This window comes from Sorex fumeus, unplaced genomic scaffold (genome assembly GCF_029834395.1).
Source record: "Sorex fumeus unplaced genomic scaffold, SorFum_2.1 ptg000087l, whole genome shotgun sequence".
Classification (NCBI taxonomy): Eukaryota; Metazoa; Chordata; class Mammalia; order Eulipotyphla; family Soricidae; genus Sorex; species Sorex fumeus.
In genome coordinates, this window is record NW_026606144.1 from 357,464 (window position 1) to 645,821 (window position 288,358).

Genomic DNA, 288,358 nt, shown 5'->3' on the forward strand with positions numbered 1-288,358 from the left:
TAACCCAAAGCTGGTTTTCAGCAGCCTGTTCCCACTCGCAGCCCTGCTATTCACTAGCTATTCAATCAAAACTGGTCAGCTGTTCATTTTACTGTCCACTCAGCCCAGCCTTCAGAAATCATTGGAATCTCCACTACAGAATGTTTCGTTCATCCACTTCGAATCTGGAATTCTTCTGAATCTCCACTACTGGGAGGTTTTCGTTATACATCTGCTGATTGTCCAGGTAAGCCAATGCTGGTATTCAGCAGCCTGTTCAGACTCGCAGCGGTGCTGTTCAGTTGGTTATCCACTCAATTTTGTTCAGCTCTTCATTTTCCTGTTCACATCACCCAACCTTTAGATACTATTGGTAACTCCACTTCAGAATGTTCCATTCATTCACTGCGAATCTGGAATTCATCTGAATATGCACTGAGGCAGGCTTTCATTACACCACTGCTGAATGTCCAAGTAACCCAATGCTGGTTTTCAGCGGCATGTTCTCACTCGCAGACGTGCTGTTCAATTGGCTATCCAATCAATGCTGGTCAGCTCTTCATTTTCCTGTCCACACAACCCAGAATTCAGAAATCATTGAAATCTGCACTACAGATTGTTCCATTCATTCACTGCGAATCTGGAATTAATCTGAATCTGCACTCCAGGGTGTCTTTCATTATAACACTGTTTAATGTACAAGTTACCCTAATGATGGTTTTCAGCAGCCTGTTCACAATCGCTGCCATTCTCTTAAATTGGCTATCCACTCCACCCTGGTCAGCTCTTCATCATCTTCTCCACACCATCCAGACTTCAGAAATCATTGGAATCTCCACTACAGAATGTTCCATTCATTCACTGCGAATCTGAAATTCATCTGACTCTGAACTCAAGGCAGGTTTTCGTTACACCGTTGTTGAATGTCCAAATAACCCAATGCTGGTTTTCAGAGGCCTTTTCACACTCGCTGACGTGCTGTTCAATTGGCTATCCTCACAACCCTGGTCAGCACTTCATTTTCCTGTCCACAAAATCCAGACTTCAGAAATCATTGTTATCTCCACTACAGAATATTACAGCCCGGCAAGCTACCGAGAGTATTCGGTTTGCCAGACACAGTAACAACAAAGTCTCCAATGGAGACGTTACTGGGCCGGCTCGAGCAAATCGACGATCAACGGGAGGGCCTTTACCTTAACTTTTACCACTGCAAATTTGGAATTCATCTGAATCTGCACTGAGGCAGTGCTTGGTTACACCACTGGTGAATGTCTAAGTAATCCAATGCTGGTTTTCAGCGGTTTGATCACACTCGCAGCCGTGTTGTTCAATTGGCTATCCACTCAATGCTGGTCAGCTTTTCATTTTCCTGTCCACACAATTCAGACTTCAGTAAACATTGGAATCACTACTTCAGAAAGTTCCATTCATTCACTGCGAATCTGGAATTCATCTGACTCTCCACTCCAGGCAGGATTTAGTTACAACACTAGTGAATGCCCAAGTAACCCAATGCTGGTTTTCAGCGGACTGTTCACACTCGCAGCCGTGCTATTCAATTTACCATCCACTATACCCTGGTTAGCTCTTCATTTTCCTGTCCATACAACCCAGCCTTCATAAATCATTGTTATCTCCACTACAGAATGTTCCTTTCATTCACTGTGAATCTGGAATTCATCTGATTCTCCACTCCCTGCAGGCTTTTGTTACACCACTGGGGAATGTCCACGAAAAACACACTGCTCGTTTTCAGCGGCATGTTCACACTCGCAGACGTGCTGTTCAATTAGCTATCCACTAAACCATTTTCAGCTCTTCATTTTCCTGTCCACATCACGCAGCCTTCAGAAATCATTGGATTCTCCACTTCAGAACGTTCCAATCATTCATTGCGAATCTGGAATTAATCTGAACTTGCATTCCAGGCAGGCTTTCGTTACATCACTGGTCAATGTCCAAGTAGCGCAATGCTGGTTTACAGTGGTCTGTTCACACTCGAAACCGTGCTCTTCACTGGCTATCCACTCAACACTGGTCAGCTTTTCATTTCCTTTCCACACAATCCAGACGTCAGAAATTATTGGATTCTCCACTACAAAATGTTTCATTCACTCACTGTGAATCTGGAATTCATCTCACTCTGCATTCAAGTCAGGTTTTTTAACACCTCTGTTGAATGTCCAAGTAACCTAATGCTGGTTTTCAGTGGCCTGCTCAGATTCGCAGCCGTTCTGTTCAATTGGCGATCCACTCAACCCTGTTTAGCTCTGCATTTTACTTTCCACACAACCCAGACATCACAAATCATTGGAACCTCCACTACAGAATGTTCCATTCATTCACTGTGAATCTGGAATTCATCGGAATTTGCACTTCTGGCAGGTTTTCGTTATACCACTGGTGAATGTCCAAGTAAGACAATGCTGGTTTTCAGCGTCCTGTTCAGATTTGCAGCCGTGCATTTCAATTGGCTATCCACTCAAGCCTGGTCAGATATTCATTTTCCTGTCAACACCACACAGACTTCAGAAATCATTGGAAACTCCACTACAGAATGTTCCATACATTCACTGCGAATCTGGAATACATCTGAATTTCCACTCCAGGCTGCTTTTCGTTACACTACTGGTGAATGTCCAAGTAACACAATGCTGGTTTTCAGCAGCATGTTCTCAATCGCAGCTGTGCTGTTCAATTGGCTATCCACTTAAGCCTGTTCAGCTCTGCGTTTTCCTCTCCACACCACCAAGACTTCAGAAATCATTGGAACCTCCACTACAGAACGTTCCATACATTCACTGCGAATCTGGAATTCATCTGACTCTCCACTCCAGGCAGGTTTTCGTTACAAAGCTGGTGAATGACAAAGTAACCCAATGCTGATTTTCAGCAGCCTGTTCACACTCACAGCTCTGCTGTTCAATTTCCCATCCCCTAAACCCTGGTTAGCTCTTCATTTTCCTGTCTAAACCACCCAGATATACAGAAATCATTGGAACCTCCACTACAGTATGTTCCATTCATTCACTGCGAATGTGGAATTAATCTGAATCTGCTCTCCAGTCAGGTTTTCGTTATACCAATGGTGAATGTCCCAGTAACCCAATGCTGGTTTTCAACGGCCTGTTCAGACACGCAGCCGTGCTGTTCAATGGGCTATCCACTCATCCCTTTTCAGCTCTATCTTTTCCTTTCCACATCACGCAGCGTTTAGAAACCATTGGATTCTCCACTACATCACGTTCCTTTCATTTAATGCGAATCTGGAAACAATCTGAACCTGCACTCCAGGCAGGCTTTCGTTACACCACTGGTGAATGTCCAAGTAGCGAAATGCTGGTTTTCAGCGGTCTGTTCACACTCAAAGCTGTACTGTTCACTGGCTATGCACTCAACACTGGTCAGATTTTCATTTCCTTTCCACACAGACCAGACTTCAGAAATCATTGTAACTTAACACTGGCTTTCATTACACCTCTGCAGAAAGTCCATGTAACTCAATGCCGGTTTACAGCGGCTTTTTCATATGCACAGATGTGGTGTTCAACTGGCTATCGATTCAACCATTATCAGCTCTTCCTTTTAATGTTCACACAACCCAGCCTTCCGAAAACATTGTTATCACCACTACAAAATGTTCCATTCATTCACTGCAAATCTGGAATAAATCTGAATCTCTACTCCAGGTAGGCCTTTGCAACACCACTGGTGAATGTCCAAGAAACCCAAAGCTGGTTATCAGCAGCCTTTTCCCACTCTCAGCCCTGCTGTTCACTGGCTATCCACTTAACACTGGTCAGCTCTTCATTTTCCTGTTCACAGAACCCAGACTTCAGAAATCATTGGACTCTCCATTACAGAATGTTCCATTCATTTACTGCGAATCTGGAATTCATCTGACTCTCCACTCCAGGCAGGTTTCCGTTACTCCACTGGTGAATGTCCAAGTGACGCAATGCTGGTTTTCAGCGGCCTTTTGATACTCACAGCTGTTCTATTCAATTGGCTACCGATTCATCACTGGTGAGCACTCCATTTTCCTTTCCACACCAAAGAGCCTTCAGAAATCATTGAAATCTCCATTATAGAATGTTCCATTCATTCACTGCGAATCTGGAATTCATCTGACTCTCCAATCTTGCCAGGTTTTCGTTACACCACTGTTGAATGTCCAAGTAACACAATGCTGGTTTTCAGTCTCCTTTTCAGACTCGCAGCCTTACTGTTCTACTGGCTTTCGATTCAACCCTAGCCAGCTCTTCATTTTCCTGTCCACACCACCTAGCATTCAGAAACCATTTAAAACTCCACTACAGAATGTTCCATTCACTCACTGCGAATCTGGAATTCATCTGACTCTGCACTCAAGGCAGGTTTTCGTTACACCGCCTTTGAATGTCCAAATAACCCAATGCGGTTTTCAGCGGCCTGATCACAATGACAGCCCTACTGTTCAATTGGCTATCCACTAAACACTGGTCAGCACTTCATTTTCCTGTCCACACAACCCAGACTTCAGAAATCATTGGAACCTGCGCTACAGAATGTTCCATTCATTCTCTGCAAATCTGGAATTCAATGGATTCTCCAATACAGGCAGGTTTTCGTTACACCACTGGAGAATGTTCAAGTATCCCAATGCTGCTTTCAGCGGCTTGTTCAGACTCGCAGCCATGCGGTTAAATTGGCTATCCACTCAAACCTGTTCAGCTCTGCATTTTCCTGTCCACATCACCAAACCTTCAGAAATCATTGGAATCTAAAGCAAAGAATGTTCCATTCATTCACTGAGAATCTGGAATTCATCAGCCTCTCCACTCCAGGCAGGTTTTCGTTACGCCACTCTTGAATGTCCAAGTAACCTAATGCTCGTTTTCAGTGGCATGTTCACACTCGCAGACATGCTGTTCAATTGGCTATCCTCTAAACCCTGGTCAGCTCTTCATTTTCCTGTCCACACAGCCCACCCTTCAGAAATCATTGGAATCTCCACTACTGAATGTTCCATTCATTCACTGAGAATAGGGAATTAATCTGAATCTGCACTCCAGGCAGGCTTTCATTACTCCACTGGTGAAAATACGAGTAACGCAATACTGGTTTTCAGCGGTCTGTTCACACTCACAGCCTCGCTGTTCAATTGCCTATCCACTCAATACTGGTCAGTTCTTCATTTTTCTGTCCACACAATTCAGAATTCAATAATTTTTGGAATCTCCACTACAGAATATTCCATTCATTTACTGTGTATCTAGAATTCATTGGAATCTCCATTACCGGCAGGTTTTCGTTACACAACTGGTGAATGTCTAAGTAACCCAATGCTGGTTTTCAGCGGTCTATTCATACTCGCAAACGTGCTTTTCAATTGACTATCCACGCAATGCTGGTCAGCTCTTCAATTTCCTGTCCTCACAGCCCAGCCTTATGAAATCATTTGAATCTCCATACAGAACGTTCCATTCATTCAATGCGAATTTGGAATTCATCTGAATCTCCACTCCAGGCAGGATTTCGTTACACCACTGGTTAATGTCCAAGTAACCCAATGCTGGTTTTCAGTGGCCTGTTCACACTCACAGCCGTGCTATTCAATTTGCCATCCACTAAACACTGGTTAGCTCTTCATTTTCCTGTCCACACAACCCAGCCTTCAGAAATCATTGTTTTCTCCACTACAGAATGTTCCATTCATTCACTGCGGATCTGGAATTCATCTGAATCTCCAATCCGGGTAGGCTTTCGTTACACCGCTGGTGTATGTCCAAGTAACCCAATGCTGGATTTCAGCGGCTTTTTCATACTCGCAGACGTGGTGTTCAACTGGCTATCAATTCAACCATGGTCAGTTCTTCATTTTACTGTCCACACAACCCATCACTCAGAAAACATTGTTATCTCCAATAGAGAATGTTCCATTCATTCACTGTAATCTGGAATTAATTTGAATCTCTACTCCAGGTAGGCTTTTGTTACACCACTGGTGAATGTCTAAATAATCCAAAGCTGGTTTTCAGCAGCCTGTTCCCACTCACAGCCCTGCTGTTCACTGGCTATCCACTTAACACCGGTCAGTTCTTCATTTTCCTTTCCACACAACCCAGACTTCAGAAATGATTGAACTCTCCAATAGATAATGTTCCATTCATTCACTGCGAATCTGGAATTCATCTGACTCTCCACTCCAGGCTGCTTTTCGTTACACCACTGATGAATACCCAAGTGACACAATGCTGGTTTTCAGCGGGCTTTTCATATTCGCAGCCGTTCTCTTTAATTGGCTACATATTCAACCCTGATGAGTTCTTCATTTTCCTGTCCACACAAACGAGCATTCAGATATCATTGGAATCTCCATTATAGAATGTTCCATTCATTCACTGCGAGTCTGGAATTCATCTGACTTTCCACACCTGCCAGGTTTTCGTTACAACACCATTGAATGTCCAAGTAACACAATTCTGGTTTTCAGCCTCATTTTCACACTCGCTCTTCAATTGGCTATCGATTCAACCCTGGTCAGCTATTCATTTTCCTGTACACAGAACTCAGCCTTCAGAAATCATTGAAATCTCCACTACATAATGTTCCATTCATTCACTGCGAATCTTGAATTCATCTCAATCTCCACTAAATGCAGATCTCTGTTAAACCACTGGTGAATGTCCAAATAACCCAAAGCTGGTTTTCAGCAGCCTGTTGCCACTTGCAGCCCTGCTATTCACTAGCTATCCACTCAAAACTGGATCTGAATCTTCAATCCAGGCAGGCTTTCGTTATACCACTGGTGAGTTACCAAGTAACCCAATGCTGGTTTTCAGCATCCTGTACAGACTCGCAGCCATGTTGTTCAATTGGCTATCCACTCAAGCCTGGTCAGCTCTTCGTTTTCCTGTCCACATCACCCAGCCTTCAGAAATCATTTTAACCTCCATTACAGAATGTTCCATTCATTCACATCGAATCTGGAATTCATCTGACTCTCCAATCCAGGGAGTATTTCGTTACACCACTGGTGAATGTCCAAGTAGCGCAATGCTGGTTTACAGTGGTCTTTTCACACTCGAAGCCGTGCTGTTCACTGGCTATCCACTCAACTCTGGTCAGCTTTTCATTTCCTGTCCACACAGTCCAGACTTCAGAAATAATTGGATTCTCCACTACAAAGTGTTCCATTCACTCACTGCGAATCTGGAATTCATCTGACTCTGCACTCAAGGCACGTTTTCGTTACAGCGCTGTTGAATGTCCAAGAAACCCAATGCTGGTTTTCAGAGGCCTGTTCACAATCCAGTCATGCTGTTCGATTGGCTATCGAATGAACCCTGGTCAACTCTTCCTTTTCCTGTTCACACAACCCATCCTTTAGAAATCATTGGAACCTCCACTGCAGAATGTTCCGTAAATTCACTGCTAATCATAAATTCATCTGAATCTCCAGTCCATTCCACCACTGGTGAATGTCCAAGTAACCAAATGCTGGTTTTCAGCAGCCAGTTAACACTTGCAGCCCTGCTGTTCACTGGTTATCCACTCCACCCTGGTCAGCTCTTCATTTTGCTATGCAAACAATCCAGACATAAGAAAACTCTCCACTACAGAATGTTCCAATCTTTCATTGCGATTCTTGAATTTATCTGAATCTGCATTATAGGCAGGCTTTCGTTACAACACTGGTTAATGTCAAAGTAACACAATGCTGGTTTTCATCGACCTATTCATACTCCAGCCCGTGCTGTTTTATTGGCTATCGATTCAAACCTGGTCAGCTCTTCTTTTTCCTGTCCACCCAACCCAGCCTTCAGAAATCATTGGAATCTCCACTACAGATTGTTACATCATTCACTACGAATCTGAAATTCATAGGACTCTGCACTAAAGACAGGTTTTCTTTACACTACTGCTGAATGACCAAGTAACCAAAAGTTGATTTTCAGTGGCCTGTTCACACTCGCAGTAGTACTGTTAAATTGGCTATCCACTCAACCTTGTTCAGCTCTTCATTGTCCTGTCCACATAACCCAGTCTTCAGAAATCACTGGAATCTCCACTACCAGAATGTTACTTTAATTCACTGCGAATCTAGAATTCATCTGAATCTCCACTCCCGGCAGGTTTTCATTTCACCATTGGTGAATGTCCAAGGAACCGAATGCTGGCTTTTAGCGGCCTGTTCAGAAATACGGCATTGCTGTTCAACTGGTTATCCACTCATCACTGGTCAGCTCTTCATTTTCCTGTCCACGCAAGCCACCCATCAGAAATCATCGGAAACTCCACTACAGAATGTTCCCTACATTCACTACTAATCTGGAATTCATCTGAATCTCCACTCCAGGCAGGCTTTCGTTACAACACTGGTTATTGTCCAAGTAACCTAATGCTGGTTTTCAGTGGCCTGTTCAGACTCGCAGCCGTGCTGTTAAATTGGCTATCCACTCAACACTGTTCATCCCTACATTTTCCTGTTCACATCATCCAGCCTTCATAAATCATTAGAATCTCCACTACAGAATGTTCAATTCATTCACTTTGAATCTGGAATACATTTGACTCTCCACTCCAGGCAGGTTTCCTTTACATCACTGGTGAATGACCAATTAACTCAATGCGGGTTTTCAGTGGCCTGTTGACACTCGCAGCCGTGCTGTGCATTTCGCTATCCACTCAACCCAGGTCAGCTCTTCATTTTACCGTCCACACAACCCAGCCTACAGAAATCATTGTTATCTCCATTACAGAATGTTCCATGCATTCACTGCGAATTTTAAATTCATCTGAATCTGCACTGCAGGCAGACTTTCGTTACACCACTTGTGAATGCCAACTTAGCCAATGATGGTTTTCAGCGGCATGTTCACACTAGCAGATGTGTTGTTCAATTGGCTATCCACTCAAACCAGTTCAGCTGTTTATTTTCCTGTCCACACAAAACAGACTTCAGAAATCATTTGAAACTCCTCTACAGAATGTTCCATTCATTCACTGCGCATATGAAATTCATCTGAATCTCCACTCCAGGCAGGTTTCGTTACACCACTGGTGAATGTCAAAATAATCCAATGCTATTTTTAAGCGGCCTTTTCTTACTCACAGGCGCGCTGTTCAATTGGCTATCGATTCAACCCTGGTCAACTCTTCATTTTCCTGTCCAGACAACCCAACCTTCAGAAATCGTTGGAATCTCCAATACAGAATGATTGATTCATTCACTGCGAATCTGGAATTCATCTGACTGCACTACAAGCAGATTTTCGATACACCACTGTTGAATGTCCAAGGAACCCAATTCTTTTTATCAGTGGCCTGTTCACAATCTTCGCCATGCTTTTCAATTGGCTATCCACTCAACCCTGGTCAATTCTTCATTTTCCTGTCCATAAAACACAGATTTCAAAAATCATTGGAATCTCCACTACAGAATGTTCCATACATTCAATGCGAATCTCGAATTCAACTAAATCTCCACTTCATGCAGATTTTCCTTACACCACTGGTGAATGTCCAAGTGAGCCAATGCTGGATTTCAGCGAACTTTTCATACTCACAGCCGTGCTGTTTTATTGGCTATCGATTCAAACCTGGTCAGCTCTTCTTTTTCTTGTCCACCCAACCCAGCCTTTAGAAATCATTGGAAGCTCCACTAAAGATTGTTCCATTCATTCACTGCGAATATGGAATTCATCTAACTCTCCACTCCAGGCAGGTTTTCGTTACACCACTGATGAATAAGCAAGTAACCCAATGCTGGTTTTCAGCAGCCTGTTCACACTCACAGTAGTGCTGTTCAATTGGCTATCCACTCAACCCAAGTTAGCTGATCATTTTCCTGTCCACATAATCCAGACCTCAGAAATCATTGTTATCTCCACTACAGAATGTTCCATTCATTAACTGCAAATCTGGAATTTATCTGAATCTGCACTGCAGGCAGTATTTCGTTACGCTACTGGTGAATGTCCAAGTAAATCAATGATGGCTTTCAGCGGCCTGTTCACAGTCGCAGACGTGCTGTTCAACTAGCCATCCACACAATCCTCGTCACCTCTTCATTTTCCCGTCCACACAACCCAGCCTACAGAAATCATTTTTAACTCCACTACAGAAGGTTCCATTAATTCACTGCGAATCTGGAATTAATCTGAATCTGCACTCTCGTCAGGCTCTCGTTACACCACTGGTGAAAGTCCAAGGAACGCAATGCTGGTTTTCAGTGGTCTGTTCACACTGGAATCCGTACTGTTGAATGGCTATCCATTCAACACTGGTCAGCTCTTCATTTTACTGTCCTCAAAATCCAGATATCAGAAATCATTGGAATCTCCACTACAGAGTTTTCCATTCATTCACTGCCAATCTGGCATTCATATGAATCTCCACTCTCGGTAGGTATTCGTTACACCACTGGTGAATGTAAAAGTAACACAATGCTCGTATTCATCGGCATTTTCATACTCGCAGCCGTGCTTTTCTATTGGCTATCGATTCAACCCTGGTCAGCTCATCATTTTATTGTCCACACAACCATGCATTCAGCAATCATTTAAATCTCCCCTACATAATGTTCCGTTAATTCATTGTGAATGAGGAATTCATCTAAATCTCCACTCCGGGCAGGTTTTTGTTACACCACTTATGAAAGTCCAAGTAACCCAAAGCTGGTTTTCACCATCTAGTTCACAGTCGCAGCTCTGCTGTTCACTGGCTATCCAACCCACCTTGGTCAGCTCTTCATTTTGCTATGCAGACAACCCAGACTTAAGAAATCATTGGACTCTCCACTACAGAACGTTACATTCATTCACTGCGATTCTGGAATAAATCAGAATCTGCACTCCAGCAGGCTTTCTTTACACCACTGGTGAATATCCAAGTAACGCAATGCTGGTTTTCAGCGGTCTCTTCACACTCGTAGCCGTAGCTCGTGTTCACTGGCTATCAACTGAACACACGTCAGTTCTTCATTTTCCTGTCCACACAATCTAGACTTCAAAATCATTGGAATCTGCATTACAGAATGTCCCATTCATTCACTGCGAATCTGGAATTCATCTGATTCTTCCCTCCTGGCAGGTTTCCTTTACACCACTCGTGAATGTCCAAGTAAACTAATGCTGGATTTCATCAGCCTGTTCAGACTCGCATCCGTGTTGTTCAATTGGGTATCCACTCAACCCTGTTCAGATCTTAGTTTTCCTCTCCATATAACCCAGCCTTCAAAAAACATTGGAATCTCCAATGCAAAATGTTCCATTCATTCACTGTGAATCTGGAAAGCATTTGACTCTCCAATCCAGTCAGGTTATCGTTACACCACTGGTGAAGGTTACACCACTGCACTCCAGCAGGCTTTCTTTACACCACTGGTGAAGGACCAAGAAACCCAATGCGGGTTTTCAGCGGCCTGTTCACACTACAGTTTCATTTACAAAGAACCCAACCCTCAGAAATTATCCGTAACACCACTCCAGAATGTTCCATTCATCCACTGCGAATTTGGAATTCATCTGAATCTGCATTGCAGCCAGTCTTTCGTTTCACCACTGGTGAATGTCCAAGTAACCCAAAGCTGGGTTTCAGCGGCCTTTTCATACTCGCAGCCGTGCTGTTTTATTGGTTATCGATTCAACCATGGTCAGCTCTTCTTTTCCTGTCCACATAACCCAGCCTTCAGAAATCATTGGAATCTCCACTACTGAATGTTCCATTCATTCACGGTGAATCTGGAATTCATCAAACTCTCCAATACAGGCAGGTTTGCATTGCAGCACTGCTGAATTACCAAGTAACCCAATGCTGGTATTCAGCGGCATATTCACACTCACAGACGTGTTTTTCAATTGGCTATCCAGTCAACCCAGGTCAGCTCTTCATTTACTCGTCCACAAAAACCAGCCTAAAGAAATCAATGTTATCTCCACTACAGAACATTCCATTCATTCACTGCGAATCTGCAATTAATCTGAATCTGCGCTCAACCCAGGCTTTGGTTACACCACTACTGAATATCTAAGTAACACAATGCTGGTTTTCAGCAGTATGTTCTCACTCGAAGTCGTGCTGTTCACTGGCTATCCACTCAACACTGGCCAGCTCTTCATTTTCCTGTCCACACAATCCAGACTTCAGAAATCATTGGAATTTCCACTACAGAATGTTACAAACATTCATTGCGAATCTGGAATTAATCCTAATCTCCACTCCAGGCAGGTTTTTTTACACAAGTGGTGAATGTCCAAGTAACACAATGCTGGATTTCAGCAGCCAGTTCACACTTGCAGCCCTGCTGTTCACTGGCTATCCACTCCACCATGGTCATCTCTTCATTTTGCTATGCAAACAACCCAGACATAAGAAATCATTGGACTCTCCACTAGAGAATGATTCAATCATTCACTGCGATTCTGGAATTAATCTGAAACTGCACTCCAGGCAGGCTTTCGTTACACCACTGGAGAATGTCCAAGGAACCCAATGCTGGTTTGCAGCGGCCTGTTCACAATCGCAGCCATGCTGTTAATTGGATATCCCCTCAACCCTGGTCAGCTCTTCATTTTCCTGTACACACAATCCAGAATTCAGAAATCACAGTTTTCAGCGGCCTCATCAGACTCGCAGCCGTGCTGTTCAATAGGATATCCACTCAGTCCTGTTCAGCTCTTCATTTTCCTGTCAACACAACCCAGCCTTCAGAAATCATTGAAATCTCCAATACAGAATGTTCCATTCATTCACTGCGAATCTGGAATTCATCTGACTCTGCACTCCAGGCAGGTTTTCGATACACCACTGTTAAATGTCCAAGTAACCCAATGCTGGTTATCAGAGGCCTGTTCACATTCGCAGCCATGCTTTTCTATTGGCTATTCACTCAACCCTGGTCAACGCTTCATTTTCCTGTCTAAACAAACCAGGCTTCAAAAATCATTTGAATCTCCACTACAGAATATTCCACACATTCAATGGGAATCTGGAATTCAACTGAAACTCCACTCCAGGCAGGTTTTCGTTACACCACTGGTGAATGTCCAAGTAACGCAATGCTGATTTTTCAGCGGTCTGTTCACACTCGTACCCGTGCTATTCACTGGCTATCAACTCAACTCTGGTCAGCTCTTCATTTTCGTGTCCACACAATTCAGACTTAAGAAATCATTGGAAACTGCACTATAGAATATTCCATTCATTCACCGCGAATCTGGAATTCATCTGAATCTCCACACCTGGCAGTTTTTCGTTACACCACTCGTGAATGTCCAAGTAAACCAATGCTGGTTTTCAGGGGCCAGTTCACACTCACAGACCTGCTGTCCAATTGCCTATCCAGTCAACCCTGTCACCAATTCGTATTCCTGTCTACACAACCCAGACTTCAGAAAACATTGGAACATCCACTACAGTATGTTCCAATCATTCACTGCGATTCTGGAGTTCATCAGAATCTCCACTCTCGGCAGGTTTTTGTTACACCACTGGTGAATGTCCAAGTAACGCAATGCTGATTTTTAGCTGTCTGTTCACACTCGTACCCGTGCTGTTCACTGCCTATCAACTCAACTCTGGTCAGGTATTCATTTTCGTGTCCACACAATTCAGTCTTCAGAAATCATTGGAATCTGCACTACAGAATGTTCCATTCATTCACTGCGAATCTGGAATTCATCTGAATCTCCACACCTGGCAGGTTTTCGTTACACCACTCGTGAATGTCCAAGTAAACCAATGCTGGTTTTCAGCGGCTTGTTCAGACTCGCAGCCGTGCTGTTCAATTGACTATAAACTCAACCCTGTTCAACTCTTCATTTTCCTGTTCACAAAACCAAGCCTTCAGAAATCATTGGAATCTACAATACAGAATGTTCCATTCATTAACTGTGAATCTGGCATTCATCTTAATATCCACTATAAGCAGGTTTTTGTTACACCACTGGCAAATGTCCAAGCTGGTTTTCAGCAGCCAGTTCACACTCAAGCAGTGCTGTTAAATTGGCTATGCACTCAACCTTGATAAGCTGTTCATATTCCTGTCCACACAATTCAGCCTTCAGAAAACATTGAAATCTCCACGACAGAATGTTCCATTCCTTCTCTGCGAATCTGGAGTTCTTCGGAATCTCCACTACCGGCAGATTTTCGTTATGCCTCTAGTGAATGTCCAAGTAACCCAATGCTGGTTTTCAGCGGCCTGTTCAGACTCGCATCCATGCTGTTCAATTTGCTATCCACTCAACTCTGTTCAGTTCTTCATTTTCCTGTCCACATCATCCAGCCTTCAGAAATCATTGGAATCTCCACCAAAGTATGTTCCATTCGTTCATTGCGATTCTGAAATTAATCTGAATCTGCACTCTCGTTACGCTTTCGTTACAGCACTGGTGAATGTCGAAGTAACCCAATTCTGGTTTTCAGCGGACTGTTCACACTCGCAGACGTGCTGTTCAATTGGCAATACACTCAATGCTGGTCAGCTCTTCATTTTCCTGTCCACATCGACCAGCCTTCAGAAATCATTGGAACCTGCACTACAGAATGTTAAATTCATTCACTGCGAATGTGGAATTCATCTGAATCTGCACTGCAGGCATGCACTGCAGGACCACTGGTGAATGTCCAAGTAACCCAATGCTGGTTTTCAGCGACCTTTTCATACTCGCAGCCGTGCTGTTTCATTTGCTATCGATTCAACCCTGCTCAGCTCTTCTTTTCCCTGTCCACCCAACACAGCCTTCAGAAATCACTGGAATCTCCACTACAGACTGTACCATATATTCACTGCGAATCTGAAATTCATCTGACTGTCCAGACAGGTTTTTGTTAAACCACTGTTGAATGAGCAAGTAACCCAATGTTGGTTTTCAGTGTCCTGTTCACACTCGCTGTAGTGCTATTAAATTGGCAATACAATAATTGCTGGTCAGATGTTCATTTTCCTCTCGACGTCGCACAGGCTTCCGAAGTCATTGGAACCTGCACTACAGTATGTTCCATTAATTCATTGCGATTCTGGAATTAATCTGAATCTGCACTCTCGTTAGGCTTTCGTTACAGCACTGGTGAATGTCCAAGTAACGCAATGCTGGTTTTCAGTGATCTCTTCAGAATGGAAGCCGTGCTGTTCACTGGCAATCTACTCAACACTGGTCAGCTCTTCATTTTCCTGTCCACACAATCCAGACTTCAGAAATCATTTAAATCTCCACTACAAAATGTACCATTCATTCACTCCGAATCTGGAATTCATCTGAACATCCTGCCATGGCAGGTTTTTGTTACACCGCTGATGAAAATCCAAGTAACGCAATGCTGTTTTTCAGCAGTTTGTTCACACTTGCAGACGTGCTATTAAATTGGTTATCCACTCAACCCTTCTCAGCTCTTCATTTTATTGTCCACACAAACCAGCATTCAGAAATCAGTGGAATCTCCAGTACAGAATGTTCCATTAATTCACTGCGAATCTGGAATCCATCTCACTTTCCAGTCCCGGCAGGCTTTCGTTACACCACTGTTGAATGTCCAAGTGACCCAATGCTGGTTTTCAGCGGCCTGTTCACAACCGCAGCCATGCTGTTCAATTGACTTTCTACTCAACACGGTCAGCTCTTCATTTTCGTGTCCACACAAACCAGCATACAGAAATCATTGGAATCTCCAATACAGATTGTTCCATACATTCACTGCGAATCTGGAATTCATGTGACCCTCCACACCAGGCAGTGTTCGTTACACCATTGGTGAATGACAAAGTAACCCAATGCCAGTTTTCAGCGGACTGTTCACACTTGCATCCGTGCTGTTCAATTGACTATACACTGAACCCTGCTCAGCTCTTCATTTTCCTGTCCACAGATTCCAGCCTTCAGAAATCATTGGAATCTCCACTACAGAAAGTTCCATTCAGTCACTCCAAATCTGGAATTCTTCTGAGTCTTCACATCAAGTAGGTTTCGTTACACCACTGGTGAATGACCAAGTAACCCATTAATCATTTTCAGCGGCCTGTTCACAGTCGCAGCTGTGCTGTTCAATTGCCTATCCACTCAACCCTGGTCAGCTCTTCATTTTCCTGTCCACACAACCAAGCCTTCAGAAATCATTGTTATCTCCACTACAGAATGTTCCATTCATTCACTGCGAATCTGCAATTCACCTGAATCTGAAATCCAGGAAGGTCTTTGTTGAACTACTGGTAAATGTCCTAGTAAACGAAAGCTGGATATCAGCGACCTGTTCACACTCGCAGCCCTGCTGTTCACTAGCTGCTCTTTCCACCCTGGGCAGCTCTTCATTTTCCTATCCACACAACCAAGACTTCAGAAATCATTGGACTCTTCACTACTGAATGTTCCATTCAGTCAATCCGAATCTGGAATTCATCTGACTCTCCACTCCAGGCAGGTTTTCTATACAACAGTGGTGAATGTCCAAGTAACCCAATGCTGGTTTTCAGCAGCATGTTCACACTGGCAGACGTGCTGTTCAATATTCTATCCACTCAATGCTGGTCAGCTCTTCATTTTCCTGTCCACACAACCCAGCCTTCAGAAATCATTGGCATATTCACTACAGAATGTTCCATTCATTCACTACGAATCCGGAATTCATCTGAACATCCACTATCGGCAGCTTTTCGTTACACCACTGGTGAATATCCAAGTAACGCAATGCTGGTTTTCAGAGGCCCTTTCAAACTCGCAGCCGTTCTGTTCATTTGGCTATCGATTTAACCCACGTCAGCTCTTCATTTTCCTGTCCACACAACCCAGCCTTCAGAAATCATATAAATCTCCACTAGAGAATGTTCCATTCATTCACTGCGAATCTGGAATACATCAGAATCTGCACTCCAGGCAGTTTTTTGTTGAACCACTGGTAAATGTTCAAGTAACCGAAAGCTGGTTCTCAACAGCCTGTTCAAACTCGCAACCCTGCAGTTTACTGGCTATACTTTCCATCCTGGGTAACTCTACATTTTCCTATTCACACAACCAAAACTTTAGACTCGACTGCAGAATGTTCCATTCAGTCACTCTGAATCTGAAATTCATCTGACTCTCCACTCCAGGCAGGTTTTTGTTACACCAGTGGGGAATGTCCAAGTAACCAAATGCTGGTTTTCAGCGGCATGTTCACTCTCACAGACGTGCTGTTCAATATTCTATCCACTCAGTGCTGGTCAGCTGTTCATTTTCCTGTCCACACAACCCAACTTTCAGAAATCATTGAAATATCCACTACGGAATGTTCCATTCCTTCACTGCGAATCTGGAATTCAAATGAATATCCACTCCCGGCAAGCTTTAGTTACACCACTGGTGAATGTCCAAGTAACACGTTGCTGGTTTCAGTGGTTTGTTCACACTCGAAACAGTGAAGTTCACTGGCTATCCATTTATCACTGGTCAGCTCTTCTTTTTGCTGTCCATACAGTCCAGACTTCAGATATCATTGGAATCTCCAGTACAAAAAGTTCCATTCATTCACTGTGAATCTGGAATTCATCTGAATCTCTATTCCCGGCAAGTTTTCGTTACACCACTGGTGAATGTCCAAGTAACCCAATGCTGGTTTTCAGTGGCCTGTTCAGACTCATAGCCGTGCTACTCAATTGACTATCCACTCATCCCTGTTCAGCACTTCATTTTCCTGTCCACATAGCCCATCCTTCAGAAATCATTGTTATCTCAACTACAGAATGTTCCATTCATTCACTGCGAATTTGGAATTCATCTCAATCTGCACTGCAGAAGTCTTTCGGTACACCACTATTTTATGTCCAAGTAACCCCATGCTGGTTTTCAGAGGCATGCTCACACTCGCAGACGTGCTGTTCAATTGGCTATCCCCTCAATGCTGGTCAAATCTTAAATTTCTTGTCCACAAAACCCATCCTTCAGAAATCAATGGAATCTCTACTACAGAATGTTCCATACATTAACTGCGGATCTGGAATTCATCTGAACATCCACTCTCGGGAGGTTTTCGTTCCACCACTGGTGAATGTACAAATAACCAAAGGCTTGTTTTTTTGCGGCCTCTTCACAATCGCATTGCGAATCTGGAATTAATCTGAACGTGCACTCCAATCAGGCTTTTGTTACAATACTAATCAATGTCCAAGTAACCCAAAGCTGGTTTTCAGTGGCCTGTTCACAATCGCAGCCGTGATGTTCAATTGGCTATCCACTCAACCCTGGTCAGCTCTTTATTTTCCTGTCCACACATCCCTGCCTACAGAAATCATTGGAATGTTGCATTCATTCACTGCAGAATGTTGCATTCATTCACTGGGAATCTAGAATTCATCTGAATATCCACTCGCGGCAGGGTTTCGTTACACCACTGGTGAATATACAAGTAAAGCAATGCTGATTTTCAATGGTTTGTTCACACTCGAAGCCGTGCTGTTCACTGGCTATCCACTTAACACTGGTCGCTCTTCATTTTGCTGTCCAGAGTCCAGACTTCAGATATCATTGGAATCTCCACTACAGAAAGTTCCATTCATTCACTGCGAATCTGGATTTCATCTGAAACACTACTCCCGGCAGGTTTTTGTTACACCACTTGTGAATGTCCAGTTAACCTAATGCTGGTTTTCAGCGGCCTGTTCAGACTCGTAGCCGTGCTATTCAATTGGCTATCCACTCATCCCTGTTCAGCAATTCATTTTCCTGTCCACATAAACCAGACTTCAGAAATCATTGTTATTTCCAATACAGAATGTCCCAATCATTCACTGTGAAATTGGAATTCATCGCAATCTGCACTGCAGGCAGTCTTTCATTACGCCACTATTGTATGTCCCAGTTACCCCATGCTGGTTTTCAGAGGCATGCACACACTTGCAGAAGTGCTGTTCAATTGGCTATACCCTCAATGCTGGTCAGATCGAAATTATCTTGTCCACACAACCCACCCTTCAGAAAACATAGGAATCTCTATTACAGAATGTTCCAAACATTCACTGCGAATCTGGAATTCATCTGAACATCCACTCTCGGCAGGTTTTCCTTACACCACCTCTGAATGTCCAAGTAATGCAATCCTGGTTTTCAGTGGTCTGTTCACACTCGAAGCCGTGCTGTTCACTTGCTATCCACTCAACACTGGCCAGCTCTTCATTTTCCTGTCCAGACATCCCAGCCTTCAGAAATCATTGGAATCGCCACTAAAGAATCTTCCATTAATTAACTGCGAATCAGGAATTCATCTGAATCTCCACTAACAAAACCCGGCAGGCTTTCGTTACACCACTGGTGAATGTCCAAGTAAAGTAATGCTGGTTTTCAGTGGTTTTTTCACGCTCACAGCCGTGCTGTTCAATTTGCTATCCACTCAACCCTGGTCAGCTCTTCATTTTCCTGTCCACACAACCCAGCCTTCAGAAATCATTGGAAACTCCACTACAAAATATTCCATTCATTCACTGCGAATCTGGAATTAATCTGAATCTGCACTCTAGGCAGGCTTTCGTTACAACCACTGGTGAATGTCAAAGTAACGCAATGCTGCTTTTCAGCTCTGTTCACACTCGAAGCCATGCTGTTCACTGACTATCCACTTAACACTGGTCAGCACTTCATTTTGCTGTCCACACAATCCAGACTTCCGATATCATTGGAATCTTCACTACAGAAATTTCCATTCATGCCCTGCGAATCTGGAATTCATCTGAATCTCTACTCCCGGCAGGTTTTCATTACACCAACGGTGAATGTCCAAGTAAGTCAATGCTGGTTTTCATTGGTCTGTTCAGACTCGTAGCCATGCTGTTCAATTGCCTATCCACTCTACCCTGTTCAGTACTTAATTTTCCTGTCCACGTAACCCAGCCTTCAGAAATCATTGTGATCTCCACTTCAAGATGTTCCATTCATTCACTGCAAATCCAGAATTCATCTAAACTTTCACTAAAGGCAGTTTTTCTTTACACCACTGGAAAATGTCCAAGTAACACAATGATGATTTTCCGCGGCCCTTTCAAACTACAACCATTCTGTTCATTTAGCTATCAATTCAACCCTTGTGAGCTCTTCATTTTCCTGTCCACACAACCCAGCCTTCAGAAATCATTTAAATCTCCACTAGAGAATGTTCCATTCATTCACTGCGATTCTGGAATACATCTGAATCTGCACTCTAGGTAGGTCTTTGTTGAACCAGTGGTAAATGTCCAAGTAACCAAAAGCTGGTTCTCAACAGCCTGTTCACACTTGCAACCCTGATGTTCAGTGGCTATACTTTCCACCCTGGGCAGCTCTACATTTTCCTATCCACACAACCAAGACTTCAGAAATCATTGGAATCTCCACTAGAGAATGTTCCATTCATTCACTGCGAATCTGGAATTCATGTGAATATCCAATCCCGGTAGGCTTTCGTTACACCACTGGTGAAAGTCCAAGCAACGCAATCCTGGTTTTCAGTGGTCTGTTCACACTCGAAGCCGTGCTGTTCACTTGCTATCCACTCAACACTGCCAGCTCTTCATTTTCTTGTCCACACAATCCAGACTTCAGAAATCATTGGAATCTCCACTACAGAATTTTCCATTAATTCACTGCGAATCTGGAATTCATCTGAATCTCCACTCCCAGCAGGCTTTCATTACACTGCCGGTCAATGTCCAATTAACGCAATGCTGGTTTTCAGTGGGTTATTCACACTCGAAGAAGTGCTGTTCACTGGCTATCCACTTAACACTGGTCATATCTTCCTTTTGCTGTCCACACAATCCAGACTTCAGATATCATTGTAATCTCCACTACAGAAAGTACGATTCATTCCCTGCAAATCTGGAATTCATCTGAATCTCTACTCCCGGCAGGTTTTCGTTACACCACTGATGAATGTCCAAGTAACCCAATGCTGGTTTTCAGCGGCCTGTTCAGACTCGTAGCCATACTGTTCAACTGCTTATCCACTCAACCCTGCTCAGCACTGCAATTTCCGGTCTACATAACCCATGCTTCAGGAATCATTGTTATCTGCAATATAGAATGTTCCATTCATTCACAGCGAATTTGGAATTCATCGGAATCTGCACTGCAGGCAGTCTTTCCTTACACCACTATTGAATGTCCAAGTAACCCAATGCTGGTTTTCAGCGGCATGTTCACACTCGCACACGTGCTGTTCAATTGGTATCCACTCAATGCTGGTCAGATCTTCATGTTCTTGTCCACACAACCCAGCCTTCAGAAATCATTGGAAACTCTACTACAGAATGTTCCATACATTCACTGCGAATCTGGAATTCATCTCAACATCCACTCTCGGAAGGTTTTCGTTACACCACTGGTGAATGTCCAAGTAACCCAATGCTGGTTTGTTGCGGCCTGTTCCTAATCGGAGCAGTGCTGTTAGATTGGCTATGCAATCAACCCTGGTCAGCTTCTCATTTCCTTTCCACAATACCCAGGCTTCAGAGAAGATTGGAATCTCCACTACATATTGTTTCATTCATTCATTGCGAATCTGAAATTCATCTGACTCTTCACACCAGGCAGTATCGTTACACCACTGGTGAATTACCAAGTAATCCAGTGATCGTTTTCAGCGGCCTGTTCACAGTTGCATCCGTTCTGTTCAATTGGCTATCCACTCAACCCTGGTCAGCTCTTTATTTTCCTGTCCACAACACCAAGACTTCAGAAATCATTGGAATATCCACTTCAGAATGTTCCATTCACTCATTGCGTATCTGGAATTAATCTGAATGTGCACCCCAATCAGGCTTTCGTTACACCATTTTTAAATGTACAAGTAACCCAATGTGGTTTTCAGCGGCCTGTTCACAATCGCAGCCGTTCTGTTCAATTGGTTATCGATTCAACCTGGTCAACTCTTCATTTTCCTGTCCACACAACCCAGACTTCAGAAATCATTGTTATCTCCAGTACAGAATGTTACATTCATTCACTGCGAATCCGGAATTCATCTCCACATCCACTTCCGGCAGTTTTTCATTACACCACTGGTGAATGTCCAAGTAACGCAATGCTGGTTTTCAGCGGCCCTTTCAAACTCGCAGCCGTTCTGTTCAATTGGCTATCGATTCAACCCTCGTCAGCTCTTCATTTTCCTGTCCACACAACCCAGCTTTCAGAAATCATTTAAATCTCCACTACAGAACGTTATATTCATTCACTGAGATTCTGGAATTCATCTGAATCTGTACTACAGTTAGGTCTTTGTTGAACCACTGGTAAATGTCCAAGTAACCGAAAGCTGGTTCTTAGCAGCCTGTTAACACTCGCAGCCCTGCTGATCACTGGCTACACTTTCCACCCTGGGCAGCTCTTCATTTTCCTATCCACACAACCAAGACCTAAGAGAACATTGGACCCTACAATACAGAATGTTCCATTCAGTCACTCTGAAACTGGAATTCATATGAATCTCCACTCCAGGCAGGTTTTCGTGACACCAGTGGTGAATGTCCAAGTAACCCAATGCTGGTATTCAGCGGCATGTTCACACTGGCAGACGTGCTGTTCAATATTCTATGCACTCAATGCTGGTCAGATCTTCATTTTCCTGTCCACACAACCAAGCCTGCAGAAATCATCAGCATATCCACTACAGAATGTTCCATACAATCTGAATGTGCACTCCAATCAGGCTTTCCTTACACCACTGGTGAATGTCCAAGTAACGCAATGCTGGTTTCAGTGGTCTGTTCACAATCGAAGCCGTGATGTTCAATGGCTATCCACTCAACACTGGTCACCTCTATATTTTCCATTCCACACAATCCAGACTACAAAAATCAATGTAAACTCCACTACAGAATGTTCCATTCATTCACTGTGAATATGGAATTCATCTGAATCTCCAATACCGGCAGGTTGTCGTTACACCACTGGAGAATGTGCAAGTACCCCAATACTGGTTTTCAGAGGCCTTTTCATACTCGCAGCCATGCTGTTTTATTGGCTATAGACTCAACAGTGTTTAACTCTTCTTTTTCCTGTCCACACGACCCAGCCTTCAGGAATCATTTGAAAGTCCACTACAGAATGTTCCATTCATTCATTGCGAATCTGGAATGCATCTGAATATCCACTCCTGGTAGGCGTTCGTTACACCACTGTTGAATGTCCAAGTAATGCAATGCTGGTTTTCAGCGGATTGTTCACAATTGAAGCCATTCTGTTCACTGGCTGTCCAATCAACAGTCGTCAGCTCTTCATTTTCCTGTCCGCAGAAGCCAGACTTCAGATATCATTGCTATCTCCACTACAGAAAGTTCCATTCATTCATTCATTCATTCAATCTGGAATTCATCTGAATCTCTATTCCCGGCAGGTTTTCTTTACACCACAGTTGAATATCCAAGTAACCTAATGCTGCTTTTCCGCGGCCTGTTCAGACTCGTAGCCATACTGTTCAATTGGCTATCCTCTGAACCATGTTCAGCACTTCATTTTCCTGTCCACATAACCCATTCTTCAGAAATCATTCCTTTCCTCGCAGACACCGCTGCCGCAAGCATGGTGAACGTACCGAAACCCGCCGGACTTTTTGTAAGAAATGTGGCAAACATCAGCCCCACAAAGTCACACAGTACAAGAAGGGCAAGGATTCTCTGTATGCTCAGGGAAAGCGTGGTTATGATAGGAAGCAGAGTGGTTACGGAGGTCAAACTAAGCCTATTTTCCGGAAGAAGGCTAAAACTCCAAAGAAGATTGTGTTGATATTTGAATGTGTCGAGCCCAACTGCAGATCTAAGAGAATGCTGGCCATTAAGAGGTGCAAGCATTTTGAACTGGGAGGCGATCAAAAGAGAAAGGGACAATTGATCCAGTTCTAAGCTTCATCTTTTAATACGAAGACAGAAATCCTGGGCTGTGTTAGACTGATGGAACAATCCATGTTTTAGGAGGGAAATTAAATAGTGTCATGAATAAACTTCCTGAGAGGAAATTTGCTTGATAAAAAAAATCATTTTTTTCTGGAAAAAAAACCCAATACTTTAATTTTTTAAGACAACTGCAAGCACCTCAAACAATGGATTATTGTTACAACACTTGTTATCTTTTCACAATCTAGTTATTGCAAAGGCATATATGGATAAATATTAATGGACAAAGTCAAGAAAAAGAGGCACCTTAATGAATTTAAAAAAAAACACATTCAATCCAATGACTTCTAAAAGAGGCTAAATTTACCTCAGTATGTAAGGTAAAAGGTAAAGGCCCTCCCATTGATCGTCTATTTGCTCGAGCGGGCCCAGTAACGTCTCTATTGGAGACTTTGTTGCTACTGTGTCTGGCATATCTAATACTCTCGGTAGCTTGCCGGGCTCTCCGAGAGGGGCGGAGGAATCGAACTCGGGTCGGCCATGTTGGCCGCTTGTAAGGCGAACGCCCTACCACTGTGCTATCGCTCCAGCCCAAGTATGTTACATTCTAAAATTGTATTGCCTACTATGGTTAGTGACCTGGATTCTGCAACTCAGAGGAAATGTATAAACAAACTACAGAATGTTCCATTCATTTACTGCGAATCTGGAATTAATCTGAATCTGCACTCCAGGCAGGCTTTCATTATACCACTGGTGAATGTCCAAGTAAAGCAATGCTGGATTTCATCAGTTTTTTCACTATCGAAGCCGTGCTGTTCACTGGCTATTCACTCAACACTGATGAGCCCTTCATTTTCCTGTCTGCACAATCCAGATTTCAGAAATCATTGGAATCTCCACTACAGAATGTTCCATTCATTCAATGCGAATCTGGAATTCATCTGAATCTCCAATACCAGCAGGTTTTCATTATACCACTTGTGAATGACCAAGTAACCCAATGCTGGTTTTCAGCGACCTGTTCACACTCACAGAGTTTCTGTTCAATGGGCTATCCACTAAATGCTGGTAAGCTCTTCATTTTTCTGTCCACACAACCCAGCATTCAGAAATCATTGGAAACTCCATTACAGAATGTTCCATTCCTTCACAGCGAATCTGGAAATCATCTGAATCTGCACTGCAGGCAGGCTTTCGTTAGACTACTGGTGAATGTCCAAGTAACCCAATGCTGGTTTTCAGTGGCCCGTTCACACTCGCAGACATGCAGTTCAATTGGCTATCCACTCAACCCTATTCAGCTCTTCATTTTCCTGTCCAAACAATCCAGACTTCAGAAATCATTCCAATGTCCACTAGAGAACAGTCCATTCATTCACTGCGAATCTGAAATTCTTCTGAAGCTCCATTACCGGCAGGTTTACGTTACACCGCTGGTGAATGTCCAAGTAACCCAATGCTGGTTTCAGCGGCCTGTTCAGACTCGCAGCCGTGCTGTTCAATTGGCTATCCACTCAACCCTGGTCAGCTCTTCATTTTCCTGTCCATACAACCCAGCCTTCAGAAATTATTGGAAACTCCAATACAGAATGTTCCATTCATTCACTGCGAATCTGGAATTAATCTGAATCTGCACTCCAGGCATGCTTTCGTTATACCACTGGTGAATGTCCAAGTAAAGCAATGCTGGATTTCATCAGTTTTTTCACTATCGAAGCCGTGCTGTTCACTGTCTATCCACTCAACACTGGTGAGCCCTTAATTTTCCTGTCTGCACAATCCCGACTTCGGAAATTATTGGAATCTCCACTACAGAATGTTCGACTCATTCACTGTGAATCTGGAATTCATCTGAATCTCCACTACTGGCAGGTTTTCGTTACACCACTGGTGAATGACCAAGTAACCCAATGCTGGTTTTCAGCGGCCTGTTCACACTCACAGAGGTTCTGTTCAATTGGATATCCACTAAATGCTGGTAAGCTCTTCATTTTTCTGTCCACACAACCAAGCATTCAGAAATCATTGGAATCTCCATTATGGAATGTTCCATTCCTTCACTGCAAATCTGGAATTCATCTGAATCCGCACTGCAGGCAGGCTTTCGTTAGAACACTGGTGAATGTCCAAGTAACCCAATGCTGGTTTTCAGTGGCCCGTTCACACTCGCAGAGGTGCAGTTAAAATTGGCTATCCACTCAACCCTATTCAGCTCTACATTTTCCTGTCCAAACAATCCAGACTTCAGAAATCATTCCAATGTCCACTAGAGAACAGTCCATTCATTCACTGCGAATCTGAAATTCTTGTGAAGCTCCATTCCTGGCAGGTTTTCGTTACACCGCTGGTGAATGTCCAAGTAACCCAATGCTGGTTTTCAGCGGCCTGTTCAGACTCGCAGCCGTGCTGTTCAATTGGCTATCCACTCAACCCTGGTCAGCTCTTCATTTTCCTGTCCATACAACCCAGCCTTCAGAAATTATTGGAAACTCCAATACAGAACATTCCATTCATTCACTGCGAATCTGGAATTCATCTGAATCAGCACTGCAGGCAGTCTTTCGTTACACCACTATTGAATGTCCAAGTAATGCAATGATGTTTTTCACCAGTCTGTTCACACTCGAAGCCAGGCTTTTCACTGTCTATCCACTCAACACTGGTCAGCTCTTCATATTCCTGTCCACAAAAAATCCAGACTTCAGAAATCATTCGAATCTCCACAGAGAATGGTCCATTCATTGACTATGAATCTGGAATTCTTCTGAATCTCCATTCCTGACAGGCTTTCGTTAGACCACCGTTGAATGTTCAAGCAACGCAATGCTGGTTTTCAGTGCTTTGTTCACTCTCGAAGCCGTGCTGTTCACTGGCAATCCACTTAACACTGGTCAGCTCTTCATTTTGCTGTCCACACAATCCAGACTTCAGATACCATTGGAATCTCCACTACAGAAAGTTCCATTCATTCACTGCGAATCTGGAATTTATCTGAATCTCTACTCCAGGCAGGTTTTCGTTACACCACTGGTATATGTCCATGTCACACAATGCTGGTTTTCAGTGGCCTGCTCAGACTCGTACTCATGCTTTTCAACTGGCTATACACTCAACCCTGTTCAGCTCGTCATTTTCCTCTCCACATCATCCAGCCTTCAGAAATCATTGGAATGTCCACAACAAAATGTTCATTCATTCACTGCGAATCTGGAATTCATCTGAATCTCCACTACCGGTAGGTTTGCGTGACACATAAGGTGAATGTCCAAGTAACCCAATGCTGGTTTTAGGCGGCATATTCACACTCGCAGAAGTGCTGTTCAATTGGCTATCCGCTCTACCCTGTTGAGCTCTTCATTTTCTGTCCTTATCACGCAGCCATCAGAAATCATTGAAATCTCCACTACAGAAATTTCCATTCATTCACTGCGAATCTGGATTTCATCTGAATCTGCACTGCAGGCAGTCTTTCGTTACAACACTATTGAATGTCCAAGTAACGCATGGTTGGTTTTCAGCAGCATGTTCACACACGCAGACGTGCTACTCAATTTGCTATCCACTCAGCCCTGGTGAGATCTTCATTTTCCTGTCCACACAACCCAGCCTTCCAAAATCATTGAAATGTGTACTACAGAATGTTCTATTCATTTACTGCGAATCTGGAATACATATGAACGTCCACTATTGGCAGGAATTCAATACCCAACTGGTGAATGTCCAAGTTACCCAATGCTAGTTTTTTGCGGCCTCATCACAATCGCAACTGTGTTGTTCAATTGGCTATCTTCTCAACCCTGTTGAGCTCTTCATTTTCTGTCCTCATCACGCAGTCTTCAGAAATCATTGAAATCCCCACTACAGAAATTTCCATTCATACACTGCGAATCTGGAATTCATTTGAATCTGCACTGCAGGCAGTCTTTCGTTACACCACTATTGAATGTCAAAGTAACCCAATGGTGGTTTTCAGCGGCCATTTCACACTCGCAGACGTGCTCTTTAATTGGCTATCCACTCAACCCTGGTCAGCTCTTCATTTTCCTGTCCACACAACCCAGGCTTAGGAAATCATTGGAATCTCCACTACAGATAGTTCCAATCATTCATTGCGAATGTGGAATTCATCTGACTCTGCACACGAGGAAGGTGTCTTTACACCACTGGGGAATGATCAAGTAACCCAGTGCTCATTTTCAGTGACCTGTTTACAATTGCAGTCGTGCTGTTCAGCTGGCTATCCACTGAACCCTGGTGAGCTCTTCATTTTCCTGTCCACACAACTCAGCCTTCAGAAATTATTGGAATCTTCGCTACAGAATGTTCCATTCATTCACTGCGAATTTGGAATTCGTCTGAATCTGCACTGCAGGCATTCTTTCGTTACACCACTGTTGACTGTCCACGTAACCTCAAGATGGTTTGTAGCGGCATGTTCACACTCGCAGACGTGCTGTTCAGTTGGATATCCACTCAAGCCTGGTCAGCTCTGCATTTTCCTCTCCACGCCAACCAGACTTCAGAAATCATTGGAACCTCCAATACAGAACTTTCCATACAATCACTGCGAATCTGGAATTCATCTGACTCTCCACTCCAGGCAGGTTTTCGTTAAACCACTGGTGAATGACCAAGTAACACAAAGCTGGTTTTCAGCGGCCTGTTCACACTCCCAGCTGTGCTGTTCAATTTCCCATACACTCAACCATGGTTAGCTCTTCATTTTCCTGTCTAAACCACCCAGATATACAGAAGTCATTGGAACCTCCACCACAGTATGTTCCATTCATTCACTGCGAATGTGCAATTAATCTGAAACTGCTCTCCAGGCAGGCTTTCTTTATACCAATGGTGAATGTCCCAGTAACCCAATGCTGGTTTTCAGCGGTCTGTTCACACTCGAAGCCGTGCTGTTCACTGGCTATCCACTCAACACTGGTCATCTTTTCATTTCCTTACCACACAGTCCAGACTTCAGAAATTTTTGTAACCTCCACTACAGAATGTTCCATTCACTCACTGGGTATCTGGAATTCATCTGCTTCTGCATTCAAGTTTTCGATACACCGCTGTTGAATGTCCAAGTAACCCAATGTTAGTTTTCAGTGGGCTGTTGACGATCGCAGCCATACTGTTCATTTGGCTCTCCACTCAACTCTGGTCAGCTCTTCATTTTCCTGTCCACACAATCCAGACTTTAGAAAGCATTGGAACCTAGACTACAGAATGTTCCATTCATTCACTGCGAATCTAGAATTCATCGGAATCTCCACTACCGGCAGGTTTTCGTTACACCACTGGTGAATGTCCATGTAACCCAATGCTGGTTTTCAGCGGCCTGCTCAGACTCACAGCCATGCTTTTCAATTGGCTATCCACTCAACCCTGTTCAGCTCTGCATTTTCCTGCCCACATCACCCAGCCTTCAGAAATCATTGGAATCTCCACTACAGAATGTTCCATTCATTCACTGCGAATATGGAATTTATCTGACTCTCCAATTCAGGCAGGTTTTGGTTACACCACTGTTGAAAGTCCAAGTAACACAATACTGGTTTTCAGCGGCATGTTCAAACTCGCAGCCGTGCTTTTCATTTTTCTATCCACTAAACCCTGGTCAGCTCTTCATTTTCCTGTATAAACCACCCAGATTTACAGAAATCATTGGAAACTCCACTACAGAATGTTCCATACATTCAGTGCGAATCTGGAATTCATCTTAATCTCAACTCCAGCCAGGTTTTCTTTACACCACTGGTGAATGTCCAAGTGACCCAATGCTGGTTTTCATCGGAATTTTCATACATGCAGCCGTTCTGTTCAATTGGCTGCAGATTCAACCCTGGTGAATTCTTCATTTTCCTGTCCACATAAACTAGCCTTCAGATAGTATTGGAATCTCCATTATAGAATGTTCCATTCATTCACTGCGAATCTGGAATTCATCTCATTCTCCACTCCTGCCAGGTTTTTGTTACACCACTGTTGAATGTCCAAGTAACACAATGCTGGTTTTCAGCCTCATTTTCCTACTCGCAGCATTGCTGTTCAATTGGCTATCCATTCAACCCTGGTCAGCTCTTCATTTTCCTGTCCACACAACTCAGCCTTCAGAAATCATTTAAATCTCCACTACAGAATGTTCCATTCATTCACTGCGAATCTTGAATTAATCTGAATCTCCACTAAAGGGAGATATCTGTTACACCACTGGTGGATGTCCAAGTAACCCAAAGCTGGTTTTCAGGAGCCTGTTCCCACTAGTAGCCCTGCTATTCACTAGCTAAACACTCAAAACTGGTCAGCTGTTCATTTTACTGTCCACACAGCCCAGCCTTCAGAAATCATTGGAATCTCCACTACAGAATGTTCCGTTCATTCACTACGAATCTGGAATTCATCTGAATCTCCAATACCGGCATATTTTCGTTAGACCACTGGTGAATGTCCAAGTAACCCAATGCTCATTTTCAGTGGCCTGTTCACAATCGCAGACGTGTTGTTCAATTGGCTATCCACACAACCCTGTTCAGATCTTCATTTTCCTGTCCACATCACTCAGCCTTCAGAAATCATTGGAATGTCCACTACAGAATTTTCCATTCATTCACTGCGATTCTGGAATTCATCTGAATCTCCACTACCAGCAGGTTTTCGTTATACATCTGCTGATTGTCCAATTAAACCAATGCTGCTTTTCAGTGGCCTGCTCAGACTCGCAACCATGCGGTTCAATGGGCTGTCCACTCAACTCAACCCTGTTCAGCTCTTCATTTTCATGTCCACATCACCCAAAATTTAGATACCATTGGTAACTCCACTACAGAATGTTCCATTAATTCACTGAGAATCTGGAATTCATCTGCCTCTCCACTCCAGGCAGGTTTTAATTACACACTCTTGAATGTCCAAGTAACCCAATGCTGGTTTTCAGTGGCATGTTCACACTCGCAGACGTGCTGTTCAATTGGCTATCCACTTAACCCTGCTCAGCTAATCATTTTCCTGTCCACACTACCCAGACTTCAGAAATCATTGGAACTTGCACTGCAGAATGTTCCACACATTCACTGCGAATCTGGAATATATCTCAATCTCCACATCAGGCTGGTTTTGGATACAACTCTGGTGAATGTCCAAGTAACGCAATGCTGATTCTCAGCCGCCTTTTCACACTCGCTGATGTGCTGTTTAATTGGCTATCCTCACAACCATGGTCAAGTCTTCATTTTCCTGTACACACAATCCAGACTTTAGAAATCATTGTTATCTCCACTACAGAATATTCAATTCATTCACTGCGAATTTGGATTTCATCTGAATCTGCAACAAAGGTAGTCCTTTGTTACACCACTGTTGAATGTCCAAGTAACCCAATGATGGTTTTCAGCGGCCTGTTCACACTTGCAGAAGTGCTGTCCAACTGGCTATCTCTTAAACCCTGGTCAGCTCTTCATTTTCCTGTCCACACAGCCCAGCCTTCAGAAATCATTGGAATCTCCACTACTGAATGTTCCATTCATTCACTGCGAATCTGGAATTCATCTGACTCTCCACTCCAGGCAGGATTTCATTTCACCACTGGGGAATGTGCGAGTAACGAATGCTCGTTTTCAGCGGTCTTTTCACACTCGCAGCCTTGCTGTTCAATTGGCTATCGATTCAACCCTGGTCAGTTCTTCATTTTTCTGTCCACAGAACTCAGCCTTCAGAAATCATTTAAATCTCCACTACAGACTGTTCCATTCATTCACTGCAAATCGTGAATTCATCTGATTTTCCACTAAAGGCAGCTCTCTATTACACTACTGGTGAATGTCGAAGTAATCCAAAGTTGGTTTTCAGCAGCCTGTTACCACTCGCAGCCCTGCTATTCAAAGGCTATCCACTCAAAACTGTTCAGCTGTTCAATTTACTGTCCACACAGCACAGCCTTCATAAATCAATGGAAACTCCATTACGTAATGTTCCGTTCATTCACTACGAATATGGAATTCATCTGAATCTCCACTACGGGCAGGCTTTCGTTACACCACTGGTGAATGTCCAAGTAACCAAATGCTCGTTTTCAGCGTCATGTTCACAATCGCAGACATGCTGTTCAATTGCCTATGCACTCAATGCTGGTGAGCTCTGCATTATCCTGTCCACACAGCCCAGCCTTCAGAAATCATTGGAGTCTCCACTACAGAACGTTCCATTCATTCACTGCGAATCTGGAATTCATCTGACTCTCCAACTCCAGGCAGGAATTAGTTACACCACTGGTGAATGTCCAAGTAACCCAATGCTGGTTTTCAACAGCCTGTTCACACTCGCAGCCGTGCTGTTCAAGTTCCATCCACTAAACTGTGGTTACCTCTTCATTTTCCTATCCACAGAACCCAGACTTCAGAAATCATTGTTATCTCCACTACAGCATGTTCCATTCATCCACTGCCAATCTGGAATTCATCTGAATCTCCACTCCCGGCAGGCTTTCGTTACAGCGGCATGTTCACACTCGCAGACATGATGTTCAATTGCCTATCCACTCAATTCTGGTCAGCTCTGCATTTTCCTGTCAATACAACCCAGCATTCTGAAATCATTGGAATCTCCACTACAGATTGTTCCATACATTCACTGCGAATATGGAATTAATCTGAATCTGCACTCCAGGAAGTCTTTCCTTATACCATTGTTTAACGTACAAGTAACCCGTATGATCTAGAATTCATCTGACTCTCCACTCCAGGCAGGATTTCGTTACACCACTGGTGAATGTCCAAGTAACCCATGCTGGTTTTAAGCGGCCTGTTCTCGATTTCTTAAGGCTGGACTGTGTGGACAGGAAAATGAAGAGCTGACCAGCATTGAGTGGATAGCCAATTTAACAGCACGTCTGAGAGTGTGAACATGCCGCTGAAAACCACCATTGGGTTACTTGGACATTCAGCTGTGCTGTAACGAAAGACTGACTACAGTGCCGTTTCAGATGAATTCTAAATTTGCAGTGAATTAATGGAACATACTGTAGTGCAGATAACAATAATTTCTTAAGGATGGGTTGTGTGAAAAGGAAAATGAAGAGCTAACGAGGGTGGAGTGGATGGCAAATTGAACAGCAGGTCTGCGATTGTGAACAGGCCACTGAAAACCAGCATTGGTTTACTTGGACATTCAACAGTGGTGTAACGAAAACCTGCCTGGAGTGGAGATTCAGATGAATTCCAGATTCGCTGTGAATATTTGGAACATTCTGTAGTGGAAGTTCCACTGATTTCTGTAAGTCTGGGTTGTTTCGAGAGGAAAATTAAGAGCTGACCAGGGTGGAGTACATAGGCAATGGAACAGCACTTCTGCGAGTGTGAACAGGCCACTGAAAACCAACATTGGGTTACTTGGACATTCACCAGTGGTGTAAAGAAAGCATGCCTGGAGTGCAGGTTCAGATTAATTCCAGATTCGCAGTGAATGAATGGAACATTCTGTAGTGGAGATAAAAATGTTTTCTGAAGGCTGGTGGACAGGAAAATGAAGAGCTGACCAGGGTTGAGTGGATAGCCAACTGAATATCACGGCTGCTATTGTGAACATGCCACTGAAAAACAGCATTGGGTTATTTGAATATTCAACAGTGGTGTAACAAAAACCTGCCTTGAGTGCAGAGTCAGAAGAATTCCAGATTCGCAGTGAGTGAATGGAACATTTTGTAGTGGAGAATCCAATAATTTCTGAAGTCTGGATTGTTTGGAAAGGAAATGAAAAGCTGACCAGTATTGAGTGGATAACCAGTGAACAGCACGGCTTTGAGTGTGAACAGACCTCAGAAAACCAGCATTGTGCTACTTGGACATTCACCAGTGGTATAAAGAAAACCTGCTTTGAGAACAGAGTCAGATGAATTATAGATAGTGGAGGTTACAATGCTTTCTGAAGTCTGGGTTTTGTGGACAGGAAAATGAAGAGCTGACCAGGCTTGAGTGGATAGCCAGTGAACAGCACGGCTTCGAGTATGAAGAGGCGGCTGAAAACCAATATTGGGTAAATTGGTCATTCACCAGTGGTGTATCGAAAACCTGCCTGGAGTGGAGAGTCAGATGAATTCCAGATTCGCAGTGAATGAATGGAACATTGTTTAATGGAAAGTCCAATGATTTCTGAAGTCTGGGTTGTTTGGACAGGATAATGAAGAGCTGACCAGTGTTAAGTGGATGGCAAATTGAACAGCACGGCTGCGAGTCCTTGAATTCCAGATTGGCAGTAATTGAATGGAAAATTCTTTAGTGGAGATTCCACTGGTTTCTGAATTCTACGTCGTGTGAACAGGAAATGAAAGAGCTGTCCACTGTGGAGTGGACAGCCAGTTGAACAGCACGCCTGCGACTGTCAACAGGACGCTGAAAACCAGCATTTGGTTACTTGGACATTCACGAATGGTTTAACCATAGCCTGCGTGGAGTGGAGATTTAGATGAATTCCAGATTCGGAGTGAATTATTGGAACATTCTGGAGTGGATATTCCAATGATTTCTGAAACCTGGGTTGGGTGGACAGGAAAATTAAGAGCTGACCAGGGATCATTGGATAGCCAGTTGAACAGCACACCTGCGAATGTGAACAGGACCCTGAAAACCAGCATTGTGTTACTTGAATATTCAACAGTAGTGTAACTAAAGCCTGCCTTGAGTAGAGATTCGATGATCTCCAGATTCCAGTGAATGAATGGAACATTCTGTAGTGTAGATTCCAATGATTTCTGAAATCTGGGTTGGATGGATATGAAAATGAAGAGCTGACTAGGGTTCAGTGGATAGCCAGCTGAACAGCACGCAAGCGAGTGTGAAAAGGCCTCTGAAATCTAGCATTTGTTTACTTGGACATTCAGCAGTGGTATAAGGAAAGCCTGCCTGGAGTGGAGACTCGATTATCTCCAGATTGGCAATGAATGAATGAAACATTCTTTAGTGGATATTCCAATGAATTCTGAAGTCTGGGTTATGTGGACAGGAAAATGGAGAGCTGACCAAATTTCAGTGGATAGCCAGTTGAACAGCACGGCTGCGAATGTGAACAGGACGCTGAAAACCAGCTTTGGGTTACTTGGACATTAAACAGTCGTTTAACGAAAGCCTGTCTGGAGTAGAGATTCAGATGAATTCCAGATTCGCAGTGAATGAATGGAACATACTGTAGTGGAGTTTCCAATGTTTTCTGAAATCTGGGTTGTGTGGACAGGAATATGAAGAGCTAACCAGTGTTCACTGGATAGCTAGTTGAACAGCACGCCTGCAATTTTGAACAATACGCTGATAACCAGCATAGGGTTACTTCAACATTTGCAGTGGTGAAACGAAAATCTGCCTGGAGTGGAGATTCTATGATCACCCGATTCCAGTGAATGAATGGAACATTCTGTAGTGGAGATTCCAATGATTTCTGAAATCTGATTTGTGTGGAAACGAAAATGAAGAGACGACCAGGGTTCAGGGGATAGCCAGTTGAACAGCATGCCTGCGAGTGTGAAAAGTCCTCTGAAAACCAGCATTGGGATACTTGTGCAATAAGCAGTGGTGTAAAATAAGCCTGCCTGGAGTGGAGATTTCATGATATCCTGATTCCAGTGAATTAATGGAACATTCTGTAGTGGAGATTCCAATGATTTCTGATGTCTTGGTTGTGTGGACAGGAAATGAAGGAGCTGACCACTGCTGAGTGGAGAGCCAGTTGAACACCAAGCCTGCGACTGTGAATAGGACGCTGAAAACCATCATTGGGTTACTTGGACATTCAGCATTCGTGTAATGAAAACCTGTCTGGAGTGGAGATTCGATGATCTCCAGATTCCAGTGATTGAATGGAACATTTTGTAGTGGAGATTCCAAAGATTTCTGAAGTCTGGTTATGTGGACAAGAAAAGGACGAGCGGACCAGGGTGGAGTGGATAGCCAGATGAACAGCACGCCTGCGACTGTGAACAGGTCTCTGAAAACCAGCATTGGGTTACTAGGACATTCACCCATCGTGTAACGAAATCCTGCCTGGACTGAAGATTCAGATGAATTCATTATTGCAAGTGAATGAAGGGAACATTTTATAGTGGAGATTCCAATGGTTTCTGAAGTATGGGTTGTGTGCCCAGGAAAATGAAGAGCTGACCAGGTTGGAGTAGATAACCAGTTGAACAGCACGCCTGCGAGTAAGAACAGGACGCTGAAAACCAGCATTTGTTACTTGGACATTCAACAGTAGTGTCACGAAAGCCTGCCTGCAGTGGATATTGAGATGAATTCCAAGTAGGCAGTGATTTAAAGGAATATTCTGTAGTGTATATTCCAAAGATTTCTGAAGACTGGTTTGTGTGGACGGGAAAATGAAGAGCTGACCTGGGTTGAGTGGATAGCCTGTTGAACAGCATGCCTGCGATAGTGAACAGGACGCCGAAAACCAGCATTGGGTTACTTGGACATTCACCAGTGATGTAAAGAAAGCCTGCCTGGAGTGGAGATTCGATGATCTCCAGATTGGCCGTGAAAGAATGGAATATTCGGTAGGGGAGATTCCAATGATTTCTGAAGTCTGGATTGTGTGGACAGGAAATGAAAGACCTGACCACTGTGGAGTGGATAGTAAGTTGAACAGCACGCATGCGAGTGTGAACAGGACGCTCAAAACCAGCATTGGGTTATTTGGACATTCACCAGTAGTTTAACGAAAGCCTGCCTGGAGTTGAGATTCAGATGAATTCCAGATTTGCAATGAATGAATGGAACATTCTGTAGTGGAGTTTCCAATGATTTCTGAAGTCTGGGTTGTGGGGACAGGAAAATGAAGAGCTGTCAGGGTTGAGTTTATAGTCAGTTGAACCGAACGCCTGCGAGCGTGATCAGGCCGCTGAAAACCAGCATTTTTTTATTTGGACATTCACCAGTAGTGTAATGAAAGCCTGCCTGGAGTGGAGATCCGATGAATTCCAGATTCGCAGTGAATGAATGGAACATTCTGTAGTGGAGATTCTAATTGTTTCTGAAGTCTAGGTTATGTTGACAGGAATATGAAGAGCTGACCAGGTTGGAGTGGATAGCCAGTTGAACAACATACCTGACAGTGTGAACAGTCCGCTGAAAAGCCGCATTTGGGTACTTAAATATTCACCAGTGGTGTAACGAAAGCCTGCCTGGAGTGGAGAATCGATGAGCTCCAGATTGTCAGTGAATGAAAGGAACATTCAGTAGGGGAGATTCCAATGATTTCTGAAGTCTGGGTTTTGTGGACAGGAAATGAAAGAGCTGACAAGGGTTCAGTGGATAGCCGTTGAACAATTAGCCTGTGAGTGTGAACAGGACGCTGAAAACCAGCATTGTGTTACTTGCACATTCAACAGTGGTGTAATTAAAGCATGCCTGGAGTGGATATTCGATGATCGCCAGATGGCAGTGAATGAATGGAACATTCTGTAGTGGACTTTCCAATGATTTCTGAAGTCTAGGTTGTGTGGACAGGAAATGAAAGAGCTGACCACTGTGGAGTGGATGAACAATTGAACAGCACGCCTGCGACTGTGAACAGAATGCTGAAAACCAGCATTGGGTTACTTGGAAATTCACCAGTGGTGTAACGAAAGCCTGCCTGTGGTGGAGATTCAGATGAATTCCAGATTCGCAGTGTATGAATGGAACATTTTATAGTGGAGATTCCAATGATTCTGAAGTATGGGTTGTGTGGACTGGAAAATGAAGAGCTGACCATGTTGGAGTTTATACCCAGTTGAACATCACGCCTGCAAGTGTGAACAGGACGCTGAAAACCAGCATTATGTTACTTGGACATTCAAGAGAGTGTAATGAAAGCCTGCCTGCAGTGGAGATTGAGATGAATTCCAGATTGCCAGTGAATGAATGGAGCATTCTTTAATGGAGATTCCATTGATTTCTGAAGCCTGTGTTGTGTGGATGGGAAAATGAAGAGCCGACCAGGGTTGAGTGGAAAGCCAGTTGAACAGCACGCCTGTGATTGTGAACAGGATACTTAAAATCACGATTAGGTGACTTGGACATTCTCCAGTGGTGTAATGAAAGCCTGCCTGAAGAGGAGATTCAAAGAACCCCAGACTAGCAGTGAATGAATTGAACATTCTACAGTGGTGATTCCAATCATTTCTGAATGGGATATTCTCTAGTGGAGATTCCAATGATTTCTGAAGTCTGGGTTGTGTGGACAGGAAATGAAAGAGCAGTGGAGATTCGATGAACTCTAGATTGGCAGTGAATGAATGTAACATTCTGTAGTGGAGATTACAATGATTTTTGAAGTCTGGGTTGTGTGGACAGGAAATGAAAGAGCTGACCAGAGTGGAATGGATAGCTAGTTGAACAGCATGCCTGTGAGTGTGAACAGGACGTTGAAAACCAGCATTGGGTTACTTGGACTTTCAGCAGTGGTGTAACATAAGCCAGCCTGGAGTGGTGATTCGATGATCTCCAGATTGGCAGTGAATGAATGGAATATTCTCTAGTGGAGATTCCAATGATTTCTGAAGTCTGGGTTGTGTGGACAGGAAATGAAAGAGCTGACCACTGTGGAGTGGATAGCCACTTGAACAGCATGCCTGCGAGTGTGAACAGGACGCTGAAAACCAGCATTGTGTTACTTGGACATTCAACATAGTGTAACGAAAGCCTGCCTGGAGTTGAGATTCAGATGATTTCCAGATTGGCAGTGAAGGAATGGAACATTCTGTAATGGATATTCCAATTATTTCTGTTGCCTGGTTTGTGTGGACGGGAAAATAAGAGCTGACCAGGGTTGAGCTGATAGCCAGTTGAACTAAACGCCTGCAAGTGTCAACAGGCCGCTGAAAACCAGCATTGGGTGGCTTGGATATTCAACACTGGTTTAACGAAAGCCTGCCTGGAGTGGAGATTCGATGAATTCCAGATTGTCTGTAAATGAATGGAATTTTCTGTAGTGGAGATTCCAATTATTTCTGAAGAATGGTTTGTGTGGACAGGAAAAAGAAGTGCTGACCAGGCTTCAGTGGATAGCCAGTTTTACAGCACGCCTGCGACTGTGAACAGGACGCTGAAAACCAGCATTATGTTACTTGGACATTCAGCAGTGGTGTATGCAAAGCCTGCCAGGAGTGGAGATTCGATGATCTCCAGATTGGCAGTGAATGAATAAAACTTTCTTTTGTGGAGTTTCCAATGATTTCTAATGTCTGATTTGTGTGGGTAGGAAAAGAAAGAGCTGACAACTGTGGAGTTGATAGCCAATTGAACAGCAAGCATGTGAGTGTAAAAAGGACGCTGAAAACCAGCATTAGGTTACATGGACATTGAGCAGTGGTTTAACGAAATCCTGCCTGGAGTGGAGATTCGATGAATTCCAGATTGGCAGTGAATGTATGGAACATACTGTAGTGGAGATTCCAATGATTTCTGAAGTCTTGGTTGTGTGGACAGGAAAATGAAGAGCTGAACAGGGTTGATTGGATAGTCAGTTGAACAGCACGCCTTCGAGTGTAAACAGGATGCTGAAAACCAGCGTTGGGTTACCTGGACATTCTCCAGTGGTGTAACGAAAGCCTTCCTGGAGTGGAGATTCGGTGAATTTTAGATAGGCAGTGAATGAATGGAATTCTGTAGTGGAGTTTCCAATGATTTCTGAATTCTACATTGCATGGACAAGAAAATGAAGAGCTGACCAGGGTAGAGTGTTTGGCCAGTTCAACAGCATGCCTACTAGTGTAAACAGGCCTTTGGAAACCAGGAATGGGTTACTTGCACATTCAGCAGTAGTATAACGAGAGCCTGCCTGAAATGGAGATTCAGATGATTTCCATGTTTGCAGTGAATGAATGGAATATTCTGTAGTGGAGATTCTAATGGTTTCTGAAAACTGGGTAATGTGGATAGGAAAATGAAGAGCTGACAAGATTTGAGTGGATAGCCAGGTAAACCGCATGCCTGCAAGTGTGAACAGGCCTCTGAAAACCAGCATTGTTAAAGCATTCAGCAGGGTTATAACAAAAGCCTGCCTGGAGTGGAGATTCGATGATCTCCAGATTGGCAGTGAATGAATGGAACATTCTGTAGTGGATATTCCAATGATTTCTGAAGTATGGGAAGTGTGGACAGGAAATGAAAGAGCTTACCACTGTGGAGTGGATAGCTAGTTGAATAGCACGCCTGCTAGTGTGAACAGGCCTCTGCAAACCAGCATTGGGTTGTAATGAAAGCCTGCCTGGGGTGGAGATTCGATGAATTCCAGATTGTCAGAGAAAGAATGGAACATTCTGTCGTGGAGATTCATATGGTTTCTGAAGTCTGGTTTGTGTGGACAGGAAAAGAAAGAGGTGACCACTATGGAGTGGATATCCAGTTGAATAGAACCCCTGCGCGTGTGAACAGGACGCTGAAAACCAGCATTGGGTTAGTTGGACATTCACCAGTGGTTTAACGAAAGCCTGCATGGAGTGGAGATTCAGATGAATTCCAGATGCGAAGTGAATGAATGGCACATTCTGTAGTGGGATTCCAATGATCTCTAAAATCTGGGTTGTGTGGACAGGAAAAGAAAGAGCTGACCACTCTGGAATTGATAGTCAGTTGAACAGCACGCCTGCGAGTTTGAACAGGACGCTGAAAGCCAGCATTTGGTTACTTCAACATTCAGCAGTGGTGTAGCGGAGATTCGATGAATTCCAGATTGGCAGTGAATGAATGGTACATTCTGTGGTGTTGATTCCAAGGATTTCTGAAGTCTGGGATGTGTGGATAGGAAAATGAAGAGCAGACCATGTTAGACTGGATAGCCAGTTGAAGAATAGGCTTGCGAGTTTGAACAGGCTGCTGATAACCAGCATTGCGTTACTTGGATATTTACCAGTGATGTAAAGAAAACTTGCCTGGAGTAGGGATTCGATGAATTCCAGATGGCAGTGAATGAATGGAACATTCTTATTGGAGATTCCAAATATTTCTGAAGTTTGAGTTGTGTGGACAGGAATATGAAGAGCTGACCATGGTGGAGTGGAGAGCCAGTTGATCAGCACGCCTCGACTGTGAACAGGCTGCTGAAATTGGGGAAATTGTATATTGGGGAAATTGTATATTAACCAGTGGTGAACATTGGGGAAATTGTATATTAACCAGTGGTGTAAAGAAAATCTGCCTGGCGTGGAGATTTGATGAATTCCAGATTGTTAGTGAATGAATGGAAATTCTGTAGTGGAGGTTACAATGATTTCTGAATTCTGGGTTGTATTGACAGGGAAATGAAGAGCAGACCAGGTTAGCGTGGATATCCAGTTGAACAGGAGGCCTGCGAGTTTAAACAGGCTGCTGAAAACCAGCAATGGGTTTCTTGTATATTCACTAGTGCTGTAACGAAATCCTGCCTGGATTTGAGATTCGATGAATTCCAGATTCGCAGTGAATGAATAGAACATTCTGTAGTGGAGATTCCAATGATTTCTGAAGCCTTGTTTGTGTGGACAGGAAAATGAAGAGCTGACCAGGTGGAGTGGAAAGCCAGTTGAACAGTAGGCCTGCGAGTGTTAAAAGGATCCTGATAACCACCATTGGGTTACTTGGATTTTCAACAGTGGTTTAACAAAAATCTGCATGGAGTGGAGATTCGATGAATTCCAGATTGGCAGTGAATGAATGGCGGATTCTGTAGTGGAGATTCCAATGTTTTCTGAATTCTGTGTTTCGTGGATGGGAAAATGAAGAGCAGACCAGGTGAGAGTGGATAGCTAGTTGAACAGCAGGCCTGAGAGTTTGAATAGGCTGCCGATAACCAACATTGCGTTACTTAGATATTCACCAGTGGTGTAATGAAAACCTGCCTGGAGTGTAGATTTGATGAATTCCAGATTGGAAGTGAATGTATGGAATATTCTGTAGTGGAAATTCCAATGATTTCTGAAGCCTGGTTTGTGTGGACAGGAAAATGAAGAGCTGACTAATTGGAGTGGATAGCCAGTTGAACAGCAGGCCTGCGAGTGTGAACAGGCCTCTGCAAACCAGCATTGTGTTACTTGGACATTCAGCAGTGGTGTAACGTAAGCCTGCCTGGAATGGAGATTCGATGATCTCCAGATTGGCAGTGAATTAATGGAACATTCTGTCCTGAAGATTCCAATGATTTCTTAAGTATGGGTTGTGTGAACACGAAAATAAAGAGCTGACCACTTTGGAGTCGATAGCCAGTTGAAGAGCACACCTTCGTTTGTGAACAGGCTGCTGAATACCAGCATTGGGGTACTGGGATATTCACCATTGTTGTAACCAAATCCTGCCTGGAGTGGAGATTCGACCAATTCCAGATTGTCAGTAAATGAATGGAACATTCTGTAGTGGAGATTTCTATGGTTTCTGTAGTCTGGTTTGTGTGGACAGGAAAAGAAAGAGAAGACCGCTGTGGAGTGGATAGCCAGTTGAACAGCATGCCTGCGAGTGTGAATAGGACGCTGAAAACCAGCATTGTGTTACTTGGATATTCACCAGTGTTGTAACGAAAGCCAGCCTGGAGTGTAGGTTCAGATGAATTTCAGTTTCGCCGTAAGTGAATGGAACATTCTATACTGGAGATACCAATAATTTCAGAACTCTAGTTTATGGGCACCAGGAAATGAAGTATTTACCAGGGTGGAGTGGATAGCCAGTGAAAACCACGCCTGTGGTATGTGAACAGGCCGCTGAACACTAGCATTGGGTTACTGGGACATGCAGAAGAATCCCTACCCTGACAAGTTTTTGAGGCATACAATCATCACCACCACTGTGTGGCGTTCACCAGGAGAGTACCATATGGTTTCGATTAATTTAGAAGTCGATGCACACCAGCTCTAGTAGGAGTGAAAGGTATGATGAAAACTTCGGCTTGATTGAGTGCACAGGCAGATGAAAACCAGATATGTAGGTGTTGATATTTAGATAAACTGAGGTGGCTCGGTAGTGTGGCAGGGTAAATGAGCAGAATACTATAATCGACTGGATAGGGAGATGAACAGCAGGCCTGGGGAGAGTTGAAAGCAAATGCTCAATTGGCAGATTTCGAATTCGACTAGATTTCATGGAGAACGAGAAGAAACGCAGGCTTAATACATTGGATACTGAGATGAAATCACTACTCAGCAGTGTAGATCGCTTTCACTCTCCCAGTCCTCCCGGACTTCATTGATTGGCTGGCGCAGTTCTGTACTGTCTTCATTTGGAAATTTGTGGTGACTGTAAATTTGGCATATGGAATATTTCACGGGTGTCTTGCCAGGCTTTGCCACGAGGGCCAGATATTCTTGGTAGCTCCCCAGGCTCTCTGAGAGGGAGAAGAATTGAACCCGGCTCGGAAAGGCTGGCTGCTTCACGCACTCGTCCTACTGCTGTGCTCTCGCGCCAAATCCAAGTGTGGATAGGAAGATGAAAAGCAGGACATGAACGATTTTAGAGTGCAGATTCAGATGACTTCATGTTTCTTGGTAGACTCACCAGTGCTGTTACGAATGCATGCGTAAAATTGATATTCAATGTATTCCAGACTCTCAGTAAATGACCGGAACATTCTGCAATGGAGATTCCAATGATTTCTGATGTCTGGGTTGTGTGGACAGGAAAATGAAGAGCTCACCAGGGTGGCGTGGATACCCAGTGATCAGCACAGGCCGCTGAAAACCACCATTGGGTTACTTGGACATTCACCAGTGGTGTAACGAAAGCCTACCTGGAGTAGAGATTCAAAGAACACCAAATTGGCAGTGAATGATTGGAAAATTTTGTAGAGGAGATTCAAATGATTTCTGAAATCTGGGTTTTGTGGACAGGAATATGAAGAGCTTACCAGGCTGGAGTGGATAGCCAGTTGAACAGCACGCCTGCGAGTGTGAACAGGACGCTCAAAACCAGCATTGGGTTACTTGGATATTCACCAGTGGTATAATGAAAGTCTGCCTCGAGTGGAGATTCGATGAATTCCAGATTGGCGGTGAATGAATGCAAAATTCTGTAGTGGAGTTTCCAATGGTTTCTGAAGTCAAGGTCGTGTGGACAGGAAATTGAAGAGCTGAACAGGGTTGACTGGATAGCCAGTTGAAGAGCAAGCCTGCGAGTGTGAACAGGCCACTGAAAAACAGCATTGGGTTACTTGGACATTCACCAGTGGTGTAAAGAAATCCTGCCTGGAGTGGAGATTCAGATGAATTCCAGATTCGCAGTGAATGAATGCAATATTCTGTAGTGGACATTCCAATGATTTCACAACTGTGGGTTACGGGCACCAGGAAATGAAGAGGTGACCAGGGTGGAGTGGATAGCCAGTTGAACAGCATGCCTGCGAGGGAGAACAGGATGTTGGAAACCAGCTTTGGGTTACTAGGACATTTACCAGTGGTGTAATGAAAGCCTGCCTTGAGTGGAGATTCCATGAATTCCAGATTGGCAGTGAATGAGTGGAACTTTCTGTAGTGGAGATTCCAATAGTTTCTGAAGTCAATGATGTGTAGACAGGAAAATGAAGTGCTGACCAGGGTGGAGAGGATAGCCAGTTGAACAGCACGCCTGCGAGTGTGAAAAGGCCACTGAAAACCAGCATTTGGTTACTTGGACATTCAGCAGTTGTGTAACGAAAGCCTACCTGGAGTGGAGATTAAGATGAATTCCAGATCCGCAGTGAATGAATGGAGCATTCTTTATTGGAGATTCCAATGATTTCTGAAGTCTGGTTTGTGTGGACAGGAAAAGAAAGAGCTGACCATGGTGGAGAGTATAGCCAGTTGAAGAGCACTCCTGCGAGTGTGAACCGGATGCTGAAAAGCCCATTGGGTTACCTGGACATTCAACACTGGTGTAAGGAAAATCTGCATGGACTGGAGATTCAGATAAATTCCAGACTCGCAGTGAATGAGTGGAACATTCTGTAGTGGAGATTCCAATGATATCTGAAATCTGGATTGTGTGGACAGGAAAAGAAAGAGCTGACCTAACAGCACACATGCGAGTGTGAATAAACCGCTGAAAACCATCACTGCGTTACTTGGATATTCACCAGTGATGTAACGAAATCCTGCCTGGAGTGGAGATTTAGATGAATTCCAGGTTCTAAGTACATTCTGTAGTTGAGATACCAATGATTTCAGAACTCTGTATTATGGGCACCAGTAAACAAAGAGTTGACCAGGGTGGAGTGGATAGCTAGTGAGCACTACGCCTGCGGTATGTTAACAGGCCCGTGACCAGTAGCATTGGGTTACTGGGTCATGCAGAAGAATCCCAACCCTGATGAGTTTTAGAGGCATAGGATCATCACCACCGCTGGGTGGCGTTGACGGGGAGAATACCACATGTTTTCGATTGATTCAGAAGTCCATGCACACCAGGCCTGGTTAGAGTGGACGGGATGATAAAAACTTCGGCTTGATTGAGTTTACAGGCAGATGAAAACCAGATATGTAGGTGTTGATATTTAGATGAACTCAGGTCCCTCGTTAGTGTGGCAGGGTTAATGAACAGAATACTATATTCGACTGGTTAAGGAGCTGAACAGCAGGCCTGGTGATAGTTGACAGCAAATGCTCACTTGACAGATTTCTAATTCGACTCGAATTCGTGGAGAACGAGAAGAATCACAGGCTTTAAACATTGGATATTGAGATGAATTCACTACTCAGCCCTGTGGATCACTGTCACTCTCCCATTCCTCCCGGACTTCATTGATTTACTGCCACGGTTCAGTAGCGTCTTCGTTTGGAGTCTTGCGTTGACTGTAATTTTGGCATATGGAATATTTCAGAGGTGTCTTTCCAGGCTTTGCCAAGAAGGCCAGATACTCTCGGGCTCTCTGAGAGAACAAGGAATTGAAAATGGCTTATCCAGGCTGGCAGCGTGACGCATTCGTCCTACTGATGTGCTTTCCACCAGAATGGCAGTGTGGATAGGAAGATTAAAAGCAGCCCTTGGTTGATTTTAGAGTGCAGATTCAGATGATTTCAAGTTTCTAGTTAAACTCACCAGTGCTGTAACGAATGCCTGCGTATAGTGTAGATTCATATGAATTCCAGACTCGAAGTGAATGAACGGAAATTTCTTCTGTGGAGATTGCAATGATTTCTGATGTTTGGCTTCTGTAGATAGGAAAATGAAGAGATGAACAGGGTGAAGTGGATAGCCAGTGATCAGCACAAGCCGCTGAAAACCATCATTGGGTTACTTGGACATTTACCAGAGATGAAACGAAAGGCTGCCTGGAGTGGAGATTCAAAGAACACCAGATTAGCAGTGAATTAATGGAACATACTGGAGTTGAGATTCCAATGATTTCTGAAGTCTGGATTGTGTGGACATTTATATGAAGGGCTGACTAGGGTTTATTGGATAGCCAGTTGAAGAGCACGCCTGTGTGTATGAACAGGCCGCTGAAAACCAGCATTGGGTTACTTGGACATTTGCCAGTGCTTTTATGAAAGCCTGCCTGGAGTTGAGATTCAAGGAATACCACGTTCGCAGTGAATAAATGGAACATTCTGTAGTGGAGATTCCAATGATTTCTGAAGTCTGGTTTCTGAGGACAGTTAAATATAGTGCTGACCAGGGTTTAGTGGATAGCCAGTTGAACAGCACGCCCGCGAGTGTGAATAGGATGCTGAAAACCAGCATTGGGTTATTTAGACATTTACCAGTGGTGTAACGAAAGCCTAACTGGGTGGACATTCGATGAACTCCAGAGTGGCAGTGAATGAAAGGAACATTCTGTAGTGGAGATTCCAATGATTTCTGATGTCAAGGTTGTGTGGACAGGAAAATGAAGAGCTGACCAGGGTGGAGTGTGGAGCCAGTTGAACAGTACTCCTTCGAGTGTGAACAGGATGCTGAAAACCAGCATTTGGTTACTTGGACATTCACTAGTGGTATAACGAAAGCCTGCCTGGAGTGAAGATTCAGATGAATTCCAGATTCACTGTGAATAAATGGAACATTCTGTAGTGGAGATTCCAAAGGTTTCTGAAATCTGGGTTGTGTGGACAGGAAAATGAAGTGCTGACCAGGGTTGAGTTGTTAGCCATTTGAACAGCACGCCTGCGAGTGTGAACAGGACGCTGAAAACCATCACTGGGTTACTTGGACATTCACCAGTGGTGTAGCGAATGCCTGCCTGGAGTGGAGATTCGATGATCTGCAGATTGACAGTGAATGAATGGAACATTCTGTAGTGGAGATACCAATGTTTTTAGAACTCTAGGTTATGGGCACCAGGAAATGAAGTGCTGAGCAGGGTGGAGGGGATAGCCAGGGAACAACACTCCTGCGGTATGTTTACAGGTCCCTGAACACTAGTATTGTGTTACTGGGACATGCAGAAGAATCCCTACCCTGACGAGATTTAGAGGCATACAATTATAACCACCACTGGGTGGCGTTCACCAGGAGAGTACCATATGGTTTCGATTGATTCAGAAGTGGATGCACACCAGGCCTGGTTGGAGTGGAAGGTATGATGAAAACTTTGGCTTGATTGAGTGCACAGGCAAATGAAAACTAGATATTCAGATGTTGATATTTAGATGAACTCAGGTCGCTAGGTAGTGTGGCAGGGTTCATGAACAAAATACTATATTCGACTGGATAAGGAGATGAACAGCAGACCTGGGGAGAGTTGAAAGCAAATGCTCAATTGGCAGATTTCGAATTCGACTAGATTTCGTGGAGAACGAGAAGAAACGCAGGCCTAATACATTGGATATTGAGATGAATACACTACTCAGCAGTGTGGATCGCTTTCACTCTCCCAGTCCCTAGGACTTCATTGATTTGCTGGCACTGTTCAGTAGCGTCTTCATTTGGAGACTTGTGGTGACTGTAGTTTTGGCATATGGAATATTTCACAGGTGTCATGCCAGGCTTTCCCAAGAGGGCCAGATACTATCCGTAGCTTCCCGGGCTCTGTGAGAGTGAGAGTAATTTAACCCGGCTCGGAAAGGCTGGTTGCTTGACGCACTCGTCCTAATGCTGTGCTTTCGCGCCAGAATGTCAGTGTGGATAGGAAAATGAAAAGCAACCCATGGATGATTTTAGAGTTCAGATTCAGATGACTTCAAGTTTCTGGGTTGACACACCAGTGCTCTTACTAATGCCTGCGTAAAATGGATATTCAATGTACTCCAGAATCGCAGTGAATGACCGGCACATCCTGCAATGGAGATTCCAATGATTTCTGATGTCTGGTTTGTGTGGATAGGAAACTGAAGAGCTCACCAGGGTGGAGTGGATAGCCAGTGATCAGCACAGGCCGCTCAAAACCATCACTGGGTTACTTGGACATTCACCAGTTGTGTAACGAAAGCCTGCCTGGAGTCGAGATTCGATAAACACCAGATTGGCAGTGAATGAATAGAACATTTTGTAGAGGAGATTCAAATGATTTCTGAAGTCTGGCTTGTATGTACAGGAATATGAGGAGCTGACCAGGCTGGAGTGATAGCCAGTTGAACAGCACGCCTGTGAGTGTGAACAGGATACTCAAAACCAGCATTGGGTTACTGGGATATGCACCGGTGGTGTAACGAAAACCTGCCTCGAGTGGAGATTCGATGAATTCCAAATTGGCAGTGAATAAATAGAAAATTCTGTAGTGGATATTCCAATGGTTTCTTAAGTCAAGGTTGTGTGCACAAGAAATTGAAGAGCTGAACAGGGTGGCGTGTATAGCCAGTTGAAGAGCACGACTGCGAGTGTGAACAGGACGCTGAAAACCAGCATTGGGTTACATGGACATTCACCAATGGTGTAAGGAAAGCCTGCACAGACTGGATATTCAGTTGAATTCCAGATTAGCAGTGAATGAATGAAACATTCTCTAGTAGAGATTCCAATGATTTCTGAAGTCTGGTTTGTGTGGACAGGAAAATAAAGAGCTGTCCAGGTAGGAGTGGATATCCAGTTGAACAGCACACCTGCGAGTGTGAATAGGCCGCTAAAAACCATCCCTGGGTTACTTGGATATTCACCAGTGGTGTAAAGAAAGCCTGCCTGGACAGGAGATTCGATGAATTGCAGATTCGCAGTGAATGAATGGAATATTCTGTATTGAAGATTCCAATGATTTCTGAAGTCTGGGTTGTGTGGACAGGAAAAGATAGAGCTGACCTGGGTGCAGTGTATAGCCAGTTGAAGAGCACGTCTGCGAGTGTGAACATGCCGCAGAAAACCAGCATTGTGTTACTTGGACATTTACCAGTGGTGTAATGAAAGCCTGCTTGCAGTGGAGATTTGATGAATTCAAGATTTGCATTGAATGAATGGAACATCCTGTTGTGGAGAATCCAATGATTTCTGAAGTCTGGGTTGTGGGGACAGGAAAATGAAGTGAGGACCAGGGTTTAGTGGATAGCCAGTTGAACAGCACGCCTGCGAGTGTGAACAGGACGCTGAAAACCAGCATTGGGTTTCTTGGCCATTCACTAGTGTTGTAACAAAAGCCTGCCTGGAGTGGAGCTTCAGGTGAATTCCACATTCGCATTGAATGAATGGAACATTCTGGAGTGGAGATTCCAATGATTTCTGAAGTCTTGATTGTGTGGATAGAAAAATGAAGTGTGACTAAAGTTGAGTGGGTAGCCAGTTGAATAGTATGCCTGCGAGTCTGAACAGGACGTTCAAAACCAGCATTGAGTTACTTGGACATTCACCAGTGGTGTAGCGAAATCCTGCCTGGACTGGAGATTCAATGATCTCCAGATTGGCATTGATTCAATAGAACATTCTGTAGTGGAGATTCCAGTGATTTCTGGAGTCTGGTTTGTGTGGACAGGAAAATAAAGAGCTGACAAGGGTGGAGTGGATAGCCAGTTGAACAGGACGCCTGCGAGTGTGAACAGGCCGCTGAAAACCAGCATTGGATTACTAGGACATTCAACAGTGTTGTATCAAAGCCTGCATGGAGTGGAGATTCAGATGAATTCCAGATTCGCAGTTAATGAATGGAACATTCTGTAGTGGAGATACCAATTATATCAGAACACTGGGTTATGGGCCCCAGGATATGAAGAGCTGACCAGGGTGGAGTGGATAGCCAGTGAACACCATGCCTGCAGTATGTGAACAGGCTGCTGACCACAACTACCATAGGGTTACTGGAACATACAGAAGAATTCCAACCCTGACTAGTTTTAGAGGCATACGATCTTCACCATCACTGGGTGGCGTTAACGGGAGAGTACCATATGGTTTCAATTGATTGAGAAGTCGATGCACAATAGGCCTAGTTAGAGTCTACGGGATGATGAAAACTTCGGCTTGATTGAGTGCACAGGCAGATGAAAACCAGATATGTAGGTGTTGATATTTAGGTGAACTCAGGTCACTCGTTCGTGTGGCAGGGTTCATGAACAGAATACTATATTTGACTGCACAGGGAGTAGAACAGCAGGTCTGTGGAGAGTTGAACGCAAATGCTCAATTGCCAGATTTCTAATTCGACTCGATGTTGTGGAGAACGAGAACAAACATAGGCCTAATACATTGGATATTGAGATGAATTCACTACTCAGCAGTGTGGATCGCTTTCACTCTTCCAGTTCTCCCGGACATCATTGATTTGCTGGCACGGTTCAGTAGAGTCTTCTTTTGGAGATTTGTGGTGACTGTAATTTTTGCATATGGAATATTTCACGGGTGTCTTGCCAGGTTTTTCCACTAGAGCCAGATACTCTCGTTAGCTTCCCGGGCTCTCTGAGTGGGTGAGGAATTGAACGCGCTCGGCCAGGCTGGCTGCGTGACACACACGACCGACTGCTGTGCTTTCGCCCCAGAACGGCAGTATGGATAGGAAGATAAAAAGCAGCCCATGCATGATTTTAGAGTGCAGATTCAGATGATTTCAAGTTTCTGGGTAAACATACAAGGGATGTGACCAATGCCTGCGTAGAGTGCAGATTCAGATGTATTCCCGACTCTCAGTGAATGACCGGAACATACTGTACTGGAGATTCCAATGATTTCTGATGTCTGGGTTGTGTGGACAGGAAAATGAAGAGCTGAACAAGGTGCAGTGGATAGCCAGTGATCAGCACAGGCCGCTGAAAACCACCATTGGTTTACTTGGGTATTCACCAGTCGTGTAACTACAGCCTGCCTGAAGTGGAGATTTGAAGAACTCCAGATTGGCAGTGAATGAATGGAACATTCTGTAGTGGAGATTCTGACGTTTGGGTTGTGTGGACAGGAAAATGGAGAGCAGACCAGGTTGGTGTGGATTGCCAGTTGAACATCACGCCTGCGAGTGTGAAAAGGCCGATGAATACCATCATTGTATTACTTTTATATTCACCAGTGTTGTAAAGAAAGCCTGCCTGGAGGGGAGATTCGATGAATTCCAGATTGGCAGTGAATGAGTTGAACATTCTGTATTGGATATACCAATGATTGCACAACTCTGGGTTATTGGCACAAGGAAATGAAGACGTGACCAGAGTGGACTGGATAGCCACTGAAGAGCACGCCTGCGAGTGTGAACAGGCCCCTGAAAACCAGCATTGGGTTACTTGGATATTCACCAGTGGTGTAACGAAAGCCTGCCTGGAGTGGAGATTCGATGAATTCCAGATTGGCAGTGAATGAATGGAACTTTCTGTAATGGAGATTCTAATTGTTTCTGAAGTCTAGGTTGTGTGGACAGGAAAATGAAGAGCTGACCAGGGTTGAGTGGATAGCCAGTTGAACAGCACCTCTGCACGTGTGAACTGGCCGCTGAAACAAGCATTGGGTTACTTTAATATTCACCAGTGGTGTAACGAAATCCTGCCTGGAGTTGAGGCCCTCCCGTTGATCATCAATTTGCTCGAGCGGGCCCAGTAACGTCTCCATTGGAGACTTTGTTGTTACTGTGTCTGGCATATCGAATACTCTCGGTAGCTTGCCGGGCTCTCCGAGAGGGGCGGAGGAATCGAACTCGGGTCGGCCATGTTGGCCGCTTGTAAGGCAAACGCCCTACCGCTGTGCTATCGCTCCAGCCCTGGAGTTGAGACTCGGGTGAATTTCAGATTTGCAGTGAATGAATGGAACATTCTGTAGTGGAGATAATAATGAGTTCAGAACTCCAGTTTATGGGCACCAGGACATGAAGAGCTGATCAGGGTGGAGTGGATAGCCAGTGAACACCACGCCTGTAGTATGTCAACAGGCCGCTGACCACTAGCATTGTGTTACTGGGACATGCAGAAGAATCCCAACCCTGACGTGTTTTAGAGGCATACGATTATCACCACCCCTGGGTAGCGTTGACCGGGAGAGTACCATATGGTTTCGATTGATTCAGAAGTCGATGCACTCCAGGCCTGGTTAGAGTGGACGGGATGAGGAAAACTTTGGCTTTATTGAGTGCACAGGCAGATGAAAACCATATATGTAGGTGTTGAAATTTAGATGTACTCAGTTAGCTCGGTAGTTTGGCAGGGTTAATGAACAAAATACTATATTTAATTGGATAGGGAGCTGAAAAACAGGCCTGGTGAGAGTTGACAGCAAATGCTTACTTGTCAGATTTCTAATTCAACTCGATTTCGTGGAGAATGAGAAGAAAGGCAGGCCTAATATGTTGGATATTGAGATGAATTCACTACTCAGCAGTGTGGATCACTGTCACTCTCCCAGTCCTCCTGGATATCATTGATTTGCTGGCGCAGTTCAATAGCGTCTTCATTTGGAGACTTGTGGTCACTGTAATTTTGGCATATGGAATACTTCACAGGTGTCTTGCCAGGCTTTGCCACGAGGGCAAGATAATCTTGGTAGCTTCCTGTGCTCTCTGAGAGGGCGAGGAATTGAACCAGACTCGGCCAGGCTGCCTGCTTGATGCACACGTCCTACTGTTGTTCTTTCGCTCCAGAATGGCTGTGTGGATAGGCAGATGAATAGCAATTCATGGATGCTTTTAGAGTGCAGATTCAGATGATTTCAAGTTTCTGGGTACACTCACCAGTGCTGTAACGAGTGCCTTCGTAGAGTGTAGATTCAGATGTATTCCAGACTCGCAGTGAATGACCGGAACATTCTGAGTGGAGATTCTAATGATTTTTGATGCTTGGGTTGTGTGGACAGGAACATGAAGAACTGACTAGGGTGGAGTGGATAGCCAGTGAACAGCACACGCAGCTGAAAACCATCATTGGGTTACTTGGACATTCACCAGTGTTGTAACGAAAGCCTGCCTGGAGTGGAGATTCGAAGAACTCCAGATTGGCAGTGAAAGAATGAAACATTCTGTAGTGGTGATTCCAATAATTTCTGAAGTCTGCGTTGTGTGTACAGGAAAAGGAAGAGCTGACCAGGTTGGGGTGGATAGCCAGTTGAACAGCATGCTTGCGAGTGTGAACAGGCCGCTGAAATCCAGAATTGGGTTACTTGGACATTTACCAGTGTTTTAACAAAAGTTTGTAAATACACAAAAAAATTAAAAGGCCGGCATTCAGGCCGTTTCCCCACTCCAGGGAGGTTGATTGTGATTGTCAGGTGAAGGAAGGAAACGGAGGTCAAGCTGGTTGGTCTTAGCAGCAGTTTTTTACATGGAAGAGATGTATGTCATGAAGGCCCCAGGATCTCTCAAGCACGGGCAACCTTTGTTCTCTCAGCTTCTGTCCTCAGTCCCATCTTCCCAGGTTCTCTGATGCACGTGTCCCCCAGAGAGCCCTGAAATCTCCCTTATATAGATCATAGTACCTCTAAAGGGTGCAATTTAGTTATGTCATATAAAGGAGTTACAGAAAGAACATTGAGGCTCAACATACATTGTTTCTTTACATCTGCAGGCCAGTAATCCTTTTACAAACTAAAAGCACTTGGATTAGCACAACAAAGACAAGTCTGGTAGAGCTTGGAATCTACATCTCCAAAATCAACCAGCTTAGAGCCAGGCATCTGCATCCCAAAGATCAGGCCTGGTTTAGCAAATGGGATCTGCATATCTAAGGCCAGCTAGGTTCCTGTGAGATAAGAGAAACTGCCTCAATATACTGAAATCATTAACTAAAGGCGGTTTGAAGGGGAGAAAGTTCAGTGTCATCCAAGCTAGTCAGGACACACAGGAAAACTGCTTCTAGGAAGTGTTTCACCTCTCCTTGTGCAACCAACATATAAGCATACATAATATTAATCATTTTGTATGGACACAGTAAGAAATACCTTGAGCTTATTGAATTCATCTCCCAGGGCCATCTCAATCTCAGACTCCAGTGCTCAGGCCAGGTAGCTTTCCTATTCCTAGCAGCAGGTTCCTAGTCTCATCGTTACTTTTGGATCATTACACCATTTGTCTATGATCAAACACTTAACTTATAATTAAGAATAGTGGCACCTTGGCCTGGCCCATCGTGATGCTAGGGTAGCACATAACTTACAGGCCTGCCCTGATTCCATCCAGTCCCACGTCGGGACCCTGCCCTTGTGTGCCAGGAAGTGAGGGCAAGTGAGGCTTAAGTTAAGAATGCAGATGCCCCAGGAGAGAATAATATTCTAAGACAATCAATTCCTAAGTTACAAAGCATATTAATTAATTGTCTTTCTGTATCTATACAAAAGGACATTGCATTAAAATAAACTGCTCAAAAGACATCAGGAGAGGAGAAAGGCAATATAAACTTATAGTACAGCTTCAGTGTCTAAGAAGGATGAGACCTTACAAACTGGTTGTGGAAGAGAGCATAGAAGTGGTTACAGACAAAGTAATAGGAATGACTCGGGAGCTCTGTGATGGGTGCAACCTGATAGATCTAAACTCCGTGTACTCCAACAGAAAGCCTGCCTAGAGTGGAGATTCGATGAACTTCAGAATGGCAGTGAATGAATGGAACATTCTGTAGTGTAGATTCCAATGATTTCTGAAGCCTGGGTTGTGCGGACAGGAAAATGAAGAGCTGACCTGCGAGGAGTGTGTAGCCAGTTGAATACCATGCCTGCTAATGTGAACAGGACGCTGAAAACCAGCATTGGGTTACTTGGATATTCACCAGTGGTGTAGCAAAAGCTTGCCTATAGTGGAGATTCGATGAACACCAGATTGGCAGTGAATGAATGGAACATTCTGTAGTGGAGATTCCAATGATTTCTGAATTCTGGGTTCTGTGGACAGAAATATGAAGAGCTGACCAGGGTTGAGTGGATATCAAGTTAAACAGCACCCCTGCGAATGTGAACAGACCGCTGAAAAACAGCATTGTGTTACTTGGACATTCACCAGTGGTAAAACTAAAGCCTGCCAGGAGTGGAGATTCAGATGAATACAAGATTCGCAGTGAATGAATGGAACATTCTGTAGTGGAGATACTAATGATTTCAGAACTCTGGGTTATGAACACCAGGAAATGAAGACCTGAGGAGGGTGCAGTGGATAGCCAGTGAACACAAATCCTCCGGTGTTTGAACAGGCCGCTGACCACCAGCATTGTGTTACTGGGACATGCAAAGGAGTCCCAACACTGACGAGCTTTAGAGGCATAGGATCATCACCATCACTGTTGGCATTGACCGGGAGAGAACCATATGGTTTCGATTGATTCAGAGGTTGATGCACACCAGGCCTGGATGGAGTGGACAGGATGATGAAAACTTCGGCTTGTGTTAGTGCACAGGCTGGTGAAAACCAGATATGTAGGTGTTGATAATTTGATGAACTCAGGTTGCTCGCTACTGTGGAAGGGTTTATAAACAGAATATTATATTCGCTAGGATAGGGAGCTGAACAGGAGGATTGGGGAGAGTTGACAGAAATGCTCACTTGGCAGATTACTAATTCGACTCGATTTCATTGATTTGCTGGTGGGGTTCAGTAACGTCTTCGTTTGGAGACATGTTGTGACTGTAATTTCGGCATATGAAATATTTCATGGGTGGCTTTCCAGGCTTTGCCGCGAGGACCAGACACTCGCGGTAGCTTCCCGGGCTCTTCGATGGCTAGAAATTGAACCCGGCTCCTTCAGGCTGACTGGGTGAGGCACACGACCTACTGCTGTTCTTTCGCGCCAGAATGGCAGTGTGGATAGGAAGATGAAATGCAGCCCGGATGATTTTAGAGTGCAGATTCAGATGATTTCAAGTTTCTGGGTAGACTCACCAGTGGCGTAACGAATGCCTGCGTAGAGTGGAGATTCAGATGTATTCCAAACTCGCAGTGAATGACCTAAACATTCTGTAGTGGAGATTCCAATGTTTTCTGATATCTGGGTGTTGTGGACAAGAAAATGAAGAGCTGACCATGGTGGACTAGATAGCCTGTGAACAGAACGGCTGCGAGTGTGAACAGGCCACTGAAAATCAGCATTGGGTTACTTAGATATTTACCAGTGGTGTAACAGAAGAATGCCTGGTGTGGAGTTTCAGATGATTTCCAGATTGTCAGTGAATTAATGCAACATTCTGTAGTGGAGCAATAACACAATGGTAGGGCATTTGCCTTGCAAGCAGTCAACATGGCCGACCGTAGTTCGAATCCTCCGGCCCTCTCAGAGAGCCCGGCGAGCAACCAAGAGTATCTCGCCCGCACGGCAGAGCCTGGCAAGCTCCCCGTGACGTATTCGATATGCCAAACACAGTAAAAACAAAGTCTCCAATAGAGATGTTCCTGGGCCCGCTCGAGCAAATCGATGATCAAAGGGAGGGCCTTTACTTACTTACTTGCTGTAGTGGAGATACCAATGATTTCTTATGTCTGGGTGGTGTAAACAGGAAAACGGAGAGCTGACCAGGGTGGAGTAGATAGCCAGTTGAACAGCACACCTGCGAGTGTGAACAGACCGCTGGAAATCAGGATTGGGTTACTTGGACATAAACTAGTGGTGTAACGAAAGCCTGCCTGGAGTGGAGATTCGATGAACTCCAGATTGGCAATGAATGTATGGAACTTTCTGTAGTGGAGATTCCAATGATTTCTGAAGTCTGGGCAGTGTGGACAAGAAAATGAAGAGCTGACCAGGGTTGAGTGGATAGCCAGTTAACAGCACGGCTGTGAGTGTTAGCAGGCCACTGAAAACCAGCATTTTTAACTTGGACATTCACCAGTGGTGTAACGATAGCCTGCCTGAAGTGGAGATTCGATGAACTCCACATTGGCAGTGAATGAATGGAACATTCTGTAGTGGATATTCCAATGATTTCTGAAGTCTGGGTTGTGTGGACAGGAAAGTGAAGAGCTGACCAGGGTGGAGTGGAAAGCCCGTTGAACAGCATGCCTGCGATTGTGAACAGAACGTTGAAAACCAGCATTCGGTTACTTGGATATTCACCAGTGGTGTAACAAAAGACTGCCTGGAGTGCTGATTCAGATGAATTCTAGATGGACAATGAATGAATAGAGCTTTCTGTAGTGGAGATTCTAATGGTTTCTGAAGTCCAGGTTATGTGGACAGGAAAATGAAGTGCTGACAAGGGTGGTGTGGATAGCCAGTTGTACATCACACCTGCAAGGGTGAATAGGGCGCTGAAAACCAGCATTGGCTTACTTGGACATTCACCAGTGGTGTAATGAAAGCCTGCCTGGAATATAGATTCAGATGAATTCCAGATTCACAGTGAATTAATGGAACGTTTGGTAGGGGCGATACCAATGATTTCAGAACTCTGGGTTATGGGAACCAGGAAATGAAGAGCTGACCAGGGTAGAGTGGATAACCAGTGAACACCAGGCCTGCGGTATGTTAACAGGCCGCTGACTACTAGCATTGTATTCTGGGACATGCAGAAGAATCCCAACCCTGACGAGTTTTAGAGGCATACACTCATCACCACAACTAGGTGGCGATGACCGGGACAGTACCATAGTGTTTCGTTTGATTCAGAAGTCTATGCACACCAGGTGTGTTTACAGTGGACGGGATGATGAAAACTTAGGCTTGATTGAGTGCACAGTATGATGAAATGCAGATATGTAGGTGTTGAAATTTAGATGAACTCAGGTCTCTAGGTGGTTTGGCAGGCTTAATGAACAGAATACTATATTCAAATGGATAGGTAGCAGAACAGGAGGTCTGGAGCAAATGCACACATGGCAGATTTCTATTTCGACTCGACTTCGTGGAGAAAGAGAAGAAACACAGGCCTAATACATTGGATATTGAGATAAATTCACGGTTACACTCTGAGTCCTCCAGGACTTCATTGAGTTGCTGGCATGGTTCAGTAGCGTCTTCGTTTGGTGAATTCTGTTGATTGTAATTTTGGCATATGAAATATTTCAGGAGTGTCTTGCCAGTCTTTGCCTTGAGGGCCAGATTCCCTCGGTAGCTTCCCGAGCTCTCTAAGAGGGCAAGGTTTTCAACCTTGCTCGGAGAGTTTCGAGGAACTCCAGATTGGCAGTGATTGAATGTAAAATTCTGTAGTCTAGATTCCAATGCATTCTGAAATCTGGATTTAGAGTACAGGAAAATGAAGAGCTGACCAGGGAGGTGTGGATAGCCAGTTGAACAGCACGCCTACGAGTGTGAACAGGGCGCTGAAAACCAGCATTGGGTTACTTGGACATTAACTAGTGGTGTAACGAAAGCCGGCTTGGAGTGGAGATTTGATGAACTCCAGATTGGCAGTAAATGAATGGAACATTCTGTAGTGGATATTCCAATAATTTCTGAAGTCTGGATTATGAGGACAGGAAAATGAAGTGCTGACCAGGGTGGAGTGGATAGCCAGTTGAGCAGCACGTCTGAGAGTGTAAACAGGTCGCTGAAAAGCAGCATTGGGGTACTTGGATATAAACTAGTGGGGTAATGAAAGCCTGCCTGGAGTGGAGATTCAGATTAATTGCAGATTGACATTGAAAAAATGGAACATTCTGTAGTTGAGATTCCAATGATATTTGATGTATGGGTTGTGTGGAGAGGAAAATGGAGAGCTGACCAGGGTGGAGTGGATAGCCAGTTGAACAGCACACCTGTGAGTGTGAACAGACCGCTGAAAACCAACAGTGGGTTACTAGGATATTCACCAGTGGTGTAACGAAAGCCTGCCGGGAGTGGAGATTTGATGAATTCCAGATTGGCAGTGAATGAATGGAACATGTTGTAGTGGAGATTCCAATTTCTTAAATCTGGGTTGCATGGACAGAAAAATGAAGAACTGAGCAGAGTTGTGTGTACAACCAGTTGAACAGCACGCCTGCGAGTGTGAATAGGCCGTTGAAAACCAGCATTGGGTTACTTGGACATTCACCCGTGTTGTAACGGTTGCATGGCTGGAGTGAAGATTCGATGAACTCCAGATTGGCAGTGATTGAATGGAACATTCTGTAGTGTAGATTCCAATGAATTCTGAAATCTGAATTTTGTGTACAGGAAAATGAAGAGCTGACCAGTGTGGAGTGGATAGCCAGTTGAACAGCACGCCTACGAGTGTGAACAGACCGCTGAAAACCAGCATTGGGTTACTTGGACATTCACTAGTGGTGTAACGAAAGACAGCCTGGAAAGGAGATTCGATGAACTCCAGATTGGCAGTGAATGAATGGAATATTCTGTAGTGGAGATTCCAGTGATTTCTGAAGTATGGTTTGTGTTGACAAGGAAATGAATAGCTGACCAGGATGGAGTGGATAGCCAGTTGAACAGCACGCCTGCAAGTCAGAACAGGCCACTGAAAACCAGCATTGGGTTACTTGGATATTCACCAGTGGTGTAACGAAATCCTGCCTGGAGTAGAGATTAGATGATCTCCAGATTGGCAGTGAATGAATGGAACATTCTGTAGTGGAGATTCCAATGATTTCTGAGTTTGGGTTGTGTGAACAGGAAAAGAAAGAGCTAACCACTGTGGACTGCTTTGCCAGTTTAAGAGTATGCCTCAGAGTGTGAAGAGAACGCTGAAAACCAGCATTGGGATACTTGGACATTCACCAGTGGTGCAACGAAAGCCTGCCTGGAGTGGAGATTCAGATGGATTCCAGATTCGCAGTGAATGAATGGAATTTTCTAGTGGAGATTCCCATGATTTCTGAAGTCTAGGTTGTGTGGACAGGAAAATGAAGAGCAAACCAGGTTAGAGTGCATAGCCAGTTGAACAACAGGCATGGGAGTTTGAACAGGATGCTGAATATCAGCATTGGTTTACTTGGATATTCATCAGTCGTGTAACGAAATCCTGCCTGGAGTGGAGATTCGATGAATTCGAAGAAAGAGCTAACCACTGTTGAGTGGATAGCTAGGTGAACAGCACGCCTCTGACTGTGAACAGGATGCTGAAAACCAGCATTGGTTTACTTGGACATTCAGCAGTGCTGTAATGAAAGCCTACTTGCAGTGGAGATTCAGATGAATTCCAGATTGGCAGTGAATGAATGGAACATTCTGTAGTGGAGATTGCAATGATTTCAGAAGTGTGGGTGGTTTGGACATGAAAATGAAAAGCTGATCAGTTGGACTGGGAAGCCAGTTGAACAGCATGCCTGCTAGTGTGAAAAGAATGCTGAAAACCAGCATTGGGTTACTTGGACTTTCACTAGTGGTGTAACGAAAGCCTGCCTGGAGTGGAGATTCAGATGGATTCCAGATTCGCAGTGAATGAATGGAACATTCTGTAGTGGAGGTTCCCATGATTTCTGAAGTCTGGGTTGTGTGGACAGGAAAATGAAGAGCAGACTAGGTTAAATTGGATAGCCAGTTCAACAGCAGTCCTGGCAGTTTAAACAGGATGCTGAAAACCATCACTGGGTTATTTTGATATTCACCAGTGTTGTAACAAAATCCTGCCTGCAGTGGATTTCGATTAATTCCAGATTGGCAATGAATGAATGGAACATTCTGCAGGGGAGAATCCAGTGATTTCTGAAGTGTTCGTTGTGTGGATAGGAAAATGAAGAGCTGACCAGGGTTAAGTGGATAGCCAGTAGAATAGCACGCCTGCGAGTGTGAACATGCCTCTGAAAACCAGCATTGGATTTCTTGGGCATTCAAAAGTGGTGTAACGAAAGCTTCCTTGGAGTGGAGATTCGATGATGTCCAGATTGGCAGTTAATGAATGGAACATTCGTTAGTGGAAATTCCAATGATTTCTGAAGTTTGGGTAGTGTGGACAGGGAAAGAAACAGCTGACACCTGGAGTGGATAGCCTGTTGTACAGCATGCCTGCTAGTGTGAACAGGATGCTTAAAATCAGCATTAGATTACTTGGATATTTATCAGTGCAGTAAGGAAAGCCTGTATGGAGAGGAGATTCAGGTGAATTTCAGATTTGCAGTGAATGAATGGAACATTCTGTAGTGGAATTTCCAATGATTTCGTTAGAATGGGTTGTGTGGAAAGGAAAATTAAGAGCTCATTAAGGTTGGAGTAGATAGCCAGTTGAACATCACACCTGCGAGTGTGAACAGGTCGCTGAATACCAGCATTGGGTTACTTGGACATTCAGCAGTGTTGTAATGATAGCCTGCCTGAGTGGAGATTCAATGAGTTCCAGATTCTCAGTGAATGAATGGAACATTCTTTAGTGAAGATTCTAATTGTTTCTGAAGTCTAGGTTATGTGGACAAGAATAAGAAGAGCTGACCAGGTTGTGTGGATGCCAGTTGAACAGCACGCCTGCTAGTGTGAACAGGCCACTGAAAACCAGCATAGGGTTACATGGATATTCAACAGTGGTGTAACAAAATCCTGTCTGAAGTGGAGATTCGATGAATGCCAGATTGGCAGTGAATGAATGAAACATTCTGTAGTGGAGATTCAATGATTTCTGAAGCTTGGGTTGTGTGACAGGAAAAGAAAGAGCTGAATATGGTGGAGTGGATAGCCTGTTGAATATGACGCCTGCGAGTGTGAACAGGCCTATGAAAACCAGCATTGGGTTACTTGGACAAGGAGTAACATGAACATACAGCACTTGGAGTGGAGACTCATGGAGTATGTATGTCCATGGAGTAACATAGACATATAGCACTTGCATGCTTATATACAGTATGTATGTCCAAGGAGTAACATGGACATACAGCACTTTGAGTGGAGACTGAGATGATTACCAGATTTGCAGGGAAAGAATAGAATATTCTGAAGTGGAGATACCAATGTTTTCAGAACTCTGGGTTATTGGCACCAGGAAATGGAGAGCTGAGCAGAGTGGAGGGAATACCCAGAGAATACAACATCTGGGGTATGTGAGCAGGATGCTACTCACTAGCATTGGGTTGCCTGAATAATCACTAGTACTGTAATGAAATCCTGCCTGTAGTGGAGATTCAATAAATTCCAGATTGGCAGTGAATGAATGGAAATTCTGTAGTGGAGATTCCAATGATTGCTGAAGTCTGGGTTGTGTGGACAGAAAAACGAAGAGCTGACCACTTTGGTGTGGATAGCGAGTTGAAGAGAACGCCTGCGAATGTGAACAGGATGCTGAAAACCAGCATTGGGTTACTTGAACATTCACCAGTGGTGTAACGAAAGCCTTCATGGAGTGAGATTCCGATGAATTCCAGATTGGCAGTGAATGAATGGAACATTCTGTAGTGGAGATTTCAATGATTTCTGCAGACTGGGTTATGTGGACAGGAAAAGAAAGTGCTGACCACTGTGGAGTGGAAAGCCAGTTGAACAGCACTCCTGCAAATGTGAACAGAACGCTGAAAACCAGCATTGGGTTACTTGGAAATTTACAAGTGGTGCAACGAAAGCCTGCCATGAGTGGAGATTCTATGAATTCAAGATTGGTAGTGAATGAATGGAACATTCTGTAGTGTATATTCTAATGGTTTCTGAAGACTGGTTATGTGGACAGGAAAATGAAGAGCTGACCGGGGTTAAATGGATAGCCAGTTAAAAAGCACGCCTGCGAGTTTGAAGAGGACGATGAAAACCAGCAATGTGGTACTTGTATATTTACCTGTGATGTAAAGAAATCCTGCCTTTAGAGTGAATAGCCACTTGAACTGCAGGCCTGCGAGTGTGAACAGGCCTCTGAAAACCAGCATTGGGTTACTTGGATATTCAGCAGTGGTGTAACGGAAGCCTGCATGGAGTGGAGATTAAGAAGAATTCCAGAATCGCAGTGAATGAATGGAACATTCTGTAGTGGAGGTTCAAATGATTTCTGAAGTCTGGTTTGTGTGGACAGGAAGAGAAAGAGCAGACCAGTGTGGAGTGGTTAGCTAGTTGAACAGCAGGCCTGTGAATGTGAACAGGCCTCAGAAAACCAGCATCGTCTTACTAGGTCATTCACCAGTATTGTAATGAAAGTCTGCCTGGAGTGGAGATTCAGATGAATTCCAGATTTGCTATGAATGAATGTAACATTCTGTAGTTGAGATTCCAATATTTTATGAATTCTGTTTTTTTTTGGACAAAAAAATGAAGAGCAGACCAGTTTAGGGTGGATAGCCAGTTGAACAGCAGGCCTGCGAGTTTGATCAGACTGCAGAAAACCAGCATTGGGTTACATGGACATTCAACAGTGGTGTAACGAAATCGTGCCTGGAGTGGTTATTCGATAATCTCCAGTTTGGCAGTGAATGAATCAAAATTCTGTTGTGGAGATTCCAATGATTTCTGTAGTCTGGATTGTGTGTACAGGAAAATGAAGAGCTGACCAGGGTTGAGTGCATTGCCAGTTGAACAGCAGCTCTGTGAGTGTGAATAGGCCGATGAAAACCAGCAGTGTGGTACTTGAATATTCACCAGTGATGTAACGAAATCTTGCCTGGAGTGGAGATTATATGAATTCCAGATTGGCAGTGAATGAATGGAACATTCATTCAAGGAGATACCAATGATTTCAGAACTCTGGGTTATTGGCACCAGAAAATGAAGAACTGACCAGGGTGGTGTGGATAGCCAGTGAAAACCACGCCTGCGGTATGAGAACAGGCCGCTGACCACTAGCACTTGGTTACTAAGACATTCACCAGTGTTGTAAAGAAATGCTGCCTGAAGTGGAGATTTGATAAAATCCATAATGTCAGTTAATGAATGGAACATTCTGTAGTGAAGATTCCAAAGATATCTGAAGTCTGGGTTGTGTGGACAGGAAAATGAAGGGCTGTCCAGGGATGAGTGGATAGCCAGTTGAACAGCATGCCTGCGAGTGTGAAAGTCTGCTGAAAACCAGCATTGGATTACTTGGACATTCACCAGTGGTGTAACGAAAGCCTGCCTGGAGTGGAGATTATATGAATACCAGATTGGCAGTAAATTAATGGAACATTCTGTAGTGGAGATTCCAATGATATATCAAGTCTGGGTCGTGTCGACAGGAAAATAAATAGCAGACCAGGGTTGTGTGGATAGCTAGTTGACAAGAAAATGAAGAGCTGACCACTCTTGAGTGGATAGTCAGTTAAAGAGCACGCCTACGAGTGTGAACAAGCCTCTGAAAACCAGCATTGGGTTACTTGGACATTCACCAGTTGTGTAACGATAGCCAGCCTGGAGTGGATATTCAGTTGATTTCCAGATTTGCAGTGAATGAATGGAACATTCTTTAGTGGAGATAACAAAGTTTTCAGAACTCTCGGTAATTGGCACCAGGAAATGAAGAGCTGACCAGGGTGGTGTGGATAGCCAGTGAATACCACGCCTGCGGTATTCACTGACCACTAGCATTGTGTTACTTGGATATTCACCAGCGGTGTAACGAAATCCTGCCTTGAGTGGAGATTCGATGAATTCCAGATTGGCAGTGAATGAATGGAAATTCTATAGTGGAGATTCCAATGATTTCTGAAGTCTGGGTTGTGTGGACTGGAAAATGAAGAGCTGACCAGGGTTGAGTGGAAAGCCAGTTGAATAGCATGCCTGCGAGTGTGAACAGGACGCTTAAATCTAGCTTTGGGTTACTTGGACATTCACCAGCGGTGTAACGAAAGCCTGCCTGGAGTGGATATTCAGATGAATTCCAGATTCGCTGTGCATGACTGGAACATCCTGTAGTGGAGATTCCAATGATTTCTGAAGTCTGAGTGTGTGGACAGGCAAATGAAGAGCTGAAGAGAATTGAATGAATAGCCAGTTGAACAGCAGGCCTGCGAGTGAGAATATGCCTCTGAAAAACAGCATTGGGTTACTTGGACGGGAAGCAGTGGTGTAACGAACGCCTGACTCAATTGGAGATTCGATGATCTCCAGATTGGCAGTGAATGAATGGAACTTTTGTAGTGGAGATTCCAATGATTTCTGAAGTCAGTGTTTTATGGACAGGAAAATGAAGAGCTGAGCAGTGTTGATTGGATAGCCAGTTAAACAGCACGCCTCCGAGTGTGAACAGGCCTCTGAAATCCACCATTGTGTTACTTGAATATTCACCAATGTGTATCGAAACCCTGCCTGGAGTGGAGATTCGGTGATCTCCAGATTAGTAGTGAATGAATGGGAATTCTGTAGTGGAGATTCCAAATATTTCTGAAGTCTGGGTTGTGTGGACAGGAAATTGAATAGATGACCAGGATTGAGTGGAAAGCCAGTTGAACAGCACGCCTGCGAGTGTGAACAGGATGCTGAAACCAGCATTGGGTTACTTGGACATGCAACAGTGTTATAACGAATGCCTGCCTGGAGTTGAGATTCAGATGATTTCCAGATTTGCAGTGAATGAATGGAACATTCTGTAGTGGAGATTCCAATGATTTCTGAAGTCTGAATGTGTGGACAGGCAAATGAAGAGCTGAAGAGATTTGAGTGAATAGCCAGTTGAACAGCAGGCCTGCGAGTGAGAACATTCCTCTGAAAAACAGCATTAGGTTACTTGGACAGGAAGCAGTGGTGTAACGAACGCCTGCCTCAATTGGAGATTCGATGATCTCCAGACTGGTAGTGAATGAATGGAACTTCTTAAGTGGAAATTCCAATGATTTCTGAAGTCTGTCTTGTATGGAGAGGAAAATGAAGAGCTGAGAATTGTTGAGTGGATAGCCAGTTGAACAGCACACCTCCGCGTGTGAACAGGCCTCTGAAATCCACCATTGTGTTACTTGAATATTCAGCAATGTGTATCGAAACCCTGCCTGGAGTGGAGATTCGATGATCTCCAGATTGGTAGTGAATGAATGGAAATTCTGTAGTGGAGATTCCAAATATTTCTGAAATCTGGGTTGTGTGGACAGAAAATTGAATAACTGACTAGGGTTGAGTGGAAAGCCAGTTGAACAGTACCCCTGTGAGTGTAAACAGGAAGCTGAAAACCAGCATTGGGTTACTTGGACATGCAGCAGTGGTATAACGAATGCCAGCCTGGAGTGGAGATTCAGATGATTTCCAGATCTGCAGTGAATGAATGGAACATTCTGTAGTGGAGATAACAAAGATTTCATAACTCTGGGTAATTGGCACCAGGAAATGAAGAACTGACCAGGTGGAGTGGATAGCCAGTGAACACCACGTCTGTGGTAAGTGAACAGGCCGCTGACCACTGGCAATGGGTTACTTGGATTTTCACCAGGCGTGTAACGAAATCCTGCCCTGAGTGGAGATTCGATGAATTCCAGATTGGCAGTGGATGAATGGAAATTCTGTAGTGGAGATTCCAATGATTTCTGAAATCTGGGTTGTGTGGACAGGAAAATGAAGAGCTGACCAGGATTGAGTGGAAAGTCAGTTGAATAGCACGCCTGCGAGTGCGAACAGAATGCTTAAATCCAGCTTTGGGTTACTTGGACATTCACCAGCGGTGTAACGAAAGCCTACCTGGAGTGAATCTTCAGATCAATTCTTGATTCGCAGTAAATGAATGGAACATTCTGTAGTGGAGATTCGAATGATTACTGTAGTCTGGGTTGTGTGGACCGGAAAAGAAAGAGCTGACCACTGTGCAGTGGATAGCCAGTTGAACAGCCTGCCTGCGCGTGTGAACAGAACGCGGAAAACCAACATTGGGTTACTTGGACATTCAACAGAGGTGAAACAAAAGCTTTCGTGCTATGGAGATTCAGATTATTTCCAAATTTGCAGTGAACGAATGGACCATTCTGTAGTGAAGATACCAATGATTTCAGAATTCTGGGTTATTGGCACCAGGAAATGAAGAGCTGACCACAGTGGAGTGGATAGCCAGTGAACACCACACCTGCGGTATGTGAACAAGCCACTGACAATTAGCATTGGGTTACTTGGATATTCACCAGTGTTGTAACGAAATCCTGCCTGGAGTGGAGATTCAGATGAATTCCAGATTCACAGTGAATGAATGGAACATTCGGTAGTGGAGATACCAATGAGTTCTGAAGTCTGGGTTGTGCGGACTGGAAAATGAACAGCTGACTGGGTTTTAGAGGATAGCCAGTTAAGCAGCATGCCTGAGAGTGTGAACAGGCCTCTTGAAAACAAGCATTGAGTTACGTGGACATTCACCATTGGTGGAACGAAAGCCTGCCTAAAGTGGAGATACAGATGAATTACAGATTGGCAGTGAATGAATGGAACATTCTGTACTGGACATCCCAATGTTTTCTGAAGTCTGGGTTGTGTGGACAGGAAAATAAAGAGAAGACCAGGTTAGAGTGGATAGCCAGTTGAAAAGTAAGCCTGCGAGTTTGAATAGGCTACCTGAAAAGCGGCATTGGGTTACTTGTTCATTCACCAGTGTTGTAACGAAATCCTGCCTGGAGTGGAGATTCGATGAATTCCAGTTTGGCAGTGAATGAATAGAACATTCTGTAGTGGAGATTCCAATGATTTCTCTAGTGTGGGTTTTGTGAACAGGAAAATGAAGAGCTGACCAGGGTTGTGTTGATGGCCAGTTGAATTGCACGCCTGCGAGGGTGAACAGGCCGCTGAAAACCATAATTTGGTTACTTGGACATTGACCAGTTGTGTAACGAAAGCCTGCCTGGATTGGAGAGTCAGATGAATTCCAGAATCGCAGGGAATGAATGGAACGTTATGTAGTACAGATACCAATGATTTTAGAATTCTGGGTTTTGTGAACCAGAAAATGAAGAACTTACCAGGGTGGAGTGGATAGCCAGTGAGCACCACGCCTGCGGTATGTGAACAGGCCACTATCAATTAGCATTGTGTTACTGGGACATGCAGAAGAATCCCAACCTTGACGAGTTTTAGAGTCATAAGATCATCACCACCACAGAGTGGAGTTTACGGGGAGAGTACCATATGGTTTCGATTGTTTCAGAAGTCGATGCACACCAGGCCTGCTTAGAGTGTATGGGATGATGAAAACTTCGGCTTGATTGAGTGCACAGGCAGATGAAAAACAGATATGGAGGTATTTATATTTAGATGAACTCAGGTCGCTCGGTCGTGTGGCAGGGTAAATGAAAAGAATACTATATTCGACTGGATAGGGACTGAACAGCAGCTCTGGGGAGAGTTAACAGCAAATGCTCACGTGGCAGATTTCTAATTCAACTCGATTTCGTTGAGAACGAGAAGAAACGCAGGCCAACTCCATTGGATATTGAGATCAATTCAATATCCAGCAGTGTGGATCACTGTCCCTCTCCCATTCCTCCTGGATTTCATTGACTTGCTGGCACGGTTCAGTAGCGTCTTCTTTTGGAGACTTGTGGTGACTGTAATTCTGGCATATGGAATATTTCACGGGTGTCTTGCCAGGCTTTGCCATGAGGGCCAGATACTCTCGGGAGCTTCCCGGGCTCTCTGAGTGGGCGAAGAATTGAACCCGGCTCGGCCAGGCTGGCTCCGTGATGCACTTGTCACGGAGGCAGGATTTCGTTACACCACTGGTGAATATCCAAGTAACCCAATGTGGCCTGTTCACATACCGCAGTCATGGTGTTCACGGCTATGCACACCACCCTGGTCAGCTTTTCATTTCCTGGTGCCAATAATCCAGAGTTCTGAAATCATTTGTGTCTCCACTTCTAAATGTTCCATTCAATCACTGCCATTCTGGAATTCATAGAATCTCCACTCCAGGCAGGATTTCGTTACACCACTACTGAATATCACAGTAACCCAATGCTGGTTTTCAGCAGCCTTGTCAAACTCGCAGGCCTGCTGTTCAACTGGCTATCCACGCTAACCTTGTCTGCTCTTCATTTTCCTGTCCACACAATCCAGCATTCAGAAATCATTGGAATCTCAATAATAGAATGTTCCTTTCATTCACTGTGAATCTGGAATTCATCTGAATCCCCACTCCAGGCAGGCTTTCTTTACACAACTGGTGAATGTCCAAGTAACACAGTGCTGGTTTTCAGCAGTCTATTCACACTCGAAACCCTACTTTTCACTGGCTATCCTATCAATACTGGTCAGCTTTTTATATTCCTGTCCATACAACCCAGCCTTCAGAAATTATTGTTATTCTCCACTACAGAATGTTCCATTTATTCACTGCGAATTTGGAATTCTTCTGAATCTGCACTGCAGGCAGTCTTTCGTTACACCACTGGTGAATGTCCAAGGAACCCAATGCTGGTTTTCAGCGGAATGTACACACTCGCATACGTGCTGTTCAATTGGTTATCCACTCAATGCTGGTCAGCTCTTCTTTTTCCAGTCCACATAACTCAGCCCTCAGAAATCATTGGAATCTCTAATACAGAATGTTCCATTCTTTCACTACGAATCTGGAATACATCTGACTCTACCCTCCAGGCAGGTTTTCGTTAGACCACTGCTGAATGACCAAGTAACCCAATGCTGGTTTTCAGCGCCCTATTCACTGTCACACCGTTCTGTTCAATTGGTTAAACACTCAACATTGGACAGTTCTTCATTTTACTGCTCACACAACCCAAATTTCAGAAAACACTGGAACATCCACTACAGAATGTTCCATACATTCACTACGAATCTGGAATTCATCTGACTCTCCCCTCCAGGCAGGCTTTCTTTACACCGTGGTGAATGTCAAAGTAACAAAATGCGGTTTTTCAGCGGCATGTTCACACTCGCAGAGGTGCAGTTCAGTTGGCTATCCTCTCAACCCTGGTCAGCTCTTCATTTTCCTGTCCACACAACCCAGACTTCAGAAATCATTGGAACCTCCACTACAGAATGTTCCATTCATTCACTCCCAATCTGGAGTCCATCGAATCTCCACTCCAGGCAGGCTTTCGTTACAGCACTTGTGAATGTCCAGGTAACCCAATGCTGGTTCTCAGCGTTATTTTCACACTCGCAGGCGTGCTGTTCAACTGGCTTTCCACTCAAACCTGGTCAGCTCTTCATTTTCCTGTTCACACAACCTAGAATTCAGAAATCATTGTAATCTCCACTACAGCATGTTCCATTCATTCACTGCCAATCTGGAATTCATCTAATGTCCACTCCAGGCAGGCTATCGTTACACCACTGGTGAATGTCCAAGTAACCCAATGCTGGTTTTCAGCGCCCTATTCACTGTCACACCGTTCTTTTCAATTGGTTAAACACTCAACATTGCACAGTTCTTCATTTTACTGATCACACAACCCAAATTCCAGAAAACACTGGAACATCCACTACAGAATGTTTCATACATTCACTGCGAATCTGGAATTCATCTGAATCTCCCCTCCAGGCAGGCTTTCTTTACACCCTGGTGAATGTCAAAGTAACGTAATGCGGTTTTTCAGTGGGATGTTCACACTCGCAGAGGTGCAGTTCAGTTGGCAATCCACTCAATGCAGTTCAGCTCTTCATTTTCCTGTCCACACAAACCAGCCATCAGAAATCATTGGAATCTCCACTACAGAATGTTCCATTCATTCACTGCGAATCTGGAATTCATACGACTCTCCACTCCAGGAAGGATTTCGTTACACCACTGCTGAATGACCAAGTAATCCAATGCTTGTTTTCAGCGGCCTGTTCACAGCCGCAGCCTTGCTGTTCAATTGGCTATCCACTCAACCCTGGTTAGCACTTCATTTTCCTGTCCACACAACCCAAGCTTCAGAAATCATTGGAACTTTCTCTACAGAATGTTCCTTTATTCACTGCGAAGCTGGAATTCAACTGAATCTCCACTCCAGGCAGGTTTTCGTTAAAACACTGGTGAATGTCCAAGTAACGCAATGCTGATTTTCAGCGGTCTGTTCACAATCGCAGCCGTGCTGTTTAATTGGCTATGCTCTCAACCCTGGTCAGCTCTTCATTTTCCTGTCCACACAACCCAGTCTTCAGAAATCATTGGAACCTCCACTAAAGAATGTTCCATATATTCAGTGCGACTCTGGAATTCATCTGAATCTCCACTCCAGTCAACTTTCCGTTACACCACTGGTGAATGTCCATGTAACCCAAAGCTGGTTTTCAGTGACCTTTTCATACTCGCAGCCATGCTGTTCTATTGGCTATCTATTCCACCCTGGTAGGCTCTTCATTTTACTGTCCACAAAACCCAGCCTTCAGAAATAATTTAAATCTCCACTACAGAATGATCCTTTCATTCACTACGAATCTGGAATTCATCCGAATCTCCACTCCAGGCATTTTTTTGTTACACCACTGGTGTATGTCCAAGTAATCAAAACCTAGTTTTCAGCAAGCAGTTCACACTCGCAGCCCTACTGTTCACTGGCTATCCGCTAAACCCTGGTCAGCTCTTCATTTTGCTGTGCAAACAACGCAGACTTAAGAAATATTTGGACACTCCACTAGAGAATGTACCATTCATTCACTGTGATTCTGGAATTAGTCTGATTCTGCTCCCCTGGCAGTCTTTCTTTACACCACTGGTGAATATCCAAGTAATGCAATGCTGGTTTTCAGAGGCCTGTTCACAATCGCAGCCGTGCTGTTCAACTGGCTCTCCACTTAACCCTGGTCTGCACTGCATTTTCCTGTCCAAACATCCCAACCTTCAGAAATCGTTGTTATCTCCACTATATTATGTTCCATTTATTTACTGGGATTTTGAAATTCCTCTGAATCTCCACTCCGGGCAGGTTTTCATTACTCCAGTGCTGAATGACCAAGTAACCAAATGCTGATTTTGAGCTGCCTGTTCACTGTGGCAGCCATGCTGTTAAATTGGCTATGCACTCAACCCTGGTCAGCTCTTCATTATCCTGTCCACACAATGCAAACATCTGAAATCATTGGAAGCTCTACTACAGAATGTTCCATACACTCACTGCAAATCTGGAATTCATATGAATCTCCACTTCAGGCAGTTTTTCCTTACACCACTGGTGCATGTCCGAGTAACCCAATGGTGGTATTCAGCGGCCTTTTCTTACTCGAAGTCGTGCTGTTTTATTGGCTATTGTTTAAAATCTGGTCAACTCTACTTTTTCCTTTCCACAAAACCAACCCTTCAGAAATCATTGGAATGTCCACTACGGAACGTCCCATTTATTCACTGCGAATCTGGAATTCATCTGACTCTCCACTCCAGGCAGGTTTTCACTACACCACTGCTGAATGACCAAGTAACCCAATGCTGGTTTTCAGCGGCCTGTGCATTGTCGCAAAAGTGCTGTTCAATTGGCTATCCACTCACCCCTCGTCAGCTCTTCATTTTTTTGTCCACAAAACACCAACTTCTGAAATCATTGAAATCTCTACTACAGAATGTTCCATTCATTCACTGCGAATCTGTAATTATTCTGAATCTGCACTCCAGGCAGGCTTTCGTTACACCACTGTTGAATGTCTATGTAATGCAATGCTGGTTTTCAGCGGTCTTTTCACACTCGAAGCTGTGCTGTTTAATGGCTACCCACTCAACATTGGTCAGTTTTTCATTTTTCTGTCCACACAATCCAGACTTCAGAAATCATTGTTATCTCCGCTAAAGAATGTTCCATTCATTCACTGCGAATCTGGGATTTATCTGAATCTCCTTTCCCGGCAGGATATCGTTACACCACTGGTGAATGTCCAAGGAACACAGTGCTGGTTTTTAGCCTCATGTTCAGACTCGCAGCCATGATGTTCAATTGGCTATCCACCTAACACCGTACAGCTCTTCATTTTCCTCTCCACATAGCTCATCCTTCAGAAATCATTGGAATCTCCACTACAGAATGTTCCATTCATTCATTGCCAATTTTGGAATTCATCTGAATCTTCACTGCAGCCAGTATTTCGTTACACCACTGGTGAATGTCCAAGTAACCCAACGCTGGTTTTCAGCGGCATGTTCACACTCGCAGATGTGCTCTTCAATTGACTCCCCACTTAACCCTGTTCAGCACTTCATTTTCCTGGTCACACAAAGCAGCCTTCAGAAATCATCGGAATCTCTGCAACAGAATTTTCCAATCATCTGACCGTGCACTACAGGCAGGTTTGCGTTACACCACTGTTGAATATCCAAGTCACCGAATGCTGGTTTTCAGTGGGCTTTTCACAATCGCAGCCATGATCTTCAATTGGCTCTCCAATTAACCCTGTTCAGCTCTACATTTTCCTGTCCACACAACCCAGCCTTCTGATATCTTTGGAATCTCCACTACAGAATGTTTCTTTCATTCACTGCGAATCTGGAATTCATCCAAATTTCCACTCCAGGCAGTTTTTGTTACACCACTGGTGAATGTCCAAGTAACCGAAAGCTGGTTTTCAGCAGCCAGTTCACACTTTCAGCCCTGCTGTTACTGGCTATCCACTCCACCCTGGTCAGCTCTTCATTTTGCTATGCAAACAAACCAGAACTAAGAAACCATTGGACACTCCACTAGAAAATGTTCCATTCATTTACTGCGATTCTGGGATTCACCTGATTCTGCACCCAAGGCAGTCTTTCTTTACACCACTGGTGAATATCCAAGTAATGCAATGCTGGTTTTCAGCAGCCTGTTCACAATCGCAGCCGTGCTGTTCAATTCACTCTCCACTTAACCCTGGTCAGTACTCCATTTTCCTGTCTACACAACCCAACCTTCAGAAATCTTTGTTATCTCCACTATATTATGTTCCATTTATTCACTGGGATTTTGAAATTCCTCTGGATCTCCACTCCAGGCAGGTTTTCATTACTCCAGTGCTGAATGACCAAGTAACCCAATGCTGATTTTGAGCGGCCTGTTCACTGTACCAGCCGTGCTGTTCAATTTCCTATGCACTCAACCCTGGTCAGCTCTTCATTTTTCTGTCCACACAACCCAGCCTTGAGAAATCTTTGGAATCTCCACAATAGAATGTTCCATTCATTCACTGCAAATCTGGAATTAATATGAATCTCCACTCCCGGCAGGTTTTCGTTACACCACTGGTTAACTCAATGCTGGTTTTCAGCGTCCTGTTCAGACTCACAGCCGTGCTGTTGAATTGGCTTTACACACAACCCTGGTCAGCTCTTCATTTTCCTGTCTAGACAACGCAGACTTCAGAAATCATTGGAACTCCCACTACAGAATGTTCCATACACTCACTTCAAATCTGGAATTCATCTGAATATCCACTCCACGCAGGTTTTCGTTACACCTCTGGTGAATGTCCAAGTAACCCAATAATGGTTTTCAGGGGGCTTTTAATACTTGCAGTCGTGCTGTTTTATTGGCTATCGATTAAAACCTGGTAAGCTCTACTTTTTCCTGTCCACACAAGCCAGCCTTCAGAAATCATTGGAATCACCACTTGTGAAAGTCCAAGGAACCCAATGCTGGTTTTCAACATCCAATTCAAACTCGCAGGCCTGCTATTCAACTGGCTATGCACTCTTGGCTGGTGTGCTCTTCATTTTCCTGTCCACACAACCCAGACTTCAGAAATCTTTGGAACCTCCACGAAAGAATTTTCCACACATTCACTGCGAATCTGGAATTCATCAGAATCTCCATTCCATGAAGATTTTCGATACAATAATGGTGAATGTTCAAGTAACACAATGATGGTTTTCAGCGGCCTTTTCATAATCTCAGCCGTGCTTTTTTTTGGCTATTGATTCTACCCTGGTCTGCTCTTCATTTTCCTATCCACACAACCCAATCCAGCATTCAGAAATCATTGGAATGTCCACTACGGAATTTCCCATTTATTCACTGCGAATCTGGAATTCATCTGACTCACCACTCCAAGCAGGTTTTCACTACACCACTGCTGAATGACCAAGTAACCCAATGCTGGTTTTCAGCGGCCTGTTCACTGTCGAAAACGTGCTGTTCAATTGGCTATTCACTCAACACTCTTCAGCTCTTCATTTTCTTGTCCACAAAACACCAATTTCTGAAATCATTGAAATCTCTACTACAGAGTGTTCCATTCATTCACTGCGAATCTGTAACTAATCTGAATCTGCAGTCCAGGCAGGCTTTCGTTACACCACTGTTGAATGTCTATGCCATGCAATGCTGGTTTTCAGCGGTCTTTTCACACTCAAAGCCGTGCTGTTTAATGGCTATCCACTCAACATTGGTCAGCTTTTCATTTTTCTGTCCACACAAATCAGACTTCAGAAATCATTGTTATATCCGCTAGAGAATGTTAAATTCAATCACTGCGAATCTGGAATTCACCTGAATCTCCATTCCCGGCAGGATATCGTTACACCACTGGTGAATGTCCAAGTAACCCAGTGCTGGTTTTTAGCGTCATGGTCAGACTCGCAGCCGTGCTGTTCAATTGGCTATCCACTCAACACCGTTTAGCTCTTCATTTTGCTGTGCACATAGGTCAGCCTTCAGAAATCATTGGAATCTCCACTACAGAATATTCCACTCATTCATTGCGAATTTTGTTCACAATCGCAGGCGTGCTGTTCAATTGGCTATTCTCTCAACCCTATTCATCTCCTCATTTTCGTGTCCACACACCCAGAATTCAGGAAACATTGGAATCTCCACTACAGAATGTTACATTCATTCACTGCCAATTTGGAATTCATCTGAATCTCCACTTCACGCAGTTATTCGTTGCCCCAGTGTTGAATGACCGAGTAACCCAATTCTGGTTTTCAGCGGACTGTTCACTGTCGCAGCTATGCTGTTCAATTTGCTACCGATTCAATCCTGGTCAACTCTTCATTTTCGTGTCCACACAACTCATTCTTCAGAAAACTTTGGAATCTGCACTACAGAATGTTACATTCATTCACTGCGAAAGTAGAATTTATCTGAATCTGCACTCAGGCAGGTTTCGTTACACCACTGGTGAATGTGCAAGTAACCCTATGCTGGTGCTCAGCAGCCTGTTCAGACTCGCAGCAGTGCTGTTGAATTGGCTCTCCACTCAACCCTTGTCAGCTCATCATTTTCCTGTCCACACAACGCAAACATCCGAAATCATTGGAACCTCCACTACAGAATGTTCCATACACTCACTGCAAATCTGGAATTCATATGAATCTCCACTCCAGGCAGGTTTTCGTTACACCACTGGTGCATGTCCAAGTAACCCAATGACGGTTTTCAGCGGCTTTTTCTTGCTCGCAGCCGTGCTGTTTTATTGGCTATTGATTAAATCCTTGTGAACTCTACTTTTTCCTGTCCACACAACCAACCCTTCAGAAATCATTGGAATGTCCACTACGGAATGTCCCATTTATTCACTGCGAATCTGGAATTCATCTGACTCTCCACTCCAGGCTGGTTTTCATTACACCACTGCTGAATGACCAAGTAACCCAATGCTGGTTTTCAGCGGCCTGTTCACTGTAGCAAACATGCTGTTCAATTGGCTATCCACTCAACCCTCGTAAGCTCCTCATTTTCTTGTCCACAAAACCCCAACTTCTGAAATCATTGAAATCTCTACTACAGAATGTTCCATTCATTCACTGCGAATCTGTAATTATTCTGAATCTGCACTCCAGGCAGGCTTTCGTTACACCACTGTTGAATGTCTATGTAATGCAATGCTGGTTTTCAGCGGCATGTTCACACTCGAAGCCATGCTCTTTAGTGGCTATCCACTCTACATTGGTCGTCTTTTCATTTTTCTGTCCACATAATCCAGACTTCAGAAATCATTGTTATCTCCACTAGTGAATGTTCAATTCATTCACTGCGAATCTGGAATTCATCTGCATCTCCATTCCCGGCAGGATTTCGTTACACCACTGGTGAATGTCCAAGTAACCCAGTGCTGGTTTTTAGCGTCATGTTCAGACTCGCAGCCGTGCTGTTCAATTGGCTATCCACTCAACACCGTTCAGCTCTTCATTTTCCTGTGCACATAGGTCAGCCTTCAGAAATCATTGGAATCTCCACTACAGAATGTTCCATTCATTCATTGTGAATTTTGGAATTCATCTGAATCTGCACTGCAGCCAGTATTTCGTTACACCACTGGTGAATGTCCAAGTAACCCAACGCTGGTTTTCAGCGGCATTTTCACAGTCGCAGACGTGCTCTTAAATTAGCGTTCCACTCAACCCAGTTTAGCTCTTCATTTTCCTGTCCACACAAACCAGCTTTCAGAAATCATTGTTAACTCCACTACAGAATGATCCATTCATTGACTGCGAATCTGGAATTAATCTGAATCTGCAGTCTAGGCAGGCTTTCGTTACTCCACTGTTGAATGTCTATGTAATGCAATGCTGGTTTTCAGCGGTCTTTTCACACTCAAAGCCGTGCTGTTTAATGGCTATCCACTCAACATTGGTCAGCTTTTCATTTTTCTGTCCACACAATTCAGACTTCAGAAATCTTTGTTATCTCCGCTAGAGAATGTTCCATTCATTCACTGTGAATCTGGAATTCATCTGCATCTCCATTCCCGGCAGGATATCGTTACACCACTGGTGAATGTCCAAGTAACCCAGTGCTGGTTTTTAGCGTCATGTTCAGACTCGCAGCCGTGCTGTACAATTGGCTATCCACTCAACACCGTTCAGCTCTTCATTTTCTTGTCCACATAGGGTACCTTTCAGAAATCATTGGAATCTCCACTACAGAATGTTCCATTCATTCATTGAGAATTTTGTTCACAATCGAGGCCGTGTTGTTCAATTTGCTATTCTCTCAACCCTAGTCATCTCATCATTTTTGTGTCCACACACCCAGAATTCAATAAACATTGGAATCGCCACTATAGAATGTTCCATTCATTCAATGCCAATTTGGAATTCATCTGAATCTCCATTTCACGCAATTGTTTGTTGCCCCAGTGCTGAATGACCAAGTAACTCAATTCTGGTTTTCAGCAGAGTGTTCACTGTCGCAGCTATGCTGTTCAATTTGCTACCGATTCAACCCTGGTCACCTCTTCATTTTCTTGTCCACACAACCCATTCTTCAGAAACCTTTGGAATCTGCACTACAGAATGTTCCATTCTTTCACAGCTAAAGTGGAATTTATCTGAATCTGCACTCCAGGCAGGTTTTCGTTACACCACTGGTGAATGTGCAAGTATCCCTATGCTGGTGCTCATCGGCCTGTTCAGACTCGCAGCAGTGCTGTTGAATTGGCTCTACACTCAACCCTGGTAAGCTCATCATTTTTCTGTCCACACAACGCAAACATCCGAAATCATTGGAACCTCCACTACAGAATGTTCCATACACTCACTGCAAATCTGGAATTCATATGAATCTCCACTCCAAGCAGGTTTTCGTTACACCACTGGTTCATGTCCAAATAACCCAATAACGGTTTTCAGCGGCCTTTTCTTGCTCGCAGCCGTGCTGTTTTATTGGCTATTGATTAAATCCTTGTGAACTCTACTTTTTCCTGTCCACACAACCAACCCTTCAGAAATCATTGGAATGTCCACTACGGAATGTCCCATTTATTCACTGCGAATCTGGAATTCATCTGACTCTCCACTCCAGGCTGGTTTTCATTACACCACTGCTGAATGACCAAGTAACCCAATGCTGGTTTTCAGCGGCCTGTGCATTGTCGCAAAAGTGCTGTTCAATTGGCTATCCACTCAACCCTCGTCAGCTCTTCATTTTCTTGTCCACAAAACCCCGACTTCAGAAATCTTTGGAATCTCTACGACAGAATGTTCCATTCATTCACTGTGAATCTGTAATTAATCTGAATCTGCACTCCAGGCAGGCTTTCATTACACCACCGGTGAATGTCTATGTATTGCAATGCTGGTTTTCAGTGGCCTTTTTAAACTCGAAGCCGTGCTGTTTACTGGCTATCCACTCAACAGTGGTCAGATTTAAATTTTTCTGTCCTCACAATCCAGACTACAGAAATCATTGTTAACTCCACTAGACTATGTTCCATTCATTCACTGCGAATCTGGAATTTATCTGAATCTCCATTCCTGGCAGGATTTCGGTACTCCACTGGTGAATGTCCAAGTAACCCAATGCTGGTTTTTAGCGTCATGTTCAGACTTGCAGCTGTGCTGTTCAATTGGCTATCCACACAACCCAGTTAAGATTTTCATTTTCCTTTCCATATATACCCGACTTCAGAAATCATTGGAATCTTGAATACAGAATGTTCCATTCATTCACTGAGAAACTGGAATTTATCTGATTTTCCACTTCTGGAAGGTTTTCGTTATACCACTGTTGAATGTCCAAGTAAACCAATGCTGGTTTTCAGTGGACTGTTCAGTCTCGCAACCGTGCTGTTCAATTGGCTATCCAATCAACACTGGTAATCTCTTGATTTTCCTGTCCACACACCCAGAATTCAATAAACATTGGAATCTCCACTACAAAGTGTTCCATTCATTCAATTCCAATTTGGAATTCATCTGAATCTCCACTTCAGGCATGTTTTCGTTACCCCAGTGCTGAATGCCCAAGTAACCCAATTCTGGTTTTCAGCGGAGTGTTCACTGTCACAGCTATGCTGTTCAATTTGCTACTGATTCAACCCTGGTCACCTCTACATTTTCATGTCCACACAACCCATTCTTCAGAAAACTTTGGAATCTGCACTAAAGAATGTTCTATTCATTCACTGCGAAAGTGGAATTTATCTGAATCTGCACTCCAGGCAGGTTTTTGTTACACCACTGGTGAATGTGCAAGTAACCCTATGCTGGTTCTCAGCGGCCTGTTCAGACTCGCAGCAGTGCTGTTGAATTGGCTCTACACTCAACCCTGGTCACCTCATCATTTTCCTGTCCACACAACGCAAACATCAGAAATCATTGGAACCTCCACTACAGAATGTTCCATACACTCACTGCAAATCTGGAATTCATATGAATCTCCACATCAGGCAAGTTTTCTTTACACCACTGTTGAATGTCCAAGTAACCCAATGCTCGTTTTCAGCGGCCTGTTCACAAAAGCAGGCATGCTGTTCAATTGACTATCCACTCAACCCTGGTCAGCTCTTCATATTCCTGTCCACAGAACCCAAACTTCAGAACTCATTGTTATCTCCCCTACAGAATGTCAATTCATTCACTGTGAATTGGAAATCATGTGAAACTGCACTTCATGCAGTCTTTCCTTACAACACTGGTGAATGTGCAAGTAGTTCAATACTGATTTTCAGCGGCCTTTTCTTACTCGCAGCCGTCTGTTCAGTTGGCTATCAATTCAACCCTGGTTAGTTCTTCTTTTTCTTTTCATCACAACCCAGCCTTCAGAAATCATTTAAATCTCCACTACAGAACGTTCCATTCATTCACTGCGAATTTGGAATTCATTTGAATCTGCACTGCTGGCAGTCTTTTGTTACACCACTGGTGAATTTACAAGTAAGCAATGCTGGTTTTCGCGGCATGTTCACAATTGCAGACGTGCTGTTCAATTGGTTATCCATTCAATACGGTCAGCTCTTCATTTTCCTGTCCTCAAGACACAGCCTACAGAAATCATTGTTATCTCCACTACAGAATGTTCCATTCGTTCACTGCGAATCTGAAATTAATCTGAATCTGCACACCAGGCAGGCTTTCCTCACACCAATTGTGAAAGTCCAAGTAACGCAATGCTGGTTTTCAGTCGTCTATTCACACTTGACGCCGTTCTGTTGACTGGCTATTCACTCAACACTGGTCAGGTCTTCATTTTCCTGTCCACACAATCCAGACTTCAGAAATCATTGGAACCTCCACTACAGAATGTTCCATTATTCACTAAGAATCTGGAATTCATCTGAATCTCCACTCCTGGCACGTATTCGTAACACCTCTGTTGAATGTCCAACTAGCATAATTCTAGTTTTCAGCGGCCAGTTCAGAGTCGCAGCCGCGCTGTAAAATTGGCTATCCACTCAACCTTGTTCAGCTCTTCATATTCCTTTCCACATGACCCAGCCTTCAGAAATTATTGGAATCTCCACTACAAGAATATTCCGTTCATTCACGGTGAATCTGGAATTCATCTGAATCTCCGCTCCAGGCAGGTTTTCGTTATACCACTATTGAATATTCAAGTAACCCAGTGCTGGTTTTCAGCGGCCTGTTCACAATCCAACCGTGCTCTTCAATTGGCTATCGAATCAACCCTGGTCAGCTCTTCATTTTGCTGTCCACACAAACCAGCCTTCAGAAATCATTGGAACCTCCACTACAGAATGTTCCGTACATTCACTGCTAATCTTAAATTCATCTGAAACTCCACTCCAGGCAGGTTTTCGTTACACCACTGGTGAATGTCCAAGTAACCAAATTCTGGTTTTCAGCAGCCAGTTAACACTCGTAGCCCTGCTGTTCACTGGCTATCCACTCCACCCTGGCCAGCTCTTCATTTTGCTATGCAAAAAATCCAGACATAAGAAATCTCTCCACTACAGAATGTTGCAATTATTCACTGCGATTCTGGAATTTATCTGAATCTGCACTCCAGGCAGGCATTCGTTACAACACTTGTTAATGTCAAAGTAACACAATGCTTGTTTTAAGCGACCTTTTCATACTCCCAGCCGTGCTGTTTTATTGGCTATTGATTCTACCCTCGTCAGCTCTACTTTTTCCTGTCCACCCAACTCAGCCTTCAGAAATCATTGGAATCTCCACTACAGATTGTTCCATTCATTCACTGCTTATCTGGAATTCATGTGACTCTCCACTACAGGCAGGTTTTCGTTAAACCACTGCTGAATGACCAAGTAACCTAAAGCTTGTTTTCAGTGGCCTGTTCACACTCGCATTAGTACTGTTAAATTGGCTATCCACTCAACCTTGTTCAGCTCTTCATTTTGTTGTCCACATAACACAACATTCAGAAATCATTGGAAACTCCACTACAAGAATGTTACTTTCATTCACTGCGAATCTGAAATTCATCTGACTCTCTTCCAGGTAGGATTTCGTTACACCACTGTTGAATGTCCAAGGAACCGAATGCTGGCTTTTAGCGCCTGTTCACATTCGCAGCCTTTCTGTTCAATTGGTTATCGACTCAACCCTGTTCAGCTCTTTATTTTCCTGTCCATGCAAGGCACCCATCAGAAATCATTGGAATCTCCCATACTGAATGTTCCAAGTAACCCCATGCTGATTTTCAACGACCTTTTCATGCACGCAGCTGTACTGTTCTATAGGCTATTTACTCAAACCTGGTCAGCTCTTCATTTTACTGTCCACAAAAAGCAGCCTACAGAAATCAATGTTATCTCCACTACGGAATGTTCCATTCATTCACTGCGAAACTGGATTTCATCCGAATCTCCACTCCAGGCAGGTTTTTTTTACACCACTGGTAAATGTCCAATTAACCGAAAGCTGGTTTTCAGCAGCCAGTTCACACACGCAGCAGTGCTGTTAGATTGGCTTCAGAAATCATTGGAATCGCCACAACAGAATGTTCCATTATTCACTGTGAATCTGGAATACATTTGATTCTCCTCTCCAGGCAGGTTTTTGTTACACCACTGGTGAATAACCAAGTAAACCAATGCGGGTTTTCAGTGGCCTGTTCACACTCGAAGCCATGCTGTTCAATTCGCTATCCACTCTACCCATGTCAGCTCTTCATTTTCCTGTCCACACAACCCAGCCTACAGAAATCATTGTTATCTCCACGACAGAATGTTCCATTCAATCACTGCGAATTTGGAATTCAACTGAAATTGCACTGCAGGCAGACTTTCATTACACCACTGGTGAATGCCAAATAAGTCAATGCTGGATTTCAGCGGCATTTTCACACTAGCAGACGTGCTGTTCCATTGGCTATCCACTCAACCCTGGTCAGCTCTTCATTTTCCTGTCGATACAACACAGCCTTCAGAAATCATTGTTATCTCCACTACAGAATGTTCCATTCATTCACTGCGAATCTGGAATTATTCTGAATCTCCGCTTATGGCAAGGTTTTGTATCACCACAGGTGAATGTCCAAGTATCCCAATGCTGGTTTTCAGCAGCCTGTTCAGACTCGCAGCCGTGCAGTTAAATTGGCTATCCACTCAACTCTGTTCATCTTTTCATTTTCCTGTCCACAAAAATCCGCCTACAGAAATAAATTTATTTCCGGTACAGAATGTTCCTTTCATTCACTGCGAATCTAGTATTCATCAGAATCTCCACTCTCGGCAGGTTTTCTTATCACCATTGGTGAATGTCCAAGTAATCCAATGCTTTTTTTCAGCGGACTATTCAGACTCGCAGCCGTGCTGTTAAATTGGCTATCCACTCAAGCCTGTTCAGAGCTTCATTTTCTTGTACACATAACCCAGCCTTCATAAATCATTGGAATCTCTACTACAGAATGTTTAATTCATTCACTGTGAATCTGGAATACATTTGACTCTCCACTCCAGGCAGGTTTTCGTTACACCACTGTTGAATGACCAAGTAACCCAATGCGGGTTTTCAGTGGCCTGAAACTCAACACAGTTCAGTTCTTCATTTTCCTGTCCACACAATCCAGACTTCGAAATCATTGGAATCTGCATTACAGAATGTTCCCTTCATTCATTGCGAATCTGGAATTCAACTGAATCTTCTCTCCTGGCAGGTTTTCTTTTCACCACTGGTGAATGCCCAAGTAAACCAATGCTGGTTTTCATCAGCCTGTTCAGACTCGCATCCATGTTGTTCAATTGGGTATCCACTCAACCCTGTTCAGATCTTCGTTTTCCTGTCCATATAACCCAGCCTTCATAAATCAGTGGAATCTCCACTGCAAAATGTTGCATTCATTCACTGTGAATCTGTAATGATTTGACTCTCCAATCCAGGCAGGTTTTCCTTACACCACTGGTGAAGGACCAAGTAACCCAATGCGGGTTTTCAGCGGTCTGTTCACACTCGTAGCCGTGCTGTTCAATTGGCCATCCACTCAACCCTGCTCAGGTCTACAGTTTCCTGTCCACACAACCCAGCCCTCAGAAATTATTGTTAACTCCACTCCAGAATGTTCCATTCATGCTCTGCGAATTTGGAATTCATCTGAATCTGCATTGCAGGCAGTCGTTCATTACACCACTGGTGTATGTCCAAGTAAACCAATGCTGGTTTTCGGCGGCATGTTCACAGTTGCAGACGTGCTATTCAATTGGCTATCCACTCAATGCTGGTCAGTTATTCGTTTTTCTGTCCACACAACCCAGCCTTCAGAAATCATTGGAATCTCCACTAGAGAACGTTTCTATCATTCACTGCGATTCTGGAATTAATCTGAATCGCACTCCAGGCAGGCTTTTGTTACACCACTGGTGAATGCCCAAGTAACCCAATACTAGTTTTCAGCAGCCTGTTCACAATCGCAGCCATGCTGTTCAATTATATATCCACTCAACCCTGGTCAGCTCTTCATTTTCCTGTCCACACAACTCAGCCTTCATAAATCACTGTTATCTCCACTAAAGAATGTTCCATTCATTCACTGCGGATCTGGAATTCATCTGAATCTCTGCTCCAGCCAGTCATTCGTTCCACCACTCGTGAATGTCCAAGTAACCCAATGCTGGTTATCAGCGGTCTGTTAACAATCGCAGCCATGCTGTTCAATTGGCTATCCAGTCAATCCAGGTCAGCTCTTCATTTTCCCGTCCACAAAAACCAGCCTACAGAAATCATTGTTATCTCCACTACAGAATGTTACAATCATTCATTGTGAATCTGCAATGAATATGAATCAGCCCCAGACTTTCATTACACCACAGGTGAGTTTCAAAGTAACGCAATGCTGGTTTTCAGCGGTCTGTTCTCACTCAAATTCGTGCTGTTCACTGGATATCCACTCAACAATGGTCAGCTCTTCATTTTGTTAAGCAAACAACCCAGACATAAGATATTATTGGACTCTCTACTACAGAATGTTCCAATAATTAACTGCGATTCTGGAATTAATCTGAATCTGCTCTCCAGGCAGGCTTTCGTTACACCACCGGTGAATGTCTAAGTAACCAAATGCTGGTTTTCAGCGGCCTCTTCAGACTAGGAGCAGTGCTGTTCAATTGGATATCCACTCAGTCCTGTTCAGCTCTTCATTTTCCTGTCCACACAACCCAGCTTTCAGAAATCATTGAAATCTCCAATACAGAATGTTCCATTCATTCACTGCGAATCTGGAATTCATCTGACTCTGCACTCCGGGCAGGTTTTCGATACACCACTATTGAATGTCCAAGTAACACAATGCTGGTTATCAGAGGCCTATTCACATTCGCAGCCATGATTTTCAATTGGCTATCCACTCAACCGTGGTCAGCTCTTCATTTTCCTATCTATACAACCCAGGCTTCAAAAATCTTTGGAACCTTCACTACAGAATGTTCCTTTATTCACTGCGAATCTGGAATTCAACTGAATCTCCACTCCAGGCAGGTTTTCGTTAAACCACTGGTGAATGTCCAAGAAACGCAATGCTGATTTTTAGCGGTATGTTCACACTCGTACCCGTGCTGTTCACTGGCTATCTACTCAACACTGGTCAGGTCTTCATTTTCCTGTCCACACAATCCAGACTTCAGAAATCGTTGGAATCTGCACTACAGAATTTTCCATTCATTCACTGCGAATCTGGAATTCATCTGAATCTCCATCCCTGGCAGGTGTTCGTTACACCACTGGTGAATATCCAAGTAATCCAATGCTGGTTTTCAGCGGCTTGTTCAGACTCGCAGCCGTGCTGTTCAATTAGCTGTCCAATCAACCCTGTTCAGCTCTTCATTTTCCTGTCCACACAACCCAGACTTCAGAAATCATTGGAACCTCCACTACAGAATGTTCCATACATTCATTACGAATCTGTAATTCATCTGAATCTCCACTCCAGGCAGGATTTGGTTACACCACTGGTGAATATCCAAGTAACCCAATGCTGGTTTTCAGCGACATGTTGAGACTCGCAGCCATACTGTTCAATTGGCTATCCACTCAATCCTGTTCAGCTCTTCATTTTCATGTTCACACAACCCAGCCTTCTGAAATCATTGGAATCTCCAATACTGAATGTTACATTCATTCACTGCGAATCTGGAATTCATCCGAATATCCACTCCAGGCAGGTTTTTGTTACACCACTGGTGAATGTCCAAGTAACCCAAACCTGGTTTTCAGCAGCCAGTTCACACTTGAAGCAGTACTGTTAAATTGGCTATCCACTCAACCCTTATCAGCTCTTCATTTTCTTCTCCACACAACTCAGCCTTCAGAAATCATTGTTATCTCCACTACAGAATGTTCCATTCATTCACTGCGAATTTGGAATTCATCTGAATCTGCACAGCAGGTAGTCTTTAGTTACACCACTGGTGATTATCCAAGTAACCCAATGCTGGTTTTCAGCGGCCTGTTCAGACTAGCAGCCGTGCTGTTCAATTGGCTATCCACTCAACCCTGTTCAGCTCTTTATTTTCCTGTCCACACAACGCATAATTCAGAAATCATTTTAACCTCCACTACTAAATGTTCCATACATTCAGAGCGAATCTGGAACTCATCTGATTTTCCACTCCAGGCAGGTGTTCTTTACACCACTGGTGAATGTCCATGTAACCCAATGCTGGTTTTCGGCGGCGTTTTCATACTCGCAGCTGTGCTGTTTTAATGGTTATGGATTCAACCCTGGTCAGCTCTTCTTTTCCTGTCCACATAATCCAACCTTCAGAAATCACTGTTATCTCCACTACAGAATGTTCCATTCCTTCACTGTGAATCTGGAATTCATCTGAGTCTGCACTCCAGGCAGATCTTTGTTGAACCACTGGTAAATGTCCAAGTAACCAAAGGCTGGTTTTCAGCAGCCTGTTTAGACTTCCAGCCCTGCTGTTCACTGGCTATACTTTCCACCCTGGGCAGCTCTACATTTTCCTATCGTCACAACCAAGATTTCAGAAATCATTGTACTCTCCACTAAAGAATGTTCCATTCAGTCACTCCGAATCTGGAATTCATCTGACTCTCCACTCCAGGACGGTTTTCGTTACATCAGTGGTGAATGTCCAAGTAACCCACTGCTGGAATTCAGCGGCATGTTCACACTGGCAGACGTGCTGTTCAATATTCTATTCACTCAATGCTGGTCAGCTCTTCATTTTCCTGTCCACATAACCAAGCCTGCAGAAATCATTGGCATATCCACTACAAAATGTTCCATACATTCACTGCGAATCGGGAAATAATCTGTATGTGCACTCCAATCAGGCTTTCGTTACACCACTGTTGAATGTCCAAGTAACGCAATGATGGTTTCAGTGGTATGTTCACAATCGAAGCCGTGATGTTCACTGGCTATCCACTCAACACTGGACACCTCTTCATTTTCCATTCCACACAAGCCAGACTACAATAGTTATTGTAAACTCCACTACAGAATGTTCCATTTATTCACTGCGAATCTGGAATTCATCTGAATCTCCACTACCAGCAGGTTGTCGTTACACCACTGGAGATTGTTCAAGTAACCCAATTCTGGGTTTCAGAGGACTTTTCATACTCGTAGCCTTTCTGTTTTATTGGCTATAGACTCAACCCTGTTTAAGTGTTCTTATTCCTGTCCACACGACACAGCCTTGAGGAATCATTGGAATCTCCACTATGGAATGGTCCATTCATTCACTGCGAATCTGGAATTCATCTGTATACCCACTACCGGCAGGCTTTCGTTACACCGCCGGTCAATATCCAAGTAACACAATGCTGGTTTTCAGAGATCTGTTCACACTCGAAGCCGTGCTGTTCACTTGCTATCCACTTAACACTGGTCAGCTCTTCCTTTTGCTGTTCACACAATCCAGACTTCAGATATGATTCGAATCTCCATTACAGAAAGTTGCATTCATTCACTGCGAATCTCTACTCCCGGCAGGTTTTCGTTACACCACTGGTGAATGTCCAAGTAACCCAATGCTGGTTTTCAGTGGCCTGTTCAGACTCTTAGCCATGATCTTCAATTGGCTATCCACTGAACCCTGTTCAGGACGTCATTTTCCTGTCCACATAACCCAGTCTTCAGAAAACATTTTTATCTCCATTAGAGAATGCTCCATTCATTCACTGCGAATTTGGAATTCATCTGAATCTGCACTGCAGGCAATATTTCGTTACACCACTATTGAATGTAAAAGTAACCCATTGCTGGTTTTGAGCGGCATGTTCGCACTGGCAGACGTGCTGTTCAATTGGCTATCCACTCAATGCTGGTCAGATCTTCATTTTCTTTTCCACACAACCCAAACTTCAGAAATCACTGGAATCTCTACAACAGAATGTTCCATACATTCAATGCAAATCTGGAATTCATCTGAACATCCAACATCTCTGCAGGTTTTAGTTACACCACTGGTGAATGTCCAAGTAAACCAATGGTGGTTTTCAGCGGCCTGTTCACAATCGCAGCCATGCTGTTCAATTGGCTATCCACTCAACCCTGATCAGCTCCTCATTTCCTGTCCACACAACCCAGGCCTCAGAAATGATTGGAATCTCCACTACAGATTGTTCCATTCATTCACTGCGAATCTGTAATTCATCTGACTCTTCACACCAGGCAGGTTTCGTTACCGCACTGGTGAAAGACCAAGTAACCCAGTGATCGTTTTCAGCGGCCTGTTCACAATTGCAGCCTTGCTGTTCAATTGGCTATCCACTCAACCCTGGTCAGCCCTTCATTTTCCTGACCACACAACCCAGACATCAGAAATCATTGTTATCTCCACTACAAAATGTTCAATTCATTCACTGCGAATCCAGAATTCATCTGAACATCCACTAAAGGCAGTTCTTCGATACACTACTGGTGAATGTCCAAGTAACGCAATCCTGGATTTCAGCGGCCCTTTCAAAATCGCAGCCTTTCTGTTCAATTGGCTATCGATTCAACCCTCGTCAGCTCTTCATTTTCCTGTCCACACAATCCAGCCTTCAGAAATCATTGGCATATCCACTACAGAATGTTCCATTCATTCACTGTGAATCTGGAATTAATCTGAATCTGCAATCCAGGCAGGCTTTCGTTACACCTCTGGAGAATGTCCAAGTAATGCAGTGCTGGTTTTCAGTGGGTTGTCACACTCGAAGATGCGCTGTTCATTGGCTATCCACTTAACACTGGTCCGCCAATTAAACAGCATCTCTGTGAGTGTGAACATGCACTAAAAACCAGCATTGGGTTACTTGGACATTCACCACTGGTGTAATGAAAACCTACCTGGAGTGGAGAGTCAGATGAATGCCAGATTCGGAGTGACTGAATGGAACATTCTTTAGTGGAGAGTACAATGTTTTCTGAAATCTTGGTTGTGTCGATAGGAAAATGTAGAGCTACCCAGGGTGGAAAGTATAGCCAGTGAACAGCAGGGCTGGAAGTCTAAACAGGCTGCTGAAAACCAGCCTTCGGTTACTTGGACATTTACCAGTGGTTCAACAAAGATCTGCCTGGAGTGCAGACTCAGATGAATTCCAGATTCACAGTGAAGGAATGGAACATTCTGTAGTGGAGATTTAAATGATTTCTGAATGCTGGGTTGTGTGGACAGCAAAATGAAGAGCTGACGAGGGTTGAATCGAAAGTCAATTTAACAGAATGGTTGCGAGTTTGAAAGACCCGCTGAAAACTAGCATTGCATTACTTGGACATTCACCAGTGGTTTAACGAAAAAATGTCGGTAGTGGATGTTCAGATGAATGAATGAATGGAACATCGCAATGAATGAATGGAACATTCTGTCATGGAGATAGGAATGATTTCTGAATTCTGGGTAGTGTGGACAGGAAAATGAAGAGCTGACCAGGGTTGAGTGGATAGCCAATTGAACAGCACGACTGCGTTTGTGAACAGGCCGCTGAAAACCAGAATTGTGTTACTTGGGCATTCAACAGTTGTGTAACGAAAACTTGCCGGGAGTGGAAAGTGAGATGAATTCCAGATTCACAGTGAATGAATGGAACATTCTCTAGTGGAGATTCCAATGTTTTCTGAAATCTGGATTGTGTGGACAATAAAATCGAGAGCTGACCAGCATTGAGTGGATAACCAATTGAAACAGCACTTCTTCGAGTGTGAACATGCCGCTGAATACCAGCAGGGGTTACTTAGACAGTCACAGTGGTCTAACGAAAGCCTGCCTGGAGTGCAGATTCAGATTAATTCCAGATTCGCAGTGAATGAATGGAACGTTCTGTAGTGGAGATGTTTCCAATGATTTCCAATTATTTCTGAAGTCTGGATTGTGTGGACAGGAAAAACAAAGAGCTGACCAGTGTTGAGTGGATAGCCAGTGACCAGCACGGCTTCGACTGTGAACAAATCACTGAAAATGAGCACTTGGGTTACTTGGTCATTCCCCAGTTGTGTAACGAAACCTGCCTGTTGTGAAGAGTCAGATGAATTCCAGATTCGCAGTGAATGGAAGGAACAATCTGTAGTGGAGATTCCAATGATTTCTGAAGTCTGCATTGTGTGGCGAGGAAAATGAGGAGCTGACCAGTGTTGAATGGATAGCCAGTGAACAGCACGGCTTCGAATGTGAACAAACAGCTTAAAACCAGTAATGCATTACTTGAACATTCACCAGTGGTGTAACGAAAGCCTGCCTGGAATGCAGATTCAGAATAATTCCATATTCGTAGTGAATGAATGGAACATTTTGTAGTGGAGATGATTCCAATGATTTCTGAAGGCTGGGTTGTGTGGACAGGAAAATGATGAGTTGACCAGCACTGAGTGGATAGCCAATTGAACAGCACATTTGCGAGTGTGAACATGCCGCTGAAAATCAGCTTTGGGTTACTTGCACATTCACCACTGGTGTAACGGTAGACTGCCTGCAGATAAATTCCAAATTCGCAGTGAATGAATGGAACATTCTGTAGTGGAGATAACAATGATTTATGAAGACTGGGTTGTGTGGAAAGGAAAATGAAGTCCGGAACAGAGTTGCGTGCATAGCCAATTGGACAGCATGGCTGCGAGTGTGAACAGGCCGCTAAAAACCAATATTGGTTTACTTGGTCATTAACCAGTGGTGTAACAAAACCTGCCTGGAGTGGAGATTAAGATGAATTACAGATTCGCATAGAATAAATGGAACATTCTCTAGTGGAGGTTCCAATGATTTCTGAAGTCTGGATTGTGTGGACATGAAAATGAATAGCTTACCAGGTTTGCGTGGATAGCCGATTGCACTGCACGGATGCGAGTCTGGACAGGCCGCTGAAAACCAGCATTGGATTACTTGGACATTCACCCGCGGTGTAACGAAAACCTGCCGGGAATGGAGCTTCAAAATAATTCCAGATTCTCAGTGAATGAATGGCCCATCCTCTAGTGGACATTCGAATGATTTCTGAAGTCTGGATTGTGTGGACATGAAAATGAAATGAATCCTGTTGGGATCTTCATTTTCATGTCCACATCACCCTGCCTTCAGAAATTATTGGAATATCCAGTACAGAAAGTTCCATTCATTCTTTGCTAATCTGGAATTCATCTGAATCTGCACTCCAGGCAGGCTTTCATTACACCACTGTTGTATGTGCAATTAACTTAATGCTGATTTTCAGCGGTTTTGTTCACATTCGAAGCTATGCTGTTCACTGGCTATCGACTCAAAACTGTTCAACTCTTCATTTTCCTGTCCAAACTATCCAGACGTCGAAATCTTTGGAATCTCCACTACAGAATATTCCATTCATTCACTGCGAATCTGTGAATCCACTACAGAATGGTGAATGTTTCATTCACCACTGGTGAATGAACAAGTAACACAATGCTGGTTTTGAGCGGCCAGTTCACATTCGCAGAAGTTCTGTTCAATTGGCTATCGTCTAAAGGCTGGTAAGCTCGTCATTTTCCTGTCCACAAAACACAGCATTCAGAAATCATTAGAATGTCCATTACAGAACATTCCATTCATTCACTGCGAATCTGGAAATCATCTGAATCGGCATTGCAGGCAGGCTTTCGTTAGAGCACTGGTGAATGTCCAAGTAACGCAGTGCTGGTTTTCACCAGTCTGTTCACACTCGAAGCCAGGCTTTTCACTGTATATCCACTCAACACTGGTCAGCTCTTCATGTTCCTGTCCACACAATCCAGACTTCAGAAATCATTCGAATCTCCACTAGAGAACGGTCCATTAATTCACTGTGAGTCTGGAATTCTTCTGAATCTCCACACCCGGCAGGCTTTCGTTACACCACTGTTGAATGTCCAACTAATGCAATGCTGGTTTTCCGTGCTTTTTTCACTCTCGAAGCCGAGCTGTTCACTGGCTATCCACTTAACACCGGTCAGCTCTTCATTTTTCTGTCCAAACAATCCAGACTTCAGATATCAATGGAACCTCCACTACAGAAAGTTCCATTCATTCACTCCGAATCTGGATTTCATCTGAATCTCTACTCCCGGCAGGTTTTCGTTACACCACTGGTATATGTCCATGTAACACAATGCTTATTTTCAGCGGCCTGTTCAGACTCATAGCCATGCTGTTAAATTGGTCATACACTCAACCCTGTTCAGCTCTTCATTTTCCTGTCCACATCACCCACCCTTCATAAATCATTGGAATGTCCACAACAAAATGTTCCATTCATTCACTGCGAATCTGGAATTCATCTGAATCTCAACTACCGGTAGGTTTTCATTACACATGACTCCTAGCCATGCTGTTCAATTGGATATCCCCTCAACCCTGTTCAGCAATTCATTTCCTGTCCACATAACCCAGCCTTCAGAAATCATTGACATCTCCACTACAGAATGTTCCATTCATTCGCTGCGAATTTGGAATTCATCTGAGTCTACACTGTAGACAGTCTTTCATTACACCACTATTGAATGTCCAAGTAACCCAATGCTGGTTTTCAGCGGTATGTTCACACTCGCCGACGTGCTGTTCAATTTGCTATCCACTCAACCCTGGTGAGCTCTTGATTTTCCTGTCCACAGAACCCAGCCTTCAGAAATCATTGGAATCTTTACTACAGATTGTTCCATTCATTCACTGCGAATCTGGAATTCATCTGAACACCCACTATTGGCAGGATTTCGTTACCCCACTGGTGAATGTCCAAGTAACCCAATGCTCGTTTTTTGCGGCCTGTTCACAATCGCAGCTGTGTTGTTCAATTGGCTATCCACTCAATCCTGGTCAGCTCTTCATTTTCCTGTCCACACAATCCAGTCTTCAGAAATCATTGGAATCTCCACTACAGATAGTTCCACCCATTCACTGCGAATCTGGAATTCATCTGACTCTTCACACCAGGCAGGTTTCCTTGCACCACTGGGGAATGACCAAGTAACCCAGTGTTCATTTTCAGCGGCCTGTTCACACTCGCAGTCATGCTGTTCAATTGGCAATCCACTCAACCCTGATCACCTCTTCATTTACCTGTCCACACAATCCAGCCTTCAGAAATCATTGGAATATCTGCTACAGAATGTTCCATTCATTCACTGCGAATTTGGAATTCATCTGAATCTTCACTGCAGGCAGACTTTCGTTACACCACTGTTGACTGTCCAGGTAACCCCATGCTGGTTTACAGCGGCATGTTCGTACTCGCAGACATGCTGTTTCAAATGGCTATCCACTCAATGCTGGTCAGCTCTCGATTTTATTGTCCCCATAACCCAGCCTTCAGAAATCTTTGGAATCTCCACTAGAGAATGTTCCGTTCATTCACTGCGAATCTGGAATTCATCTGAATCTGCTCTCCAGGCAGGCTTTCGTTACACCACTAGTGAATGTCCATGAAAAGCAACGCTGGTTTTCAGCGGAATGTTCACACTCGCAGAGGTGCTGATCAATTGGCTTTCCACTTAATGCTGGTCAGCTCTTCATTTTCCTGTCCACAGAGCCCATATTTCAGATAACATTGGAACTTCCACTACAGAATGTTCCATTCATTCACTGCGAATTTGGAATTCATCTGAATCTGCACTGCAGGCATTCTTTCGTTACACCACTGTTGACTGTCCAAGTAACCCCATGCTGGTTTTCAGTGACATGTTCAACTAGCAGACGTGCTGTTTCAATTGGCTATCCACTCAATGCTGGTCAGCTCTCGATTTTATTGTCCACACAATCCAGCCTTTAGAAATCATTGGAATCTCAACTACAGCATATAGCATTCAGTCTCTGTGAATCTGGAATTCATCTCATTTTCCACTCCCGGCAGGTTTTCGTTACACTGCTGCTGAATGTCCAAGTAACCTAATGCTGGTTATCAGCAGCCTGTTCACAATCACAGCCGTGCTGTTCAATTGGATATCCACTCAACCCTGGTCGTCTCTTCATTTTCGTTTCCACACAAATCAGATTTCAGAAATCATTGTTATCTCCACTGCAGAATGTTCCATTCATTCACTGTGAATCCAGAATTCATCTGAATATGAACTACAGGCAGTTTATCGTAACACCACTAGTGAATGTACAAGTAAAGCAATGCTGGTTTTCAGCGGCCCTTTCAAACTCGCAGCCATTCTGTTCAATTGGCTATCGATTCAACCCTCGTCATCGCTTCATTTTCCTCTCCACACAACCCAGCCTTCAAAATACATTTATATCTCCACTACAGAATGTTCCATTCATTCACTGCGAAATGGAATTCATATGAACATCCACTCTTGGCAGGATTTCGTTACCCCACTGCTGAATGTCCAAGTAACGTAATGCTGGTTTTCAGCGGTTTTGTTCACATACGAAGCCATGCTGTTCACTGGCTATCGACTCAAAACTGGTCAACTCTTCATTTTCCTGTCCAAACAATCCAGATGTCGTAATCATTGGAATCTCCACTGCAGAGTGTTCCATTCATTCACTGCGAATCTGGAATTCACCTGAATCTCCACTACCGGCAGGTTTTTGTTATACCACTGGTGAATGACCAAGTAACCCAATGCTGGATTTCAGCGGCCTTTTCACACTCGCAGAGGTTCTGTTCAATTGGCTATCCACTAAATGCATGTAAGCTCTTAATTTTCCTGTCCACAAAAGCCAGCATTCAGAAATCATTGGAATCTCCATTACAGAATGTTCCGTACATTCACTTCGAATCTGGAATTCATCTGAATCTGCACTGCAGGCAGGATTTCGTTAGAACTCTTGTGAATGTCCAAGTAACACAATGCTGCTTTTGACCGGTCTGTTCACACTCGAAGCCAGGCTATTCACTGGCTATCCACTCAACACTGGTCAGCTCTTCATTTTCCTGTGCACACAATCCAAACTTCAGAAATCATTGGAATCTGCACTGAAGAATGTTCCATTCATTCACTGCGAATCTGGAATTCATCTGAATCACCACCTCAGGCAGCTTTTCGTTACACCACTTTTGAATGTCCAGGGAACACAATGCTGGTTATCATCGGCCTGTTCACAATCGCAGCCGTGCTGTTTAATTGACTTTCCACTCAACCCTAGTCAGCTTTTCATTTTCCTGTCCACATACCCAGAAATCAGGAAACATTGGAATCTCCACTACAGAATGTTCATACATTGATTGCGAACCTGGAATTCATCTGAATCTCCACTCCAAACAGGTTTTCGATACACCACTGTTGAATGTCGAAGTAACCCAATGCTGTTTTTCAGCAGCTTTTTCTTACTCACAGCTGCGCTGTTCAATTGGCTATCGATTCAACCCTGGTCAACTCTTAATTTTCCTCTCCACACAACCCAGCCTTCAGAAATCATTTAAATCTACACTACAGAATGTTCCATTCAAAAACTCCGAATCTGGAATTCAGCTGAACGTCCACTCACGGCATGTTTTCGTTACACCACTGATCAATGACCAATTAAACCAATGCTGGTTTTCACCCAACTGTTCACACTCGAAGCCGTGCTGTTCACTGGCTGTCCACTCAACCCTGGTCAGCTCTTCATTTTCATCTCCACAAAACCCAGACTTCAGAAATCATTGTAACCTCCACTACAGAATGTTCCATTCACTCACTGCGTATCTGAAATTCATCTGACTCTGCATTCAAGGCATTTATTCATTACTCCGCTGCTGAATATCCAAGCTACCCAATGCTCGTATTCAGCAGCCTGTTGACAATTGCAGCCGTACTGTTCAATTGGCTCTCCACGCAACCCTGGTCAGCTCTTCATTTTCCTGTACACACAACCCAGACTTCAGAATTTATTGGAACCTAGACTACAGAATGTTCCATTCATTCACTGCGAGTCTGGAATTCATCGGAATCTCCACTACCGGCAGATTTACATTAAAACACTGGTGGATGTCCAAGTAATCCAATGATGCTTTTCAGTGGCCTGCTCAGACTCGTAGCCGGGTTACTCAATTGGCTATCCACTCAAACCTGTTCAGCTCTGCATTTTCCTGTCCACATCACCCAGCCTTCAGAAATCATTGGAATCTCCACTACAGAATGTTCCATTCATTCACTGCGAATCTGGAATTCATCTGACTCTCCACTCCAGGCAGGTTTTCGTTACACAACTTTTGAAAGTCCAAGAAAAACACAATGCTCGTTTTCAGCAGCAAGTTCACACTAGCAGATGTGCTGTTCAATTGGCTATCCACTAAACCCTTTACAGCTCTTCATTTTCCTGACCACATCACGCAGCTTTCAGAAATCATTGGATTCTCCACTACAGAACGTTCCATTCATTCATTGTGAATCTGGAATTAATCTGAACTTGCATTCCAGGCAGGCTTACGTTACATCACTGGTAAATGTCGAAGTAACGCAATGCTTGTTTACCGTGGTCTGTTCACACTCGAAGCCGTGCTGTTCACTGGCTATCCACTCAACACTGGTCAGCTTTTCATTTCCTTTCCACACAATCCAGACTTCAGAAATTTATGGATTGTCCACTACAGAATGTTTCATTCACTCACTGTGAATCAGGAATTCATCTGACTCTGCACTCAAGGCAGGAATTTTTACACCACTGTTGAATGTCCAAGTAACCCAATGCTGGTTTACAGTGGCCTGCTCAGACTCGAAGCCATGCTGTTCAATTGGCTATCCACTCAACCCTGTTGAGCTCTCCATTTTACTGTCCACAAAACCCAGACATCAGAAATCATTGGAACCTCCACTACAGAATGTTCCATTTATTACCTGCGAATCTGGAATTCATCGTAATACGCCCCATAGGCAGGTTTTCGTTTCACCACTGGTGAATGTCCAAGTAACCCAATGCTTGTGTTCAGCGGCCTGCTCATACTTGCAGCCGTGCTGTTCAATTGGCTATCCACTAAATCCTGTTCAGCTCTGCATTTTCCAGTCCACATCACCCAGCCTTCTGAAATCATTGGAATCTCCACTACAGAGTGTTCCATTCATTCACGGTGAATCTGGAATTCATCTGATTCTCCACTCCAGGAAGGTTTTCGTTACACCACTGGTGAATGACAAAGTAACCAAATGCTAGATTTCAGTTGCCTCTTCACACTTGCAGCTGTGCTGTTCAATTTCCCATCCCCTAAACCCTGGTTAGCTCTTCATTTTCCTGTCTAAACCACCCAGATATACAGAAATCATTGGAACCTCCACTACAGTATGTTCCATTCATTCCCTGCGAATCTGGATTTAATTTGAATCTGCTCTCCAGTCAGGCTTTGGTTATACCAATGGTGAATGTCCCAGAAACGCAATGCTGTTTTTCAATGGCATGTTCAGACACGCAGACGTGCTATTCTCTTGGCTATCCACTCATCCCTTTTCAGCTCTTCCTTTTCCTTTCCACATCATGCCTTCAGAAAACATTGGATTCTCCACTAAAGAACATTCCTTTCATTCATTGCAATTCTGGAACTAATCTGAACCTGCATCCCAGGCAGGCTTTCGTTACACCACCGGTGAATGTCCAAGTAGCGAAATGCTGGTTTTCAGGCATGTGTTCACACTCGAAGCTGTGCTGTTCACTGGCTGTCCACTCAACACTGGTCAGCTTTTCATTTCCTTTCCACATAGTCCAGAGTTGACAAATCATTGTAACTTAACTCTGGCTTTCGTTACACCCCTGCTGAATGTCCAAGTAACACAATGCCGGTTTTCAGCGGCTTTTTCATACTCGCAGATGTGGTGTTCAACTGGCTATCGATTCAATCATGGTCAGCTCTTCATTTTAATGTTCACACAACCCAGACTTCAGAAAACATTGTTAACACCACTACAAAATGTTCCATTCATTCACTGCGAATCTGGAATAAATCTGAATCTCTACTCCAGGTAGGCCTTTGTAACACCACTGGTGAATGTCCAAGAAACCCAAAGCTGGTTATCAGCAGCCTTTTCCCACTCTCAGCCCTGCTGTTCACTGGCTATCCACTTAACACTGGTCAGCTCTTCATTTTCCTGTTCACAGAACCCAGACTTCAGAAATCATTGGACTCTCCATTACAGAATGTTCCATTCATTTACTGCGAATCTGGAATTCATCTGACTCTCCACTCCAGGCAGGTTTCCGTTACTCCACTGGTGAATGTCCAAGTGACGCAATGCTGGTTTTCAGCGGCCTTTTGATACTCACAGCTGTTCTATTCAATTGGCTACCAATTCAACAATGGTGAGCTCTTCATTTTCCTGTCCACACCAACCAGCCTTCAGAAATCATTGGAATCTACATTATAGCATGTTCCATTCATTCACTGCGAATCGGGAATTCATCTGACTCTCCACTCTTGCCAGGTTTTCGTTACACCACTGTTGAATGTCCAAGTAACACAATGCTGGTTTTCAGCCTCCTTTTCATACTCACGCATTGCTGTTCAATTGTCTTTTACTTCAACCCTGGTCAGCTCTTCATATTCCTGTCCACACAACCCAGCCTTCAGAAATCATTTAAAAATCCACAACAGAATGTTCCATTCATTCACTGCGAATCTAGAATTCATCTGAATCTCCACTAAAGGCATAACGCTGTTACACCACTGGTGAATGTCCAAGTAACCCAAAACTGGTTTTCAGCAGCCTGTTCCCACTCGCAGCCCTGCTATTCACTAGCTATTCAATCAAAACTGGTCAGCTGTTCATTTTACTGTCCAAACAGCCCAGCCTTCAGAAATCATTGGAATCTCCACTACAGAATGTTTCATTCATCCACTACGAATCTGGAATTCTTCTGAATCTCCACTACAGGGAGGTTTTCGTTATACATCTGCTGATTGTCCAGGTAAGCCAATGCTGGTATTCAGCGGACTGTTCAGACTCTCAGCGGTGCTGTTCAATTGGCTATCCACTCAATTTTGTTCAGCTCTTCATTTTCCTGTTCACATCACCCAACCTTTAGATACTATTGGTAACTCCACTTCAGAATGTTCCATTCATTCACAGCGAATCTGGAATTCATCTGCATATGCACTGAGGCAGGCTTTCGTTACACCACTGCTGAATGTCCAAGTAACCCAATGCTGGTTTTCAGCGGCATGTTTACACTCGCAGCCGTTCTATTCAATTGGCTACCGATTCTTCACTGGTGAGCACTCCATTTTCCTGTCCACACCAAAGAGCCTTCAGAAATCATTGGAATCTCCATTATAGCATGTTCCATTCATTCACTGCGAATCGGGTATTCATCTGACTCTCCACTCTTGCCAGGTTTTCATTACACCACTGTTGAATGTCCAAGTAACACAATGCTGGTTTTCAGCCTCCTTTTCATACTCGTGCGTTGCTGTTCAATTGACTTTCGCTTCAACCCAAGTCAGCTCTTCATATTCCTGTCCACAGAACCCAGCCTTCAGAAGTCATTTAAAAATCCACCACAGAATGTTACATTCATTCACTGCGAATCTAGAATTCATCTGAATCTCCACTGAAGGCATATCTCTTTTACACCACTGGGGAATGTCCAAGTAACCCAAAGCTGGTTTTCAGCAGCCTGTTCCCACTCGCAGCCCTGCTATTCACTAGCTATTCAATCAAAACTGGTCAGCTGTTCATTTTACTGTCCACTCAGCCCAGCCTTCAGAAATCATTGGAATCTCCACTACAGAATGTTTCGTTCATCCACTTCGAATCTGGAATTCTTCTGAATCTCCACTACTGGGAGGTTTTCGTTATACATCTGCTGATTGTCCAGGTAAGCCAATGCTGGTATTCAGCAGCCTGTTCAGACTCGCAGCGGTGCTGTTCAGTTGGTTATCCACTCAATTTTGTTCAGCTCTTCATTTTCCTGTTCACATCACCCAACCTTTAGATACTATTGGTAACTCCACTTCAGAGTGTTCCATTCATTCACTGCGAATCTGGAATTCATCTGAATATGCACTGAGGCAGGCTTTCATTACACCACTGCTGAATGTCCAAGTAACCCAATGCTGGTTTTCAGCGGCATGTTCTCACTCGCAGACGTGCTGTTCAATTGGCTATCCAATCAATGCTGGTCAGCTCTTCATTTTCCTGTCCACACAACCCAGAATTCAGAAATCATTGAAATCTGCACTACAGATTGTTCCATTCATTCACTGCGAATCTGGAATTAATCTGAATCTGCACTCCAGGGTGTCTTTCATTATAACACTGTTTAATGTACAAGTTACCCTAATGATGGTTTTCAGCAGCCTGTTCACAATCGCTGCCATTCTCTTAAATTGGCTATCCACTCCACCCTGGTCAGCTCTTCATCATCTTCTCCACACCATCCAGACTTCAGAAATCATTGGAATCTCCACTACAGAATGTTCCATTCATTCACTGCGAATCTGAAATTCATCTGACTCTGAACTCAAGGCAGGTTTTCGTTACACCGTTGTTGAATGTCCAAATAACCCAATGCTGGTTTTCAGAGGCCTTTTCACACTCGCTGACGTGCTGTTCAATTGGCTATCCTCACAACCCTGGTCAGCACTTCATTTTCCTGTCCACAAAATCCAGACTTCAGAAATCATTGTTATCTCCACTACAGAATATTACAGCCCGGCAAGCTACCGAGAGTATTCGGTTTGCCAGACACAGTAACAACAAAGTCTCCAATGGAGACGTTACTGGGCCGGCTCGAGCAAATCGACGATCAACGGGAGGGCCTTTACCTTAACTTTTACCACTGCAAATTTGGAATTCATCTGAATCTGCACTGAGGCAGTGCTTGGTTACACCACTGGTGAATGTCTAAGTAATCCAATGCTGGTTTTCAGCGGTTTGATCACACTCGCAGCCGTGTTGTTCAATTGGCTATCCACTCAATGCTGGTCAGCTTTTCATTTTCCTGTCCACACAATTCAGACTTCAGTAAACATTGGAATCACTACTTCAGAAAGTTCCATTCATTCACTGCGAATCTGGAATTCATCTGACTCTCCACTCCAGGCAGGATTTAGTTACAACACTAGTGAATGCCCAAGTAACCCAATGCTGGTTTTCAGCGGACTGTTCACACTCGCAGCCGTGCTATTCAATTTACCATCCACTATACCCTGGTTAGCTCTTCATTTTCCTGTCCATACAACCCAGCCTTCATAAATCATTGTTATCTCCACTACAGAATGTTCCTTTCATTCACTGTGAATCTGGAATTCATCTGATTCTCCACTCCCTGCAGGCTTTTGTTACACCACTGGGGAATGTCCACGAAAAACACACTGCTCGTTTTCAGCGGCATGTTCACACTCGCAGACGTGCTGTTCAATTAGCTATCCACTAAACCATTTTCAGCTCTTCATTTTCCTGTCCACATCACGCAGCCTTCAGAAATCATTGGATTCTCCACTTCAGAACGTTCCAATCATTCATTGCGAATCTGGAATTAATCTGAACTTGCATTCCAGGCAGGCTTTCGTTACATCACTGGTCAATGTCCAAGTAGCGCAATGCTGGTTTACAGTGGTCTGTTCACACTCGAAACCGTGCTCTTCACTGGCTATCCACTCAACACTGGTCAGCTTTTCATTTCCTTTCCACACAATCCAGACGTCAGAAATTATTGGATTCTCCACTACAAAATGTTTCATTCACTCACTGTGAATCTGGAATTCATCTCACTCTGCATTCAAGTCAGGTTTTTTAACACCTCTGTTGAATGTCCAAGTAACCTAATGCTGGTTTTCAGTGGCCTGCTCAGATTCGCAGCCGTTCTGTTCAATTGGCGATCCACTCAACCCTGTTTAGCTCTGCATTTTACTTTCCACACAACCCAGACATCACAAATCATTGGAACCTCCACTACAGAATGTTCCATTCATTCACTGTGAATCTGGAATTCATCGGAATTTGCACTTCTGGCAGGTTTTCGTTATACCACTGGTGAATGTCCAAGTAAGACAATGCTGGTTTTCAGCGTCCTGTTCAGATTTGCAGCCGTGCATTTCAATTGGCTATCCACTCAAGCCTGGTCAGATATTCATTTTCCTGTCAACACCACACAGACTTCAGAAATCATTGGAAACTCCACTACAGAATGTTCCATACATTCACTGCGAATCTGGAATACATCTGAATTTCCACTCCAGGCTGCTTTTCGTTACACTACTGGTGAATGTCCAAGTAACACAATGCTGGTTTTCAGCAGCATGTTCTCAATCGCAGCTGTGCTGTTCAATTGGCTATCCACTTAAGCCTGTTCAGCTCTGCGTTTTCCTCTCCACACCACCAAGACTTCAGAAATCATTGGAACCTCCACTACAGAACGTTCCATACATTCACTGCGAATCTGGAATTCATCTGACTCTCCACTCCAGGCAGGTTTTCGTTACAAAGCTGGTGAATGACAAAGTAACCCAATGCTGATTTTCAGCAGCCTGTTCACACTCACAGCTCTGCTGTTCAATTTCCCATCCCCTAAACCCTGGTTAGCTCTTCATTTTCCTGTCTAAACCACCCAGATATACAGAAATCATTGGAACCTCCACTACAGTATGTTCCATTCATTCACTGCGAATGTGGAATTAATCTGAATCTGCTCTCCAGTCAGGTTTTCGTTATACCAATGGTGAATGTCCCAGTAACCCAATGCTGGTTTTCAACGGCCTGTTCAGACACGCAGCCGTGCTGTTCAATGGGCTATCCACTCATCCCTTTTCAGCTCTATCTTTTCCTTTCCACATCACGCAGCGTTTAGAAACCATTGGATTCTCCACTACATCACGTTCCTTTCATTTAATGCGAATCTGGAAACAATCTGAACCTGCACTCCAGGCAGGCTTTCGTTACACCACTGGTGAATGTCCAAGTAGCGAAATGCTGGTTTTCAGCGGTCTGTTCACACTCAAAGCTGTACTGTTCACTGGCTATGCACTCAACACTGGTCAGATTTTCATTTCCTTTCCACACAGACCAGACTTCAGAAATCATTGTAACTTAACACTGGCTTTCATTACACCTCTGCAGAAAGTCCATGTAACTCAATGCCGGTTTACAGCGGCTTTTTCATATGCACAGATGTGGTGTTCAACTGGCTATCGATTCAACCATTATCAGCTCTTCCTTTTAATGTTCACACAACCCAGCCTTCCGAAAACATTGTTATCACCACTACAAAATGTTCCATTCATTCACTGCAAATCTGGAATAAATCTGAATCTCTACTCCAGGTAGGCCTTTGCAACACCACTGGTGAATGTCCAAGAAACCCAAAGCTGGTTATCAGCAGCCTTTTCCCACTCTCAGCCCTGCTGTTCACTGGCTATCCACTTAACACTGGTCAGCTCTTCATTTTCCTGTTCACAGAACCCAGACTTCAGAAATCATTGGACTCTCCATTACAGAATGTTCCATTCATTTACTGCGAATCTGGAATTCATCTGACTCTCCACTCCAGGCAGGTTTCCGTTACTCCACTGGTGAATGTCCAAGTGACGCAATGCTGGTTTTCAGCGGCCTTTTGATACTCACAGCTGTTCTATTCAATTGGCTACCGATTCATCACTGGTGAGCACTCCATTTTCCTTTCCACACCAAAGAGCCTTCAGAAATCATTGAAATCTCCATTATAGAATGTTCCATTCATTCACTGCGAATCTGGAATTCATCTGACTCTCCAATCTTGCCAGGTTTTCGTTACACCACTGTTGAATGTCCAAGTAACACAATGCTGGTTTTCAGTCTCCTTTTCAGACTCGCAGCCTTACTGTTCTACTGGCTTTCGATTCAACCCTAGCCAGCTCTTCATTTTCCTGTCCACACCACCTAGCATTCAGAAACCATTTAAAACTCCACTACAGAATGTTCCATTCACTCACTGCGAATCTGGAATTCATCTGACTCTGCACTCAAGGCAGGTTTTCGTTACACCGCCTTTGAATGTCCAAATAACCCAATGCGGTTTTCAGCGGCCTGATCACAATGACAGCCCTACTGTTCAATTGGCTATCCACTAAACACTGGTCAGCACTTCATTTTCCTGTCCACACAACCCAGACTTCAGAAATCATTGGAACCTGCGCTACAGAATGTTCCATTCATTCTCTGCAAATCTGGAATTCAATGGATTCTCCAATACAGGCAGGTTTTCGTTACACCACTGGAGAATGTTCAAGTATCCCAATGCTGCTTTCAGCGGCTTGTTCAGACTCGCAGCCATGCGGTTAAATTGGCTATCCACTCAAACCTGTTCAGCTCTGCATTTTCCTGTCCACATCACCAAACCTTCAGAAATCATTGGAATCTAAAGCAAAGAATGTTCCATTCATTCACTGAGAATCTGGAATTCATCAGCCTCTCCACTCCAGGCAGGTTTTCGTTACGCCACTCTTGAATGTCCAAGTAACCTAATGCTCGTTTTCAGTGGCATGTTCACACTCGCAGACATGCTGTTCAATTGGCTATCCTCTAAACCCTGGTCAGCTCTTCATTTTCCTGTCCACACAGCCCACCCTTCAGAAATCATTGGAATCTCCACTACTGAATGTTCCATTCATTCACTGAGAATAGGGAATTAATCTGAATCTGCACTCCAGGCAGGCTTTCATTACTCCACTGGTGAAAATACGAGTAACGCAATACTGGTTTTCAGCGGTCTGTTCACACTCACAGCCTCGCTGTTCAATTGCCTATCCACTCAATACTGGTCAGTTCTTCATTTTTCTGTCCACACAATTCAGAATTCAATAATTTTTGGAATCTCCACTACAGAATATTCCATTCATTTACTGTGTATCTAGAATTCATTGGAATCTCCATTACCGGCAGGTTTTCGTTACACAACTGGTGAATGTCTAAGTAACCCAATGCTGGTTTTCAGCGGTCTATTCATACTCGCAAACGTGCTTTTCAATTGACTATCCACGCAATGCTGGTCAGCTCTTCAATTTCCTGTCCTCACAGCCCAGCCTTATGAAATCATTTGAATCTCCATACAGAACGTTCCATTCATTCAATGCGAATTTGGAATTCATCTGAATCTCCACTCCAGGCAGGATTTCGTTACACCACTGGTTAATGTCCAAGTAACCCAATGCTGGTTTTCAGTGGCCTGTTCACACTCACAGCCGTGCTATTCAATTTGCCATCCACTAAACACTGGTTAGCTCTTCATTTTCCTGTCCACACAACCCAGCCTTCAGAAATCATTGTTTTCTCCACTACAGAATGTTCCATTCATTCACTGCGGATCTGGAATTCATCTGAATCTCCAATCCGGGTAGGCTTTCGTTACACCGCTGGTGTATGTCCAAGTAACCCAATGCTGGATTTCAGCGGCTTTTTCATACTCGCAGACGTGGTGTTCAACTGGCTATCAATTCAACCATGGTCAGTTCTTCATTTTACTGTCCACACAACCCATCACTCAGAAAACATTGTTATCTCCAATAGAGAATGTTCCATTCATTCACTGTAATCTGGAATTAATTTGAATCTCTACTCCAGGTAGGCTTTTGTTACACCACTGGTGAATGTCTAAATAATCCAAAGCTGGTTTTCAGCAGCCTGTTCCCACTCACAGCCCTGCTGTTCACTGGCTATCCACTTAACACCGGTCAGTTCTTCATTTTCCTTTCCACACAACCCAGACTTCAGAAATGATTGAACTCTCCAATAGATAATGTTCCATTCATTCACTGCGAATCTGGAATTCATCTGACTCTCCACTCCAGGCTGCTTTTCGTTACACCACTGATGAATACCCAAGTGACACAATGCTGGTTTTCAGCGGGCTTTTCATATTCGCAGCCGTTCTCTTTAATTGGCTACATATTCAACCCTGATGAGTTCTTCATTTTCCTGTCCACACAAACGAGCATTCAGATATCATTGGAATCTCCATTATAGAATGTTCCATTCATTCACTGCGAGTCTGGAATTCATCTGACTTTCCACACCTGCCAGGTTTTCGTTACAACACCATTGAATGTCCAAGTAACACAATTCTGGTTTTCAGCCTCATTTTCACACTCGCTCTTCAATTGGCTATCGATTCAACCCTGGTCAGCTATTCATTTTCCTGTACACAGAACTCAGCCTTCAGAAATCATTGAAATCTCCACTACATAATGTTCCATTCATTCACTGCGAATCTTGAATTCATCTCAATCTCCACTAAATGCAGATCTCTGTTAAACCACTGGTGAATGTCCAAATAACCCAAAGCTGGTTTTCAGCAGCCTGTTGCCACTTGCAGCCCTGCTATTCACTAGCTATCCACTCAAAACTGGATCTGAATCTTCAATCCAGGCAGGCTTTCGTTATACCACTGGTGAGTTACCAAGTAACCCAATGCTGGTTTTCAGCATCCTGTACAGACTCGCAGCCATGTTGTTCAATTGGCTATCCACTCAAGCCTGGTCAGCTCTTCGTTTTCCTGTCCACATCACCCAGCCTTCAGAAATCATTTTAACCTCCATTACAGAATGTTCCATTCATTCACATCGAATCTGGAATTCATCTGACTCTCCAATCCAGGGAGTATTTCGTTACACCACTGGTGAATGTCCAAGTAGCGCAATGCTGGTTTACAGTGGTCTTTTCACACTCGAAGCCGTGCTGTTCACTGGCTATCCACTCAACTCTGGTCAGCTTTTCATTTCCTGTCCACACAGTCCAGACTTCAGAAATAATTGGATTCTCCACTACAAAGTGTTCCATTCACTCACTGCGAATCTGGAATTCATCTGACTCTGCACTCAAGGCACGTTTTCGTTACAGCGCTGTTGAATGTCCAAGAAACCCAATGCTGGTTTTCAGAGGCCTGTTCACAATCCAGTCATGCTGTTCGATTGGCTATCGAATGAACCCTGGTCAACTCTTCCTTTTCCTGTTCACACAACCCATCCTTTAGAAATCATTGGAACCTCCACTGCAGAATGTTCCGTAAATTCACTGCTAATCATAAATTCATCTGAATCTCCAGTCCATTCCACCACTGGTGAATGTCCAAGTAACCAAATGCTGGTTTTCAGCAGCCAGTTAACACTTGCAGCCCTGCTGTTCACTGGTTATCCACTCCACCCTGGTCAGCTCTTCATTTTGCTATGCAAACAATCCAGACATAAGAAAACTCTCCACTACAGAATGTTCCAATCTTTCATTGCGATTCTTGAATTTATCTGAATCTGCATTATAGGCAGGCTTTCGTTACAACACTGGTTAATGTCAAAGTAACACAATGCTGGTTTTCATCGACCTATTCATACTCCAGCCCGTGCTGTTTTATTGGCTATCGATTCAAACCTGGTCAGCTCTTCTTTTTCCTGTCCACCCAACCCAGCCTTCAGAAATCATTGGAATCTCCACTACAGATTGTTACATCATTCACTACGAATCTGAAATTCATAGGACTCTGCACTAAAGACAGGTTTTCTTTACACTACTGCTGAATGACCAAGTAACCAAAAGTTGATTTTCAGTGGCCTGTTCACACTCGCAGTAGTACTGTTAAATTGGCTATCCACTCAACCTTGTTCAGCTCTTCATTGTCCTGTCCACATAACCCAGTCTTCAGAAATCACTGGAATCTCCACTACCAGAATGTTACTTTAATTCACTGCGAATCTAGAATTCATCTGAATCTCCACTCCCGGCAGGTTTTCATTTCACCATTGGTGAATGTCCAAGGAACCGAATGCTGGCTTTTAGCGGCCTGTTCAGAAATATGGCATTGCTGTTCAACTGGTTATCCACTCATCACTGGTCAGCTCTTCATTTTCCTGTCCACGCAAGCCACCCATCAGAAATCATCGGAAACTCCACTACAGAATGTTCCCTACATTCACTACTAATCTGGAATTCATCTGAATCTCCACTCCAGGCAGGCTTTCGTTACAACACTGGTTATTGTCCAAGTAACCTAATGCTGGTTTTCAGTGGCCTGTTCAGACTCGCAGCCGTGCTGTTAAATTGGCTATCCACTCAACACTGTTCATCCCTACATTTTCCTGTTCACATCATCCAGCCTTCATAAATCATTAGAATCTCCACTACAGAATGTTCAATTCATTCACTTTGAATCTGGAATACATTTGACTCTCCACTCCAGGCAGGTTTCCTTTACATCACTGGTGAATGACCAATTAACTCAATGCGGGTTTTCAGTGGCCTGTTGACACTCGCAGCCGTGCTGTGCATTTCGCTATCCACTCAACCCAGGTCAGCTCTTCATTTTACCGTCCACACAACCCAGCCTACAGAAATCATTGTTATCTCCATTACAGAATGTTCCATGCATTCACTGCGAATTTTAAATTCATCTGAATCTGCACTGCAGGCAGACTTTCGTTACACCACTTGTGAATGCCAACTTAGCCAATGATGGTTTTCAGCGGCATGTTCACACTAGCAGATGTGTTGTTCAATTGGCTATCCACTCAAACCAGTTCAGCTGTTTATTTTCCTGTCCACACAAAACAGACTTCAGAAATCATTTGAAACTCCTCTACAGAATGTTCCATTCATTCACTGCGCATATGAAATTCATCTGAATCTCCACTCCAGGCAGGTTTCGTTACACCACTGGTGAATGTCAAAATAATCCAATGCTATTTTTAAGCGGCCTTTTCTTACTCACAGGCGCGCTGTTCAATTGGCTATCGATTCAACCCTGGTCAACTCTTCATTTTCCTGTCCAGACAACCCAACCTTCAGAAATCGTTGGAATCTCCAATACAGAATGATTGATTCATTCACTGCGAATCTGGAATTCATCTGACTGCACTACAAGCAGATTTTCGATACACCACTGTTGAATGTCCAAGGAACCCAATTCTTTTTATCAGTGGCCTGTTCACAATCTTCGCCATGCTTTTCAATTGGCTATCCACTCAACCCTGGTCAATTCTTCATTTTCCTGTCCATAAAACACAGATTTCAAAAATCATTGGAATCTCCACTACAGAATGTTCCATACATTCAATGCGAATCTCGAATTCAACTAAATCTCCACTTCATGCAGATTTTCCTTACACCACTGGTGAATGTCCAAGTGAGCCAATGCTGGATTTCAGCGAACTTTTCATACTCACAGCCGTGCTGTTTTATTGGCTATCGATTCAAACCTGGTCAGCTCTTCTTTTTCTTGTCCACCCAACCCAGCCTTTAGAAATCATTGGAAGCTCCACTAAAGATTGTTCCATTCATTCACTGCGAATATGGAATTCATCTAACTCTCCACTCCAGGCAGGTTTTCGTTACACCACTGATGAATAAGCAAGTAACCCAATGCTGGTTTTCAGCAGCCTGTTCACACTCACAGTAGTGCTGTTCAATTGGCTATCCACTCAACCCAAGTTAGCTGATCATTTTCCTGTCCACATAATCCAGACCTCAGAAATCATTGTTATCTCCACTACAGAATGTTCCATTCATTAACTGCAAATCTGGAATTTATCTGAATCTGCACTGCAGGCAGTATTTCGTTACGCTACTGGTGAATGTCCAAGTAAATCAATGATGGCTTTCAGCGGCCTGTTCACAGTCGCAGACGTGCTGTTCAACTAGCCATCCACACAATCCTCGTCACCTCTTCATTTTCCCGTCCACACAACCCAGCCTACAGAAATCATTTTTAACTCCACTACAGAAGGTTCCATTAATTCACTGCGAATCTGGAATTAATCTGAATCTGCACTCTCGTCAGGCTCTCGTTACACCACTGGTGAAAGTCCAAGGAACGCAATGCTGGTTTTCAGTGGTCTGTTCACACTGGAATCCGTACTGTTGAATGGCTATCCATTCAACACTGGTCAGCTCTTCATTTTACTGTCCTCAAAATCCAGATATCAGAAATCATTGGAATCTCCACTACAGAGTTTTCCATTCATTCACTGCCAATCTGGCATTCATATGAATCTCCACTCTCGGTAGGTATTCGTTACACCACTGGTGAATGTAAAAGTAACACAATGCTCGTATTCATCGGCATTTTCATACTCGCAGCCGTGCTTTTCTATTGGCTATCGATTCAACCCTGGTCAGCTCATCATTTTATTGTCCACACAACCATGCATTCAGCAATCATTTAAATCTCCCCTACATAATGTTCCGTTAATTCATTGTGAATGAGGAATTCATCTAAATCTCCACTCCGGGCAGGTTTTTGTTACACCACTTATGAAAGTCCAAGTAACCCAAAGCTGGTTTTCACCATCTAGTTCACAGTCGCAGCTCTGCTGTTCACTGGCTATCCAACCCACCTTGGTCAGCTCTTCATTTTGCTATGCAGACAACCCAGACTTAAGAAATCATTGGACTCTCCACTACAGAACGTTACATTCATTCACTGCGATTCTGGAATAAATCAGAATCTGCACTCCAGCAGGCTTTCTTTACACCACTGGTGAATATCCAAGTAACGCAATGCTGGTTTTCAGCGGTCTCTTCACACTCGTAGCCGTAGCTCGTGTTCACTGGCTATCAACTGAACACACGTCAGTTCTTCATTTTCCTGTCCACACAATCTAGACTTCAAAATCATTGGAATCTGCATTACAGAATGTCCCATTCATTCACTGCGAATCTGGAATTCATCTGATTCTTCCCTCCTGGCAGGTTTCCTTTACACCACTCGTGAATGTCCAAGTAAACTAATGCTGGATTTCATCAGCCTGTTCAGACTCGCATCCGTGTTGTTCAATTGGGTATCCACTCAACCCTGTTCAGATCTTAGTTTTCCTCTCCATATAACCCAGCCTTCAAAAAACATTGGAATCTCCAATGCAAAATGTTCCATTCATTCACTGTGAATCTGGAAAGCATTTGACTCTCCAATCCAGTCAGGTTATCGTTACACCACTGGTGAAGGTTACACCACTGCACTCCAGCAGGCTTTCTTTACACCACTGGTGAAGGACCAAGAAACCCAATGCGGGTTTTCAGCGGCCTGTTCACACTACAGTTTCATTTACAAAGAACCCAACCCTCAGAAATTATCCGTAACACCACTCCAGAATGTTCCATTCATCCACTGCGAATTTGGAATTCATCTGAATCTGCATTGCAGCCAGTCTTTCGTTTCACCACTGGTGAATGTCCAAGTAACCCAAAGCTGGGTTTCAGCGGCCTTTTCATACTCGCAGCCGTGCTGTTTTATTGGTTATCGATTCAACCATGGTCAGCTCTTCTTTTCCTGTCCACATAACCCAGCCTTCAGAAATCATTGGAATCTCCACTACTGAATGTTCCATTCATTCACGGTGAATCTGGAATTCATCAAACTCTCCAATACAGGCAGGTTTGCATTGCAGCACTGCTGAATTACCAAGTAACCCAATGCTGGTATTCAGCGGCATATTCACACTCACAGACGTGTTTTTCAATTGGCTATCCAGTCAACCCAGGTCAGCTCTTCATTTACTCGTCCACAAAAACCAGCCTAAAGAAATCAATGTTATCTCCACTACAGAACATTCCATTCATTCACTGCGAATCTGCAATTAATCTGAATCTGCGCTCAACCCAGGCTTTGGTTACACCACTACTGAATATCTAAGTAACACAATGCTGGTTTTCAGCAGTATGTTCTCACTCGAAGTCGTGCTGTTCACTGGCTATCCACTCAACACTGGCCAGCTCTTCATTTTCCTGTCCACACAATCCAGACTTCAGAAATCATTGGAATTTCCACTACAGAATGTTACAAACATTCATTGCGAATCTGGAATTAATCCTAATCTCCACTCCAGGCAGGTTTTTTTACACAAGTGGTGAATGTCCAAGTAACACAATGCTGGATTTCAGCAGCCAGTTCACACTTGCAGCCCTGCTGTTCACTGGCTATCCACTCCACCATGGTCATCTCTTCATTTTGCTATGCAAACAACCCAGACATAAGAAATCATTGGACTCTCCACTAGAGAATGATTCAATCATTCACTGCGATTCTGGAATTAATCTGAAACTGCACTCCAGGCAGGCTTTCGTTACACCACTGGAGAATGTCCAAGGAACCCAATGCTGGTTTGCAGCGGCCTGTTCACAATCGCAGCCATGCTGTTAATTGGATATCCCCTCAACCCTGGTCAGCTCTTCATTTTCCTGTACACACAATCCAGAATTCAGAAATCACAGTTTTCAGCGGCCTCATCAGACTCGCAGCCGTGCTGTTCAATAGGATATCCACTCAGTCCTGTTCAGCTCTTCATTTTCCTGTCAACACAACCCAGCCTTCAGAAATCATTGAAATCTCCAATACAGAATGTTCCATTCATTCACTGCGAATCTGGAATTCATCTGACTCTGCACTCCAGGCAGGTTTTCGATACACCACTGTTAAATGTCCAAGTAACCCAATGCTGGTTATCAGAGGCCTGTTCACATTCGCAGCCATGCTTTTCTATTGGCTATTCACTCAACCCTGGTCAACGCTTCATTTTCCTGTCTAAACAAACCAGGCTTCAAAAATCATTTGAATCTCCACTACAGAATATTCCACACATTCAATGGGAATCTGGAATTCAACTGAAACTCCACTCCAGGCAGGTTTTCGTTACACCACTGGTGAATGTCCAAGTAACGCAATGCTGATTTTTCAGCGGTCTGTTCACACTCGTACCCGTGCTATTCACTGGCTATCAACTCAACTCTGGTCAGCTCTTCATTTTCGTGTCCACACAATTCAGACTTAAGAAATCATTGGAAACTGCACTATAGAATATTCCATTCATTCACCGCGAATCTGGAATTCATCTGAATCTCCACACCTGGCAGTTTTTCGTTACACCACTCGTGAATGTCCAAGTAAACCAATGCTGGTTTTCAGGGGCCAGTTCACACTCACAGACCTGCTGTCCAATTGCCTATCCAGTCAACCCTGTCACCAATTCGTATTCCTGTCTACACAACCCAGACTTCAGAAAACATTGGAACATCCACTACAGTATGTTCCAATCATTCACTGCGATTCTGGAGTTCATCAGAATCTCCACTCTCGGCAGGTTTTTGTTACACCACTGGTGAATGTCCAAGTAACGCAATGCTGATTTTTAGCTGTCTGTTCACACTCGTACCCGTGCTGTTCACTGCCTATCAACTCAACTCTGGTCAGGTATTCATTTTCGTGTCCACACAATTCAGTCTTCAGAAATCATTGGAATCTGCACTACAGAATGTTCCATTCATTCACTGCGAATCTGGAATTCATCTGAATCTCCACACCTGGCAGGTTTTCGTTACACCACTCGTGAATGTCCAAGTAAACCAATGCTGGTTTTCAGCGGCTTGTTCAGACTCGCAGCCGTGCTGTTCAATTGACTATAAACTCAACCCTGTTCAACTCTTCATTTTCCTGTTCACAAAACCAAGCCTTCAGAAATCATTGGAATCTACAATACAGAATGTTCCATTCATTAACTGTGAATCTGGCATTCATCTTAATATCCACTATAAGCAGGTTTTTGTTACACCACTGGCAAATGTCCAAGCTGGTTTTCAGCAGCCAGTTCACACTCAAGCAGTGCTGTTAAATTGGCTATGCACTCAACCTTGATAAGCTGTTCATATTCCTGTCCACACAATTCAGCCTTCAGAAAACATTGAAATCTCCACGACAGAATGTTCCATTCCTTCTCTGCGAATCTGGAGTTCTTCGGAATCTCCACTACCGGCAGATTTTCGTTATGCCTCTAGTGAATGTCCAAGTAACCCAATGCTGGTTTTCAGCGGCCTGTTCAGACTCGCATCCATGCTGTTCAATTTGCTATCCACTCAACTCTGTTCAGTTCTTCATTTTCCTGTCCACATCATCCAGCCTTCAGAAATCATTGGAATCTCCACCAAAGTATGTTCCATTCGTTCATTGCGATTCTGAAATTAATCTGAATCTGCACTCTCGTTACGCTTTCGTTACAGCACTGGTGAATGTCGAAGTAACCCAATTCTGGTTTTCAGCGGACTGTTCACACTCGCAGACGTGCTGTTCAATTGGCAATACACTCAATGCTGGTCAGCTCTTCATTTTCCTGTCCACATCGACCAGCCTTCAGAAATCATTGGAACCTGCACTACAGAATGTTAAATTCATTCACTGCGAATGTGGAATTCATCTGAATCTGCACTGCAGGCATGCACTGCAGGACCACTGGTGAATGTCCAAGTAACCCAATGCTGGTTTTCAGCGACCTTTTCATACTCGCAGCCGTGCTGTTTCATTTGCTATCGATTCAACCCTGCTCAGCTCTTCTTTTCCCTGTCCACCCAACACAGCCTTCAGAAATCACTGGAATCTCCACTACAGACTGTACCATATATTCACTGCGAATCTGAAATTCATCTGACTGTCCAGACAGGTTTTTGTTAAACCACTGTTGAATGAGCAAGTAACCCAATGTTGGTTTTCAGTGTCCTGTTCACACTCGCTGTAGTGCTATTAAATTGGCAATACAATAATTGCTGGTCAGATGTTCATTTTCCTCTCGACGTCGCACAGGCTTCCGAAGTCATTGGAACCTGCACTACAGTATGTTCCATTAATTCATTGCGATTCTGGAATTAATCTGAATCTGCACTCTCGTTAGGCTTTCGTTACAGCACTGGTGAATGTCCAAGTAACGCAATGCTGGTTTTCAGTGATCTCTTCAGAATGGAAGCCGTGCTGTTCACTGGCAATCTACTCAACACTGGTCAGCTCTTCATTTTCCTGTCCACACAATCCAGACTTCAGAAATCATTTAAATCTCCACTACAAAATGTACCATTCATTCACTCCGAATCTGGAATTCATCTGAACATCCTGCCATGGCAGGTTTTTGTTACACCGCTGATGAAAATCCAAGTAACGCAATGCTGTTTTTCAGCAGTTTGTTCACACTTGCAGACGTGCTATTAAATTGGTTATCCACTCAACCCTTCTCAGCTCTTCATTTTATTGTCCACACAAACCAGCATTCAGAAATCAGTGGAATCTCCAGTACAGAATGTTCCATTAATTCACTGCGAATCTGGAATTCATCTCACTTTCCAGTCCCGGCAGGCTTTCGTTACACCACTGTTGAATGTCCAAGTGACCCAATGCTGGTTTTCAGCGGCCTGTTCACAACCGCAGCCATGCTGTTCAATTGACTTTCTACTCAACACGGTCAGCTCTTCATTTTCGTGTCCACACAAACCAGCATACAGAAATCATTGGAATCTCCAATACAGATTGTTCCATACATTCACTGCGAATCTGGAATTCATGTGACCCTCCACACCAGGCAGTGTTCGTTACACCATTGGTGAATGACAAAGTAACCCAATGCCAGTTTTCAGCGGACTGTTCACACTTGCATCCGTGCTGTTCAATTGACTATACACTGAACCCTGCTCAGCTCTTCATTTTCCTGTCCACAGATTCCAGCCTTCAGAAATCATTGGAATCTCCACTACAGAAAGTTCCATTCAGTCACTCCAAATCTGGAATTCTTCTGAGTCTTCACATCAAGTAGGTTTCGTTACACCACTGGTGAATGACCAAGTAACCCATTAATCATTTTCAGCGGCCTGTTCACAGTCGCAGCTGTGCTGTTCAATTGCCTATCCACTCAACCCTGGTCAGCTCTTCATTTTCCTGTCCACACAACCAAGCCTTCAGAAATCATTGTTATCTCCACTACAGAATGTTCCATTCATTCACTGCGAATCTGCAATTCACCTGAATCTGCAATCCAGGAAGGTCTTTGTTGAACTACTGGTAAATGTCCTAGTAAACGAAAGCTGGATATCAGCGACCTGTTCACACTCGCAGCCCTGCTGTTCACTAGCTGCTCTTTCCACCCTGGGCAGCTCTTCATTTTCCTATCCACACAACCAAGACTTCAGAAATCATTGGACTCTTCACTACTGAATGTTCCATTCAGTCAATCCGAATCTGGAATTCATCTGACTCTCCACTCCAGGCAGGTTTTCTATACAACAGTGGTGAATGTCCAAGTAACCCAATGCTGGTTTTCAGCAGCATGTTCACACTGGCAGACGTGCTGTTCAATATTCTATCCACTCAATGCTGGTCAGCTCTTCATTTTCCTGTCCACACAACCCAGCCTTCAGAAATCATTGGCATATTCACTACAGAATGTTCCATTCATTCACTACGAATCCGGAATTCATCTGAACATCCACTATCGGCAGCTTTTCGTTACACCACTGGTGAATATCCAAGTAACGCAATGCTGGTTTTCAGAGGCCCTTTCAAACTCGCAGCCGTTCTGTTCATTTGGCTATCGATTTAACCCACGTCAGCTCTTCATTTTCCTGTCCACACAACCCAGCCTTCAAAAATCATATAAATCTCCACTAGAGAATGTTCCATTCATTCACTGCGAATCTGGAATACATCAGAATCTGCACTCCAGGCAGTTTTTTGTTGAACCACTGGTAAATGTTCAAGTAACCGAAAGCTGGTTCTCAACAGCCTGTTCAAACTCGCAACCCTGCAGTTTACTGGCTATACTTTCCATCCTGGGTAACTCTACATTTTCCTATTCACACAACCAAAACTTTAGACTCGACTGCAGAATGTTCCATTCAGTCACTCTGAATCTGAAATTCATCTGACTCTCCACTCCAGGCAGGTTTTTGTTACACCAGTGGGGAATGTCCAAGTAACCAAATGCTGGTTTTCAGCGGCATGTTCACTCTCACAGACGTGCTGTTCAATATTCTATCCACTCAGTGCTGGTCAGCTGTTCATTTTCCTGTCCACACAACCCAACTTTCAGAAATCATTGAAATATCCACTACGGAATGTTCCATTCCTTCACTGCGAATCTGGAATTCAAATGAATATCCACTCCCGGCAAGCTTTAGTTACACCACTGGTGAATGTCCAAGTAACACGTTGCTGGTTTCAGTGGTTTGTTCACACTCGAAACAGTGAAGTTCACTGGCTATCCATTTATCACTGGTCAGCTCTTCTTTTTGCTGTCCATACAGTCCAGACTTCAGATATCATTGGAATCTCCAGTACAAAAAGTTCCATTCATTCACTGTGAATCTGGAATTCATCTGAATCTCTATTCCCGGCAAGTTTTCGTTACACCACTGGTGAATGTCCAAGTAACCCAATGCTGGTTTTCAGTGGCCTGTTCAGACTCATAGCCGTGCTACTCAATTGACTATCCACTCATCCCTGTTCAGCACTTCATTTTCCTGTCCACATAGCCCATCCTTCAGAAATCATTGTTATCTCAACTACAGAATGTTCCATTCATTCACTGCGAATTTGGAATTCATCTCAATCTGCACTGCAGAAGTCTTTCGGTACACCACTATTTTATGTCCAAGTAACCCCATGCTGGTTTTCAGAGGCATGCTCACACTCGCAGACGTGCTGTTCAATTGGCTATCCCCTCAATGCTGGTCAAATCTTAAATTTCTTGTCCACAAAACCCATCCTTCAGAAATCAATGGAATCTCTACTACAGAATGTTCCATACATTAACTGCAGATCTGGAATTCATCTGAACATCCACTCTCGGGAGGTTTTCGTTCCACCACTGGTGAATGTACAAATAACCAAAGGCTTGTTTTTTTGCGGCCTCTTCACAATCGCATTGCGAATCTGGAATTAATCTGAACGTGCACTCCAATCAGGCTTTTGTTACAATACTAATCAATGTCCAAGTAACCCAAAGCTGGTTTTCAGTGGCCTGTTCACAATCGCAGCCGTGATGTTCAATTGGCTATCCACTCAACCCTGGTCAGCTCTTTATTTTCCTGTCCACACATCCCTGCCTACAGAAATCATTGGAATGTTGCATTCATTCACTGCAGAATGTTGCATTCATTCACTGGGAATCTAGAATTCATCTGAATATCCACTCGCGGCAGGGTTTCGTTACACCACTGGTGAATATACAAGTAAAGCAATGCTGATTTTCAATGGTTTGTTCACACTCGAAGCCGTGCTGTTCACTGGCTATCCACTTAACACTGGTCGCTCTTCATTTTGCTGTCCAGAGTCCAGACTTCAGATATCATTGGAATCTCCACTACAGAAAGTTCCATTCATTCACTGCGAATCTGGATTTCATCTGAAACACTACTCCCGGCAGGTTTTTGTTACACCACTTGTGAATGTCCAGTTAACCTAATGCTGGTTTTCAGCGGCCTGTTCAGACTCGTAGCCGTGCTATTCAATTGGCTATCCACTCATCCCTGTTCAGCAATTCATTTTCCTGTCCACATAAACCAGACTTCAGAAATCATTGTTATTTCCAATACAGAATGTCCCAATCATTCACTGTGAAATTGGAATTCATCGCAATCTGCACTGCAGGCAGTCTTTCATTACGCCACTATTGTATGTCCCAGTTACCCCATGCTGGTTTTCAGAGGCATGCACACACTTGCAGAAGTGCTGTTCAATTGGCTATACCCTCAATGCTGGTCAGATCGAAATTATCTTGTCCACACAACCCACCCTTCAGAAAACATAGGAATCTCTATTACAGAATGTTCCAAACATTCACTGCGAATCTGGAATTCATCTGAACATCCACTCTCGGCAGGTTTTCCTTACACCACCTCTGAATGTCCAAGTAATGCAATCCTGGTTTTCAGTGGTCTGTTCACACTCGAAGCCGTGCTGTTCACTTGCTATCCACTCAACACTGGCCAGCTCTTCATTTTCCTGTCCAGACATCCCAGCCTTCAGAAATCATTGGAATCGCCACTAAAGAATCTTCCATTAATTAACTGCGAATCAGGAATTCATCTGAATCTCCACTAACAAAACCCGGCAGGCTTTCGTTACACCACTGGTGAATGTCCAAGTAAAGTAATGCTGGTTTTCAGTGGTTTTTTCACGCTCACAGCCGTGCTGTTCAATTTGCTATCCACTCAACCCTGGTCAGCTCTTCATTTTCCTGTCCACACAACCCAGCCTTCAGAAATCATTGGAAACTCCACTACAAAATATTCCATTCATTCACTGCGAATCTGGAATTAATCTGAATCTGCACTCTAGGCAGGCTTTCGTTACAACCACTGGTGAATGTCAAAGTAACGCAATGCTGCTTTTCAGCTCTGTTCACACTCGAAGCCATGCTGTTCACTGACTATCCACTTAACACTGGTCAGCACTTCATTTTGCTGTCCACACAATCCAGACTTCCGATATCATTGGAATCTTCACTACAGAAATTTCCATTCATGCCCTGCGAATCTGGAATTCATCTGAATCTCTACTCCCGGCAGGTTTTCATTACACCAACGGTGAATGTCCAAGTAAGTCAATGCTGGTTTTCATTGGTCTGTTCAGACTCGTAGCCATGCTGTTCAATTGCCTATCCACTCTACCCTGTTCAGTACTTAATTTTCCTGTCCACGTAACCCAGCCTTCAGAAATCATTGTGATCTCCACTTCAAGATGTTCCATTCATTCACTGCAAATCCAGAATTCATCTAAACTTTCACTAAAGGCAGTTTTTCTTTACACCACTGGAAAATGTCCAAGTAACACAATGATGATTTTCCGCGGCCCTTTCAAACTACAACCGTTCTGTTCATTTAGCTATCAATTCAACCCTTGTGAGCTCTTCATTTTCCTGTCCACACAACCCAGCCTTCAGAAATCATTTAAATCTCCACTAGAGAATGTTCCATTCATTCACTGCGATTCTGGAATACATCTGAATCTGCACTCTAGGTAGGTCTTTGTTGAACCAGTGGTAAATGTCCAAGTAACCAAAAGCTGGTTCTCAACAGCCTGTTCACACTTGCAACCCTGATGTTCAGTGGCTATACTTTCCACCCTGGGCAGCTCTACATTTTCCTATCCACACAACCAAGACTTCAGAAATCATTGGAATCTCCACTAGAGAATGTTCCATTCATTCACTGCGAATCTGGAATTCATGTGAATATCCAATCCCGGTAGGCTTTCGTTACACCACTGGTGAAAGTCCAAGCAACGCAATCCTGGTTTTCAGTGGTCTGTTCACACTCGAAGCCGTGCTGTTCACTTGCTATCCACTCAACACTGCCAGCTCTTCATTTTCTTGTCCACACAATCCAGACTTCAGAAATCATTGGAATCTCCACTACAGAATTTTCCATTAATTCACTGCGAATCTGGAATTCATCTGAATCTCCACTCCCAGCAGGCTTTCATTACACTGCCGGTCAATGTCCAATTAACGCAATGCTGGTTTTCAGTGGGTTATTCACACTCGAAGAAGTGCTGTTCACTGGCTATCCACTTAACACTGGTCATATCTTCCTTTTGCTGTCCACACAATCCAGACTTCAGATATCATTGTAATCTCCACTACAGAAAGTACGATTCATTCCCTGCAAATCTGGAATTCATCTGAATCTCTACTCCCGGCAGGTTTTCGTTACACCACTGATGAATGTCCAAGTAACCCAATGCTGGTTTTCAGCGGCCTGTTCAGACTCGTAGCCATACTGTTCAACTGCTTATCCACTCAACCCTGCTCAGCACTGCAATTTCCGGTCTACATAACCCATGCTTCAGGAATCATTGTTATCTCCAATATAGAATGTTCCATTCATTCACAGCGAATTTGGAATTCATCGGAATCTGCACTGCAGGCAGTCTTTCCTTACACCACTATTGAATGTCCAAGTAACCCAATGCTGGTTTTCAGCGGCATGTTCACACTCGCACACGTGCTGTTCAATTGGTATCCACTCAATGCTGGTCAGATCTTCATGTTCTTGTCCACACAACCCAGCCTTCAGAAATCATTGGAAACTCTACTACAGAATGTTCCATACATTCACTGCGAATCTGGAATTCATCTCAACATCCACTCTCGGAAGGTTTTCGTTACACCACTGGTGAATGTCCAAGTAACCCAATGCTGGTTTGTTGCGGCCTGTTCCTAATCGGAGCAGTGCTGTTAGATTGGCTATGCAATCAACCCTGGTCAGCTTCTCATTTCCTTTCCACAATACCCAGGCTTCAGAGAAGATTGGAATCTCCACTACATATTGTTTCATTCATTCATTGCGAATCTGAAATTCATCTGACTCTTCACACCAGGCAGTATCGTTACACCACTGGTGAATTACCAAGTAATCCAGTGATCGTTTTCAGCGGCCTGTTCACAGTTGCATCCGTTCTGTTCAATTGGCTATCCACTCAACCCTGGTCAGCTCTTTATTTTCCTGTCCACAACACCAAGACTTCAGAAATCATTGGAATATCCACTTCAGAATGTTCCATTCACTCATTGCGTATCTGGAATTAATCTGAATGTGCACCCCAATCAGGCTTTCGTTACACCATTTTTAAATGTACAAGTAACCCAATGTGGTTTTCAGCGGCCTGTTCACAATCGCAGCCGTTCTGTTCAATTGGTTATCGATTCAACCTGGTCAACTCTTCATTTTCCTGTCCACACAACCCAGACTTCAGAAATCATTGTTATCTCCAGTACAGAATGTTACATTCATTCACTGCGAATCCGGAATTCATCTCCACATCCACTTCCGGCAGTTTTTCATTACACCACTGGTGAATGTCCAAGTAACGCAATGCTGGTTTTCAGCGGCCCTTTCAAACTCGCAGCCGTTCTGTTCAATTGGCTATCGATTCAACCCTCGTCAGCTCTTCATTTTCCTGTCCACACAACCCAGCTTTCAGAAATCATTTAAATCTCCACTACAGAACGTTATATTCATTCACTGAGATTCTGGAATTCATCTGAATCTGTACTACAGTTAGGTCTTTGTTGAACCACTGGTAAATGTCCAAGTAACCGAAAGCTGGTTCTTAGCAGCCTGTTAACACTCGCAGCCCTGCTGATCACTGGCTACACTTTCCACCCTGGGCAGCTCTTCATTTTCCTATCCACACAACCAAGACCTAAGAGAACATTGGACCCTACAATACAGAATGTTCCATTCAGTCACTCTGAAACTGGAATTCATATGAATCTCCACTCCAGGCAGGTTTTCGTGACACCAGTGGTGAATGTCCAAGTAACCCAATGCTGGTATTCAGCGGCATGTTCACACTGGCAGACGTGCTGTTCAATATTCTATGCACTCAATGCTGGTCAGATCTTCATTTTCCTGTCCACACAACCAAGCCTGCAGAAATCATCAGCATATCCACTACAGAATGTTCCATACAATCTGAATGTGCACTCCAATCAGGCTTTCCTTACACCACTGGTGAATGTCCAAGTAACGCAATGCTGGTTTCAGTGGTCTGTTCACAATCGAAGCCGTGATGTTCAATGGCTATCCACTCAACACTGGTCACCTCTATATTTTCCATTCCACACAATCCAGACTACAAAAATCAATGTAAACTCCACTACAGAATGTTCCATTCATTCACTGTGAATATGGAATTCATCTGAATCTCCAATACCGGCAGGTTGTCGTTACACCACTGGAGAATGTGCAAGTACCCCAATACTGGTTTTCAGAGGCCTTTTCATACTCGCAGCCATGCTGTTTTATTGGCTATAGACTCAACAGTGTTTAACTCTTCTTTTTCCTGTCCACACGACCCAGCCTTCAGGAATCATTTGAAAGTCCACTACAGAATGTTCCATTCATTCATTGCGAATCTGGAATGCATCTGAATATCCACTCCTGGTAGGCGTTCGTTACACCACTGTTGAATGTCCAAGTAATGCAATGCTGGTTTTCAGCGGATTGTTCACAATTGAAGCCATTCTGTTCACTGGCTGTCCAATCAACAGTCGTCAGCTCTTCATTTTCCTGTCCGCAGAAGCCAGACTTCAGATATCATTGCTATCTCCACTACAGAAAGTTCCATTCATTCATTCATTCATTCAATCTGGAATTCATCTGAATCTCTATTCCCGGCAGGTTTTCTTTACACCACAGTTGAATATCCAAGTAACCTAATGCTGCTTTTCCGCGGCCTGTTCAGACTCGTAGCCATACTGTTCAATTGGCTATCCTCTGAACCATGTTCAGCACTTCATTTTCCTGTCCACATAACCCATTCTTCAGAAATCATTCCTTTCCTCGCAGACACCGCTGCCGCAAGCATGGTGAACGTACCGAAACCCGCCGGACTTTTTGTAAGAAATGTGGCAAACATCAGCCCCACAAAGTCACACAGTACAAGAAGGGCAAGGATTCTCTGTATGCTCAGGGAAAGCGTGGTTATGATAGGAAGCAGAGTGGTTACGGAGGTCAAACTAAGCCTATTTTCCGGAAGAAGGCTAAAACTCCAAAGAAGATTGTGTTGATATTTGAATGTGTCGAGCCCAACTGCAGATCTAAGAGAATGCTGGCCATTAAGAGGTGCAAGCATTTTGAACTGGGAGGCGATCAAAAGAGAAAGGGACAATTGATCCAGTTCTAAGCTTCATCTTTTAATACGAAGACAGAAATCCTGGGCTGTGTTAGACTGATGGAACAATCCATGTTTTAGGAGGGAAATTAAATAGTGTCATGAATAAACTTCCTGAGAGGAAATTTGCTTGATAAAAAAAATCATTTTTTTCTGGAAAAAAAACCCAATACTTTAATTTTTTAAGACAACTGCAAGCACCTCAAACAATGGATTATTGTTACAACACTTGTTATCTTTTCACAATCTAGTTATTGCAAAGGCATATATGGATAAATATTAATGGACAAAGTCAAGAAAAAGAGGCACCTTAATGAATTTAAAAAAAAACACATTCAATCCAATGACTTCTAAAAGAGGCTAAATTTACCTCAGTATGTAAGGTAAAAGGTAAAGGCCCTCCCATTGATCGTCTATTTGCTCGAGCGGGCCCAGTAACGTCTCTATTGGAGACTTTGTTGCTACTGTGTCTGGCATATCTAATACTCTCGGTAGCTTGCCGGGCTCTCCGAGAGGGGCGGAGGAATCGAACTCGGGTCGGCCATGTTGGCCGCTTGTAAGGCGAACGCCCTACCACTGTGCTATCGCTCCAGCCCAAGTATGTTACATTCTAAAATTGTATTGCCTACTATGGTTAGTGACCTGGATTCTGCAACTCAGAGGAAATGTATAAACAAACTACAGAATGTTCCATTCATTTACTGCGAATCTGGAATTAATCTGAATCTGCACTCCAGGCAGGCTTTCATTATACCACTGGTGAATGTCCAAGTAAAGCAATGCTGGATTTCATCAGTTTTTTCACTATCGAAGCCGTGCTGTTCACTGGCTATTCACTCAACACTGATGAGCCCTTCATTTTCCTGTCTGCACAATCCAGATTTCAGAAATCATTGGAATCTCCACTACAGAATGTTCCATTCATTCAATGCGAATCTGGAATTCATCTGAATCTCCAATACCAGCAGGTTTTCATTATACCACTTGTGAATGACCAAGTAACCCAATGCTGGTTTTCAGCGACCTGTTCACACTCACAGAGTTTCTGTTCAATGGGCTATCCACTAAATGCTGGTAAGCTCTTCATTTTTCTGTCCACACAACCCAGCATTCAGAAATCATTGGAAACTCCATTACAGAATGTTCCATTCCTTCACAGCGAATCTGGAAATCATCTGAATCTGCACTGCAGGCAGGCTTTCGTTAGACTACTGGTGAATGTCCAAGTAACCCAATGCTGGTTTTCAGTGGCCCGTTCACACTCGCAGACATGCAGTTCAATTGGCTATCCACTCAACCCTATTCAGCTCTTCATTTTCCTGTCCAAACAATCCAGACTTCAGAAATCATTCCAATGTCCACTAGAGAACAGTCCATTCATTCACTGCGAATCTGAAATTCTTCTGAAGCTCCATTACCGGCAGGTTTACGTTACACCGCTGGTGAATGTCCAAGTAACCCAATGCTGGTTTCAGCGGCCTGTTCAGACTCGCAGCCGTGCTGTTCAATTGGCTATCCACTCAACCCTGGTCAGCTCTTCATTTTCCTGTCCATACAACCCAGCCTTCAGAAATTATTGGAAACTCCAATACAGAATGTTCCATTCATTCACTGCGAATCTGGAATTAATCTGAATCTGCACTCCAGGCATGCTTTCGTTATACCACTGGTGAATGTCCAAGTAAAGCAATGCTGGATTTCATCAGTTTTTTCACTATCGAAGCCGTGCTGTTCACTGTCTATCCACTCAACACTGGTGAGCCCTTAATTTTCCTGTCTGCACAATCCCGACTTCGGAAATTATTGGAATCTCCACTACAGAATGTTCGACTCATTCACTGTGAATCTGGAATTCATCTGAATCTCCACTACTGGCAGGTTTTCGTTACACCACTGGTGAATGACCAAGTAACCCAATGCTGGTTTTCAGCGGCCTGTTCACACTCACAGAGGTTCTGTTCAATTGGATATCCACTAAATGCTGGTAAGCTCTTCATTTTTCTGTCCACACAACCAAGCATTCAGAAATCATTGGAATCTCCATTATGGAATGTTCCATTCCTTCACTGCAAATCTGGAATTCATCTGAATCCGCACTGCAGGCAGGCTTTCGTTAGAACACTGGTGAATGTCCAAGTAACCCAATGCTGGTTTTCAGTGGCCCGTTCACACTCGCAGAGGTGCAGTTAAAATTGGCTATCCACTCAACCCTATTCAGCTCTACATTTTCCTGTCCAAACAATCCAGACTTCAGAAATCATTCCAATGTCCACTAGAGAACAGTCCATTCATTCACTGCGAATCTGAAATTCTTGTGAAGCTCCATTCCTGGCAGGTTTTCGTTACACCGCTGGTGAATGTCCAAGTAACCCAATGCTGGTTTTCAGCGGCCTGTTCAGACTCGCAGCCGTGCTGTTCAATTGGCTATCCACTCAACCCTGGTCAGCTCTTCATTTTCCTGTCCATACAACCCAGCCTTCAGAAATTATTGGAAACTCCAATACAGAACATTCCATTCATTCACTGCGAATCTGGAATTCATCTGAATCAGCACTGCAGGCAGTCTTTCGTTACACCACTATTGAATGTCCAAGTAATGCAATGATGTTTTTCACCAGTCTGTTCACACTCGAAGCCAGGCTTTTCACTGTCTATCCACTCAACACTGGTCAGCTCTTCATATTCCTGTCCACAAAAAATCCAGACTTCAGAAATCATTCGAATCTCCACAGAGAATGGTCCATTCATTGACTATGAATCTGGAATTCTTCTGAATCTCCATTCCTGACAGGCTTTCGTTAGACCACCGTTGAATGTTCAAGCAACGCAATGCTGGTTTTCAGTGCTTTGTTCACTCTCGAAGCCGTGCTGTTCACTGGCAATCCACTTAACACTGGTCAGCTCTTCATTTTGCTGTCCACACAATCCAGACTTCAGATACCATTGGAATCTCCACTACAGAAAGTTCCATTCATTCACTGCGAATCTGGAATTTATCTGAATCTCTACTCCAGGCAGGTTTTCGTTACACCACTGGTATATGTCCATGTCACACAATGCTGGTTTTCAGTGGCCTGCTCAGACTCGTACTCATGCTTTTCAACTGGCTATACACTCAACCCTGTTCAGCTCGTCATTTTCCTCTCCACATCATCCAGCCTTCAGAAATCATTGGAATGTCCACAACAAAATGTTCATTCATTCACTGCGAATCTGGAATTCATCTGAATCTCCACTACCGGTAGGTTTGCGTGACACATAAGGTGAATGTCCAAGTAACCCAATGCTGGTTTTAGGCGGCATATTCACACTCGCAGAAGTGCTGTTCAATTGGCTATCCGCTCTACCCTGTTGAGCTCTTCATTTTCTGTCCTTATCACGCAGCCATCAGAAATCATTGAAATCTCCACTACAGAAATTTCCATTCATTCACTGCGAATCTGGATTTCATCTGAATCTGCACTGCAGGCAGTCTTTCGTTACAACACTATTGAATGTCCAAGTAACGCATGGTTGGTTTTCAGCAGCATGTTCACACACGCAGACGTGCTACTCAATTTGCTATCCACTCAGCCCTGGTGAGATCTTCATTTTCCTGTCCACACAACCCAGCCTTCCAAAATCATTGAAATGTGTACTACAGAATGTTCTATTCATTTACTGCGAATCTGGAATACATATGAACGTCCACTATTGGCAGGAATTCAATACCCAACTGGTGAATGTCCAAGTTACCCAATGCTAGTTTTTTGCGGCCTCATCACAATCGCAACTGTGTTGTTCAATTGGCTATCTTCTCAACCCTGTTGAGCTCTTCATTTTCTGTCCTCATCACGCAGTCTTCAGAAATCATTGAAATCCCCACTACAGAAATTTCCATTCATACACTGCGAATCTGGAATTCATTTGAATCTGCACTGCAGGCAGTCTTTCGTTACACCACTATTGAATGTCAAAGTAACCCAATGGTGGTTTTCAGCGGCCATTTCACACTCGCAGACGTGCTCTTTAATTGGCTATCCACTCAACCCTGGTCAGCTCTTCATTTTCCTGTCCACACAACCCAGGCTTAGGAAATCATTGGAATCTCCACTACAGATAGTTCCAATCATTCATTGCGAATGTGGAATTCATCTGACTCTGCACACGAGGAAGGTGTCTTTACACCACTGGGGAATGATCAAGTAACCCAGTGCTCATTTTCAGTGGCCTGTTTACAATTGCAGTCGTGCTGTTCAGCTGGCTATCCACTGAACCCTGGTGAGCTCTTCATTTTCCTGTCCACACAACTCAGCCTTCAGAAATTATTGGAATCTTCGCTACAGAATGTTCCATTCATTCACTGCGAATTTGGAATTCGTCTGAATCTGCACTGCAGGCATTCTTTCGTTACACCACTGTTGACTGTCCACGTAACCTCAAGATGGTTTGTAGCGGCATGTTCACACTCGCAGACGTGCTGTTCAGTTGGATATCCACTCAAGCCTGGTCAGCTCTGCATTTTCCTCTCCACGCCAACCAGACTTCAGAAATCATTGGAACCTCCAATACAGAACTTTCCATACAATCACTGCGAATCTGGAATTCATCTGACTCTCCACTCCAGGCAGGTTTTCGTTAAACCACTGGTGAATGACCAAGTAACACAAAGCTGGTTTTCAGCGGCCTGTTCACACTCCCAGCTGTGCTGTTCAATTTCCCATACACTCAACCATGGTTAGCTCTTCATTTTCCTGTCTAAACCACCCAGATATACAGAAGTCATTGGAACCTCCACCACAGTATGTTCCATTCATTCACTGCGAATGTGCAATTAATCTGAAACTGCTCTCCAGGCAGGCTTTCTTTATACCAATGGTGAATGTCCCAGTAACCCAATGCTGGTTTTCAGCGGTCTGTTCACACTCGAAGCCGTGCTGTTCACTGGCTATCCACTCAACACTGGTCATCTTTTCATTTCCTTACCACACAGTCCAGACTTCAGAAATTTTTGTAACCTCCACTACAGAATGTTCCATTCACTCACTGGGTATCTGGAATTCATCTGCTTCTGCATTCAAGTTTTCGATACACCGCTGTTGAATGTCCAAGTAACCCAATGTTAGTTTTCAGTGGGCTGTTGACGATCGCAGCCATACTGTTCATTTGGCTCTCCACTCAACTCTGGTCAGCTCTTCATTTTCCTGTCCACACAATCCAGACTTTAGAAAGCATTGGAACCTAGACTACAGAATGTTCCATTCATTCACTGCGAATCTAGAATTCATCGGAATCTCCACTACCGGCAGGTTTTCGTTACACCACTGGTGAATGTCCATGTAACCCAATGCTGGTTTTCAGCGGCCTGCTCAGACTCACAGCCATGCTTTTCAATTGGCTATCCACTCAACCCTGTTCAGCTCAGCATTTTCCTGCCCACATCACCCAGCCTTCAGAAATCATTGGAATCTCCACTACAGAATGTTCCATTCATTCACTGCGAATATGGAATTTATCTGACTCTCCAATTCAGGCAGGTTTTGGTTACACCACTGTTGAAAGTCCAAGTAACACAATACTGGTTTTCAGCGGCATGTTCAAACTCGCAGCCGTGCTTTTCATTTTTCTATCCACTAAACCCTGGTCAGCTCTTCATTTTCCTGTATAAACCACCCAGATTTACAGAAATCATTGGAAACTCCACTACAGAATGTTCCATACATTCAGTGCGAATCTGGAATTCATCTTAATCTCAACTCCAGCCAGGTTTTCTTTACACCACTGGTGAATGTCCAAGTGACCCAATGCTGGTTTTCATCGGAATTTTCATACATGCAGCCGTTCTGTTCAATTGGCTGCAGATTCAACCCTGGTGAATTCTTCATTTTCCTGTCCACATAAACTAGCCTTCAGATAGTATTGGAATCTCCATTATAGAATGTTCCATTCATTCACTGCGAATCTGGAATTCATCTCATTCTCCACTCCTGCCAGGTTTTTGTTACACCACTGTTGAATGTCCAAGTAACACAATGCTGGTTTTCAGCCTCATTTTCCTACTCGCAGCATTGCTGTTCAATTGGCTATCCATTCAACCCTGGTCAGCTCTTCATTTTCCTGTCCACACAACTCAGCCTTCAGAAATCATTTAAATCTCCACTACAGAATGTTCCATTCATTCACTGCGAATCTTGAATTAATCTGAATCTCCACTAAAGGGAGATATCTGTTACACCACTGGTGAATGTCCAAGTAACCCAAAGCTGGTTTTCAGGAGCCTGTTCCCACTAGTAGCCCTGCTATTCACTAGCTAAACACTCAAAACTGGTCAGCTGTTCATTTTACTGTCCACACAGCCCAGCCTTCAGAAATCATTGGAATCTCCACTACAGAATGTTCCGTTCATTCACTACGAATCTGGAATTCATCTGAATCTCCAATACCGGCATATTTTCGTTAGACCACTGGTGAATGTCCAAGTAACCCAATGCTCATTTTCAGTGGCCTGTTCACAATCGCAGACGTGTTGTTCAATTGGCTATCCACACAACCCTGTTCAGATCTTCATTTTCCTGTCCACATCACTCAGCCTTCAGAAATCATTGGAATGTCCACTACAGAATTTTCCATTCATTCACTGCGATTCTGGAATTCATCTGAATCTCCACTACCAGCAGGTTTTCGTTATACATCTGCTGATTGTCCAATTAAACCAATGCTGCTTTTCAGTGGCCTGCTCAGACTCGCAACCATGCGGTTCAATGGGCTGTCCACTCAACTCAACCCTGTTCAGCTCTTCATTTTCATGTCCACATCACCCAAAATTTAGATACCATTGGTAACTCCACTACAGAATGTTCCATTAATTCACTGAGAATCTGGAATTCATCTGCCTCTCCACTCCAGGCAGGTTTCAATTACACACTCTTGAATGTCCAAGTAACCCAATGCTGGTTTTCAGTGGCATGTTCACACTCGCAGACGTGCTGTTCAATTGGCTATCCACTTAACCCTGCTCAGCTAATCATTTTCCTGTCCACACTACCCAGACTTCAGAAATCATTGGAACTTGCACTGCAGAATGTTCCACACATTCACTGCGAATCTGGAATATATCTCAATCTCCACATCAGGCTGGTTTTGGATACAACTCTGGTGAATGTCCAAGTAACGCAATGCTGATTCTCAGCCGCCTTTTCACACTCGCTGATGTGCTGTTTAATTGGCTATCCTCACAACCATGGTCAAGTCTTCATTTTCCTGTACACACAATCCAGACTTTAGAAATCATTGTTATCTCCACTACAGAATATTCAATTCATTCACTGCGAATTTGGATTTCATCTGAATCTGCAACAAAGGTAGTCCTTTGTTACACCACTGTTGAATGTCCAAGTAACCCAATGATGGTTTTCAGCGGCCTGTTCACACTTGCAGAAGTGCTGTCCAACTGGCTATCTCTTAAACCCTGGTCAGCTCTTCATTTTCCTGTCCACACAGCCCAGCCTTCAGAAATCATTGGAATCTCCACTACTGAATGTTCCATTCATTCACTGCGAATCTGGAATTCATCTGACTCTCCACTCCAGGCAGGATTTCATTTCACCACTGGGGAATGTGCGAGTAACGAATGCTCGTTTTCAGCGGTCTTTTCACACTCGCAGCCTTGCTGTTCAATTGGCTATCGATTCAACCCTGGTCAGTTCTTCATTTTTCTGTCCACAGAACTCAGCCTTCAGAAATCATTTAAATCTCCACTACAGACTGTTCCATTCATTCACTGCAAATCGTGAATTCATCTGATTTTCCACTAAAGGCAGCTCTCTATTACACTACTGGTGAATGTCGAAGTAATCCAAAGTTGGTTTTCAGCAGCCTGTTACCACTCGCAGCCCTGCTATTCAAAGGCTATCCACTCAAAACTGTTCAGCTGTTCAATTTACTGTCCACACAGCACAGCCTTCATAAATCAGTGGAAACTCCATTACGTAATGTTCCGTTCATTCACTACGAATATGGAATTCATCTGAATCTCCACTACGGGCAGGCTTTCGTTACACCACTGGTGAATGTCCAAGTAACCAAATGCTCGTTTTCAGCGTCATGTTCACAATCGCAGACATGCTGTTCAATTGCCTATGCACTCAATGCTGGTGAGCTCTGCATTATCCTGTCCACACAGCCCAGCCTTCAGAAATCATTGGAGTCTCCACTACAGAACGTTCCATTCATTCACTGCGAATCTGGAATTCATCTGACTCTCCAACTCCAGGCAGGAATTAGTTACACCACTGGTGAATGTCCAAGTAACCCAATGCTGGTTTTCAACAGCCTGTTCACACTCGCAGCCGTGCTGTTCAAGTTCCATCCACTAAACTGTGGTTACCTCTTCATTTTCCTATCCACAGAACCCAGACTTCAGAAATCATTGTTATCTCCACTACAGCATGTTCCATTCATCCACTGCCAATCTGGAATTCATCTGAATCTCCACTCCCGGCAGGCTTTCGTTACAGCGGCATGTTCACACTCGCAGACATGATGTTCAATTGCCTATCCACTCAATTCTGGTCAGCTCTGCATTTTCCTGTCAATACAACCCAGCATTCTGAAATCATTGGAATCTCCACTACAGATTGTTCCATACATTCACTGCGAATATGGAATTAATCTGAATCTGCACTCCAGGAAGTCTTTCCTTATACCATTGTTTAACGTACAAGTAACCCGTATGATCTAGAATTCATCTGACTCTCCACTCCAGGCAGGATTTCGTTACACCACTGGTGAATGTCCAAGTAACCCATGCTGGTTTTAAGCGGCCTGTTCTCGATTTCTTAAGGCTGGACTGTGTGGACAGGAAAATGAAGAGCTGACCAGCATTGAGTGGATAGCCAATTTAACAGCACGTCTGAGAGTGTGAACATGCCGCTGAAAACCACCATTGGGTTACTTGGACATTCAGCTGTGCTGTAACGAAAGACTGACTACAGTGCCGTTTCAGATGAATTCTAAATTTGCAGTGAATTAATGGAACATACTGTAGTGCAGATAACAATAATTTCTTAAGGATGGGTTGTGTGAAAAGGAAAATGAAGAGCTAACGAGGGTGGAGTGGATGGCAAATTGAACAGCAGGTCTGCGATTGTGAACAGGCCACTGAAAACCAGCATTGGTTTACTTGGACATTCAACAGTGGTGTAACGAAAACCTGCCTGGAGTGGAGATTCAGATGAATTCCAGATTCGCTGTGAATATTTGGAACATTCTGTAGTGGAAGTTCCACTGATTTCTGTAAGTCTGGGTTGTTTCGAGAGGAAAATTAAGAGCTGACCAGGGTGGAGTACATAGGCAATGGAACAGCACTTCTGCGAGTGTGAACAGGCCACTGAAAACCAACATTGGGTTACTTGGACATTCACCAGTGGTGTAAAGAAAGCATGCCTGGAGTGCAGGTTCAGATTAATTCCAGATTCGCAGTGAATGAATGGAACATTCTGTAGTGGAGATAAAAATGTTTTCTGAAGGCTGGTGGACAGGAAAATGAAGAGCTGACCAGGGTTGAGTGGATAGCCAACTGAATATCACGGCTGCTATTGTGAACATGCCACTGAAAAACAGCATTGGGTTATTTGAATATTCAACAGTGGTGTAACAAAAACCTGCCTTGAGTGCAGAGTCAGAAGAATTCCAGATTCGCAGTGAGTGAATGGAACATTTTGTAGTGGAGAATCCAATAATTTCTGAAGTCTGGATTGTTTGGAAAGGAAATGAAAAGCTGACCAGTATTGAGTGGATAACCAGTGAACAGCACGGCTTTGAGTGTGAACAGACCTCAGAAAACCAGCATTGTGCTACTTGGACATTCACCAGTGGTATAAAGAAAACCTGCTTTGAGAACAGAGTCAGATGAATTATAGATAGTGGAGGTTACAATGCTTTCTGAAGTCTGGGTTTTGTGGACAGGAAAATGAAGAGCTGACCAGGCTTGAGTGGATAGCCAGTGAACAGCACGGCTTCGAGTATGAAGAGGCGGCTGAAAACCAATATTGGGTAAATTGGTCATTCACCAGTGGTGTATCGAAAACCTGCCTGGAGTGGAGAGTCAGATGAATTCCAGATTCGCAGTGAATGAATGGAACATTGTTTAATGGAAAGTTAAATGATTTCTGAAGTCTGGGTTGTTTGGACAGGATAATGAAGAGCTGACCAGTGTTAAGTGGATGGCAAATTGAACAGCACGGCTGCGAGTCCTTGAATTCCAGATTGGCAGTAATTGAATGGAAAATTCTTTAGTGGAGATTCCACTGGTTTCTGAATTCTACGTTGTGTGAACAGGAAATGAAAGAGCTGTCCACTGTGGAGTGGACAGCCAGTTGAACAGCACGCCTGCGACTGTCAACAGGACGCTGAAAACCAGCATTTGGTTACTTGGACATTCACGAATGGTTTAACCATAGCCTGCGTGGAGTGGAGATTTAGATGAATTCCAGATTCGGAGTGAATTATTGGAACATTCTGGAGTGGATATTCCAATGATTTCTGAAACCTGGGTTGGGTGGACAGGAAAATTAAGAGCTGACCAGGGATCATTGGATAGCCAGTTGAACAGCACACCTGCGAATGTGAACAGGACCCTGAAAACCAGCATTGTGTTACTTGAATATTCAACAGTAGTGTAACTAAAGCCTGCCTTGAGTAGAGATTCGATGATCTCCAGATTCCAGTGAATGAATGGAACATTCTGTAGTGTAGATTCCAATGATTTCTGAAATCTGGGTTGGATGGATATGAAAATGAAGAGCTGACTAGGGTTCAGTGGATAGCCAGCTGAACAGCACGCAAGCGAGTGTGAAAAGGCCTCTGAAATCTAGCATTTGTTTACTTGGACATTCAGCAGTGGTATAAGGAAAGCCTGCCTGGAGTGGAGACTCGATTATCTCCAGATTGGCAATGAATGAATGAAACATTCTTTAGTGGATATTCCAATGAATTCTGAAGTCTGGGTTATGTGGACAGGAAAATGGAGAGCTGACCAAATTTCAGTGGATAGCCAGTTGAACAGCACGGCTGCGAATGTGAACAGGACGCTGAAAACCAGCTTTGGGTTACTTGGACATTAAACAGTCGTTTAACGAAAGCCTGTCTGGAGTAGAGATTCAGATGAATTCCAGATTCGCAGTGAATGAATGGAACATACTGTAGTGGAGTTTCCAATGTTTTCTGAAATCTGGGTTGTGTGGACAGGAATATGAAGAGCTAACCAGTGTTCACTGGATAGCTAGTTGAACAGCACGCCTGCAATTTTGAACAATACGCTGATAACCAGCATAGGGTTACTTCAACATTTGCAGTGGTGAAACGAAAATCTGCCTGGAGTGGAGATTCTATGATCACCCGATTCCAGTGAATGAATGGAACATTCTGTAGTGGAGATTCCAATGATTTCTGAAATCTGATTTGTGTGGAAACGAAAATGAAGAGACGACCAGGGTTCAGGGGATAGCCAGTTGAACAGCATGCCTGCGAGTGTGAAAAGTCCTCTGAAAACCAGCATTGGGATACTTGTGCAATAAGCAGTGGTGTAAAATAAGCCTGCCTGGAGTGGAGATTTCATGATATCCTGATTCCAGTGAATTAATGGAACATTCTGTAGTGGAGATTCCAATGATTTCTGATGTCTTGGTTGTGTGGACAGGAAATGAAGGAGCTGACCACTGCTGAGTGGAGAGCCAGTTGAACACCAAGCCTGCGACTGTGAATAGGACGCTGAAAACCATCATTGGGTTACTTGGACATTCAGCATTCGTGTAATGAAAACCTGTCTGGAGTGGAGATTCGATGATCTCCAGATTCCAGTGATTGAATGGAACATTTTGTAGTGGAGATTCCAAAGATTTCTGAAGTCTGGTTATGTGGACAAGAAAAGGACGAGCGGACCAGGGTGGAGTGGATAGCCAGATGAACAGCACGCCTGCGACTGTGAACAGGTCTCTGAAAACCAGCATTGGGTTACTAGGACATTCACCCATCGTGTAACGAAATCCTGCCTGGACTGAAGATTCAGATGAATTCATTATTGCAAGTGAATGAAGGGAACATTTTATAGTGGAGATTCCAATGGTTTCTGAAGTATGGGTTGTGTGCCCAGGAAAATGAAGAGCTGACCAGGTTGGAGTAGATAACCAGTTGAACAGCACGCCTGCGAGTAAGAACAGGACGCTGAAAACCAGCATTTGTTACTTGGACATTCAACAGTAGTGTCACGAAAGCCTGCCTGCAGTGGATATTGAGATGAATTCCAAGTAGGCAGTGATTTAAAGGAATATTCTGTAGTGTATATTCCAAAGATTTCTGAAGACTGGTTTGTGTGGACGGGAAAATGAAGAGCTGACCTGGGTTGAGTGGATAGCCTGTTGAACAGCATGCCTGCGATAGTGAACAGGACGCCGAAAACCAGCATTGGGTTACTTGGACATTCACCAGTGATGTAAAGAAAGCCTGCCTGGAGTGGAGATTCGATGATCTCCAGATTGGCCGTGAAAGAATGGAATATTCGGTAGGGGAGATTCCAATGATTTCTGAAGTCTGGATTGTGTGGACAGGAAATGAAAGACCTGACCACTGAGGAGTGGATAGTAAGTTGAACAGCACGCATGCGAGTGTGAACAGGACGCTCAAAACCAGCATTGGGTTATTTGGACATTCACCAGTAGTTTAACGAAAGCCTGCCTGGAGTTGAGATTCAGATGAATTCCAGATTTGCAATGAATGAATGGAACATTCTGTAGTGGAGTTTCCAATGATTTCTGAAGTCTGGGTTGTGGGGACAGGAAAATGAAGAGCTGTCAGGGTTGAGTTTATAGTCAGTTGAACCGAACGCCTGCGAGCGTGATCAGGCCGCTGAAAACCAGCATTTTTTTATTTGGACATTCACCAGTAGTGTAATGAAAGCCTGCCTGGAGTGGAGATCCGATGAATTCCAGATTCGCAGTGAATGAATGGAACATTCTGTAGTGGAGATTCTAATTGTTTCTGAAGTCTAGGTTATGTTGACAGGAATATGAAGAGCTGACCAGGTTGGAGTGGATAGCCAGTTGAACAACATACCTGACAGTGTGAACAGTCCGCTGAAAAGCCGCATTTGGGTACTTAAATATTCACCAGTGGTGTAACGAAAGCCTGCCTGGAGTGGAGAATCGATGAGCTCCAGATTGTCAGTGAATGAAAGGAACATTCAGTAGGGGAGATTCCAATGATTTCTGAAGTCTGGGTTTTGTGGACAGGAAATGAAAGAGCTGACAAGGGTTCAGTGGATAGCCGTTGAACAATTAGCCTGTGAGTGTGAACAGGACGCTGAAAACCAGCATTGTGTTACTTGCACATTCAACAGTGGTGTAATTAAAGCATGCCTGTAGTGGATATTCGATGATCGCCAGATGGCAGTGAATGAATGGAACATTCTGTAGTGGACTTTCCAATGATTTCTGAAGTCTAGGTTGTGTGGACAGGAAATGAAAGAGCTGACCACTGTGGAGTGGATGAACAATTGAACAGCACGCCTGCGACTGTGAACAGAATGCTGAAAACCAGCATTGGGTTACTTGGAAATTCACCAGTGGTGTAACGAAAGCCTGCCTGTGGTGGAGATTCAGATGAATTCCAGATTCGCAGTGTATGAATGGAACATTTTATAGTGGAGATTCCAATGATTCTGAAGTATGGGTTGTGTGGACTGGAAAATGAAGAGCTGACCATGTTGGAGTTTATACCCAGTTGAACATCACGCCTGCAAGTGTGAACAGGACGCTGAAAACCAGCATTATGTTACTTGGACATTCAAGAGAGTGTAATGAAAGCCTGCCTGCAGTGGAGATTGAGATGAATTCCAGATTGCCAGTGAATGAATGGAGCATTCTTTAATGGAGATTCCATTGATTTCTGAAGCCTGTGTTGTGTGGATGGGAAAATGAAGAGCCGACCAGGGTTGAGTGGAAAGCCAGTTGAACAGCACGCCTGGGATTGTGAACAGGACACTTAAAATCACGATTAGGTGACTTGGACATTCTCCAGTGGTGTAATGAAAGCCTGCCTGAAGAGGAGATTCAAAGAACCCCAGACTAGCAGTGAATGAATTGAACATTCTACAGTGGTGATTCCAATCATTTCTGAATGGGATATTCTCTAGTGGAGATTCCAATGATTTCTGAAGTCTGGGTTGTGTGGACAGGAAATGAAAGAGCAGTGGAGATTCGATGAACTCTAGATTGGCAGTGAATGAATGTAACATTCTGTAGTGGAGATTACAATGATTTTTGAAGTCTGGGTTGTGTGGACAGGAAATGAAAGAGCTGACCAGAGTGGAATGGATAGCTAGTTGAACAGCATGCCTGTGAGTGTGAACAGGACGTTGAAAACCAGCATTGGGTTACTTGGACTTTCAGCAGTGGTGTAACATAAGCCAGCCTGGAGTGGTGATTCGATGATCTCCAGATTGGCAGTGAATGAATGGAATATTCTCTAGTGGAGATTCCAATGATTTCTGAAGTCTGGGTTGTGTGGACAGGAAATGAAAGAGCTGACCACTGTGGAGTGGATAGCCACTTGAACAGCATGCCTGCGAGTGTGAACAGGACGCTGAAAACCAGCATTGTGTTACTTGGACATTCAACATAGTGTAACGAAAGCCTGCCTGGAGTTGAGATTCAGATGATTTCCAGATTGGCAGTGAAGGAATGGAACATTCTGTAATGGATATTCCAATTATTTCTGTTGCCTGGTTTGTGTGGACGGGAAAATAAGAGCTGACCAGGGTTGAGCTGATAGCCAGTTGAACTAAACGCCTGCAAGTGTCAACAGGCCGCTGAAAACCAGCATTGGGTGGCTTGGATATTCAACACTGGTTTAACGAAAGCCTGCCTGGAGTGGAGATTCGATGAATTCCAGATTGTCTGTAAATGAATGGAATTTTCTGTAGTGGAGATTCCAATTATTTCTGAAGAATGGTTTGTGTGGACAGGAAAAAGAAGTGCTGACCAGGCTTCAGTGGATAGCCAGTTTTACAGCACGCCTGCGACTGTGAACAGGACGCTGAAAACCAGCATTATGTTACTTGGACATTCAGCAGTGGTGTATGCAAAGCCTGCCAGGAGTGGAGATTCGATGATCTCCAGATTGGCAGTGAATGAATAAAACTTTCTTTTGTGGAGTTTCCAATGATTTCTAATGTCTGATTTGTGTGGGTAGGAAAAGAAAGAGCTGACAACTGTGGAGTTGATAGCCAATTGAACAGCAAGCATGTGAGTGTAAAAAGGACGCTGAAAACCAGCATTAGGTTACATGGACATTGAGCAGTGGTTTAACGAAATCCTGCCTGGAGTGGAGATTCGATGAATTCCAGATTGGCAGTGAATGTATGGAACATACTGTAGTGGAGATTCCAATGATTTCTGAAGTCTTGGTTGTGTGGACAGGAAAATGAAGAGCTGAACAGGGTTGATTGGATAGTCAGTTGAACAGCACGCCTTCGAGTGTAAACAGGATGCTGAAAACCAGCGTTGGGTTACCTGGACATTCTCCAGTGGTGTAACGAAAGCCTTCCTGGAGTGGAGATTCGGTGAATTTTAGATAGGCAGTGAATGAATGGAATTCTGTAGTGGAGTTTCCAATGATTTCTGAATTCTACATTGCATGGACAAGAAAATGAAGAGCTGACCAGGGTAGAGTGTTTGGCCAGTTCAACAGCATGCCTACTAGTGTAAACAGGCCTTTGGAAACCAGGAATGGGTTACTTGCACATTCAGCAGTAGTATAACGAGAGCCTGCCTGAAATGGAGATTCAGATGATTTCCATGTTTGCAGTGAATGAATGGAATATTCTGTAGTGGAGATTCTAATGGTTTCTGAAAACTGGGTAATGTGGACAGGAAAATGAAGAGCTGACAAGATTTGAGTGGATAGCCAGGTAAACCGCATGCCTGCAAGTGTGAACAGGCCTCTGAAAACCAGCATTGTTAAAGCATTCAGCAGGGTTATAACAAAAGCCTGCCTGGAGTGGAGATTCGATGATCTCCAGATTGGCAGTGAATGAATGGAACATTCTGTAGTGGATATTCCAATGATTTCTGAAGTATGGGAAGTGTGGACAGGAAATGAAAGAGCTTACCACTGTGGAGTGGATAGCCAGTTGAATAGCACGCCTGCTAGTGTGAACAGGCCTCTGCAAACCAGCATTGGGTTGTAATGAAAGCCTGCCTGGGGTGGAGATTCGATGAATTCCAGATTGTCAGAGAAAGAATGGAACATTCTGTCGTGGAGATTCATATGGTTTCTGAAGTCTGGTTTGTGTGGACAGGAAAAGAAAGAGGTGACCACTATGGAGTGGATATCCAGTTGAATAGAACCCCTGCGCGTGTGAACAGGACGCTGAAAACCAGCATTGGGTTAGTTGGACATTCACCAGTGGTTTAACGAAAGCCTGCATGGAGTGGAGATTCAGATGAATTCCAGATGCGAAGTGAATGAATGGCACATTCTGTAGTGGGATTCCAATGATCTCTAAAATCTGGGTTGTGTGGACAGGAAAAGAAAGAGCTGACCACTCTGGAATTGATAGTCAGTTGAACAGCACGCCTGCGAGTTTGAACAGGACGCTGAAAGCCAGCATTTGGTTACTTCAACATTCAGCAGTGGTGTAGCGGAGATTCGATGAATTCCAGATTGGCAGTGAATGAATGGTACATTCTGTGGTGTTGATTCCAAGGATTTCTGAAGTCTGGGATGTGTGGATAGGAAAATGAAGAGCAGACCATGTTAGACTGGATAGCCAGTTGAAGAATAGGCTTGCGAGTTTGAACAGGCTGCTGATAACCAGCATTGCGTTACTTGGATATTTACCAGTGATGTAAAGAAAACTTGCCTGGAGTAGGGATTCGATGAATTCCAGATGGCAGTGAATGAATGGAACATTCTTATTGGAGATTCCAAATATTTCTGAAGTTTGAGTTGTGTGGACAGGAATATGAAGAGCTGACCATGGTGGAGTGGAGAGCCAGTTGATCAGCACGCCTCGACTGTGAACAGGCTGCTGAAATTGGGGAAATTGTATATTGGGGAAATTGTATATTAACCAGTGGTGAACATTGGGGAAATTGTATATTAACCAGTGGTGTAAAGAAAATCTGCCTGGCGTGGAGATTTGATGAATTCCAGATTGTTAGTGAATGAATGGAAATTCTGTAGTGGAGGTTACAATGATTTCTGAATTCTGGGTTGTATTGACAGGGAAATGAAGAGCAGACCAGGTTAGCGTGGATATCCAGTTGAACAGGAGGCCTGCGAGTTTAAACAGGCTGCTGAAAACCAGCAATGGGTTTCTTGTATATTCACTAGTGCTGTAACGAAATCCTGCCTGGATTTGAGATTCGATGAATTCCAGATTCGCAGTGAATGAATAGAACATTCTGTAGTGGAGATTCCAATGATTTCTGAAGCCTTGTTTGTGTGGACAGGAAAATGAAGAGCTGACCAGGTGGAGTGGAAAGCCAGTTGAACAGTAGGCCTGCGAGTGTTAAAAGGATCCTGATAACCACCATTGGGTTACTTGGATTTTCAACAGTGGTTTAACAAAAATCTGCATGGAGTGGAGATTCGATGAATTCCAGATTGGCAGTGGATGAATGGCGGATTCTGTAGTGGAGATTCCAATGTTTTCTGAATTCTGTGTTTCGTGGATGGGAAAATGAAGAGCAGACCAGGTGAGAGTGGATAGCTAGTTGAACAGCAGGCCTGAGAGTTTGAATAGGCTGCCGATAACCAACATTGCGTTACTTAGATATTCACCAGTGGTGTAATGAAAACCTGCCTGGAGTGTAGATTTGATGAATTCCAGATTGGAAGTGAATGTATGGAATATTCTGTAGTGGAAATTCCAATGATTTCTGAAGCCTGGTTTGTGTGGACAGGAAAATGAAGAGCTGACTAATTGGAGTGGATAGCCAGTTGAACAGCAGGCCTGCGAGTGTGAACAGGCCTCTGCAAACCAGCATTGTGTTACTTGGACATTCAGCAGTGGTGTAACGTAAGCCTGCCTGGAATGGAGATTCGATGATCTCCAGATTGGCAGTGAATTAATGGAACATTCTGTCCTGAAGATTCCAATGATTTCTTAAGTATGGGTTGTGTGAACACGAAAATAAAGAGCTGACCACTTTGGAGTCGATAGCCAGTTGAAGAGCACACCTTCGTTTGTGAACAGGCTGCTGAATACCAGCATTGGGGTACTGGGATATTCACCATTGTTGTAACCAAATCCTGCCTGGAGTGGAGATTCGACCAATTCCAGATTGTCAGTAAATGAATGGAACATTCTGTAGTGGAGATTTCTATGGTTTCTGTAGTCTGGTTTGTGTGGACAGGAAAAGAAAGAGAAGACCGCTGTGGAGTGGATAGCCAGTTGAACAGCATGCCTGCGAGTGTGAATAGGACGCTGAAAACCAGCATTGTGTTACTTGGATATTCACCAGTGTTGTAACGAAAGCCAGCCTGGAGTGTAGGTTCAGATGAATTTCAGTTTCGCCGTAAGTGAATGGAACATTCTATACTGGAGATACCAATAATTTCAGAACTCTAGTTTATGGGCACCAGGAAATGAAGTGTTTACCAGGGTGGAGTGGATAGCCAGTGAAAACCACGCCTGTGGTATGTGAACAGGCCGCTGAACACTAGCATTGGGTTACTGGGACATGCAGAAGAATCCCTACCCTGACAAGTTTTTGAGGCATACAATCATCACCACCACTGTGTGGCGTTCACCAGGAGAGTACCATATGGTTTCGATTAATTTAGAAGTCGATGCACACCAGCTCTAGTAGGAGTGAAAGGTATGATGAAAACTTCGGCTTGATTGAGTGCACAGGCAGATGAAAACCAGATATGTAGGTGTTGATATTTAGATAAACTGAGGTGGCTCGGTAGTGTGGCAGGGTAAATGAGCAGAATACTATAATCGACTGGATAGGGAGATGAACAGCAGGCCTGGGGAGAGTTGAAAGCAAATGCTCAATTGGCAGATTTCGAATTCGACTAGATTTCATGGAGAACGAGAAGAAACGCAGGCTTAATACATTGGATACTGAGATGAAATCACTACTCAGCAGTGTAGATCGCTTTCACTCTCCCAGTCCTCCCGGACTTCATTGATTGGCTGGCGCAGTTCTGTACTGTCTTCATTTGGAAATTTGTGGTGACTGTAAATTTGGCATATGGAATATTTCACGGGTGTCTTGCCAGGCTTTGCCACGAGGGCCAGATATTCTTGGTAGCTCCCCAGGCTCTCTGAGAGGGAGAAGAATTGAACCCGGCTCGGAAAGGCTGGCTGCTTCACGCACTCGTCCTACTGCTGTGCTCTCGCGCCAAATCCAAGTGTGGATAGGAAGATGAAAAGCAGGACATGAACGATTTTAGAGTGCAGATTCAGATGACTTCATGTTTCTTGGTAGACTCACCAGTGCTGTTACGAATGCATGCGTAAAATTGATATTCAATGTATTCCAGACTCTCAGTAAATGACCGGAACATTCTGCAATGGAGATTCCAATGATTTCTGATGTCTGGGTTGTGTGGACAGGAAAATGAAGAGCTCACCAGGGTGGCGTGGATACCCAGTGATCAGCACAGGCCGCTGAAAACCACCATTGGGTTACTTGGACATTCACCAGTGGTGTAACGAAAGCCTACCTGGAGTAGAGATTCAAAGAACACCAAATTGGCAGTGAATGATTGGAAAATTTTGTAGAGGAGATTCAAATGATTTCTGAAATCTGGGTTTTGTGGACAGGAATATGAAGAGCTTACCAGGCTGGAGTGGATAGCCAGTTGAACAGCACGCCTGCGAGTGTGAACAGGACGCTCAAAACCAGCATTGGGTTACTTGGATATTCACCAGTGGTATAATGAAAGTCTGCCTCGAGTGGAGATTCGATGAATTCCAGATTGGCGGTGAATGAATGCAAAATTCTGTAGTGGAGTTTCCAATGGTTTCTGAAGTCAAGGTCGTGTGGACAGGAAATTGAAGAGCTGAACAGGGTTGACTGGATAGCCAGTTGAAGAGCAAGCCTGCGAGTGTGAACAGGCCACTGAAAAACAGCATTGGGTTACTTGGACATTCACCAGTGGTGTAAAGAAATCCTGCCTGGAGTGGAGATTCAGATGAATTCCAGATTCGCAGTGAATGAATGCAATATTCTGTAGTGGACATTCCAATGATTTCACAACTGTGGGTTACGGGCACCAGGAAATGAAGAGGTGACCAGGGTGGAGTGGATAGCCAGTTGAACAGCATGCCTGCGAGGGAGAACAGGATGTTGGAAACCAGCTTTGGGTTACTAGGACATTTACCAGTGGTGTAATGAAAGCCTGCCTTGAGTGGAGATTCCATGAATTCCAGATTGGCAGTGAATGAGTGGAACTTTCTGTAGTGGAGATTCCAATAGTTTCTGAAGTCAATGATGTGTAGACAGGAAAATGAAGTGCTGACCAGGGTGGAGAGGATAGCCAGTTGAACAGCACGCCTGCGAGTGTGAAAAGGCCACTGAAAACCAGCATTTGGTTACTTGGACATTCAGCAGTTGTGTAACGAAAGCCTACCTGGAGTGGAGATTAAGATGAATTCCAGATCCGCAGTGAATGAATGGAGCATTCTTTATTGGAGATTCCAATGATTTCTGAAGTCTGGTTTGTGTGGACAGGAAAAGAAAGAGCTGACCATGGTGGAGAGTATAGCCAGTTGAAGAGCACTCCTGCGAGTGTGAACCGGATGCTGAAAAGCCCATTGGGTTACCTGGACATTCAACACTGGTGTAAGGAAAATCTGCATGGACTGGAGATTCAGATAAATTCCAGACTCGCAGTGAATGAGTGGAACATTCTGTAGTGGAGATTCCAATGATATCTGAAATCTGGATTGTGTGGACAGGAAAAGAAAGAGCTGACCTAACAGCACACATGCGAGTGTGAATAAACCGCTGAAAACCATCACTGCGTTACTTGGATATTCACCAGTGATGTAACGAAATCCTGCCTGGAGTGGAGATTTAGATGAATTCCAGGTTCTAAGTACATTCTGTAGTTGAGATACCAATGATTTCAGAACTCTGTATTATGGGCACCAGTAAACAAAGAGTTGACCAGGGTGGAGTGGATAGCTAGTGAGCACTACGCCTGCGGTATGTTAACAGGCCCGTGACCAGTAGCATTGGGTTACTGGGTCATGCAGAAGAATCCCAACCCTGATGAGTTTTAGAGGCATAGGATCATCACCACCGCTGGGTGGCGTTGACGGGGAGAATACCACATGTTTTCGATTGATTCAGAAGTCCATGCACACCAGGCCTGGTTAGAGTGGACGGGATGATAAAAACTTCGGCTTGATTGAGTTTACAGGCAGATGAAAACCAGATATGTAGGTGTTGATATTTAGATGAACTCAGGTCCCTCGTTAGTGTGGCAGGGTTAATGAACAGAATACTATATTCGACTGGTTAAGGAGCTGAACAGCAGGCCTGGTGATAGTTGACAGCAAATGCTCACTTGACAGATTTCTAATTCGACTCGAATTCGTGGAGAACGAGAAGAATCACAGGCTTTAAACATTGGATATTGAGATGAATTCACTACTCAGCCCTGTGGATCACTGTCACTCTCCCATTCCTCCCGGACTTCATTGATTTACTGCCACGGTTCAGTAGCGTCTTCGTTTGGAGTCTTGCGTTGACTGTAATTTTGGCATATGGAATATTTCAGAGGTGTCTTTCCAGGCTTTGCCAAGAAGGCCAGATACTCTCGGGCTCTCTGAGAGAACAAGGAATTGAAAATGGCTTATCCAGGCTGGCAGCGTGACGCATTCGTCCTACTGATGTGCTTTCCACCAGAATGGCAGTGTGGATAGGAAGATTAAAAGCAGCCCTTGGTTGATTTTAGAGTGCAGATTCAGATGATTTCAAGTTTCTAGTTAAACTCACCAGTGCTGTAACGAATGCCTGCGTATAGTGTAGATTCATATGAATTCCAGACTCGAAGTGAATGAACGGAAATTTCTTCTGTGGAGATTGCAATGATTTCTGATGTTTGGCTTCTGTAGATAGGAAAATGAAGAGATGAACAGGGTGAAGTGGATAGCCAGTGATCAGCACAAGCCGCTGAAAACCATCATTGGGTTACTTGGACATTTACCAGAGATGAAACGAAAGGCTGCCTGGAGTGGAGATTCAAAGAACACCAGATTAGCAGTGAATTAATGGAACATACTGGAGTTGAGATTCCAATGATTTCTGAAGTCTGGATTGTGTGGACATTTATATGAAGGGCTGACTAGGGTTTATTGGATAGCCAGTTGAAGAGCACGCCTGTGTGTATGAACAGGCCGCTGAAAACCAGCATTGGGTTACTTGGACATTTGCCAGTGCTTTTATGAAAGCCTGCCTGGAGTTGAGATTCAAGGAATACCACGTTCGCAGTGAATAAATGGAACATTCTGTAGTGGAGATTCCAATGATTTCTGAAGTCTGGTTTCTGAGGACAGTTAAATATAGTGCTGACCAGGGTTTAGTGGATAGCCAGTTGAACAGCACGCCCGCGAGTGTGAATAGGATGCTGAAAACCAGCATTGGGTTATTTAGACATTTACCAGTGGTGTAACGAAAGCCTAACTGGGTGGACATTCGATGAACTCCAGAGTGGCAGTGAATGAAAGGAACATTCTGTAGTGGAGATTCCAATGATTTCTGATGTCAAGGTTGTGTGGACAGGAAAATGAAGAGCTGACCAGGGTGGAGTGTGGAGCCAGTTGAACAGTACTCCTTCGAGTGTGAACAGGATGCTGAAAACCAGCATTTGGTTACTTGGACATTCACTAGTGGTATAACGAAAGCCTGCCTGGAGTGAAGATTCAGATGAATTCCAGATTCACTGTGAATAAATGGAACATTCTGTAGTGGAGATTCCAAAGGTTTCTGAAATCTGGGTTGTGTGGACAGGAAAATGAAGTGCTGACCAGGGTTGAGTTGTTAGCCATTTGAACAGCACGCCTGCGAGTGTGAACAGGACGCTGAAAACCATCACTGGGTTACTTGGACATTCACCAGTGGTGTAGCGAATGCCTGCCTGGAGTGGAGATTCGATGATCTGCAGATTGACAGTGAATGAATGGAACATTCTGTAGTGGAGATACCAATGTTTTTAGAACTCTAGGTTATGGGCACCAGGAAATGAAGTGCTGAGCAGGGTGGAGGGGATAGCCAGGGAACAACACTCCTGCGGTATGTTTACAGGTCCCTGAACACTAGTATTGTGTTACTGGGACATGCAGAAGAATCCCTACCCTGACGAGATTTAGAGGCATACAATTATAACCACCACTGGGTGGCGTTCACCAGGAGAGTACCATATGGTTTCGATTGATTCAGAAGTGGATGCACACCAGGCCTGGTTGGAGTGGAAGGTATGATGAAAACTTTGGCTTGATTGAGTGCACAGGCAAATGAAAACTAGATATTCAGATGTTGATATTTAGATGAACTCAGGTCGCTAGGTAGTGTGGCAGGGTTCATGAACAAAATACTATATTCGACTGGATAAGGAGATGAACAGCAGACCTGGGGAGAGTTGAAAGCAAATGCTCAATTGGCAGATTTCGAATTCGACTAGATTTCGTGGAGAACGAGAAGAAACGCAGGCCTAATACATTGGATATTGAGATGAATACACTACTCAGCAGTGTGGATCGCTTTCACTCTCCCAGTCCCTAGGACTTCATTGATTTGCTGGCACTGTTCAGTAGCGTCTTCATTTGGAGACTTGTGGTGACTGTAGTTTTGGCATATGGAATATTTCACAGGTGTCATGCCAGGCTTTCCCAAGAGGGCCAGATACTATCCGTAGCTTCCCGGGCTCTGTGAGAGTGAGAGTAATTTAACCCGGCTCGGAAAGGCTGGTTGCTTGACGCACTCGTCCTAATGCTGTGCTTTCGCGCCAGAATGTCAGTGTGGATAGGAAAATGAAAAGCAACCCATGGATGATTTTAGAGTTCAGATTCAGATGACTTCAAGTTTCTGGGTTGACACACCAGTGCTCTTACTAATGCCTGCGTAAAATGGATATTCAATGTACTCCAGAATCGCAGTGAATGACCGGCACATCCTGCAATGGAGATTCCAATGATTTCTGATGTCTGGTTTGTGTGGATAGGAAACTGAAGAGCTCACCAGGGTGGAGTGGATAGCCAGTGATCAGCACAGGCCGCTCAAAACCATCACTGGGTTACTTGGACATTCACCAGTTGTGTAACGAAAGCCTGCCTGGAGTCGAGATTCGATAAACACCAGATTGGCAGTGAATGAATAGAACATTTTGTAGAGGAGATTCAAATGATTTCTGAAGTCTGGCTTGTATGTACAGGAATATGAGGAGCTGACCAGGCTGGAGTGATAGCCAGTTGAACAGCACGCCTGTGAGTGTGAACAGGATACTCAAAACCAGCATTGGGTTACTGGGATATGCACCGGTGGTGTAACGAAAACCTGCCTCGAGTGGAGATTCGATGAATTCCAAATTGGCAGTGAATAAATAGAAAATTCTGTAGTGGATATTCCAATGGTTTCTTAAGTCAAGGTTGTGTGCACAAGAAATTGAAGAGCTGAACAGGGTGGCGTGTATAGCCAGTTGAAGAGCACGACTGCGAGTGTGAACAGGACGCTGAAAACCAGCATTGGGTTACATGGACATTCACCAATGGTGTAAGGAAAGCCTGCACAGACTGGATATTCAGTTGAATTCCAGATTAGCAGTGAATGAATGAAACATTCTCTAGTAGAGATTCCAATGATTTCTGAAGTCTGGTTTGTGTGGACAGGAAAATAAAGAGCTGTCCAGGTAGGAGTGGATATCCAGTTGAACAGCACACCTGCGAGTGTGAATAGGCCGCTAAAAACCATCCCTGGGTTACTTGGATATTCACCAGTGGTGTAAAGAAAGCCTGCCTGGACAGGAGATTCGATGAATTGCAGATTCGCAGTGAATGAATGGAATATTCTGTATTGAAGATTCCAATGATTTCTGAAGTCTGGGTTGTGTGGACAGGAAAAGATAGAGCTGACCTGGGTGCAGTGTATAGCCAGTTGAAGAGCACGTCTGCGAGTGTGAACATGCCGCAGAAAACCAGCATTGTGTTACTTGGACATTTACCAGTGGTGTAATGAAAGCCTGCTTGCAGTGGAGATTTGATGAATTCAAGATTTGCATTGAATGAATGGAACATCCTGTTGTGGAGAATCCAATGATTTCTGAAGTCTGGGTTGTGGGGACAGGAAAATGAAGTGAGGACCAGGGTTTAGTGGATAGCCAGTTGAACAGCACGCCTGCGAGTGTGAACAGGACGCTGAAAACCAGCATTGGGTTTCTTGGCCATTCACTAGTGTTGTAACAAAAGCCTGCCTGGAGTGGAGCTTCAGGTGAATTCCACATTCGCATTGAATGAATGGAACATTCTGGAGTGGAGATTCCAATGATTTCTGAAGTCTTGATTGTGTGGATAGAAAAATGAAGTGTGACTAAAGTTGAGTGGGTAGCCAGTTGAATAGTATGCCTGCGAGTCTGAACAGGACGTTCAAAACCAGCATTGAGTTACTTGGACATTCACCAGTGGTGTAGCGAAATCCTGCCTGGACTGGAGATTCAATGATCTCCAGATTGGCATTGATTCAATAGAACATTCTGTAGTGGAGATTCCAGTGATTTCTGGAGTCTGGTTTGTGTGGACAGGAAAATAAAGAGCTGACAAGGGTGGAGTGGATAGCCAGTTGAACAGGACGCCTGCGAGTGTGAACAGGCCGCTGAAAACCAGCATTGGATTACTAGGACATTCAACAGTGTTGTATCAAAGCCTGCATGGAGTGGAGATTCAGATGAATTCCAGATTCGCAGTTAATGAATGGAACATTCTGTAGTGGAGATACCAATTATATCAGAACACTGGGTTATGGGCCCCAGGATATGAAGAGCTGACCAGGGTGGAGTGGATAGCCAGTGAACACCATGCCTGCAGTATGTGAACAGGCTGCTGACCACAACTACCATAGGGTTACTGGAACATACAGAAGAATTCCAACCCTGACTAGTTTTAGAGGCATACGATCTTCACCATCACTGGGTGGCGTTAACGGGAGAGTACCATATGGTTTCAATTGATTGAGAAGTCGATGCACAATAGGCCTAGTTAGAGTCTACGGGATGATGAAAACTTCGGCTTGATTGAGTGCACAGGCAGATGAAAACCAGATATGTAGGTGTTGATATTTAGGTGAACTCAGGTCACTCGTTCGTGTGGCAGGGTTCATGAACAGAATACTATATTTGACTGCACAGGGAGTAGAACAGCAGGTCTGTGGAGAGTTGAACGCAAATGCTCAATTGCCAGATTTCTAATTCGACTCGATGTTGTGGAGAACGAGAACAAACATAGGCCTAATACATTGGATATTGAGATGAATTCACTACTCAGCAGTGTGGATCGCTTTCACTCTTCCAGTTCTCCCGGACATCATTGATTTGCTGGCACGGTTCAGTAGAGTCTTCTTTTGGAGATTTGTGGTGACTGTAATTTTTGCATATGGAATATTTCACGGGTGTCTTGCCAGGTTTTTCCACTAGAGCCAGATACTCTCGTTAGCTTCCCGGGCTCTCTGAGTGGGTGAGGAATTGAACGCGCTCGGCCAGGCTGGCTGCGTGACACACACGACCGACTGCTGTGCTTTCGCCCCAGAACGGCAGTATGGATAGGAAGATAAAAAGCAGCCCATGCATGATTTTAGAGTGCAGATTCAGATGATTTCAAGTTTCTGGGTAAACATACAAGGGATGTGACCAATGCCTGCGTAGAGTGCAGATTCAGATGTATTCCCGACTCTCAGTGAATGACCGGAACATACTGTACTGGAGATTCCAATGATTTCTGATGTCTGGGTTGTGTGGACAGGAAAATGAAGAGCTGAACAAGGTGCAGTGGATAGCCAGTGATCAGCACAGGCCGCTGAAAACCACCATTGGTTTACTTGGGTATTCACCAGTCGTGTAACTACAGCCTGCCTGAAGTGGAGATTTGAAGAACTCCAGATTGGCAGTGAATGAATGGAACATTCTGTAGTGGAGATTCTGACGTTTGGGTTGTGTGGACAGGAAAATGGAGAGCAGACCAGGTTGGTGTGGATTGCCAGTTGAACATCACGCCTGCGAGTGTGAAAAGGCCGATGAATACCATCATTGTATTACTTTTATATTCACCAGTGTTGTAAAGAAAGCCTGCCTGGAGGGGAGATTCGATGAATTCCAGATTGGCAGTGAATGAGTTGAACATTCTGTATTGGATATACCAATGATTGCACAACTCTGGGTTATTGGCACAAGGAAATGAAGACGTGACCAGAGTGGACTGGATAGCCACTGAAGAGCACGCCTGCGAGTGTGAACAGGCCCCTGAAAACCAGCATTGGGTTACTTGGATATTCACCAGTGGTGTAACGAAAGCCTGCCTGGAGTGGAGATTCGATGAATTCCAGATTGGCAGTGAATGAATGGAACTTTCTGTAATGGAGATTCTAATTGTTTCTGAAGTCTAGGTTGTGTGGACAGGAAAATGAAGAGCTGACCAGGGTTGAGTGGATAGCCAGTTGAACAGCACCTCTGCACGTGTGAACTGGCCGCTGAAACAAGCATTGGGTTACTTTAATATTCACCAGTGGTGTAACGAAATCCTGCCTGGAGTTGAGGCCCTCCCGTTGATCATCGATTTGCTCGAGCGGGCCCAGTAACGTCTCCATTGGAGACTTTGTTGTTACTGTGTCTGGCATATCGAATACTCTCGGTAGCTTGCCGGGCTCTCCGAGAGGGGCGGAGGAATCGAACTCGGGTCGGCCATGTTGGCCGCTTGTAAGGCAAACGCCCTACCGCTGTGCTATCGCTCCAGCCCTGGAGTTGAGACTCGGGTGAATTTCAGATTTGCAGTGAATGAATGGAACATTCTGTAGTGGAGATAATAATGAGTTCAGAACTCCAGTTTATGGGCACCAGGACATGAAGAGCTGACCAGGGTGGAGTGGATAGCCAGTGAACACCACGCCTGTAGTATGTCAACAGGCCGCTGACCACTAGCATTGTGTTACTGGGACATGCAGAAGAATCCCAACCCTGACGTGTTTTAGAGGCATACGATTATCACCACCCCTGGGTAGCGTTGACCGGGCGAGTACCATATGGTTTCGATTGATTCAGAAGTCGATGCACTCCAGGCCTGGTTAGAGTGGACGGGATGAGGAAAACTTTGGCTTTATTGAGTGCACAGGCAGATGAAAACCATATATGTAGGTGTTGAAATTTAGATGTACTCAGTTAGCTCGGTAGTTTGGCAGGGTTAATGAACAAAATACTATATTTAATTGGATAGGGAGCTGAAAAACAGGCCTGGTGAGAGTTGACAGCAAATGTTTACTTGTCAGATTTCTAATTCAACTCGATTTCGTGGAGAATGAGAAGAAAGGCAGGCCTAATATGTTGGATATTGAGATGAATTCACTACTCAGCAGTGTGGATCACTGTCACTCTCCCAGTCCTCCTGGATATCATTGATTTGCTGGCGCAGTTCAATAGCGTCTTCATTTGGAGACTTGTGGTCACTGTAATTTTGGCATATGGAATACTTCACAGGTGTCTTGCCAGGCTTTGCCACGAGGGCAAGATAATCTTGGTAGCTTCCTGTGCTCTCTGAGAGGGCGAGGAATTGAACCAGACTCGGCCAGGCTGCCTGCTTGATGCACACGTCCTACTGTTGTTCTTTCGCTCCAGAATGGCTGTGTGGATAGGCAGATGAATAGCAATTCATGGATGCTTTTAGAGTGCAGATTCAGATGATTTCAAGTTTCTGGGTACACTCACCAGTGCTGTAACGAGTGCCTTCGTAGAGTGTAGATTCAGATGTATTCCAGACTCGCAGTGAATGACCGGAACATTCTGAGTGGAGATTCTAATGATTTTTGATGCTTGGGTTGTGTGGACAGGAACATGAAGAACTGACTAGGGTGGAGTGGATAGCCAGTGAACAGCACACGCAGCTGAAAACCATCATTGGGTTACTTGGACATTCACCAGTGTTGTAACGAAAGCCTGCCTGGAGTGGAGATTCGAAGAACTCCAGATTGGCAGTGAAAGAATGAAACATTCTGTAGTGGTGATTCCAATAATTTCTGAAGTCTGCGTTGTGTGTACAGGAAAAGGAAGAGCTGACCAGGTTGGGGTGGATAGCCAGTTGAACAGCATGCTTGCGAGTGTGAACAGGCCGCTGAAATCCAGAATTGGGTTACTTGGACATTTACCAGTGTTTTAACAAAAGTTTGTAAATACACAAAAAAATTAAAAGGCCGGCATTCAGGCCGTTTCCCCACTCCAGGGAGGTTGATTGTGATTGTCAGGTGAAGGAAGGAAACGGAGGTCAAGCTGGTTGGTCTTAGCAGCAGTTTTTTACATGGAAGAGATGTATGTCATGAAGGCCCCAGGATCTCTCAAGCACGGGCAACCTTTGTTCTCTCAGCTTCTGTCCTCAGTCCCATCTTCCCAGGTTCTCTGATGCACGTGTCCCCCAGAGAGCCCTGAAATCTCCCTTATATAGATCATAGTACCTCTAAAGGGTGCAATTTAGTTATGTCATATAAAGGAGTTACAGAAAGAACATTGAGGCTCAACATACATTGTTTCTTTACATCTGCAGGCCAGTAATCCTTTTACAAACTAAAAGCACTTGGATTAGCACAACAAAGACAAGTCTGGTAGAGCTTGGAATCTACATCTCCAAAATCAACCAGCTTAGAGCCAGGCATCTGCATCCCAAAGATCAGGCCTGGTTTAGCAAATGGGATCTGCATATCTAAGGCCAGCTAGGTTCCTGTGAGATAAGAGAAACTGCCTCAATATACTGAAATCATTAACTAAAGGCGGTTTGAAGGGGAGAAAGTTCAGTGTCATCCAAGCTAGTCAGGACACACAGGAAAACTGCTTCTAGGAAGTGTTTCACCTCTCCTTGTGCAACCAACATATAAGCATACATAATATTAATCATTTTGTATGGACACAGTAAGAAATACCTTGAGCTTATTGAATTCATCTCCCAGGGCCATCTCAATCTCAGACTCCAGTGCTCAGGCCAGGTAGCTTTCCTATTCCTAGCAGCAGGTTCCTAGTCTCATCGTTACTTTTGGATCATTACACCATTTGTCTATGATCAAACACTTAACTTATAATTAAGAATAGTGGCACCTTGGCCTGGCCCATCGTGATGCTAGGGTAGCACATAACTTACAGGCCTGCCCTGATTCCATCCAGTCCCACGTCGGGACCCTGCCCTTGTGTGCCAGGAAGTGAGGGCAAGTGAGGCTTAAGTTAAGAATGCAGATACCCCAGGAGAGAATAATATTCTAAGACAATCAATTCCTAAGTTACAAAGCATATTAATTAATTGTCTTTCTGTATCTATACAAAAGGACATTGCATTAAAATAAACTGCTCAAAAGACATCAGGAGAGGAGAAAGGCAATATAAACTTATAGTACAGCTTCAGTGTCTAAGAAGGATGAGACCTTACAAACTGGTTGTGGAAGAGAGCATAGAAGTGGTTACAGACAAAGTAATAGGAATGACTCGGGAGCTCTGTGATGGGTGCAACCTGATAGATCTAAACTCCGTGTACTCCAACAGAAAGCCTGCCTAGAGTGGAGATTCGATGAACTTCAGAATGGCAGTGAATGAATGGAACATTCTGTAGTGTAGATTCCAATGATTTCTGAAGCCTGGGTTGTGCGGACAGGAAAATGAAGAGCTGACCTGCGAGGAGTGTGTAGCCAGTTGAATACCATGCCTGCTAATGTGAACAGGACGCTGAAAACCAGCATTGGGTTACTTGGATATTCACCAGTGGTGTAGCAAAAGCTTGCCTATAGTGGAGATTCGATGAACACCAGATTGGCAGTGAATGAATGGAACATTCTGTAGTGGAGATTCCAATGATTTCTGAATTCTGGGTTCTGTGGACAGAAATATGAAGAGCTGACCAGGGTTGAGTGGATATCAAGTTAAACAGCACCCCTGCGAATGTGAACAGACCGCTGAAAAACAGCATTGTGTTACTTGGACATTCACCAGTGGTAAAACTAAAGCCTGCCAGGAGTGGAGATTCAGATGAATACAAGATTCGCAGTGAATGAATGGAACATTCTGTAGTGGAGATACTAATGATTTCAGAACTCTGGGTTATGAACACCAGGAAATGAAGACCTGAGGAGGGTGCAGTGGATAGCCAGTGAACACAAATCCTCCGGTGTTTGAACAGGCCGCTGACCACCAGCATTGTGTTACTGGGACATGCAAAGGAGTCCCAACACTGACGAGCTTTAGAGGCATAGGATCATCACCATCACTGTTGGCATTGACCGGGAGAGAACCATATGGTTTCGATTGATTCAGAGGTTGATGCACACCAGGCCTGGATGGAGTGGACAGGATGATGAAAACTTCGGCTTGTGTTAGTGCACAGGCTGGTGAAAACCAGATATGTAGGTGTTGATAATTTGATGAACTCAGGTTGCTCGCTACTGTGGAAGGGTTTATAAACAGAATATTATATTCGCTAGGATAGGGAGCTGAACAGGAGGATTGGGGAGAGTTGACAGAAATGCTCACTTGGCAGATTACTAATTCGACTCGATTTCATTGATTTGCTGGTGGGGTTCAGTAACGTCTTCGTTTGGAGACATGTTGTGACTGTAATTTCGGCATATGAAATATTTCATGGGTGGCTTTCCAGGCTTTGCCGCGAGGACCAGACACTCGCGGTAGCTTCCCGGGCTCTTCGATGGCTAGAAATTGAACCCGGCTCCTTCAGGCTGACTGGGTGAGGCACACGACCTACTGCTGTTCTTTCGCGCCAGAATGGCAGTGTGGATAGGAAGATGAAATGCAGCCCGGATGATTTTAGAGTGCAGATTCAGATGATTTCAAGTTTCTGGGTAGACTCACCAGTGGCGTAACGAATGCCTGCGTAGAGTGGAGATTCAGATGTATTCCAGACTCGCAGTGAATGACCTAAACATTCTGTAGTGGAGATTCCAATGTTTTCTGATATCTGGGTGTTGTGGACAAGAAAATGAAGAGCTGACCATGGTGGACTAGATAGCCTGTGAACAGAACGGCTGCGAGTGTGAACAGGCCACTGAAAATCAGCATTGGGTTACTTAGATATTTACCAGTGGTGTAACAGAAGAATGCCTGGTGTGGAGTTTCAGATGATTTCCAGATTGTCAGTGAATTAATGCAACATTCTGTAGTGGAGCAATAACACAATGGTAGGGCATTTGCCTTGCAAGCAGTCAACATGGCCGACCGTAGTTCGAATCCTCCGGCCCTCTCAGAGAGCCCGGCAAGCAACCAAGAGTATCTCGCCCGCACGGCAGAGCCTGGCAAGCTCCCCGTGACGTATTCGATATGCCAAACACAGTAAAAACAAAGTCTCCAATAGAGATGTTCCTGGGCCCGCTCGAGCAAATCGATGATCAAAGGGAGGGCCTTTACTTACTTACTTGCTGTAGTGGAGATACCAATGATTTCTTATGTCTGGGTGGTGTAAACAGGAAAACGGAGAGCTGACCAGGGTGGAGTAGATAGCCAGTTGAACAGCACACCTGCGAGTGTGAACAGACCGCTGGAAATCAGGATTGGGTTACTTGGACATAAACTAGTGGTGTAACGAAAGCCTGCCTGGAGTGGAGATTCGATGAACTCCAGATTGGCAATGAATGTATGGAACTTTCTGTAGTGGAGATTCCAATGATTTCTGAAGTCTGGGCAGTGTGGACAAGAAAATGAAGAGCTGACCAGGGTTGAGTGGATAGCCAGTTAACAGCACGGCTGTGAGTGTTAGCAGGCCACTGAAAACCAGCATTTTTAACTTGGACATTCACCAGTGGTGTAACGATAGCCTGCCTGAAGTGGAGATTCGATGAACTCCACATTGGCAGTGAATGAATGGAACATTCTGTAGTGGATATTCCAATGATTTCTGAAGTCTGGGTTGTGTGGACAGGAAAGTGAAGAGCTGACCAGGGTGGAGTGGAAAGCCCGTTGAACAGCATGCCTGCGATTGTGAACAGAACGTTGAAAACCAGCATTCGGTTACTTGGATATTCACCAGTGGTGTAACAAAAGACTGCCTGGAGTGCTGATTCAGATGAATTCTAGATGGACAATGAATGAATAGAGCTTTCTGTAGTGGAGATTCTAATGGTTTCTGAAGTCCAGGTTATGTGGACAGGAAAATGAAGTGCTGACAAGGGTGGTGTGGATAGCCAGTTGTACATCACACCTGCAAGGGTGAATAGGGCGCTGAAAACCAGCATTGGCTTACTTGGACATTCACCAGTGGTGTAATGAAAGCCTGCCTGGAATATAGATTCAGATGAATTCCAGATTCACAGTGAATTAATGGAACGTTTGGTAGGGGCGATACCAATGATTTCAGAACTCTGGGTTATGGGAACCAGGAAATGAAGAGCTGACCAGGGTAGAGTGGATAACCAGTGAACACCAGGCCTGCGGTATGTTAACAGGCCGCTGACTACTAGCATTGTATTCTGGGACATGCAGAAGAATCCCAACCCTGACGAGTTTTAGAGGCATACACTCATCACCACAACTAGGTGGCGATGACCGGGACAGTACCATAGTGTTTCGTTTGATTCAGAAGTCTATGCACACCAGGTGTGTTTACAGTGGACGGGATGATGAAAACTTAGGCTTGATTGAGTGCACAGTATGATGAAATGCAGATATGTAGGTGTTGAAATTTAGATGAACTCAGGTCTCTAGGTGGTTTGGCAGGCTTAATGAACAGAATACTATATTCAAATGGATAGGTAGCAGAACAGGAGGTCTGGAGCAAATGCACACATGGCAGATTTCTATTTCGACTCGACTTCGTGGAGAAAGAGAAGAAACACAGGCCTAATACATTGGATATTGAGATAAATTCACGGTTACACTCTGAGTCCTCCAGGACTTCATTGAGTTGCTGGCATGGTTCAGTAGCGTCTTCGTTTGGTGAATTCTGTTGATTGTAATTTTGGCATATGAAATATTTCAGGAGTGTCTTGCCAGTCTTTGCCTTGAGGGCCAGATTCCCTCGGTAGCTTCCCGAGCTCTCTAAGAGGGCAAGGTTTTCAACCTTGCTCGGAGAGTTTCGAGGAACTCCAGATTGGCAGTGATTGAATGTAAAATTCTGTAGTCTAGATTCCAATGCATTCTGAAATCTGGATTTAGAGTACAGGAAAATGAAGAGCTGACCAGGGAGGTGTGGATAGCCAGTTGAACAGCACGCCTACGAGTGTGAACAGGGCGCTGAAAACCAGCATTGGGTTACTTGGACATTAACTAGTGGTGTAACGAAAGCCGGCTTGGAGTGGAGATTTGATGAACTCCAGATTGGCAGTAAATGAATGGAACATTCTGTAGTGGATATTCCAATAATTTCTGAAGTCTGGATTATGAGGACAGGAAAATGAAGTGCTGACCAGGGTGGAGTGGATAGCCAGTTGAGCAGCACGTCTGAGAGTGTAAACAGGTCGCTGAAAAGCAGCATTGGGGTACTTGGATATAAACTAGTGGGGTAATGAAAGCCTGCCTGGAGTGGAGATTCAGATTAATTGCAGATTGACATTGAAAAAATGGAACATTCTGTAGTTGAGATTCCAATGATATTTGATGTATGGGTTGTGTGGAGAGGAAAATGGAGAGCTGACCAGGGTGGAGTGGATAGCCAGTTGAACAGCACACCTGTGAGTGTGAACAGACCGCTGAAAACCAACAGTGGGTTACTAGGATATTCACCAGTGGTGTAACGAAAGCCTGCCGGGAGTGGAGATTTGATGAATTCCAGATTGGCAGTGAATGAATGGAACATGTTGTAGTGGAGATTCCAATTTCTTAAATCTGGGTTGCATGGACAGAAAAATGAAGAACTGAGCAGAGTTGTGTGTACAACCAGTTGAACAGCACGCCTGCGAGTGTGAATAGGCCGTTGAAAACCAGCATTGGGTTACTTGGACATTCACCCGTGTTGTAACGGTTGCATGGCTGGAGTGAAGATTCGATGAACTCCAGATTGGCAGTGATTGAATGGAACATTCTGTAGTGTAGATTCCAATGAATTCTGAAATCTGAATTTTGTGTACAGGAAAATGAAGAGCTGACCAGTGTGGAGTGGATAGCCAGTTGAACAGCACGCCTACGAGTGTGAACAGACCGCTGAAAACCAGCATTGGGTTACTTGGACATTCACTAGTGGTGTAACGAAAGACAGCCTGGAAAGGAGATTCGATGAACTCCAGATTGGCAGTGAATGAATGGAATATTCTGTAGTGGAGATTACAGTGATTTCTGAAGTATGGTTTGTGTTGACAAGGAAATGAATAGCTGACCAGGATGGAGTGGATAGCCAGTTGAACAGCACGCCTGCAAGTCTGAACAGGCCACTGAAAACCAGCATTGGGTTACTTGGATATTCACCAGTGGTGTAACGAAATCCTGCCTGGAGTAGAGATTAGATGATCTCCAGATTGGCAGTGAATGAATGGAACATTCTGTAGTGGAGATTCCAATGATTTCTGAGTTTGGGTTGTGTGAACAGGAAAAGAAAGAGCTAACCACTGTGGACTGCTTTGCCAGTTTAAGAGTATGCCTCAGAGTGTGAAGAGAACGCTGAAAACCAGCATTGGGATACTTGGACATTCACCAGTGGTGCAACGAAAGCCTGCCTGGAGTGGAGATTCAGATGGATTCCAGATTCGCAGTGAATGAATGGAATTTTCTAGTGGAGATTCCCATGATTTCTGAAGTCTAGGTTGTGTGGACAGGAAAATGAAGAGCAAACCAGGTTAGAGTGCATAGACAGTTGAACAACAGGCATGGGAGTTTGAACAGGATGCTGAATATCAGCATTGGTTTACTTGGATATTCATCAGTCGTGTAACGAAATCCTGCCTGGAGTGGAGATTCGATGAATTCGAAGAAAGAGCTAACCACTGTTGAGTGGATAGCTAGGTGAACAGCACGCCTCTGACTGTGAACAGGATGCTGAAAACCAGCATTGGTTTACTTGGACATTCAGCAGTGCTGTAATGAAAGCCTACTTGCAGTGGAGATTCAGATGAATTCCAGATTGGCAGTGAATGAATGGAACATTCTGTAGTGGAGATTGCAATGATTTCAGAAGTGTGGGTGGTTTGGACATGAAAATGAAAAGCTGATCAGTTGGACTGGGAAGCCAGTTGAACAGCATGCCTGCTAGTGTGAAAAGAATGCTGAAAACCAGCATTGGGTTACTTGGACTTTCACTAGTGGTGTAACGAAAGCCTGCCTGGAGTGGAGATTCAGATGGATTCCAGATTCGCAGTGAATGAATGGAACATTCTGTAGTGGAGGTTCCCATGATTTCTGAAGTCTGGGTTGTGTGGACAGGAAAATGAAGAGCAGACTAGGTTAAATTGGATAGCCAGTTCAACAGCAGTCCTGGCAGTTTAAACAGGATGCTGAAAACCATCACTGGGTTATTTTGATATTCACCAGTGTTGTAACAAAATCCTGCCTGCAGTGGATTTCGATTAATTCCAGATTGGCAATGAATGAATGGAACATTCTGCAGGGGAGAATCCAGTGATTTCTGAAGTGTTCGTTGTGTGGATAGGAAAATGAAGAGCTGACCAGGGTTAAGTGGATAGCCAGTAGAATAGCACGCCTGCGAGTGTGAACATGCCTCTGAAAACCAGCATTGGATTTCTTGGGCATTCAAAAGTGGTGTAACGAAAGCTTCCTTGGAGTGGAGATTCGATGATGTCCAGATTGGCAGTTAATGAATGGAACATTCGTTAGTGGAAATTCCAATGATTTCTGAAGTTTGGGTAGTGTGGACAGGGAAAGAAACAGCTGACACCTGGAGTGGATAGCCTGTTGTACAGCATGCCTGCTAGTGTGAACAGGATGCTTAAAATCAGCATTAGATTACTTGGATATTTATCAGTGCAGTAAGGAAAGCCTGTATGGAGAGGAGATTCAGGTGAATTTCAGATTTGCAGTGAATGAATGGAACATTCTGTAGTGGAATTTCCAATGATTTCGTTAGAATGGGTTGTGTGGAAAGGAAAATTAAGAGCTCATTAAGGTTGGAGTAGATAGCCAGTTGAACATCACACCTGCGAGTGTGAACAGGTCGCTGAATACCAGCATTGGGTTACTTGGACATTCAGCAGTGTTGTAATGATAGCCTGCCTGAGTGGAGATTCAATGAGTTCCAGATTCTCAGTGAATGAATGGAACATTCTTTAGTGAAGATTCTAATTGTTTCTGAAGTCTAGGTTATGTGGACAAGAATAAGAAGAGCTGACCAGGTTGTGTGGATGCCAGTTGAACAGCACGCCTGCTAGTGTGAACAGGCCACTGAAAACCAGCATAGGGTTACATGGATATTCAACAGTGGTGTAACAAAATCCTGTCTGAAGTGGAGATTCGATGAATGCCAGATTGGCAGTGAATGAATGAAACATTCTGTAGTGGAGATTCAATGATTTCTGAAGCTTGGGTTGTGTGACAGGAAAAGAAAGAGCTGAATATGGTGGAGTGGATAGCCTGTTGAATATGACGCCTGCGAGTGTGAACAGGCCTATGAAAACCAGCATTGGGTTACTTGGACAAGGAGTAACATGAACATACAGCACTTGGAGTGGAGACTCATGGAGTATGTATGTCCATGGAGTAACATAGACATATAGCACTTGCATGCTTATATACAGTATGTATGTCCAAGGAGTAACATGGACATACAGCACTTTGAGTGGAGACTGAGATGATTACCAGATTTGCAGGGAAAGAATAGAATATTCTGAAGTGGAGATACCAATGTTTTCAGAACTCTGGGTTATTGGCACCAGGAAATGGAGAGCTGAGCAGAGTGGAGGGAATACCCAGAGAATACAACATCTGGGGTATGTGAGCAGGATGCTACTCACTAGCATTGGGTTGCCTGAATAATCACTAGTACTGTAATGAAATCCTGCCTGTAGTGGAGATTCAATAAATTCCAGATTGGCAGTGAATGAATGGAAATTCTGTAGTGGAGATTCCAATGATTGCTGAAGTCTGGGTTGTGTGGACAGAAAAACGAAGAGCTGACCACTTTGGTGTGGATAGCGAGTTGAAGAGAACGCCTGCGAATGTGAACAGGATGCTGAAAACCAGCATTGGGTTACTTGAACATTCACCAGTGGTGTAACGAAAGCCTTCATGGAGTGAGATTCCGATGAATTCCAGATTGGCAGTGAATGAATGGAACATTCTGTAGTGGAGATTTCAATGATTTCTGCAGACTGGGTTATGTGGACAGGAAAAGAAAGTGCTGACCACTGTGGAGTGGAAAGCCAGTTGAACAGCACTCCTGCAAATGTGAACAGAACGCTGAAAACCAGCATTGGGTTACTTGGAAATTTACAAGTGGTGCAACGAAAGCCTGCCATGAGTGGAGATTCTATGAATTCAAGATTGGTAGTGAATGAATGGAACATTCTGTAGTGTATATTCTAATGGTTTCTGAAGACTGGTTATGTGGACAGGAAAATGAAGAGCTGACCGGGGTTAAATGGATAGCCAGTTAAAAAGCACGCCTGCGAGTTTGAAGAGGACGATGAAAACCAGCAATGTGGTACTTGTATATTTACCTGTGATGTAAAGAAATCCTGCCTTTAGAGTGAATAGCCACTTGAACTGCAGGCCTGCGAGTGTGAACAGGCCTCTGAAAACCAGCATTGGGTTACTTGGATATTCAGCAGTGGTGTAACGGAAGCCTGCATGGAGTGGAGATTAAGAAGAATTCCAGAATCGCAGTGAATGAATGGAACATTCTGTAGTGGAGGTTCAAATGATTTCTGAAGTCTGGTTTGTGTGGACAGGAAGAGAAAGAGCAGACCAGTGTGGAGTGGTTAGCTAGTTGAACAGCAGGCCTGTGAATGTGAACAGGCCTCAGAAAACCAGCATCATCTTACTAGGTCATTCACCAGTAGTGTAATGAAAGTCTGCCTGGAGTGGAGATTCAGATGAATTCCAGATTTGCTATGAATGAATGTAACATTCTGTAGTTGAGATTCCAATATTTTATGAATTCTGTTTTTTTTGGACAAAAAAATGAAGAGCAGACCAGTTTAGGGTGGATAGCCAGTTGAACAGCAGGCCTGCGAGTTTGATCAGACTGCAGAAAACCAGCATTGGGTTACATGGACATTCAACAGTGGTGTAACGAAATCGTGCCTGGAGTGGTTATTCGATAATCTCCAGTTTGGCAGTGAATGAATCAAAATTCTGTTGTGGAGATTCCAATGATTTCTGTAGTCTGGATTGTGTGTACAGGAAAATGAAGAGCTGACCAGGGTTGAGTGCATTGCCAGTTGAACAGCATGCCTGCGAGTGTGAAAGTCTGCTGAAAACCAGCATTGGATTACTTGGACATTCACCAGTGGTGTAACGAAAGCCTGCCTGGAGTGGAGATTATATGAATACCAGATTGGCAGTAAATTAATGGAACATTCTGTAGTGGAGATTCCAATGATATATCAAGTCTGGGTCGTGTCGACAGGAAAATAAATAGCAGACCAGGGTTGTGTGGATAGCTAGTTGACAAGAAAATGAAGAGCTGACCACTCTTGAGTGGATAGTCAGTTAAAGAGCACGCCTACGAGTGTGAACAAGCCTCTGAAAACCAGCATTGGGTTACTTGGACATTCACCAGTTGTGTAACGATAGCCAGCCTGGAGTGGATATTCAGTTGATTTCCAGATTTGCAGTGAATGAATGGAACATTCTTTAGTGGAGATAACAAAGTTTTCAGAACTCTCGGTAATTGGCACCAGGAAATGAAGAGCTGACCAGGGTGGTGTGGATAGCCAGTGAATACCACGCCTGCGGTATTCACTGACCACTAGCATTGTGTTACTTGGATATTCACCAGCGGTGTAACGAAATCCTGCCTTGAGTGGAGATTCGATGAATTCCAGATTGGCAGTGAATGAATGGAAATTCTATAGTGGAGATTCCAATGATTTCTGAAGTCTGGGTTGTGTGGACTGGAAAATGAAGAGCTGACCAGGGTTGAGTGGAAAGCCAGTTGAATAGCATGCCTGCGAGTGTGAACAGGACGCTTAAATCTAGCTTTGGGTTACTTGGACATTCACCAGCGGTGTAACGAAAGCCTGCCTGGAGTGGATATTCAGATGAATTCCAGATTCGCTGTGCATGACTGGAACATCCTGTAGTGGAGATTCCAATGATTTCTGAAGTCTGAGTGTGTGGACAGGCAAATGAAGAGCTGAAGAGAATTGAATGAATAGCCAGTTGAACAGCAGGCCTGCGAGTGAGAATATGCCTCTGAAAAACAGCATTGGGTTACTTGGACGGGAAGCAGTGGTGTAACGAACGCCTGACTCAATTGGAGATTCGATGATCTCCAGATTGGCAGTGAATGAATGGAACTTTTGTAGTGGAGATTCCAATGATTTCTGAAGTCAGTGTTTTATGGACAGGAAAATGAAGAGCTGAGCAGTGTTGATTGGATAGCCAGTTAAACAGCACGCCTCCGAGTGTGAACAGGCCTCTGAAATCCACCATTGTGTTACTTGAATATTCACCAATGTGTATCGAAACCCTGCCTGGAGTGGAGATTCGGTGATCTCCAGATTAGTAGTGAATGAATGGGAATTCTGTAGTGGAGATTCCAAATATTTCTGAAGTCTGGGTTGTGTGGACAGGAAATTGAATAGATGACCAGGATTGAGTGGAAAGCCAGTTGAACAGCACGCCTGCGAGTGTGAACAGGATGCTGAAACCAGCATTGGGTTACTTGGACATGCAACAGTGTTATAACGAATGCCTGCCTGGAGTTGAGATTCAGATGATTTCCAGATTTGCAGTGAATGAATGGAACATTCTGTAGTGGAGATTCCAATGATTTCTGAAGTCTGAATGTGTGGACAGGCAAATGAAGAGCTGAAGAGATTTGAGTGAATAGCCAGTTGAACAGCAGGCCTGCGAGTGAGAACATTCCTCTGAAAAACAGCATTAGGTTACTTGGACAGGAAGCAGTGGTGTAACGAACGCCTGCCTCAATTGGAGATTCGATGATCTCCAGACTGGTAGTGAATGAATGGAACTTCTTAAGTGGAAATTCCAATGATTTCTGAAGTCTGTCTTGTATGGAGAGGAAAATGAAGAGCTGAGAATTGTTGAGTGGATAGCCAGTTGAACAGCACACCTCCGCGTGTGAACAGGCCTCTGAAATCCACCATTGTGTTACTTGAATATTCAGCAATGTGTATCGAAACCCTGCCTGGAGTGGAGATTCGATGATCTCCAGATTGGTAGTGAATGAATGGAAATTCTGTAGTGGAGATTCCAAATATTTCTGAAATCTGGGTTGTGTGGACAGAAAATTGAATAACTGACTAGGGTTGAGTGGAAAGCCAGTTGAACAGTACCCCTGTGAGTGTAAACAGGAAGCTGAAAACCAGCATTGGGTTACTTGGACATGCAGCAGTGGTATAACGAATGCCAGCCTGGAGTGGAGATTCAGATGATTTCCAGATCTGCAGTGAATGAATGGAACATTCTGTAGTGGAGATAACAAAGATTTCATAACTCTGGGTAATTGGCACCAGGAAATGAAGAACTGACCAGGTGGAGTGGATAGCCAGTGAACACCACGTCTGTGGTAAGTGAACAGGCCGCTGACCACTGGCAATGGGTTACTTGGATTTTCACCAGGCGTGTAACGAAATCCTGCCCTGAGTGGAGATTCGATGAATTCCAGATTGGCAGTGGATGAATGGAAATTCTGTAGTGGAGATTCCAATGATTTCTGAAATCTGGGTTGTGTGGACAGGAAAATGAAGAGCTGACCAGGATTGAGTGGAAAGTCAGTTGAATAGCACGCCTGCGAGTGCGAACAGAATGCTTAAATCCAGCTTTGGGTTACTTGGACATTCACCAGCGGTGTAACGAAAGCCTACCTGGAGTGAATCTTCAGATCAATTCTTGATTCGCAGTAAATGAATGGAACATTCTGTAGTGGAGATTCGAATGATTACTGTAGTCTGGGTTGTGTGGACCGGAAAAGAAAGAGCTGACCACTGTGCAGTGGATAGCCAGTTGAACAGCCTGCCTGCGCGTGTGAACAGAACGCGGAAAACCAACATTGGGTTACTTGGACATTCAACAGAGGTGAAACAAAAGCTTTCGTGCTATGGAGATTCAGATTATTTCCAAATTTGCAGTGAACGAATGGACCATTCTGTAGTGAAGATACCAATGATTTCAGAATTCTGGGTTATTGGCACCAGGAAATGAAGAGCTGACCACAGTGGAGTGGATAGCCAGTGAACACCACACCTGCGGTATGTGAACAAGCCACTGACAATTAGCATTGGGTTACTTGGATATTCACCAGTGTTGTAACGAAATCCTGCCTGGAGTGGAGATTCAGATGAATTCCAGATTCACAGTGAATGAATGGAACATTCGGTAGTGGAGATACCAATGAGTTCTGAAGTCTGGGTTGTGCGGACTGGAAAATGAACAGCTGACTGGGTTTTAGAGGATAGCCAGTTAAGCAGCATGCCTGAGAGTGTGAACAGGCCTCTTGAAAACAAGCATTGAGTTACGTGGACATTCACCATTGGTGGAACGAAAGCCTGCCTAAAGTGGAGATACAGATGAATTACAGATTGGCAGTGAATGAATGGAACATTCTGTACTGGACATCCCAATGTTTTCTGAAGTCTGGGTTGTGTGGACAGGAAAATAAAGAGAAGACCAGGTTAGAGTGGATAGCCAGTTGAAAAGTAAGCCTGCGAGTTTGAATAGGCTACCTGAAAAGCGGCATTGGGTTACTTGTTCATTCACCAGTGTTGTAACGAAATCCTGCCTGGAGTGGAGATTCGATGAATTCCAGTTTGGCAGTGAATGAATAGAACATTCTGTAGTGGAGATTCCAATGATTTCTCTAGTGTGGGTTTTGTGAACAGGAAAATGAAGAGCTGACCAGGGTTGTGTTGATGGCCAGTTGAATTGCACGCCTGCGAGGGTGAACAGGCCGCTGAAAACCATAATTTGGTTACTTGGACATTGACCAGTTGTGTAACGAAAGCCTGCCTGGATTGGAGAGTCAGATGAATTCCAGAATCGCAGGGAATGAATGGAACGTTATGTAGTACAGATACCAATGATTTTAGAATTCTGGGTTTTGTGAACCAGAAAATGAAGAACTTACCAGGGTGGAGTGGATAGCCAGTGAGCACCACGCCTGCGGTATGTGAACAGGCCACTATCAATTAGCATTGTGTTACTGGGACATGCAGAAGAATCCCAACCTTGACGAGTTTTAGAGTCATAAGATCATCACCACCACAGAGTGGAGTTTACGGGGAGAGTACCATATGGTTTCGATTGTTTCAGAAGTCGATGCACACCAGGCCTGCTTAGAGTGTATGGGATGATGAAAACTTCGGCTTGATTGAGTGCACAGGCAGATGAAAAACAGATATGGAGGTATTTATATTTAGATGAACTCAGGTCGCTCGGTCGTGTGGCAGGGTAAATGAAAAGAATACTATATTCGACTGGATAGGGACTGAACAGCAGCTCTGGGGAGAGTTAACAGCAAATGCTCACGTGGCAGATTTCTAATTCAACTCGATTTCGTTGAGAACGAGAAGAAACGCAGGCCAACTCCATTGGATATTGAGATCAATTCAATATCCAGCAGTGTGGATCACTGTCCCTCTCCCATTCCTCCTGGATTTCATTGACTTGCTGGCACGGTTCAGTAGCGTCTTCTTTTGGAGACTTGTGGTGACTGTAATTCTGGCATATGGAATATTTCACGGGTGTCTTGCCAGGCTTTGCCATGAGGGCCAGATACTCTCGGGAGCTTCCCGGGCTCTCTGAGTGGGCGAAGAATTGAACCCGGCTCGGCCAGGCTGGCTCCGTGATGCACTTGTCCAACTGCTATGCTTTTGCGACAGAATGGCAGTGTCGATTGGAAGATGAAAAGCAGCCCATGGATGATTTTATTGTGCAGATTCATATCATTTTATGTTTCTGGGTAGATATACCAGTGCTGTAACGAATGTCTGCCCAGAGTGGATATTCAGATGTATTCCAGACTCGCAGTGAATGACCGGAACAAACTGTAGTGGAGATTCCAATGATATCTGATGCCTGGATTCTGTGGACAGGAAAATGAAGAAATCACGAGGGTGGACTAGATAGCCAGTGAACAGCACAGGCAGCTAAAACCCATCATTGGGTTGCGTGGACATTCAGCAGTGGTGTAACGAAAGCCTGCCTGGAGTGGAGATTCGAAGAACTCCCTATTGGCAGCGAACGAATGGAATATTCTGTAGTGGAGATTAGAATGATTTCTGAAGTCTGGGTTGTGTGGACAGGAAAAATGAAGAGCTCACCAGTTTTGTATGGATAGCCAGTTGAACAGCACACCTGCAAGTGTGAATAGGCCGCTGAAAACCAAGATTGGGTTACTAGGATATTCACCAGTGGTGTAACCAAAGCATGCCTGGAGTGGAAATTTAGATGAATTCCAGATTCGCAGTGAATGAATCGAACATTCTGTAGTTGAGATACCAATGATTTCAGAACTTTGTTATGGGCACCAGGTAATGAAGAGCTGACCAGGGTGGAGTGGATAGCCAGTGAGCACCACGCCTGCGGTATGTGAACAGGCTTCTGACCACTAGCATTGGGTTACTGGGACATGTAGACCACTAGCATTGGGTTACTGGGACATGCAGAAGTGGCATACGATCATCAACACCGCTGTGTGGCTTTGACCAGGAGAATACCATATGGTTTCGATTGATTCAGAATTCGATGCACACCTGACCTGGTTAGAGTGGATGGAATTTCTGAAGTCTGGGTTGTGTGGACAGGAAAAATGAAGAGCTCACCAGGTTGGAATGGAGAGCCAGTTGAAGAGCACACCTGTGAGTGTGAATAGGCTACTGAAAACCAACATTAGGTTACTTGGATATTCACCAGTGGTGTAACCAAAGCCTGCCTGGAGTGGAGATTCAGATGAATTCCAGATTTGCAGTAAATCAATGGAACATTCTGTAGTGGGGATACCAATGATTTCAGACCTCTTGGTTATGGACAGCATGAAATTACATGGTGACCAGGGTGGAGTGAATAGCCAGTGAACACGACACCTGCGGTATGTGAGCAGGCCGCTGACACTAGCATTAGGTTACTGGGACACGCAGAGGAATCCTAACCCTGATGAGTCTTAGAGGCATACATCCATCACCACAACTGGGTGGCGTTGACCAGGAGACTACCATATGGTTTCGATTGATTCAGAAGTCGATGCACACCAGACCTGGTAAGAGTGTATGGGATGATGAAAACTTCGGCTTGATTGAGTGCACAGGCAGATGAAAACCAGATATGAAGTTGTTGATATTTAGATGTACTCAGGTCTCTTGTTTGTGTGGCAGGGTAATTGAACAAAGTACTATATTCGACTGGATAGGGAGCGGAACAGCAGGCTTGGGGAGAGTTGACAGCAAATGTTTAATTGGCAGATTTCTAATTCGACTCGTTTTAGTGGAGAACGAGAAGAAACACAGGCCTAATACATTGGATATTGAGATGAATTCACTACTCAGCAGTGTGTATCGCTGCCACTCTCCCAGTCTTCCCGGACTTCTTTAATTTGCTGGCGCAGTTCAGTAACGTCTTTGTTTGGAGATTTGTGGTGACTATAATTTTTGCATAAGGAATATTTCACTGGTGGATTGACAGGCTTTGCCGCGAGGGCCATATACTCTCGGTAGCTTCCGGGGCTCTCTGAGAGGGCTAGGAATTGAACCCGGCTCGGCCAAGCTGTCTGCGTGACGCACACGTCCTACTGCTGCGCTTTCGCGCCAGAAGGGCAGTGTGGATAGGAAGATGAAAAGCAGCCCATGGAAGATTTTAGAGTGCAGATTAAGATGATTTCAAGTTCCTGGATAGACATACCAGTGCTGTAACGAATGCCTGCGCAGAGTGGAGATTCAGATGTGTTCCAGACTCGCAGTGAATGACCGGAACATTCTGTAGTGGAGATTCCAATGATTGCTGATGTCTGAGTTGTGTGGACAGGAAAATGAAGAGCAGACCAGGGTGGAGTGGAGAGCCAGTGAACAGCACAGGCCGCTGAAAACCAGCATTGGATTACTTGGACATTCATTAGTGTAATCAATGGTGTAACAAAAGCCTGCCTGGAGTGGAGATTCAAATGAATTCCAGATTGGTAGTAAATGATTGGAACAGTCTTTAGTGGAGACTCCAATGATTCCTGAAGTCTGGGTTGTGTGGACAGGAAAATGAAGAGCTGACGAGGGTTGAGTGGATAGCCAGTTGAACAGCACGCCTGCGAGTGTGAACAGGCCGCTGAAAACCAGCATTGGGTTACTTGGAAATTCACAAGTGGTGTATACAAAGCCTGCCTGGAATGGAGATTCGATGAACTCCAGATTGGCAGTGTATGAATGAAACATTCTGTAGTGGAGATTCCCATGGTTTCTGACGTATGGGTTCTGTGGACAGTAAAGTGTAGAGGAGAGCAGGGTGCAGTGGATAGCCAGTTAAACAGCACGCATGCGAGTGTGATAAGGCCGCTGAAATCCAGCATTGGGTTACTTGGACATTCACCTGTGGTGAAACGAATGCCTGCCTGGATTGGAGATTCAACGAACTCCAGATTGGCAGTGAAAGAATGGAACACTCTGTAATGGAGATTCCAATGATTTATGAAGTCTGGCTTGTGTGGACAGGAAAATGAAGAGCTGACCGGGGTTGAGTGGATAGCCAGTTGAACAGCACGCCTGCAAGTGTGAACTGGCCGCTGAAAACCAGCATTGGGTTACATGGACATTCACCAGTGGTGAAAGGAAAGCCTGCCTGGAGCGGAGATTCAGATTCACACAAGATTCGCACTGAATGAATGGAAGATTCTCTAGTGGAGATAGCAATTATTTTAGATCTCTGGATTATGAACACCAGGAAATTAAGACCTGAGGAGGGTGGAGTGGATAGCCAGTGAACACAACGCCTGCGGTTTTAGAACAGGCCGCTGACCACCAGCATTGGGTTACTGGGACATGCAGAAGAAAGCAACCCTGACGAGCTTTAGAGGCATAGGATCATCACCACCACTGATGGCATTGACCTGGAGAGTACAATATGGTTTCGACTGAATCAGAAGTCGATGCACACCAGGCCTGAGTAGAGTGGACAGGTTGATGAAAATTTCGGCTTGCTTGAGTGCACAGGCAGATGAAAACCAGATATGTAGGTGTTGATATTTTGTTGAACTCAGGTCGCTTGGTAGTGTGGCAGGGTTAATGAACAGAATAATATATTCGACTGGATAGTGAACTGAACAGGAGTATTTGGGAGAGTTGACAGCAAATGCTCACTTGGCAGATTTGTAATTCGACTCGATTTCGTGGAGAACGAGTAGAAACCCAGGCGTAATATATTGGATATTGAGATGAATTCACTACTCAGCAGTGTGGATCGCTGTCACTCTGCCAGTCTTCCTGGACTTCATTCATTTGCTGTCACGGTACAATAACGTCTTCGATTGTAGATTTGTGGTGACTGTAATTTCATCATATTTAATATTTCACGAGTATCTTTCCAGGCTTTGCAACGAGGGCCAAATACTCTCGGTAGCTTCTCGAGCTCTCTGAGAGGCCGAGGAATTGAACCCGGCTCTTCCAGGCTCACTACGTGACGCACACATCCTACTGCTCTGCTTTCGCGACAGAATGGTAATGTGGATAGAAAGATGATAAGCAACGCATATATGATTTTAGAGTGCAGATTCAGATGATGTCAAGTTTCTGGGTGACTCACTAGTGCTGTAACGAATGCCTGCGTAGAGTGGAGATTCAGATAGATTCTAGACTTGTAGTGAATGACGGGAACATTCCCTAGTGGAGATTGCAATGATTTCTGATGTCTGGCTTGTGTGTACAGGAAAATGAAGAGCTGACCAGGGTGGAGTGGATACCCATTGAACAGCACAGGCCGCTGAAAACCAACATTCGATTACTTGGACATTCAGCAGTGTAGTAACCAAAGCCTGCCTGGAGTGGAGATTCAGATGAATTCCAGATTCGCAGTGAATGAATGGAACATTCTGTAGTTGGAGATTCCAATGATTTCTGTAGTCTGGCTTGTGTTTACAGGAAAATGAAGAGTAGACCAGATTAGAGTGGATAGCCAGATAAATAGCAGGTCTACGAGTTTCAACATGCTGCTGAAAACCAGCCTTGGGTTATTTTGATATTCAACAGTGGTGTGACGAAATCCTGACTGGACTGGAGATTCCAAGAAGGCCAGATTGGCAGTGAATGAATGGAATATTCTGTAGTGGAGATTCCAATGATTTCTTAAGTCTAGGTTGTGTGGACAGGAAAAGGAGAAGGTGAACAGGATGGAGTGGATAGCCAGTTGAAGAGCAGGCCTGCGAGTGTGAGGAAGCCGCTGAAAACCAGCATGGGGTTGCTTGGACATTCAACAATGGTGTAACGAAAGCCGGCCTAGAGCGGAGATTCGATGAAATCCAGATTGAGAGTGAATGAATGGAACATTCTGTAGTGGAGATTCCAATTACTTCTGAATTCTGGGTTGTGTGGACAGGAAAATGAAGAGCAGAGCTGGGTAGAGTGGATAGTCAGTTGAACAGCAGGCCAGCGAGTTTGAACAGGCTGCTGAAAATCAGCATTGGGTTACTTGGATATTTACGAGTGGTTTAACGAAATCCTGCCTGGAGTGGAGATGCATTGAATTCCCCATTGGGAGTGAATGAATGGAATATTCTGTAGTGGAGATTCCAATTTCTTCTGAAGTCTGGGTTGTGTGGACAGGAAAATGAAGGGCTGAACAGGGTTGATTGGATAGCCAGTTGAACAGCACACTTGCGAGTGTGATCAGGCCTCTGAAATCCATCATTGGATTACTTGGACATTCATGAGTGGTGTAACAAAATCATTCCTGGAGTTGGTGATTGGATGAATTCCAGATTGGCAGTGAATCAATGGAACAGTCTGTAGTGGAGATTCCAATGAATTCTGAAGTCTGGAAATTCTGCAGTCAGGAAAAGAAAAATCTGACCACTGTGGAGTGGAATGCCAGTTGAACGTCATGCCTGCGAGTGTGAACAGGACGCTGAAAGGCAGCAATGGGTTACATGGACATTCACCAGTGGTAAAACGAAAGCCTGCTTGGAATAGAGATTTAGATGAATTCAAGATTCGCAGTTAATGAATGGTATATTCTTAGTGGAGATTCCAATGATTTCTGAAGTCTGAGTTGTGAGGACAGGAAAAAAAAGAGCTGACCACTGTGGAGTGGATAGAAAGTTGAACAGCACCCTTGCGAGTTTGAACAGGCTTCTGAAAACCAGCAATGCTTACTTGGACATTCAGCAGTGGTGTAACGAAATCCTGCCTGGAGTGGAAATACGATGAATTCCAGATTGGGAGTGAATGAATTGAACATTCTGTAGTGGACATTCCAATGATTTCTGAAGTCCGTGTTGCGTGGACAGGAAAATGAAGTGCTGACCAGGGTTCAGTGGATAGCCAGTTGAACAGCACGCCTCTGAGTATGATCAGGACACTGAAAACCAGCATTGTGTTACTTGGACATTCAACAGTGGTGTAAAGAAAGCCTGCCTGTAGTGCAGATTCAGATGAATTCCAGATTCGCTGTGAATGAATGGAACATTCTGTAGTGGAGATTCCAATGATTTCTGAAATCTGGGATGTGTGGAAGGAAAATAAAGAACAGACTAGGTTAGGGTGGATAGCCAGTTGAACAGCAGGACTGCGAGTTTGAACAGGCCTCTGAAAACCAGCAATGCTTACTTGGACATTCAGCAGTGGTGTAACGAATGCCTGCCTGGAGTGGACATACGATGTACTCCAGATTTTCAGTGAATGTATGGAACATTCTGTAGTGGAGTTTCCAATTATATCTGAAGTCTCGGTGGTGTGGATAGGAAAATGAAGAGCTGACTAATTTGGAGTGGATAGCCAGTAAAACAGTATGCTTGCGATTGTGAACAGGCCGCTGAAAACCAGCATTGGGTTACTAGGATATTCACCGGTGGTATAATGAAAGCCTGTCTGGAATGGAGATTCGATGAGTTCCAGATTGGCAGTGAATGAATGGATCGTGCTGTAGTGGAGATTCCAATGTTTTCTGAGGTCTGGGTATTGTAGACAGGAAAATGAAGAGCTCACCAAGGTCAGAGTGGATAGCCAGTTGAATAGCAGGACTGCGTGTTTGAACAGGCCTCTGAAAACAAGCATTGGGTTACTTGGACATTCAGCAGTGGTGTAACGAATGCCTGCCTGGAGTGGAGATTCGGTGATCTCCAGATTGGCAGTAAATTTATGGAACATTCTGTAGTGGAGATTCCAATCATATCTGAAGTCTGGATTTTGTGGACAGGAAAAGAAAGAGCTGACAACTGTGTAGTGGAAAGCCAGTAGAACAGCATGCCTGCGAATGTGAGCTGGACTTTGAAAATCAGCATTGGGTTACTTGGACATTCGCCAGTGGTGTAAAGAAAGACTTCCTGGAGTGGAGATTCAGATGAATTCCAGATTCGCAGTGATTAAATCGAACATTCTGTAGTGGATATTCCAATGATTTCTGAAGTCTACGTTGTGTGGACAAAACGAAGAGCTGACCAGGTTGGAGTGGATAGCTATTTGAACAGCACACTTGAGAGTGTAAACAGGCTTCTGAAATCCAGCATTGAGGTACTTGGATATTCAGCAGTGGTGTAACCAAAGCCTGCCTGGAGTGGAGTATCAGATGATTTCCAGATTGGGAGTGAATGAATGGAACATTCTGTAGTGGAGATTCCATTGATTTCTGAATTTATGTCTGTTTGGAAAGGAAAATAAAGAGCTGACCATTGTGGAGTGGATAGCTAGTTGAACAGCACACCTGCGAGTGTGAACAGAACGTCGAAAACCAGGATTGGGTTTCTTGGACATAAACAAATGGTGTAACGAAAGCCTACCGGGATTGGATATTCACAGGAATTCCAGATTCGGAGTGAATGAATGGAACATTCTGTAGTGGAGATTCAAGTGATTTCTGAAGTCTGGGTTGTGTGGACCGAAAAATGAAGAGCTGACCAGGGTTTAGTGGATAGCCAGTTGAACAACACGTCTGCGAGTGTGACAGGCCTCTGAAAACCAGCATTGGGTTACTTGGACATTCAACAGTGGTGTAACAAAACCTGCCTGTAGTGGAGATACAGATGAATTCCAAATTCTCAGTGAATGAATGGAACATTCTGTAGTGCAGATTCCAATGTTTTCTGAAGTCTGGGTTGTGTGAATAGAAAACGAAAGACCTGACGACTGTGGAGTGGATAGCCAGTTGAACAGCATGCCTGCGAGTATGAACAGGTCGCTGAAAACCAGCATTTCGTTACTTGGACATTCACCAGTGGTGTAACAAAAGCCTTCCTGGAGTGGAGATTCAGATGAATTCCAGATTCACAGTGAATGAATGGAATACTCTGTAGTGGATATTCCAATGATTTCTGTAGTCTGGTTGTGTGTGGATAGGAAAAGAGAGAGCTGACCACGGAGGAGTGTATAGCCAGTTGAAAAGTACGCCAGCGATTGTGAGCAGGAAGCTGAAAATCAGCATGGATTACTTGGACATTCAGGAGTGGTGTCACGAAAGTTCGCATGGAGTAGAGATTCAGATGAATTCCAGATTCACAGTGAATGATTGGAACATTCTGTAGTGAAGATTCCAGTGTTTTCAGAAATCTGGGATGTGTGGACAGGAAAATGAAAAGCTGACCAGGGTTGAGTGTTTAGCCAGTTTAACAGCACGCCTGCGAGTGTGAATAGGCCTCTGAAAACCAGCATTGGGTTACTTCGACATTCAGGAGTGGTGTCAGGAAAGCCTGCTTGCAGTGGAGATTCGGAGGATCTCCAGATTGGCAGTGAATGAATGGAATATTTTGTAGTGTAGATTCTAATGCTTTCTGAAGTCTGTGTTGTGTGGACAGGAAAATGAAGAGCTGACTAGGATTGAGTAGAGAGCCAGTTGAAGAGCACGACTACAAGTTTGAACAGGCCTTTGAAAACCACCATTGGGTTACTTAGACATTCAGCAGTAGTGTAACGAAAGTCTCCGTGAAGGTTAGATTCGATGATCTCCAGATTGGCAGTTAATGAATGGAACATTCTGTAGTGGAGATTCCAATGATTTCTGAAGTCTGGTTTGTGTGGATAGGAAATGAAAGAGCTGACGACTGTGGAGTGGATAGCCAGTTGAACAGCATGCCTACGAGTATGAACAGGATGCGGAAAACCAGCATTTCGTTACGTGGACATTCACCAGTGGTGTAACAAAAGCCTGCCTGGAGTGGAGATTCAGATGAATTCCAGATTCGCAGTGAATGATTGGAACACTCAATAGTGGAGATTCCAATGATTTCTGTAGTCTGGTTGTGTTTGGATAGGAAAAGAAAGAGCTGACCACTGAGGAGTGGATAGCCAGTTGAACAGCATGCCAGCAAGTGTGAGCAGGACGCTGAAAACCAGCATGGGTTACTTGGATATTCAGGAGTGATGTCATGATAGCCCGCATGGAGGTGAGATTCAGATGAATTCCAGATTCGCAGTGAATGACTGGAACATTCTGTAGTGGAGATTCCAATGTTTTCAGAAGTCTGGGATGTGTGGACAGGAAAATGAAAAGTTGGCCAGGGTTGACTGTATACCAGTTAAACAGCACGCCAGCAAGTGTGAACAGGCCTCTGAAAACCATCATTGGGTTACTCGGATATTCAGGAGTGGTGTTACGAAAACCTGCCTGGAGTGGAGATTCGAGGATCTCCAGATTGCCAGTGAATTAATGGAATATTTTGTAGTGTAGATTCCAATGCTTTCTGAAGTCTGTGTTGTGTGGACAGGAAAATGAAGAGCTGACTAGGGTTGAGTAGATAGCCAGTTGAACAGCACGAATATAAGTGTGAACAGGCCTTTGAAAACAACCATTGGGTTACTTGGACATTCAGTAGTAGTGTAATGAAAGCCTGCGTGAAGAGTGTATTCTATAATCTCCAGATTGGCAGTGAATGAATGGAACATTCTGTAGTGGACATTTCAAAGATTTCTGAAGTCTGTGTTGTGTGGACAGGAAAATGAAGAGGAGACCAGGTTAGAATGTATAACCAGTTGAACCACAGGCCTGTGAGTCTGAACAGATTGCCAAAAACAAGCATTTTATTACTTGGATATTCAACAGTGGTGAAATGAAATCCTGGTTGGAGTGGAGATTCAATGAATTCCAGATTGTCAGAGAATGTATGGAACATTCTGCAGTGAGATTCCAATGATTTCTAAAGTCTGGGTTGTGTGGACAGGAAAATGAAGAGCTGACCAGAGTTGAGTGGATAGATAGTTGAAAAGAATGCCTGCCAGTGTGAACAGGCCTTTGAAAACCAGCATTATGTTACTTGGACATTCTGGAGTAATGTAACGAAAGCCTGCCTGGAGTGTAGATTCGATGATATCCAGATTGGCAATGAATGAATGGAACATTCTGTAGAGGAGATTCCAATGATTTCTGAAGTCTGGGTTTTGTGGACAGGAAAATGAAGAGCACACCAGGTAAGCATGGATAGCCAGTTGAACAGCAGGCCTGCGAGTGTAAAATGGCTGGTGAAAACCAGCAGTGCGGTACATGGATATTCACCAGAGGTGTAGCGAAAACCTGCCTGGAGTGGAGATTTAATGAATTCCAGATTCGCAGTGAATGAATGGAACATTCTGTAGTGGAGATTCAAATGATTTCTGAAGTTTGTGTTGTGTGGACAGGAAAAGAAAGAGCTGACCACTGTGGAGAGGAAAGCCAGTTGAATAGCAAGCCTGCGAGTGTGAACAGGCCTCTTAGAACCAGCATTGTGTTACTTGCATATTCACCAGTGGTGTAACGAAGGACTGTCTGGAGTGGAGATTCGGCGAATTCCAGAATGGGAGTGAAAGAATGGAATATTCTGTAGTGGAGATTCAAATGATTTCTGTATTCTGGGTTGTGTGGACAGAATTATGAAGAGGTGACCAGGGTGGAGAGGATAGCCAGTTGAACAGCTGGGCTGCGAGTTTGAAAATACTGCTGATAACCAGCATTGGGTTACTTGGACATTCAGCAGTGGTGTAACGAAAGCCTGCCTGGAGTGGAGTATCAGATGATCTCCAGATAGTCAGTGAATGAATGGAACATGCTGTAGTGGAGATATCATTGATTTCTGAAGTTAGTGTTGTGTGGACAGGAAAAGAAAGAGCTGACCACGGTGGAGTGGATAGCCAGTTGAACAGCACGCCTGCGACTGTGAACAGGACGCTGAAAATAAGCTTTGGGTTACTTGCACATAAACAATTGTTGAACGAAAGCCTGCCTGGAGTGGAGATTCAGATGATTTCCAGATTCGCAGTGAATGAATGGAATATTCTGTAGTGGAGTTTACAATGATTTTTGAACTCTCGGTTGTGTGGACCGGAAAAAAAAACAGCTAACCGTGTGGCGTGGATAACGAGTTGAACAGCTCTCCTGCAAGTATGAACAGCAGGCTGAAAACCAGCATTGGGGTACTTGGTCATTCAGCAGTGGCATAACGAAAGCCTGCATGGAGTGGATATTGAGATGAATTCCATATTCGCAGTGAATGAATGGAATATTCTGTAGTGGAGATTCCAATGATTTCTGAAGTCTGGGTTGTGTGGACAGGAAAATGAAGAGCTGACTAGGGTTGAGTATATAGACAGTTGAATAGCACTACTGCGAGTGTGACAAGGCCTCTAAAAACCAGCATTGCGTTACTTGGACATTCAGCAGTGGTGTAACGAAAGCCTGGCGGGAGTGTCGATTCAGTGATTTCCAGATTGGCACTGAATGAATGGTACATCTTGTAGTGGAGATACTAAAGATTTCTGAAGTCTGTGTTTTGTGGACAGGAAAATGAAGAGCACACCAGGTTAGAGTGGATAGCCAGTTCAACAGTAGTCCTGCGAGTGTAAACAGTCCTCTGAAAACCAGCATTGGGGTACTTGGATATACAGCAGTGGTGCAACGAAAGCCTGCCTGGAGTGGAGATTCAGATGAATTCCAGATTCACAGTGAATGAATGGAACATACTGTAGTGGAGATTTCAATGATTTCTGAAGTCCGGTTGGTGTGGACAGGCACATGGAGAGCTGACCAGGATGAAGTGTTCAACAGCAAGTTCAACAGAACGCCTGCAAGTGTGACCAGGCCTCTGAAAACCAGCATTGGGTTACTTGGATATTCACCAGTGGTATAAAGAAAGCCTGACTGTAGTGGAGATTCGATGAATTCCAGATTCGCAGTGAATGAATGGAAAATTGTTTCTTGGAAATACCAGTGATTTCTGAAGTCTGGGTTGTGTGGACAGGAAAACAAATGCTGACCATTGTGGAGTGGATAACTAGTGGAAAACCACGCCTGTGAGTGTGAACAGGACGCTGAAAACAGGATTGTGTTACTTGGACATTCAGGAGTGGTGTAACGAAAGCCTGACTGGAGTGGAGATTCAGATGAATTCCAGTTTGGCAGTGAACGAATGGAATAATCTCTAGTGGAGATTCCAATGATTTTTCTAGTCTGGGTTGTGTGGTCAGGAAAATGAAGAGCTGACCAGGGTTGAGTGTTTAGCCAGTTGAACAGCATGCCTGTGAGTGTGAACTGGCCGCTGACCACGAGCATTGGGTTACTGGGACATTGGATATTGAGATGAATTCACTACTCAGCAGTGTGGATCGCTGTAACTCTCCCAGTCCTCCAGGACTTCATAGATTTGCTGGCGCGGTTCAGGAGCGTCTACATGTGCAGACTTGTGTGACTGTAATTTTGGCATATGGAATACTTCACGGGTGTCTTGCGAGGTTTTGCCACGAGGGCGAGATACTCTCGGTAGTTTCCCGGTCTGTCTGAGTTGGAGAGGAATTGAACCCAGCTCGGCCAGGCTGGCTGCTTGACCAACTCGTCCTACTGCTGTGCTTTCACGCCAGAATCGCAGTGTAGATAGGAAGATTAAAAGCAGCCCATGGATGATTTTAGAGTGCATATTCAGATGATTTCAAGTTTCTGGGTAGAATCACCAGTGCTGTTACGAATGCCTGCGTAGAGTGGAGATTCAGTTGTATTCCAGACTCGCATTGAATGACCGGAACATTCTGCAATTGAGATTCGAAGGATTTCTGACGTCTGGGTTGTGTGGACAGGAAAATTAAGTGCTCACAAGGGTGGAGTGAATAGCCAGCGATCAGCACAGGCCAATGAAAACCATCATTGGGTTACGTGGATATTCAACAGTGTTGTAACGAAGCGTGCCTGGAGTAGAGATTCCATAAACACCAGATTGGGAGGGAATGAATGGAACATTCTGTAGTGGAGATTCTAATGATTTTTGAAGTCTGGGTTGTGTGGACAGGAAATGAAGAGCTGACCAATATGGAGTGGATAGCCAGTAGAACAGCACACCTGCGAGTGTGAACAGGACACTGAAAATCATCATTGGGTGACTTGGATATTCACCAGTGGTGTAACGAAGCCTGCCTAGAGTGGAGATCCAAAGAACTCCAGATTGGCAGTGAATGAATGGACCATGCTGTAGTGGACATTCCAATTATTTCTGAAGTCTGGGTTGTGTGGACAGGAAAAGAAAAACCTGACAACTGTAGAGTGGACATAAGGTTGAAAAGCACGCCAGCGAGTGTGAACTGGGCGCAGAAAATCAGCATTGTGTGACTTGGACATTCACCAGTGGTGTAACGAAAGCCTGCCTGGAGTGGAGATTTGATGATCTCCAGATTAGCAGTGAATGAATGGAACATTGTGTAGTGGAGATTCCAATGATTTCTGAAGTCTGGGTTGTGTGGACAAGAAAAGGAAGAGCTGACCAGGGTAGAGTGGATAGCCAGTTGAACAGCACACCTGCAAGTGTGAACAGGACGCTGAGAACTAGCATTGGGTTAATTGGACATTCACCAGTGGTGTAACGAAAGCCAGCCTGGTGTGAATATTGCATGAATTCAAGATTGGCATTTACTGAATGAAACATTCTGTAGTGGAGATTCCAATGTTTTCTGAATTCTACGATGTGTGGACAGGAAATGTAAGAACTTAACAATGTGAAGTGGATAGCCAGTTGAACAGCATGTCTGCGACTGTGAACAGGACACTGAAAACCAGCAATGGGTTACGATGACATTCACCAGTGGTGTAACGAAAGCCAGCCTGGAGTGGAGATTTAGGTGAATTCCAAATTCTCTGTGAATGAATGGAACATTCTGTCGTGGAGACTCCAATGACTTTTTTAGTTTGGATTGTGTGGACAGGAAAAGTAAGAGCTGACCAACTTGGAGTGGAAAGCCAGTTGAACAGCACGCCTGCGAGTGTGAACAGGCCGGTGAAAACCAGCATTGGTTTACTTGGACATTCAACAGTGGTGTAACAAAACCTGCCTGTAGTGGAGATACAGATGAATTCCAAATTCTCAGTGAATGAATGGAACATTCTGTAGTGCAGATTCCAATGTTTTCTGAAGTCTGGGTTGTGTGAATAGAAAACGAAAGACCTGACGACTGTGGAGTGGATAGCCAGTTGAACAGCATGCCTGCGAGTATGAACAGGACGCTGAAAACCAGCATTGGGTTAACAGGACATTCAACAGTAGTTTAACTTAAGACTGCCTGCAGTGGAGATTCAGATGAATATCAGATTGGCAGTGAATGAAAGGACATTCTGTAGTGGAGATAACCATGATTTCTGAAGTCTAGGTTGTGTGGACAGGAAAGTGAAGAGCAGACCAGATTTGAGTGCATCGCAAGTTGAACATCAGGCCTGGGAGTTTGAACAGGATACTGAAAACCAGCAATGGGTTACTTGGATATTCACCAGTTTTGTAACGAAATACTGCCTGGAGTGGAGATTCGATGAATTCGAAGAAAGAGCTGTCCACTGTTGAGTGGATAGCGAGTTGAAGAGCACGCCTGCGAGTGTGAACAGGACGCTGAAAACCAGCATTGGATTCCTTGGACATTCAGCAGTGGTGTAACGAAAGACTGCATGCAGTGGAGATTCGGATGAATTCCAGATTCTTAGTAAATGAATGCAACATTCCGTAGTGGAGATTCCAAAGATCTCTGAAATTTTGGTTGTGTGGACAGGAAAAGAAAGAGCTAACCAGGGTGGAGTGGATAGCCAGATGAATACCACGACGGCGAGTGTCAAGAGGCTGCTGAAAACCAGCAATGGGGTACTTGGATATTCACCAGAGGTGTAATGAAATCCTGCCTGGAGTGGAGATGAGATGAATTCTAGATTGGCCGTGAATGAATGGAACATTCTGTAGTGGAGATTCCAAAGATTTCTGAAGTCTGGGTTGTGTGGACTTTAAAAGAAAGAACTGTCCACTGTGCAGTGGATACCCAGTTGAACAGCAGGCCTGGAAGTTTGAACAGGACACTGAAAACCAGCATTGGGTTACTTGGACATTCAATAGTGGTGAAACGAAAACCTGCCTGGAGTGGAGATTCAGATGAATTCCAGATTCGCAGTGAATGAATGGAACATTCTGTCGTAGAGATTCCCATGGTTTTTTAAGTCTGTGTGGTGTGTACAGGAAAATGAACAGCAGACCATGAACAGCAGAGTGGATAACCAGTTGAATAGCAGGCCTGCGAGAGTGACCAGACCGCTGAAAACCAACAATGGGTGACGTGGATATTCAACAGTGGTGTAACGAAAGCCTGCATAGTGTGGTGATTCAGATGAATTCCAGATTCTAAGTGAATGAACGGAACATTCTGTAGTGCAGATTCCAATGATTTCTGAAGTCTGGGTTGTGTGGACAAGAAAATGAAGGGTTGACCAGTTTGGAGTGTATAGCCAGTTGAACAGCGCACTTGCGAGTGTGAACAGGCCGCTGAAAACCAGCATTATGGTACTTGCATATTCACCAGTGATGTAAAGAAATCCTTCTGGACTGGATATTCGATGAATCCCATATTGGCAGAATGAATGGAACATTCTGTAGTACAGATTCCAATGATTTTTGAAGTCTGGGATGTGTGGACAGGAAAAGAAAGAGCTGACCACTGTGGAATGGATAGCCAGTTGAACAGCATGCTTGCGAGTGTGAACAGGACGCTTAAAACAAGCATTCTGTTACTTGGACATTCACCAGTGCTGTAACGGAAGCCTGCCTGGAGCAGAGATTCAGATGAATTCCAGATTCGTAGTGATTGAATTGAACATTCTGTATTGGAGATTGAATGAATGGAAATTATGTAGTGGAGATTCCAATGATTTCTCATGTCTGGGTTGTGTGGACAGGAAAATGAAGAACTGACCAGGATTGAGTGGAAATCCAGTTGAGTAGCACGCCTTCGAGTGTGAACAGGCCTCAGAAAACCAGGATTGGGTTACTTGGACATTCAAGAGTGGTGTAACGAAAGCCTGCCTCGAGTGGAGATTCGATGATTTCCAGATTGGCAGTAAATGACTACAATATTCGGTAGTGCAGATACCAATGATTTCTGAACTCTGAGTTATTTGGACAGGAAAAGAAAGGGTTGACCACTGTGGAGTGGATATCCAGTTGAACAGCACCCGTGCGAGTGTGAACAGGACGCTGAAAACCAGCATTGGGTTACTTGGACATGCACAACTATAATGAAAGCCTTCATGGAGTGCAGATTCAGATGGATTCCAGAATCGCAGTGAATGAATTGAACATTCTGTAGTGGAGATTCTAATGGTTTCTGAATTCTAGGTTATGTGGACAGGATTACGAAGAGCTGACCAGGTTGGAGTGGATAGCCATTTGAACAGCAGACCTGCGAGTGTGAACAGGCCACTGAAAACCAGAATTGGGTTAGTTGGACATTCAGCAGTGGTGTAATGAATTCTTTCCTGAAGAGAACATTCACATGAATTCCAGATTCGCAGTGAATAGTGGAGATTAGTGGAGAATAGTGGAGAATTAGTGGAGATTAGTGGAGAATAGTGGAGATTCTAATGGTTTCTGAAATCCAGGTTATGTGGACAGGAAAATGAAGAGCTGACCAGGGTGTTGTGGATAGCCAGTTGTACAGCACACCTGCGAGGGTGAATAGGCCGCTGACAACCAACATTGGGTTACTGAGACATTCAGCAGTGGTGTAACGAAAGCCTGCCTGGAATGTAGATTCAGATGAATTCCAGACTCATAGTGAATGAATGGAATGTTCTGTAGTGGGGATACCAATGATTTCAGAACTCTGGTTTATGGGAACCAGGAAATGAATAGGTGACCAGGGTAGAGTGGATAGCCAGTGAACACCACGCCTGCGGTATGTATACAGGCCGCTGACCACTAGCATTGGGTTACTGGGACATGCAGAAGAATCCCAACCCTGACGAGTTTTAGAGGTATACGATCATCACCACCACTGGGTGGCGTTGACCGGGAGAGAACCATATGGTTTCGATTGATTCAGTGGTCGATGCACACCAGGACTGGTTAGAGTGGACAGGATGATGAAAACTTCGGCTTGATTGAATGCACAGGCAGATGAAAACCAGATATGTAGGTGTTGATATTTAGATGAACTCAGGTCGCTCGGTAGTGTGGCATGGTTAAATAACAGAATACTGCATTCGGCTGGATTGGGAGCAGAGCAAAGACATGGGGAGAGTTGACAGCAAATGCTCAATTGGCAGATTTTTAATTCGACTCGATTTCGTGGAGAACGAGAAAAATGCAGGCCTAATACATTGGATATTGAGATGAATTCACTACTCAGCAGTGTGGATCACTGTCACTCTCCCAGTCTTCCCGGACTTCATTGATTATCTGGTGCAGTCCAGTAACGTCTTTGTTTGGAGACTGGTGGTGACTGTAGTTTTGGCATAAGGAATATTTCACGGGTGGATTGCCAGGCTTCGCCGAGAGGGCCAGATACTCTCGGTAGCTTCCGGGGCTCTCTGAGAGGGCTAGAAATTAAACCCGGCTCGGCCAGGCTGGCTGCGTGAGGCACACATCCTATTGCTGTGCTTTCAAGCCAGAATGACAGTGTGGATAGAAAGATAAAAAGAAGCTCATGGATGATTTTAGAGTGCAGATTCAGATGATTTCAAGTTTCTGGGTAGACATACCAGTGCTGTAACGAATGCCTGCACAGAGTGGGGATTTAGATGTATTCCAGACTCGCAGTGAATGACCGGAACATTGTGCAGTGGAGATTCCAATGATTTCTGATGTTCTGAGTTCTGTGGACAGGAAAATGAAGAGCTGACCAGGGTGGAGTGGAGAACCAGTGAACAGCACAGGCCGCAAAATACCAGCATTGGGTTATTGGACATTCACCAGTGGTGTAACGAAAGCCTGCCTGGAGTGGAGTTTCAGATGAATTCCAGATTCGCAGTGAATGAATGGAATTGAGTGGATAGCTAGTTGAGCAGCAAGCCGGTGAGTGTGAAGACGCCGCTGAAAATCAGCATTGGGTTACTTGGATATTCACCAGTGGTGTATCAAAAGCCTGCCTGGGGTGGAGATTCAGTCGAATTCCGGGTTCGCAGAGAATAAATGGAACATTCTGTAGGGGAGATTCCAATGATTACTGAAGGATGGGTTGTATGGACACGAAAATGAAGAGCTGATCAAGTTAGAGTGGATAGTCAGTTGAACAGCAGGCCTGCGAGTTTGAACAGATTGCTGAAATCCAGCATTGGGTTACTTGGATCTTCACTAGTGGTGTAACGAAATTCTGCCTGAAGTGGAGATTTGATGAATTCCAGATTGGCAGTGAATGAATGGAACATTCTTTAGTGGATATTCCCATGATTTTTGAAGTCTGGGTTGTGTGGCTAGGAAAATGAAAAGGTGAGCTGGGTGGAGTGGATAGCCAATTGAACAGCATGCCTGCGAGTGTGAAAAGGCCGCTGAAATCCAGCATTGTGTTACTTGGACATTCACCAGTGGTAAAACGAAAGCCTGCCTGGAGTGGAGATTCAGATGAATACCAGATTCACAATGAATGAATGGAACATACTGTAGTGGAGATACCAATGTTTTCAGAACTCTGGGTTATGGACACCAGGAAATGAAGACCTGAGGAGGGTGGAGTGGATTGCAAGTGAAAACAACGCCTACAGTTTGTGAATAGGCCGCTGACCACCAGCATTTGGTTACTGGGACATGCAGAGAAACCACAACACTGACGACCTTTAGAGGCATAGGATCATCACCACAACTGGTGGCGTTGACCGGTAGAGTACCATATGGTTTCGATTGATTCAGAGGTCGATGCACACCAGGCCTGGGTAGAGTGGACAAGATGATGAAAACTTCAGCTTTATTGAGTGCACAGGCAGATGAAAACCAGATATGTAGGTGTTGATATTTTGATGAACTCAGGTCGCATGCTAGTGTGGAAGGGTTAATGAACAGAATACTATATTCGACTGCATATGGAGCTGAACAGGAGGATTGGGGAGTGTTGACAGAAATGCTCACTTGGCAGATTACTAATTCGACTCGATTTCGTGGAGAACGAGAAGAAACCCAGGCCTAACACTTTGGATATTGAGATGAATTCACTACTTAACGGTGTGGATCGCTGTCACACTCCCAGTCCTCCCGCTCTATATTCATTTGTTGGCACGGTTCAGTAACGTCTTCGTTTGGAGATTTGTGATGACTGTAATTTCGTCACATAGAATATTTCACGGGTGTCTTGCCAGGCTTTGCCACGAGTGCCAGATACTCTCGATAGCTTCCCGAGCTCTCCGAGAGGGTGAGGAATTGCACCCGTGTCGGCCAGGCTGTCTGCGTGACACACATGTCCTACTACTGTGCTTTCGCGCCAAAAGGGCAGTGTGGATAGGTAGAAGATAAGCAAACCATATATGATTTTAGAGTGCAGATTCAGATGATGTCAAGTTTCTGGGTGAATCACCAGTGCTTGGGCATGGTTCAGTAGCGTCTTCGTTTGGTGAATTGTGTTGACTGTAATTTTGGCATATGGAATATTTTCGGAGTGTCTTGCCAGTGTTTGCCTCGAGGTCCAGATTCCCTTGGAAGCTTCCTGAGCTATCGGAGAGGGCGAGGAATTGAACTTTGCTCACAGATTCGATGAGCTCCAGATTGGCAGTGATTGAACGGAACATTCTGTAGTCTAGATTCCAATGCATTCTGAAATCTGGGTTTTGTGTACAGGAAAATGAAGAGCTGACCAGGGAGGTGTGGATAGCCAGTGGACCAGCACGCCTACAAGTGTGAACAGGCCGCTGAAAAGCAGCATTGGGATACTTGGACATTCACCAGTGGTGTAATGGAAGCCTGCCTGGAGTGGAGATTCAGAAGAATTCCAGATTCACAGTGAATGAATGGAACTTTTGGTAGTGGAGACTCTCATGATTTCTGAAGTCTAGATTGTGTGCACAGGAAAATGAAGAGCAGACCAGTTCAGAGAAGTTAGAGTGCATAGTCAGTTGAACAGCAGGCCTAGGAGTTTGAACAGAATGCTGACAACCAGCATTGGGTAACTTAGATATTCACCAGTTGTGTAACGAAATCCTGCCTCGAGTGGATATTCGATGAATTCGAAGAAAGAGCTGACCACTGTTGAGTTGAGTTGAACTGCACGCCTGCGAGTGTGAACAGGACGCTGAAAACCAGCAATGGATTACTTAGACATTCACCAGTGGTGTAACGAAAGCTTGCATGGAGTGGAGATTCAGATGAATTCCAGATTCACAGTGAATGAATGGAACACTCTGTAGTGGAGATTCCAAAGATCTCTTAAGTCTGAATTGTGTGGACAGGAAAAGAAAGAGATGACCAGGGTGGAGTGGATAGCCAGATGAACAGCACGACAGTGAGTGTGTAGAGGCCGCTGAAAAAAAGCATAGGGGTACTTGCGTATTCAACAGTGGCGTAAAGAAATCCTGCCGGTAGTGCAGATGCGATGAATCCCAAATTGGTAGTGAATGAATGGAACATTCTGTAGTGGAGATTCCAAAGATTTCTGAAGTCTGGATTGTGTGGACAGGAAAAGAAAGAACTGACCAGGTTGGAGTGGATAGCCAGTTGAACAGCAGGCCTCCTAGTGTGAACAGGCCTCTGAAAAGCAGCATTGCGTTACTTGGATATTCACCAGTGGTGTAACGATAGTCTTCCTGGAGTGGAGATTCAATGTTCTTTAGATTGGCAGTGAATTTATGGAACATTCTGTAGTGGAGATTTCAGTGATTTCTGAAGTCTGGGTTGTGTGGACAGGAAATGAAAGAGCTGGCCACTTTGCAGTGGATACCCAGTTGAACAGCACGCCTGAAAGTGTGAACAGGACGCTGAAAACCAGCATTGGATTACTTGTACATTCACCAATGGTGTAACGGAAGCCTGGATGGAGTGGAGATTCAGATGAATTCAAGATTCACAGTGAATAAATTCAACATTCTGTAGTGGAGATTCCCATGATTTTTGAAGTCTGGGTTGTGTGGACAGGAAAATGAACAGCAGACTAGATTAGAGTGGATAGCCAGTTGAACAGCAGACCTGGGAGTTTGAACAGTATGCAGAAAACCAGCATTGTGTTACTTTAATATTCACCAGTGGTGTAACGATATCCTGCCTTTAGTGGAGATTCAATGAATTCCAGATTGGAAGTGAATGAATGGAACATTCTGTAGTGGAGATTCTAATGGTTTCCGAAGTCTAGTTTATGTGGACAGGAATATGAAGAGCTTACCAGGTTGGAGAGTATAGCCTGTTGAACAGACATGCCTGCGACTGTGAACAGGACGCTAAAAACCAGCATTGAGTTACTTGGACATTCAGCAGTGGTTTAAAGAAAGGCTGCCTGGAGTGGAGATTCGATGATCACCAGATGGGCAGTGAATTAATGGAACATTCTGTACTGGAGATTCCAAGATTTCTGAAGTCTGGGATGTCTGGACACGAAAAAGAAGAGCAAACCAGATTACACTGATTAGCCAGTTAAGCAGCAGGCCTGCGAATTTGAACAGGCTGCTGAAAACCAGCATTGGGTTACTTGGATATTCACCGGTGGTGTTACAAAATCCTGCCTGGAGTGGAGATTCGATGATCTCCAGATTCCAGTGAATGAATGCTACATTCTGTAGTGGACTTTCCATTGACCAGGGTTCAGTGGATACCCAGTTGAATAGCAGGCCTGTGAGAGTGAACAGAGTGCTGAAAAGAGTAATTGGTGACTTGAACATTCAGCAGTGGTGTTACGAAAGACTGCCTGGAGTGGAGATTCAATGAATTCCATTTTGGTAGAGAATGAATGGAACATTCTGTAGTGCAGATTCCAATGATTTCTGAAGTCTGGGATGTGTGGACAGGAAAAGAATGAGCTGACCACTGTGGAATGGATAGCCAGTTGAACAGCACACTGGCGAGTGTGAACAGGACGCTGAAAATCAGCATTGGGTTACTTGGACATACAGCAGTAGTGTAACGAAAGCCTGAATGAAGAGGAGTTTCAGATGAATTCCAGATTTGCAGTGAATGAATGGAACATTCTGTAGTGGAGATTCCAATGATTTCGGAAATCTGGGTTGTGTGGCCATGAAAATGAAGATCTTATAAGGTTGGAGTGGATAGCCACTTGAACATCACACCTGCGAGTGGGAACAGGCCGCTGAATACCAGCATTGGGTTACTTGCACATTCAGCTGTGGTGTAACGAAAGCCTGCGTGGGGTGGAGATTCGATGAATTCCAGATTGGCAGTGAATGTATTGAACAATCTGTAGTGGAGATTCCAATGATTTCTGATGTCTGGGTTGTGTGGACAGGAAAAGAAAGATCTGGCCACTGTGGAGTGGATAGCCAGTTGAATTGCATGCCTGCAGGTGTGAGCAGAACGCGTAAAACCAGCACTGAGTTACTTGGACATTCACCAGTGTTCTAACCGAAGCCTGACTGGAGTGGAGATTCAGATGAATTCCAGATTGACAGTGAATAATGGAAGATTCTGTACGGGAGAATCCAGTGATTTCTGAAGTCTTGGTTGTGTGGATAGGAAAATGAAGAGCTGACGAGGATTGAGTGGATAGTCAGTTGAACAGCATGCCTGCAAGTGTGAACAGGTCGTTGAAAATCAGCATTGGGTTACTTGGACATCAGCATTGGTGTAAAGAAAGCCTGCCTGGAGTGGAAATTCAATGAATTCCAGATGGGCAGTGAATGAATGGAACATTCTGTAGTGGAGATTTTAATGGTTTCTGAAGTCTAGTTTATGTGAACAGGAATAAGAAGAGCTGACCAGGTTGACGTCATTCCCAATTGAACAGCACGCCTGCGAGTGTGAACAGGCCGCTGAAAACCAGCATTGGATTACTTGTATATTTCCCAGTGGTGTAACGAAATCCTGCCTGAAGTGGAGATTCGATGAAATCCAGATCGGCAGTGAATGAAAGGAACATTCTGTAGTGAAGATTCCAATGATTTCTGAAGTCTGGGTTGTGTGGACAGGAAAAGATAGAGCTGAATTGGGTGGAGTGGGTAGCCCTTTGAATAGCACGCCTGTGAGTGTGAACATGCCTATGAAATCCAGCATTGGATTACTTGGACATTCAGCAGTGGGGTAACGATAGCCTGCCTGGAGTGGTGATATGATGAACTCCAAATTGGCAGTGAATGTATGGAACAATCTGTAGTGGAGATTCCAATGATTTCTGATGTCTGGGTTCTGTGAACAGGAAAAGAAAGAGCTGGCCGCTGAGGAGTGGATAGCCAGTTGTACAGCATGCCTGCAAGTGTGAACAGGACGCTGAGTTCCAGCATTGGGATACTTGGACATTCAGCAGTGGTGTAACGAAAGCCGGCCTGGAGTGGAGATTCAGATGAATTCCAGATTCGCAATGAATTAACGCAACATTCTGTAGTGGAGATGCCCATAATTTTTGAAGTCTGGGTTCTGTGGACAGGAAAATGAAGAGCAGAACAGGTTAGAGTGGATCGCCAGTTGAACAGCAGGCCTTCGAGTTTGAACAGGCTGCTCACAACCAGCATTGGGTCACTTGGATATTTACCAGTGGTGTAAAGAAATCCTGCCTGGCGTGGAGATTCGATGAATTCCAGATTTCCTGTGAGTGAATGGATCATTCTATACCTTAGATTCCAATGATTGCTGAAGTCTGGGTTGTATGGACACGAAAATGAAGAGCTGACCAGAGTTGAGTGGAAAGCCACTTGAACAGCATGCCTGCGAGTGTGAACAGGCCTTTGAAAACCATCATTCTGTAGTGGAGATGCCCATAATTTTTGAAGTCTGGGTTCTGTGGACAGGAAAATGAAGAGCAGAACAGGTTAGAGTGGATCGCCAGTTGAACAGCAGGCCTTCGAGTTTGAACAGGCTGCTCACAACCAGCATTGGGTCACTTGGATATTTACCAGTGGTGTAAAGAAATCCTGCCTGGCGTGGAGATTCGATGAATTCCAGATTTCCTGTGAGTGAATGGATCATTCTATACCTTAGATTCCAATGATTGCTGAAGTCTGGGTTGTATGGACACGAAAATGAAGAGCTGACCAGAGTTGAGTGGAAAGCCACTTGAACAGCATGCCTGCGAGTGTGAACAGGCCTTTGAAAACCATCATTGTTTTACCTTGACATTCAGCAGTGATGTAACAAAAGACTGCCTGGAGTGGAGATTCGATAATATCCAGATTGGCACTGAATGAATGGAACATTATGTAGTGGAGATTCGAATTATTTCTGAAGTCTGGTTTGTGTGGACAGGAAAATGAAGAGCAGACCAGGGTTGAGTGGATAGCCAGTTGAAAAGCATGCCTGCAAGAGTGAACAGGACGCTGAAAACCAGCATTGGGTTACTTGGACATTCACCAGTGTTGTAAAGAAAGCCTGCCTGGAGTGGAGATTCAGATGAATTCCCGATTCGCGGTGAATGAATGGAACATTTTGTAGTGGAGATTCCCATGATTTCTGAAGTCTGGGTTGTGTGGACAGGAAAATGAAGAGCAGACCAGGTTAGAGTGGATAGCCAGTTCAACAGCACGCCTGCGCGTGAAAAAGGGCCTCTGAAAACCAGCATTGGGTTACTTAGATATAAAGAAGTGGTGTAACGAAAGTCTGCTTGGAGTGGAGATTCGATGATCTGCAGATTGCCAGTTAATGAATGGAACATTCTGTAGTGGAAATTCCAAAGATATTTGAAGCCTGGATTGTCTGGACAGGAAAAGAAACAGCTGACAACTTGAGTGGATAGCAAGTTGTACAGCACGCCTGAGAGTGTGAACAGGATGCTGAAAACCTTCATTAGGGTACTTGGACATTCAGCAGTGTACTAACGAAAGCCTGCATGGAGAGGAGATTCAGATGAAGTTCAGATTGGCAGTGTGAATACCAGCATTGGGTTACTTGTACATTCACCAGTGGTGTAAAGAAAGCCTGCCTGGAGTGGATATTCAATGAATTCCAGATAGGCAGTGAATGAATAGAACATTCTGTAGTGGAGACTCTAATGGTTTCTGAATGTCGGTTATGTGGACAGGGATAAGAAGAGCTGATCAGTTTGGAGTGGATAGCCAGTTGAACAGCACGCCGGCTAGTGTGAACAACCCGCTGAAAACCAGCATTGGGGTATTACAATATTGACCAGTGGTGTAAAGAAATCCTGCCTGAAGTGGAGATTCGATGAATTCCAGATTGGCAGTAAATGAATGGAACCTTCTGTAGTGGAGATTACAATGATTTCTGAAGTCTGAGTTGTGTGGACAGGAAAAGAAAGAGCTGAACAGGGTGGAGTTGATAGCCAGTTGAATAGCAAGCCTGCGAGTGTGAAGAGGCCTATGAACACCAACATTGGGTTACTTGGATATTCAGCAGTGTTGTAACGATAGCCTGCCTGGAGGGGAGATTCGATGATCTTCAGATTGACAGTGGATGTATGGAACAATCTGTAGTGGAGATTCCAATGATTTCTGAAGTCTGGGTTGTGTGGATAGGAAAAGAAAGAGCTGGCCACTGTGGAGCTAAACAGGGTGGAGTAGATACCCATTTGAACAGCACGCCTGTAAGTGTGAACAGGACGCTGAAAACCAGCATTGGGTTACTTGAACATTCACCAGTGGTGTAACCAAATCCTGCTTGGAGTGGAGATTCAGATGAATTCCAGATTCGCAGTGTATGAATGGAATATTCTGTAGTGGAGATTCCCAAGATTTTTGAAGTCTTGTTTGTGTGGACAGGAAAATGAAGAGCAGACCAGGTTAGAGTGGATAGCCAATTGAACAGCAGGCCTGCTAGTTTTAACAGGCTGCTCAAAACGCGCATTGGGTCACTTGGATATTCACCAGTGGTGTAACGAAATCCTGCCTGGCGTGGAGATTCGATGAATTCCAGATTGGCAGTGAATGAATGGATGATTCTTCAGTGTAGTTTCGAATGATTTCTGAATTTTGGGTTGTGTGGACAGGAAAATGAAGAGCTGACCAGGGTTGAGTGGATAGCCTGTTGAGCAGCACGCCTGCGAGTGTGAACAGGCCTCTGAAAACCAGCAATGGGTTACTTGAACATTTAGCAGGGGTGTAACGAAAGCCTGCCTGGAGTGGAGATTCGATGATCTCCACATTGGCATTGAATAAATGGAACATTCTGTAGTGCAGATTCCAATGATTTCTCAAGTCTGGGTGTCGTGGACAGATAAGGAAAGAGCTGACCACTATGGAATGGATATCCAGTTGAACAGCACGCCTGCGAATGTGAACATGAAGATGAATACCAGCATTGTGGTATTTGAATATTCACCAGTGGTGTAAATAAAGCCTCCCTGGAGTGGAGATTCGATAATCTCCAGATTGGCAGTGAATGAGTGGAAGATTTTATAGTGGAGATTCCAATGATTTCTGAAATCTGGGTTGTGTAGACCGCAAAAGAAAGAGCTGACCACTGTAGAGTTGATAGCCAGTTGAACAGCACGCCTACGAGTGTGAACAGGACGCTGAAAAATAGCTTTGGGTTACTTGGGCCTTCAGAAGTGGTGTAAGGAAAGCCTGCCTGAAGTGGAGATTCAGATGCATTCTAGATTTGCAGTGAATGAGTGGAACATTCTGTAGTGGAGATTCCAATGATTTCTGAAGTCTGGGTTGTGTGGACAGGAAAATGAAGAGCGACCAGGTTAGAGTGGATAGCCAGTTGAACAGCAGACCTGCGAGTTTGAATAGGCTGCTGATAACTAGCATTGTGTTACTTGGATTTTCACAAGTGGTGTAAGGAAATCCTGCCTGGAGTGGAGATTCGATGATTTCCAGAATGGCAGTTAATGAATGGAACATTTTGGAGTGGAGATCTCAATGAGTTCTGAAGTCTGGGTTGTGTGGACAGGTAAAGAAAGAGCTGACCACTGTGGAGTGGATAGCCAGTTGAAGAGCAAACCTGCACCTATGAACAAGCCGCTGACAGTCAGCGTTTGGGCTCTTGGATCTTCACCAGTATTTTAACGGAATCCTGCCTGGAGTTGAAATTCGTTGAATTCCAGATTGGCAGTGAATGAATGGAATATTCAGTAGTGGAGATACAAATAATTTATTAACTCTTGTTTTCTGGTACCAGGAAAGGAAGATCTGACCAGGGTGGAGTGGCTATCCAGTGAACACCACGTCTCCATTATGTGAACAGGCCGCTGACCACTAGCATTGGGTTACTTGGATATTCACCATTGTTGTAATGAAATCCTGCCTGGAGTGGAGTTTCGATTAAATCCGGATTGGCAGTTAATAAATGGAAATTCTGTAGTCGAGATTCTAATGATTTTTAAAGTCTGGGTTGTGTGGAGTGGAAAATGAAGAGGTGACCAGGGTGGAGTTGATAGCCAGTTGAACAGCACGCCTGCGAATGTGAACAGGCCGCTGAAAACCAGCTTTGGGTTACTTGGATATTCACCAGTGGTGCAAGGAAAGCCTGCCTGGAGTGGAGATTCAGAGAATTTTCAGATTTGAAGTGAATGAATGGAACATTCTGTAGTTTAGATACCAATGATTTTAGAAATTTGGGTTATTGTCACCAGGAAATGAAGAGCTGACCAGGGTGGAGTTGATAGCCAGTGAACACCATGCCTGCGGTATGTGAACAAGCCGCTGACCAGTAGCATTCGGTTACTTGGATATTCACCAGTGGTGTAAGGAAATCCTGCCTGGAGTGGAGATTCGATGAATTCCACATTGGCAGTGGATGAATGGAAATTCTGTAGTGGAGAGTCCAAAGATTTCTGAAGTCTGGGTTGTGTGGACAGGAAAATGAAGAGCTGACCAAGGTTGAGTGGAAAGCCAGTTGAACAGCACTCCTGTGAGTGTGAACAGGACGCTGAAAACCAGCAATTTGTTACTTGGACATTCAGCAGTGTTGTAACGAAAGCCTGCTTGGATTGAAGATTCAGATGGATTCCAGATTCGCAGTGAATGAATGGAACATTCTGTTGTGGAGATTACAATGATTTCTGTGTCGGGGTTGTGTGGAAAGGAAAATGAAGGTCAGACCAGGTTAGCGTGGATAGCCAGTTGAACAGTAGGTCTGCGAGTTTGAACAGGCTGCTCTTAACCAGCATTGTGTTACTTGGATATTCACCAGTGGTGTAATGAAATCCTGTCTGGAGTGGGGATTCGATGATTTCCAGATTGGCGGTGAATGAATGGAACATTCCTTAGTGGAGATTCCTATGATTTCTGAAGTCTGGGTTGTGTGGACAGGAATGTGAAGAGCTGTTGAAAGTGGAGTGGATAGCCAGTTGTACTGGATGCCTGCGAGTGTGAACAGGCCTCTGAAAACCAGCATTTGATTACTAGGATATTCAACAGTGGTGTAACGAAAGCCTGCCTGGAGTGGAGATTCAGATGAATTCCAGATTCAAAGTAAATGAATGGAACATTCTGTAGCACAGATACCAATTTTTTTAGAACTCTGGGTTATGGTCACCAGGAAATGAAGAGCTGACCAGGGTGGAGTGGATAGTCAATGAACACCATGCGTGCGGTATGTGAATAGGCCCCTGACCAGTAGCATTGCGTTACTGGCACATGCAGAAGAATTCCAACACTAACAAGTTTTAGAGGCATACGATTATCACCAGCACTGGGCGACATTGACTGTGAGAGTACCATATGGTTTTGATTCATTCAGTAGTCGATGCACAATAAGCCTTGTTAGAGTCGACGGGAGATTAAATCTTCGGCTTGATTGAGTACACAGGCAGATGAAAACCAGATATGTAGTGTTGATATTTAGATGAACTCAGGTCGCTCAGTAGTGTGGCAGTGTTCATGAACAGAATACTATATTCGACTGGATAGGGAGCTGAACAGCATGCCTGGGGGGAGTTGAAAGCAAATGCTCAATTGGCAGATTTCGAATTCGACTCGATTTCGTGGAGAATGAGAAGAAACGCAGGCCTAATACATTGGATACTGAGATGAAATCACTACTCAGCTGTCTGGATCGCTGTCACACTCCCTGTCCTCCCGGACTTCATTGATTTGCTGGCGCGTTTCAGTAGTGTCTTTGTTTGGAGATTTGTGGTGACTATAATTTTGGCATATGTAATATTTCACGGGTGTCTTGCCAGGCTTTGCCACGAGGGCCATATACTCTCGGTTGCTTCCCGGGCTCTCTGAGAGGGCGAGGAATTGAACACAGCTCGGCCAGGTTGGCTGCGTGTCGCTCACGTCCTATGGCTCTACTTTCGCGCCAGAATGGCAGCGTGGACAGGAAGATGAAAAGCAGCCCATGCATGATTTCAGAGTGCAGATTCAGATGATTTCAAGTTTCTGGGTAGATATACCAGTGCTGTAACGAATGCCTGCATAGAATGGAGATTCAGATGTATTCCAGACTCACAGTGAATGACCGAAACATTCTGTAGTGGAGAATCCAATGATTTCTGATGTCTGGGTTATATGGAAAGTAAAATGAAGAGCTCAACCAGGTGAAGCGGATAGCCAGTGATCTGCGCAGGCCGCTGAAAACCATCATTGGGTTACTTGGACATTCACCAGTGGTGTAACGAAAGCCTGCCTGGAGTGGAGATTCGAAGAAATCCAGATTGGCAGTGAATGAATGGAACATTCTGTAGTGGAGATTCCAATGATTGCTGAAGTCTGGGTTCTGTGGACAGAAAAAGGAAGAGCTGACAAGGGTGGAGTGGAGAGCCAGTTGAACAGCACGACTGCGAGTGAGAACAGGCCGGTCAAATCGAGCATTGGGTTACTTGGACATTCACCAGTGGTGTAACGAAAGACTGCCTTGGGTGGAGAGTCGTTGAATTCCAGACTGGCAGAGAATGAATGGGACATTCTTTAGTGGAGATTGCAATGGTTTCTGAAGTCTGCGTTGTGTGGCGAGGACAATGAAGAGCTAACCAGGTGGGAGTGGATTGCCAGTTCAAAATCATGCCTGCGGCTGTGAACAGGCCGCTGAAAACCAGCATTGGGTTAACTTTTTATTCAACAGTAATGTAACGAAAGCCTGCCTGTAGGGGAGATTCGATGAACTCCAGATTGGCAGTGAATGATTGGAACATTCTCTAGTGGAGATACAAGTGATTTCAGAACTCTGGTTTTCTGGCACCAGGAAATGAAGATCTGAGCAGGGTGAAGTGGATAGCCAGTGAAAACTATACCTGCGGTATGTGAACAGGCCGCTGACCACTAGCATTGTGTTACTTGGATATTCACCACTGGTTTAACGAAATCCTCCCTGAAGTGGATATTCGATGAATTCCAGATTGCCAGTGAATGAATGGAAATTCTGTAGTGGAGATTCCAGTGATTTCTGAAGTCTGGGTTTTGTGGAGAGGAAAATGAATAGGTGACCAGGGTTGAGTGGATAGCCAGTTGAACAGCACGTCTGCGAGTGTGAACAGGCCTCTGAAAACCAGCATTGGGTTACTTGGATATTCAACAGTGGTGCAACGAATGTCTGCCTGGAGTGGAGATTCCATGAATTCCAGATTGGCAGTGAATGAATGGAACATTCTGTAGGGGAGATTCCAATAATTTCTGTAGTCTACCTTGTGTGGACAAGAATATGAAGTGCTGACCAGGGTTGAGTGTTTTGCTAGTTGAAGGAAACTCCTGAGAGTGTTAGAAGGACACTGGAAACCAGCATTGGGTTACTTGGTCATTTGCCAGTGGTCTAACGAAAGCCTGCGTGAAGTTGAGATTCAATGATCTCCAGATTGTTAGTGAATGAATGGAACATTCAGTAGTGGATATTCCAATGATTTCTGAAGTCTGGGTTGTATGGACAGTAAAATGAAGAGCTAACCAGGTTAGCGTGGATAGTCATTTGAACAGCAGACCTGCAAGTTTGAACAGGCTGCTGATACCCAGCATTACTTGGATATTCAACAGTGGTGTAACGAAAACCTGCCTGGAGTGGAGATTCGATGAATTCCAGATTAGCAGTGAATGAATGGAACATTCTGTAGTGGAGATTCCAATTATTTCTGAAGTCGGGGTTATGTTGACCGGAAAAGAATGAACTGGCCAGTGTGGAGTGTATATCCATTTGAACAGCATGCCTGCGAATGTGAACAGGTCGCCGAAAATCAGAAATCTATTATTTGGACATTCACCAGTGGTGTATTGAAAACCTGACTGGAGTGGAGATTCGACGAACTCCAGATTGGCAGTGAATGAATGGAACATTGTGTTGTGGATATTCCAATGATTTCTGTGTCGGGGTTGTGTGGAAAGGAAAATGAAGGTCAGAACAGCTTAGCGTGGAGAGCCAGTTGAACCGCAGGCCTGCGAGTTTGAAGAGGCTGCTGTTAACCAGCATTAGGTTACTTGGATATTCACCAGTGATGTAAAGAAATCCTGCCTGGAGTGGAGATTCGATGAATTCCAGATTGGCAGTGAATGATTGGAACATTCTGTAGTGGAGATACAAGTGATTTCAGAACTCTGGTTTTCTGGCACCAGGAAATGATCTGACGAGGGTGGAGTGGATAGTCAGTGAAAACCGTACCTGCGGTATGTGAATAGGCCGCTGACCACTAGCATTGTGTTACTTGGATATTCACCATTCGTGTAACGAAATCGTCCCTGGAGTGGAGATTCGATGAATTCCAGATTGCCAGTCAATGAATGCAACATTCTGTAGTAGAGATTCTAATGGTTTCTGAAGTCTGGGTTATGTGGATAGGAAAAAGATGAACTGACCAGGGTTGAATGGATAGCCAGTTGAAAACCATGTCCCCGAGTGTGAAGAGGACGATGAAAACCAGCATTAGATTACTTGGACATTCACCAGTAGTGTAACGAAAGCCTGCTTTAGGTGGATAATCAAAGAACTCCAGATTGGCAGTGAATGAATGGTACATTCTTTAGTAGAGATGCCAATGATTTCTGAAGTCTGGGTTGTGTGGACAGGAAAAGGAAGAGCTGACCAGGTTTGAAATTATAGCCAGGTGAACCGCACGCCTGCGAGTGTGAACATGACACTGAAAATAAGCATTGGTTTCCTTGGACATTCACCATTGGTGTAACGAAAGCCTGCCTGGAGTGGAGACTCGATGAATTCCAGATTGGGAGTGAATGAATGGAACATTCTGTAGTGGAGATTCCTATGATTTCTGAAGTCTGGGTTGAGTGGACAGGAAAATGAAGAGCTGACCAGGGTTGAAATTATAGTCAGTTGAACCGCACTCCTGCGAGTGTGAACATGACACTGAAAATAAGCATTGGTTTCCGTGGACATTCACCATTGGTTTAACGAACGCCTGCCTGGAGTGGAGACTCGATGAATTCTAGATTGGGAGTGAATTAATGGAACATTCTGTAGCGGAGATTCCAATGATTTCTGAAGTCTGGGTTGAGTGGACAGGAAAATGAATAGCTGACCAGGGTTCAGTGGATAGCCAGTTTAGCAGCACGCCTGCGAGTGTGAATAGGGCGCTGAAGCCCAGCATTGGGTTACTTGGACATTCAGCAGTGGTGTAACAAAAGCCTGCCTGGAGTGGAGGTTGGATGATCTTCAGATTGGCAGTGAATGAATGGAACATTCTGTAGTGGAGATTCCAAATGTTTTTGAAGTCTGGGTTGTGTGGACAGGAAAGTCAATAGCTGACCAGTTTGGCATGGATTGCCAGTTGAACAGCATGCCTGCGAGTGTGAACATGCCATTGAAAACCGGCATGCTTTTACTTGGACATTCACCAGTGGTGTAACGAAAGCCAGCCTGGCGTGGAGATTCGTTGAATTACAGATTGGGAATCAATGAATGGAACATTCTGTAGTTGAGATTCCAATGATTTGAAGTTTAGGTTTTGTGGACAGGAAAATGAATAGCTGACCAGGTTGTAGTAGATATCCAGTTGAACAGAATGCCTACGAGTGTGAGCAGGCCGCTAAAAACAAGCATTGGGTTACTTGGATATTCACCAGGGTTGTAAAGAAAGCCTGCCTGGAATGGAGATTCGATGAATTCCACATTGGAAGTGAATGAATGGAACATTCTATAGTGGATATTCTAATGATTTCTGAAGTCTAGGTTATGTGGACAGGAATATGAACAGCCTACGAGTTTGTAGAGGATATCCAGTTGAACAGCATGCCTATGAGTGTGAACAGGCCGCTAAAAACCAGCATTGGGTTACTTGGACATTCAACTGTGGTGTAAAGCAAGCCTGTCTGGAGTGGAGATTCGATGAATTCCAGATTGGCAGTGAATGAATGCAACATTCTGTCGTGAAGATTCTAATGGATTCTAATGTCTAGGTTATTTGGACAGGAAAATTAAGTACTGAGCAGTGTTTAGAGGATAGCCAGTTGAACAGCACACCAGCGGGTGTGAACAGGACGCTGAACACCTGCATTGTGTTACTTGGACATTCATCAGTGGTGTAACGAAAGCCTGCCTGGAGTGAGATTCGAAGAACTCCAGATTGGCAGTGAATGAATGGAACATTCTGTACTGGAGATTCTAATGTTTTCTGAAGTCTACGTTGTGTGGACTAGAAAATGAAGAGCTGACCAGGTTGGAGTGGATAGCCAGTTGAAGAGCAGGCTTGCGACTTTGAAAAGGCTGCTGAAAACCAGCTTTGGGTTACTTGGATATTCATCACTGGTGTATAGAAATCCTTCGTGGAGTGGAGATTCGATGAATTCCAGATTGGCAGTGAATGAATGGAACATTCTGAAGTGGAGATTCTAAAGGTCATTAAAGTCTATGTTATATGGACAGGAAAATGAAGTGCTGTCCAGGGCTGAATGGATAGCCAGTGGAACAGCACGCCTGCGATTGTGAATAGGCCGCTGAAAAACAGCATTGGGATACTTGGATATTCACCAGTGGTGTAACGAAAGCCTGCCTGGAGTGGAGATGCAGATGAATTCCAGATTGGTAGTGAATGAATGGAACATTCTGTAGTGGAGATTCTAATGGTTTCTGAAGTCTAGGTTATGTGGACAGGAATATGAATAGCCTACCAGTTTGGAGTGGATATCCAGTTGAACAGCACGCCTGCGAGTGTGAACAGGCCGCTGAAAAACAGCATTGGAATACTTGGATATTCATCAGTGGTGTAACGAAAGCCTGCCTGGAGTGGAGACGGAGAGGAATTCCAGATTGGCAGTGAATGAATGGAACATTCTGTAGTGGAGATTCCAATGATTTCTGAATTCTGGCTTCTGTGGACAGGAAAAGAAAGAGCTGACCACTCTGGATGGATCACCAGTTGAAAAGAACGCCTGCGACTGTGAACGGGACGCTGAAAACCATCATTGGGTTACTTAGACATTCACCAGTGGTTTAACAAAACCCTGCCTTGAGTGGAGATTCAGATGAATTCCGGATTGCCAGAAAATAAATGGAACATTTTATAATTGAGATTTCAATGATTTCTGACGTCTACGTTGTGTGGACAAAAAATGAAGAGATGACCGGGGTTGAATGATCAGCCAGATGATCAGCACGCCTGTGAGTGTGAACAGGACTCTCAAAACCATCATTGGGTTACTTGGACATTCACCATTGGTGTAACGAAAGCCTGCCTGGAGTGGAGATTCGATGATCTCCAGAATGGCAGTGAATGAATGGAACATTCTGTAGTGGATATTCCAATGATTTCAGAACTCTGCATTATTGGAAACAGGAAATGAAGAGCTGACCTGGGTGGTGTGGATAGCCAGTGAACATCACACCTGCGGCATGTGAACAGGCCGCTGACCACTAACATTGGGTTACTGGGACATGCAGAAGAATCCCAACGTTTTCGAGTTTTACAGGCATACGTTCATCACCACCACTGGGTGGCATTTACCGCAAGAGTACCATATGGTTTCAATTGATTCAGAAGTCGATGCACACCAGGCCTGGTTAGAGTGGATGGGATGATGAAAACTTCGGCTAGATTGAGTGCACAGGCAGATGAAAACCAGATATGTAGCTGTTGATATTTAGATGAACTCAGGTGGCTCGTTTGTGTGGTATGGTTAATGATCAGAATACTATATTCGACTGGATAGGGAGCTGAACAGCAGGTCTGGGGACAGTTGGCAGCAAATGCTTCGAGTCGAATTCGAATTCGACTCGATTCCGTGGAGAACGAGAAGAAACGCAGGGCTAATACATTGGATATTGAGATGAATTCACTACTCAGCAGTGTGGATCGCTGTCAGTCTCCCAGTCCTCCCGGACTTCATTGATTTGCTGGCATGGTTCAGTAGTGTCTTCTTTTGGGGACTTGTGGTGACTGTAATTTTGGCATATGGAATATTTCACGGGTGTCTTGCCAGGCTTTGCCACGAGAGCCAGATACTCTCGGTAGCTTCCGGGGCTCTCTGAGAGAGTTAGGAAATGAAGACCGCTTGCCCGGGCTGGCTGCGTGAAGCACACGTCCTACTGCTGTGCTTTCGCGCCAGAATCGCAGTGTGGATAGGAAGATGAAAAGCAGCCCATGGATGAATTTAGAGTGCAGATTCAGATGATTTCAAGTTTCTGGGTAGACTCACCAATGCTGCAACAAATGCCTGCGTAGAGTGGAGATTCATATGTATTCCACATTCGCAGTGAATGAGCGGAACATTCTGTAGTGGAGAATCCAATGATTTCTGATGTCTGGGTTGTATGGAGAGGAAAAGAAAGAGCTGACCACTGTTGGGTGGATACCCAGTTGAACAGCACTTCTGCGAGTGTGTACAAGATACTGAAAACCAGCATTCAGTTACTTAGACATTCAACAGTGGTGTAACGAAAGCCTGCTTGGAGTGGAGATTCAGATGAATTTCAGATTTGCAGTGAATGAATGGAACATTCTGTAGTGGAGATTCCAATGATTTCTGAAGTCTGGTTTGTGTGGACAGAAAAATGAAGAGCTGACCAGGTTGGAGTGGATAGACAGTTGAAAAGCACGTCTGCGAGAGTGAACAGGCTACTGAAAACCAGCATTGGGTTACTTGGATATTCCCTAGTGGTTTAATGAAATCCTGCCTGGAGTGGAGATTCGAGGATCTCTTGATTGGCAGTGAATGAATGGAACATTATGTAGTGGAAATTCAAAAGATTTATGAAGTCTGGGTTGTGTGGAAAGGAAAATAAAAATCAGACCTGGGTGGCATGTATATCCAGTTGAACAGCATGCCTGCGAGTGTGAATAGGACGCTGACAACCAGCATTGGTTTACTTAGACTTTCAGCAGTGCTGTAACGAAAGCCTGCCTGGAGTGGAGATTCAGATTAATTTCAGATTGGCAGTGAATGAATGGAACATTTTATAGTGGAGATTCCAATAATTTCTGATGTCTGGTTTGTGTGGACAGGAAAATGAAGAGATGACCAGGATGGAGTGGATATCCAGTTGAACAGCATTCCTGCGAGTGGGAACAGACCAGTAAAAAGCAGCATTGGTTTACTTGGACATTCACCAGTGGTGTAACGAAAGCCTGCCTGGAGTGGAGATACGATGAATTTCAGATTGGCAGTGAATGAATGGAACATTCTTTAATGGAGATTCCAATGATTTCTGAAGTCTACGTTGTGTGGTCAAGAAAATGTAGACCTGACCAGGGTTGAACGGTTAGCCAGTTGAACCGCACGCCTGCGAGTGTGAACAAGTGCTGAAAACCAGCATTGGGTTACTTGGACATTCATCAGTGTTGTAAAGAAAGCCTGCCTGGAGTGGATTTCGATGAATTCCAGATTGGCAATGAATAAATGAACATTCTATAGTGGAAATACCAATTATTTCAGGACTCTGGGTTATTGGCACCAGGAAATGAAGAACTGACCAGGGTGGATTGGATAGGCAGTGAACACCATGCCTGCACTATGTGAACAGACCGCTGACCACTAGCATTGGATTACTGGACAAGCAGAAGAATCTCAACTCTGATGAGTTTTAGAGGCGTACGATCATCACCACCACTGGGTGGCGTTGACCGGGAGAGTACCATATGTTTTCGATTGATTCAGAAGGCGAGGCACACCAGGCCTGGTTAGAGTGGATGGGATGATGAAAACTTTGGCTTGATTGAGTGCACAGTCAGATGAAAACCAGATATGTAGTTGTTGATATTTAGATGAACTCAGTTCTCTCGGTAGTGTGGGAGGGTTAATGAAGAGGATACTATATTCAACTGGATAGGGAGCTGAACCTGGGGGTAGTTGACAGCAAATGATTACTTGACAGATTTCTAATTCGACTCGATTTGGTGGAGAACGGGAAGAAATGCAGGCCTAATACATTGGATATTGAGATGAATTCACTACTCAGCAGTGTGGATCACTGTCATTCTCCCAGTCCTCCGGGACTTAATTGATTTGCTGGCACGGTTCATTATCGTCTTCATTTGGAGACTTGTGGTGACTGTAATTTTGGCATATGGAATATTTCACGGGTGTCTTGCCAGGCTGTGCCACGAGGGCAAGATACTCTCGGTAGCTTCTCGGGCTCTCTGAGAGGGCGAGGAACTGAACCCTGCTCGGCCAGGCTGGCTGCGTGACGCACACGTCCTACTGCTGTACTTTCGCGCCAGAATAGAAGTGTGGATAGGCAGATGAAAAGCAGCCCATGGATGATTTTCGAGTGCAGATTCAGATGATTTCATGTTTCTGGGTAGTTTCACCTTGCTGAACCGAATGCCTGCGTAGAGTGGATTCAGATGTATTCCAGACTCGCAGTGAATGACCGGAACAGTCTGTAGTGGAGATTACAATAATTTCTGATGTCTGGGTAGTGTATACAGGAAAATGAAGAACTAAACAGGGCGAAGTGGATAGCCAGTGAACAACACAGTCAGGTGAAAAACATCATTGGGTTACTTGCACATTCACCAGTGGTGTAACGAAAGCCTTCCTGGAGTGGAGATTCGAAGAACAACAGATTGGCAGTGAATGAATGGAAGCTTCTGTAGTGGAGATTCCAATGATTTCTGAAGTCTGCGTTGTGTGGACAGGAAAAGGACATGCTAACCAGAGTTGAGTGTATAGCCAGTTGAACAGCACGCCTGCGAGTGTGAACAGGACTCTGAAAACCAGCATTGGGTTACTTGGACATTCACCAGTGGTGTAACGAAAAACTGCCTGGAGTGGAAATTCAGATGAATTCCAGATTCACAGTGAATGAATGTAACAATCTGTAGTTGAGATTCCAATGATTTCTGAAGTCTGGTTTGTGTGGACAGGAAAAGGAAGTGCTAACCAGTTTTGAGTGGATAGCCAGTTGAGCAGCACACCTGCGGTATGTGAACAGGCCGCTGACCACTAGAATTGGGTTACTGGGACATGCAGAAGAATCCCAACCCTGACGAGTTTTAGAGGCATACGATCATCACCACATCTTGTCGGCTTAGACCGGGACAGTAACATATGGTTTTGATTTATTCAGGAGGCGATGCACAGCCGAACTGGTTTGAGTGGACAGGATGATGAAAACTTTGGCTTGATTCAGAGCACAAGCAGATGAAAACCTGATATGTAGGTGTTGATATTTAGATGAACTCAGGTCTCTCGATTGTGTGGCAGGGTTAATGAACAGACTACTATATTCGACTGAATAGCGAGCTGAAGAGCAGGCCTGGGGAGAGTTGACAGCAAATGCTCACTTGGCAGATTTCTAATTCGACTCGATTTCGTGGAGAACGAGAAGAGATGCAGGGCTAATATATTGGATATTGAGAAGAATTCACTACTCAGCAGTGTGGATCGCTGTCCCACTCCCAGTCCTCCCGGACTTCATTGATTTGCTGGTGCGGTTCAGTAATGTCTTCGTTTGGAGACTTGTGGTGACTGTAATTTCGACATATCGAATATTTCACGGGTGGCTTGACAGGCTTTGCCGCGAGGGTCAGATACTCGCGGTAGCTTCCCGGGCTATTGACTGGGTGAGGAATTGAATCCGACTCCATCAGGCTGGCTGCGTGAGCCACACGTTATACTACTGTGCTTTTGCGCCAAAATGGCAGTGTGGATAGGAAGGTGAAAAGCAGCCCATGGATGATTTTATATTGCAGATTCAGATGATTTCAAGTTTCTGGATAGACTCACCAGTGGTGTAACGAATGCCTGTGTAGAATGGAGATTCAGATTTATTCCCGACTCGCAGTGAATAACCAGAACATTCTGCAGTGGAGATTCCAATGATTTCTGATACCTGGGTGTTGTGGACAGGAAAATGAACAACTGACCAGGGTGGAGTAGATAGCCAGTGAACAGAATGGCTGCGAGAGTGAACAGGCCGATGAAAACCAGCATTGTGTTACTTGGACATTCACCAGTGGTGTACCGAAAGTCTGCCTGTAGTGGAGATTTGATGAACTCCAGATTGGCAGTGAATGAATGGAACATTCTGTAGTGGAAATTGCAATGATTTCAGGTAGATGAAAACCAGATATGTAGGTGTTGATATTTAGATGAACTCAGGTTGCTCAGTAGTGTGGCAGGGTTCATGAACAGAATACTATATTCGACTGAATAGGTAGCAGAACTGCATGCCTAGGGAGAGTTGACAGCAAATAGTCACATGGCAGATTTCTATTTCGACTCGATTTCGTGGAGAACGAGAAGAAACGCAGGCCTAATACATTGGATATTGAAATGAATTCACTGTTACTCTCCCAGTCCTGCCGGACTTCATTGAATTGCTGGCGCGGTTCAGTAGCGTCTTCGTTTGGTGAAAATTGTTGAGTGTAATTTTGGCATATGGAATGTTTCAGCAGTGTCTTGCCAGTCTTTGCGACGAGGGCCAGAAACTTTCGGTAGCTTCTCGAGCTCTCTGAGAGGGCGAGGAATTGACCCTTGCTCGGCCAGATTTGATGAACTCCAGATTGGCACTGATTGAATGGAACATTCTGTAGTGTAGATTCCAATGCATTCTGAAATGTGGGTTGTGTGGACAGGAAATTGAAGAGCTGACGGGTGGAGTGGATAGCCAGTTAAACAGCAAGCTTGCGAGAATGAACAGACCGCTGAAAACAAACATAGGGTTACTTCAATATTCACCAGTGGTGTAATGAAAGCCTGCCTTGAGTGGAGATTTGATGAATTCCAGATTGGCAGTGAATGAATGAACCATTCTGTAGTGGAGATTCCGATGATTTCTAAAGTCTGGGCATTGTGGACAGGAAAATGAAGAGCTGACCGGGGTGGAGTGTATATCCAGTGGATTTGATGAATTCCAGATTCACAGTGATTGAATGGAACATTTTGTATTGGAGATACCTGTGATTTCAGAACTCTGGGTTATGGCCACCAGGAAATGAAGAGCTGACCAGGGGTAGAGTGGAGAGCCAGTGAACACCATGCCTGCGGTAAGTGAACAGGCCACAGACCACGAGCATTGGGTTACTGGACATGCAGAAGAATCCCAACCCTGATGAGTTTTAGAGGCATATGATCATCACCATCACTGGGTGGCGTTGACCTGTACGGTAACATATGGTTTCGATTGATTCAGAAGTTGACGCCCAGCCGGCCTGCTTAGAGTGGACGGGATGATGAAAACTTCAGCTTGATTGAGTGCACAGGCAGATGAAAACCAGATATGTAGGTGTTGATATTCAGATGAACTCAGGTCTCTCCGTTGTGTGGCAGGGTTAATGAACAGACTATTATATTCGACTGGATAGCGAGCTGAAGAGCAGGCCTGGGGAGAGTTGACAGCAAATGCTCATTTGGCAGATTTCTAATTCAACTCGATATCATGGAGAACGAGAAGAAATGCAGGCCTAATTCATATGGATATTGAGATAAATTCACTACTCAGCAGTGTGGATCACTGTCACTCTCCCAGTCCTCCCGGACTTCATTGATTTGCTGGATCGGTTCAGTAACGTTTTCGTTTGGAGACTTGTGGTGACTTTAATTTCGGCATATTGAATATTTCATGAGTGGTTGCCAGGTATTGCCGCGAGGACCAGATACTCTCGGTAGCTTCCCGGGCTCTGGAGAGGGCGAGGAATTGATCCCGGCTAGGCCAGGCTGGCTGTGTGACGCACACGTCCTACTGCTGTGCTTTCACGCCAGAATAGCAGGGTGGATAGGAAGATGAACAGCAGCCCATGGATGATTTTAGGCTGCAGATTCAGATTATTTCAAGTTTCTGGGTAATTTCATCAGTGGTGTAACGAATGCCTGCGTAGAGTGGAGATTCAGATGTATTCCAGACTCGCAGTAAATGATCAGAACTTTCTGTAGTGGAGATTCCAGTGATATCTGATATCTTGGTGTTGTGGGTAGGATAATGAAGAGCTCACCAGGTAGATAGCCAGCGAACAGAACGGCTGCGAGTTTGAACAGGCCGCTGAAAAGCAGCATTGGGTTACTTGGACATTTAGCAGTGGTGTAACGAAAGCCTGACAGGAGTGGAAATTCGATGAACTCCAGATTGGCAGTGCATGATTGGAACATTTTGTAGTGGAGATTGCAAGGATTTCTGAAGTCTGGGTTGCGTGAACAGGAAAATGAAGAGCTGAGAAAGATGGAGTGGATACTCAGTTTTACAGCACACCTGCGAGTGTGAAGAGGACGCTGAAAACCAGCATTGGGTTACTTGGACATTCACCAGTGGTGTAACGAAAACCTTCATGGAGTGGAGAATCAGATGAATTCCAGATTGGCAGTGAATGAATGGAATATTCTTAGTGCAGATTTGGATGATTTCTGAAATCTGGTCAGTGTTGACAGGAAAATGGAGAGCTGACCAGGTTGGAGTGGACAGCCAGTTGAACAACATGCCTGCGAATGAGAACCTGACGGTGAAAACCAGCATTGAGTTACTTGGACATTCACCAGTGGTGTAAGGAATGCTTGCCTGGAAGGGAGTTTCAGATGAATTCCAGAATGGCAGTTAATAAAAGGAACATTCTCTAGTGGAGATTCCAATGATTTGTGAAGTCTGTGTTGTGTGGTCAGGAAAATGAACAGCTGACCAGGGTATAGGGGATAGCCACATGAACAGCACGCCTGCGAGTGTGAGCAGGCCACTGTAATACAGCACTGGGTTCCTTGAATATTCACTAGTGGTGTAACGAAAGCCTGCCTGGAGTAGAGATTCAGATGATTTCCAGATTCAGAGTGAATGAATGGAACATTCTGTAGAGGAGATTCCAGAGATTTCTGAAGTCTGGGTTGTGTGGACAAGAAAATGAAGAGCTGACCAGGGTGGAGTGGATAGGTAGTTGAACAGTACACCTGCAAGTTTCAATAGGACGCTGAAAGCCAGCATTGGTTTACTTGAACATTAACCTGTGATGTAATGAAAGCCTGCCCTGAGTGGAGATTCAGATGAATTCCAGATTAGAAGTGAATGAACAGAACATTCTGTTGTGGTGATTCCAATGATTTCTGAAGTCTGGGTTGTGTGGACAGAAAAATGAAGAGCAGACCAGGTTGGAGTGGATAGCTAGTTGAACACCATGTCTGCGACTGTGAACAGGCCGCTGAAAACCAGCATTGAGTTACTTGGACATTCACCAGTTGTGTAACGTATGCCTGCCTGGAGTGGAGATTCGATGAACTCTAGATTGGCAGTTATTGACTGGAACATTCTGTAGTGTAGATTCCAATGAATTCTGAAATCTGGTTGGTGTGTACAGTAAAATGAAGATCTGACCATGGTGGAGTGGATAACCGTTGAACAGCATGCCTGCGAGTGTGAACAGTATGCTCAAAACCAGCATTAGGTTACTTGGACCTAAACTAATGATGTAACGATAGCCTGTCTGGAGTGGAGATTCGATGAACTCCAGATTGGCAGTGAATGAATGGAACATTCTGTAGTGGAAATCCCAATATTTTCAGAATCTGGGTTGTGTGGAAAGGAAAATGAAGAGCTGACCAGGGTGGAGAGGATAGCCGGTTGAACAGCATGCCTGCGAATATGAAAAAGATGCTGAATACAATCATTGGGTTAATTGGACATTCACCAGTTGTGTTAGGATAGCCTGCCTGGCAGAGAGATTCGATGAACTCCAGATTGGCAGTGAATGATTGGAACATTCTGTAGTGGAGACTGCAAGGATTTCTGAAGTCTGGCTGCTGTGTACAGGAAAATGAAGAGCTGACCAGAGTGGAGTGGATAGTCAGTTGTACAGCACGCCTGCGAGTGTGAACAGGACGCTGAAAACCAGCATTTGGTTACTTGGACATTCACCAGTGGTGTAACAAAAGCCTGCGTGAAGTGGAGATTCAGATGAATTCCAGATTGGCAGTGAATGAATGGAATATATTTCAGTGCAGATTGTGATGATTTCTGATGTCTGATAAGTGTTGACAGGAAAATGAAGAGCTGACCAGGTTGGAGCAGATAGCCAGTTGAACAGCATGCCAGCGAATGTGAACAGGATGGTAAAAACCTGCATTTGGTTACTTGCACATTCACCAGTGGTGTAACAAAAGCCTGCGTGGAGTGGAGATTCACATAAATTCCAATTTCGCAGTGAATGAATGGAATATTCTGTAGTGGAGATTCTAATGATTTCTGATGTCTGGGTTGTGTGGACAGCAAAATGAAGACCTGACCGGGGTTGTGTGGATAACCAGTTGAACAGCACACCTGCGATTGTGAACAGGCCGCTGAGAACCAGCATTGGTTTACTTGGATATTCACCAGTGTTGTAACGAAAGCCTACCTGGATCGGAATTTCAGATGAATTCCAGATATGCAGTGAATGAATGGTACATTCTGTATTGGCGATAGTCATGATTTTATAACTCTGGGTTATGGGCACCAGGAGATGAAGAGCTGGACAGGGTGGGGTGGATAGGCAGTTAACACCACGCCTGCGGTATATGAACAGGCCGCTGACCACTAGCATTTTGTTACTGGGACATGCAGAAAATTCCCAACGCTGAATAGTTTTAGAGACATACGATCATCACCACCACTGGGTGGCGTTAGCCGGGACAGTAACATATGTTTTCCATTGATTCAGAAGTTGATGCACACCAGGCCTGGTCTGAGTGAACGGGATGATGAAAACTTCGGCTTGATTCAGTGCACAGGCAGATGAAAACCAGATATGAAGTCATTGACATTTAGATGAATTCAGGTCGCTCGGTAGTGTGGCAGGGTTAATTAACAGAATACTATATTTGACTTGATTTGGAGGTGAAATGAAGACCTGGGAAAGAGTTGACAGCAAATGCTCTCTTGGAAGATTTCTAGTTCGACGCGATTTCATGGAGACGGAGTAGAAACGCAGGTCTAATACATTGGGTACTGAGATGAATTCACTACTTAGCAGTGTGGATCGCTGTCACTCTCCCAGGCCTACCGGACTTCATTGATTTGCTGGCGCGGTTCAGTTATCTCTTCGTTTGGAGACTTGTGGTGACTGTAATTTCGGCATATGGAATATTTCCCGGGTGGCTTGCCAGGTTTTGCCCCGAGGGCCAGATACTCTCGGTAGCCCCTCGGGCTCTCTGAAAGTGTGAGGAATTGAACCGGCTAGGCCAGGCTGGCTGCGCGAGGCACACGTCCAACTGCTGCGCTTTCAAGCCAGAATGGCAGTGTGGATAGGAAGATGAAAAGCAGCGCATCATGATTTTACAGTGCAGATTCAGATAATTTCCAGTTTCGGGGTAGACTCACCAGTGGTATAACAAATGTCTGCGTAGAGTTGAGTTTCACATGTATTCCACACTCACTCCCATTCTGTAGTGGAGATTCCAATAATTTCTGATGTCTGGTTTCCGTGGACAGGAAAATGAAGAGCTGACCAGGGTACAGTGGATAGCCAGGCAACAGCACGGCTCCGAATGTGAACAGGCCGCAGAAAACCAGCATTGTGTTACTTGGACATTCACCAGTGGTGTAACGAAAGCCTACCTGGAGTGGAAATTCAGATGAATTCCAGGTTCGCAGTGAATGAATGGAACATTCTGTAGTGGAGATTCCAATGATTTCTGAATTCTGGGTTGTGTGGACAGGAAAATGAAGAGTTGACCAGGGTTGAGTGGATAGCCTGACTGTGACAGCATGGACTGTGAACAGCATGACTGTGAGTGTGATCACACCTCTGAAAACCAGTATTTGGTTACTTGGACATTCACCAGTGGTGTAACGAATGCCTGCCCGGAGTCGAGATTCAGACGAATTCCATATTGGCAGTGAATTAATGGAGCAATTTGTATTGGAGATACCAATGATTTCAGAACTCTGGATTATGAGCACCAGGAAATGAAGATATGACGAGGTTGGAGTGGATACCCAGCTAAACAGAAGGCCTGCGAGTGTGAAGAGGCAGCTGAAAACCAGCATTGGGTTACTTGGACATTCACCAGTTGTGTAACGGAAGCCTGCCTGGAGTGGAGATTCAGATGAATTCCAGATTCGCAGTGAATGAATGGAACATTCTGTAGTGGAGATACAAATGATTTCAGAACTCTGGGTTCTGGGCACCAGGAAATGAAGAGCTGACCAAGGTGGAGAGTATAGCCAGTGAACACCACGCCTGCGGTATGTGAACAGGCCCCTGACCACCAGCATTTGGTTATTGGAACATGCAGAAGAATTCCAACCCTGATTAGTTTTAGAGGCATACGATCATCACCAGTACTGGGTGGCATTGACCAGGAGAGTACCATATGGTTTAAGTTGATTCCTAAGTCGATGCACACGAGGCCTGGGTAGAGTGGACGGGATGTTGAAAACTTCAGCTGGATGGAATGCACAGGCAGATGAAAACCAGATATGTAGCTGTTGATATTTAGATGTATTCAGGTCGTTCGTTAATGTGGCAGGTTTAATGAACAGAATATTATATTCGACTGGACAGGGAGCTGAACAGCAGGCCTGGGGAGGTAAAGGCAGCAGTTAAGGTAAAGGTAAAGGCCCTCCCGTTGTTAATCGATTTGCTCGAGCGGGCCCAGAAACATCTCCATTGGAGACTTTGTTATTACTGTGTGTGGCATATGGAATACGTCACGGGGAGCTTGCCAGTCTCTGCCGAGCGGGCAAGATACTCTCGGTAGCTTGCTGGGCTCTCCGAGAGTTTAGAGCAAATGCTCACTTGCCAGATTTCTAATTCGACATGATTTCCTGGAGAAAGAGAAGAAACGCAAGCCGAATACATTGGATATGGAAATGAATTCACTACTCAGCAGTGTGGATCACTGTCACTCTCCCAGTCCTCGTGGACTTCATTGATTTGCTGGCGAAGTTCAGTAACGTCTTCGTTTGGAGACTTGTACTGACTGTAATTTTGGCATTTGGAATATTTCACGGGTGTCTTGCCAGGCTTTGCGCGAGGGCCAAATCCTCTCGGTAGCTTCCCGGGCTCTCTGAGAGGGCGAGGAATTAAACCAGGCTCGGCCTGATTGGTTGAGTGAAGCACACGTTTTACTGTTGTGTGTGGATAGTCAGTTGAACAGAATGCCTGCGAGTTTCAACAGGACGCAGAAAACCAGCATGGGGTTAATTGGACATTCATCAGTGGTGGATGAAAGCCTGTCTGGACTGGAGATTCGATGAATTCCAGATTAGCAGTGAATGATTGGAACATTCTGTAGTAGAGATTCCAATGATTTCTGAAGTCTGGTTTGTGTGAACAGGAAAAGAAATACATGACCACTGTGGAGTGGAGAGCCAGTTGAACAACACGACGTCGAGTGTGAACAGGATGCTGAAAACCTGCATTGGGTTACTTGGATATTCCCCAATGGTGTAACGAAAGCCTGCCAGGAAAATGAAGAGGTGACCATGTTGGAGTGGACAGCCATTTGAACAGCACGGCTGCGACAGTTAAAAGGCTGCAGAAAACCAGCATTGGGTTACTTGGATAATTCCAGTGGTGTAACAAAACTCTGCTGGAGTGGAGACTCGAAGAATTCCAGATTGGCAGTGAAAGAATGCAACATTCCCTCGTAAAGTTTCCAATGATTTCTGAAGTCTGGGTTGTGTGGACAGGAAAGTGAAGAGCTTACCATGGTTGAGTGGTTTGCCATTTGAACAGCACGCCTGCGAGTGTAAGTAGGCCTCTGATAACCAGCAATGGGTTACTTGGACATTAAGCAGTGGTGTAAAAAAAAAACCAGCCTGGGCAGAGATTCGATAAATTCCAGATTGGCAGTGAATGGATGGAACATGCTGTAGTGGAGATTCTAATGGTTAGTGAAGTCTATTTATTTGGACAGGAATATGAAGAGCTGATCATTTTGGAGTGGTAAGCCAGTTGAACAGCAAGCCTGCGAGTGTGAGCAGTCCGCTGAAAACCAGCAATGGGGTTCTTGGATATTCACCAGTGTTGTAACGAAATCCTGCCGGGAGTGGACATTCAATGAATTTCAGATCGACAGTGAGTGAATGAATGGAACATTCTATAGTGGAGATTCCAGTGATTCCTGAAGTCTGCGTTGTGTGAACAGGAAAATGAAGAGCTGACCAGTGTTGACTGGATAGCCAGTTGAACAGCACGCCTGTGAGTGTGAATAGTCCGCTGAAAACCAGCATTGGGTTACTTGGTCATTCAGCAGTGGTGTAACGAATGCCTGCCTGTAGTGGAGATTCAATGGTCTCCAGATTGGCAGTGAATATATGGAACATTCTGTATTGGATATTCCAAAGATTTATGAAGTCTGGTTGTATGGACATAAAAAGAAAGAGTTGAACACTGAGGAGTGGAAAGCCAGTTGAACAGCAAGCCTGCAAGTGTGAACAGGATGTTGAAAACCAACATTGGGTTACTTGGACATTCAGCAGTGGTGTAACGAAAGCCTGCATGGAGTGGAGATTCAGATGAATTCCAGATTGGCCGTGAACGAATGGAAAATTCTGTAGTGGATTTTCCAATGATTTCTGAATTCTGGACTGTGTGGAGAGGAATATGTAGAGCTGAATAGGTTAGAGTGGATAGCCAGTTGAACGGCACGCCTGCGTGTGTGAACAGTCTGCAGAAAACAACTTTGGGTTACTTGGATATTCAGCAATGGTGTAACGAAAGCCTGCCTGGAGTGGAGATTCGATGAGCTCCAGATTGGCAGTGAATGAATGGAACATTTTATAGTGGAGATTCCGATAATTTCTGAAGTCTGGTTTGTTTGGACAGAAAAATGTAGAGCTGCCCAGGGTAGAGTGGAAAGCCAGTTGAACAGCACGGTGCGAGTGTGAACAGGACGCTGAAAACCATCACTGTGTTTCTTGGACAATCAGTAGTGCTGTGAAGAAAGCCTGCATGGAGTGGAGATTCTATGAATTCCAGATTGGCTGTGAATGAATGGAACATTCTATTGTGGAGATTCTAATGGTTTTAGAAGTCTAGTTTATGTAGGCAGGAATATGAAGAGCTATCCAGGTTGGAGTGGGCAGCCTATTTAACAGCAGGCCTGTGTGTGTGAACAGGCTGCTAAAAACCAGCATTGGGCTACTTGGATATTCACCAGTGGTGTAAGGAAATCCTGCCTGGAGTTGAGATTCGATGAATTCCAGATTTGCAAGGAATGAATGGAACATTCTGTAGTGGAGATTTCAATGATTTCTGAAGCCTGGGTTGTGTGGACAGGAAAATGTAGAGCTGACCCAGTTGGAGTGCATAGCCAGTTGAACAACAGGCCTGCGACTGTGAACAGGACGCTGAAAACCAAATTGCGTTACTTGGATATTCATAAGTGGTGTAATGACAGCCTGAATGAAGTGGAGATTCAGATGAATTCCAGATTTGCACTTAATGAATGGAACATTCTGTAGTGGAAATTCCAATGATTTCGGATGTCTAAGTTGTGTGGACAGGAAAATGAAGTGCTGATCTAGTTGGAGTGCATAGCCAGTTGAACAGCATGCCTGCGACTGTGAACAGGCCACTGAAAACCAGCATTGGCTTTCTTGGACATTCAGCAGTGGTGTAACGAAAGTCAACCTGGAGTGGAGATTCGACGAATTCCAGATTGGCAGTGACTGAATGGAACATTCTGTAGTGGAGATTCCAATGGTTTCTGAATTCTGCGTTAAGAGAACAGGAAAATGAACAGCGGACCAGGGTTGACTGTATAGCCAGTTGAACAGCACGACTGTGAGTTTGAATAGTCCGCTGAAACCCAGCATTGAGTTACTTGGTCATTCAGCAGTGGTGTAATGAAAGCCTGCCTGGAGTGAAGACTCAATGATCTCCAGATTGGCAGTGAATTAATGGAACATTCTGTAGTGGATATTCCAATGATTTCTTAAGTCTGGATTGTGTGGCAAAGAAAATGAAAAGCTGACCAGGGTTCAATGGATAGCCAGTAAAACAGCACTCGGCGAGTGTGAACAGGACGCTGAAAACAAGTATTGAGTTACTTGGACATGCAGCAGTGGTGTAACGAAAGCCTGCCTGGAGTGGAGATTCACATGAATTCCAGATTCGCAGTGAATGAATGGAATATTCTTTAGGCGAGATTCCAATGATTTCTGGAGTCTGGCTTTTGTGGACAGGAAAACGAAGAGCTGACCAGGGTTCAGTGGATAGCCAGTTGAACAGCACGCCTGCGAGTGTGAACAAGACGCTGAAAACCAGCATTGTGTATCTTGGAAATTCAAAAGTAGTGTCACGAACACCTGCCTGGAGTGGAGATTTAGATGAATTCCAGATTCGCAGTGAATGAATGGAATATTTTTTAGTGGAGATTCCAATGATTTCTGAAATCTGGGTTGTGTGGACAGGCAAATGAAGAGCTGACCAGTATTCAGTGGATAGCCAGTTGATCAGCACGCCTGAGAGTGTGAAAATTCCTCTGAAAACCAGCATTGGGTTACTTGGACATTCAGCAGTGGTGTAATGAAAGACTGCCTGGAGTGGAGATTCGATGATTTTTGAAGTCTGAATTGTGTGGATAGGAAAACGTAGAACTGACCATGGTTGAGTGGGAAGCCAGTTGTCCAGCATGGCTGCGAGTGTGAACAGGATGCTGAAAACCAGTACTGGGTTACTTGGACATTCAGCAGTGGTGTAACGAAAGCCAGCCTGGAGTGGAGATTCCATGAACTCCAGATTGGCAGTGAATTAATGGAACATTGTGTTGTGGATATTCCAATGGTTTCTGAATCCTACGTTCTGAGGATAGGACAATGAAGAGCTGACCAGGTTGGAGTGGATAGCCGTTTGAACAGCACGTCTGCGACTATGAACACGCTGCTGAAAACCAGCATTATGTACTTGTATATTCAGTGGTGTAACGAAATCCTGCCTGGAGTGGAGATTCGATGAATTCCAGATTGGCAGTGAATGAATGGAAAATTATGTAGTGGAAATTCCAAAGATTTCTGAAGTCTGGGTTGTGTTGTCAGGAAAAAGAATAGCTGAACAGGGTTCAGTGGATTGCCACTTGAACTGCAGGCCTGCGAGTGTGAACAGGATCCTGAAAACCAGCATTGTGTTTCTTGGACATTCAAAAGTGGTGTACCGAAAGCATGCCTGCAGTCGAGATTCAGATGAATTCCAGATTCGCAGTGAATGAATGAAACATTCCATAGAGGAAATACCAATGATTTCTGAAATCTGGGTTTTGTGGACAGGAAAATGAAGAGCTGACCAGTATTCAGTGGATAGCCAGTTGATCAGCGCGCCTGAGAGTGTGAAAATTCCTCTGAAAACCAGCATTGGGTTACTTGGACATTCAGCAGTGGTGTAACGAAAGCCTGCCTGGAGTGGAGATTCGAAGAACTCCATATTGACCGTGAATGAATGGAGCACACTGTAGTGGAGATTCCAATGATTTCTAAAGTCTGATTTGTGTGGACAGGAAAATGAAGAGCAGACCAAGTTAGGGTCGATAGCCAGTTGAACTGCAGGCCTGCGAATTTAAACAGAGTGATGAAAACTAGCATCGTCTTACTTGAATATTCACCAGTGGTGTAACGAAATCCGGCCTTGAGTGGAAATTCGATGAACTCCAGATCAGGAATGAATGAATGGAACATTCTCTAGTGGAGATTCCAATGAAATGCGAAGCCGGGATTGTGTGAACAGGAAAATGAACAGCAGAAAATGCTAGTGTGGATAGCCAGTTCAACGTATGTGCAGGCGAATGTGAACAGGCCGGTGAAAACCAGCATGGAGTTACCTGGATATTCACCAGTGGTTTAATGAAAGCCTGACTGGAGTGGATATTACATGAATTTCAAATTGGCAGTGAATGAATGGAACATTGTGTAGTGAAGATTCTAATGGTTTCTGAAGTCTGGGTTATGTGGACAGGAAAATGAAGAGTTGACCAGGGTAAAGTGGATAGTCAGTTGAACAGCACGCCTGTGAGTTTGAATAGTCCGCTGAAAACCAGCATTGGGTTACTTGGTCATTCAGCAGTGGTGTAACGAAAGCCAGCCTGGAGTGGAGATTCGAAGAACTCCATATTGGCCGTGAATGAATGGAACACACTGAAGTGGAGATTCCAATGATTTCTGAAGTCTGGGTTGTGTGGACAAGAAAAGGAAGAGCTGACCAGGGTGGAGTGGATAACCAAGTTGAACAGCACACCTGCGAGGGTGAAGAGAATGCAGAAAACCAGCAAAGGGTTACTAAGATATTCAACAATGTGTAACGAAAAACTGCCTGTAGTTTAGATACAGCTGAATTCCAGATTGGCAGTGAATGAATGGAACATTCTCTAGTGGGGATTCAAATGATTTCTGAAGTCTTGGTTGTGTGGACAGGAGAAGAAAGACCTATCCACTATAGAGTGGATAGCCAGTTAAACAGCACGCCTGCAAATGTGAAAAGGATGCTTAAAACCAGCATTATCTTACTTGGACATTCAGCTGTAGTGTAATGAAGGCCTGGCTGAATTGGAGATTCAGATGAATTCCAGATTCGAAGCGAATGCATGGAACATTTTATAGTGGAGATTCCAATGATTTCTGAAGTCTGGGTTTTGTGGACAGGAAAATGAAGAGCTGACCAGGGTTGAGTGGATAACCAGTGGAACAGCACTCCTGCGAGTGTGAACAGGCTGCTGATAATCAGCATTCTGTTACTTGGACATTCACCAGTGGTGTAACGAAAGCCTGCATGGAGTGCAGATTCGAAGAACTCCATATTGGCCGTGAATGAATGGATCATCCTGTAGGGGAGATTCCAATCATTTCTAAAATATGGGTTATGTGGACAGGAAAATGAAGAGCTGACCAGGGTTCAGTGGATAGCCGTTGAACAGCACGCCTGCGAGTGTGAACAGGACGCTGAAAACGACCATTTGGATACTTGAATATTCAGCCATGATGTAACGAAAGCCTGCCTGGCGTGGAGATTCGATGATCACAAAATTGACAGTGAATCAATGGTACATTCTGTAGTGGAGATTCTAATGAATTCTGAAGTCTGGTTTGTGTGGACAGGAAATGAAAATCTGACCACTGTGGAGTGTATAGCCAGTTGTACAGTACGGCTGCCACTGTGAACAAGACGCTGAAAACCTGCATTGTGTTACATGGACATTCACCAGTGGTATAACGAATGCTTGACTGGAGTTGAGATTCAATGAATTGCAGATTGGCAGTGAATGAATGGAACATTCTGTATTGGAGATTCTGAAGTCTGGGTTATGTGGAAAGGAAAATGAAAAGCTGACCAGGGACGAGTGGATAGTCAGTTGAACAGCACACATCCAAGTGTTAAAAAGATGCTAAAAACCAGCATTAGGTTACTTGGACATTCACCAGTGGTGTAACGATAGAATACCTGGAGTGGGTATTCGAAGCACTCAAGAATGGCAGTGAGTGAATGGAACATGCTGTAGTGGAGATTCCAATGATTTCTGAAGTTTGGGTTTTGTGGACAGGAAAAGGAAGAGCTGACCACGGAGGACTGGATAGCCAATTGAACAGCTCGCCTGAGAGTGTGAACATGACACTGAAAACCAGCATTTGGTTACTTTGACATTCAGCAGAGGTGTAACGAAAGTCTGTTTGGAGTGAAGATTCAATGAATTCCAGATTGACAGTGAAAGAATGGAACATTTTGTAGTGTAGAATCTAATATTTTCTGAAGTCTAGGTTATGTGGACAGGAAAATGAAGAGCTGACCAGGTTGGAGTGGATAGCCAGTAGAACAGCACGCCTGCGAGTGTGAACAGACCACTGAAATCCAGCATTCGGTTACTTGGATATTCACCTGTAGTGTAACGAAATCATGCCTGGAGTGGAGATTGGATGAATTCCAGATTGGCAGTAAATGTATGGAACATTCTGTAGTGGATATTCCAATGATTTCTGAAGTTTGTTTTGTGTGAACAGGAAAATGAAAAGCTGACCAGGGTTCAGTGGATAGCCAGTTGAAAAGCACGCCTGCGAATTTAAACAGGATACTGAAAACCAGTATTGGGTTACTTGGACATTCAAAAGCGGTGTAACGAAAACATGCCTTGATTGCATAGTCAGATGAATTCCAGATAAGCAGTGAGTGAATGGAACGTTCTGTAGTGGAGGTTACAATGATTTCTGAAGTCTGGTTTGTGTGGACAGGAAAATAAAGAGCTAAACAGGTTTGAGTGGATAGCAAGTGAACAGCACGGATTTGAGTGTGAACAAGCCACTGAAAACCATCATTCTGTTACTTGGATATTCACCAGTGGATTAACGAAATCTAGCCTGGAGTGGAGATTCAGATGAATTCCAGATTCGCAATGAATGTATGGAGCATTCTGTAGTGGAGGTTCCAATGATTTCTATAAATCTGGGTGGTTTAGACAGGAAAATGAAGAGCTGAACAGGGTTGAGTGGATATCCAATTGAACAGCACGGATGAGACTCTGAGCAGGCCGCTGAAAACCAGCATTGGGTTACTAGGACATTCACCAGTGGTGTAAAGTAAACATGCCTGGAATTGAGTCAGATGAATTACAGATTCGCAGTGAATGAATGGAACATTCTGTATTAGAGATTCCAATGATTTCTGAAGGCTGGACTGTGTGGACAGGAAAATGAAGAGCTGACCAGCATTGAGTGGATAGCCAATTGAACAGCCCACGTGAGAATGTGAATAGGCTGCTTAAAACCAGCAATGTGTTACATCGACATTCACCAGTGGTGTAATGAAAACTTACCTGGATTTGAGAGTCAGATGAATTCCAGATTCTCAGTGAATGAATGGACCATTCTTTATGGAGATTCCAATGATTTCTGAAGGCTGGATGATGTGGAAAGGAAAATGAAGAGCTGAACAGGTTTGAGTGGATAGCCAATTGAACAGCATGGCTGTGAGTCTGAACAGGCCACTGAAGAGCAGCATTCGGATACTTGGACATTCACCAGTGGTATAACTAAAGACTGACTGGAGTGCAGATATAGATTAATTCCAGATTCGCAGATAATGAATGGAACAATCTGTAGTGGAAATTACAATGATTTCTGAATGCTGGGTTGTGTGGACAGGAAAATGAAGAGCTTTCCAGCATTGAGTGGATAGCCAATTGAACAGCACGTCTGGGAGTGTTAACATACCGCTGAAAACCAGCATTGGGTTACTTGGACATTCACCAGTGGTGTAACGAAAGTCTGCCTCAGTGCATATTCAGATGAATTCCAGATTCGCAGTGAATGAATGGAACATTCTGTAGTGGAGTTAACAATGGTATCTGAAGTTTGGGTGATGTGGAGAGGAAAATTAACAGCTGAACACCGTTGAATGGATAGCCAATTGAACAGCACAGCTGCGAGTCTGAACAGTCCGCTGAAAACGAGCATTGATTTTCTTGGTCAATCAGCAGATGTATAACGAAAACCTGCGGTAGTGGAGATTCAGATGAATTCCAGAATCGCAGTGAATGAATGGAACATTCTGTAGTGGAGATTCCAATGATTTCTGAAGGCTGGGTGATGTGGACAGGAAAATGAAGAACTGACCAGGGTGGATTGGAAAGCCCATTAAACAGCACGTCTGCGAGTGTGAACAGGCCGCTGAAAACGAGCATTGGGTTACTTGGATATTCTAAAGTGGTGTAAAGAAACCTGCCGGTAGTGGAGATTCAGATGAATTCCATATTCGTAGTGAATGAACGGAACATTCTTTAGTGGAGATTCCAATTATTTCTGAAGGCTGGGCTGTGTGGACAGTAAAATGAACAGCTGACCAGTTTTGAGTGGATAGCTAGTGAATAGAAGGGCTGCGAGTGGGAACAGGCTGCTGAAAACCAGCTTTGGTTTACTAGGACATTCACCAGTGGTGTAACAGAGATCTACCTTTATTGGAGATTCAGATGAATTCAAGATTCACAGTGAATGAATGGAACATTCTGTAGTGGAAATTTAAATGATTTCTGAAGGCTGGGTTGTGTGGACATGAAAATGAAGAGATGACCAGAGTTGAGGCGATAACCAATTGAACAGCAAGTCTTCCAGTATGGAGAGGAGGCTGAAAACCAGTATTGTGTTACTTGCACATTCACCAGTGGTATAACGAAAACCTGGCAGGAGTGGAGATTCAGATGAATACCAGATTCGCAGAGAATGAATGGAACATTCTGTAGTGGAGATTCCAATGATCTCTGAAGGCTGGGCTGTGTGGACAGGAAAATGAAGAGCTGACCAGCATTTATTGGATAGCCAACTCAACAGTACGTCTGCGAGAGTGAACAGGCCGCTGAAAACCAATATTGGGTTACTTGGTCATTCACCAGTGGTATAACGAAAACCTTCCGGGAGTGGAGAGTCAGATGAATTCCAGATTCTCAGTGAATGAATGGAACATTCTGTAGTGCAGTTACCAATGGTATCAAATGGTTTGGTGATGTGGACAGGAAAATGAAGAGCTGAACACAGTTGAGTGGATAGCCAATTGAACAGCACAGATGCGAGTCTGAAAAGGCCGCTGAAAACCAGCATTGGTTTACTTGGACAATCAGCAGATGTATAACGAAAACCTGCCGGTAATGGAGATTCAGATGAATTACAGAATGGCAGTGAATGAATGGAACATTCTGTAGTGGAGATTCCAATGATTTCTGAAGGCTGGATGATGGGGACAGGAAAATGAAGAGCTGAACAGGGTTGAGTGGATAGCCAATTGAACAGCACGGCTGCGAGTCTGAACAGGCCGCTGAAAACGAGCATTGGGTTACTTGGACATTCACCAGTAAGGTAAATGGTAAAGGCCCTCCCGTTGATCGTTGATTTGCACGAGCGAGCCCAGTAACGTCTCCATTGGAGACTTTGTTGTTACTGTGTTTGGCATATCGAATACTCTCAGTAGCTTGCCGGGCACTCCGAGAGGGGCGGAGGAATCGAACTCGGGTCGGGCATGTTGGCCACTTGTAAGGCGAACGCCCTACCCGCTGTGCTATCGCTCCAGTGGTGTAATGAAAACCTGCCGGTAGTGAAGAGTCAGATGAATTCCAGATTCTCAATGAATGAATGGAACATTCTATAATGGAGATTCCAATGATTTCTGAAGGCTGTTTTCTGTGGAGAGGAAAATGAAGAACTCACCAGAGTTGAATCGGTAGCCAATTGAACAGCAATGATGCAGTTTTAAAAGGCCGCTGAAAACCAGCATTGGGTTATTTGGACATTCACCAGTGGTGTAAAGAAAACCTGCCTGGATTGGAGAGTCAGATGAATTCCAGATTTGCAATGAATGAATGGAACATTCGGAAATGGAGAGTCTAATGATTTCTGAAGTCTGGGTGGTTTGGACAGGAAAATGAAGAGCTGACCAGTGTTAAGTAGATAGCCAGTAAACAGCAGGGATGCCAGTGGGAATAGGCTGCTTGAGTACCAGCTTTAGGTTATTTGGATATTCACCAGTAGTGTAACAAAGGCCTACCTGGAGAAGAGATTCAGATAAATTCCAGATTCGCAGTGAATGAATGGAAGATTCTGTAGTGGTGATAACAATGTTTTCTGAAGAGTGGGTTGTGTGGACAGTAAAATGAAGAGCTAACCATGGTTGAATAGATAGCCAGTTGAACACCACGTCTGCGAGTATGAAAAAGCCGCTGAAAACCAGCATTGGGTTATTTGAACATTCAAGAGTAGTGTAACGAAAACCTGCCTTTAGTGCAGAGTCAGATGATTTCCAGATTCGCACTGAGTGAAAAGAACATTCTGTAGTGGAGATTCCAAAGATTTCTGAAGTCTGGATTATGTGTACAAGATAATGAAGAGCTGACCGGGGTTGAGTGGATAGCCAATTGAACAGAACGGCGGCGATTGTGAACAGGCCACTGAAAACCAGCATTAGGGTTACTTGTACATTAAACAGTGCTATCACAAAAGACTGCCTGGACTGCAGATTCAGATTAATTTCAGATCCTCAGTGAAAGAATGGAACATTCTTTAGTGGAGATTCCAATGAGTTCTAAAGGCTGGGTGATATGGACAGGAAAATGAAGTGCTGAACAGGGTTGAGTGGAAAGCCAATTGAACAGCATGGCTGTGAGTATGAAAAGGCTGCTGAAAACCAGCATTCAGATACTTGGACATTCAACACTGGTTTAATGAAAACCGGCCGGTTGTGGAGATTCCGCTGAATTCCAGATTCACAGTGAATGAATGGAGCAATCTGTTGTGGAGGTTACAATGACTTCTGAATGCTGGGTTGTGTGGACAGGAAAATGAAGAGCTAACCAGCATTGAGTGGATAGCCAATTTAACAGCACGACTGCTAGTGTGAACATGCCGCTGATAACCAGCATTGGGTTACTTGGACATTCACCAGTGGTGTAACGAAAGCCTGCCTCAGTGCGTATTCAGATGAATTACAGATTAGCAGTGAATGAATGGAACATTCTGTAGTGGAGATTCCAATGATCTCTAAAGGCTGGACTGTGTGTTCAGTAAAATGAAGAGCTGACCAGCATTGAGTGAATAGCGAACTGAGCAGCACGTCTGCGAGAATGAACAGGCCCCTGAAAACCAGCATTGGTTTACTTGGACATTCACCAGTGGTGTAACGAAAACCTGCCGGTAGTGGAGATTCAGATGAATTCCAGATTTGTAGGGAATGAACAGAAAAGTCTGTAGTGGAGATTCCAGTGATTTCTGAAGTCTGAGCTGTGTGGACAGTAAAATGAACAGCTGACCTGTTTTGAGTGAATAGCTAGTGAATAGCAGAGCTGCGAGTTGGAACAGGCTGCTGAAAACCAGTTTTGGGTTACTTGGACATTCACCAGTGGTGTAAGAGAGATCTGCCTTTACTGGAGATTCGCATTGAATGAATGGAACATTCTGTAGTGAAGATTTAAATGATTTCTGAAGGCTGGATTGTGTGGACAGGAAAATGAAGAGCTTTCCAAGGTTGAATCGATAGCCAATTGAACAGTACGGATGCGAGTATGAAAAGACCGCTGAAAACCAGCATTGGGTCACTTGGACATTCACCAGTGGTGTAACAGAAAACTGCCTGGATTGGAGAGACAGATGAATTCCAGATTCGCAGTGAATGAATGGAACATTCTGGAATGGAGAGTCCAATGATTTCTGAAATCTGGGTTGTGTGGACAGGATAATGAAGAGCTGACCAGTGTTAAGTGGAGAGCCAATGAACAGCAGTGTTGCGAGTGGGAGCAGGCTGCTTATAACCAGCTTTGTGTTACTTGAACATTCACCAGTGCTGTAACAAAGGCCTAACTGGAGTAGAGATTCAGATTAATTCCAGATTCACAGTGAAAGAATGGAACATTCTGTAGTGGAGATAACAATGTTTTCTGAAGGCTGGGTTGTGTGGACAGTAAAATAAAGAGCTGACCATGGTTGAATCGATAGTCAGTTGATCACCAATTCTGGGAGTATGAAGAAGCCGATGAAAACCGGCATTGGGTTACTTGGACATTCAGCAGTGTTGTAACAAAGGCCTACCTGGATTAGAGATTCAGATTAATTCCAGATTCACAGTGAATGAATGGAACATTCTTTAGTGGAGATAACAATGATTTCTGAAGTCTGGGTTGTGTGCACAGGAAAATGAAGACCTAACCAGGGTTTAGTGGATGGCAAATTGAACAGCACGGCTGCGAGTGTGAACAGGTGCTGAAAAGCAGCATTGGGTTACTTGGACATTCACCAGTGGTGTAACGAAATCCGGCCTGGAGTGGAGAGTCAGATGAATTACAGATTTGCAGTGAATAATTGGAACGTTCTGTCGTGGATATTCCAATGATTTCTGAATGCTGGCCTGTGTGGACAGGAAAATGTAGAGCTGACCAGCATTGAGTGGATAGCCAATTGAACAGCACGTCACCGAGTATGAATAGACCGCTGAAAACTAGCATTGGGTTACGTAGACATTCACCAGTTTTGTATTGAAAACCTGCCAGTAGTAGAGATTCCGATGAATTCCAGATTCGCAGTGAATGAATGGAACATTCTGTATTCTAGATTCCAATGATTTCTGAAGTCTGGATTGTGTAGACGGGAAAATGAAGAGCTGACAGAATTGACTGGATAGCCAATTGAACAGCACGTCTGAGCGTGTGAACATGCCGCTGAAAACCACCATTGTGTAACTTGGACATTCACCAGTGGTGTAACAAAAGATTGCCTGGAGTGCAGGTTCAGATTAAATTCAGATTCGCACTGAATGAATGGAATGTTCTGTAGTGGAGAATCCAATGACTTCTGAAGGCTGCGTGATGTGGACAGGAAAATGAAGAGCTGAAAAGTGTTGAGTGGATAGCCAATTGACAGTACGGCTGCGTGTCTGAGCAGGCCGCTGAAAACCAGCATTGGGTTACTTGGACATTTACCATTGGTGTAATGAAAACCTGCCGGTAGTGGAGATTCCAATGAATTCCATATTCGCAGTGAATGAATGGAACATTCTGTAGTCTAGATTCCAATGATTTCTGAAGTATGGGTTTTATGAACAGGAAAATGAAGAGCTGACCAGGGTTGAGTGGAGAGCCAAATGAACAGTACGGCTGCGACTGCCAAAAGGCCACTGAAAACCAGAATTGGGTTACTTGGACATTCACCAGAGTTGTATCCAAAATCTGAATGAAGTGGAGATTGAGATGAATTCTGGATTCGCCGTGAATGTATGGAACATTCTGTAGTGGAGATTCCAATGATTTCTGAAGTCTGGGTTGTGTGGAAAGGAAAATGAAGAGCTGACCAGGGTTGAGTGGATAGCCAGTGAACAGCACGGCTGTGAGTGTGAACAGACCGCTAAAAACCAGCATTGGGTTACTTGGACATTCACCAGTGGTGTAACGAAATCCTGCCGGGAGTGGAAATTCAGATGAATTCCAGATTCGCAGTGAATGAATGGAACATTGTCTAGTGGAGATAACAATGATTTCTGAAGTCTGGATTTTGTGGACAGGAAAAAGAAAAGATGACCAATGTTGAGTGGATAGCCATTAAACAGCACGGCTTTGAGTGTGAAAAGACCGCTGAAAACCAGCATTGCGTTACTTAGACATTCACCAGTGTTCTAACGAAAGCCTGCCTGGAGCGCAGATTCAGATTAATTCCAGATTCGCAGTGAATGAATGGAACATGCTGTAGTAGAGATTCCAGTGATTTCTGAATTCGGGGTTTGTGGACAAGAAAATGAAAAGGTGACCAGGGTTGAGTGGACAGCCAATTGAACAGCACGGTTGCGAGTTTGAACACGCCACTGAAAACCAGCATAGTGTTACTTGGACATTCACCAGTGGTGTAACAAGAACATGCCGGGAGTGGAGACTCAGAAGTATTCCAGATTCGCAGGGAATGAATGGAACATTCTCTATTGGAGATAGCAATGATTTCTGAAATATGGATTGTGTGGACAGGAATATGAATAGCAGACCAGTGTTGAGTGGATAGCCAGTGAACAGCCTGGCTTCGAGTGTGAACATACCGCTGAAAACTAGCAGTGGGTTACATGGTCATTCAATAGTGGTGTAAAGAAAACCGGCCTGGAGTGGAGATTCAGATGAATTCCAGATTCGCAGTGAAATTATGGAACATTCTGTAGTGGAGGTTCCAATGATTTCTGAAGTCTGGGTTGTGTGGACAGGAAAATGAAGAGCTGACCAGGGTTGAGTGGATAGCCAATTGAACAGCACGTCTTCGAGTGTGAATATGCCATTGAAAACCAGCATTGGCTTACTTGGACATTCACTAGTGGTGTAACGAAAAACTGGCTGCAGTGCAGATTCCGATGAATTCTAAATTCACAGTGAATGAATTGAACATTCTCTAGTGGAGATTCCAATGATTTCTGAAGGCTGCTTTGTGTGGAAAAGAAAAAGAAGAACTGAACAGGGTTGAATTGATATCCAATTGAACACCCCGGCTGCAATTCTGAACAGGACGCTGAAAACCAGCATTGGGTTTCTTGGACATTCACCAGTGATGTAACAAAAATTTGCCGAGAGTGAAGATTCATATAACTCCAGATTCCTAGTGAATGAATGGAACATTCTGTGTGGAGATTCCTATGATTTCTGAACACTGGATTGTGTGGACAGGAAAATCAAGAGCTGAACAGGGTTGAGTGGATAGCCAGTGAACACCATAGCTTCGAGTGTGAACAGACCGCTGAAAACCAGCATTGTATTGCTTGGATATTCACCAGTGGTGTAACGAAAACCTGCTTGGAGTGGAGATTCAGATGAATTCCAGATTCGCAGTGAATGAATGGAATGTTCTGTAATGGAGATTCCAATGATTTCTGAAGTCTGGGTTGTGTGGACAGGAAAATGAAGAGCTGACCAGGGTTGAGTGGATAGCCAATTGAACAGCACGGCTTCGATTGTGAAAATGCCGCTGAAAACCAGCATTGTGTTACTTGGAAATTCACGTGTGGTGTAACGAAAACCTTCCGAGAGTGGAGATTCATATGAATTCCAGATTCGCAATGAATGAATGGAACATTCTGTAGTGGAGATGCCAATGATTTCTGAAGTCTGGGTTGCGTGGAGAGGAAAATGTAGAGCTGACCAGGGTGGAATGCTTAACCAATGAACACCAAGCATGCGATATGTGAACAGGCTGTTGACCACTAGCATTACTTTACTGGGACATGCAGAAGAATCCCAACCCTTAGTAGTTTTAGAGGCATACGATCATCACGAGCACTGGGTGCGTGGACCATGAGAGTACCATATGGTTTCAATTGATTCAGAAATCGATGCACACCAGGCCTAGTTATAGACAACGGGATGATTAAAACTTTGGCTTGATTGAGTTCACAGTCTGATGAAAACCAGATATGTAGGTGTTGATATTTAAATGAACTCAGGTCGCTCAGTAGTGTGGCAGGGTTAACGAACAGAATACTATATTCGACTGGATAGGGAGCTGATCACCAGGCTTGGGGAGAGTTGACAGTAAATGCTCAATCGGCAGATTTCTAATTAGACTCGATTTCGTGGAGAACGAGAAGAAACGCAGGCCTAATACGTTGGATATTGAGATGAATTCACTAATCAGCAGTGTGGATCGCTGTCAATCTCCCAGTCCTCCCCGACTTCATTGATTTGCTGGCGCGGTTCAATAGCGTCTTCGTTTGGAGATTTGTGGTGACTGTAATTTTTGCATATGGAATATTTCCCGGGTGTCTTGCCAGGCTTTGCATGAGGGCCAGATACTCTCGGTAGCTTCCCGGGCTCTATGAGAGGGTGAGGAGTTGAACCCAGCTCGGCCAGGCTGGCTGCGTGACGCACATGCCCTACTGCTGTGTTTTTGCGTCAGAATGGCCGTGTGGATAGGAAGATGAAAAGCAGCCCATGGATGGTTTTAGAGTATAGATTCAAGTGATTTCAAGTTTCTGGGTAGACCCTCCAGTGGTGTAACGAATGCTGCGTAGAGTGGAGATTCAGATGTACTCCAGACTCGCAGTGAATGACCGGAACATTCTGTAGTGGAGATTCCAATAATTTCTGATGTCTGGGATCTGTGGACCAGAAAATGAAGAGCTGAACAGGCTGGAGTCGATATCCAGTGATCAGCACAGACCACTGAAAACCATCATTGGGTTACTTGGACATTCACCAGTGGTGTAACGAAAGCCAGCCTAGAGTGGAGATTCGAAGAACTTCAAATTGACAGTGAGTAAATGGAATATTCAGTAGTGGAGATTCCAATGACTGCTGAAGTCCGGGTTGTGTGGACAGGAAGGGCTGACCAGGATTATTTGTGTAGCCAGATGAACAGGATGCCTGCGAGTGTGAACAGGACGCTGAAAACCAGCACTGCGTTCTTTGGACATTCACAGGTGGTGTAGCAAAAGCCTGCCTGGAGTGGAGATTCGATGAAATCCAGATTGGCAGTGAATGAATGGAACATTCTTTAGTGGAGATTTCAATGGTTTCTGAAGTCTGGGTTGTGTGGAGAGAAAAATGAAGAGCTGACCAGGTTGTAGTGGATTGCCAGTTAAACACCACGCCTGCGAGTATGAACAGGCCGCTGAAAACCAGCATTGGGTTAATTTTATATTAACCAGTGGGATAACAAAAACCTGCCTGGAGGGGAGAAATGAAGCGCTGACCAGGGTGGACTGGATAGTAAAGAGCACGCCTGCGAGTGTGAACAAACCGCTGAAAACCAGAATTGGGTTACTGGAACATTCAGCAATGGTGTAAAGAAAGCCTGCCTCGTGGGGAGATTAGGATGACCTCCACATTGGTATAGAATGAATGGAACATTCTGTAGTGGAGATTCCAGTGATTTCTCAAGTCTGCGGTGTGTGCACAAGAAAAGAAGGAACTGACCACTCTGTAGTGCAGAGCCAGTTGAACAGCACACTTGCGAGTGTGAACAGGATGCTGAAAAAGAGCATTGGAGTACTTGGACATTCAGCAGTGGTTGTAACGAAAGCCTGCATTGAGTGGTGATTCAGATGAATTCCATATTCGTAGTAAATGAATGGAACATTTTGTAGTGGAGATTCCAATGATTTCTGAAGTCTGGGTTGTATGGAAAGGATGTGAATAGCTGACCAGTTTGGAGTGGATAGTCAGTTGAACAGCACACCTGCGAGTGTGAACAGCATGCTGAAAACCAGCATTGGGGTACGTGGATATTCAGCAGTGGGATAACGATATCCTGCCTGAAGTGGAGATTCGATGATCTCCACATTGGCATTGAATTAATGGAACATTCTGTAGTGGAGATTCCAGTGATTTCTCAAGTCTGGGTTGTATGGACAGGAAAAGAAAGAGCTGAACACTGTGGAGAGGATAGCCAGTTGAACCAGCACCACGCCTGCGAGTGTGAACAGGACGCTGATATCCAGCATTGTGTTACTTGGAAATACACCAGTGTTGTAACGAAAGACTGCCTGGAGTGGAGATTCAGATGAATTCCAGATTCGAAGTAAATGAATGGAACATTCTGTAGTGGAGATTTCAATGATTTCTGAAATCTGGTTTGTGTGGACAGGAAAATGAAGAGCTTACCATGTTGGAGTGGATAGCCAGTTGAACATCACACCTGTGAGTGTGAACAAGCCACTGAAAATCAGCATTGTGGTACTTGGATATTCACAAGTGGTGTAACCAAATTCTGCCTGGAGTGGAGATTCGATGAATTCCGTATTGTCAGTGAATGAATGGAACATTCTATAGTGTAGATTCCAATAATTTCTGAAATCTGTGTTGTGTGGAAAGGAAAATGAAGAGCTGACCAGGATTGAGTGGAAATCCAGTTGAACCGCATGCCTGCGAGTGTGAACAGGCCTCTGAAAACCAGCATTTCTTTACTTGGACATTCAGCAGTGTTGTAAGGAAAGCATGCCTGGCATGGAGATTCGATAATCTCCAGATTGGCAGTGAATGAATGGTACATTCTTTAGTGGTGATTCCAATGGTTTCTGAAGTCTTGATTGTGTAGACATGAAAATGAAGAGCTGACCAGGGATGAGTGGATAACCAGTAGAACAGCACGCCTGCGAGTGTGAAAAGACCGCTGGAAACCTGCATTGTGTTAATTGGACATTCACCAGTGTTGTAACGAAAGACTGCCTGAAGTGGAGATTCAGATGAATTCCATATTCGCTGTGAATGAATGGAACATTATGTATTGGCGATACCAATGATTTCAGAACTTTTGGTTATTGCCACCAGGAAATGAAGAGCTAATCAGGGTGGACTGGATAGCCAGTGAAGAGCACGCCTGCGAGTGTGAACAGGCCGCTGAAAAACAGCAGTGGTAACTTGAATATTCAGCAGTGGTGTAAAGAAAGCCTGCCTGGATTTGAGATTCGATGATCTCCACATTGGCATTGAATTAATGGAACATTCTGTAGTGGAGATTCCAGTGATTTCTCTAGTCTGGGTTGTGTGGACAGGAAAAGAAAGAGCTGAACACTGTAGAGAGGATAGCCAGTTGAACTGTACGCCTGCGAGTGTGAACAGGCCGCGGAAAACCAGCATTGTGTTACTTGGAAATACACCAGTGTTGTAAGGAAATCCTGCCTGGAGTGGAGATTCAGATGAATTCCAGATTCGCATTGAATGAATGGAAAATACTGTAGTGGAGATTCCAATGATTTCTGAAATCTGGTTTGTGTGTACATGAAAATGAAGAGCTTATCATGTTGGAGTGGATAGCCAGTTGAAGAGCACACTTGCGAGTGTGAACAGATCGCTGAAAAGCAGCATTGAATAACTTGGACATCAACAGTGGTGTAAGGAAGGCCTGCCTAGAGTGGAGATTCGATGAATTCCAGATTGGCAGTGAATGAATGGAAATTCAGTAGAAAGAGATTACAATGATTTCTGAAGTCTGGTCCTTGTGGACAGGAAAAGGAAGAGCTGACCAAGATTGAGTGGATAGCCAGTTGAACAGCACGCTTGAGGTGTGAACAGGACGCTGAAAACCAACATAGGGTTACTTGGATATTCACCAGTGGTGCAACGAAAGCCTGCCTGGAGTACAGATTCTATGAATTCCAGTTTCGCAGTGAATGAATTGAACATTCTGTGTGGAGATACTAATGGTCTCTGAAGTCTGGGTTATGTGGACAGGAAAATGAAGAACCGCACGCCTGCGAGTGTGAACAGGCCTCTGAAAACCAGCATTATTTTACTTAGAAATTCAGCACTGTTGTAACGGAAGCCTGCCTGGCGTGGAGATTCGATAATCTCCAGATTGGCAGTTAATGAATGAATAATTCTACAGTGGAGATTCCAATGATTTCAGAAGTCTGGCTTGTCTGGACCGGAATAAAAAGAGCTTACACTCTGGAGTGGAGAGCCAGTTGAACAGCACACCTGCGAGTGTGAACAGGCCGCTGAAAACCAGCTTTGTGTTACTTGGACATTCAGCATTGGTGTACCAAAAGCCTGCCTAGAGTGGAGATTCAGATGAATCCCAGATTCGCAGTGAATGAATGGAACATTCTGTAGTGGAGATTCCAATGATTTCTGACGTCTGGTTTGTGTGGACAGGAAAATGAACAGCAGGATAGGTTAGAGTGGATAGCCAGTTAAATAGCAGGCCTGGGAGTTTGATAAGGCTGCTGATAACCAGCATTGTGTTACTTTGATATTCACAAGTTGTGTAACGAAATCCTGCCTGGAGTGTAGATTCCATGAATTCCAGATTGGCAGTGAATTAATGGAAGTTTCTCTAGTGGAGATTCCAATTATTTCTGAATTCGGTGTTTTTTGGGCAGAAAAATGAAGAGATGACCAGAGTTGAGTGAATAACCAGGTGAACAGCACGCCTGCCAGGGTGACAGGGCTATTAAAATCAGCATTGGGTTACTTGGATATTCACAAGTGTTGTAACGAAAGCCTGCCTGGAGTGCAGATTCATTGAATTCTAGATTTACAGTGAATGAATGGAACATTTTATAGTGGAGATTCCAATGATTTCTGAAGTCTGTGTTGTGTGCACAGGAAAATTAAGTGCTGACTGTTTTGGAGTGGATAGCCAGTAGAACAGCACGCCTGCGAGTGTACAAAGGCCGCTAAAACCAGCATTGTGTTACTTGGACTTTCACCAGTGGTGTAACGAAAGCCTGTCTGAAGTGGAGATTCGATGAATTCCAGATTGGCAGTGAATGAATGGAACATTCTGTAGCAGAGATTCCAATGATTTTTGAAGTCTAATTTGTGTGGACAAGAAAATCAAGAGCTGACCTGGGTTGAGTGTTTAGCCATTTGAACAGCATGCCTGCGAGTCTGAACAGGCCTCTGGAAAACAGCATTGGGTTACTTGGACATTCAGCAGTGGTGTAACGAGAGCGCGCCTGGAGTGGAGATTCAGATGATTTCCATATTTGCAGTGAATGAAATGAACATTCTGTAGTGGAGATTCCAATGATTTCTGAAGTCTGGTTTATGTGGACAAGAAAATGAAGAGCTGAGCAGTGTTGAGTTGCTAGCAAGTTGAACAGCACGCCTGGGAGTGTATATAGGAGTCTGAAAACCAACATTGGGTTACTTGGACATTCACCAGTGGTGTAACGAAAGCCTTCCTGGTGTGGAGATTCAGATTATTTCCAGATTTGCAGTGGATAAATGGAACATTCTGTAGTGAAGATACCAATGATTTCAGAATTCTGGGTTATTGGCACCAGGAAATGACGAGCTGACCAGGGTCGAATGGATAGCCAATGAACACCACGCCTGCGGTATGTGATCAGGCCGCTGACCTGATCACATTGTGTTACTTGGATATTCACCAGTGTTGTAACGAAATCCTGCCTGGAGTGAAGATTCAGATGAATTCCAGATTCGCAGTGAATGAATGGAACATTCTGTAGTTGAGATTTCAATGATTTCTAAAGTGTGGGTTGAGCCGACTGGAAAATGAAGAGCTGACCGGTGTTTAGAGGATAGCCAGTTGAACAGCATGCCTGTGAGTGTGAACAGGCTTCAGGAAACAAGCATTGGGTTACTTGGACATTCACCATTGGTGGAACGAAAGCCTGCCTAAAGTGGAGATTCAGATGAATTACAAATTGGCAGTGAATGAATGGAACATTCTGTAGTGGAGATCCCAATGATTTCTGAATTCTGGGTTATATGGACAGGAAAATGAAGAGTAGACCAGGTTAGAGTGGATAGCCCGTTGAAAAGCAGGCCTGCAAGTTTGAACAGGCAAGCTGAAAACCAGCATTGGGTAACTGGGATATTCACCAGTGGTGTAACAAAATACTGCCTGGTGTGGAAATTCGATGAATTCCAGATTGGCAGTGAATGAATGGAACATTTTGTAGTGGAAATTCCAATGATTTTTGAAGTCTGGGTTTTGTGAAAAGGAAAATTAAGAGCTTCCCATGGTTGTGTGGATAGCCAGTTGAACTGCACGCCTTCGAGTGTGAACAGACCGCTTGAAACCATCATTGGATTACTTGGACATTTACCAATATTGTAACGTAAGCCTGCCTGGAGTGGAGATTCAGATGAATTCCAGAATAACAGGGAATGAATGGAACATTCTGTAGTAGAGATACAAATGATATCAGAATTCTGGGTTATGGGCACCAGGAAATAAAGAGCTGATCAGTGTGGAGTGTATAGCCAGTGAGCACCACGCCTGCGGTATGTGAACAGGCCGCTGACCACTAGCATTGGGTTACTGGGACATGCAGAAGAATCTCAACCTTGATGAGCTTTAGAGTCATACGATCATCACCGCCACACAGTGGTGTTGACTGTAAGAGTACCATTTTGTTTAAATTGATTCAGAAGTCGATGCACACCAGGCCTGGTTACAGTGGACGGGATGATGAAAACTTCGGTTTGATTGAGTGCACAGGCAGATGAAAACCAGATATGTGGGTGTTGATATTTAGATGACCTTAGGTCGCTCGTCTGTACTTTCAATGCACGTACGCTAGCATCAGATGCATCCATCGAGAACCTGATGGTACATGCGCAAATGATCAAGTATGACATCATTGGTCTGACCAAGACAAGAAGGCACGAATCTCACCATGCCGTTTTTGACACTGGAGAAGAATTGTTCCTCGGAACATGCGATAAAAGAGGTGTTGGAGGCGTCGGTGTCCTTGTCAACACAAACTTGTCCAAGAGCATTGATTCATTCGAATGCCTAACGACCCGAATCGGACATTTACTTTTGAATAGATGTGGCTCACTGCCTGCAGTTTCTATCTTCGTTGTCTATGCACCAACATCTCATTATGATGAAAGAGAAATCGAGAAGTTCTACATGGAGCTAGAGAAGTTCTATAAAAAAGACCACACCTTCTACAAGTTCATTGTCGGTGATTTTAATGCCAAAATAGAACCGAGAAGATCAGCTGAAGAACTTCACATCGGGACCCATGGCCTAGAATGGAACGAACAGGGTGAGAGACTGTCTGAGTTCATCATGTCGAGCAAAACCATTCATGGTAACTCACAGTTCCAGAAGGCAGAATCTAAACGATGGACATGGGAGTCTCCTGGTGGACGATTCCACAACGAAATAGACCACATCATATTCAATCGACGGTTTTGCCTGACTGATGTCGCTGTTGTCCCAAAATTTCGAACGGGATCGGACCACCGTCTCCTTCGTGCAAAATTCTACTTCACAGAACGGGGTGAAAGGGCTGCAAAGTTCAAAAAGAGAACTCCCAGAATGACCACCAACTGGGAACTCTTTGGTACTATTGCAGCAACATGGGAAGATGCCATTGTTGACAACATTGACGAGGAATACGATCGACTGGTTCAGCACCTCCATGAATGTGCGAGGAACGCCAAGAGAGAGATAGCCACAAAAAATCGCCTATCTTCGAAAACTCTTGAGCTAATTCGCCAGCGTGGTTTGGCGCATGCCTCAGGCAACCGCAAGCTAACGTCTGAGCTCGCAAAGCAGTGCAGAGATGCGATCAAGGAAGACCTCAAAGAGAGAAGAGCAGAAGTACTGGTAGATGCGGCAGAAGCCGGGAAAAGTATTCGTAACGCCCGCCTGTCCTTCGCCAACTACAAGACCAAGATGACTGCCCTCCGACGTACTGATGGATCCATCACATCCTCCAGAACGGCAATGGAGAAGATTATCCATGACTTCTACTCAAATCTCTTCGATAGCCATGTCCACTTACCGACATACCAAATTCCACAGGATGGGTATGTCGTTCCCAACGTTCTCCCTTCCGAAATCCGACACGCCATTTCGTCGGTAAAGAAACAAACAGCACCCGGCCCAGACAAGCTCAGACCTGAACACCTGAAGAACCTGCCATCAGTACTCATCAATACACTGGCTCGGCTCTTCACTCGCTACCTGTCTGAATGCAAGGTTCCGTCCTAATGGAAAACCAGCAGGACTGTACTACTGTTCAAGAAGGGAGACATCCATGACATTGGCAACTATCGCCCGATCTGCCTATTGTCTGTCATCTACAAGTTGTTCACTCGAGTCATCCTAAATAGGATTGGCAGAACACTAGATGAAGGACAACCATGCGAGCAAGCTGGGTTCTGCAAAGGATTCAGCACCATCGACCATATCCACACGATAACCAAGCTCATTGAGGTTTCTCGGGAGTTCAAGATGCCGCTCTGTTTAACGTTCATTGATTTAAAGAAGGCCTTTGATTCTGTTGAGATGGAAGCGGTCATTGAAGCCCTAGCCAATCAGGGCATTCAAGCCCAATACATCAGAATCCTCCATGAGCTGTACTGCGGATTCACTACCAGGATCTCACCATTCTACAAAGAAGTGATCGTTGATGTCAAGAGAGGGGTGCGGCAGGGTGATACCATTTCACCGAAACTCTTCAGTGCCACCCTCGAGAACATCATGCGATGACTGGAATGGGAAGGAATGGGAGTGAAGATAGATGGTTGGCAACTACACCACCTCCGCTTTGCTGATGACATTGTTTTAATAACACCAAACATCACCCAAGCGGCACAAATGCTGGCCGACTTTGACCGTGAGTCTGAAAAGGTAGGACTACAGCTGAATCTTACGAAGACAATGTTGATGAGAAACAGCCTCGTTCCTGACGCCCCATTCACTCTCTACGGAATGACCATCTCCGAATGCAACAGCTATGTGTACCCAGGTCGAGAGGTCAACATGACAAATGACCTGGCACTGGAGCTGCGCAGGAGGAAGAGAGCGGCTTGGAACGCCTTCAAGAACGTCGAAGAAATAGCTAAGAGGACGAAGAACCTCCGGCTCCGGGCACATCTCTTTGATTCCACTGTTCTTCCTGCATTAACATATGCCGCAGAGACCTGGGCCCTACGCAAACAAGATGTGAACGCTATTCAGGTCTCCCAAAGAAGAATAGAAAGAGCTATGCTTGGAATATCACGTTTCACTCAAATGAGAGAAAGAATCCGGAGTTCTGACATCCGTCGACGATCAAGAATCAGGGACACTGTCTCATTTGCCAAGGTGTCGAAAATCAGATGGGCTTGTCACGTAATGAGATTTAAAGACGACTGCTGGACTAGAGCTGTTACCGACTGGATTCCACGGGATGTCAAAAGACTGCGTGGCCGCCCACCTACCAGATGGTCAGACTTCTTCGTCAAGATCATGAACGATCGGTTTGAGGACCTTCATGTTCCCGGAGCGAACAGATGCCATTGGGCTACACTAGCACGCGACAGGGACAAATGGAGACGTTACTGGCGCCCGCTCGAGCAAATCGACGACTAACGGGAAGTTAAGTGATTAAGTAAGTGATTAAGGTCGCTCGGTAGTGTGGCAGTGTTATTGAACAGAATACTATATTTGATAGGATAGGGATCTGAAAAGCAGGCCTGGTGAGAGTTGACAGCAAATGCTCACATGGCAGATTTCTAATTTGACTCGATTTCATTGACAACGAGAAGAAACACAGGCCTAAGACATTGGATATTGAGATAGCACAGCAGGTAGGGCGTTTGCCTTGCACGCAACCAACATGTCTGACCCCAGTTCAATTCCTCCGCCCCTCTCGGAGAGCCCGGCAAGCTACCGAGAGTATTCGATATGCCAGACAAAGTAACAACAAAATCTCCAATGGAGACGTTACTGGACCCGCTCGAGCAAATCGATGATCAACGGGAGGGCTTTTACTTTACCTTTTTCAATATTCAGCAGTGTGGATCACTGTCACTCTCCCAGTCCTCCCGGACTTCATTGATTTGCTTGCACGGTTCAGTATCGTATTCATTTGTAGACTTGTGGTGACTGTAATTTTGGAATATGAAATATTTCCCGGGTGTCTTGCCAGGCTTTGCCACGAGGGCCAGATACTCTCGGTAGCTTCCCGGGCTCTCTGAGCAGGCGAAGAATTGAACCCGGCTAGGCCAGGCTGGCTGCGTGATGCAGTCGTCAAACAGCTCTGCTTTCGCGACAGAATGGCAGTGTTGACAGGAAGATGAAAAGCAGCCCATTGAAGATTTTAGAGTGCAGATTCAGATAATTTCAAGTTTCTGGGTAGACAAACCAGTGCTGTAACGAATGCCTGCGCAGAGTGGATATTCAGATGTATTCCAGACTCGCAGTGAATTACCGGAACAAACTATAGTGGAGATTCCAATGATTTCTGATGTCTGGATTCTGTGGAGAGGAAAATGAAGAAATCACCAGGGTGGACTGGATAGCCAGTGAACAGAAAAAGCTAGCTGAAAACCATCATTGGGTTGCGTGGACATTTTCCACTGGTGTAACGAAAGCCTGCCTGGTGTAGAGATTCGAAGAACTCCATATTGGCAGCAAATGAATGGAATATTCTGTAGTGGAGATTCCAATAATTTCTGAAGTCTGGGGTGTGTGGACAGGAAAAGGAAGAGCTGACCAGGATGGAGTGGATAGCCAGTTGAACAGTCCACCTGCGAGTATGAATACTCCGCTGAAAACCAACATTGAGTTACTTGGATATTACCAGTGGTGTAACCAAAGAGTGCACGGGATGAAGATAACTTAGGCTTGATTGAGTGCACAGGCAGTGAAAACCAGATATGTAAGTGTTGATATTTAGATGAACTCAGGTTGCTCGGTAGTGTGGCAGGGTTCATAAACAGAAAACTGTATTCGACTGGATAGGGAGCTGAACAGCAGGCCTGGGGAGAGTTGACAGCAAATGCTCACTTGGCAGATTTCTAATTAGACTCGATTTCGAGGTGAACGAGAAGAAACACATTCTTTATACCTTATATATTGACATTAATTCATTACTCAGCAGTGTGGATCACTGTTACTCTCCCAGTCCTCCCGGACTTCATTGATTTGCTGGAGCGGTTCAGTAGCATCTTCGTTTGGAGACATGTGGTGAGTCTAATTTTGGCATATAGAATAGTTCACAGATGTCTTGCCAGGTTTTTCACGAGGGCCCGACACTCTTGGTAGCTTCCCGGGCTCTCTGAGAGAACGAGGAATTGAACCCGGCTCGGCCAGGCTGGCTGCGTGACGCATATGTCCTACTGTTGTGCTTTCGCGCAAGAATGGCAGTGTGGATAGGAAGATGTAAAGCAGCACCTGGATGATTTTAGAGTGCAAATTCAGATCACTTCAAGTTTCTGGTAGACATACAAGTGCTGTAACGAATGCCTGCGCAGAGTGGAGATTCAGATGTATTCCAGACTTGCAGTGAATGACCAGAACATTCTGCAGTGGGGATTCCAATGATTTCGGATGTCTGGGTTGTGTGGACCGGAAAATGAAGGGATGCACAGGGTGGAGTGGACAGCCAGAGTTGAGCACAGGCCGGTGAAAACCATCATTGAGTTACTTGGACATTCACAAGTGGTGTAACGAAAGACTCCCTGGAGTGTAGATTTAGATGAAATCCAGAATAGCAGTGAATGAATGGAACATTCTGTAGTGGAGATTCCAATGATTTCTGAAGTCTGGGTTGTGAGGACAGGAAAATGAAGAGCTGACCAGGTTGGAGTGGATATCTAGTTGAACAGCACGACTGCGAGTGTGAGCAGGAAGCTCAAAACCAGCATTGGGTTACTTGGATATTCACCATTGGTGTAACGAAAGCCTGCCTAAAGTGGAGATTCGGTGAATTCAGATTGGCAGTGAATGAATGGAACATTCTGTAGTGGAGATTCCAATGGCTGCTGAAGTCAAGGTTGTGTGGACAGGAAAATGAAGAGCTGACTAGGTTGCACTGGATAGCCATTTGAAGAGCATGACTGAGAGTGTGAACGGGATGCTGAAAACAAGCATTGGGTTACTTGGATATTAACCAGTGGTGTAACGAAAGCATGACTGGAGTGGAGATTCGAAGAACTCCAGATTGGCAGTGAATGAATGGACCATTCTGTAGTGGAGATTCCAATAATTTCAGAAATATGGGTTGTGTGAACAGGAAAAGGAAGAGCTGACCAAGTTGGTGTGGAGAGCCTGTTGAACAGCACGTCTGCGAGTGTGAACAGGCCGCTGAAAACCAGCATTGGGTTACTTGGACATTTACCAGTGGTTTAGCATTTACCAGTGGTTTTGTGTGTAAACACACAAAAAATAAAAAGGCCTGCGTTCAGGCCGTTTCCCCACTCCAGGGACGTCGATGGTGATTGTCAGGTGAAGGAAGGAAACAGGGGCCAAGCGGGTTGGTCTTAGCAGCAGTTTATTACACGGAAGAGATGTATTTCATGAAGGCCCCAGGATCTCTCAAGCACGTGCACCTTTGTTCTCTCAACTTCTGTCCTCAGTCCCATCTTCCCAGGTTCTCTGATGCACATGTCCCCCAGAGAGCCCTGAAATATCCCTTATATAGATCATAGTACCTCTAAAGGGCACAATTTAGTTATGTCATCAAAAGGAGTTACAGAAAGAATATTGAGGCACAACATACATTGTTTCTTTACATCCGCAGGCCAGTAATCCTTTTACAAACTACAAACACTTGGATTAGCACAACAAAGACAAGTCTGGTAGAGCTTGAAATCTACAACTCCAAAATCAACCAGCTTGGAGCCAGGCATCTACATTCCAAAGATCAGGCCTGGCTTAGCATCTGGGATCTGCATACCTAAGGCCAGCTAGTTTCCTGTGAGATAAGAGAAACTGCCTCAATATACTGAAATCATTTACTGAAGGCAGTTTGAAGGGGAGAAAGTTCAGTCTCATCCATGTTAGTCAGGACACACAGGAAAAATGCTTCTAGGATGTGTTTCACCTCTCCTTGTCCAACCAACATATAAGCATACATAATATTAATCATTTTGTATGGAAACAGTAAGAAATACCTTGAGCTTATAGAATTGCTCTCCCAGGGCCATCTCAATCTCAGACTCCAGTGCACAGGCCAGGTAGCTTTCCTATTCCTAGTAGCAGGGTCCTAGTCTCATCGTTATATTTGGATCATGACAGCATTTGCCTATGATCAAACTCTTAACTGATAGTTAAGAATTTTGGCACCTTGGCCAGGCTCATTGCGATGCCAGGGTAGCACATAACTTACCGGCTTGCCCTGGTTCCATCCAGTCCCACGTCGGAAACCTGCCCTTGGGTGCTAGGAAGTGAGGGCAACTGAGGCTTAAGTTGAGAAGGCAGATGCCCAGGAATGAATAATATTCTAAGCCAATCAATTCCTAAGTTAAAGAACATATTAATTAATTGTCTTCCTGTATCTATAAAAAAAGGACATTGCATTAAAGTAAACTGCTCAAAAGACATCAGGAGAGGAGAAAGGCAATATTAACTTATAGTAAAACTTCAGTGTCTAAGAAGGATGAGACATTACAAATTGGTTGAGGAACAGAGCATAGCAGTGTTTACAGACAAACAAAGTAATAGGAATGACTCGGGAGCACTGTGGTGAGTGTAACCTGATAGACGTAAGCTCCGTGTACTGCAAGACAAAGCCTGCCTGGAGTGGAGATTTGATGAACTCCAGATTGGCAGTGAATGAATGGAAAATTATGTAGTGGAGATTCCAATGATTTCTGAAGTCTGGGTTGTGTGGACAGGAAGATGAAGACAAGACCAGGGTGGAGTGTGTAGCCAGTTGAACAGCACTCCTGCGAGTGTGAAAAATGACGCTGAAAACCAGCATTGGGTTACTTGGACATTCACCAGTGTGCAGCGAAAGCCTGCCTGGAGTGGAGATTCGATGGACTCCAGATTGGCAGTGAGTGAATGGAACAGTCTGTAGTGGACATTCCAATGATTTCTGAAGTCAGTGTTGTGTGGACATGAAAATTAAGAGCTGACCAGGATTGAGTGGATAGCAAGTTGAAAAGTACGCCTGCAAGTGTTAACAGGCCACTGAAACAAGCATTGGGTTACTTGGACATTGACCAGAGGTGTAACGAAAGCCTGGGTGGAGTGGAGATTCAGATGAATTCCAGATTCGAAGTGAATGAATTGAACATTCGGTAGTGGAGATACCAATGATTTTAGAACTCTGAGTTATTGGCACGAGGAAATGAAGACCTAAACAGAGTAGAGTGGGTAGCCAGTGAAGAGCACGCCTGCGAGTGTGAACACGCCGCTGAAAACCAGCCTTGGGTTACTGGGACATGTAGATGAATCCCAACCCTGACTAGTTTTAGAGGTATACGACCATCAACACCACTGGGTGGCGTTGACCGGGAGAGTACCATATGGTTTAGATTGATTCAGGAGTCGATGCACACCAGGCTTGGTTAGAGTGGATGGGATGATGAAAACTTTGGCTTGATTGAGTGCACAGGCAGATGAAAACCAGATATGTACGTGTTGATATTTAGAAGAACTCAGGTCGTTCGGTAGTGTGGCAGGGTTAAAGAACAGAATTCTACATTCGGCTGGATTTCATGCAGAAGAGCAGGCCTGGGGAGAGTTGACAGCAAATGCTCACTTGGCAGATTTTTAATTCGACTCAATTTCATGGAGAACGAGAAGAAACGCAGGCCTAATACATTGGATATTGAGATGAGTTCACTACTCAGCAGTGTGGATCACTGTCACACTCCCAGTCTTCCGGGACTTCATTAATTTGCTGGCGCGGTTCAGTAACGTCTTTGTTTGGATACTTTTGGTGACTGTAATTTTGGCATAAGGAATATTTCACGGGTGGATTGCCAGGCTTTGCCACAAGGTCCAGATACTCTCCGTAGCTTCCGGGGCTCTCTGATAGGGCTAGGAATTGAAACTGGCTCAGCCAGGATGTCTGCGTGACGCACACATCCTACTGCTGTACTTTCGCGCAAGAATGGCGGTGTGGATAGGAAGATGAAAAGCAGCTCATGGATTATTTCAGAGTGCAGATTCAGATTATTTCAAGTTTCTGGGTAGACATACACATGATGTAACGAATGCCTGCGCAGAGTGGAAATTCAGATGTATTCCAGACACGCAGTGAATGATCGGAACATTCTGTAGTGGAGATTCCAATGATTTCTGATGTCTGAGTTCTGTGGACAGGAAAATGAAGAGCAGACCAGGGTGGAGTGGAGAGGCAGTGAACAGCACAGGCCGATGAAAACCAGCATTGGGTTACTTGTACATTCACCAGTGGCGTAACGAAAGCCTGCCTGGAGTGGAGTTTAAGATGAATTCCAGATTCACAGTGAATTAATGGATTTGAGTGGATAGCTGGTTGAACAGCACGCCGGTGAGTGTGAACAGGCTGCTGAAAACCAGCATTGGGTTACTTGGATATTCACCAGATGTGTAACGAAAGCCTGCCTGGAGTGGAGATTCAGTTGAATACCAGGTTCACAGAGAATTAATGGAACATTCTCTAGGGGAGATTCCAATGATTTCTGAAGTCTGGGTTGTGTTGACAGGAAAATGAAGAGGAGAGCAGGGTAGAGTGGATATCCAGTTGAACAGCAGCCTGCGAGTTTGAACAGGCTGCTGAAAACCAACATTGGGTTACTTGGATATTCACCAGATGTGTAAGAAAGCCTGCCTGGAGTGGAGATTCAGTTGAATACCAGGTTCGCAAAGAATTAATGGAACATTCTCTAGGGGAGATTCCAATGATTTCTGAAGTCTGGGTTGTGTTGACAGGAAAATGAAGAGGAGAGAAGGGTAGAGTGGATATCCAGTTGAACAGCAGCCTGCGAGTTTGAACAGGCTGCTGAAAACCAACATTGGGTTACTTGGATATTCACCAGTGCTGTAACGAAATCCTGCCTGGAGTGGAGATCCGATGAATTCCCGATTGGGAGTGAATGAATGGAACATTCTGTAGTGGAGATTCCAATTACTTCTGAAGTCTGGGTTCTGTGGACAGGAAAATGAAGAGCTGTCCAGGGTTGAGTGGACAGCGAGTTGAACAGCACGCCTGCGAGTGTGATCAGGCCTCTGAAATCCAGCATTGGATTACTTGGACATCATCAGTGGTGTAACGAAAGCCTGCCTGGAGTTGGATATTCTATGAATTCAAGATTGGAAGTGAATCAATGGAACAGTTTGTAGTGGAGATTCCAATGAATTCTGAAGTCTGTTTTGTGTGGACAGGAAAAGAATAATCTGACCACTGAGGAGTTGATTGCCAGTTGAACAGCACACATGCGAATATGAACAGAACGCTGAAAACCAGCATTGGTTACTTGAATATTCACCAGTCGTGTGACGAAAGCCTGCCTGGAGTGGAGATTCGATGAATTCCAGATCAGCATTGAATGGAGGGAGCATTCTGTAGTGGAGATTATAACGTTTCTGAAGTCTAGGTTATGTGGACAGGAAAATGAAGAGCTGACCAGGGTTGAGTGTATAGCCAGTTGAACAGCACTCCTGCGAGTGTGAACAGTCTGCTGAAAACCAGCCTTGGGTTACTTGGACATTCAACACTAGTGAAACAAAATCCTGCCTGGAGTGTAAATTCGATGAGTTCCAGATTGGGAGTGAATGAATGTAACATTCTGTAGTGGAGATTCCATTGATTTCTAAAGTCTGGGTTATGTGGACAGGAAAATGAAGAGCTGATCAGGTTGGAGTGGATAGCCAGTTGAATATCGCACTGGCAAGTGTGAACAGGGTACGAAAAACCAGCGTTGGGGTACTTGGATATTCACCAGTGGTGTAACGAAATCCTGCCTGGAGTGGAGATTCGATAAATTCCAGATTGTCAGCGAATGAATGGAACATTCTGTAGTGGAGATTCCAATGATTTCAGAACTCTGGGTTATGGGCACCAGGATATGAAGAGCTGACCAGGGTGGAGTGGATAGCCAGTGAACACCACGCCTGTGGTATGTGAACAGGCCGCTGACCACTACCATTGCATTACTGGGACTTGCAGAAGAATCCCAGACCTGACGAGTTTTAGTTGAATACGATTATCATCACCACTGTTTGGCATTGACTGGAGAATACCATATGGTTTCGATAAATTCAGAAGTCGATGCACACCAGGCCTGGTTAGAGTGGACGGGATGATGAAAACTTTGGCTTGATTGAGTGCACTGGCAGATGAAAAGCAGATATGTACGTGTTGATATTTAGAAGAACTCAGGTCGCTCCCTAGTGTGGCAGGGTTAATGAAAAGAATACTATATTCGACTGGATAGGGAGCTGAACAGCATGCCTGGGGAGAGTTGACAGGAAATGCTCAGTTGGCAGATTTCTAATTCGACTCGATTTCGTGGATAACCAGAAGAATCGCAGGCCTTATACATTGGATATTGAGATGAATTCACTACTCAGCAGTGTGGATCGCTGTCACTCTCCCAGTCCTCCCTGACTACTTTGATTTGCTGGCGCGGTTCCTTAGTGTTTTCGTTTGAAGACTTGTGGTGACTGTAATTTTGGCATATGGAATATTTCCCAGGTGTCTTGCTATGCTTTTCCATGAGGGCCAGAAACTCTCGCTAGCTTCCTGGGCTCTCTGAGAGGGCTAGGAGTTGAACTTGACTCAGCCAGGCTGGCTGCATGATGCACACGCCCTACTGCTGTGCTATATCGTCAGAATGGCAGTGATAATAGGAAGATGAAAAGCAGCCAATGGATGATTTTGGAGTGTAGATTCAGATGATTTCAAGTTTCTGTGGAGACTCTCCAGTGGTATAACGAATGGCTGCGTAAAGTTGGAGTTTCGGATGTATTCCAGACTCGCAGTGAATGAACGGAACATTCTGTAGTGGAGATTCCAATGATTCCCGGTGTCTTAGATCTGTGGTCTGGAAAATGAAGAGCTGAACAAGGAGGATTGGATAGCCAGTGATCAGCACAGCCCGCTGTATCCATCAGTGGGTTACTTGGACATTCACCAGTCGTGTAATGAAAGCCTGCCTGGAGTGGAGATTCGATGAACTCCAGCAGTGAATGAATGGAAAATTCTGTAGTGGAGATTCCAATTATTTTTGAAGTCTGGGTTTGTGGACAGGAAAAGAAAGTGCTGACCCGTGTGGAGTGTATAGCCAGTTGAACAGCACGCCCGCGAGTGTGAACCGGACGCTGAACACCAGCATTGGGTTACTTGTACATTCACCAGTGGTGTAATGTAAGCCTGCCTGGAGTGGAGATTCGATGAATTCCAGATTGGCAGTGAATGAATGGAACATTCTGTAGTGGAAATTCCAATGGTTTCTGAAATCTACGTTGTGTGGACAGGAAAATAAAGTGCTGAACACGGTTGAGTGGATAGCCAGTTGAACAGCAGGCCTGTGAGTGTGAACAGGACGCTGAAAACCAGCATTGAGTTACTTGGAAATTCACCAGCGGTGTAACGAATGCCTGCCTGGAGTGGAGATTCAGATGAATTCCAGATTCGCAGTGAATGAATGGAACATTCTTTAGTGGAGATTCCAATGATTTCTGAGGTCTGGAATGTGTGGACAGCAAAAGAAAGAACTGACCATTGTGGAGTGTATAGCCAGTTTAAAAGTACGCCTGCGATTGTGAACAGGACGATGAAAAGCAGCATTGGGTTACTTGGACATTCATCAGTGGTGTAACGAAAGCCTGCCTGGAGTGGAGATTCAGATGATCCAGATTCGCACTGAATAAATAGAACATACTGTAGTGGAGAATCAAATGATTTATGAAGTCTGGGTTGTGTTGACAGGAAAATGAAGAGCTAACCAAGGTGGAGTGGCTAGCCAGTTGAACAGCACACGTGCGAATGTGAAGAGGACGCTGAAAACCAGCATTTGATTATTTGGATATTCACCAGTGGTGTTACCAAAGCCTGCCTGGAGTAGAGATTCAGATGATGCAGATTCGCACTGAATGAATGGAATATTCTACAGTGGAGATTCCAATGATTTCCTAAGTCTGGGTTGTGTGAACAAGATTATGAAGTGCTGACCAGAGTTGAGTGGATAGCCAGTTGAACAACCCGCCTGCGAGTGTGAACAAGACCATTCAAAACCAGCATTGCATTACTTGAACATTGAATAGTGGTGTTGCAAAAGCCTGCCTGGTTTGGATATTTGATGAACTCCAGATTGGCAGTGAATGAATGGAACATTCTGTAGTGGAGATTCCAATGATTGCTGAAGTCTGGGTTGTGTGGACAGGAAAAGGAAGATCTGACCAGAATGGAGTGGATAGCCAGTTGAACAGCATGCCTGCGGGTGTGAACAGGCCGCTGAAAACCAGCATTGTGTTACTTAGACATTCACCAGTGCTGTAAAGAAAGCCTGCCTGGAGTGGAGATTCGATGAACTCCAGATTGGCAGTGAAAGAATCGAACATTCTGTAGTGGAGATTCCTCTGATTTCTGAAGTCTGGGTTGTGTGGACTGGAAAATGAAGAGCTGACCAGGGTGGATTTTGTCGTAAGTTGAACAGGACGCCTGCGGGTGTGAACAGGACGTTGAAAACCAGCATTGGGTTCTTTGGACATTCACCAGTTGTGTAGCAAAAAATTGTCTTGAGTGGAGATTCGATGGATTGCAGATTGGCAGTGAATGTATGGAACATTCTGTAGTGGAGATTCCATTGGTTTCTGAAGTTTGCGTTTTGTGGACAGGAAAATGCAGACCTTACCTGGTTGGATTGGATGGCCAGTTAAACAGCACGCCTGCCAGTGTGAACAGACCGCTGAAAACCAGTATTTTGTATTCACCAGTGGCGTAACGAAAACCTGCCTGGTGGGGAGATTCTATGAATTCCATACTGGCAGTGAATGAATGGAACATTCTGTAATGGAGATTTCAATAGTTTCTGAATTCTAGGTTGTGTGGACATAAAAATGAAGAGTTGACCAGGCTGGACTGGATAGCCAGTGAAGAGCACGCCTGCGAGTGTGAACAGGCGGCTGAAAACCAGTATCAGGTTACTTTTATATTCACCATTGGTGTAACGAAAGCCTGCCTAAATTGGTGATTCGATGAATTCCAGATTGTCAGTGAATGAGTGGAACTTTCTGTAGTGGAGATTCTAATGGTTTATGAAGTGTAGGTTGTGTGGACAGGAAAATGAAGAGCTAACCATGGTTGAGTGGATTGCCAGTTTAACAGCATGGCTGTGAGTGTGAACCGGCTGCTGAATCTAGCATTGGGTTACTTCGACATTCAACAGTGGTATAACGAAAGCCTGCCTGGAGTGGACATTCATATGAATTCCAGTTTCATAGTGAATGAATGGAACATTCTGTAGTGGAGATTCCAATGATTTCAGAACTCTGGGTTATGGGCACCAGGACATGAAGAGCTGACCAGGGTGGAGTGGATAGCCAGTGAACACCACGCCTGCGATATGTGAAGAGGCCGCTGACCACTAGCATTGTGTTACTGGGACATGGAGAAGAATTCCAACCATGACGAGTTTTAGAGGCATATGTTCATCACCACCACTGAGTGGCGTTGACCTGGAGAATATGATATGGTTTCGATTGATTCAGAAGTCGATGCACACCAGGCCTGGTTAGAGTGGACGGGATGATGAAAACGTCACCTTTATCGAGTGCACAGCAGATGAAAACAAGATATGCAGGTGATGATATTTAGATGAACACAGGTCGCTTGGTAGTGTGGCAGGGTTAATGAACAAAATAGTATATTCGACTGGATAGGGAGCTGAACAGCAGGCCTGGTGATATTTGACAGGAAATGCTCACTTGGCAGATTTCTAATTCGACGCGATTTCCTGGAGAACGAGAAGAAACGCAGGCCTAATACATTGGATATTGAGATGAATTCACTACTCAGCAGTGTGGTAGACTGTCACTCTCCCCATCCTCCCGGATTTCATTGATTTGCTGGCGCGGTTCAGTAGCGTCTTCGTTTGTAGACTTGTGGTGACTGTAATTATGGCGTATCGAATATTTCACAGGTGTCTTGCCAGGCTTTCCACGAGGGCCAGATATTCTCGGTAGCTTCGCGGGCTCTCTGAGAGGGCGAGGATTTGAACCCTGCTCGGCTCTTCAGGCTGTGTTACGAACTCGTCTTACTGCTGTGCTTTTGCGCCAGAAAGTCCATAAGAAGATGAAAAGCAGTCCATGGATGATTTTAGAGTGCAGATTCAGATGATTTCAAGTTTTTAGGTAGAATTGACATGGCTGTAATGAATGCCTGCTTAGAGTGGAGATTCAGATGTATTCCCGACTCGCAGTGAATGACCGGAACATACTGTAGTAAAGATTCCAAAGATTTCTGATGTCTGGGTTCTATAGACAGGAAAATGAAGATCTCACCAGGGTGGAGTAGATAGACAGTGAACAACACATGCCGCTGAAAATCTTCATTGGGATACTTGGATATTCACCAGTGGTGTAACGAAAGCCTGCCTAGAGTGGAGATTCGAAGAACTCCAGATTGGCAGTGAATGAATGGAACATTCTGTAGTGGAGATTCCAATGATTTCTGAAGTCTGGGTTGTGTGGACAGGAAAATGAAGAGCTGACCCGAGTGGAGTGGATAGCCAGTTGAACAGCACACCTGCGAGTGTGAACAGGCCGCTGAAAGGCAGCATTTGGTTACTTGGACATTTACCACTGGTTTAATGAAAGCCTGCCTAGAGTGGAGGTTCGAAGAACTCCAGATTGGGAGTGAATGAATGGAACATTCTGAAGTGGAGATTCCAATGATTGCTGACGTCTGGGTTTTGTGGATAGGAAAATGAAGTGGTGATCAGTGTTGAATGGATAGCCATTTAAACAGCACGCCTGCGAGTGTGAACAGGACTTTGAAAACCAGCATTGGGTTACTTGGATATTCAACAGCGATGAAACGAAAGCCTGCCTGGAGTGGAGATTCAGATGAATTCCAGATTCGCAGTGAATGAATGGAACACTCTGTAGTGCAGATTCCAATGATTTATGAAGTCTGGAATGTGTGGAAAGGAAAGGAAGAGATGACCAGGGTGGAGTATATAGCCAGTTGAACAGCATGCCTGCGAATGAGAACAGGACGCTGAAAACCAGCATTGGATTACTTGGACATTCACCAGTGATGTAACGGAAGCCTGCCTGGTGTGGAGATTCAGATGATCCAGATTGGCAGTGAATGAATGGAACATCTGTAGTGGAAATTCAAATGATTTCTGAAGTCTGTGTTGTGTGGACAGGGAAATGAAGTTCTGACCAGAGTTGAGGGATAGCCAGTTGAACAGCATCCCTGCGAGTGTGAACAGAACGCTCAAAACCAGCATTGGGTTACTTGCACATTCACCAGTGCTGTTGCAAAAGCCTGCCTGGTTTAGAGATTCGATGAACTCCAGATTGGCATTGAATGAATGGAACATTCTGTAGTGGAGATTCCAATGATTTCTGAAGTCTGGGTTGTGTGAACAGGAAAATGAAATTCTGACCAGGGTGGAGTGGAGAGCCATTTGAACAGTACGCCTGCGAGTTCAACCAGCATTGGGTCACTTGGATATTCACCAGTGGTGTAACCAAAGAGTGCCTGGAGTGGAGATTCAGATAAATTCCAGATTCACAGTAAATGAATGGAACATTATGTAGTGGAAATACCAATGATTTCAGAACTCTGGGTTATAGGCACCAGGAAATGTAGAGCTGACCATGGTGGAGTGAAGAGCCAGTGAACACCACGCCTGCGGTTTGTGAATAGGCCGCCGACCACTAGCATTAGGTTACTGGGACATGCAGAAGAATCCCAACTCTGACGAGTTTTAGAGGCCTACGATCATCACCACCTCTTGGTGGCATTGACCGGACCGGGAGTCTAACATATGGTTTTGATTGATTCAGAAGTCGATGCACACCAGGCCTGGTTAGAGTCGATGGGATGATTAAAACTTCGGCTTGATTGAGTGCACCGGCAGATGAAAACCAGATACGTAGATGTTGATATTTAGATGAACTCAGGTCGCTTGGTATTCTGGCAGGGTTAATGAACAGAATACTATATTCGACTGGATATGGAGCTGAACAGCAGGCTTGGAGAGAGTTGACAGCAAATGCTCAATTGGAAGATTTCTAATTCGACTCCTTTTCGTGGAGAACAAGAAGAAACGCAGGCCTAATACATTGGATATTGAGATGAATTCAATACTCAGCAGTGTGAATTGCTGTCACTCTCCCAGTCCTGCCGGATTTCATTGATTTGCTTGCACGGTTCAGTTGCGTCTTCGTTTGGAGATTTGTGGTGATTGTAATTTTGGCATATGCAATATTTCCAGGGTGTCTTGCCAAGCTTTGCCACGAGGGCCAGATACTCTCGGTAGCTTCACGGGCTCTCTGAGAGGGCGAGGAATTGAACCCGGCTCGGCCAGGCTGTCTGCGTGACACAAATGTCCTACTGCTGTGCTTTCGTGCCAGAATGCCAGTGTGGATAGGAAGATGAAAAGCAGCCCATGGATGATTTTACAGTGCAGATTCAGATGTTTTCAAGTTTCTGGGTATACTGTCCAGTGGTGTAACGAATGCCTGCGTAGAGTGGAGATTCAGATGTATTCCAGACTCGCAGTGAATGACCGTAACATTCTGTAGTGGAGATTCCATTAATGACTGATGTCTGGGTAGTGTAGACAGGAAAATGAAGAACTAACCAGGGTGAAGTGGATAACCAGTGAAAAGCACAGGTGGGTGAAAACCATCATTGGGTTACTTGGACATTCAACAGTGGTGTAACGAAGACCTGCCTAGAATGGAGATTCGAAGAACTGCAGATCGGCAGTGAATGAATGGAACCTTCTGTAGTGGAGATTCCAATGATTTTTGTAGTCTGGGTTGCGTGGACAGGAAAAGGAAGAGCTGACCAGGGTGGAGATGATAGCCAGTTGAATAGCACTCACGCGAGTTTGAACAGGACACTGACAATCAGCATTGGGTTACTTGGACATACAACAGTGGTGTAATGAAACACTGCCTGGAGTGGAGATTCAGATGAATTCCAGATTCACAGTGAATGAATGGAACAATCTGAAGTGGAGATTCCAATGGTTTCTGAAGTCTGGTTTGTGTGGACAGGAAAAGGAAGTGCGAACAAGGGTTGAGTGGATAGCCAGTTGAACAGCACGCCTGCGGTATGTGAACAGGCCGCTGACCACTAGCATTGGTTTCCTGGGACTTGCAGAAGAATCCCAAACCTGACGAGTTTTAGAGGCATAAGATCATCACCACCACTGGGTGGCGTTGACCGGGAGAGTCCTTATGGTTTTGATTGATTTAGAGGTCGATGCACACCAGGCCTGGTTAGAGTGAACGGGATGATGAAAACTTCGGCTTCATTGAGTGCACAGGCAGATGAAAACCAGATATGTACGTGTCGATATTTAGAAGAACTCAGATCGCTCGGTAGTGTGGCAGGGTTAATGAACAGAATACTACATTCGGCTGGATTGGGAGCAGAACAGCAGGCCTGGGGAGAGTTGACAGTAAAAGCTCACTTGGCATATTGTTAATTCGACTCGATTTCGTGGAGAACGAGAAGAAACGCAGGCCTAATACATTGGATATTGAGATGAATTCACCACTCAGCAGTGTGGATCACTGTCACTCTCCCAGTCTTCCCGGACTTCATTGATTTGCTGGCGCGGTTTAGTAACGTCTTTGTTTGGACACCTGTGGTGACTGTAATTTTGGCATAAGGAATATTTCACGGGTGTCTTTCCAGGCTTTGCCACGAGGGCCAGATACTCTCGGTAGATTCCGGGGCTCTATGAGAGGGCTAGAAATTGAACCCGGCTCGGCCAGGCTGGCTGCGTGATGCACACTTCCTAATGCAGTGCTTTTGCACGAGAATGGCATTGTTGATAGGAAGATGAAAAGTAGTCCATGGATTATTTCAGAGTGCAGAATTAGATGATTTCAAATTTCTGCGTAGACATACCAGTGCTGTAACGAATATCTGCGCAGAGTGGAGATTAAAATGTATTCCAGACTAGCAGTTAATAAATGGAACATTCTGTAGTGGAGATTCTGCCTGGAATGGAGAATCGAAAGCCTGCCTGGAATGGAGATTCGTTAAACTCCAGATTGGCAATGAAAGAATAGAACAGTCTGTAATGGAGATTCCAATGAATTCTGAAGTCTGGGTTGTGTGGACAGGAAAATGAAGAGTTTACCAGGGTTGAGTGGATAGCCAGTTGAACAGCACAACTGCGAGTGTGAACACACAGCTGAAAACCAACATTGGGTTACTTTGAAATAAACTAGTGGTGTAACGGAATCCTGCCTGGAGTGGAGATTCGATGAACTCCAGATTGGCACTGAATGAATGGAACATTCTGTAATGGAGGTTCCAATGATTTCTGATGTCTGAGTTCTGTGGACAGGAAAAAGAAGAGCTGACCAGGGTGGAGTGGAGAGCCAGTGAACAGCACAGGCCTCTGAAAACCAGCATTGGGATAATTTCACATTCAAAGGGGTGTAACAAAAGCCTGCTTGGAGTGGAGTTTCAGATGAATTTCAGATTCGCAGTCAATGATGAATAGAATTGAGTGGACAGCTAGTTGAACAGCACGCCTGTGAGTGTGAACAGGCCGCTGAAAACCAGCATTGGGTTACTTGGATATTCACCAGTGGTGTTACGAAAGCCTGCCTGGAATGGAGATTCAGATGAATGCCAGGTTCGCAGAGAATTAATGGAACATTCTGTAGGGGAGATTTCAATGATTTCTGAAGTCTGGAATGTGTGTTCAGGAAAATTAATAGATGAGCAGTGTGGCGTGGATAGCCAGTTGAACAGCAGCATGCGAGTGTGAAAAGGCAGCTGAAATGCAGCATCGGTTTACTTGGACATTCACCAGTGGTGAATCGAAAGCCTGCCTGGAATAGAGATTCGTTAAACTCCAGATTGGCAATGAAAGAATAGAACAGTCTGTAATGGAGATTCCAATGACTTCTGAAGTCTGGGTTTTGTGGACAGGAAAATGAAGAGTTTATCAGGTTTGAGTGGATAGCCAGTTGAACAGTACAACTGCGAGTGTGAACACACAGCTGAAAACCAACATTGGGTTACTTTGAAATAAACTAGTGGTGTAACGGAATCCTGCCTGGAGTGGAGATTCGATGAACTCCAGATTGGCACTGAATGAATGGAACATTCTGTAATGGATATTGCAATGATTTCTGAAGTCTGGCTTGTGTGGACAGGAAAGTGAAGAGCTGACCAGGGTGGAGTTGATAGCCAGTTGCACAGCACGCATGCGAGTTTGACAATACACTGAAAACCAGCATTGGGTTACTTGGACATTCAACAGTGTTGTAACTAAAGCCTGCCTGGAGTGGAGATTCAGATGAATTCCAGACTGGCAGTGAATGAATGGAACAATCTGTAGTGACGATATCAATGATTTCAGAACTCTGGGTTATGGCACCAGGAAATGAAGAGCTGACCAAGGTAGAGTGGATAGCCAGTGAACACCACGCCTGCGGTATGTGAACATGCCGCTGACCACTAGCATTGGGTTACTGGGACATGCAGAAGAATCCCAGTCCTGATGAGTTTTAGAGGCATACGTTCATCACCACCACTAGGTGGCGTTGACCGGGACAGTACCATATGGTTTCAATTGATTCAGAAGTCTATGCACACCAGGCCTGGTTACAGTGGACGGTATACTGAAAATTTAGGCTTGATTGAGTGCACAGGATGATGAAAAACAGATATGCAGGTGTTCAAATTTAAATAAACTCAGGTCGCTAGGTAGTGTAGCAGGGTTAATGAACAGAATACATTATTTGACTGGATAGGGAGCAGAACAGCAGACCTAGGGAGAGTTGGCAGCAAATTCTCACATGGCAGATTTCCATTTCGACTCGATTTCGTGGAGAACGAGAAGAAACGCAGGCCTAATTCATATGCATATTGAGATAAATTCAATACTCAACAGTGTGGAACGCTGTCACTCTCCCAGTCCTCCCGGACTTCATTGATTTGCTGGCGCGGTTCAGTAACGTTTTTGTTTGGAGACTTGTGGTGACTGTAATTTCGGCATATGGAACATTTCACGGGTGGGTGCCAGGCTTTTCCGCGAGGACCAGGTACTCTCGGTAGCTTCCTGGGCTCTTGAGTGGGCGAGGAATTGAACCCGGCTAGGTCAAGCTGGCTGCGTGACGCACACGTCCTAATGTTGTGCTTTCCCGCCAGAATGGCAGTGTAGATAGGAAGATGAAAAGAAGCCCATGGATGATTTTAGAGTGCAGATTCAGATGATTTCAAGTTTCTGGGTATTTTCACCTGTGGTATAACGAATGCCTGTGTAGAGTGGAGATTCAGATGTATTCCAGCCTCGCAGTGAATGATCGGAACATTCTGTAGTGGAGATTCCTATGATTTCTGATATCTTGGTGTTATGGATAGGAAAATGAAGAGCTCACCAGGTTGGATTAGATAGCCAGTGAACAGAACGGCTGCGAGTGTGAACAGGCCGCTGAAAACCAGCATTGGGTTACTTGGACATTTAGCAGTGGTGTAACGAAAGCCTGCCTGGAGTGGCGATTCGATGAACTCCAGATTGGCAGCGAATGATTGGAACATTCTGTAGTGGAGATTCCGATGATTTCTGAAGTCTGGGCAGTGGGGACAGGAAAATGAAGAGCTGACCAGGGTGGAGTGGTTTTGATTGATTCAGAAGTCAATGCCCAACCGGTAGGTTGCCAGACTTTTCTGTGAGGACCAGATACTCTCGGTAGCTTCCCGGGCTCTTGAGAGGGTGAGGAATTGAACCCGGCTAGGCCAGGCTGGCTGCGTGACACACAAGTCCTACTGCTGTGCATTCCCGCCAGAATGGCAGAGTAGATAGAAAGATGAACAGCAGCCCAAGGATGATTTTAGAGTGCAGATTCAGATGATTTCAAGTTTCTGGGTAATGGGCACCAGGAGATGAAGAGCTGAACAGGGTGGGGTGGATAGGCAGTGAACACCATGCCTGCGGTATGTGAACAGGCCACTGACCACTAGCATTTGGTTACTTTGACATGCAGAAAAATCCCAACCCTGAAAAGTTTTAGAGACATACGATCATCACCACCACTGGGTGGCGTTGACCAGGACAGTAACATATGATTTCGATTGATTCAGAAGTCAATGCATACCAGGCCAGGTCTGAGTGAACAGGTTGATGAAAACTTCGGCTTGATTCAGTGCACAGGCAGATGAAAACCAGATATGTAGTCGTTGATATTTAGATGAATTCAGGTCGCTCGGTAGTGTGGCAGGGTTAATGAACAGAATTCTATTTTCGACTGGATTTGGAGGCGAATAGAAGGCCTGGGGAGAGTTGACAGCAAATGCTCTCTAGGCAGATTTCTAATTAGACGCGATGTCATGGAGAAGGAGTAGAAACGCAGGCCTAATATATTGGGTATTGAGATTAATTCACTACTCAGAAGTGTGGATCGCTGTCACTCTCCCAGTCCTCCCGGACTTCATTGATTTGCTGTCGTGGTTCAGTTATGTCGTCGTTTGGAGACTTGTGGTGACTGTAATTTCGGCATATGGAATGTTTCCCGGGTGGCTTGCCCGGTTTTGCACCGAGGGTCAGATACTCTTGGTAGCCCCTCGGGCTCTCTGAGAGTCCGAGGAATTGAACACAGCTCCGCCAGGCTGGCGTCGCGAGGCAGAATGGCAGTGTGGATAGGAAGATGAAAAGCAGCCCATGGATGATTTTACAGTGCAGATTCAGATAATTTTCAGTTTCGGGGTGGACTCACCAGTGGTGTAACGCAGAAGAATTCCAACCCTGATTAGTTTTAGATGCATAAGATCATCACCAGTACTGGGTGGCGTTGACCGGGAGAGTACCATATGGTTTATATTGATTCCTAGGTCGAAGCACACCAGGCCTGGATAGAGTGAATGGTATGATGAAAACTTCAGCTTGATGGAATGCACAGGCAGATGAAAACCAGATATGTAGCTGTTGATATTTAGATGAACTCAGGTCGCTCATTAATGTGGCATGTTTAATGAACAGAATATTATATTCGACTGCACAGGGAGCTGAACAGCAGGCCTGGGGAGGTAAAGGTAAAGGTAAAGGCCCTCCCGTTGTTCATTGATTTGTTCGAGCGGGCCCAGTAACGTGTCCATTGGAGACTCTGTTATTACTGTGTCTGGCATATGGAATACGTCACGGGGAGCTTGCCAGTCTCTTCCGTGCAGGCAAGAAACTCTCGGTTGCTTGCCGGGCTCTCCAGAGAGTTTAGAGCAAATGCTTACTTGTCAGATTTCTAATTCGACGCGTTTTTCTGGAGAAAGAGAAGAAACACAGGCCGAATACATTGGATAATTGAGATGAAATCACTACTCAGCAGTGTGGATCACTGTCACTCTCCAAGTCCGCCTGGACTTCATTGATTTGCTGGCGAAGTTCAGTAACGTCTTCGTTTGGAGACTTGTGTTGACTATAATTTTGCAATAAGGATTATTTCAAGGATGTCTTGCCAGGCTTTGCATGAGGGCCAGATACTCTTGGTTGCTTCCTGGCCTCTCTGAGAGGGCGAGGAAATGAACCAGGCTCGGCCAAACTGGCTGATTGATGCACACGTCTTACTGTTGTGCTTTCGCACCAGAATGGCAGTGTGGATAGGAAGATGAAAAGAAGCCCATGGATGATTTTAGAGTGCAGATTGAGATGATTTCAAGTTTCTGGGTAGACTCACCAGGTTGTATCGAATGCCTGCGTAGAGTGTAGATTCAGATGTATTCCAGACTCGCAGTGAAAGACGGGCACATTCTATAGTGGAGATTCCAATGATTTCTCATATCTGGGTGTTGTGGAGAGGGAAATGAAAAGGTGACCAGGGTGGAATACTTTGCCAGTGAACAGCACGGCTGCGAGTGTGAACAGGCCGCTGAATAGCAGCATTGGGTTACTTGGACATTCACCAGTGTTGTAATGAAAGCCTACCTAGAGTGGAGATTCAGATGAATTCCAGATTTGCAGTGAATGAATGAGACATTCTTTAGTGGAGATTGCAATGACTTCTGAAGTCTGGGTTGTGTGGACAGGAAAATGAATAGCAGACCAGGTTAGAGTGAATAGCCGGTTGCACAGCAGGCCTGCGAGTTTGAACAGGCTGCTGATAACGAGAATTGGGTTACTTGGATATTCACCAGTGGTGTAACAACATCCTGCCTGCTGTGAAGATTCCGGCAAGCTACCGAGAGTATTCGATATGCCAGACACAGTAACAACAAAGTCTCCAATGGAGACGTTACTGGGCCCGCTCGAGCAAATCGACGATCAACGGGAGGGCTGTGAAGATTCGATGAATTCCGATTGGCAGTGAATGAATGGAACATTCTGTAGTGGCGATTAGAAAGATTTATTAAGTCTGGGTTGTGTGGACAGGAAAATGAAGAGTTGACCAGGTTGGAGTGGACCGCTAGTTGAACAGCACACATGCGAGTGTGAACAGGCCGCTGAAAACCAGCATTGGGGCATTTAGATATTAACAAGTGGTGTATGGAAAGGCTGCCTGGAGTTGAGATTTAATGAATTCCTTATTGGCAGTGAATGAATGGAACAATCGGTACTGAAAATTCCAATGATTTCTGAAATCTGGGTTGTGTGGAGAGGAAAATGAACAGCTGACTAGGGTTCAGTGGATAGCCAGTTAAACAGCATGCCTACCAGTGTGTACAGTATGCAGAACATCAGCATTGTGTTACTTGGACATTCAACAGTGGTGTAACAAAAACTGCCTGGAGTGGAGATTCGATGAATTCCAGATTAGCAGTGAATGAATGGAACATTCTGTAGTAGAGATTCCAATGATTTTTGAAGTCTGTGTTGTGTGGACAGGAAAACAAAGACCTGACCACTGTGGAGTGGACAGCCAGTTGAACAGCACGCCAGTGAGTGTGAATAGGACTTTGAAAACCTGCACTGGGTGACTTGGACATTCACCAGTGGTGTAACAAAGCCTGCATGGAGTTGAGTTTCAGTTAAATTACAGATTCGCAGTGAATGAATGGAACATTCTGTAGTGGAGTTTCCAATGATTTCAGAAGTCTGGATTGTGTGGACAGGAAAATGAAGAGCTGACCAGGGAGTGGATAGCAAGTTGAACAGCATGCCGGCGAGTGTGCACAGCCGCTGAAAATCAGGATTGTGTTATTTGTATATTCAACAGTGGTGTAACGAAAGCCTGCCTGGAGTGGATATTCGATGAATTCCAGATTGGCAGTGAATGAATGGAACATATTCTAGTGAAGATTCTATTGGTTTCTGAAGTCTAGGTTACGTGTATAGTAAAATGAAGAGCTGACCAGGGTTGAGTGGATAGCCAGTTGAACATCATGCCTGCGAGTGTGAACAGGACGCTGAACACCAGCAGTGTGTTACATGGACATTCACCATTGGTGTAACGAAAGCCTGCCTGGAGTGGAGATTCGGAGGACTCCAGATTGGCAGTGAATGAATGGAAAATTCTGTAGTGGAGATTCCAATGATTTCTGAATTCTGGATTGCGTGGACAGAAGAAAGAAGAGCAGACCAGGTTAGAGTGGATAGCCTGTTAAACAATAGGCCTGCGAGTTTGAACAGGCTCTGAAAACCAGCATTGGGTTACTTGGACATTCAGTAGTGAGACAATGAATGCCTGACTGGAGTGGAGATGCAATGATCTCCAGATTGGCATTGAATGAATGGAACATTCTGTAGTGGAGTTTCCAGTGATTTCTGAACTCTGGGTTGTGTGGGCAGGAAAAGAAACACATGACCACTCTGGAGTGGATAGCCAGTTGGACAGCACGCCTAGGACTCTGAACAGGACGCTGAAAACCAGCAATGGGTTACTTGGACATTCACCAGTGTTGTAACAAAAGCCTGCCTGGAGTGGAGATTCAGAAGAATTCAAGATTCGCAGTGAATGAATGGTACATTCTGTAGTGGAGTTTCCAATGATTTTTGAAGTCTGGGTTGTGTGGACAGGAAAATGAAGAGCTGACCAGGTTGGATTGGATAGCCAGGTGAACAGCACGCCTGCGAGTGTGAAAATTCCATTGGGTCACTTGGAAATTCGGCAGAGGTATAACAAAAGCCTGCCTGGAGTGGAGATTCGATGAACTCAAGATTGGCAGTGAATCAAAGGAACATTCTGTAGTGGAGATTACAGTGATTCCTGAAGTCTGGGTTGTGTGGACAGGAAAACGTAGAGCTGACCAGGGTTGAGTGGAAAGCCAGTTGATCAGCACAGCTGCGAGTGTGAACAGGACATTGAAAACCAGCACTGGGTTACGTGGACATTCAGCAGTGTTGTAAAGAAAGCCTGCCTGGAGTGGAGTTTCTATGGCAGCCAGATTGGGAGTGAATGAATGGAACATTCTGTAGTGGAGATTCCAATGTTTTCTGAAGTCTGAGTTGTGTGGACAGGAAAATATAGAGCTGACCCGGTTGGAGTGCATAGCCAGTTGAGCAGCATGACTGCGACTGCAAACAGGCCACAGAAAATCAACATTGGGTTACTAGGATGTTTACCAGTGGTGTCTAAATTCCAGATTGGCAGTGAATGAATGGAACATTCTGTAGTGGAGATTCTAATGGTTTCTGAAGTCTCCGTTATGTGGACAGGAATATGAAGGTGCTGACCAGGTTGGAGTGGATCAGCAGTTGAACAGCAGGCCTGTGAGTAAGAACAGGCTGCTGAAAACCAGCATTTGGGTACTTGGATATTCACCAGTGGTGTAACGATATCCTGCCTGGAGTGGAGATTCTATGAATTCCAGATTGGTAGTGACTGAGAGGTACATTCTGTAGTGGAGATTCCAGTGATTTCTTATGTCTGGGTTGTGTGGACAGGAAAATGAAAAGCTGACCAGGATTGAGAGGATAGTCATTTGAACAGCACGTTTTCGAGTGTGAACAGGACGCTGAAAACCAGCATTGGGTTACCTGGACATTCAGCATTGGGTTATTTGGATAATTACAGTGGTGTAACAAAACCCTGCCTGGAGTGGAGATTCGATGAATTCCAGTTGGCAGGGAATGAATGAAAATTCTCTAGTGAAGATTCCAATGATTTCTGAAGTCTGGGTTGTGTGTATTGGAAAATGAAGAGCTGACCATGTTTGAGTGTTTTATCATTTGAACAGCACACCAGCGAGTATGAACAGGCCACTGAAAACCAGCATTGTGTTAATTGGACATTCAGCAATTGTGTAACGAAAGCCAGCTTAGAGTGGTGATTCAATGATCTCCAGATTCCAGTGAATAAACGGAACATTCTGTAGTGGAGATTCCAATGATTTCTGAAGTTTGGGTTGTGTTGACAGGGAAAAGTAGAGCTGACCTGGGTTCAGTGGATAGCCACTTGAACAGCACGTCTGCGAGTGTGAACAGGACGCTGAAAACCAGCACTGTGGAACATGAATACTCAACAGTAGTGTAACGGAAGCCTGCCTGGAGTGGAGATTCAGATGAATTTCAGATTCGCAGTGAATGAATGGAACATTCTGTAGTAGAGATTCCAATGTTTTTTGAATTCTACGTTGTGTGTACAGGAAAATGAAGAGCTGACCAGGTTGGAGTGGAGAGCCAGCTGAGCAGCACGCCTTCGACTATGAACAGGCCGCTGAAAACCAGCATTGGGTTACGTGGACCATCAGCAGTGGTGTAACGAAATCCTGCCTGGAGTGGAGATTCGATGAATTCCAGATTGTCAGTAAATGAATGGAACATTCTGTAGTGGAGATTCTAATGTGTTCTGTAGTCTACGTTATAATGACAGGAATATGAAGAGCTGACCAGGTTGGAGTGGATAGCCAGCTGAACAGTACGCCTGCGACTGTGAACAGGACGCTGAAAACCAGCACTGGGTTACTTGGACATTTACCAGTGGTGTAACGAAAGCCTGCCTGGAGTGGAGATTTACATGAATTCCAGATTCGCAGTGAATGAATGGAATATTCTGTAGGGGAGATTCCAATGATTCCTGGAGTCTGGATTGTATGGACAGGATAAGAAGACCTGCCCAGGGTGGGGTGGATAGCCTGTTGAATAGCACGCCTGTGAGTGTGAAAAGGCCTTTGAAAACCAGCATTGGGTTACTTGGACATTCAGCAGTGGTGTAACTAAAGCCTGCCTGGAGGGGAGTTACGATGATCTCCAGATGGGCAGTGAATGAATGGAATATTCTGTAGTGGAGATTCCAGTGATTTCTGAATTCTGGGTATTGTGGACAGGAAAACAGAGCTGGCCAGGGTTGAGTGGATGGCAAGTTGAACAGCATGCCTGCGAGTATGAACAGGACGCTGAAATAAGCATTGGGTTAAATGGACATTCACCAGTGGTGTAACGAAAGCCTGCCTGGAGTGGAGATTCGATGAATTCCTGATTGGCATTGAATGAATGGAACATTCTGTAGTGGATATTCGAATGATTTCTGAAGTCTGGGTTGTGTGGACAGGAAAATGAAGAGGTGACCAGGATTGAGAGGATAGTCAGTTGAACAGCACGCCTTCGAGTGTGAACAGGACGCTGAAAACCAGCATTGGGTTACTTGGACATTCAGCAGTTATATAATGAAAGCCTGCCAGGAAAATGAAGAGTTGACCAGGTTGGAGTGCACAGCCAGTTGAATAGCACGTCTGCGACTGTTACCAGGCTGCAGGAATCTAGCATTGGGTTACTTGGATAATTACAGTGGTGTAAAGAAACCCTGCCTAGAGTGGAGATTTGATGAATTCCAGATTGGCAGGGAAAGAATGGAATATACTCTAGTGAAGATTCCAATGATTTCTGAAGTCTGGGTTCTGTGTACAGTATAATGAAGAGCTAACCATGTTTGAGTTGTTTATCATTTGAACAGCACGCCTGCGAGTATGAACAGGCCACTGAAAGCCAGCATTGGGTTACTTGAACATTCAGCTGTGGTGTAACGAAAGCCTGCTTGGAGTGGAAATTGGTAGAACTCCAGATTGGCAGAGAATGAATGGAACATTCTGTAGTGGAGATTCCAATGATTTCTGAAGTCTGGGTTGTGTTGACAGGAAAAAGTAGAGCTAACCAGGGTTCAGTGGATAGCCACTTGAACAGCACGTTTGCAAGTGTGAACAGGATGCTGAAAACCAGCACTGTGTAACTTGGACATTCAACAGTATTGTGATAAAAGCTTGCCTGGAGTGGAGATTCGATGAATTCCAGATTGGCAGTGAATGAATGGAAAATTATGTCGTGGAAATTCCAATGATTTCTGAAGTCTGGGTTGTGTTGACAGGAAAAAGGAGAGCTGAACAGGGTTTAGTGGATAGCCTCTTGAACAGCACGCCTGCGAGTGTGAACAGGATCCTGAAAACCAGCATTGTGTTACTTGGACATTCAATAGTGGAATACCAAAAGAATGCCTAGAGTCGAGATTCAGATGAATTTCAGATTCGCAGTGAATGAATGGAATATTCTGTAGTGGAGATTCCAATGATATCTGAAGCCTTGTTTGTATGGACAGGAAAATGAAGAGCTGACCAGGGTTGAGTGAATAGCCAATTGAACAGCGCACATGCGAGTGTGAACAGGCCGCTGAAAAAAAGCATTTTGTTATTTGGAAATTCCCCAGTTGTGTAACGAAAGCCAGCCTGGAATGGAGATCCGATGAATTCCAGATTCGCAGTGAATGAATGGAAAATTCTGTAGTGGAGATTCTAATGGTTTCTGAAGTCCAGGTTATGTTGACAGGAATATGAAGAGCTGACCAGGTTGGAGTGGATAGCCAGTTAAACCAAACGCCTGAGAGTGTGAACAGTCCGCTGAAAACCCGCATCGGGGTACTTGAGTATTCAACAGTGGTGTAACGAAAGCCTGCTTGGAGTGGTGATTCGACGATCTCCAGATTGGCAGTGAATGAATGGAACATTCAGTAGTGGAGAGTCCAATGATTTCTGAAATCTGGGTTATGTGGACAGGAAAAGAAGGAGCTGACGACTGTGGAGTGGATAGCCAGTTTAACAGCACGCCTGCGAGTGTGAACAGGCTGCTGAAAACCAACATTGGGTTACTTGGATATTCAGCATTGTTGTAAAGAAATTCTGCCTGGAGTGGATATTCGATGAAATCCGGATTGGCAGAGAATAAATGGAACCTTCTGTAGTGGAAATTCTAATGATTTCTGAAATCTGGGTTGTGCGGACAGGAAAATGAATAGTTGACCAGGGTTCAGTGCATAACCAGTTCAACAGCACGCCTGTGAGTGTGAACAGGCCTCTGACAACCAACATTGGGTTACTTGGATATTCACCAGTAGGGTAACGGAAGCCTGACTGGAGTGGAATTTGGATGAATTCCAGATTGACAGTGCATGAATGGAACATTCTGTAGTGGAGTTTCTAATAGTTTCTGAAGTTTGGGTTATTTGGACTGGAAAATGAAAAGCTGAGCAGGGTTGTGTGGATAGCCATTTGTACAGAACAAATCTGATTGTGAACAGGACGTTGAAAACCAGCATTGGGTTACTTGGATATTCACCAGTGGTGGAATGATATCCTGCCTGGAGTGGAGATTCGATGAACTCCAGATTGGCAGTGAATGAATGGAACATTCTGTAGTGGAGAGTCCAATGATTTCTGAAGTCTGGGTTGTGTGGGCGGGCAATGAAAGAGCTGACCATGTGGAGTGGGGAGCCAGTTGAAAAGCATGCCTGCTACCATGACAGGGCACTGAAAACCAGCATTGGGTTACTTGGACATTCAGCAGGGGTGTAATGAAAACCTGCCTGGTGGGAAGATTCGATGATCTCCAGATTGACAGTGAATGAATGGATCATTCTGTAGTCGAGATTCCAATGATTTCTGAAGTCTGGTTTGTGTGGACAGGAAAATGGAGAGCTGACAGGGTTGAATTGATATCCAGTTGAATAGCACGCCTGCGAGTGAGAACAAGCCGCTGAAAACCAGCATTTTGTTGCTTGGACATTCACCACTGGTGTAACGAAAGCCTACATGGAGTGGAGATTCAATGAATTCCAGATTTGCAGTCAATGAATGGAGCATTCTTTAGTGGAGATTTTAATGGTTTCTGAAGTCTAGGTTATGTGGACAGGAATATGAAGAGCTGACCAGGTATGAGTGGATAGCCAGTTGAACAGCACTCCTGAGAAGGTGAACAGTCTGCTGAAAAACCGCAATGGGGTACTTGAATATTCACCAGTGGTGTAACGAAAGCCTCCCTGGAGTGGGGATTTGATGATCTCCACATTGGCAGTGAATGTATGGAACATTCAGAAGTGAATATTCCAATGATTTCTGAAATCTAGGTTAGGTGGACAGGAAATGAAAGAGCTGACAACCGTGTAGTGGATAGCCAGTTGAACAGCACGACTGTGACTGAGAACAGGACGCTGAAATTCAGCATTGGGTTACTTTGATATTGACCAGTAGTGTAACGAAAGCCTGCCTGGAGTGGAGATTCAGATGAATTCCAGATTGGCAGTGAATGAATGGAACATTCTGTATTGGAGATTCAAATGATTTCTGAAATCTCGGTTGTGTGGACAGGAAAATGAAGTGCAGACACGTTTAGAGTCGATAGGCAGTTGAACAGCAGGCCTGCGAGTTTGAACAGGCCTTTGAAAACCAGAATTATGTCACTTTGACATTCAGCAGTGGTGTAACGAAAGCCTTCCTGGAGTGGAGATTCCATAATCTCCAGATTCCGGTGAATGAATGGTACATTGTTTTGTGGAGATTCCAATGATTTCTCAAATCTGGGTTATGCAGAGAGTAAATGAAAGAGGTGACCACTGTGGAGTGGATAGCATTTTGAACAGCACGCCTGGGACTTTAACAGAACCATGAAAATCAGCATTGGGTGACTTGGACATTGACCAGTGGTGTAACGAAAGCCTGCCTGGAGTGCAGATTCAAAGAACTCCAGATTGGCTGTGAATGAACGTTCTGTAGTGGAGATTCCAATGATTTCGGAAGTCTGGGTTCTGTGCACAGGAAAAGGAAGAGCTGTCCAGGTTGGAGTGGATAGCCAGTTGAACATCACACCTCCGAATGTGAACAGGAGGCTGAAAACCAGCATTGGGTTACTTGGACATTCACCAGTGTAGTAACGAAAGCCAGCCACGAGTGGAGATTCCATGAATTCCAGATTGGAAGTTACTAAATGGATCATTCTGTAGTGGAGATTCCAAAGGTTTCTGAATTCTACATTGTGCGGACAGGAAAAGGAAGAGCTGTCCAGGTTGGAGTGGATAGCCAGTTGAACATCACACCTCCGAATGTGAACAGGAGGCTGAAAACCAGCATTGGGTTACTTGGACATTCACCAGTGTAGTAACGAAAGCCAGCCACGAGTGGAGATTCCATGAATTCCAGATTGGAAGTTACTAAATGGATCATTCTGTAGTGGAGATTCCAAAGGTTTCTGAATTCTACATTGTGCGGACAGGAAAATGAAGAGCTGTCCAGGTTCACTGGATAGCCAGTTGACCAGCACGCCTGCATATGTGAAGAGGACACTGAAAACCAGCATTGGGTTACTTGGATATTTGAAGTGGTGTAACTAATGCCTGCTTGGAGTGGAGATTCGATGATCTCCAGATTCCAGTGAATTAATGGAACATTCTGTAGTGGAGATTCCAATGGTTTCTGAAATCTGGTGTGTGGGAAAGGAAAATGAAGAGCTGACCAGGGTTCAGTGGACAGCAATTTGGACAGCACGCCTGCGAGTGTGAAAAGGTCTCTGAAAACCAGCATTGGTATACTTGGACATTCTGCAATGGTGTAACAGATGCCTGCCTGGAGTGGAGATTCGATGATCTCCTGATTCCAGTGAATGAATGAAACATTCTGTAGTGGAGATTCCAAAGATTTCTGAAGTCTTGGTTGTGTGGACAGGAAATGAACGAGCTGACCACTGTGGAGTGCATAGCCATTTGAACAGAATACCTGCGAGTGTTAACAGGACGCTGAAAACCAGCATTGGGTTGCTGGGACATTCACCTGTGGTGTAACAAAATCCTGCCTGGACTGAAGATTCAGATGAATTCCAGATTCGAAATGAATGAATGGAACATTTTATAGTGGAGATTCCAATGATTTCTGAATTGGAATATCTGATTCTGATTTCCTTTGGGTTGTGTGGACAGGAAATTGAAGAGCTGACCAGGTTGAAATAGATAGCCGTTGAATAGCATGCCTGCGAGTGTGAACAGGACGCTGAAAGCCACCATTGTGTTACTTGGACATTCAACAGTAGTGTAAGGAAAACCTGCCTTCAGTATAGATTGAGATGAATTCCAAGTTGGCAGTGAATGAATGGAACATTCTGTACTGGATATTCCAATGACTTCTGAAGACTGGGTTGTGTGGACGGGAAAATGAAGAGCTGACCAGGGTTGAGTAGATAGCGAGTTGAACTGCACGCCTGCGATTGTGAACAGGACACTGAAAATCAGCATTAGGTGACTTGGACATTCACCAGTGGTGTAATGTAAGCCTGCCTGGAGTGGAGATTCGATAAATTTCACATTGGCAGTGAATGAATGGAACATTCTGTAGTGGAGATTCTAATGGTTTCTGAAGTCTGGGTTATGTGGACAGAAAAATGAAGAGCTGACCAGTGTTGAGTAGATAGTTAAACAGCACGCATCCGAGTGTGAACAGGACAATGAAAACCAGCATTGGGTTACTTGGACATTCACCAGTGGTGTAATGAAAGCCTAACTGGAGTGGAGATTCGATGAACTCCAGATTGGCAGTGAATGAATGGAACATTCTGTACTGGAGATTCCAATGATTTCTGAAGTCTTGGTTGTGTGGACAGGAAATGAATGAGTTGACCACTGTGGAGTGCATAGCCAGTTGAACAGAATACATGCGAGTGTTAACAGGACGCTGAAAACCAGCATTGGGTTATTTGGACATTCACCAGTGTTGTAACGAAAGCCAGCCTCGAGTGGAGATTCCATCAATTCCAGATTGGTAGTTACTAAATGGAAAATTCTGCAGTGTAGATTCCAAAGGTTTCTGAATTCTACGTTGTGTGAACAGGAAAATGAAGTGCTGACAAGGTTCAGTGGATAGCCAGTTGACCAGCACGCCTGCAAATGTGAACAGGACGCTGAAAGCAGCATTGGGTTAATTGGACATGCGCTGTGGTGTAACTAATGCCTGCTTGGAGTGGAGATTCGATGATCTCCAGATTCCAGTGAGTTAATGGAACATTCTGTAGTGGAGATTCCAATGGTTTCTGAAATCTGGTTTGTGGGAAAGGAAAATGAAGAGCTGGCCAGGGTTCAGTGGACAGCCAGTTGAACAGCACGCCTGAGAGTGTTAGGAGGCCGCTGAAAACCATCATTGGGATACTTGGACATTCAGCAGTGGTGTAACAGAAGCCTGCCTGGAGTAGAGATTCGATGATCTCATGATTCCAGTGAATGAATGGAACGTTCTGTAGTGGAGATTCCAATGATTTCTGAAGTCTTGGTTGTGTGGACAAGAAATGAACGAGCTGACCACTGTGGAGTGGATAGCCAGTTGAACAGCAAGCCTGCGACTGTGAACAGGATGCTGAAAACTAGCATGGGGTTGCTTGGACATTCACCATTCGTGTAACGAAAACCTACCTGTAGTGGAGATTCAGAGGAATTCCAGATTCGCAGTGCATTAAATGAACATTCTGTAGTGGAGATTCCAATGATTTCTGAAGAATGGGTTGTGTGGAAAATAATTTGAAGAGCTGACCAGAGTTCAGTGGATAGCCAGTTGAACAGTAAGCCTGCGAGTGTGAACAGGACGCTGAAAACCAGCATTGTGTTACTTGGACATTCAACAGTCGTGTAACGAAAGCCTGCCTGGAGTGGAGATTCAGATGAATTCCAGATTGGCTGTGAAGGAATGGAACATTCTGGATTGAAGATTCCAATGATTTCTTTTGCCTGGGTTGTGTGGACGGGAAAAAGAAGAGCTGACCAGGGTTTAGTGGATAGCCACTTGAACAGCACGCCTGTGAATGTGAAAAGGCCTCTGAAAACCAGCATTGTGTTACTTGGACATTCAGCAGTGGTGTAACGAAAGCCTGCCTGCAATGGAGATTTGATGATCTCCAGATTGGCAGTGAATGAATGGAACATTCTGTAATGGAGATTCCAATGATTTCTGAAATCTGGGTTGTATTGACAGGAAAATGAAGAGCAGACCAGGTTAGCGTGGATATCGAGTTGAACAGCACGCCTGCAAGTGTGGACAGGCCGCTGAAAACCAGCATTGGGTTGCTTGGATATTCACCAGTGGTTTAACGAAAGCCTGTCTGGAGTTGAGATTTGACGATCTCCAGATTAGCAGTGAATGAATGGAACAGTCAGTAGTGTAGATTCCAATGATTTCTGTAGACTGGGTTGTGTGGACAGGAAATGAAATATCTGACCACTGTGGCATGGATAGCCAGTTGAACAGCAGGCCTGCAAGTGTGAACAGGCCTCTGAAATGCATCATTGTGTTACTTGGACATTCAGCAGTGGTGTAAGAAAAGCCTGCCTGTACTGGAGATTCGATGATCTCCAGATTGGCAGTGAATGAATGTAACATTCTGTAGTGGAGTTTGCAATGATTTCTGAAGTCTGGTTTGTGTCGATAGGAAAAGAAAGAGCTGACCACTGTGGAGTTGATAGCCAATTGAACAGCAAGGCTGTGAGTGTATAAACGACGCTGAAAACCAGTATTAGGTTACTTCGACATTGAGCAGTGGTATAACGAAATCCTGCCTGGAGTGGGGATTCGATGAATACCAGATTGGCAGTGAATGAATGGAACATACTGTAGTGGAAATTCCAATGATTTCTGAAGTCGGTGTTGTGTCGACAGGAAAATGAAGAGCTGACCAGGGTTGATTGGATAGTCAGCTGAACAGCACGCCTTCACGTGTGAACAGAAAGCTGAAAACCAACGTTGGGTTACTTCGACATTCACCAATGGTGTAACGAAAGACTTCCTGGAGTGGAAATTCCATGAATTTTAGAGTGGCCGTGAATGAATGGAACATTCTGTAGTGGAGATTCCAATGATTTCTGAATTCTACATTGCGAGGACAAGAAAATAAAGAGCTGACCAGGGTTCAGTGTTTAGTCAGTTCAACAGCACTCCTGCTAGTGTAAACGGGCATCTGGAATCCAACAATGGGTTACTTGGACATTCAGCAGTAGTATAACGAGAGCCTGCCTGGAATGGAGATTCAGATGATTTCCATGTTTGCAGTGAATGAATGGAATATTCTGTAGTGGAGATTCTAATGTTTTCTGAAGTCTGGGTAATGTGGACAGGAGCATGAAGAGCTTACAAGGGTTGAGTGGATAGCCAGTTGAACCGCACGCCTACATGCGTGAAGACGCCTCTGAAAACCAGCATTGCTTTACTTGGACATGCAGCAGGGTTATAACGAAAGCCTGCCTCTCATGGAGATTCGATGATGTCCACATTGGCAGTGAATGAATGGAACATTCTGTAGTGGAGATTCCAATGAGTTCTGAAGTATGGGAAGTGTGGACAGGAAATGAAAGAGCTTACCACTGTCAAGTGGATAGCCAGTTGAACAGCACGCCTGCGAGTGTGAACAGGCGTCTGCAAAACCAGCATTGTGTTACTTGGACATTCACGAGTGTTGCAACAAAAACCTGCCTGGAGTGCAGATTCGACGAATTCCAGATTGTCAGTGAATGAATGGAACATTCTGTAGTGGAGATTCCTATGGTTTCTGAAGTCTGGTTTGTGTGGACAGGAAAAGAAAGAGCTGACCACTCTGGAGTGGATAGCCAGTTGAATAGCACTCCTGCGAGTGTGAACAGGACGCTGAATACCAGCATTGGGTTAGCTGGATATTCACCCGTGGTTTAACGAAAGCCTGCTTGGAGTGGAGATTCAGATGAATTCCAGATACGAAGTGAATGAATGGCACATTCTGTAGTGGAGATTTCAATGATTTCTGAAGTCTGCGTTGTGCGGACAGGAAAAGAAAGAGCTGACGACTCTGGAGTTGATAGCCAGTTGAACAGCACACCTGCGAGTGTGAACAAGATGATAAAAACCAGCATTGGGTTACTTGGACATTCACCAGTGGTGTAACGAAAGCCTGCCTGGAGTGGAGATTCAGATGAATTCCACATTCGTAGTGAATGAATGGAGCATTCTGTCGTAGAGATTCCAACTTTTTCTGAAGTCAGGGTTGTCTGGACAGAAAAATGAAGAGCAGACCAGGTTAGAGTGGATAGCCAGTTGAACAACAGACCTTCGAGTTTGAACAGGCTGCTGATCACCAGCATTGCGTTACTTGGATATTCACCAGTGGTGTAATGAAAACTTGCCTGGAGTGGAGATTCGGTGAATTCCAGATTGGCAGTGAATGAATGGAACATTCTTATTGGAGATTCCAATTATTTCTGAAGTTTGAGTTGTGGATAGGAATATGAAGAGCTGACTAGGGTGGAGTGGAGAGCGAGTTGATCAGCACGCCTCGAGTGTGAACAGGCCATGGAAACCAGCATTGGGGAACTTGGATATTAACCAGTGGTGTAAAGAAAACCTGCCTGGCGTGGAGATTCGATGAATTCCAGATTGGCAGTTAATGAATGGAAATTCTGTAGTGGAGATTCCAATGATTTCTGAATTTTGACTTGTATTGACCGGAAAATGAAGAGCAGAGCAGGTTAGCGTGGATAAACGAGTTGAACAGGAGGCCTGTGAATTTGAACAGGCAGCTCAAAACCAGCAATGGGTTACTTGTATGTTCACTATTGCTGTAACGAAATCCTGCCTGGATTTGAGATTCAATATATTCCAGATAGGCAGTGAATGAATAGATTATTCTGTAGTGGAGATTCGAATGATTTTTGAAGCTTGGTTTGTGTGGATAGGAAAATGAAAAGCTGACCAGGTGGAGTGGATAGCCAGTTTAACAGCAGGCCTGCGAGTGTTAACAGGATGCTGATAACCAGCATTGGGTTACGTGGACATTCACCAGTGGTTTAACGAAAGTCTCCACTACAGTGGAGATTCAGATGGATTCCAGATTCGTAGTGAATGAATGGAACAGTCTGTAGTGGAGATTCCAATGATTTCTGAAGTCTGTGTTGCGTGGACAGGAAAATGAAGAACAGACCAGTTGAGAGTGGATAGCCAGTTGAACAGAAGGCCTGCGAGTTTTTAACAGGCTGCTGATAACCAGCATTGCGTTACTTAGATATTCACCAGTGGTGTAACGAAAACCTGCCTGGAGTGTAGATTCGCTGAAGTCCAGATTGGAAGTGAAAGTATGGAACATTCTGTAGTGGAAATTCCAATGAATTCTGAAGCCTGGTTTTTGTTAACAGGAAAATGAAGAGCTGACCAGTTGGAGTGGATAGCCAGTTGAACAGCAGGCCTGTGAGTATGATCAGGCCTCTGCAAACCAGCATTGGGTTACTTGGACATTCAGCAGTGGTGTAATGTAAGCCTGCCTGGAGTGGAGATTCGATGATCTCCAGATTGGAAGTGAATGAATGGAACATTCTGTCGTGGAGATTCCAATGATTTCGTAAGTTTGGGTTGTGTGAATACGAAAATAAAGCCAGTTGAAGAGCACACCTTCGATTGTGAACAGGCCGCTGAAAACCAGCATTGGCGTACTATGATATTCAGCAGTGTTGTAACCAAATCCTGCCTGGAGTGGAGATTTGACCAATTCCAGATTGTCAGTGAATGAATGGAACATTCTGTTTTGGAGATTTCTATGGTTTCTGTAGTCTGGTTTGTGTGGACAGGAAAAGAAAGAGCAGACAACTGTGGAGTGGATAGCCAGTTGAACAGCACGCCAGCGAGTGTCAATAGGACGCTGAAAACCAGCATTGTGTTACTTGGATATTCACCAGTAGTGTAACGAAAGTCAGCCTGGAGTAGAGGTTCAGATGGATTCCAGTTTCGCCGTAAATGAATGGAACATTCTATAGTGGAGATACCAATGATTTCAGAACTCTAGTTTATGTGCACCAGGAAATGAAGTGCTGACCAGAGTGGAGTGGGTAGCCAGTGAAAACCACGCCTGCGGTATGTGAACAGGCCGCTGAAAACTAGCATTGGGTTACTGGGACATGCAGAAGAATCCCTACCCTGACGAGTTTTAGAGGTATACAATCGTGACCACCAGTGTGTGGCGTTGACCGGGAGAGTACCATATGGTTTCGATTGATTTAGAAGTCGATGCACACCAGGTCTGGTAGGAGTGGAAGGGATGATGAAAACTTCGGCTTAATTGAGTGCACAGGCAGATGAAAACCAGATATGTAGGTGTTGATATTTAGATGGACTGAGGTGGCTAGGTAGTGTGGCAGTGTTCATGAACAGAATACTATATTCGACTGGATTCAGAACTGAACAGCAGGCCTGGGGAGAGTTGAAAGCAAATGCTCAATTGGCAGATTTCGAATTCGACTTGATTTCATGGAGAACTAGAAGAAACGCAGGTCTAATACATTGGATATTCAGATGAATTCACTACTCAGCAGTGTGGATCGCTTTCACTCTGCCAGTCCCTTGAACTTCATTGATTTGCTGGCGCTGTTCAGTAGCGTCATCATTTGGAGACTTGTGGTGACTGTAATTTTGGCATATGGAATATTTCACGGGTTTCTTGCCAGTCTTTGCCACGAGGACCAGATACTCTTGGTAGCTTCCCGGTCTCTCTGAGAGTAAGAGGAATTGAACCCTGCTCGGCAAGGCTGGTTGCTTGACGCACTCGTCCTACTGCTGTGCTTTCACGCCAGAATCGAAATGTGCATAGGAAGATGAAAAGCAGCCCATGTATGATTTTAGAGTTCAGATTCAGATGACTTCAAGTTTCTGGGTTGACGCACCAGTGCTCTTACGAATGCCTGTGAAAAATGGATATTCAATGTATTCCAGAATCGCAGTGAATGACTGGAACATTCTGCAATGGATATTCCAATGATTTCTGATGTCTGGGTAGTGTGTACAGGAAAATGAAAAGCTCACCAGGGTGGAGTGGATAGCCAGTGATCAGCACAGGCCGCTGAAAACCATCACTGGGTTACTTGGACATTCACCAGTGGTGTAACGAAAACTTGCCTGGAATTGAGATCCGATGAACACCAGATTGGCAGTGAATGAATGGAACATTTTCTAGAGAAGACTCAAATGATTTCTGAAGCCTGGCTTGTGTGCCAGGAATAAGAAGAGCTGACCAGGCTGGAGTGGATAGCCAGTTGAACAGCACGCCTGCGAGTGTGAACAGGATGCTCAAAAACAGCATTGGGTTACTTGGATAATCACCAGTGGTATAACAAAAGCCTGCCTCGAGTCAAGATACGATGAATTCCAGATTGGCAGTGAATGATTGGAAAATATTGTAATGGAGATTCCAATGTTTTCTGAAGTCAAGTTTGTGTGTACACAAAATTGAAGATCTGAACAGGGTGGAGTGTATAGTCAGTTGAAGAGCACGTCTGCGAGTGAGAACAGGACGCTGAAAACCAGCATTGGGTTACTTGGACATTCACCACTGGTGTAAGGAAAGCCTGCATAGATTGGAGATTCAGATGAATTCCACATTAGCAGCATATAAATGGAACATACTGTAGTAGAGATTCCAATGATTTCTGAAGTCTGGGTTGTGTGGACAGGAAAATAAAGAGCTAACCAGGTAGGAGTGGATATCCAGTTGAACAGCACACCAGAGAGTGTGAATAGGCTGCTGAAAACCATCACTGGGTTACTTAGATATTCACCAGTGGTGTAAAGAAAGCCTGCCTGGATGGGAGATTCGATGAATTACGGATCGCAGTGAATGAATAGAACATTCTGTATTGGAGATTCCAATGATTTCTGAAGACTGGATTGTGGGGACAGGAAAATGAAGTGATGAACAGGGTTGAGTGGATAGTCCAGGCTGGCTGCGTGATGTACACGTCCTACTGCTGTGCTTTCGCACCAGAATGGGAGTGTGGATAGGAAGATGAAAAGCAGCCCATGAATTATTTTAAAGTGCTGATTCAGATGATTTCAAGTTTCTGAGTAGACATACCAGTGCTGTAACGAATGCCTACTCAGAGTGCAGATTTAGATGTATTCCAGACTAGCAGTGAATGAATGGAACATTCTGTAGTGGAGATTCCAATGATTTCTGATGTCTGAGTTGTGTGGACAGGAAAAGGAAGAGCTGACCAGGGTGCAGTGGAGAGCCAGTGAACAGCACAGGCCGCTGAAAACCAGCATTGGGTTACTTGGACATTCACCAGTGGTGTAACAAAAGCCTGCCTGGAGTGCAGATTCAGATGAATTTCAGATTCGCAGTAAATTAATTGAATTGAGTTGATAGCTAGTTGAACAGCACGCCTGTGAGTGTGAACAGGCCGCTGAAAACCAGCATTGGGTTACTTGGATATTCACCAGTGGTGTAACAAAAGCCTGCCTGGAGTGGAGATTCAGATTAATTCCGGGTACGCAGAGAATAAATGGAACATTCCATAGGGATATTCCAATGATTTCTGAAGTCTGGGTTGTATTGACAGGAAAATGAAGAGGAGATCAAGTTATAGTGGATAGCCAGTTGAACAGCAGGCCTGCGAGTTTGAACAGGGTGCTGAAATCCAGCATTGGGTTACATGGACGTTTACCAGTGTTGTAACGAAATTCTGCCTGAAGTGGAGACTCGATGAATTCCAGATTGGCATTGAATGAATTGAACATTCTGTAGTGGATAGTCCAATGATTTCTGAAGTCTGGTTTGTGTGTACAGGAAAATGAAGAGCTGACGGGGGTTGAGTGGATAGCCTGTTGAACAGCATGTTTGCGAGTGTGAACAGACCGCTGAAAACCAGCATTGGATACTTGGACATTCACCAGTGCTGTAATGAAACACTGCCTGGAATGGAGATTCGAAGAACTCAAGATTGGCAGTGAATGAATGGAGCATTCTTTAGTGGATATTCCAATGAGTTCTGAAATCTGAGTTGTGTAGATAGGAAAATGAAGAGGTGAGCAGGGTGGAGTGGATAGCCAATTGAACAGCACGCCTACGAGTGTGAAAAGGCCACTGAAATCCAGCATTGGGTTACTTGGACATTCACCAGTGGTAAAACGAAAGCCTGCCTGGAGTGGAGATTCGGATGAATACCAGATTCGCAGTGAATGAATGGAACATTCTGTAGTGGAGATACCAATGATTTCAGAACTCTGGGTTATGAATACCAGGAAATGAAGACCTGAGCAGGGTGGAGTGGATAGCCAGTGAACACAACGCCTCCGGTTTTTGAACAGGCTGCTGACCACCAGCATTGGGTTACTGGGATATGCAGAGGAATCCCAACCCTGACAAGTTTTGGAGGCATAGGATCATCACCACCACTGTTGGCGTTGACCGGGAGAGTTCCATATGGTTTCGATTGATTCAGAGGTCGATGCACACCAGGCCTGGGTAGAGTGGACAGGATGATGAAAACGTCGGCTTGATTGAGTGCACAGGCAGATGAAAACCAGATATGTAGGTGTTGATATTTTGATGAACTCAAGTCGCTCGCTATTGTGGAAGGGTTTATAAACAGAATACTATATTCGACTCGATAGGGAGCTGAACAGGAGGATTGGGGAGAGTTGACAGAAATGCTCACTTGGCAGATTCCAAATTCGACTCGATTTCGTGGAGAACGAGGAGAAATCAAGGCCTAATACATTGGATTTTGAGATGAATTTACTACTCAGCAGTGCGGATCGCTGTCACTCTCCAAGTCCTCCCGGAGTATATTCATTTGCTGGCACGGTTCAGTAACATCTTCGTTTGGAGACTTGTGTTGACTGTAATTTCGTCATATGGAATACTTCACGGTTGTCTTGCCAGGCTTTGCCATGAGGGCCAGATACTCTCAATTGTTTCCCGAGCTCTCTGAGAGGGTGAGGAACTGAACCGGGGTCGGCCAGGTTGTCGGTGTGACACACACGTCCTACTCTGTGCTTTTACGACAGAATGGCAGTGTGGATAGGAAGAAGATAAGCAACCCATAAAGGATTTTAGAGTGCTGATTCAGATGATGTCAAGTTTCTGGGTGCATCACCAGTGCTGTAACAAATGCCTGCGTAGAGTGGAGATTCAACTGTATTCCAGACTCGCAGTGAATGACCAGAACATTCTGTAGTGGAGATTCCAATGATTTCTGAAGTCTGGGTTGTGTGGACAGGAAAATTAAGAGATGACCAGGGTGGAGTGGATAGCCAGTTGAACAGCACGCCTGCGAGTGTGAACGGGCCGCTGAATCCCAGCATTGGGTTACTTGGGCATTCACCAGTGGTATAACGAAAGCATGACTGGAGTGGAGATTCAGATGAATTCCAGATTCTCAGTGAATGGATGGAATATTCCGTAGTGGAGATACCAATTACTTCAGAACTCAGGGTGTGGGCACCAGGATGTGAAGAGCTGACCAAGGTAGATTAGATAGCCAGTTACCACCATGCCTGCGGTATGTGAACAGGCCGATGACCACTAGCATTGGGTTACTGGGACATGCAGAAGAATCTCAAACCTGATGAGTTTTAGAGGCATAAGATCATCACCACCACTGGGTGGCATGGACCAGCACAGTAACATAGGGTTTCGATTGATTCAGAGGTGGATGCACAGCCTGACTGTTTAGAGTGGACAGGGTGATGAAAACTTCCGCTTGATTTAGTGCACAGGCAGATGAAAACCTGATATGTAGGTGTTGATATTTAGATGAACTCAGGTCTCTCGGTTGTGTGGCAGGATCAATGAACAGACTACTATATTCGACTGAATAGCGAGCTAAAGAGCAGTCCTGGAGAGAGTTGACAGCAAATGCTCACTTGGCAGATTTCGAATTCGACTCGATTTCGTGTAGAACGAGAAGAAATGCAGGCCTAATACATTGGATATTGAGATTAAATCACTCCTCATAGTATGGATCGCTGTCACACTCCCAGTTCTCCCGGACTTCATTGATTTGCTGGCGCGGTTCAGTAACGTCTTCGTTTGGAGACTTGTGGTGACTGTAATTTTGGCTTATGGAATATGTCACGGGTGGCTTGCCGGGCGTTGCCGGGAGGACCAGATACTCGCGGTAGCTTCCTGGGCTTTTCGATGGCGAGGAATTGAACCCGGCTACGTCAGGCTGGCTGCGTGAGACACACGACCTACTGCTCTGCTTTCGCGCCAGAATGGCAGTATGGATAAGAAGATGAAAAGCAGCCCATGGATGATTTCAGAGTGCAGATTCATATGATTTCAAGTTTCTGGGTAGACTCACCAGTGCTGTAACGAATGTCTGCGTAGAGTGGAGATTCAGATGTATTTCTGACTCTCATTGAATGACCAGAACATTCTGTAGTGGAGATTCCAATGTTTTCTGATATCTGGGTGTTGTGGACAGGAAAATGAAGAGCTGACCACGGTGGACTAGATAGCCTGTGAACAGAACGGCTGCGAGTGTAAAGAGGCAGCTAAAAACCAGCATTGGGTTACTGGGACATTCACCAGTGGTGTAACGGAAGCATGCCTGGAGTGGAGTTTCAGATGATTTCCAGATTGTCAGTGAATTAATGCAACATACTCTAGTGGAGATACTAATGATTTCTGATGTCTGTGTTGTGTAGATACGAAAAAGGAGAACTGACCAGGGTGGAGTAGATAGCCAGTTGAACAGCACGCCTGGGAGTGTGAACAGACCGCTGGAAATCGGCATTGGGTTACTTGGACATGAACTAGTCGTGTAACGGAAGCCTGCATGGAGTGGAGATTCGATGAGCTCCAGATTGGCGGTGAATGTATGGACCATTCTGTAGTGGAGATTCCAATGATTCCTGAAGTCTGGGCAGTGTGGACAAGAAAATGAGGAGCTTACCAGGGTTGAGTGGATAGCCAGTTAACAGCACGGCTGTGAGTGTTAACAGGCTGCTGAAATCCAGCATTGGTTACTTGGACATTCACCAGTGGTGTAACGAAAGCCTGCCTGGAGTGGAGATTCAGATGAATTCCAGATTGGCAGTGAATGAATGGAACATTCTATACTGGAGATTTTCAATTGTTTCTGAAGTCTGGGTTGTCTGGACAGGAAAAAGAAGAGCTGACCAGGGTGGAGTGGATAGCCAGTTTAACAGCACGCCTGTGAGTGTGAACAGACAGCTGAAAATCAGCTTTGGGTTACTTGAACATAAACTAGTGTGTAACGATAGCCTGCCTGGAGAGGAGATTCGATGAACTCCAGATTGGCAGTGAATGAATGGAACATTCTGTATTGGATATTCCAATGATTTCTGAAGTCTGGGTTGTGTTGACAGGAAAGTGAAGAGCTGACCAGGGTGGAGTGGATAGCCAGTTGAACAGCACACCTGCGATTGTGAACAGAACGTTGAACACCAGCATTCAGTTACTTGGATATTCACCAGTGAGGTAACGAAATCCTGCCTGTAGTGGAGATTCAGATGAATTCCAGATGGGCAATGAATGAATGGAACATTCTGTAGTGGAGATTCTAATGGTTTCTGAAGTCCAGTTTATGTGGACAGGAAAATGTAGAGCTGACCAGGGTGGTGTGGATAGCCAGTTGTACAGCACACCTGCGAGGCTGAATGGCCGCTGAAAACCAGCATTGGGTTACTTGGACATTCACCAGTGGTGTATAGAAAGCCTGCCTGGAATGTAGATTCAGATGAATTCTAGATTCACAGTGAATGAATGGAACATTCTGTAGTGGCGATACCAATGATTTCAGAACTCTGGGTTATGGGCACCAGGAAATGAAGAGCTGACCAGGGTAGAGTGGATAGCCAGTGAACACCACGCCTGTGGGTTGTGAACAGGCCGCTGACCACTAGCATTGGGTTACTGGGACATGCAGAAAAATCCCAACCCTGACGAGTTTTAGAGGCATACAATCATCACCCCCACTAGGTGGCATTGACTGGGACAGTACCATATGGTTTCGATTGATTCAGAAGTCTATGCACACCAGGCCTGGTTACAGTGGACGGGATGATGAAAACTTAGTCTTGATTGAGTGCACAGTATGATAAAAAACCAGATATGTAGGTGTTGAAATTTAGAGGAACTCAGGTCTCTAGATGTGTGGCAGGGTTAATGAACAGAATACTATATTCGACTGGATAGGTAGCAGAACAGCAGGTCTGGGGAGAGTTGACAGCAAATGCACACATGACAGATTTCTATTTTGACTTGATTTCGTGGAGAACGAGAAGAAACGCAGGCGTAATACATTGGATTTTGAGATGAATTGACTGTTGCTCTCCCAGTCCTGCAGGACTTCATTGAATTGCTGACATGGTTCAGTAGCGTCTTCGTTTGGTGAATTGTGTTGACTGTAATTTTGGCATATGGAATATTTCAGGAGTGTCTTGCCAGTATTTGCCTCGAGGGCCAGATTCCCTCGGTAGCTTCCCGAGCTCTCTGAGAGGGCGAGGATTTGAACCTTGCTCAGGCAGATTCGATGAACTCAAGATTGGCAGTGATTGAATGGAACATTCTGTAGTCTAGATTCCTATGCATTCTGAAATCTGGGTTTTGAGTACAGGAAAATGAAGACCTGAGCAGAGAGGTGTGGATAGCCAGTTGAACAGCACCCCTCCGAGGGTGAACAGGCCGCTGAAAACCAGCATTGGGTTACTTTGACATTAACTAGTGGTGTAACGAAAGCCTGCCTGGAGTGGAGATATAATGAACTCCAGATTGGCAGTGAATGAATGGAACATTCTTTAGTGGAGATTCCAATGATTTCTGATGTCTGGGTTGTGTGGAAAGGAAACTGGAAAGCTGACAACAGTGGAGTGGATAGCGAGTTGAACAGCACGCCTGCGAGTGTGAACAGACCGCTGAAAACCAGCATTAGGTTACTTGGACATTCACTATCGGTGTAACGAAAGCCTACCGGGAGTGGAGATTTGATGAATTCCAGATTGGCAGTGAATGAATGGAAAATTCTGCAGTGGAGATTCCAATTTATGAAATCTGGGTTGTGTGGACAGGAAAATGAAGAGCTGACCAGGGAGATGTGTATAGCCAGTTGAACAGCACGCCTGCGAGAGTGAATAGGCCATTTAAAACCAGCATTGGGTTACTTGGACATTCACACGTGTTGTAACGATTGCATGGTTGGAGTGGAGATTTGATGAAATCCAGAATGGCAGTGATTGAATGGAACGTTCTGTAGTGGAGATTCCAGTGAATTCTGAAATCTGGGTTGTGTGTACAGGAAAACGAAGAGCTGACCAGTTTGGAGTGGATAACCAGTTGAACAGCACGCCTACAAGTGTGAACAGACCACTGAAAACCAGCATTGCGTTAATTGGACATTCACTAGTGGTGTAATGAAAGGCTGCCTGGAGTGGAGATTCGATAAATTCCAGAATGCATGTGAATGAATGGAACATTCCTTAGTGGAGATTCCAATTATTTCTGAAGTCTGGGTTGTGTGGACAGGAAAATGAAGAGCTGACCAGGGTTGAATGGAGAGCCAGTTGAACAGCAGGCCCGCAAGAGTGATCAGAGCGCTAAAATACAGCATTGGGTGACTTGGATATTCAGCAGTGGTGTAACGAAGCCTGCATGGAGTGGTGATTCAGATGAATTCCAGATTCGGAGTGAATGAATGGAACATTCTGTAGTGGAGATTCCAATGATGTCTGTAGTCTGGGTTTTGTGGACAGGAAAATGAAGAGCTGACCAGGTTGGAGTGGCTAGTCAGTTGAAGAGCACACTTGCGAGTGGGAATAGGCCGCTGAAAACCAGTACTGTGGTACTTGGATATTCACCAGTGGTGTAAAGTCATCCTGCCTGGAATGGATATTCGATGAATTCTATATTGGCAGTGAATGAATGGAACATTCTGTCGTGCATATTCCAATGATTTCTGAAGCCTGGAATGTGTAGACATGAAAAGAAAGAGCTGACTACTGTGGAATGGATAGCCAGTTGAACAGCAAGCTTGCGATTGTGAACAGGACGCTGAAAACCAGCATTCTTTTACTTGCACATTCACAAGTGCTGTAACGGAAGCCTGCCTGGAGCAGAGATTCAGATGAATTCCAGATTCACAGTGAATGAATGGAACATTCTGTAGTGCAGATTCCAATGATTTATGAAGTCTGGGTTGTGTGTACAGGAAAATGAAGAGCAGACCAGTTTTAGCGTGGATAGCCAGTTGAACAGAAGGCCTGCGAGTTTGAACTGGATGCTGAAAACCAGCATTGGGTTACTTTGATATTTACCAGTGGTGTAACGACATTCTGCCTTAAGAGGAGTTTCAATTAATTCCAGATTGGCAGTAAATGAATGGAACTTTCTGTAGGGGAGAATCCAGTGATTTCTGAAGTCTTGGTTGTGTGGATAGGAAAATGAAGAGCTGACCAGGGTAAAGTGGATAGCCAGTTGAACAACAGGGCAGCGAGTGTGAACTGGAAGCTGAAAATCAGCATTAGGTTACTTGGTCATTCAGGAGTGGGGTAAGGAATGCTTGCCTGGAGTGGAGATTCAGATGAATTCCAGATTCGCAGTGAATGAATGGAACTTTCTATAGTGGAACTTCCCAGGATTTCTGAAGTTTTAGGTTGTGTGGACAGAAAATGAAGAGCAGACCAGGTTAGAGTGCATAGCCAGTTGAACAGCAGGCCTCGGAGTTTGAACAGGAGGCTGAAAACCAGCATTGGGTTTCTTGGGAATTCACCAATGGTGTAACAAAATCCTGCCTGTAGTGGATATTCGAAGAATTCAAAGAATGAGCTGACCACTGTTGAGTGGATAGCTAATTGAACAGCACGCCTTCGAGTTTGACCATGATGCTGAAAACCAGCATTGGGTTACTTGGACATTCACCAGTGGTATAACGAAAGCCTACATGGTATGGAGATTCAGATGAATTCCAGATTCGCAGTGAATGAATGGAACATTGTGTAGTGGAGATTCCAATGATTTCTGAACTGTGGGTGGTGTCCACATGATATGTAGAACTGATCAGTTGGAATGGATAGCCAGTTGAACAGCACGCTGCGAGTGTGTAAAGGACACTGAAAACCAACATTGGGTTACTGGATATTCACGAGTGGTGCAACGAAAGCCTGCTATGTGTGCAGACTCTATGAATTCCAGATTAGCAGTGAATAACTGGAAAGTTCTATAGTGGAGATTCCAATGATTTCTGAAGCCTGGGTAGTGTGGACTGGAAAAGAAAGAGCTGAATAGGGTGGAGAGGATAGCCTGTTGAACAGGACGCCTGCAAGTGTAAACAGGCCTATGAAAACCAGCATTCTGTTACATGGAAATTCAGCAGTGGTGTAACAATAGCCTGCAAGGAGTGGAGATACAAGGATCTCCAGATTGGCAGTGAATATATGGAACAATCTGTAGTGGAGATTCCAATGATTTCTGAAGTCTGTGTTGTGTGAACAGGAAAAGAAAGTGCTGGCCAAAGTGGAGTGGATTGCCAGTTGAATAGCATGCCTGGCAGTCTGAACATGACGCTAAAAACCAGCATTGAGTCACTTGGACATTCACCACTGGTGTAACCAAAGCCTACCTGGAGTGGAGATTCAGATGAATTCCAGATTCTCAGTGAATGAATGCAACATTCTGTAGTGAAGATTCCCATGATTTATAAAGTCTGGGTTGTGTGGACAGGAAAATGAAGAGCAGACCAGGTTATAGTGGAAAACCAGTTTAAAAGCAGGCCTTCGAGTTTGAACAGGCTGCTCAAAACCCGCATTGGGTCACTTGGATATTCACCAGTGCTGTAAAGAAATCCTGACTGGCGTGGCGATTCGATGAATTCCAGATTGGCAGTGAATGAATGGATCATTCTGTAGCTTAGATTCCAATGATTTCTGAAGTCTGGGTTGTGTGGACAGGAAAATGAAGACCTGACCAGGGTTGAGTGGAAAGCCAGTTGAACAGCAGGCCTGCAGTGTGAACAGGCCTCTGAAATGCATCATTGTGTTACTTGGACATTCAGCAGTAGTGTAAGGAAAGCCTGCCCGGAGTGGAGATTCGATGATCTCCAGATTGGCAGTGAATGTATGCAACATTCTGTAGTGGGGATTCCAATGATTTCTGAAGTCTGGGTTCTTTGGACAGGAAAAGATAGAGCTGACATCTATGGAGTGGAGAGACAGTTGAACAGCAACCCTGTGAGTGTGAACAGGACGCTGAAAACCATCATTGGGTTACTTGGATATTCACCACTGGTGTAAAGAAAGCCTGCATGGAGTGGAGATTCAGATGAATTCCATAATCGCAGTGAATAAATGGAATATTCTGTAGTGGAGATTCCAATGATTTCTGAATTCTGGTTTGTGTGGACAGGAAAAGAAAGAGCTGACCACTCTGGACTGGATAGCTAGTTGAACGGTACGCCTGGGAGTGTGATCAGGACGCTGCATTTCAGCATTGGGTTCCTTGGATATTCAACAGTGGTGTAACAAAAGCCTGCCTGGAGTGGAGGTTCTATGAATCCCAGATTGGCAGTGAATTAATGGAACATTCTTTAGTGGAGATTATAATGGTGTCTGAAGTCTGGGTTATGTGGACATGAAAATGAAGAGCTGACCAGTTTGGAGTGTATAGTCAGTTGATCAGCACGCCTGAGAGTGTGAACAGGCCTCTGAAAACCAGCATTGGCTTACTTGGACATTCAGCAGTGGTGTTACGAAAGCCTACCTGGAGTGGAGACTCAGATGATTTCCAGATTTGCAGGGAATGAATGGAACATTCTGTAGTGGAGATACCAATATATTAAAAAATCTCGCTTATTGGCACCAGGAAATGGAGAGCTGAGCAGAGTGGAGTGGATAACCAATGAATACAACATCTGCGGTATGTGAGCAGGCCGCTGACCACTAGCATTGGGTTACCTGGTTATTCAATAATGCTGTAATGAAATCCTGCCTGGAGTGGAGATTCGATGAATTCCAGATTGGCAATGAATGAATGAAACATTCTTTAGTGGAGATTCCAATTATTTCTGAAGTATGGGTTGTGTGGACAGGAAAAGGAAGAGCTGACCAGGGTTGAGTGGATAGCCAGTTGAACAGCATGCCTGAGAGTGTGAACAGACCTCTGAAAACCAGCATTGGGTTACTTGGACATTCAGCAGTGGTGTTACGAAAGCCTGCCTGGAGTGGAGACTCAGATGATTTCCAGATTTGCAGGGAATGAATGGAACATTCTGTAGTGGAGATACCAATATATTAAAAAATCTCGCTTATTGGCACCAGGAAATGGAGAGCTGAGCAGAGTGGAGTGGATAGCCAATGAATACAACATCTGCGGTATGTGAGCAGGCCGCTGACCACTAGCATTGGGTTACCTGGTTATTCAATAGTGCTGTAATGAAATCCTGCCTGGAGTGGAGATTCGATGAATTCCAGATTGGCAATGAATGAATGAAACATTCTTTAGTGGAGATTCCAATTATTTCTGAAGTATGGGTTGTGTGGACAGGAAAAGGAAGAGCTGACCAAGGTTGAGTGGATAGCCAGTTGTACAGCATGCCTGAGAGTGCCAACAGGCCTCTGAAAACCAGCATTGGGTTACCTAGACATGCAGCAGTGGTGTAACGAAAGCCTGCCTGAGTGGTGATTTGATCATCTGCAGATTGGCAGTAAATTAATGGAACATTCTTTAGTTGAGATTCCTATGATTAATCATATCTGGGTGGTGTGGACAGGAAAAGAAAGATCTGACCAGGGTTGAGTGGATAGCCACTTGAACAGGACGCCTGCGAGAGTGAACAGGACACTGAAAACGAGCATTTTGTTCCTGGATATTCAGCAGTGGTGCAATGAAAGGCTGCCGTGTGTGGAGATTCTATGAATTCCAGTCTAACAATTATTGAATGGAACATTCTGTAGTGGAGATTGCAATGATTTCTGAAGTCTGGGTAGTGTGGACAGGAAAATGAAGAGCTGACCAGGTTAGAGTGGATAGCCACTTGAACAGCAGGCCTGCGAGTTTTAACAGGCTGATGATAACCATCATTGGGTTACTTGGATATTCAGCAGTGGTATAACGAAATCCTGCCTGAGGTGGGGATTCGATGAATTCCAGATTGGCAGTGAATGAAGGAACATTCTGTAGTGGAAATACCAATGATTTCAGAATTCTCAGTTCTTTGGACAGAAAAATAAAGAGCTGATAAATGTTGAGAGGATAGCCAGTTGAACAGCACGCCTGCGAGTGTTAACAGGATGCTGAAAACCAGCATTGGGTTACTGGGATATTTAACAGTGGTGCACTGAAAGCTTGCATGGAGTGGAGATTCTATGAATTCCAGTTTGGCAGTGAATAAATGGACCATTCTGTAGTGGAGATTCCAATGATTTCTGAAGTATGGGTAGTGTTGGACAGGAAAATGAAGAGCTGACCAGGTTAGAGTGGATGGCCAGTTGAACAGCAGGCCTGCGAGTGTGAACAGGCCTCTAAAAACTAGCATTGGGTTACTTGAATATTCAGCAGTGGTGTAACGAAAGCCTGCCTGGAGTGGAGATTCGAAAAATTCCAGATTGTCAGTGAATGAATGGAACATTCTGTAGTGGAGATAATAATTGTTTCTGAAGTCTAGGTTATGTGGACAGGAAAATGTAGAGCTGACCAGGGTTGAGTGGATAGCCAGTTGAACAGCACGTCTGCGATTGTGAACAGGATGATGAAAACCAGTATTGGATTACTTGGATGCTCATCAGTGGTGTAACGAAAGCCTGCTTGGAGTGGAGTATCAGATAAATTCGGGATTGGCAGAGAATGAATAGAACATTTTATAGTGAAGATTCCAATGATTTCTGAAGTCTGGTTTGTGTAGACAGAAAAAGGAAGAACTGACAAGGGTGGAGTGGATACGCAGCTAAAAAGCATGCCTGTGAGTATGAACAGGACGCTGAAAACCAGCATTGTGTTACTTGGATATTCACCAGTGGTGTAACGAATGCCTGCCTGGAGTGGAGATTCAGATGAATTCCAGATTGACAGTGAATGAATTGAACATTTTCTAGTGGAGATTCCAATGATTTCTGAAATGTGAGTTGTCTGTAAAGAAAAAGAAAGAGCTGACCACTGTGGAGTTGATAGCC

At 44.4% G+C, this 288,358-nt stretch overlaps 2 pseudogenes; both read left to right on the forward strand.

Annotated features, from left to right (window-relative positions):
- Window positions 1-23,456: 23,456 nt before the first annotated feature.
- LOC130039554 (60S ribosomal protein L36a-like) lies at window positions 23,457-23,927 on the forward strand (annotated as a pseudogene).
- A 99,220-nt stretch (window positions 23,928-123,147) lies between these two features.
- Window positions 123,148-123,617, forward strand: LOC130039555 (60S ribosomal protein L36a-like; annotated as a pseudogene).
- The last annotated feature ends 164,741 nt before the right edge of the window (window positions 123,618-288,358 follow it).